General features: G+C 44.8%; 9 protein-coding genes, 1 long non-coding RNA gene and 1 pseudogene across 20 annotated transcripts in view; 8 read left to right on the top strand and 3 right to left on the bottom strand.

Annotated features, from left to right (window-relative positions):
- The first annotated feature begins 38,768 nt into the window (after positions 1 to 38,768).
- LOC138825099 (double homeobox protein B-like) lies at positions 38,769 to 60,242 on the top strand. Of its 3 annotated transcripts, XM_070019488.1 has the most exons (9): positions 38,769 to 38,894; positions 41,399 to 41,583; positions 43,966 to 44,071; positions 45,293 to 45,423; positions 47,143 to 47,645; positions 54,911 to 55,092; positions 56,119 to 56,357; positions 56,550 to 56,679; positions 60,159 to 60,242. In XM_070019488.1, exons 1-5 carry the CDS (start codon positions 38,870 to 38,872, stop codon positions 47,638 to 47,640), a joined length of 945 nt encoding a protein of 314 aa, XP_069875589.1. In that variant the 5' UTR covers positions 38,769 to 38,869; the 3' UTR covers positions 47,641 to 47,645; positions 54,911 to 55,092; positions 56,119 to 56,357; positions 56,550 to 56,679; positions 60,159 to 60,242. The 3 variants fall into 3 exon arrangements, with proteins under 3 accessions (XP_069875589.1, XP_069875588.1, XP_069875590.1); XM_070019487.1 differs by having other exon boundaries at positions 56,119 to 56,679; XM_070019489.1 differs by lacking the exon at positions 56,550 to 56,679 and having other exon boundaries at positions 60,159 to 60,199.
- Positions 58,007 to 63,533, bottom strand: LOC138825098 (telomeric repeat-binding factor 2-interacting protein 1-like). 2 transcript variants are annotated; one of them, XM_070019486.1, is made up of 3 exons: positions 62,839 to 63,533; positions 61,325 to 61,449; positions 58,007 to 59,416 (listed from the first exon to the last, which is right to left on the bottom strand). In XM_070019486.1, the coding sequence occupies exons 1-3, from the start codon at positions 63,494 to 63,496 to the stop codon at positions 59,024 to 59,026; spliced, it is 1,176 nt and encodes a 391-aa protein (XP_069875587.1). In that variant the 5' UTR covers positions 63,497 to 63,533; the 3' UTR covers positions 58,007 to 59,023. The 2 variants fall into 2 exon arrangements, with proteins under 2 accessions (XP_069875587.1, XP_069875585.1); XM_070019484.1 differs by having other exon boundaries at positions 61,325 to 61,452.
- A 158-nt stretch (positions 63,534 to 63,691) lies between these two features.
- On the top strand, positions 63,692 to 81,725 carry LOC138825100 (lysine--tRNA ligase). Of its 2 annotated transcripts, XM_070019491.1 has the most exons (15): positions 63,697 to 63,793; positions 67,583 to 67,759; positions 70,476 to 70,635; positions 73,178 to 73,343; positions 74,531 to 74,624; positions 75,260 to 75,446; positions 75,550 to 75,675; positions 76,346 to 76,465; positions 77,410 to 77,572; positions 77,680 to 77,853; positions 78,619 to 78,704; positions 78,984 to 79,069; positions 79,764 to 79,890; positions 80,470 to 80,613; positions 81,443 to 81,725. In XM_070019491.1, the coding sequence occupies exons 2-15, from the start codon at positions 67,617 to 67,619 to the stop codon at positions 81,539 to 81,541; spliced, it is 1,875 nt and encodes a 624-aa protein (XP_069875592.1). In that variant the 5' UTR covers positions 63,697 to 63,793; positions 67,583 to 67,616; the 3' UTR covers positions 81,542 to 81,725. The 2 variants fall into 2 exon arrangements, with proteins under 2 accessions (XP_069875593.1, XP_069875592.1); XM_070019492.1 differs by lacking the exon at positions 67,583 to 67,759 and having other exon boundaries at positions 63,692 to 63,793.
- A 2,692-nt stretch (positions 81,726 to 84,417) lies between these two features.
- LOC138825101 (tRNA-specific adenosine deaminase 1-like) lies at positions 84,418 to 104,325 on the top strand. 5 transcript variants are annotated; one of them, XM_070019495.1, is made up of 11 exons: positions 84,418 to 85,047; positions 85,665 to 85,757; positions 86,084 to 86,274; positions 86,539 to 86,607; positions 87,796 to 87,850; positions 88,375 to 88,505; positions 90,448 to 91,039; positions 93,283 to 93,428; positions 94,307 to 94,406; positions 97,545 to 97,631; positions 100,222 to 104,325. In XM_070019495.1, the coding sequence occupies exons 3-11, from the start codon at positions 86,106 to 86,108 to the stop codon at positions 100,352 to 100,354; spliced, it is 1,482 nt and encodes a 493-aa protein (XP_069875596.1). In that variant the 5' UTR covers positions 84,418 to 85,047; positions 85,665 to 85,757; positions 86,084 to 86,105; the 3' UTR covers positions 100,355 to 104,325. The 5 variants fall into 5 exon arrangements, with proteins under 5 accessions (XP_069875596.1, XP_069875594.1, XP_069875595.1 ...); XM_070019493.1 differs by having other exon boundaries at positions 85,665 to 86,274; XM_070019494.1 differs by lacking the exon at positions 85,665 to 85,757.
- A 10,540-nt stretch (positions 104,326 to 114,865) lies between these two features.
- LOC138825103 (gamma-aminobutyric acid receptor-associated protein-like 2) lies at positions 114,866 to 128,789 on the bottom strand. Its single transcript, XM_070019500.1, has 4 exons — positions 128,628 to 128,789; positions 128,238 to 128,293; positions 126,135 to 126,307; positions 114,866 to 115,468 (listed from the first exon to the last, which is right to left on the bottom strand). The coding sequence occupies exons 1-4, from the start codon at positions 128,659 to 128,661 to the stop codon at positions 115,378 to 115,380; spliced, it is 354 nt and encodes a 117-aa protein (XP_069875601.1). The 5' UTR covers positions 128,662 to 128,789; the 3' UTR covers positions 114,866 to 115,377.
- Positions 128,790 to 132,598: 3,809 nt separating this feature from the next.
- LOC138825102 (transmembrane protein 231-like) lies at positions 132,599 to 143,682 on the top strand. Its single transcript, XM_070019499.1, has 7 exons — positions 132,599 to 132,876; positions 132,965 to 133,134; positions 138,890 to 139,018; positions 139,282 to 139,425; positions 140,817 to 140,898; positions 142,960 to 143,064; positions 143,406 to 143,682. The coding sequence occupies exons 1-7, from the start codon at positions 132,738 to 132,740 to the stop codon at positions 143,585 to 143,587; spliced, it is 951 nt and encodes a 316-aa protein (XP_069875600.1). The 5' UTR covers positions 132,599 to 132,737; the 3' UTR covers positions 143,588 to 143,682.
- Positions 143,683 to 148,295: 4,613 nt separating this feature from the next.
- LOC138825080 (carbohydrate sulfotransferase 6-like) lies at positions 148,296 to 166,752 on the top strand. The gene is made up of 3 exons (XM_070019453.1): positions 148,296 to 148,377; positions 163,227 to 163,306; positions 164,520 to 166,752. Exon 3 carries the CDS (start codon positions 164,538 to 164,540, stop codon positions 165,729 to 165,731), a length of 1,194 nt encoding a protein of 397 aa, XP_069875554.1. The 5' UTR covers positions 148,296 to 148,377; positions 163,227 to 163,306; positions 164,520 to 164,537; the 3' UTR covers positions 165,732 to 166,752.
- A 7,318-nt stretch (positions 166,753 to 174,070) lies between these two features.
- LOC138825104 (transmembrane protein 170A) lies at positions 174,071 to 188,547 on the top strand. 2 transcript variants are annotated; one of them, XM_070019501.1, is made up of 3 exons: positions 174,071 to 174,325; positions 181,996 to 182,166; positions 184,872 to 188,547. In XM_070019501.1, the coding sequence occupies exons 1-3, from the start codon at positions 174,193 to 174,195 to the stop codon at positions 185,000 to 185,002; spliced, it is 435 nt and encodes a 144-aa protein (XP_069875602.1). In that variant the 5' UTR covers positions 174,071 to 174,192; the 3' UTR covers positions 185,003 to 188,547. The 2 variants fall into 2 exon arrangements, with proteins under 2 accessions (XP_069875602.1, XP_069875603.1); XM_070019502.1 differs by having other exon boundaries at positions 181,996 to 182,097.
- Positions 188,548 to 192,728: 4,181 nt separating this feature from the next.
- Positions 192,729 to 283,036, top strand: part of LOC138825106 (craniofacial development protein 1) — a 90,958-nt gene continuing 650 nt past the window's right edge. Inside the window, exons 1-6 of one of the 2 annotated variants that reach the window (XM_070019503.1) lie at positions 192,730 to 192,910; positions 194,368 to 194,485; positions 197,092 to 197,311; positions 197,485 to 197,612; positions 208,812 to 208,931; positions 273,096 to 273,254. In XM_070019503.1, the coding sequence (XP_069875604.1) occupies positions 192,847 to 192,910; positions 194,368 to 194,485; positions 197,092 to 197,311; positions 197,485 to 197,612; positions 208,812 to 208,931; positions 273,096 to 273,254 (809 nt within the window). In that variant the 5' untranslated portion in view covers positions 192,730 to 192,846. Of the gene's footprint in view, positions 192,911 to 194,367; positions 194,486 to 197,091; positions 197,312 to 197,484; positions 197,613 to 208,811; positions 208,932 to 273,095; positions 273,255 to 283,036 lie in introns of both variants that reach the window. The other variant, XM_070019505.1, reaches the window with a different exon arrangement.
- Positions 214,073 to 214,173, top strand: LOC138825113 (U6 spliceosomal RNA; annotated as a pseudogene).
- Positions 258,330 to 261,472, bottom strand: LOC138825105 (uncharacterized). The gene is made up of 2 exons (XR_011371340.1): positions 261,217 to 261,472; positions 258,330 to 259,195 (listed from the first exon to the last, which is right to left on the bottom strand). It is a non-coding gene; the product is annotated as an uncharacterized lncRNA (long non-coding RNA).

Below are 283,036 nucleotides of genomic sequence, written 5' to 3' on the forward strand. Positions count from 1 at the left end.
TAGAGCGCTTGCCTTGCATGCCTGAGGCCCTGGGTTCCATTCCTCAGCACCACATAAGCAAAAAGAAAAAAGCCGGAAGTGGCGCTATGGCTAGAGCGCCAGCCTTGAGCTGAAGAGCTGAGGGACAGCGCCCAGGCCCAGAGTTCAGGCCCCACGACCAGACCCAAAAAAAAAAAAAAAGAAAGAAAGAGGTCAGCCTGAGCTACTCAAGACCTTTTCTTAACAAACAAAAACAAAAGAAAAAAAAATCCCTCCTGTGAGAAGCACACTAAGTATTAAGAAGAAGCAGAAGCAGGTGCTGACATTTCCCTGTTTCAGATATGATGGCAATGATGGAACCAGCTGTTCTGGTTTCTAAGGTGACTTCCAAATCATGTAACATTTTCAAAATGTACATTTCCTTAGACGTTTTATACATCCATTTCCTAAAATTCACTTCTCTTCCAAGTACGTAAGATGCATAGCTCTTGGCAATAAATGTAACATTTAAATGCAGAGTTCTAAGCCAGGAAGTCAACAGAGGGAAGAGACGTATACTACAATTCTTTTGGTTCATGTGAAAGTCAGAGTAGAGCTTGGCTCACACCTGTAATCCTGGCAACTCGGGAGGCTGAGATCTGAGGATTGCAGTTCAAAGCCAGCCCGGACAGGAAAGCTGGTGAAAATCTTTTGGTTTTTTTCTTTTTTTTGGTCAGTCATGGGGCTTGAACTCTGGGCCTAGGCGCTGTCCCTCAGCTCTTCAGCTCAATGCTAGCACTCTACTACTTAAGCCACAGTACCACTTTCTGGTGGTTTATTGGAGATAAAGAGTTTCATGGACTTCCTGCCCAGGCTGATTTTGAACTGCGATCCTCAGATCTCAGCCTCCTGAGTACCTAGGATTATAGTTGTGAGCCACCAGTGCCCAGCTTCAGTGAGATTCTTATACCCAATTAACTACTAAAAAGCTGGAAATAGAGCTGGGGCCTGAGCACAAGAGCTCAGGAATAAGAGCTTAAGCACCAAAAAACAAAACAGAACAGAACAAAAAGCAAAAATAAGCCAGGCACCAGTGGCTCATGCCTGTAATCCTAGCTCCTCAGGAAGCTAAGATCTGAGGATTGCAGTTTGAAGCCAGCTGGGGCAGGAAAGTCTGTGAGACTCTTATCCCCAATAAACCATCAGAAGTGGCAGAGCGGGCTCAACATGGTAGAGGGCTAGCCTTGAATGAAAAATAGCTCAGGGATAGCGTCCAGGTCCCGGGTTAAGCCCCATGACTGATCAAAAAAAAAGAAAAAAGAAAAAATGAAAGTAGAAGCGTGTGTATGTGTGTGTTTGGGGGAGGGGTAGAGAAAATACATACAGGCATCAAATAGTCAATAAAAATACCCACAGATATTAGATACTCAGCACAGACCTCTGCTTGCAAGGTCTTGTAGCAACAACTAACATACTTCCAACTGTTCAGTTTATATCTGATTATACCCACCGTGGGGTAGATTGTTGGCTACCAAGGATTCAGAGAAGGATCTTAGCACTGACAAAAATTCAATAATTATGAACTGTCTGGCAGATCCTACGTTAAGATGTTATCTTTGAAAAACAGGGGAAAAAAGAATTATTACCATTTGTTAGCCTTCTTTCTGCTCTCATTAGCTCGCTGTGGCATTTATAATGACAGTTTGTAAATAGTCAGGACTCCAAACATTTAATTATCACAACCTCTCCTTCGTGTCTTTGTTTTCACACTCTATATTCTGCTGTCTTCTATGGCACATGCGGATGTTTAAATTTAAATATCTACTAATTAAAAGAAAGAAAATTTGCTTCCATGGTCTTACCGTGCTCATTTCAAGAGCTCGGCGCCACCTTGATTACAGAGGACCCCCGTCAGCAAAGCAAGTTCTACCTAACAATCCCGGTGCCAGGGTCCCAGACCTGAGAGCTGAGATTTGAAGATTGTAGTTCAAAACCAGCCAGGCAGGAAAAGTTCATGAGATTCTTATCGCCAATAAACTACTTCTTTTTTCTTTGCTTTGCTTTCCTTTTTCTTTTTTCTTTTCTTTTCTTTTTTTTTTTTTTTTTCCAGTCCTAGGGCTTGAACTCAGGACCTGGGCCCCTGAGCTTTTCTTGCTCAAGGTTAGCACTCTACCACTTGAGCCACAGTGTCACTTCTGTTTTTTATTTTTTTGTTTGTTTGTTTATGTGGCACTAACGAATTTAATCCAAGGCTTCATGCATAGTAGGCAAGTACTCTACCACTAAGCCACATTCCCAGCCATCAATTTCTAACATAAGAAAATAGTCTTTCAACTCCAGCCATATTATGTAATCAGACATGTTCCTATAACATGTCATTTGTTTCTTTTTTATTGTTACCTTTTTGACTCTTGCAGATAAGCTTAATGCTATTCAAATTATGGTTTTAACGCAGTAATTAACAGGTTCCCTGTGTTAAATGCCCCCATGTTCAATCTATTCTCTATCCAATAGCACTATCATGTAAGTAACACTTTTAAGTGTGCACAATTCTATTAAGCATTTGTCTTAGTACTCCCAAGTCATCTCTGATTAATGTCCATGAAGTTGATTGTAGAATGGCTGCTTCAGCCCCCACTCAGTGCCCTGGGCCCCTCTAGCATATAAATGTCAATATTACTCTCATGGCACTAAAGGAAATCAATCAGTGACCGTTCATCCTTTATACCAGGGTAATAAAAATCCCCTGGGGAAGGAAGGCCAGGCAAATACAGTCATGATATTCAGTGCATATATGTGTACGTGAAGCAGGGACTTGTGGGGAGGGGTGGGGTTGGAAAAGAGAAGAATGAGGGAAGGCGTGACATTGGTCAGACTGTGGTCACCTGAGCACAGAGGTGACCTTGGAAAGAGGTACAATTATTAAGGGCAAGTTTACTTTTTTTTGGTGCCAGTACTGGAGTTTGAACTCAGGTCCTCACGCTTTCACTTGGCTCTTTCCCTCCAGGCTGGTGCTCTACCCCTTGAGCCACACCTCTACTTCTGGCTTTTTGCTAGTTAATTGGCAATAAGGATCTCAGGGCTTGGAGCCATGATCCTCAGATCTCAGCCTCTTGAGTAACTAGGATTTTAGGTGTGAGCCCCCAGCGCCTGGCTGATGTTTCCTTGCTAATTTTCACATCATTCAAATTCTCAGTAAAAAATTAATTTACTGGGGCTGGGAAGGTGGCTCAGTGGTAGAGCGCTTGCCTTGCATGCCTGAGGCCCTGGGTTCGATTCCTCAGCACCACATAAGCAAAAAGAAAAAAGCCGGAAGTGGCGCTGTGGCTCAAGTGGTAGAGCGCTAGCCTTGAGCTGAAGAGCTGAGGGACAGTGCCCAGGCCCAGAGTTCAGGCCCCACAACCAGACCAAAAAAAAATTTAAAAAAAAATTAATTTACTGATCATCAAAGAAGTCTGTCTACAGACCGTGGGGCCTTTGCTTTTCTCTTTTTCATCAGATACTTTTCTGTCTTCAGATCCAAGCAGACACATGCAGAGATCAAACAGAAAAACCCCTTGATCAAAATGGCAGGCACTCACCAGCTAGAATAGCTCTCCGTCCTGTCAGGTAGAGCAAGTGACTCTTTGAAGAGGTCCATCAGTGACCAGTGTGAGGCCTGCTGCCCTCAGGAAGGAAGCGGAAACTTGGCTGTGAGAGCCCAAATATCCAGCCTGACCCCCAGCTGCCCCTCAGGAAACCAGTTTCTACTGCAGTTTTGAAGGGAAGATGTTCTTTATTTCCCCAACAAGATTAAAATGGTGCCTTAAACTCAAAAGTACTGGGTACCCACAGATGTATCCTGTGTGTGTATACATCTACATGGATATATCTGTACACATGTATGTATGTTTCTATCTCTATCTCTTTATTTTGGGGTTTGAACTCAGGGCCTCATGATTAATAGAAAGGGGCTGGGCCACCCCTCTAGCCTTTTATTGTGCTAGTTTTGTTTTTCCTGGTCATGGGGCTGGAAATCTGGGCCTGGGTGCTGTCCCTCAGCTCTTCAGCTCAAGGCTAGCGCTCTGCCACTTGAGCCACAGCGCCACTTCTGGCTTTTTTCTGCTGTGGAATCAAACCCAGGGCCTCATGCATGCAAGGCAAGCGCTCTACCACTGAGCCACCTTCCCAGCCCCATGTGTTAATTATTTTGAGATAGTGTCTCACTGCCTACTTTGGCACATTACTGGGAGGTGAGCCACCTGTTTTAGTCTTCCTATCCTAATCAGGATAACAAGTATACCCTGTTGTTCTCAGCTCTCTTATTTTATTTTATTTTATTTTATTTTATTTTTGGTCAGTCATGGGCCCTGAGCACTGTCCCTCAGCTCTTCAGCTCAAGGCTAGCGCTCTACCACTTGAGCCACAGCGCCACTTCCAGCTTTTCCTGCTTATGTAGTGCTGAGGAATCGAACGCAGGGCCTCATGCATGCAAGGCAAGCACTCTACCACTGAACCACCTTTCCAGCCCCACTCAACTTTCTATTAAGGAGTCTCATTCATTTTTCTGCCTGGGCTGGCCTCAAACTGTGTTCCTCCCCATCTCAGCCTCAAATGACAAGCAGGAATCACCAGCATGATGGGCTTTCTTTGCTTGTATAGAAGGCCAGGCTGTGTTTAGGTTGAGGTTATCAAATATGGAAATGGAGTTATGGAAATCATTCTAAAACCTCTCAGCAACAAAGCACCAAATCTTACAACTTTTCCCCAAAGGTGGCTAATTCAGAGCTGCCTCAAAGAGGTGATCTACGCAAGTTGCAGCTCTGTGCAGCTACTGATTCACCAGATACATTTCTGACTATGTACAGGGGCTGTCTCTGGCAGAAGGAAGTTTGGCTCAGTAACCTGAGTTCAGATTGCTGTGTTTTCTGCCTTTTGGCTCTCCTAAAGGTCCTATAATAAATGGATCAACCCACCTTGCTGTGTCATCTTTCTGTGTATCAGAAAATGCATATCTGTATCTACCCCATAAAAGATGGAGAAAAAGAAGTCAATGGATTCAATTTAAAATAACAGATAAATGATAAGTTCTGAATGGGCCAAAGGATGATTGCCAAAAAATGGAAAATAATCAAATATGAGGAGGAAGTAGTATTGATTTATTGTGAGATGGTGGTGGGTCAATAGATTATTTGTTCAGAAAATGCTCAAGAATGGTTGGGTGCTTGAGACTAAATTAGTCTCCATATGACCTTCATGAAAGTAAAATTTAAGATGATTATGCATGAAAGGATTACATATTGGTGCTGAGGCTCAGCACAGTGGTGGAGTACTTTCCTAGCATGCATTGGGCCTTAGGTTCAATCCTCAGCCCCACAATAATAAGAATAAATAAATGAAAGTGTTATCTATTGAGTAAGTGGAAAGGAACTCCATGTATTAGAGAATTACAAAGTTTCTTTGTTCTGCTTATGTAATAGTCAATTATTTAAATTGAACTAAAATAGCAGAGATAATAAAAAGTAGTAAGATATTATACATCAATGCATAGTTTATTTCTACTTTAATTAAATACATTATGCATTTATATATGTACAATTTGTTTAGAAGTAAAGTCTACTTTTTATATAATAACATGGAAGTTGGGAATCAGTGGCTCACACCTGTAATCCTAGCTACTCAGGAGGCTGAGATCTGAGGATCAAGGCTCAAAGCCAATCCAGGCAGACAAATCTGAGACACTTATCTCCAGTTAACCAGCAAAAGGCCAGAACAAAGCTGTGACTCCAGTGGGAGAGTGTCAAACTTGAGCAGAAAAAAAAAAAAACTGAAAGGGGGCTGGGAAGGTGGCTCAGTGGTAGAGCACTCACCTTGCATGCTTAAGGCCCTGGGTTCAATTCCTCAGCACCACATAAGCAGAAAAAAAAGCCGGAAGTGGTGCTGTGGCTCAAGTGGTAGAGTGCTAGCCTTGAGCTGAAGAGCTGAGGGACAGCGCCCAGGCCCAGAGTTCAGGCCCCACGACCAGACCCCCCCCCCAAAAAAAAAAAAACTGAAAGGATGCACCCTGGCCCTGAGTTCAAGCCCCAGTACCATCACAGGAAGGAAGAGGAACAGCAGCAGCAGTCAAAGTAGGGAAGGGAAGGAAAGGAAAGGGAAGGCTCACTCTGGGTGGTATGCATTTATGGAAATATCACAACCTCCTTGTACAACTAATGCATGAAAATAAAAATAATTCTTAAAACTTTCAAATCATCCATAGAGCAAGAATTACAACACTACGATTGTGTTTGTAATTGTAATGACAAGGTTAAGATCCAGAGAATCATAGATTGAAACCAGCCTAGACAAGAAAGTCCATGACATTCTGTCTTTAAATATCTACGACCCAAGTAGGAGAATGCCATCCAAGGCAAGCCCTAAGTTCAAACCCCTGTCCCACCACCAAAATAAACTATGTGTACGTACGTGTGTGTGTGATTTGTTTTTGTTTTCAGAAGGATTTGTCTATTCTCTGGTGCAAATTCAGATAGATAAGCATTTGCATTTTTTAAAATAATGTCTTTCAACATTCCACATTGTATTCGGTTTAGGGGGGTTGTTTTCATTATGTTGGGGGAGGGGCTTTAGGATTTGTGTCATGATGTCTCCTAGTGAGGACTCACCCCAAAAGGAGGAGGACAGGGAGGAGGGGAAATGTGGCCGGTTTATAATTCAGCATACACCACTGGATACCTCCATTTGTAAGAGAGGTAGTTGATCAATGAGCCAAGTAGTTACTGCATTTTGAGTCCATGCAACTCAGTTCAATAAGTTCTGTGACTTAGAATCCAGAAACACTGCAATATAATTATAAAGAAGTCTGGAGAGTAAAGGTCTAGGTAACCCTGCAGTCTATGTACAAAGGAAAAAAAGAAGGTAAGGTGTCCATGTTAAGACTTTTTCTTTTGGTTTTGCTCAAGGTTAGCACTCTACCACTGAAGTCATAGCTCCACTTCCAACTTTTTTTTATTGTGAAAATACTGTACAGAGGGGTTACAATTACATGGGCAAGATATTGAGTACATTTCTTATCAAGCATTGTAACCTCCTCCTTTGTTTCCCTTTCCCATCCCTTCCCATCCTCCCTCCTCCCCCCAATCCTCCTCACTCTCCCCCCACCAAAGTTGTAAAGTTCGTTTTCAACATAATGACTCGTACATCTCATTGTTGCAATGGGTCCACCTGTATCCCTATTTAAACGATTTGTTTTTTTCCCTTCCCCTCCACAAATTATACCAACATCAAATACAGTGAAAGCAGGAGTTATACTGTGGGGGAGGGACATACAAAGCAACAAAGAAATCATAAGGGAAGGTGGGAAGGTGGCTCAGTGGTAGAGTGCTTGCCTTGCATGCATGAGGCCCTGGGTTCCATTCCTCAGCACCACATAAGCAAAAAGAAAAAGCTGGAAGTGGCGCTGTGGCTCAAGTGGTAGAGCGCTAGCCTTGAGCTGAAGAGCTGAGGGACATCACCCAGGCCTAGAGTTCAGGCCCCACAACAGGACCCAAAATAATAATAATAATAATAATAATCTTTAATCTTATAAATGTGTTAGAAACAATCACATGAAAGAAAAAAAAGCATTTGAATACATATCTTAGGGTTCATTTCACTTCCAACTTTTGCATTTTTTGGTGGTTCATTTGAGATGAGGGTCTCACTGCACTGGCTTTGAACCGCTATCCTCAGATCTCAGCCTCCTGAGTAGCCAGGATTACAAGCCTGAGCCACCAGTGCCTGGCAAGACTCTCTTACACCCTTCCTTACACGGACCCTGTCTGTGTGTCCCTGTAAGCTGCCGGCGATGGAGAGAAGATAGAACAGCCAAGGGAGTCACAGGTTGAATTAGTATGCACAACACCATCCCAGTGACACACCATCTCTCCATTAGATGCCAGCTACTTCTTTTCCAATAACTAACATCATGTGTGTTTTATCAGAGAAGAGTGGGAACTCTCCTTGGATGCTTTTCCAGGCAGTAATACCACACACATTTGCTAAATAGGCTCTCTACATGTGCCAGCCCTGTTGCTGGGGCAGTCACTTCTGGTAAATTATTCTATCTCTGCAACATGTTATTTGGAGGCAAATTGGCACTATTTGCAAGGAACTTTGGGTTTAATTAGCCTCTAAAAATTTTAAACACCCATAATTGTATGTGGCCAGGAACATTACCCATGGCTAATTTGCATGTTGTTCTTATTGTCCCTAAGATGAGAGAACAGAACAATGGCTACTTTATGCCACACAACATTGTACACTAACCCAAGGGCGAAGATCACTCAGAGCTGATGAAACTTGGCATGGAAGACTTTGGGGTCGTGATGATGCACTAGACAGTTTAACACCCTTCCATCTCATCCCCACTGAATTTCGGCCATGAGCAAGCCCTCTGTCCAAGTATGGGTAGCCTCCTCTGGACTGGTCTCGCTCAGTGATCCTGGTCCTGGGAGGCGATTAGCAGAATCATACTTCAGAGGATCAAAGGGCTCCTGGGTTACCCAGCAGGCCAATTCCATTTCAAGTATAAAACTATCTGTGCACTCTGGTCAAACTGACATTTTCTCCCTCTCTCTCTATCAGTATCACAAAAGCTGAGGCTCTTTCCATCTTGGAATTCATTGTCCTTCAATATCACTGCATGGCACTAAACCCTTTCTCTAGCTCATTGGATTCCTCTATTAAATAAATAACTGTTTGCTCCTTTTTTAATTAATTATGAATAGTTACTCAAACAGTAATCCTGAGGAATTTTAATAGTTGTCCAAGTTCTGTCATCCTACAACTCTCTGACATATTTTTTTTTAATGAATCAAGGCTCTGTAGGGGGAAATTTGAGCTTTCAAGGAAAAATATGTGTTGTCTAAGTACAAACAGAATTAAAATTCTGTGGGAACTTCTGCATCTCTACACTTTGTAGGTAACTGGTAGCAATGAAAAATAATTCTTGTCTATAGAAATGCAAATTTTGCTGAGTAAATTAGCCCTTGTCCCCCATGTGGCGAAGCTAGCATCCCCTTTTTTAACCTGTTAAACACTACTGGGTTTCTTCATTAGCTAATGCATTAAATAAAATCTTTAACAATCACTCATTTTATGTTTGCAAAAAAGTTATAATGTTACCTCTTTGAAAAAATCATCAAATGAAGAAGAAAAAGAAATAAGCCTAACTAGGATATTGACCAGACAAGCTGCAAACACAAAATGAAGACAAAGAAGCCATCCAGCAAAAGAGGAACAAGTATATTCTTTCATGTTCTTCTAAGAATTAGCATGCCATCATTTCAAAGGAATGAAAGAAATGAGGTGTTTCAATCATATTCTCTAAACGTAAGATTCTTACATCCACATTAGGGAGTCCTGACAAAAATAATTCAGGGGTGATGGTTACTATCTGAAACTATTATCAAAGCAGAGTCTACCAGGAAAGTTAATCAGGTCAAACACATCTAAGTCAAGGCTATTGAGATAGAGAAAGAAGAAGAGCTTTTACTCCAATAGCTAAGTTCCAGTGTTCCCATCCCCACACAGCATGTGACACAGGGGTTCTACCTTGCTGATATTTCAAACGGATGGCTTCCAAAAGACAGTCTCTGATCCTGCAACAGGCTAAGAGAAGATCTACAACTCACAGGCCAGAGGAGGAAGGCACAACTGCAATTTTTCTTATGCAAATTCCCCAAAATGGAGGTCAATGACCTAGAATTAGGGAAGAAACCTACATAAAATTTATTGAAGCTGTGGGGAACATTAAGACCATCACTTGGTCAATATCCATATCATCATTTTCATCATACTTGTTGTTATACTTAAACGTATAGCTGGCAAGGCCTATCTCCTATGTCTCTTCATTTGAGTCTCCAAAAGTACTAGTATTCATTTTGCAAATGAGTTAACTGCAAGTTAGAAAGGTCAAGTAATTGGCCTAAGGTCTTGACTTCTCAAAAGGAACAACCAAGACTTAAATCCTGACTTAAATCAGTACATTTAAAATTCCATTATGTGTTGGACATGGTGGTACATGCCTGTAATTCTAGTTACTCAGGAAGAAGATGTAGGAGGATCAAGGATTGAGACCAGTTTGGGCAACATTATCTGAAGACTCTACCTGAAAACAAACTAAAAACAAAAGGGAAAAACCACACCAGAATGTGAGGCCTTGAGTTCAAGCCCTATCTCTGGGGGAAAAAAAAAATCTGACATGATGACTTTGATAGGGGGATACAACAGAGAATTTGAAGATAGTGTATATAAGGCAATGAAATTAATTTTAATGAAAAATCAGTGGGTTTACTTTTTTAAAAATCTACAGACTTGGCCAGAATAAGCTCTTTACTAATCTAAAAGAGAGAAGTTTCAACCAAGAGACACCAGATTGTTAGCGATGTGGAAGAAATGAAACAAATGCAGATCATTCAATTAGAGAGTTTATAATTAAAGAAAGGAGTAGTAAATGCACAGTAGTCTGAAAGAAGGCAAGTGTGACTGTTTTGAACTGTTTTTCTGTTTCGTCTGCAAGGAAGAATAGGGAGAGAAGTGAAGGATTGGGGTTCTTGGGCTGGAAGTGAGGTGAGTACATTTACTTCCTACTTCCTGTATGACAGCATCACGTGTGGTGTCATTCTGTCCTTCTACTGCAGGTGATGAGGCTAAGACTCCTAGAGCTAATTAAGTCTATCAAGTCATCTCATTCATTCAGTAGTAAGCATGGCTGGGTATAGTACTCACATCTATAATCCAAGCTACTCAAGAGGCTGAGATCTGAAGATCATGGTTGAAAGCCAGCCCAGCCAGGCAAGAAAATCTATGAGACTCTTTAGCTCCAATTAACCAGCAAAAAGTTGTGGAGGTATGGCTCAAATGGTAGAGTGCCAGCTTTGGGTGATAAAGCCGAATGAAAGCCCAAGGCCTTCAGTATTGGCACCGAAAAAAAAAAAGATATTTATTAGATAGCAGAAATCTACTTCCTTCACAATTTTTTCTCCAATGCTGTCAGTCAGCAGCTTCATGAGGTAAGGAAGAGTAGAGCTTTTCAAATTTATTGACCCTGACTTAGTGATAAATGACTCCGTATTTTATTCTAATAGAGTTGCCAAGTAAATAAAAGTCCTATCCAAAGTAGCATTTAATGATGTTTTGGAGGTGGGAGGCACACCACTAAAATATAAAAGGTACTTGCTCTCTTTACAGATATAAAAGAAAAGTTTCTCTTCCCTACTTTCTATTACTGTGTAATGCTCATGAGCCACTAACATTTGTTGGTAGCAGATGTCCCAGAAAGTTTAGTGAGGACCTTAATCAGCCCGTGAGCATTCAATTTAATCAGGAGTAGGAGAAAGTCATCAGAGGCTATGTGACTGAGACTTTAGCGTGGTTTGATGCTCTGCTTCTCCTTCCTGCCTCCCTACCACGGGCAATGCTTCTACATTCTATTAGTCTATGTTAGTCTTAGAAGAATACCAGCCATGGATATAGAACGCATGGTCTGTGACAACAGATCAAGATTGAGCAAGTCGTACTTTTGTACTTGTTGGTTATAGTTAAAAGTAGCAGACACACCCCGTGTTAAAGAAGTATTATATTCTCAACCTCACCATTACATAAGCCCATTTCAACCAATATAAAGCTGGGTAGAGTGCTTCAACCATCAGCTATTCAGGAAGCATAAATAGGAGGATCAAGACTCAGGACAGGTCAGGGCAAACAAACAAAAAAAAAGGAAATCAAAACAGGGCTGGGAACATGGCTCACGTAGGAGAATGCCTGCCTACTAAGTGTAAGGTCCTTGGGATGTTTTGTACAGAAATTAATCAACTCATCTACAAGTTTCTGTAAATGTAAGCTGCATCTTGATATGCTATACTCCTTTAAAGAGTTGGCCAAACTGAGTCACCAATAATGCCGATTACTATTCTTGTGTTTCCCATGGCCATTCACCAACAGTAAGAGGAAGGACTTAGGACAGTCATTCTTCTACTGTGTAACCAGAACATGGACTTCCAGGAACTCCTCATGTTTCACTTCAGCATAGCCTGACTCCCCACAGAGAAACAGACAACACTAACATGGACAATAAAATGACCTTTTAATAAGCAAGTATCAGACATGGCCAACCTGTACTAAAGCAAAGAGTTCATCAGGATTAAGCACAGATTCATGTTTCATTTCTTCGGAACTGGATGATCACCTAACCTCTGAATAAAGATGCTTCCAGGATTATAGGCTCTGATCAGTTGTAGATAAAATATGCTTCATAAGAAATCTGATAGAGGGGCTGGGGAGGTGGTAGAGCGCATGCCTTGCATGCATGAGGCCCTGGGTTCGATTCCTCAGCACCACATAAGCAAAAAAGAAAAAAAAAAGCCAGAAGTGGCGCTGTGGCTCAAGTGGTAGAGCGCTAGCCTTGAGCTGAAGAGCTGAGGGACAGCGCCCAGACCCAGAGTTCAGGCCCCACAACCGGACCCAAAAAAAAGAAAGAAAAGAAAAATCTGATAGAAAGAGGAGGTAACAATGCTCCATGTACTTATTACCTTACTCATGTAACTGTAACCCCTCTGTACAGTAGCTTTACAATAAAAAATATATTTAAAAAAGAAAGAAAGAAATCTGATGGAGCCAGCAGGCACCGAAGGCTCACACCTGTAATCCTAGCTACTCAGGAGGCTGAGATGTGAGGATCAGGTTTCAAAGCCAGCCCAGGCAAAAAAAAAAAAAAAAAACTATGAGACTCTTGTCTCCAATTAACCACCATAAAAACAGAAGTGGCACTGTGGCTCAAGATGGCAGAGCGCTAGCCTTTAGCAGAAAAGCTCAGGGACAACATCCAGGCACTTAATTCAAGCCCAGGACTGGCAAAAAAGAAAAAGAAAAAATTGGATGGACTGGAGTCATGGTTCAAGTGATAGGGTGTCAGCCATAAGTAATCAAGCTGAGTGAGAGCATGAGGCCGTGAGTTCAAGACCCAGCACTGGCATGGCGAAAGGGAGGGAGAGAAAGAGGGAGAGAAAGGAAAGTGAAAAAGGAAGGAAGGAGAAAAATCTGAGGAAGAATGAAATCTTTCAAATGCAAGAAAGGAAAAATCATAGAAGAGAAAGGCTAGAAGCAAGAGGCAGCAAACGTGGATACGTCAACTTTATGTGGCAGTACTCTACAGGGAAAAGGATACAATTTAGTGGGATTCAATAAGTAGTTATTTTAAATTAAATTATTTGTTAAAATTAAGCTGTGCTCTGGGTTTTTAAAATCAAAGTGAATATACTGTGGCAATTGGAATATGAAGAAAGTAAATTAACATGACTCACAACAATGTGTCTGAGTTGGCGCAATACCTGCTGGTAAGAGGGAACATTCTAGAACATATTCTAGAAGATAAATCTTCAAATTGCATTTTAATAGGTTTATCCACAAAGACAGAGGAATTGTAACACAGATTTTCTTTTGAACTTTCCAGTTTGGGCTGTAGTCCTCCAGTAATTTCTGCTCCAATGACTGTATTGATCTTCACTGGGGATTATTTTTCCTCCAATTAAATGCTTCAGGTGTAAGGGGACCCTCACCTGTAGACTGATCCAAATTCTGATGACACCCCCTAATCCTCAGCATGCCATTCAAAGTAACTCCTAGAATTTTTTTTCCAAAGCAACAACTCAGGAGTTGGCTATCCAATGCATTTGTATTTATTCCTTTTGCTTTTCTTTCCTATTTGATCTTTATTTCTGCCTTGAGTCATTTCACAGCTAATTAATTTTGCTACTTTCCAAGGAAGAAGAAAGACAAAATACTGCCAGCTAGTCTAGTAGTGTCAACGAAGGAAAAAAAAGGAAAAGGACTAAACAATTGCCCTAAAGAGTCAATGTCAGCCTATCTCAGCTTCCTGCCTATTACCTTTGGCCTCTTGGTATGAAAATCCTTTAACCTGCAGCTCAGAAATACAGCCAATTATGCCAAGCCTGGCTGGCCACATGATACTAAGGCCCTGGAGCTGGCAATAATCTCCCGTCCTCCGTCCAATCATCTTACACACAACAATGCTTAGGAAGTATTGCCTCCATCCCCTCCATATTGATTTCTTCTCTTCTTCCCATCTGCTGGTTTTCTGTCTTCCCTGGAGTATCTACAGTCCTCCTTGATCCGGCCATCATGTGGACAGATTTCTAACAATGAATCCAGCCAGCCTTCTCTCTCATCTCTGTCTCTTTCTCCCAGAAGCCAGTGTCTACACCTGTAGCATCAGATACTGTCTGATACATCCCTTAACTACAAGTATTTCCAATGCCTACGGAGCCTGACAAAATGGCCCTGTCGAATGCTATGGCTGAGTAGAACCTGCTTTTTTTTTTTTTTTTTTTTTTTTTTTGCCAGTCCTGGGGCTTGAACTAAGGGTCCGGGCACTGTCCCTGAGCTTCCTTTGCTCAAAGCTAGCACTCTACCACTTGAGCCACAATGCCACCTCCAGCTTTTTCTGTGTATGTGGTACTGAGGAATTGAACCCAGGGCTTCATGCATACAGGGTGAGCACTCTACCACTAAGCCACTTTACCAGCCTGAACCTGCTCTCTTCAGACAACTTCTCTCATGACAAGTTTTGCGGACGGACATGTAGTCCCTTTTCTGGAAGCCAATTCCGCTTTGGCTCATCATACTCACTATGCCACCCACTCCACCCCCTTATTTTTCCAGCTTCTTCTCTGCCTCACAGGAGGCAACATTGAAAGTTTTATACCATCTTACAGAGCTCAGTTTACCTCTTTAGGTGTGTGTGCTGGTACTAAGGCTTGAACTTAGGGCCTCATGCTCTTGCTTAGCCTTTTCACCCAAGACCGATGCTGTATCACTTGAATCATACCTCCATTTCCAGTTTTTTGCTGGTTAATTAGAGATAAGAGTCTCTTGGACTCTCCAGGCTGTCTCTAAACTTTGATCCTCAGATTTCAACCTTCCAAGTAGCTTGGATTACAGATGCAAGCCTTAAAATTTTTTTTTTGAAATATGTGACTTAAAATAGATATTTCAGGAAGTGGCTCTGTGGCTCAAGTGGTAGAGCGCTAGCCTTGAGCTGAAGAGCTGAGGGACAGCGCCCAGGCCCAGAGTTCAAGCTCCACAACCGACAAAAAAAAAAAAAATAGATCTTCCAATATTGAAGCTTGGTTAGAATTGAGAAGGAATGGCTAAGTATAGCAGTTCATACTACAATACCACTCGGGAGGTGGAGCCAGAAGAAGGGCCAACCTTGCTCGGCGCTGGTGGCTCACACCTATCATCTTAGCTCCTCAGGAGGCTGAGATCTGAGGATTGTGGTCCAGAGCTATCCTGGACAGTCAGATCTGTGAGACTCTGATCTCCAATTAACCTCCAAAAAGCCTGAAGTGGAGCAGTGGCTCAAGTGTTAAGAATGTACCTGGAGCACCAAAAAATAACCTCAGGGACAGCACCAAGGCCCTGAGTTCAAACCCTAGAACCAACACCAAAATAAGATATAATAATAATAATAATAATAATAATAATAATAATAATAATAAATAAAAAGATTATCTTGAAAACTAGTATGATTTGAAGATGCAAACTTAAAATTATGTGCGTAAAATGTTTTCTTCCCTAAAAACAAAGGAGGGGTAACAATGTTCGACAAGAAATGTACTCATTAAGCTTACTCGTGTAACTGTAACTCCACTGTACAGCATCTTTACAATAAAGTAAAAAAAAAAAATTTTTAAGTTAGAACACTCAAAAACTCACTCCCACCTAGGGAAAATAAGAGAAAAAGAGCTTCCAGCAGAGCCATTAGTGTCTCTGAAGTAGTATAATAGCATTCAAATCCTCTAAGAAAAAAGAGGAAATATTCTACACTCCCAAAAGCTACAGGAAGAGACTATTTACATCTCCCTCTTCATGCTAGGGAAATTTTTTTGGAAATAAATAGATTAAGATTGCAGTGTTGTAGACTAGAAGAGCTAGCCTTGAAGGAGACTTAATCAGAAAATAAATTTCAAAATCAAAAGCACACTCTCGTACAAGAACATCAGAACCAAATCAGTATCTGATGTTCTTAATAACCATCATCAAAATCCTGCATCTTCATCCCTTTCATGCCCTTGTCTGAGAAGGGTCAACAAAGACCCCCAGCTGGCTCTCCTCAGAGTTGGCCAGATCGAAGCCTGCCAGCCATGATGAACCCAGCTCAGATTCACAAGCTGGGAGCCTACTAACCCCACACCTGAGAGCCTAGACAGATTCAAAACAACCAGCTAATTAAACCTGGAGCACTAAGCTATCATCATCTGAGATTCATAGGCATCCAACAAGCAGAAAGAACTAGCAACACGGCATTCGGCAACAGCTGTCACCTGCTATAATGTTCTTTAATTATCTTAAAATCTGTAAGAACTGACAAATGGGTGACAAAATGCAATTTTCTGTGTCAGGAAGTGGGAGACAAGCCCGCGTTACTTTGATGAGAGGAAATACTGTAAAAATCATCTTCTCTTAGCTCTCCTTATTAGAGAGAAGGAGATTGTTGTCACTCAATTCTGGTCTGTAAACACACTCATTACCCCCTTCTCTGTAGATGGAGGTTAAAATGGGTACTTGAGCTATGCCAGACTTGTCCCCACAATCCAGAATTTGATTCAAATTCACCCTTCAGTCCTGTCACACACAGAGATGCGATCTGAGGCAGACCACTAGCAAAGACCCACCCCAAGTACAGGAGAATGGTGCCATGCCTCTTGCTATTGGTTTCTCTAGGTGCCTGTCTAAATTGTGGCTGTAATGATGCTGGTGACCTCTCGGGATTTCCATTTGTCTCTAATCTCCGTTGGCCATTCCTGGATACCAAATGTACATGAGAACATCTTTTTTGTCGCTGGAAGGCAAGTTTACATCTACCATTTTGCACAGTTCTGCCAGCCTTTCTGGGTCACAAATGGTCACCAGAACACAAAATAAATCGTGCAAGGAAAGGTCACTGGGTAGCAAATAGCTCTTAACAACATTAGCTAGAAAAACCACATTCTCTGTAAAGAGTAGGAGAGAACTCATAAGCCAAGAGCATTGTAACCACCCATGATCCCAGAACATAAAACAGAGAAAAAATATGGGCTGGCTCACATTGGCAAAGAGCAAAGGTGGCCCTTGGAGTCTCAGGAAAACATATATAACAGTGCACTACAGCCGATTGTTATATATAATGAAAATGTATGTGTGTAGTTTTCTCTTTTTTTGGAGAGAGAGAGAAATAGCATAATCAATCAGCAAGCTACGAGGGCACGGACCATGTAAAAGGATCACTCATAATTCTCAAGACATACAGCATTTGCCACTTTTTCTTGCAAGGTGCATGGGAATGTGAAGACATTAAACAAAAAATAGAGCTCTGAGCCATCATCAGAACATGGTGTGTGTGTGTGTGTGTGTGTGTGTGTGTGTGTGTGTGTGTGTGTGTGTGTGTGTGTACTAAGCCTTGAACTCAGGACCTCATGTTCTCATTTGGCTTTTGCCTTCCAGGCTGGTGCTCTACCAGTGGAGCCACAGCTTCATTTCTGGCTTTTCACTGGTTAATGGGAGATAAGAGCATCACAGACTTTTCTGCCTGGGCTTGCTTGGAGCTATGATCGTCAGATCTCAGCCTCCTGAGTAGCTAGGATTCCAGGCGTGAGCCACCGGTGCCCAGCTCAGAAAATTTTTATAAGATTTAAATTAAATTCGGTGTTCCGTGAATATTTCTGCCCACTAATGAGTATAACCATTTGCATTTACTATGTAAAAATCCTTTTACACAATTAGCATTCTTGCATTATTTTGAATGTATATTAATAGTTCAATTAGTCTGTTTCGGTGATCTCTAAGATGTAACTCCCTGGAGAGAAAGAAAGATAACTGTGAAATTATCAGGAGCTGGAATATGATTTAGTCACTACTGAGCTAGTCTCTCTAAAATAGATTTTTACCCTGGTCAATTGTGATTGCAAACACTGGCTGGAGATCCAAATCTCTATTCTCATTCTCACTCATTTGTCTCTCTCTCTCTCTCTCTCTCTCTCTCTCTCTCTCTCTCTCTCTCTCTCTCTCTCTCTCTCTCTCCCTCTCTCTCTCCTTCCTGAGGGGGACCCGGGGAAGCAGTCCTGGGGCTTGAACTCAGGGACTGGATGCTTGCTGTTCCTTAACTTTTTCACTCAAGGCTGGTAGTCTACCACTTGAACCACAGCTCCACATCTGGCTTCTTTGGTGATTAACTGAAAATGAGTCTCATAGACTTTATGCCCAAGCTCTGGACCTCAATCCTCAGATCTCAGCCTCCTTGTTAGCTGAGATTACAGGGGTGAGCCACCAGCACCTTGTCTTCACTCATTTCCTTCTTTTGTTATAAGCGTGTTTTCCTGTTATCCCTACATCTCCTGAACAAGCTAGGGTTTTCTGTACTTGAGCCTTGTCTTGGACTTCTTCATTTTGGTGAAACTCTTTTCTCCTATCCTTTAATCTCCTGGGCAAATACTAAACCCACAATCACACAGATAAAGTATTTGCCCACTTCCTACATTCACTAACATCAAGACTCTTATCTGTCTTTGCTTGCTTCTCCTGCAGTGAGTCTTTCCTTGAATTCCTGTAGCATGCAGAATTCCTATGTGAGAGAGTACTTAATCCAGTGCCCTTGTCTATCATTGTTTAATTATCTCCAGTTCTATTTTTAATCCTCTTATATAAGATTATAAATGTCTTGGGGGCATTAATATCCTCGCCTGTGAAATAAGGGAATTGTATTAAAGGTCTCTAGGTTTCTCCTTGCTCTTTAACTCATCTCTGAGCATCTCTTGGTAACTTTGCAAGTCCCTAACATACACCACACTTAGGTGGGAACATACAGAGGGATTTAAAAGACCATCCATGAGCTGGTGCCAACAACTCATGCCTGTAATCTGAACGACTCAGGAGGCTGAGATCAGAGGAATCTGAGGGTTTAGGGTTGGAGCCAGCTCAGGCAGGAAAGTCTGTGAGACTCTTATCTTCAATTAAATACTGGGAGAGAGAGCGAGAGAGCAAGAGAGAGAGAGAGAGAGAGAGAGAGAGAGAGAGAGAGAGAGAGAGAGAGAGAGAGAGAGAGGGAGGGAGGGAGGGAGAAGGAGAGGGAGAGGGAGAGGGAGAGGGAGAGGGACACAACCATCCTTACCACAGTTCTACCAAGATCAGATCCAAAGTTAATCTTCTTGTGTGCATTAGTACATAGATGAACACTCAGTAAGATGTGTCTTTACAGGTTTAGATCTTAGAAAATTCATGGTGTGTGTGTGTGTGTGTGTGTGTGTGTGTGTGTGTGTGTGTGTGTGTGTGTGTGTGTGTGTGTGTAATTACTATGCAGTCTGGTAGATGCCTCCTTGACCCACCAGGAGGCAGAAAACACTCCTTTTTTCAAAGCTTCCTCAAATGCACAAGATCACTCTTGTCTTTTGCTTTCAGAAATTGATTCAAGGCAGGATTCCATTTTTGTCCACTTTCCTTGTCCTCATAATTGGTTGACCATAAAACCATTAAAGAGTCTCACAGACTTGCCCTGGCTGGCTTCAAACCGCGATCCTCAGATCTCAGCCTCCTGAGTAGCTAGGATTACAGGCATAAACCACCGTCACCCTGCCAAAAACAATTTTTAAATGCTAAAATCCAAAACAAATTCTAAAGTCTCAGAATTTATACAGCACAATTTCGTGTTCTCTCTCTCTCTCTCTCTGAGAACAGCTACATACACACCACAGTCTGATTCCACCAATTAGCTTTGCCTTATAGGTTGACGCCACAGGAGTCTACAATGGCAGCTGGTCTGAAAACATTCTTTATTGGACTGCCCCATCACTTCCCCTTGCTTATTTCATTTCCTTAATTTCTCAGTAATGTTGCCTTTGCTTGCCAACTCCCTGTCTCACGGTGTGCTCTGGAGAAAATCTGAACCAAAAAAAGAACAACTATGATCAGTGGGTTTTCACTCATATAAATGTATTCTAAGATGTTACCGTGGAATAATCATAGTAACAAAATAAGACTGTGCTAGCATAGAGCCCCGTGCAGCAACTCAGGCCTCTCTGATCATTGCTATTTAGGAGGCTAACGTCAGGAGGATTCTGGTTCTAGGTCAGCCTTGGTTAAAAAAATAAAAGTTTACAATAACTATCTCAACAACAGCAACAAAAAACACAGGTTGGTGTTGGGTGTGGTGTTGCGTGTGTCAGTCAACACAGTTACAGCAGGTAAACAGAACTGTAGTTCAGGCTATCCCAGTCAAAAAGTGAGACCAACCTAAAAAATAACCAAAGAGAAAGGGAGCAGGGTCATCACTCCAATGGCAGTGCCTAGCAAGTACCAAGACTTGAGTTCAAACCCTAATGCTGCCAAAAAAGAAAAAGAAAGGGAATATGCTGGGGCTGGGAAGGTGGCTCAGAGGTAGAGTGTTTGCCTTGCATGCATGAGGCCCTGGGTTCCATTCCTCAGCACCACATAAGCAGAAAAAGCCTGAAGTGGCGCTGTGGCTCAAGTGGTAGAGCACTAGCCTTGAGCTGAAGAGCTGAGGGACAGTGCCCAGGCCCAGAGTTCAGCCCCCATGACCGACCAAAAAACCAAAAGGAATATGCTAACAGGTAACAAATGCTTACTATGCATTATCTGTGTCTAGATTGCACTTAGGTTGACAAATTGATTTATCCTGTTTTATATTTGAACAGAGACATTAAAAACACGACCAAGTTCACACACCTAGTAACTGATGAAATTGGTCATAAGAATCTTATTATGTTGGTGCTCAAAATTATATTGACAGTGCTGCTTTTGGGGGAGAGTTTGTAGAAGTGTGTGTATATATGGTGTGTTTCTTTTTTTTTGGGGGGGGGGGTCCGGTCATGGGGCCTGAACTCTGGGCCTGGGCGCTGTCCCTCAGCTCTTCAGCTCAAGGCTAGCGCTCTATCACTTGAGCCACAACATATATGGTGTATTTCTAAGTGTATATGTATGTATGTGTGTGTATGTATATGAGTTACTGTATGTGTATACATAGGTGAGTATTGAGGGGGTATTTTCTATAATATCCTCACTTGGAAATATAAAACATGCTCTCAAAGTCATCATTTAAAAAAATATGAAAATGATGAGAAGCCCTGTTTAACCACAGTGTCCAAGAAGAAACAGGAGCAGATGAATGACTCGTCCTCTTACCCAGTCCTTTGCACAAAAATGAAGATGCTAGCTTTTTTCCTCTGGGACAGAACTCTGGAAGGCAGAACTGGGAAAAAGGAAATGGATAATTGCACTGTGCTGTTCTTCCCACCTACCGAGAAGCAGCCCTCCTGAAGGGGAAGACGAGAAAACTCACATCGCCAAGTCACCAGAGTGAGTGATGAGACTCCTCCTCACATCACCAAGTCACCATAGTGAATGCTGAGACTCCTGGTGAGCTGGCCCTGAAACCTGCCCAAGTATTTCCAGTGAAAAGATATCTCCACTAAAATAGAAATATTTAAAACCCAAATTACCAATGATCCATGGAACAAGTTTTGCTGTTGGACATAGGGCTTGAACTTTGGGCCTGGGAGCTATCCCTGAGCTCTTTAGCTCAAAGCTAGCACTCTACCTTTTGAGCCACAGCACCACTTCCAGTTTTCTGGTGGTTAATTAGAGATAAGAGTCTCATGGACTTTCCTGCCCAGGCTGGCTTTGAACCATGATCCTCAGATCTCAGCTTCCTGAGCAGCTAGGATTACAGGTGTGAGCCACTGGCACCCAGCTTAGACAAATATTTTATAGTCTGTAGCAAAGGGGTAAATATTCTAGGATAATTTGATCCTGGACAGCACTGACTGATCTAAAATGATTTTTTTTTTTTTAATGCTGGTCCTGGGGCTTGAACTCAGGGTCTTGGGCTTTTTCTCTCAAGGCTGGCATTCTTCCACTGGAGCCATAGCTCCACTTCCAGCTTTTCAGTGGTTAATTAAAGATAGTCTCATGGACTTTCCTGCCCCAACTAGCAACTCAACCTCCTAAGTAGCTAGGATTATAGGCATGAACCACCTTATACTCAGCAAATGATGCATTCTTAAATACAATTGCTCTCTGGATTAAGAAAACTCCAAAGAAACACTCATTAGGTAGAGTTTTGGTGTTTATAGTTTAGACAATTAATGGTAACGCCAAACAAAATGTGACTAGGTTTACACTGAAACTTGGAAACCACGAACTAATTGAACAGAAGTGACAACACAAACACATTAACATATAGAAAGAAAGAAAAGAGCCAGGTGCTGGTGGCTCACACCTGTAATCCTAGCTACTCAGGAGGCTGAGATCTGAGGATCATGGTTCAAAGCCAGCCTGGGCAGGAAAGTCTGTGAGACTCTTATCTCCAATAAACCACCAGAAAACTGAAGTGGTGCTGTGGCTCAAGTGGTAGAGCGCTCGCCTTGAGCTGAAGAGCTCAGGGACAGCGCCCAAGCCTAGAGTTCAAGCTCCACGACAGAAAGAAAGAAAGAAAGAAAGAAAGAAAGAAAGAAAGAAAGAAAGAAAGAAAGAAAGAAAGAAAGAAAGAAAGAAAGAAAGAAAGAAAGAAAGAAAGAAAGAAAGAAAGGAAGAAAGAAAGAAAGGAAGAAAGGAAGGAAGAAAGAAAGGAAGGAAGGAAGGAAGAAAGGAAGGAAGGAAGGAAGAAAGGAAGGAAGGAAGAAAGGAAGGAAGGAAGAAAGGAAGGAAGAAAGAAAGAAAGGAAGGAAGAAAGGAAGGAAGGAAGGAAGGAAGGAAGGAAGGAAGGAAGGAGGAAGGAAGGAAGGAAGGAAGGAAGGAAGGAAGGAAGGAAGGAAGGAAGGAAGGAAGGAAGGAAGGAAGGGAAGAAAAGAATAAAATCAGGGGGCTGGGAAGGTGGCTCAGTGGTAGAGCGCATGCCTTGCACGCATGAGGCCCTGGGTTTGATTCCTCAGCACCACATAAGAAAAAAGAAAAAAGCCAGAAGTGGCGCTGTGGCTCAAGTGGTAGAGCGCTAGCCTTGAGCTGAAGAGCTGAGGGACAGCACCCAGGCCCAGAGTTCAGGCCCCACGACCCGACCCAAAAAAAAAAAAAAAAGAATAGACCCGCCTAGGCCCGGAGTTCAGGTTCACAACTGGCAAAAGCTAAGGGACAGAGTGTAGGCCATGAGTTCAAATGCCAGTACTGGCAAAAAAAAAAAAAAAAAAACACATCCTAAGAGCAAAGGCAACTAACTGCTCTGAGTCCTTAAGACAAAGGACAGAAGCCACAGGCAGGGGGGAGATGTTTTGTACACACTCACAAGTTTATGATTTAATTTCCTTATGAGTGCATAACTTAAAAAGATACCTTTGCAAGTCTTTGGCACCCTCTTTTGGACAATCTGATTAAGTCAGCACTGAAATTTACCACAATAAAAAACGATTTCTGAGTATGTTGTAAGCAAATGGAAATCAGGCACATTCAATTTTTTTTTTTTGGAGGGTTTGTGGGGTTTAGTGCTGATGCTGGGACATGAACTCAGGACCCAGGCCCTTGCCTAAGGGCAAGGCTGTAGCTCTAGCATTTGAGCCACACCTCCACTACCAGTTTTTTGTTGGTTAATTGGAGAGAAGAATCTCTCAGGTTTATCTGTTGGGGCCAGTTTTGAACCATGATCCTCAGGTCTCAAAGCCTCCTGAGTAGCTAAAATTACACCATGAGGTACCAGGGCCAAGCTAAAGTCAGCACCGAAAGTCAAGTGGTGGCAAGGTTTCCAACTGTTCTTCAGTATTGAATCGGCTACCCTGGGTCCTTCGTGTCTCCAAAAGAAGTTTGGAGAAGTTTGTCTCCAAAAAGTTAGTCTAAATCCACTAAATAACTTTCTGGGATTTCTATTAGGACTGTCTTTTTGTTTTGTTTTGTTTTGTTTTATTTTTGCCAGTCATGGTGCCTGAACCCTGGGCACTGCCCCTCAGCTCTTCAGCTCAAGGCTAGTGCTCTACCACTTGAGCCACAGCACCACTTCCAGCTTTTTTTGCTTATGTGGTACTGAGGAATCGAAACCAGGGCCTCATGCATGCAAGGCAAGCGCTCTACCACTGAGCCACCTTCCCAGTGCATCTAGCTCAATATGAGAAAAATTGGACATTGTTAACAATCATGTCTTCCTATCCGTAACAATTGATAGCTTTCTATTTATTTAGTTCTTCTGTGATTTCTTTCATTGGAAGAGCTTTCCTTATACAGATGGGATACATCGAAGACGCTCTGAACACTAATCAAAATGGCACTTTTTTTTTCTGGCTACTCCTGAGGCTTGAACTCAGTGTCTGAGCACTGTCCCTGAGCTGCTTTTGCTCAAGGCTAGCATACTTACCACTTGACCCACAGTGCCATTTCTGGCTTTTTCTGTTTATGTGGCACTGGGTAATCTGAACCCGGGGCTCCATGCATGCTAGGCAAGCGCTCTACCACTAAGCCACAGTCCCAGTCCCCACATCTCATTTTCAATGTGTAATTTCTAAGTATTTATTGTAGATCTGTGGAAAGCAACAGAATTGCATGTGCTCATCTTGTATCATGTCAGCATGATGCAAGCACTGACTCATCCCAGGAGATTTCTTGTTTTGGATTTTTACATCATTCTTTTGCATGTTCTACATGGACAACCATGACATCCATACACAAAAACATCTTTATTTCTTCCTTGCTGATCTCTTTATCTTTCATTTAGTTTTTCTTGTATTATTACACCAGCTAGTGTTTCCAGGAATAAGGAGAAAGGACATTCATGCTTGTCCACAGATTCATAGAAAAGCATTTGTTCCATCATATTATGAATGATGTTGGTTAGAGGGGTTTATTGGGTTTTTTTAAAAGATGTTCTTCATCAAGTTGAGAAAGTGCCTCTCTTATTCCTAGTTTGTACAGAGATTTTATGGTGAATATAGAATTTTATCAAATGCTTTTTCTGCCTGTATTGATGTATTTTTTTTCCCTCCTTTAGCCCATTAATGCGATGGATTATGTGTATTGATTTTTTTGAGTGTCTGCAAACTAGCTTCTCAGACATGGAATAAATCCTATTTGCTCATCATATATATTTTTTATTCATTGCTGGAGTCAACTTGCAATTTTTTTTTTTTTTTAACTTTTTTTTGTCAGTCATTGGGCCTGAACTCTGGGCCTGGGCGCTGTCCCTCAGCTCTTCAGCTCAAGGCTAAAGCTCTACCTCTTGAGCCACAGTATCACTTCAGTTTTTTTGCTTATGTGGTGCTGAGGAATCGAACCCAGGGTCTCATGCATGCAAGGCACCACTGAGCCACCTTCCCAGCCCGCAAATATTTTTGTTGAGTATTTGTTTTTTTTTGAGTACATGTTCAGAAGAAATAAGTCAGTTGGTTTCCTTTCGTCTCTTCAACTGGGTCTGGAGTTAGTTCAACAAAGAATGAGCCTTCTCTTCTGTTTTATGGAAGAGATGTAGAGAATGGGTGTAATTTCTTCCTGGAACTCTCCGGCAACTGGTGGGTTTGGGTTTTTTTTTTGGAATTTTATTAAATAATAATTCAAACTATTTAGTGAGACATTTCTTCAGATTATCTCTTCTTGTCTGAGTTTTAGTAGTTTCTGTTTAAATGGTTCATTTCAGACAAACTTAGGTGTTCATTTGCACAATACTGCTCTATTATATATTTATTCCATAGGAGTATCAGCCATCTACTTTTTATTTCTTCTGTTTTGGTGTTCTGTTGCTTAGGACATAGATGGTAAGGATTGTTAGGACGCTCTCTTTCTATTCCAAGATCTGCTTTGTCTAAAACTAAGGTAGCTACTCCACTTTGTGTGTGTGTGTGTGTGTGTGTGTGTGTGTGTGTGTGTGCACACGCACGCACAAGATGCATGCATGCATGCGTACACACATACACCTGTTCTAAGTCTTGAACTCAGGACCTGGGTGCTCTCCCTGAGCTATTTTTGCTCAAGGCTAGAACACTATCACTTGAGCCACAGTTCCACTTTTTTTGAGTGATTAATTGGAGTACATTGACATTTCATAGTCTTTTCTGCTCAGTCTGACTTCAAACCATGATCCTCAGATCTCAGCCTAGTGAATGGGTAAGATAATAGATGTGAGCTACCAGTGCCAGCCACTGTTCTTTTGATTATTACCATAATAGAACTTCATGCACTGATCTTTTCTCTATCAGTTTCTCTAAAGTGGCCAGGTTACAGATAACATATAGCTAGGTTTTAGTCTTAATTTTCTCACAATCTATTAGTGTATTGACATTTGCATTTATTTATTTATATTTATTTATGTTACCATGGGGCTTGAACTCAACGCCTGGGCCCTGTCCCTGAGCTCTTTTGCTCAGGACTAGCACCCATATCACTTTGAGCCACAGCACCACTTTCCGTTTTTAACTGGTTAATTGGAGATAAGAGTCTCACAGGGACTTCTCTGCCCACGCTGGCTTTGTGATGCTCAGATCTCCACCTCCTAAATAGCGAGGATTACAGGATGCCCAGCCACATTCACATTTTAAAGTCATCATTTATATAGCTGAATTAAATTCTACTAGGTTTGCAACTTTTTGTTAGTGGTGGTGGTAGTTGTGGCCTGGAAACCATCCCTTTTGCTCAAAGCTAGCACTTCACCACTTGGAATCACAGCTTTCTGGTGGTTAATTGGAGAGTAGGAACTTTTTTTTTTTTTTAATCCTCTGCTCCCACCTTCCCCATATGGAAGCCCTAGCATGCTCTGGGAGCACTCAACCAATGAGCCACGTTCCTCACTGGAACTTTCTATTTAATTGCTTTTTCTTGGTCCAGGATTTTAATATTCCTCTTTTTTTTTTTTTGCATGTTTGGTTTTAATTGAGCATTTTATAGGATTCCATTGTGCCTACCCATTTAATTTCAACCACACTTTGTCTTTGCAAGTTGCCTTAGAATTTGCAGTATTCATTTACAATTATTCCAAATCTTCCTGGCACCTGTGGCTCATGCCTGTAATCCTAGCTAAGCTACTCAGAAGGCTGAGATCTGAGGATCACATTCCAAAGCCAGTCCAGGCAAGAAAGTGTGAGAGACCCTCAGCTCCAGTTAACCAGCAAAAAGCCAGAAGTAGAACTTTCACTTATGGCTCAAGTGGTGGAGCGCCATCCTTGAGTGAAAAAGCTAAGGAACAGTACCCAGACTTTGAGTTCAAGTTCTAGTACCACCACAGACATACACACACATACACACACACACACACACAAACACAGAATTTTTTCAGAATAGAGGAAATTATCCAAAGGCTTGAAACAATCAAACAAGTATTTACTCAAGCAAATTTGGTTCAATACTAATAAAAACAGAAAGTCTGAGCCAGGAGCCAGTGGCTCATGCCTGTAATCCTAGCTATTCAAGAGGCTGGGATCTGAGGATAATGGTTCAAAGCCAGCCCAGGCAGGAATGTCCATGAGACTCTTATCTCCATTTAACCACCAGAAGACTGAAAGTGGCTCTGTGGCTCAAGTGGTAGAGCTGAAGGCCCAGGCCAGAGTTCAAGACCCATGACCAAAACAAACAAAAAAACAAACAAACAGAAAGTCTGTTGTTTTAATTTACCTGAGTGCCATCCTCCACTGTAATCTCACCAGGAGTTGCCTTGCAAACCACACCCCACATCCCGTGCCAGAGAGAGCAAAAGACACTATCAAGAAACATAGACCTGGAAGTGGCATTGTGGCTCAAAGTGGTAAAGTGCTAGTAGCCTTGAGCACAAAAGCTCAGGGACAGCGCCAGGCCCTGCGTTCAAGCCCCACAACTGACAAGCAAATAAGGGGCTGGGGAGGTGGCTCAGTGGTAGAGTGCTTGCCTTGCATGCATGAGGCCTTGGGTTCAATCTTCAGCACCACATAAGCAGAAAAAGCTGGAAATGGCATTGTGGCTCAAGTGGTAGAGCACTAGCCTTGAGCTGAAGAGCTGAGGAACAGTGCCCAGGCCCAGAGTTCAGGCCCACAACTGACAAAAATAAACAAACAAGTCAAATCTAGCCAGGAAATGATGATTCATTTGTGTAATCCTAACTTACTGAGGAGACTGAGGTCTGAGGATCATGGCTCAAAGCTAGCTTGGGGGGAAAAAAAGACTGCAAGACTCTTAGCTCTAGTTTAGCAGTGAAAAGCCTGAAATAGATCTGTGGCTCAAGTGGCAGAGCACCAGCTTTGGGCAAATAGCCAAGTGAGAGTACAAGGTCCTGAGTTCAAGCCCTAGTACCAGTTCAAAATAATACTAATAAAAATAATAATCGAATAATAATAAAATAAAATAATAAAAAATAAAATATGGGATCTGAATTTTGAATATGGTGAACTTTGTGGTCTAGGAATGAAAGTGTGTGTGTGCTCACAGGAGCACACATGTGTGCACATCTCAACAGAACACTGCCACAAACAAGCCACATGAATAAGAAAGGGGAAAACACTGGCTTCAGGGCCCCTCTGTTTTTGACATAAATTCTCAATCTTTCAAAAAGTCCAATAGCATTGCCTATAAAGCGTTTTCATTTTAAGCTTCATAATAAGCTGGTCCATTGTTGCCATCATTCCTCATCTGACATGTGATTTGATTTTATTTCCACAACACAGTGAATTTTGATAGATCACAGTCATTTCAATCCATGAGGATCTTTCAACTGTAGGAGTGAATTAGAAAGATATTTTTATATTGCCTATTTGAGATAACAGGCCTTCGCACCATGCTGCTGGCAAAATACATCAAAAGAATGAACTGAAGGTTAAGTTTCCTTTTAGATCTCAATTTTCAGAACATCTCACACACACACACACACACACACACACACACACACACACACACACACACACAATCTTGCCTAAAAGCAGTCGATTTATTCAACTGCAAGACATTCCATCATCACCTTAGTCAGCCCAAAGGAAAGAACAAAGCCAGAGCTGGAAACGTGTAGAAGGTTGAGCCATGTTCATTCACTCATTCTAATTTTCTTAGCCTCCAATCCCTGAATGTCACATCAAGTTCTTCTCAGACACATGGCAAGAAAAAGCTTTCTGGCAAGCTTTTTTTTTTTCTTTTTTTTTTTGGGGGGGGGGGGGGCGGCGGTCATGGTGCTTGAACTCTAGGCCTGGGCACTGTCCCTCAGCTCTTCAGCTCAAGGTGAGCACTTTACCACCTGAGCCACTGTGCCACTTCCAATTTTCTTAGTGGTTTATTGGAGATAAGAGTCTCTTGGACTTTCCTGCCAGGACTGGCTTTAAACCTCAATCCTCAGATCTCAGCCTCCTGAGTAGCTAGGATTACAGGTGTGAGCCACCAGTGCCCAGCCTGAAAGCTTGCTTGCTTTTTTTTCTTTCTTTCTTTCTTTCTTTTTCTTTTCTTTTCTTTTTTTTTTTTTTTTTTTTTTTTTGGTCAGTCATGGGGCTTGAACTCTGGACCTGGGCGCTGTCCCTCAGCTCTTCAGCTCAAGGCGAGCGCTCTATTGCTTGAGCCACCGTGCCACTTCCAGTTTTCTAGTGGTTTACTGGAGATAAGAGTCTCACAGACTTTCCTGCCCAGGCTGGCTTTGAACCCCAATCCTCAGATCTCAACCTCCTGCATAGCTAGGATTACAGGCATGAGCCACCAGCGCCTGGCTAAGCTTTCTATTAGAGTGTATTTGCAAAGGTAATTCTCACATGAAAAGCAGCAATACAAATTCAAGTGACAAAGTTTAAGTACCATGTCAAACAATTATTATCATTTTGTCCTCCCCCAGTCAATGAAATGTAATTCTGTCTCTAATAGTTTTAGGCAGCTTTTAATCCCAATTTGATTTTTTAAATTACCTTGTGTATATACTTGATTCAAAGTAGAAAGTTTCTTGCTGTGATTATGAATCTTCCAGAAGGAATGGGCTACTGAGCTCTTTGCCTTTAACGTTGTTTATTGTACACAAGTAGGCATTCTGTTTAAGGTAGAACTGTAGGGGGAGGATTGTTTGTGTTTTTGTGGCAGTACTATGGCTTGAACTCAGGACTTCACATCCTTGCTTGGCTTTTTCCACTCAAGGTTAGTGCTCTACCACTTGAGCCACAACTCCATTTCCAGCTTTTTGCAGCTTAGAGATAAGAGTCTTTTAGATTGGCTTCAAACCTTGATCCTCACATCTCAGCCTCCTGAGAAGCTAGGATTACAGGTGTCTAGCTTCTTTCTAGGGATCTGTTATCTCAAGGTGATTATTTACTAAACTATCCTGAGATCTTCATTGTAAGATGATTTCAAGCATAAAGAAGTCCACTAACACATCATCCGAGAGGCAACAGCTAATGGTATTGTATTTGTACAGGTGTTTCTTGGCTCCAGGGTTTGGTGCCACCCACGCAGAGCCCACTGGGGTTATGGATCTGTTTAGTAAATGCTTCTTGCTATTGATGATGATGACAATGGTCATGACATTGGGTTCTTCTATGATCATTCAATTATTCACATCTGCAACGATTTCCTTTTGGTTCTGTCTACACCCTGTGACACTGTGATAAACAAGAAGGACCAGGTCCCTGTCTTCAAACAATTTGAGTAAAAGAGCCAGAAAACTAGTGCAGAATGTGCAAATAAGATAACCTCAGATGATGCTAAGTGTTGTGAAGAAGATATTGTTAAATAAAGAGACCAGAAGTGAGTGGACAGGACTCTGTTCCCCAAACTACAGAGAGAGGGCAGCCATGCTTGGGGAATCCTACACCTCCAAATACCAATTTACCACTAGCTGTTGCCTCTTAGATGATGTGTTAGTGGATTTCCTTATGCTTGAAACCATCTTACAACGAAGATTTCAGGGTAGTTTAGTAAATAATCACCTTGAGATAAAGATCCTTAGAAAGAAGCTATACACCAGTGGTTCACACCTGTAATCCTAGCTTCTCACGAGGCTGAGATGTGAGGATCAAGGTTTGAAGCCAGTCTATCTCCAATTAAGCAGCAGAAAGCTGCCCACAGGATAGGAAAGTCCATAAGACTCTTAATTTCAATTGACTACCAAAAAGCCAGAAGTGAAACTGTGTGGCTCAAGCGGTAGAGCACCAGCCTAAGGGACAGTGCCCAGGCTCTAAATTCAAGTCCCAGTAAACTGCAGAAAGAAAAAGAAAGCAAGAAAGCAAGCAAGCCAGAAAGAAAGCAAGCAAGCCAGGAAGGTGGGAAGGCAGGAAGTTAGTTATCTGCCTTCTCAAGTGGAAAATTTCAGCTCTGAAGACTAACTCTCCCTCTCTCTCCCTCTCTCCTTCTCCCCTCCCACCCCCCCATCCTCAACGAAGCTTCCAGAACCCCCTAGAGTTAGGGGGAACATTCACCTTATGCTGCCATGGTGGGCTCACACATGTGTCTGCTCATGAAGACAGAGCCCAATCTGAGGCAGGGGAGACATCTTAGCATTCTTCTCTGGGCTGGTCTTATGGAACAGATACCCAGGAATGTTAATCAATGCCCTCATAAATATATTTAAATCTCTTTAGAGGTAGAAATCTTCCCTCTCAACTATATCATTCCAACTACTGAAGTCTAATGAGGAACATATCATAAATCATTTCCATCTACACTGGGTATTATTTTAGGGAAAATATCTTTATAAATCTTATGCCAACATAAAAAATGTTACAGATCTATCAATAAAATAGAGCTCAGTGAAACATACTGGTGTAGTACCCAGGGCCAGTCCCAAATACATAATTTCATAGACAGTATCTCTTTAAAGAGCCCAGAAATGCTTTGCAGAGGGCCTTTTCTGAAAATCAGCTCAGCTGTGCAACATTGTCACCTAGTGGTCTACTCCAAAACACAGTAACTCAAAATAATCCTCGACCCTTTAAAAAAAAAAAAAGATGCTTAAAATAAGAAAATAAAATAACTAATGAAAAGCAGGGCCATAGGTGTGGTTCAGTGGCATGATACCAACCTAGCAAGCCTGGAGTTCAAACACCAGTACTGCCAACTACATCGAAGCCAGGTGTGGTGACACACACCTGTAATCCTAGAAATTAAGAGGCTGAGGCAAGAAAATTGAGAATTCAATGTTAGCCTTGACTATGTGGCAAGAACATATTTTTTTAAAAAGAAAATTGCCAGGCATCAGTAGCCTGTGATACTAGCTACTCAGGTGGCTGAGATCTGAAGATTGCAGTTCAAAGCTAGCCCAAGCAGGAAAGTCCCTGAGATGCTTATCTTCAACTAACCACCAAAAAGCCAGAAGTGGAGCAGTGCTCAAGTGGTAGAGTGCCAGCCTTGAATGAAAAAGCAAGGGGCAGGAGAGGGCAGGAGAGGCTCTGATTCAAGCTCCAGTGCTAGCCTAAATAAATAAGCAAGCAAGCAAGCAAGCCGGGTACCAGTGGCCTCACACGTATAATCCTTGCTACTTAGGAGGCTGAGATCTGAGGATCGAGGTTTGAAGCCAGCCCCAGGCAGGAAACTCTGTGAGACTCTTATCTCCAATAAACTACTCAAAAAAGCCATAAGTGGCACAGTGGCTCAAGTGGTAGAGCACTCTCCTTGAGCAAAAGAAACTCAGGGACAGGTCCCCGGTCCAGAGTTCAAGCCCCAGGAACAGCTAATAAATAAACAATGACTGGAGAATAAAACCTTCCGCTTTCTGTTCATTTCCCACTGGTCATTTGATCATTTACCTTCCTGAACAATTAAGTTCAAGTGCTTGTCTAGCTCTGAACCTCGTTGGACTTTTTCACCTCTAGTCTCCAGGCCTGGCAAAGGCAATGCAGCTTTCTGTTCAGCTTTTGCTCAGCTTCTCAGCCTTCTCAATCAGTGAAGACCTTGAGGATATAAGTTGTGCAAAATCTCTGGCTCCTAGCCAGAAGATTACCTTCTTTCCAGGAGCTGGTTCCAATAAATCTCTGCTGGGTCCGTAGCGCTCCTGGCTTATGGAAAACACTTTACAGTGCAACCTTTTTTTTTTTTTTTTTTCCTGTTGTTTGCAGGGAAATAGTAGCTGGGCCCAGCCAGCCATGTTGCTTTCTTTCCCTTACTCAAAAAGAAGAGAAATGCAGAGAATTCAAATAAAGATGATAAATACAAACACCTGAGAAAAAGAAAAATAGTGACAAATCAGGAACCAGGTAGTGATGGAATGGAGTCATGTTCCTCATGTGTCCTTTTCCTCCCCTTCCCACTGAATTTCGACTGAATATTTGCTATTAGTCCTTCCAGAAAAGGTTTGCTGATCCCGTGCTTAAGATCTTTGTCACATTGTGAGATTGTGCAATCAGGACCTTCAAAAATTCACCCAGCCAGCCAGTCACATCAGTGAGAGTCATTGACGACTCAATCTCTTATCCTAGCTACACAGGAGGCTGAGATCTGAGGATCCTGGTTCAAAGGCTGTGAGACTCTTTATCTCCAATTAATCACCAAAAGCCAGACTGGAGGTGTGACTCAAATGGTAAAGCCTCGAGAGAAAAAGCTGAGGGATAGCACCTAAGCTCTGCACTTCTAACTTTTTGCTGAATAGTTGGAAATGAGTACTGTGGACTTCCCTTGCCCAGGCTGGCTTGGATCTGAGATCCTCAGATCTCAGCCTCTTAAGTAGCTAAGATTACAGGCATGAGCCACTGGTGCCCAGCTCTAGAAATAAACTTTTAGTCAACTTTTTTTTTTTTTTTTTTTTTACTTTTAGATAGAAATTCTACTTTTTCAGCAGTTCTATGAATTGAATTAATGAGCAGTGATGGTAGATTGGCAATGGCTGGATTACATTGGAATGTATTATAGGGGTTTACAGCAATGCTGGGAAAACAACACTGGAAAATGACAAGGATGTATCTCATCAGGCTTCTTAACTATTCAGCTGAGGCTTCAGCTGTGGTGTATGTTTTCCAATTAAGTGAAGATATCTCCTTCAGGACCATCTCGCTTCTTGTGTTACTCAGCTCTTTGATTTTTCCATTTGCAAAATCTTTTTTTTTTTTTTCCCAAAACCATAAATACTGGCTGTGGTGAAGTCACCCTGTGGTGGCCGACATTCTGGCTGCTTAAATTTCACCTGCAGAAACAAAACTTTGCTTCCTGTGAGTCAGGTCACCCCAGACCTGGCTTGGCCACCTGGCCTGCCACAAAAGTCAGCCCTGCCTACAAGGAGTTCCCCAGCTAAGATGTGAGGCTCATGATTATGTTGTATGGCATTGCACGGCAAGAAAATGGAGAAGCCACATTTTGAAAGATTGAATCGAGTCTTTATTAAAAGGCTAGTAAACCGGGCGCTGGTGGCTCACACCTATAATCCTAGGCTGAGATTCTGAGGATCACGGTTCAAAGCGACAGCGCCCAGGCCCAGAGTTCAAGCCCCATGACCGACAAAAAAAAAAAAGTTTAAAAGGCCAGTAAAGCTGGGTGCCGGTCGCTGAGTAGCCTAGCTACTCAGGAGGCTGAGATCTGAGGATCTCGGATCTCCTGTCCAGGCTGGACAGGAAAGTCTGTGAGACTCTTATCTACAATAAGCCACCAGAAAACCGGAAGTGGTGCTGTGACTCAAGTGGTAGAGCGCTCGCCTTGAGCTGAAGAGCACAGGGACAGCGTCCAGACCCAGAGTTCAAGCCCCACAATTGACAGGAAAAAAAAAAAGCCAGTGACTGCATGATGGACTCCTGTCTCAAAGATAGCAGCCCAGCAAATATTCTTAACATTGTTAGGAAACTGCGTCATGAAGGCTAGAGAGGAAAGAAAGAACAAAAACAAGACCAATAAACCAATTCAGCTCCAATGGAAAGCTGCAATGGGATGCCAAGGTGACTGGAGGTGGCAGGACATGGGAGATAGGACGCAAACAGAGACCTGCGGCATGGTGGCATGGCACCTGAGCTGGTCTGGGACTAAATAGTGTGGGGGGGCGGGGCAGGGGGCAGGGTCACAGGAAACTGGACTGACAGGTTTAGTAACCTATCATCCAAGACCCTGTCCCTGCCTCCAGGGATTCAGGCTCCCCTATCACCTGGGAGGTGAGGGCTTCACCTTCCCCCACCATGAAGACAAAATTCCAGAGCCTACCATCCCCCATGTGGCCAAGATGGCACCCAGCCAGACCTGATCTCCCTATTTCAATATGAAGCCAGCCAGGGTATACAAATCTATGAGACACTTATCCCAACAAAAATCTGGAACAGGAGGCATAGCTCAAGTGGTCAAGTACCAGCCTTGAGCAAAAAGGCAAAGAAAAGTGCAAGGCCCTGAGTTCAAGTCCCAGTACTTGCACACACAAAAATTAAATAAAATAAGTGATATGATAGATCAAAAAAGATGTAGAAAACTTACAGAAGTGATCCATGTGGCATTTAGAGAGCATGACATCCAGTAAATCAACAAAATACATTATTTTCAAGTTCCCATGGAAATGTAACGAGGTAGACCATTCTGTCTCACAAATCAAGTCTCAATAGATTTGAAAGCATTCAATTCACACAAAAGGGAAAAAAAAAGATATTCTCTGACAATAAGGGAGTTGAGCTAGAAATCAATAACAGACAGATTCTTAGCAAATCTTCAAGGCTAATTTTAGAGCAAAAATCTATCAAAGGCACAGGAGATATCATAAGATAAAATCATGAAGATATTGGGGTTGACACAGATTTCTTAAATACAACACCAAAAACACAGTGTCTTTGGGGTGGGGGTGGGGGTGGGGGTGGTCAGCTGTGGAGCTTGACCTGAGGGCCTGGGTACTGTACCTGAGCTTTTGTGCTCCAGGCTAGAACTCTACCACTTTAAGCCACTTTGCTACTTCCAGATTGCTGGTGGCTAATTGAAGATAATAGTCTGATGGGCTTTACTGCTCAGGTTGGCTTTAGACCTTGATCCTCAGATCTCAGCCTCCTAAGTAGCTGAGCCACCAGCACTCAGCTCACAAAGTCTCTCTTCTTTTTCTTTTGTCAGTTGTGGGGCTTGAACTCAGGGCCTGGGTGCTGTCCCTGAGCCTCTTTGTGCTCAAGATTAGAGTTCTACCTTCTTTCTTTTTCTTTTTCTTTTTTTTTGTCGGTTGTGGGGCCTGAACTCTGGGCCTGTCCCTCAGCTCTTCAGCTCAAGGCTAGCACTCTACCACTTGATCCACAGCACCACTTCTGGCTTTTTCTACTTATGTGGTGCTGAGGAATCAAACCCTGGGCCTCATGCATGCAGACAAGCACTCTATCACTGAGCCACCTTCCCAGCCCAAGTTCTACCTTTTCAGCCACAGCACCACTTCTAGGTTTTGAGTGCTTATTACAGGTAAGAGGCTCACCAAGACTTTTCTGCCAAGGCTGGCTTCAAACTGCGATCCTCAGATCTCAGCCTCCTGAGTAGCTAGGATTACAGATGTAAGCCACTTGTACCCAGTTACAAAGTCTCTTTTAATTCAAATCTATCCGTGTATATTTTGCATTGCTACAAAAGAAAAGGTTCCAAGTTAGGCACTGGTTGCTCACATAATCCTAGCTACTCAGGCGGCTGAAATCTGAGGATTCTACTTCAAAGTCAGTCTGGACAGGAAGGTCCAGCATATCTCCAATTAACCACCCAAAAGAGGAAGTAGAGGTGTGGCTCTTATGGTAGAGGGCTAGCCTTCAGTGGAAAAAGCCAAGCAAAAGGTGAATGGCACACACACACACACACACACACACACACACACACACACACACACACACACACACACACACACACACACACACACACACACACACACACACACACACACACACACACACACACACACACACACACAGAGTTATCTGCTGCTGCCTTTATTCTTAATGAGCTGATGTAATGTACCTAGTCCTGTTGCCTAGCAAGCTCTGACCATTAGACAATGGTTTGGGGAACCCAAGCTGGGCACACACACACACACACACACACACACACACACACACACACACACACACACACACAGAGTTATCTGCTGCTGCCTTTATTCTTAATGAGCTGATGTAATGTCCCTAGTCCTGTTGCCTAGCAAGCTCTGACCATTAGACAATGGTTTGGGGAACCCAAGCTGGGTACTGCTTATTATTCTAAAATATGCAGATATTTTTGAGCTTACCTAGAACTTGGAAACAATAGATGAGCTTTAAGAACTTCCTCTTTCCAGATAAGGTTTAGCTCCTGCTAAATCTATCCATTTAGAAAGTCCCTAAGATTTTATCATTTCAGAGAGGACAGCAGTTTTGGATAAGTAGGCCCCCTTTAGGTCTCACTTCACTTGTAAATTAGCATCTGACCGGAGGTTTTATGGGAGGAAAGTTTAACACTGCTTCCTGATTTCAACTTCTAGCCTAGACCTTTTTTTTTTTTTTTTTTTTTTTTTTGGCCAGTCATGGGGCCTGAACTCTGGGTCTGGGCACTGTCCCTCAGCTTTTCAGCTCAAGGCTAGCGCTCTACCACTGGAGCCACAGCGCCACTTCTGGCTTTTTCTGTTTATGTGGTACTGAGGAATCGAACCCAGGGCCTCATGCTTGCAAGGCATGCACTCTACCGCTGAGCTACCTTCCCAGCCCTAGACCTTTTAATATTGATTAAAAATAATATAATTGCCAGGAGCTGGTGGCTCATGCCTGTAATCCTAGCTACTCAGGAGACTGAGATCTGAGGATCACGGTTCAAAGCCAGTCCAGGCAGGAAAGGCCATGAGACTCTTATCTCCAATTAACTACCAGAAACCGGACGTGGGGCTGTGGTAGAGTGGTCAACTGCTCACCTGGACCTGAATAGCTCGGGGACAGTGCCCAAGCCCAGAGTTCAAGCCCCACGACCGACAAACAAAAATTATATATAATATGTAATTATATATTATAATACATATATTATATGTAATTATATTGAAATATTAAATGAAAGAGTATTAGAATTTGCCAGAGAACCACATAGACATCCAGGTACAGAGAACAAAGAAAGGTTTATTGTTGGGAAAGGGGGCCGGCAAGACTCCTTCTTACAAGGGAGAAGTGAAAAGAAGCACTGGCTATTGTATGGGGTGACCTATATAACCTAGGGGGGTTAGGAGGAGCTAGAAGGGGCTAGGAGGCAGAGACCCCCCCAGTACAGGGGCTTCATCATGGCAGACTAGGATTTATGGCTGCTGTCTAAATAGTAGATAAGGGGTCCTGCAACTGCCCACACCTGAAGGTCACTCTAAGGGGCACTTGTTGCCTTCTATGGTGGTAGCTGCCCCAGAGAAGTGTCATCCAAGGTAAAGGGGGTTGGAAGTTGATTATTTACTGACTTTACTACTGGGCCTAGTGTTACCTAGGAAGGGAGCATGTTAAGCTGTGGAGAAGGGAAGGAGTGGACTAAGCTATGGGAAGGGACTCATTTAGTAAACATATATATATATATATATATACTATATAAATATATATATATTACCCTTATTCTGTCTCTCAGTACTACATTGCCTTGGGGTAGGAATTTTAATTTATCAATTGGGGCTATACATTGTGACTATCAGAGCATTAGAATCTGCCAACAGGATTGTGCTCCTCCTCTCTCTCTCTCTCTCTCTCTCTCTCTCTCTCTGCCATTTAAGCCACAGCTCCACTTCTAGCTTGAGATACTCGAAGCTCAGCCTCTGGAGTAGCTAGGATTACAGCTACAGTAGATCCCCCCCCCTTCCCCACACTCCCCCCACTCCCAAAGGTATTAAATAGCTAATAAAGAGAGAGTAGAAAGGTAGTCCTAAACAGAAAGCAGTAGTTAGATTGCCATCTGTGATGTAATAAAGAGAAAAAGCTAGTCTGTGAGGCCAGGAGTTAAAGCCGCCCCATCTCCATCCTTCCCCTCCCACAAACAAAAGAAACAAAGGTATTTTAAAGGGGTGGGGTCTTGCTGGACCTTGAAAACTCCTGACCTGGGCGGGGCTTGCCGCCTCTGTTGGCTCCAAACTGCTGAGTGCTCCGGCAGCATGGATCCCCCTACCTCCTCTAGTGGTAAGCTCTGGTCCACATTTTACTCTTTTTTTTTTTTTGAGGGGGGGGGGGCTGGATGCATTCTTGTTAACTTGGCGGTTTCTAGAAGCTAAAGAACAAACATTAACCATTTCACCAGATGCAGGTGAGGGTTGGTGAAGTTTCCCTATAAAGTGCACCTGGGATCTGTGACTTTGATCACAAAAGACAGACAAGTCACAGGATGGTAAGAAAACTTGGTGGAGCTTTACTGAATAAGTAATCGAGCAAGCGGACAGGCAAGTAGGCATGCCGACAGACAAGCGGAAAGGCAGAGATTTTTGGACTCTTTCCAGATAAGGTTTGGCTGCTGCTACCACTAACCATTTAGAAAGTCATTAAGATTTTATCATTTCAGAGGGAAGGGTGGGTGTTCTCTAGGAGACACACACACAGAGTTCTTTGGTGGCGGGGCATTTATATTATAAAGGGAGGGGATCAGATTGACAGATAGGAAAAAGGAGTTTGTCACTCTCATTCACTCCTAGTGTTAGTACCCTTTCTAAGTTCCTGGCCCGTGGTCACCTTTCTGGTTATTTACACCTTCGGTCCACCCTTCTTTAGTTAATTTGGGGGAACATATCTCTAAAGAAGGGATACATCCTGCCAAACAAATATTACTGGGGTGAGAAATGCATCTCAGGAAGGAATGTGTCCTGTTGCCTCTTTTTTTTTTCTTTGCCAGTCCTGGGGTTTGAACTCAGGGCACTGTCCCTGAGCTTCTTTTGTTTAAGGCTAGCACTCTACTACTTAAGCTACAGGGCCACTTCCGTTTTTTTCTTTTTTCTTTCTTTCTTTCTTTCTTTTTTTTTTTGGTGGTGGTGGGGCCTGAGCTCTGGGCCTGGGCGCTGTCCCTCAGCTCTTCATCTCAAGGCTAGTGCTCTACCACTTGAGCCACAGCACAACTTCTGGCTTTTTCTGCTTATGTGGTGCTGAGGAATCGAACGCAGGGCCTCGTGCATGCAAGGCAAACACTACCACTGAGCCACCTTCCCAGCCCCATACTCCTTTTTTTTCTATGTATGTAGTACTCAGGAATCAAACCCAGGGCTTCATGCATGCTCTACCACTAAGCCACATTCCCAGCCCTGTTGTCTCTCTTTGAAGCAAAGACAGTGCTTCTATGTTTCTAAGCAACTTCTAAGTTGCCTTCACCAAGCCCCATTTTCCTTAATTATCCTGCCTCATTTTCTCCTAAAATGACTTTGGTCCTTTAGACTTAAGGGAAGTAGATGAATGATCATCTCCTGCATTTGCTCTAAGCTTACGTTTTTTAAGTTTCTGGCACCCATTTTTATACCATGCCTCATTTTCCCAAGTCTATCCTGCCTCACCTAGAGAGACACATTGTTTGGAAAGGGGGCTGTGGTAAACTGCTGAACCAAAACTTGCCAATGAAATGGAGGGGTGGGAGGGGCTGCAGGATGAGGAAGTAAGACATCAGTTAAGTGACAACTCTGGAACAAGGAAATCCCACCCTCAGCTCTCAACCTTTGGCGCCACGATCTTACAGGAAAGAAGTCCCGTCCATTAGAAAACCTCGTCAAGCACTCCAATCACCATCTTGAACAAAAGCCAGTCTCTGTGATCCCAAGTGGTACACCATGGCTGAGATGGTCTGGCTTCTCCTGGCATGTCTGTATCATATGCTTGCTTTCTCTGCCATATTTCTCTTCTAAAAACGTTCTTGTTACCACTACCATGTTCAGATTTTACCTTAATTCTTCTGTTGCCAGATGAAAGGACCTGAAGTCAACTTAGCCACCCTAAATATCTGTTAATTTATCTGATGTGTTGTATAGGAATATCTTATTCTGACTTGAATTTGCCAAAAAGTAATAGTATGTACTCTGTAATTCTATTAGAACTGCAGCTTTGATGTATTTTATTGACTCTTTTCATTTCTTTCATGAATTTTTTTTAAATTTTTTTTTGGGGGGTCCGGTCATGGGGCCTGAACTCTGGGCCTGGGCGCTGTCCCTCAGCTCTTCAGCTCAAGGCTAGCGCTCTGCCACTTGAGCCACAACGCCACTTCCAGCTTTTTTCTTTTTGCTTATGTGGTGCTGAGGAATCAAACCCAGGGCCTCAGGCATGCAAGGCAAGTGCTCTACCACTGAGCCACCTTCCCAGCCCTCTTTCATGAATTTTACATGTTTCTTTTCATTAATTTCTTTCCTGTTGTTTCTCACACATACCCCAAGTAGTTTTGTGCCTTTTTCTGTAAATCCTGTTTGGAAACTTAGACCATTATCATTTCCCTCCTCTGTATATTTAAATATGTGCATATTCAACTTAGCATGACCTTAACTATATACCTAAAATAAAAGTATAGAGAATTATTGTGTCCACAGGCTTTAGTTTTCTCCTCTACGTTTTGAGACCAGGTATCTCTATAGCCTAGGCAAACCTAGAAGTCAATCCAGGCTGACTTCCAACTTCAGATTCTAAATCCATCTGCTTCAATGTCCCAAATGCTGAGATTGCAGGACCACACACAGAGCTGAAATCTTCATCTGTAATGCCACAAAAAGAAACCTGTCAAAGAAGGACCATTTTGAACCAACACCAAAGGAATACGCTTCAAGCATACTTTGACAAAAACCCTTATGTTGATAAAGCTACCCGGGAAAAACTATCCCAAGAACTTGACATTTCAGGAGCAAGCATTCAGGTAGGCATTCAATGTGTATGTGTGGGTGTCAGGCACTCTACAAGTTTGTGTGTGTGTGTGAATACTTGGGGTGTGTGTGTGTGTGTGTGTGTGTGGTGTGTGTGTGTGTGTGAGGCACTCTACAAGTTGAACCACAGCCCTACTTCCAGCTTTTTGGCAGTTAATTGGAGATAAGAGTGTCAGGCACTCTACAAGTTTGTGTGTGTGTGTGTGAATACTTGGGGTGTGTGTGTGTGTGTGTGTGTGTGTGTGTGTGTGTGTGTGTGTGTCACTCTACAAGTTGAACCACAGCCCTACTTCCAGCTTTTTGGCAGTTAATTGGAGATAAGAGTCTCACAGGCTTTTCTGCCCAGGCTAGCTTCTAACCACAATCCTCAGATCTGAGCCTCTTCAGTAGCTAGGAGGTGCAGATGTGAGCCACCTGTTAAATGCCCAGCTAGGCATTTAATTGTCATCAAGACAGAAAAGCTGGACTCAGCACTTTCAGGACTTTGCAATGAAGGATTTTCCTGTTATATAATAGTAAAACAAAATCATTTATACCTTTCAGCAATGGGAGAAAATTTTTTTTTTGGTCGGTTGTGGGGTTTGAAAATGGGTTTGGGCACTGTCCCTGTGCTCTTCAGCTCAAGGTGAGCACTCTACCACTTGAGTCACAGCGCCACTTCTGGTTTTCTAGTGGTTTTTATTGGAGATAAGAGTCTCACGGATTTTCCTGCCCAGGCTGGCTTTTTTGCTGGGGGCGGGAGGTGGGGGTCCACTTGTGGGGCTTGAACTCTGGGCCTGGGCACTGTCCCTCAGCTCTTCAGCTCAAGGCTAGTACTCTACCACTTGAGCCACAGCACCACTTCCGGCTTTTTTTCCCCTGCTTATGTGGTGCTGAGGAATCGAACCCACCTTCCTAGCCCCCGGGGCTGGCTTTGAACCGTGATCCTCAGATCTCAGCCTCCTGCGTAGCTAGGATTACAGGCTTGAGCCACTCGCACCTGGCTGGGAGAAATTATTGATGTGAAATCATTTGAAATAACTGAATTGTATTTTGAAATTTAGAGAATAAAGGATATTAGATTGCCATGATGATAATTGGTATCCTTAAAATTGGAATGCATATGGGGCTGGGAAGGGCTCAGTGGTAGAGCACTTGCCTTGCATGCATGAGGCCCTGGGTTCGATTCTCAGCACCACATAAGAAAAAAGCCGGAAGTGGCGCTGTGGCTCAAGTGGTAGAGCGCTAGCCTTGACAGCGCCCAGGCCCAGAGTTCAGGCCCCACAACCGGAAAAAATAAAAAAATAAAAAATAAAAATAAAAAAAAATAAAAAAAATTGGAATGCATATAACAGAAAAATGTTTAGGCCAGGCACTGGTAGCTCATGCCTGTAATCCTAACTACTCAGAGGGCTGAGATCTGAAGATCCCAGTTCAAAGCCAGCCCAAACAGAAAAGTCCATAAAACTTTTATCTCTGGGCTGGGAAGTTGGCTCAGTGGTAGAGCGCTTGCCTTGCATGACTGAGGCCCTGGGTTCGATTCCTCAGGACCACATAAGCAAAAAGAAAAAAGCCGGAAGTGGCGCCGTGGCTCAAGTGGTAGAGCTCTAGCCTTGAGCTGAAGAGCTGAGGAACAGCGCCCAGGCCCAGAGTTCAGGCCCCATGACCGGACCCCCCAAAAAAAAAAAAAAACTTTTATCTCTAATTAACCTACAAAAACTTGTACTATACTAGGTGAAAACAGTACTTAAATCAATAAAAATCCTGTAAAAAAATGTTTTTAGAGGAAAGTAATGAATTTTACTTTTGTGTGCATGCTGGTCCTAGGACTCAAACTCAGAGCCTTGGCCATGTCCCTGAGTTTTTTTGCTCATGGCTGGCCCTCTACCACTTGACCCACAGCTCCACTTTCAACTTTTTGGTGGTTAATTGAAGATTAGAGTCTCACAGACTTTTCTGCCCCAGCTGGCTTTGAACTATGATCCTAAAGTCTCAACTTCCTGAGTAGCTAGGATGACAGCCATGAGCCACTGGTACCTAGAATGATTTTTACTTTTTTGCTAAATGCATCCTCTCAATTAAATTATTGCCTATATGGACCTTGATGTAGGACATTGAGTGGAAACCATATTTTACTAATCTCATCTGTCTGTACTGGGTACAGCAGACACTCAAATCCTTGTAGCAAAAAGTATATCAGCAGGGCACTGGTGGCTCACACCAGTAATCCCATCTACTCAGGAGACTAAGATCTGAGGATTATGACATGATGCCAGCCCAGGCAGGAAACTCTATGAGACTCTTATCCCCAATTACCCAGCAAAGGGTCGTTGTAGAGGTATGACTGAAGTACATATATATACTGAGCTACTTGATTTTCTTCTTTTTCCACTTAGAATTGGTTTAGATCACAAAGACTAAAACAGAAAAAACTACATTATCAGAGCTATTTAGCAAAAGGCCACACCCAGAATCATGACCAGCCTCAGATGTGTACTCAAGGTAAGAATGTTGTGGTGCATGCTTGTATTCCTAGTACTCAGAATCCTGAAATGTGAGGATCAAAAGTTCAAAACCAGCTTGGGCTACATAGTAAGAGGGAGGAAGGGGGAAAGAGAGAAAGAAGATGATGAGGAAGAAAGAGAAAGTCAGGCATTGTTGGCTCACACTTATAATCCTAGCTACTCTGGAGGCTGAGATATGAGGATCATGGTTCAAAGACAGCTGAGGTAGGAAAATTGCTGAGACTCTTATCTCCAATTAACTACTAAAAAGCTGAAAAATGCTGTGGCTCAAAGTGACAAAGACCAGAACAAAAAAGAGTAGTAATAATTTAAAACAACAACAAAACTAGGCACCAGTAGCTTACACCTATAATCCTAGCTATTCAGGAGGCTAAGATCTGAGGATCAAGATTCCTAGCCAACTCCAAATAACCACCAACAAGCTGGAAGTGGAGCTGTGGGTCAAGTGTTAGATTAGAGTACTTGCCTTAAGAGGAAAAGCTAAGCAGTAGTGCCCAGGCCATAAATTCAAGCCCCCCCAGTATTAAAAAAAAAAAAAAAAAAGAGTAGTATTACAAACCTTTTCTAAGTTGGGCTAGTGATTCATACCCATAATCCCCACCCTTGAAAGGCTGAGGCCGGAAGATTAGAGACCATCCTGGGCTGTGTGATAAGATTTAGCTCAGAAAAGTCAAAAGCTGGGTGGTAGTACCTGCCTATAATCCTAATACTGAAAGCTTAGGCAGGATTTTTAATTCAAGGCCAGCCTAGGCTGAGTAAGATCTCTGATTTAAGAAAAGAAAGATGCCAGGCACCTGTGACTCATACTCATACCTGTAATCCTAGCTTCTCTGGAAACTGAAATCTGAGGACTGAGGTTTGAAGCCAGCCTGGACAGGGAAGTCTTTGTGACTCTTATCTCCAATTAATCACCAAAAAGTCAGAAGCAGAGTGATGCTTCAAGTGGTAGAGGGCCAGCCTTGAGTGAAAAAGTGCCCAGGCCTTGAGTTCAAGCCCTAGTACTGGCACTAAAGTAAAATAAAAATAAACATTGTCCCTACTTGGCTGGAACAGGCAGGATCTTAGCAAGCAAGGCTCTAGATCTTATATAACTGCATTCCAAAGAGCTTCAGAAAGAATAAATGTCAGTATTATCCTCTGATCTGAAGGTGAAAATGGACCTTAAAAACCTCCTTTTTGCTTCTGTGTACTCCTGTAGAGCACTTATCACAAACAGCAGCCAGACAGCCCCACAAGCCCCTCACAGAAACTCAGGGGAAGAGTCCATTTCCTGAGATTGACACCAAAACCAGACTGGCTAATGGAACAGACCGTGGGTCATCAATTCAAGTAAGTTCTATGTCTCTGGGTAAGAATGGGCTACCTGGAAGTGGTCTCTGGAGCGTGATTGGGACTTTGGGCTAACATCACGGTCGTGGGAGAGAAAGGCCCGGTAACATCCAGCATTGCTTAAGTCACATTCCTGCAAAGGAAGGATGATTAAAACTGGAATTTAGCCCGGTGCTAAATTCCTGGCTCACACCTGTAATCCTAGCTACTCAGGAGGCTGAGATCTAAGGATTGTGGTTCAAAGCCAACCCAGAGGAGAGTTCATGAGACTCTTATCTCCAATAAACCACCAGAAAGCCAGAAGTGGCACTGTGGCTATAGTGGTAGAGCGCTTGCCTTGAGCTGAAGAGCTCAAAGACAGCACCCAGGCCCAGAGTTCAAATCCCATGACTGACCAAAAAGAAGAACGAAAGAAAACTGGAATGTAGCCAGGTGCCAGGGCACAGGCCTATAATCCTAGCTACTCAGGAGTCTGAGATCTGACAATCATGATTCAAAGCCACCCAGGGCAGAAAAATCCATGCGACTCTTCTCTCCAAATGAATTACCTAGAAAAAGCCAGAAGTGGTGCTGTGGCAAATGCTAGCCTTGAGCAAAAAGAAGCTTAAGGACAGCACATAGGCGCTGAATAAGGAGGGGGATGGGGAGGATTGGAATGTACTCATTCAGAATAACAAGCAGGACCAAAAAAAAACAAACAGCAACAACAACCAAAAAAACATATGAAAATACTGGGACTTGAATTAAGGGCCTCCTACTGTCACTTAGCACTTTTTGCTTGTGGCTGGTGAACTTTTTACTGGTTAGTTGGAGGTAAGTCTCTCAGACTTGCCTTCCCAAGCTGGCTTAATATCTTAATCCTCAGATCTCAGCCTCCTGAGTAGGTAGGATTACAGGCATGAGCCACTAGCACCCAGTTTTTTGTTGTTGTTGTTTTTGTTTTTGTTTTAGACTAGATATCACTATGTGGCCCAGGCTGGCTTGGAACTTGCAAAAGCCCAGCCTCAAGCTTCCTAAGTGTTGGGAATCGCTGTTTTGAGATGTCTCTCCTAGGCTCTTACAACCTTCCTTGTGTTGTCATTTGAAGCACAAGTTTGTGAACAATAATTTTCAACATTCCTGGCCTCTACCAAATAATAAGTAGTTAGGTGCAATCCTATCTACTCAGGAGGCTGAGATCAGAGGATCTCTGTTCATGCCAGCCTGAGCAGAGAAAGCTAAGGGACTCTTATTTCCAATTAACCAGCAAAAAAAAATGGAAGTGAGAGTACAAAACCCAATACTAACACACACACACACACACAAAGATACAAGTAGGATCATATCTGCCTTCCTACCCTCATTCATGACAACCAGAATTAGCTCTAGTTGAGAGACAAAATTGTCCATGCTGAGTACCTTGTACCTAAGTGACAGGGTTAGTGATTTAGGAAGCATAGCTTTATGTCTCAGAAACACCCCAAAACACTGTGTTTATAAATCCAAATCAGAATTCAAACATATAGAAAATATTTGTATATATGCACAAAAAAGAAATATATATGTGTGTGTGTATATCTACGTGCGTGTGTGTGTGTGTGTACCATGTGAATAGGCCTTCTGTATATAGTGCTTTTGCTATACACAGAGTACAAGAAGTATGTTATTCTCAGAATATGGGAAGCAGAGCTGGAATTCCTTGTGTTTAATGATGTCTGTATCTCTGTGTTCTCCATTTAGACTTGGTTTCCAAAGGAAACTCTACTTCCTACACAGAGCACAAGAAAGCCCTTGGATTCCTGGGCAGATGACACAAATGGAAGCCCCAACCTGACCACTCACCAGCAACAGCTCAGCCTCTTCGCACACCCAGGTGGAGACCATGTTCCTAACTTCTCTGGCATACAGAATTCTGCACCTCCTCAATATTATGTTTCTTGGGATTCCTTGTGGACCGAAGAACCAAATAACACACTCTTCCTGCTTACCCAGAAAGCACTAGGAGGAGAGACCCTCAACCCCCCTCCAGAACCACTGACCCCGGGAAAAGATGTGTCCAAAACCCAGGTGCCTTCCTGGCATCAATACAACACTAGCCCAGGAGACCTGCAGCCTCTTTGTGCTCACGAAGAACAGCCATCTATGGATGTGGAGTCCCCCGACATATCTTACATTATGCAATGGTGGGACAAAGGCCGCCAGGAATTGATTGCCGAGTGGGAGCCTAAGGAACACTGAGGCAGGTATGTGGCAGGGGTCAGAAAGAGGACCCTCCAGAATTTGTGATCCCAGCTACTCAGGAGGCTGACATCTGAGAATTTGAGAATCACAGTCCAAAGCCGGACAGGGCAGACAAATCCGTAAAACTCTTATTTCCAATGAACCACCAAGAAGCCAGAAGTAGGGTTATGGTTCAAGAAGAGGTAGAGCACCAGCCTTGAACAAAAATGCTCAGGGACAGCGCCTACACCCCCAGTTCAACCCCAGGACTGGCATCAAAAACAAAAAAGGATCTCACCAACCCCCATAACAGGGAAGATTATGGGGCTCTGATCTGTGTGCTGGAGGCTCATAGTACAGCTTGAGCTCCAGCAGGAGAAAGGTGTTATTGCCAGAAACTCCTTTTCTTTGAATGCAGTCAGGTACCAAAGCCTGGAGGAGGCTTCCTTCTCTGTGCACACCGGTTCTGCTCCCTCCCCACTTCAGTAAGTGAAGGACTGTGTCCAAGCTCCACACTGCCTTCAGAAACTCCCAGGATGGGGGCTGGGAATGTGGCCTAGTGGTACAGTTCTTCCTAGCATGCATGAAGCCCTGGGTTCAATTCCTCAGTATCACATAAACAGAAAAAGCCGGTAGTGGCACTGTGGCTCAAGTAGTAGAGTGCTAGCAAAAGAAGCTCAGGGACAGTGCCCAGGCCATGAGTTCAAGCCCCAGGAGAAGGAAGGAAGGAAGGAAGGAAGGATCTATCTTCTAGGATGGAAACGTCTCAAACTCCAGCTGAGCCATGACAATGAGAACACATCTACAAGAGACACATCAGCATTTCTTCCCTTCTGGCAAAGTTGCAATTAGTATGATGTGTGCAGAAAATAAGTGGATATTATATTTCCTGGTAATGTGTCTTTATAAGTGAGCTTTAACTGGGAGAAAATGAGGGAGAGGTGACACTGTTAAAAAAGAAATGTGCCGGGCACTGGTGGCTCACTCCTGTAATCCTAGCTACTCAGGAGGCTGAGATCTGAGGATTTCGGTTCAAAACCAGCCCATGGCAGGAAAGTAGTCAGTGAGATTCTTTTTTTTTTGGGGGGGGGGTGGTCCAGTCGTGGGGCCTGAACTGTGGGCCCGAGTGCTGTCCCTCAGCTCTTCAGCTCAAGGCTAGCGCTCTACCACTTGAGCCACAGCCCCACTTCCGGCTTTTTTCTTTTTGCTTATGTGGTGCTGAGGAATCAAACCCAGGGCCTCATGCATACAAGGCAAGCACTCTACCACTGAGCCACCTTTCCAGCCCCAGTCTGTGAGATTCTTATCTCCAACAAACTACCAGAAAACCAGAAGTGGTGCTGTGGCTCAATTGGTAGAGCGCTTGCCTTGAGCTGAAGAGCGCCCAGGCCCAGAGTTCAATCCCACGACCAACAACAAAAAATTTTTTTAAAGAAAGAAATGTACTGATTACCTGACTTCTATAACTGTAGCCCCTCTGTATATCACCTTTACAATAAAATTTAATTGATTTAAAAAGTGAGATTTTTCTCCCAAGAGTATCTGAGGGTTTGAGCTAAGGACTGAAAACTACCTCAGCATCCCCTAAGGGAATGAGTTAAGCACCACGCCAATAGCTCACACCTGTAATCTTAGCTGTTCAGGAAGCTGAGATCAAAGTCCAAAAAATCAGCCAGAGCCGAAATGTCCATGAGACACTTATCTCCAGCTAACCAGCAAAATGCCAGAAGTGGAGGTATAGCTCAAGTGGTGGGGCACTAATCTTGAAGACCAACAAAAGGCAAATGAGAGCACCAGGCTCCAGGTTTAAGCCCCAGTCCTAGCACAATCAAATCAACCAATATATAAGGGAATGAGTCAAGTTGGTGAAGGAGCTGTCCATCATAATTGAGTGTTTTTTCCGCCATTTTGACCATTTAAAAATAAAACTTGCAAGGTAATCACTGAATGTAGTTCTGGCCACTTGTCTCCAAATGCTAAATAAGGACAAGTGACAAAGGGCAGAGAAAGGTTTATTAACAAGGTGGCCATAGGAAGACAGCAGATCTTCAGGGTTCAACATTGGCCTCAAGTTAAGCAGGAAGAATTGAGGAAAGGGTAAGGTATGCAGGGTTAAAACAGCCCCTCATCAAAGGTGTGGCCTACGGGCTGGGAATGTGGCTTAGTAGTAGAGTGCTTGCCTAGCATGCATAAAGCCCTGAGTTTGAATTCCTCAGTACCTCAGTACCTTGTAAACAAAAGGCTAAACGTGGTGCTTTGGCTCAAGTGGTAGAGTGCTAGCCTTGAGCAAAAGAAGCTCAGGGACAGTGCCCAGGCCCTGAGTTCAAGCCCCAGGACTGGAAAAAAAAAAAAAAAAAAAAAGTGTGGTCTACTTGGCCAGTGTCTCTGTCTCTGGAGGAGTTCCTGAGAAGTTTTAACACTAACTTTGGAACAGAATAGGAACAAGTTACCTGGGGGTGATATGAGTTTTGGGCTGGTTTTTTGTTTTGTTTTCTTTTGCCAGTCCTGGGGCTTGAACTCTGGACCTGAGTGCTGTCCCTAAGCTTCTTTTGCTCAAGGTGAGTGCTCTACCATTTGAGCCACAGTGCCACTTCTGTGTTGATCTTAGCTTCCTGAGTAGCTAAGATTACAGGTGTGAGCCACTGGCGTAGTGCTTCACTCATTCCTTTAATGATGCTGAGGTAGTTTTCAGTCCTTAGCTCAAACCTTCAGATACTCTTGGGAGAAAAAGCTCACCTTTTTTTTTTTTTTTTTTTTTTAGGACTTTATTGGAGATAAGAGTTTCATGAACTTTCCTGCCTGGGCTGGCTTCGAACTGTAATCCTTAGATCTCAGCCTCCTGAGTAGCTCTGATTACAGACTGGTGTGAACCACCAGCGCCTGGCTGGGATATTTTCTCTCCCACCCCACCCCCAATAAGCCAACGTTAATGGGGTATTATTTCATATTTATATAGTGCCTTCTTCAAGATGGGCTATTACCTTTAAGATGGTAAGAAGGGTTTGCGTGTTAGAGGGGCCATTTGCCTTCCATATAAGATACTTATCAATGACTTCTCTTTGCTGGAGCTGAAGGTGACTATAAAATGACTACATCAGAATACTGATCAGCTGAGCACCAGTGGCTCTCGCTTGTAATACTAGCTACTCAGGAGGCTGAGATCTGAGGATCTTGGTTCAAAGCTAGCCTGGGCAGGAAAGTCTGTGACTTGTCCAATGAACCACCAAAAAGCCAGAAATGGAACTGTGGTACAAGTGGGAGAATGCTAGTCTTCAGAGGGAAGGCTAAGCAATAGCATCCTGGTCCTGAGTTCAAGGCCTCCCAGTACAGGCCCCCACACAAATAGTAATACAAGGCTTTAGTAGTTGGCCATGGTGGTTCACATCTATAATCCCAGCCCTTGAGAAACTGAGACAGGAAAATTAGAAGTTAGAGGCTGGGCTGTGTATGGAGATTTAGCTCAAAAGATTCAAATAAAAGCTGGGTGTGGTAGTACCTGCCATTAATCCTAACACTGAAAGCTTAGGTAGAATTTTGAATTCAAGGGCGGCATAGGTCTGGAGAGAGATCTGGCTTACCTCCAATTAACTACCAAAAATCTGAAAGTGGAATTGTGCCTTAAGCGGTAGAGGGCCAACACAAAGCAAAAAAAGTTAAGGGATAGCACCTAGGTGCTGAGTTCAAACCCCAGTATTCACATTCACTCACACACACACTCAGGAAAAACAAAAACAGGCTCACACCTGTGCTCAGGAAGCTGAGATCCGAGGATTGAAGTTTGAAGCTAGCCAGGGCAGGAAAGTCTGTGGGACTCTTATCTCCGATAAACAGAAAAAGCCAGAAGTAGAGCTGAAGCTTAAGAGGTAGAGTGCTAGCCTTGAGCACAAAAGCTCAGGGACAGTGTCCAGGCCCTGTGTTCAAGCCCTAGGAACATTACAAAACACAAACACAAGAAAAAATAGAATTTGTTCCCTTGCATTTACCTAATGTGTTCAAAATAAATCCTCACACCAATAAATCCTTTTCTCCCTTAGATTTGTTTTCCTTCTTTGCTGATTAAACTGTTCTAGCCAGGCACTAGTGGCTCATACCTGTAATTCTAGCTACTTAGGAGGCCAAGATCTGAAGACTGCAGTTCTAAGCCAAGGCAGGCAGGAAAGTCTGTGAGACTCTTATTAGTACAAAAGCATTAAAATAGATGATCACTAGAAAGCTAGGCACTAGTAGCTCACATCTGTAATCTTTACTCTTAGCTACTCAGAAGGCTGACATCTGAGGATGGTAGTTCAAAGCCAGACCAAGTAGGAAAGTCATAGAAAGTCATAAATTCATATATGTATATAAATATATATGAAGAGTATTTGTGAGTGCCTAATAGAAGATAGGATTTTATTTTATTTTTTGGTCCAAGACGGGAACTCCAATTCACACTCAGTACCAGGAGCTTTTGTTCATTGGCTAGTGCTCTAACAGCTAAGCCACGCCTCCAACCCTGAAGATAGGTTTTTAAAAGGCATGCCCTAAAGAAATCAAAAGGGCACGATTAGGGTGGGCAACTGAGTATTTTTAAGAGCTTCACATTTCATCTCTTGGAAAGACCCTGGATTATTAGACTTCTGCTCAGGACTGGCCCTCTCCCACTGGAGCCAGGTCTCCATCTCACAGACAAGCTCCTCCATGGCTTCTAACAGTGAGTGCATTTGATAGAGCTTTTTGAGATTGTTTCTAAAACTATTAAGGTTCTATGAAGGTTATTGTTCCCCTTCTGTGGCATTAGGGATGGAACTCAGGAGTTTGCCACCAAGTAGAATTTCTTCATACTATGTTTGTCTTGTTTGGCGGCTTTGTGCCATACTGGGGCTTGAACTCAGGATACCCTCTTCTTCTGGCTTGGCTTTTTCACTGAAGGCTACATACCTCTACCACTTGAGATATAATCTCCACAGGGCTGGCTATGTGTTAGCTATTATTAATTAAAACTGTTCTTTTTTACTCAAGGCAAGAGCTCTAGCACTTGAGCCGTAGCTTCACTTCCGGCTTTTTAGTGGTTCACTGGAGATAAGACTTTTACAGACTTTTTCTACTGGAGCTGGCTTTGAACCATGATCCTTAGATCTCAGCCTTCTGAGTAACTAGGATTACAGGCATGAGCTACTGGCACTGGGCTCTTAAAGCTATTTTTAAGAAGAAAGGTATAGAAATAATAAGACTTTTATATTTTAAAAAAAGCCAATGTATTCATCACTCAACTTTAATGAATAATGGCCAGCAATCAGCCAGTCCTGTGGAGATGTGGCCCAAGTGCTAGAGCTGTAGCCTTCAGTGAAAAAGCCAGAAGAGGTCCTGAGTTCATGCCCCACTTCTGGCACCAAAAGAAAAAGAAAGCTTTAAGTGCTAGACATGGTGGTATACATCTGTAAGCCCAGATCTTATGAGGCTGAGGAAGGGTAGTCTGGAGTCCTATACTTCAGTCTGGGCTATTGGCAGACCCTAACTCAAAACACTCAAAAACAAAAAGGAAAAAAATCTGCAAATCATTCAAGTCTACTACATACAAGTATAAATATTCTAGGTTATCTGTGCAGCTTTATTTTTGTCAGAAATATTGTAGATACTTTCATATCTGAAATACTTGTTGCTCATTTAAGTATAAGGGATTGAACCCAGAGCCTTCCTTGCACTTTCTAGAAACTCTGCCACTTGAGCCATACCTCCAGTTCTTTTCCTGCTTTCGGACTTGAATTGAGGGTCTCTGGCTTTTTCTTGCCCCCTCCCTCCCACCTCAAGGCTGATGCTCTATCACTTGAGCCACAACTCCACTTCCAGCTAGTTAGTTGGAGGTAAGAGTCTCACAGATTTTTCTGAGCTGTCTTTCAAACCATGATCCTCAGATCTTAACTGCTTGTATAGTTAGGATTATAGGCATCCAACTTACAATTTTTTCTTAATACAATATTGAGTTTTGATCAGGGTTGATCCATACTGCCATCTTTCTATCAGATGAAGCTACACCTGGCTTATTGATTTAAATGAACCCTCCCCAGCTACTCAGGAAATTTGAGATCTGAGGATCAAGTTTAGGAGCCAGCCGGGGCAGACAAATCTAAGAGATTCCAATTAATCTCCAATTAACTAGCAAAAAAATTGGAGACCTGGTTCACATGTCAGTGCACTAATCTTGAGCAGAAAAAACTGAGCAAGGGGTGAGGCCCTGAATTCAAGAGCTGGGGAAAAATTTTTTTTGTCTCATTAAGTTTTTGCTTGAACCCAAGATCCTTTCTAATCTCCACTCATTCCCAACCTCCACTTTCAGAGTAGCTGGATTACAGGTGAGAGCTACCTCATTCACGCAGCCTGAAACTCTCAGAACTCTTTGGTAGTACTAGGGCTTGAACCCAAGCCTTTCCTCCAGCTCTTGATCAGCTTTTTCCCTCAAGACTAGTGCTCTACCACTAGAGGCAAACCTCTACTTCCCACTCTTGGGTGGTTAATTGATGATAATCTTACAGCCTTTTCTGCCTCGACTGGATCTGAGTAGCTAGGATTACAGTTGTGAGCCACCTAGTTTTGTTCTTGACATAGAAACTTGCTAACTAGCCAGGGCGCCGGTGGCTCACGCCTGTAATCCTAGCTACTAAGGAGGCTGAGATCTGAGGATCGCGGTTCAAAGCCAGCCCGGGCAGGAGAGACCATGAGACTCCTATCTCCAATAAACCACCAGAAAACCGTAAGTGGCGCTCAAGTGGTAGAGCGCTCGCCTTGAGCTGAAGAGCTGAGGGACAGCGCCCAGGCCCAGAGTTCAAGCCCCACGACCGACAAAAAAAAAAAAAGAAACTTGCTAACTGCCCTGGCTGGTCTTATATCCTGATTCTCCTGCTTCAGCTTCCTTAGTATATAGTACTACACCCTACCCTCCACCCACCCAGCTACTAACTCTATTTTAACCTTTTCTTTTGTCCATTATGGGACTTGAACTCAGGACATGGGCACTGTCCCTGAGCTCCCCACCACCACCACCACCACCGCCCCCCCTCAAGGCTAGCACTCTATTTTGAGTCACAGCACCACTTCCAGTTTTCAGGTGGTTAATTGGAAGGAAGAGTCTCACCAACTTTCCTGCCCTGGCTGGCTTCAAATCTGGATCCTCAGATCTCAACCTCCTGAGTAGCGAGGATTACAGGCATCACTCACCAGCACCTGGCTGTTTTAACATTTTATTTGGTCTGGGTATTATCAGTTTTTTTCAATGCTTTTTTTCCCCCTGCTTATACTTTGTAAAATTCTCCAGGTGAAAGAGGTCCCAAAAACAAAAGTGGCCCAAGGAGAAAAGGATGCACAAAACAACGACACAAATTTACTAAGGAACAACTGCAAGAACTTGGTGATCTATTCCATCAGATACCATACCCTGATTTTACAAGCAAAGAAGAACTGGCGAAAAAATTCCATTGTCCAGTGCATGTAATTGGTGTAAGTTCAAGACCTCGCACCCGTGTTTCTTATATAGTTAAAAAGCTGAGTGGGAACAGAGGAATGTTAATGTGATAGAGGGAGTAGAGTCATTCAGAGATCCATGAGTGTGTACAAATATCACAATGAAACTCCCTTATCTTATATATATTATCTCAAAAATGTAATTTTTTTTTTTGGGTCCGGTTGTGGGGCCTGAACTCTGGGCCTGGGTGCTGTCCCTCAGCTCTTCCGATTAAGGCTAATGCTCTACCACTTGAGCCACAGCGCTACTTCCGGCTTTTTTCTTTTTTTGCTTATGTGGTGCTGAGGAATCCAACCCAGGGCCTCATGCTTGCAAGGCAAGCACTCTACCACTGAGCCACCTTCCCAGCCCCCCAAAATATAATTTTGTGTGTGTGCCAGTACTGAGGCTTGAACTCAAGGCCTAGGCACTGTCCTGTAACTTTTTTTTTTTTTTTTTTTTTTTGTCGGTCGTGGGGCTTGAACTCTGGGCCTGGGCCTTGTCCCTCAGCTCTTCAGCTCAAGGCGAGCGCTCTACCACTTGAGCTACAGCGCCACTTCCGGTTTTCTGGTGGTTTTTATTGGAGATAGGAGTCTCACGGTCTCTCCTGCCTGGGCTGGCTTTGAACCACGATCCTCAGATCTCAGCCTCCTGAGTAGCTAGGATTACAGGCGTGAGCCACCAGCGCCCGGCTTCCTGTAACTTTTTTGCTCAAGGTTTGCACACTAACATTTGAGCCACAGCTCCACTTCTGGCTTTTTTTCCAGGGATAGTACCCAAGCCCTGAGTTTAAGCCCCAGTATACTGGAGAAGACTGTAGATGGTTCTGACCATAAAGTCAGTTTCTAGTAGAGAAGATTGATTCTAGAATGCTCCATGCCTATCACCTGTAATCAGTGTTGCCCTTACTCAGTATCAAAAGCAAGTAGTCTCCTCTGGGAAGAGGCTCAAATAGAAAATCTTTGACCTTGAGAAATATAATCAGTAGATCTGATGAAACATTATTACCTTTTTTCCTTTAGAGCTGGTTTCAGAATAAGAGATCCAAACTTCCATATGAAGAGAGACAAAGGATATTTGCTATGTGGAAACACCAATACTATCTACCTTTCAACAACCAGTATGTTCAGGCTGCAGCTCCCAGCTATGCCAACGAGAGGTTCCTGACGGAGCAGAATGCTCAGCCAGCTAGAGCGGATTGGTCCTCTCTGGAGAAACAAGAAGGGAATCTCAGCCAGCAGATGGACTCCAATGCCAAAAGGTACCCAAACTATGCGTTAGAGGGTGAAGATGCCACAGGAAATGAGCATTCTCCACATACTTCTTTCCTAGGCTTCAACTCCACAACATACCTACATCCCTCTACCATTTCTGAGCAGCATTTTGACAATGACAAGTGTGAGGCCTTGGAAAGCCAACATGGAAGTCCTTCCTTTTTGCATCATGTTTCTAGGGAGTATGACGGATGGCAGAAGGAAGAGTAGAAAATTATTTCTATTAAGACCATGACAGAACTAGAGCCACAGCAAAACGGCCACTTCCGCTGCAGCAACATCAAAGACCTGAGGATCATCAGACAGAAGGTGCTAATCTAGGAGCATCTGCCAAATATGTCATTCAGGCATCCACAGTAATGCAAGGCAAAAGGCCTCCTCAGAAAGCTCCAATAATAGAGGATTTTATTCATTTTTAAGTGCCAGTACTGGAGCTTGAACTCGGGGCCTATACACTATGCTTAGTTTTTCAGTTAAGGTTGGGGCTCTACCACTTGAGCCACACTTCTGCTTGTTTTTTTGTTTTTTGTTTTTTTTGGTTTATTAAACATCTCTGCTTTGTTTGCCCAGATTGATCTGTTATCCTCAGATCTCAGCTTCTTGAGTAGCAAGGATTATAGGCATGAGTCACCATTGCCCAGCATTGTATTGTTTAATAGTAACGGGTTTTAAACTCACGAAGATAAGCCCTTTTTCATTGTCATGTCTTCAGCCCTTTTGTTTTTGAAATAAGCTCTTGTAGATATCTATGTGGCCCAAGCTGGCCTCAATTTTGTAATCTTCCTGCCTCTGCCTCTCAAGTAGCTGAGACTGCAGGTATGCACCACTGTGCCCAGTTTATTTATGAGGGGAAGGGAGGTTACTGGGGCATCGTGTATGGGAGGCTGTGAGGAAAGTGCTCTTTCACTACTTGAGTTTCAAGAAGTAAATATTTTATAATCTGTGGGTGAGATTTCACATATTCATTTATTAATGTTTGAACTTGAAGTATCTGTCTGGATTTGTCTTTATGGTTAGATTGTTGACTCCCAATCCCATACTTTGTATTGTTTTGTGTGCTGTATTTGTTTTGTGTGCTGTATAACTAAGATAAAATAAAGTCATAAGGTAGTTACTATACCAAGCTGACTGATGCCCTCAAAAATAACTTGCCTGTCACTAGTGGCTCACATCTGTAGCCCTATCTATTTAGGAGGCTGGGATCTGAGAACTGAGGTTTGAAGTCAACCTGGGCAGGAAAATCCAGTTATCTCCAATTAGCCACCAAAAGGCCAGAAGTGGAACTATGGCTTAAGTGGTAGAGTGCCATCCTTGAGTGAAAAAGCTAAAGGAAAATGCAAGGCCCTGTGTTTAAGCCCCAGTACTGGCACACACATACACATATACATACAATGAGAACACACTGAGAAAAAAGTTGTAAGGTATTCCTCCGACAGCCAAGCGGCAACAGGAGAAACCAAATGTACCCCACGCCTTGCTCCTGGTCTTCAAGCCTCCAGGACTGAGAAAATTAACTTCACTGTTTAAGCCAATCCAGTCTGTGGTCCTTTTTGTTATAGTAGATTTAGCAAACTAATAAGAGATAAGGGGCTATAACAGAGTTTCATGAGACAGACACATCGATGAAACACAAATACAAAGTTGTATTTATTTTTAATAATGAAAGTAACAAATGTGGAATCAATTCACTATTTTTAATTCTAACACAATGTTAGCACAAAATTATGCTCAATATTCTTTAAAAACACAGTACTATTATGAGAGCAATAAGACCATTCTTAAGAATGTAGGGTTTTATGTGTGTCCAAAACAAGTGGGTGGTAAGTAAAGAAACACATACTAGAGACTTGACTGCAAAGGTCTTGAGTAAAACAGCCAACCACTACAAAGTGAGCAAAGTAAATATGGGGTTTCTAGAAATCTAGAAATCAGTTCACTGCAGGATGGGATGATTTGGGAAAGGCCCTGCAATGAATTCTTTCCATATTCCTACATTCTCAACTTGGAATCTACCACAATGGAACTTCTGCAAGACAGGAGATTCTTTACTAATGCTTGCTGACAAAACCTATGCCTCCTAATTTGTTGACGTGATCAGAAGTCCCTTATCACCAATACAGAAGACACTCCAGCTGAAGTCTAGATTTTCCTTTAAAACCAGATATTACGCTGGGGACAGATGGCTTAGGAGACAGAACTGATGACAGAGGTTCAAAGCCAGCCAAGGCTTTGAAGACTCTTATCTCCAGTTAATTAACAAAAATCTGGAAATAGAACTGTGGCTCAAGTAGTACAATGCCCATCTTTAGATTAAAAGCTAAGGGACAAAGCCTAAGCTCTGAATTCAAATCTCACTATTGGCAGGCAGGCACAAGCACACACGCACGCACGCACATGCATGCAAACACAAACACATACACATACACACACACACACACACACACACTAGAAAAAAAATTAAACATAAATACTTGCCACTGATAGCTCTCAATATGCCTAATTTGTTTTTGTCCTGCTATGTAACTCTGCTAGGCTACAAAAGTGGAGACCTGGAACAGCAGTAGCACTGGTCAAATGTGTCCTTGCAAGTCAAAGGTCAACGGTTACAACTGTTAATAGCTTCATCAATCCCATCTTCTCCTACTCTCATTTACTATTTCTTTCGGAATTCAATTCTCCGAGCTACATTCTGAGCACCAAATTTTTTGACCAATGCATTTCTGGTATCTTCATCATCTTTTTGTAAGTCTAAGTCATCTTGTCGGGACCAAATGGGGTAGCCATCAGCTCTCTGACCAGACTCTAAAAAGGAAGAAGTTGCTTCTAGCTCACCACTATTTTTTAAGAAGGCTTGTGTAACTGTTGACAGATCCAAGTTAAATTTTTCCATTAATTGCCGGATGATTTTAATGGCAGCTCCCACCTCTGCTGTAGAAATCTTATCTTCCTCCTCCTCCTCAGGTTGTGCTTCTGCATTTTCCTCGGGTGTAGGAGGGTCGTCATCACACATTGTTATGTGTATTTCAAAATCAGGGGTTTCATCTACCTACAGAGAATGATCAGAAAGAGCAGTTCCTAATGACCTAATTCAGAATGCAATGTATGGTCCCTCCCAACTCCACCCCCTTGCTCTCTGCACACCAATCACACTGAAGTTTCACTAATATGTTACACAAGTTCATTCACACTGGATGCACATGTACACATGTGTGTATTATCCATGTATGTACCTGGGAAGATGGTGTGTGCATGTATATATATAGTTATGTTTCAACAGATTAGATGCTTTACTGATTGTGAGAAATACATGTGTCAATATGCACACACAATATATATATACATGTACATACATATGCACAGAGAACAATACACATGTATATACACGTTCATTAGATCTTTGTTAAATATTTGATTTCATTTCCAGACTGTAAAGTTCCAGAAGAGCCAGAACCTAATATTTGACTCATCACAGACTCGCTTTTCTCTCCAATGCTAAGATGTGCTAAGTTCTCAGCACTGCTGCATGACTCTCTGCCTAGGCACATTATGAATGTGCTACCTAAGAGCCAGGCATGACAGCTGAAGCAAGATGAGCCAAACACACAACACACATCACAAAGCAACAATCCCAAACTTCTGCCAGATCCCATGCATTGCTCCACTCACTAGTTCCAGAAACTTTAATTTATCCCTCCTCCTCCTTTTGTAGTAGTGGCACTAGGGTTTGAACTCAGGCAGCCATTCTATCACTTAAACCAAACCTCCAGATGTTATTTCTCATTTTTTAGACTGAATCCTAGCCAGACGTGGTGGTACATTCCTGTAACCCCAGCACTTGGGAGACTGAAGTGGCATACAAGTTCAAAGTCAGCCTGTGCTACATAATGTAGCAAAACTTATCTCAAAAATAAAATTTTTAATTAAAAAACACTGAAGCCTACTCATTTTTCTTTGTGTTTATAAGAAAATCTAATTCTTTTCCTTAGAGAAGACACATGAATAGTTTAAAAATACATACTTAAAAAAGTATATATACACTTAACATATATATTTATATTTTAAAAATATAAAAATATATTCTTAAAAAGTATTCATCATGGGGCTGGGAAGGTGGCTCAGTGGTAGAGCGCTTGCCTTGCATGCTCGAGGCCCTGGGTTCAATTCCTCAGCACCACATAAGCAAAAAGAAAAAAGCCGGAAGTGGCGCTGTGGCTCAAGTGGTAGAGCGCTAGCCTTGAGCTGAAGAGCTGAGGGACAGCACCCAGGCCCAGAGTTCAGGCCCCACGACCGGACCCAAAAAAAAAAAAAAAAAAAGTATTCATCATTTGTCACTCCTGATTTTCTCAAAAGCTTCTTCTTGGATTCCAACAAAGTATTAGAAGCTAAATCAAATATATAGAAGAGCAAAAGTATTCCCCTAAAACTGTAAGCACACAAAAAGCTAAATGTTTGATGGTAAAAATAACTATAGGAGGCTGGGAAGGTGGCTCAGTGGTAGAGTGCTTGCCTCGCATGCATGAGGCCCTGGGTTCCATTCCTCAGCACCACATAAGCAGAAAAAAAACCAGGGTGATGCTGTGGCCCAAGTGGTAGGAGCGCTAGCCTTGAGCTGAAGAGCTGAGGGACAGCGCCCAGGCCCAGAGTCAGGCCCCATGACCAACCAAACAAACAAACAACAAAAAAACAAGCACTAGGCTCAGAGTTCAAATCCTGGTACCAGGAAATTATAAGTCTCTATTCTGCCTGATTTCTCTCTCCCACTCTAACTGTGCTGCCCCAAACTAAAAAGCTTTTCAAAGCCGAAAGCCTAAATCCTCCCATTCTCCTTTTTCCTCTTCTGTGTTTAATTTCTCTCTTATATTCCTGGACCTCAGGTGGGTGAAAAAGGTAGATGGGATAGTCAATTTCAAAGAAGGGAGGCAGGGGGAAAAGAGAGTAAATCTAGTTAATATACCACAACTTCCTCAAACTCCTGAGTGGATTTCACAAGCATGGTTTTGACTTTTTCTTCATTCTCCTTTATGTCTTCCTTTGCATACTCTTCTTCAGACAAGTCTGCTGTCCTCTTAGTCTGTGGTTCTACTAAAGAAGAACAGCATAAATTAGCATTTGCCTCCTTCACCTCACACATGTAACCCCAACTACTCAGGAGACTGAGTAGTTAGGATTACAGTTTGAAGCACTGGCAGGAGTCTAGCAGAGAGCAAGCATTGAGCAGAAAAGCTCAGAAACAACACACAGCCCTGAGTTTAAGACCCAAGCTCTGAGCCAGATGTTAGTGGCTCACACCTATAATCCTAGCTACTCAGGAGGCTGAGATCTGTGGATCACAGTTAAAAACCAGCCTGTGCAGGAAAGTCTGAGACTCTTATCTCCAGTTAACCACCAGAAAACCCAAGCCCTATTACCCATATAAAAAGGCAGGCCCTGCCGGGCGCTGGTGGCTCACGCCTGTAATCCTAGCTACTCAGGAGGCTGAGATCTGAGGATCTCGGTTCAAAGCCAGCCCGGGCAGGAGAGACCGTGAGACTCTTATCTCCAATAAACCACCAGAAAATCGGAAGTGGCGCTGTAGCTCAAATGGTAGAGCGCTCGCCTAGAGCTGAAGAGCTGAAGGGACAGCGCCCAGGCCCAGAGTTCAAGCCCCACGACCGACCAAAAAAAAAAAAAAAAAAAAAGCAGGCCCTGCGCACACAAAAAAGCATATGCTATATGCTGTGTAAACTCTATCCAGAAGTAAGCCTCCACCTTTGTAAATTTTTCTTTCAGAAGACACCTATTTTAGTTGTTATTGTTTTAGTGTTTTGTTTTTGTTTTGCCAGTCCTGGGGCTTAAACTCAGGACCTGGGCACTTTCTCTGAGCGTTTGTTTAAGGCTGGCATTCTACCACTTGAGTCACAGCCCCACTTCCGGCTTTTTCTGTTTATGTGGTACTGAGGAATCGAACCCAGGGCTTCATGGATGCTAGGCAAGTAAGCCCTCTACCACTATGCCACTTTCCCAGCTCAAATGGGATATTCTTAAACTCTGACAAACTTTATTACTCTTCAAGCTTCATTCACTTTTTGCTTTGTATTGACAATCGAACGAAAACGCATCCTGTGCCAGGTGCCGGTGGCGCATACCTGTAATCCTAGCTACTCAGGAGGCTGAGATCTGAGGATCACCGTTTGAAGCCAGCCCAGAACAGCCAGTGAGCCCCCTATCTCCAATGGATCACCAAAAAGCTGAAAGTGGAGCTGTGGCTCAAATGGGAGCGCACCAACTTGGAGCAACAGGGACAGCAGCTAAGCCCTGGGTTCAAGTCCCAGTACCGGCACAAAAATGAAACAAACCCCAAAACGGTTCAGTTTTACCCTGATGTCAACAGAGGGGCGGGGCTGAGCGATGCCACCAAGGCCGGACGCGGCCGGCAGGCCGGGCTGCCCGGGCCCCGGGCCCCCGCGCGCGCCCCGCAGCCGCCCTCACCCCCGCTCTCGGCCGCCTCGGGGTCCGGCTCGGCCTTGCGCTTGAGTCTCTGCGCCGAGGGGCTCCCCGGGGCGCCCCCCAGCTGGTACTGGTGCTCCTGGCCCCGCAGGTGCTTCAGGTAGCGGTCCTTCATGGACTGCCACGAGTGCTGGGTGACCGAGGCCTTCTCCATGGCTTTCCACAGGACGGTGCCCGTCACGGAGCTGGGCGAGCGGGCGTTTTCCTTCACGTAGGTCAAGATGGCCACGTCGTCCGCGTCGGTGAAGGCCATCCGCCCGTTGAGCGGCGGCGGCGGCGGCGGCGGCTCGGACTCGGCGGCGCGCTCGGCCGGGGCCCCGGCTTTGGTGTCCGAGCCCAGCCGGTAGGCCTCCAGCTCCAGCCTCTCGTTGCGCTCCACGCAGTCCAGGATGAACTGCGTGGAGATGAAGTCGCCCGCCGCCTCGGCCGCCGCCTCCCCGGGCTGGGCCAGCAGCACGGCGCCCGGCTCCTGCACCCGGCACACCGTGCCGCCGCCGTGCAGGATCAGCGTCGACAGCCGGCGCTTGGCCGGGCTGGGCCGCACGTAGAACGACATGGAGCTGCCGTCCTCCCTCAGGAACAGAGTGGAGGAATGGGTGGGCCCGTTGGGGTCTTTGCCCAAATCCATCGCCTCCGCCATGGCCCAGGCCTGTCACCACCACCAGCTCGGACAGAACGCTAGCCAGCCTAGCACTGCGCCTGCGCAGCACCCCAAACGCGCCCGCCCTCCCCTTCCCCGGAAGGGGCGGGGCTATGGCGGCGAAATGCCGCCCTGCGCGTGCGCGGCGCAATAGACTCCCCCCCCTTCCTCGGAAGAGGCGGGGTTTTGGAGCTTCACCTGGAAGTACTCGTTACTTTCGGGTCGGTTCCCGGGGGAGATGGCCACGCTGCAGGAGGCAGACGTGAAAGTGGGTGGCGAGCCGAAACTGAGCAAGAAGTAAGTGTCGTCCAGGCCCATGTCAGCCTGTGGGGGAGCGGGGGGGGGGGTCTCCGTCCAGACTGGGAGGTTGGGCTGGGGGCCCTGCTCGTGTGGCCACGCTCCGGCCCTGTAAGCGACATCTCCCCACCCCGAGGCCCCCACGGCGATCGGCGGGTGCTGATGGGTCCCCCCGCCTTAAGGTTGAAATTAGGGAGAGCAGGGGTCGGTCTGAGAAATGACAGGGAAGAAAAGTGGAACTTGCTGCTTCCCTCCTGCCCCTCCGAGAAAGGCCTCCTGTGCCGACTGCACCGCTCCCCGGTGCTCACCAAACGCCGTCTGCCACCTTCAGCTTTCCTTCCCGGGCCTCACCGAGACCGCATGAAGAGGGGTGTGTCCGTCTGGAAACGGCCGTCACCCTCCATATGGGTGATTCAGAGCCGTCAGTGGTCTTGCTCAGCCTGGAGGCTGCCCTAGGCACTGTTGAGTGTATCTTTGTTAGCCTATCCACCCCACACCCTAGATCCTAGAAATGTGTAGGTGATCACAGATCTAGATTAACCCACCCTTGAAAAGGCATTTTTATTGCCTCTAAATACCACATTCTTTCAACCACGGTCATGAAACCACGGAACTCAGACAACAGGGTGAGTTTTGACTGTGTTACTGACTAGGTTAGGGGTGTAGTACTTGTAGAACACAAGAACTTTAGCTTCTAATGCATTCTGATGGAACTGCTATAGGTTCTTCAGCTAGGTGGTTTTAGAAAAAGTAGTAATACCTAGATTTATGGAGTTCACTATCACTACATTGTCCTTTATGACAGTGATCTGATGGATTTTATAAATGTTTGGAACTTAACCTTAGATATCTATATCTTACTTGAGGGAAAGAAAGTTGAGTGGATTTTTTAAAATCTATTAAATCAGTCATTTTTTTTCTTTCTTTTTTTTGGGTCGGGTTGTGGGGCCTGAACTCTGGGCCTGGGCGCTGTCCCTCAGCTCTTCAGCTCAAGGCTAGCACTCTACCACTTGAGCCACAGCACCATTTCCGGCTTTTTTTTTCCTGCTTATGTGGTGCTGAGGAATCGAACCCAGGGCCTCATGCATCCAAGGCAAGCGCTCTACCAGTGAACCATCTTCCCAGCCCATCATTTTTTTCTTTGAAGAAATTTTATTTTATTTTATTTATTTTTGTCAGTCATGGTCCTGAACTCTGGGCCTGGGCGCTGCCCCTCAGCTCTTCAGCTCAAGGCTAGTGCTCTACCACTTGAGCCACAGCACCACTTCTGGCTTTTTCTGATTATGTAGTGCTAAGGAATGGAACCCAGGGCCTCATGCATGCAAGGCAAGCGCTCTACCACTGAGCCACCTTCCCAGCCCCTGAAGAAATTTTAACCAGATCTATTTTAGCATAACGGGGTTAAAGTGGGGGGGGGGAATGGAAAAGAGATAAACATTTCCTACAGTCAGAAAAATGAGTTAAAGACTTAGTCCTTTTTTTTTTTTTTTGGTCATCCTGGGGCTTGAACTCTGGGCCTGGGTGCTGTCCCTCTGCTCTTCAGCTCAAGGCAAGCTTTCTACTGCTTGAGCCACAGTACCACTTCAGTTTTCTAAGTGGTTAATTGGAAGTAAGAGTCTCATGGAGTTTCCTGCTTGGGCTGGCTTTGAACTGTGATTCTTAGATCTCACTCTCCTGAGTAGCTAGGATTACAGGTGTGAGCCACGGACAACTGGCTTTTTTTCTTTTTTATAATGCCACAATCAAGGCTTGAACTCAGGGACTCAAGTGTCTTGCTCAGCTCAGCGTTTTTGCTCACAATGGTTGCTCTACCACTTGAGCCACACCTCCAGGCCAGTAATTGAATTTTTGTATTAAAAGTAAGGTTTCCAGTTGAATTTTTATGTAAATTTTAAAAACTAGTCAGTTCTTTTTACTCAGAGAAAGTATAGTTACCATCACCCCCTCTTGTCTTGTCTTTGAGATAGGGTCTGGACAAGTTCCCAAGACAGATTTTGCCTCCACCTCTTGAGTAGCTGAATTATCACTTTTGTGGGTTGGGGCGGGGAGGAGGGAGGCTGTTACTGGACCCTGCCCATTAACAAAAAAGCTAAAGCACTCTACCACTTGAGCCACTGTACCACTTCCTGCTTTTTGGAGGTTAATTGAAGAGTCTCACAGACTTTTCTACTCTGGCTGGCTGGCTTCAAACCATGATCCTTAGATCTCAGCCTCCTGAGTAGCTAGGATTATAGGCAAGAGCCACTCAGGGGCTTTGAAATACCACTTTCATAAGCAGCTTTTGTGTTCCAGGCTTCTATATAAGCTTTCTGTTTTAATCTCACTTGTCATCTTGCAAAGCCAGCATTAATGTCTGTTTGCAGAATGATCAATGATGTATGGTGAAGTGTTTCCCCAAAGCCTGGGGTATAGTTTAGTGGTAATATGCTTGTCTTACATAGAAGAGATCATAAATTTGATGCCCAGCACCCCCCCTCCCCACCCCCTGCTACACCCCCCCCCCCAAGTTTTGTTCTTATGTGTGTCCTAGCACTAATCTGAACTGAAGCAGAAATCTAAACCCTGGGTCAAGTCTAACTCCAAAGCCCATGATCTTTTTACTAATTGTGCTGTACTGTCTCACATGGCTTTACAATGAAAATGTGTTGATATTTTATCTTCCAGTGATTGTGGGCTTGAATAGTTTTGTTGTTGTTTTGTCAGTCGTGGGTCTTGAACTCTGGGCTTGGGCGCTATCGCTCAGCTCTTCAGCTCAAGGCGAGCACTCTACCGTTTGAGCTACAACGCCACTTCCGGTTTTCTAGTGGTTTATTGGAGATAAGAGTCTCATAGACTTTCCTGCCAGGGCTGGCTTTGAACCTTGATCCTAAGATCTCAGCCTCCTGAATAGCTAGGATTACAGGCATGAGACACCAGTGCCCAGTATTAAGTAGTTTTTGTAGTTAAAATTCTCTTCCTAATCACTCTTGAAACATTCCTGATCTAAAATCTTTAATGATCACAGTATTATGCTTAAGACCACTTGCCCAAAGGATTCATTCTCAAAATTCTCAAATGAAAGATCCCCTCCCCCCCCAAGTATATTTGAACACGGTAGAATATAGCTCCTGTCATTGTTTCCTTCCAGTGTTGATGTATAAACTAAAAACTATCCTTTCTTTTTTGTTCCAAGAACTCCAAACTATTCTTCTCTTTGACTTAGAAGAAATGTTTTGTGTGGGTTTAGTTTCCTCCTACCCCCACAACTGAGAACAGGGTCTCATTATGTTCCCCAGGCTGTCTCGGGCTCCTTAGCTCAAATGATCTTCCTGCCTCAGACTCCTGAGTATCAGAGACTACAGTCATGTACCACTATATGCAGCTGTATGGCTTACATTGTCTAAAGTTTGTGTTTGATAGAAATATCTTCCCTGTGTTTCATATGCTTTCCATTGCCATCTTGCGTCTAGGCACTTCAACCCTCTCCTCAAAAACACACTTTAGGACTTCAGAAAATTGCCTTCTGACTTGAATTCTAAAATGTGGTCATTTTTCTACCTGTAAGTTATTGGCTGACTTGTACTTGACTTTCTAACCTAGAAACACACCATTTTCCATAGCCAGGAGTGAAATGATTTTAGTTGCACAACAGTAAGTTCACAGGATTAGGTATTTGTTTAAGAGGGCCTGAAGTTAAATGGGACAAAAAGATAGTACCGAATGGCTCAGCTCCCCCTACGCAGAGTGTGTAGGTTGAGTGCATGTGTACTGTCTGTCCCATCTGACTCCACATCTCTTGTTTCCTGCTAGGTCCTGGCAGTAATTAATTCCAAGGTATTCTGCCATGTTGATGCAAGCTGCGGTCAGGCTTGTTAGGGGGTCCCTGCGGCAGACCTGGGCAGAGTGGGGTCAGAGGGACCTTCGACTGGGCCAACTTGCTCCTTTTACAACGCTGCACAAGGACAAGCCACTTTCTGATAAAAGAAGGTGGGTGCCCGTTGCCTTCTTTATTGTTCTGGAGCAAAAGTTCTCTCCTCCAGCATCTGTTAAGCCCTTAGTTAAGTCTTTGGATTTACCACAAAGAAAGCAAAGAACTAACTCTACTATCAAGCCCAATAGTTCTTTCTCACTTTCTCTGAGTTCAAATCCTCTCTTTTTAGTTTTTTTTTTTTCTTCCCCCTGGTTAGTTGGAGATGAGTCTCTTGAACTTTTCTGCCCCTGCTGGCTTTGAACCCACATTCTCAGACGTCAGCCTCCTGAGTAGCGAGGATTACAGGCATGAGCCTCCAGCACCCAGCTTGGTTTTAAACTCTTGATTCTCCTACTTGAGTCTCTAAAGTGCTGGATTGTTGGTGTGGGCTTCCTTACAGCCTTAAGATGCCCTGTGGATCTTATTCTAGGACAATGCTGAGAAAAAACTTATTTGTATAAGGAATTTTTGTAATGCCAGTTATTTTGCCTTTTCTGGTTTTTTTTTTTTTTTTTTTGCTTTATTTTGAGTTTTTGTTTGCTCTTGAAATTAATCTAGTTCTAGTTGTTCTAGGTGTTGTCCTAGATCTTTCTGGACTTTTCTTAGAAATGATTTAAGAACAGTGTCTGATTTGAGAGGAAAGCAGGTTTATCTTAATCCTAGAAAAGAAATCAGGTAGCCTTGGATGCCCACTGACTGAATTCCAGTATTATAGACCTGGAGCACTGTTTGGAAAAGGTTATCTTTACAACTGTTTTCAAGACAGATTGCATCAGAGTTGCCTGCTTTGAAGTCATCAAAACCAGTTTTTCACATAAAAGATGCTCAGTTCAGCTACATGTGGTGGTGCATGTCTATAATCCCAGCTACTTGGGAGGCAGTGATGTAGCGAATTGCAATTTCAGGCCAGCCCTGGGCAAAACACAGAGACTCTATTTTTTGGATGAGGTGGAGAGAAATAACTAAATAAAAATGGGCTGAAATGATCGAGTATTTGCTGAATTCAAACTCTAATACTGTCTCTCCCCCAACCCCACCCCCAAAAAAGATGATCATTTCAACTCCTTGATACATTTTTTAATTAAGTATTGAAAAATGAAGGCTAGTGACGCTGCTGAGACACACAGCTCCCAGTGAGGCTGAGCCATGGGATTGTAAACTGGAAGCCAGATAAACAGCTTACCAAGACCTTGTTTCAGAAGTAAAATGGGGAGAAGTTAAGAATGTAGCTCAATTTTAGAGCACTTGCCTAGCACATAAAAGACCCTGGGTTTAAGCCCCAGTACTGTAATAAATTAATGACTAACCAGTAAATAAATTTTGGAAAAGGAAGGAAAGAAAGGGAAATCAAGCATGTTCTCTAAAACCAGACAGCATGAAAGCATGATTTGGGGGCTAGGAAGGTGGCTCCGTGGTAGGGTGCTTACCTCTCCTGCATGAGACCCTGGGTTTGATTGCTCAGCACCACATAAGCAGAAAAAGTTGGAAGTGGTGCTGTGGCTCGAATGGTAGAGCGCTACCCGTAAGCTGAAGAGCTGAAATATAGCACCAGGCCCAGAGTTCACACAACTGACAAAAAAAAAAAGAAGAAGAAGAAAGAAAGCATAACCTAGAATCTTTTCCAGTGGTTCACTATTATAAGAATATTCATCTGAAAGAATATCTACAAGTTCCCCTTAAATGACAAATATATCACTATCCAAAAATAACTTGTTCTCTTTCTGGATTCATACAGCAAGTTTACTTAAGGGATGTTTTGTTTGGTTTTTGAGTTTGAATAAGGAGGAATTTGCCTATAAATACATAAAAGTTATATGATTTCTATCCTAACTGCAGAGTATACAGGTTTTAAGGTAGTGATAGATACCTAGCATAGTTCTCATCTGGTCATTCGCTCATGACAGTGACAGGGTTGTTTATAAGCATCTGCCTTCATAACCACTGGGAGGTGTCTTGTTTCCCCTTGCTAAATAGGGAGAAGTTGGGTCATTTGCCAAAGGTCACATCATTGGTAGGTATGTCAGAATTGAGCCTTAGGCAGTTGTATTACAGAGATGATATTGTATCCCCGCTATTAAACTTCGTTGTACTTTCTCTGTTGTCAAAGACAGGTTCCAGTGGGCCATGTGAGGCCTGTGTGGACAGCTTTTCCCAGAGAGATTGTCCATAGTTATCTCCTTAAGCTCTGAAGAGTCCAATTCTGCCACAGCTTAACTCTTTCCTTTGGGAAGGGCATGGTGGGGGGGGGCCCATGGCAGACATAGCTGTTCCCTCACAGGTTGATCAGATACTGGAGGAGCTTAATCTCGTGGAATACCATGTAACTAAGATTTCGTTTGTGGAGCTTTGTAGCCCTATGAATGCTGAGAAGAGGCCTATGCTCCTGATTTGTAGGAAAATCCCCCTGCCCCCACCCTAAATGTAAACTAATACGTAGGATTTCTTTGTCCTAGTGCATCTTGGTTTTAATTGAGGCTAGGGCCAAGTGGAGACTGAACACAAAGACTGAAAATGATCCTCTGCATCTTTGTCCTAAGCTTATTTTTTCCCTTGTCTCTTTCACGTAGAGTTCAGTGAAAGAGGCTGGGGTTGGTGAGTGGAGCGTGGTGGGGGCGTGGCACTGAGCAAGCGCAGTTCCCCCAGCTTATTCATAGTTCTGGAAAGTAGCTATGGGGCAGAAGGCACCGGGCTCTTCGGGCACCGTTCACACTGATTGCTTTCATTTCCCAACAGTGAGCTAAAGAGACGCCTGAAAGCTGAGAAAAAAGTGGCAGAGAAAGAAGCCAAGCAGAAGGAGCTCAGTGAGAAACAGCTAAGCCAGGCCCCTGCGGCGGCCACCAACCACGCCACAGACAATGGTGTGGGTGCTGAGGAGGAGAGCCTGGACCCAAACGTGAGTCCCCTGGCCACTGGCACGGCTGGGCATGGGAAGGCTTGTGATGAGGTTTCTGGCAGATTTCCTTGGGCCCAAGCTGTAAGAGGGACCAATGACTAAGGAGATACATAGGCACCAGAACAGGCATTAGGTCTGGGTCACTTCCTGTAGGTAAGGGAAGAAGGCGAAGTCACAGAACATGCCATGCCTTCTGGCTAAATGCACAGGCCCTGGATTTTTTTTTTTGGGGGGTGGGTCCGGTCATGGGGCCTGAACTCTGGGCCTGGGCGCTGTCCCTCAGCTCTTCAGCTCAAGGCTAGCGCTCTACCACTTGAGCCACAGCGCCACTTCCGGCTTTTTGCTTATGTGGTGCTGAGGAATGGAACCCAGGGCCTCGAGCATGCAAGGCAAGTGCTCTACCACTGAGCCACCTTCCCAGCCCCTGGATTTTTTTTTTTTATATATCAACTCCCAATAGGCAGCTGAAAGTCCAGAACTCCTAAGTGACTTTAGTTGAAAAACCACATTCTACAGACCAGATTCACCTCTCCTCTGTCCCCTAACCTCATCCTTCCCTCTCTAGTTTTATACAAAATGTTGAGTGGAACACAGCCTGCCTGTTTGTTTACATCTCTCCAAGGCTGCTTCCCCTCCTCCCCTCCCCACAACGCCAAAGTTGAGCAGTTGCATCAGGAAGAGTGTGCTGGCTCCTGCTGTAGATTGTCCCTGTTTGCATTCTACAGGTCCCGTGGGCCTGCCTTGGATAAAGTCTAATGCGTGGTCAGGGGTAGGAGAGTAGTTGAAGAGAAATGACTCCACCATATATACTCAGTCACCTAAACCAATAAAACATTTTCTTCTTTTTGTTGAGTCTTGCATTTTAGAATTCTAGCCTTCATTTCTAGCTGTGGATCAGACCAACCTGCGAGAGAGAGAGAAAGAGAGAGAGAGAGAGAAGAGAGAGTGTGTGTGTGTGTGTGTGCTGGTCCTGAGGCTTGAACTCAGGGCCTGAGCACTGTCCCTGAACATCTTTTGTTCAAGGTTAGCACTCTTACCACTTGAGCCACAGTGCCACTTTCAGCTTTTTCTGACTAGTTTATTGGAGATAAGCGCCACAGACTTTCCATCCCAGGCTGACTTTGAACTGTGATCCTCAGATCCTGAGTAGCTAGGATCACAGTCTTGAGCCACCAGTGCCCATCAACCGTGCGTTTTTTTAAATTTTTATTTTATTCTTATTATAAAGGTTATGTACAGAGGGGTTACGTTTACATGCATCGGGTAATGAGTACATTTCCTTTCATACAGTGTCACCTGTTCCCTCATTCTCTCTAATTCCCTTCCTCCCACCTCCACCCATGAGTTTTGTGTGGTTCACTTTCATCAGTGTCCGGTGTGCTTCACTGCAGCACTTTTTCTCTTTTTCCTCTGATTCTGTGCCCTCTTCTCACCCCCCCACAAATATTCACATAAATACACTGTTTATAAGGTAAAGTATACAGAATCATCATAAAAAGATTTTAAGTCCTTTGTTTCCATATCTTTGGAGTTCATTTCAGTCTATGTGTATTGTTTTCTATCCATGTGAACAGACTGTTGGGCATTGCACATTGTGATTCGCTCCTAAGACGATCCGCTTCTGGTCTCACTGCATGCGAGTATTTAGAATCCTGTGTCACTTGTCATATCCCAGTAACCATGCTTTTTTTGTTGTTTTTTGTTTTGTTTTGTTTTGTTTTGCCAGTCCTTGAGCTTGATCTCAGGACCTGGGCACTGTCCCTGAGCTTCTTTTGCTCAAGGCTAGCACTCTACTACTTGAACCACAGCACCACTAAACAGCCTTTTCTGTTTATGTGGTTTTGCCTTTTTTTTTTTTTTTGGTTGGTCGTGGGTCTTGAACACTGAGCCTGGGCGCTCAAGGCTAGTGCTCTACCACTTCAGCCACAACACCATTTCTGGTTTTCTGGTGGTTAAGCGGGCTGGCTTTGAACCGCGATTCTCAGATTTTAGCCTTCTGAGTAGCTAGGATTACAAGCGTGAGCCATCAGTGCCCACCTGTTTATGTGGTACTAAGGAATTGAACCCAGGGCTTCATGTAGGCAAGCACTCTACCACTAAGCCACGTTCCCAGTCCTGACCCTGCATGGTTTTGTTTTTTTTAATTGGTTGTGGGGCTTGAACTCTGGGCCTGGGCACTGCCCCTGAACTCTCCAGCTCACTACCACTGGAGCACGCTACCACTTGAGCCACAGCACCACTTCTGGTTTTCTGGCGGTTAATGGGGGATAAGAGTCTCACAGACTTTCCTTGCCTGAGCTGGCTTTGAACCTTGATCCTCAGATCTCGGCCTCCTGAGTAGTTGAGGAGTATAGGCATGAGCCACTGGCACATGTTTTTAAATGTGAATCTCATTTTATTCAATCCTTGCTTTCAAGAGTATGGGGGACATGTATATTGAAAGTCTCAACTCGGGGCACTCTGAGATAGAATCCAGTACTCTGCCAGATGGGCCCTGATCTGACCAGGTTCAACTTTGTAATGACTCTTTGTTGTTTAACAGCAATACTACAAGATCCGCAGTCAAGCAGTCCACCAGCTGAAGGTCAGTGGGGAGGACCCGTACCCACACAAGTTCCATGTAGACATCTCTCTTACCCACTTCATCCAGCAATACAGTCACCTGCAGCCCGGGGACCACCTGACTGACATTACTTTAAAGGTGGCAGGTAGGAAAACTCCCCGTTGGTTCACTGAGATCCCCAAAGCAGGCAGGCCTCTTTGGTAACATAACAGAGCATATATGTTGCTCTTCAGCTATTGTCTCTTTGTTGTTTGATGATGATACGTATGTTAACATATATTATTACAAAGGATTTCCATGCATGCACATAATGCATTTGATCATAATGATACCCTCTCTTGATCGTGTGTGTGTGTGTGTGTGTGTGTGTGTGTGTGTGTGTGTGTGTGTGTGTGTGTGTGTGTGTGTGTGTGTGTGTGTGTGTGTGTGTGCGTGTGCGTGCGTGCCTGCGTGCCTGCGTGCTGATACTGGGAATTGACCTTGGCTTCAAGCTCTCACTTGGGTCTTTTTCCCTCAAGCCTGGTACTTTACCACTTGGGCCATACCTCACTTGCTAGAGAGGGTATTACTACAATTTAAATACATTTTATACTCACACACGTGCGCATGGAAATTTTTTTTTTTTTTTTTTGGTCGGTCGTGGGACTTGAACTCAGGGCCTGGGCACTGTCCTTCAGCCCTTCAGCTCAAGGCTAGCGCTCTACCACTTGAGCCACAGTGCCACTTCAGGATTTTTCTGCTTATGTGGTACTGAGGAATTGAACCCAGGGCCTCATGCATGCAAGGCAAGCACTCTACCACTGAGCCATCTTCCCAGCCCTTGGAAATCTTTTCTAATAAGTAATATATGCCAACCTGAGCAGGAAAGTCCGTGACACTCCAGTTAACCACCAAAAAGAAGAGCTGTGGCTCAAGTGGTACAGCACCAGGCTTGAGTGAGAAAAGCTCAAGGACAGACCCGGGCCCTGAGTTCAAGCCCCAGTACCAGAGAATATCTTAGCTCCAGATATTCATGCCCATCTTTGCCTTTTTTTGTTTTGTTCTGCTTTCTTGTTTTCTCTTCTTTTGTTTTCGTGCCAGTATCAGGGCTTGAACTCAGGACTTTGAGCTCCTGCTTGTTTCACCGCTGGTACTCTACCTCTGCCATTGGAGCCATACCTCTAGTCCCGTTGATTGGTTTTAATAAGAACAATGGGTGTGGGGACAAAAGCAGGAGTCAAAGTTCAAGTCATATCAGATTGTGTATATTGCTGAGGGAGCTCTCTTGGTACTGAGAGCATGAAAGGTCTTCTGGTTCTATCTGTCCATATTTTTGCTATTCTTTTTTTCTAGGTAGAATCCATGCCAAACGAGCTTCTGGGGGAAAACTCATCTTCTATGACCTTCGAGGAGAGGGAGTCAAGTTACAAGTCATGGCCAATTCCAGGTATATAGAATTAGCTACCTAGTTATAGAACTTTTCAGGCTGAGCTAGAGCAACAAAGACATTTCGGACAGAGGATGCTAATGGTCTTATTTTTTCCATTGTTGTTTAAAGTTAGATTAGGAAGTATAGGGAAGCCTGGCACGGTGGTTCATGCCTATAATCCTAGCTACTCAGGAGGCTGAGATCTGAGGATCGCAGTTAAAAGCCAGCCCAGGCAGAAAAGTCCCCATGAGACTCTTCTCTCTAATAAACTACTCAAAAAAGCTAGTAGTGGTGCTGTGGCTCAAGTGGTAGAGTGCTAGCCTTGAGTACAAAGAAGCGTAGGGACAGCACCCAAGCTGAGTTCAAGCCCCAAAACCAGGGAAAAAAAGGGGGGCGGCGGGGGGACAAGGTTGAAGGAAGTTATACAGGCTAGATTATCTGCCTGCCTGGAAAGTGATGGCTGCTCTTGAGTTGTATTATAAAACATAAATAACACAATATATAAAAAAGGTCTGAAACAATCCTTTGTAGTAATTGCCTCTTATTTGCTTAGCGTTTGAGACTTCCATTAATTAGTTGAGGGTTCCAGTGTAAACTAGTAGTGGGTGCTGATTTTGACTACTATATAGTGAATTACTTTTCCTTCCACTCAGGAACTATAAATCAGAGGAAGAATTTATTCGCATAAACAATAAACTGCGTCGAGGAGACATAATCGGAGTTCAGGGGAATCCTGGGAAAACCAAGAAGGGTGAACTGAGCATCATTCCCTATGAAATCACGCTCTTGTCTCCCTGTCTGCATATGTTACCTCATCTACACTTTGGCCTCAAAGACAAGGTAAGTGCTCAGCCTGCTAGCTGTGACACCAAAGATGCAGTCCACTTGTTTTATTCTGCCATTAAGTAAAGCCAGAGATGTCTAACTGCTGCTTTTTGTTTAGGAAACAAGATATCGTCAGAGATACTTGGACTTGATCCTGAATGACTTTGTGAGGCAGAAATTTATCATTCGCTCCAAGATCATCACGTATATCAGAAGTTTCTTGGATGAGCTGGGATTCCTAGAGGTGAGAGGAGGGAGGGGTTCCTGTCTGCCTTGCTCTGCTTGCCCCGTGCGTCCCTGCCCTCCTCTCCCAAGGCATGCCTCATGACAGCATCTTCTTTCCTTCTTCCATCTTGTTTGGTGTCCTTGTTAGGAAAGCAAGAACTGACTTCCACAATAATGAGCAAGGTGTCGTATCATTTGCGTGCTATTAGTGCCATGTTTGATATGTTAATAAGTTATTTAGTGACAAATTTTTGTAGCTTTAAAAAAAGTGTTTACATGTGTGAGAAAGGCAAATACATGTATTGTAAAACAAATCCAATAAACAAAAGCCAGACTGTACTCTTCTGCCTCTTTCAACTAACTTACTTCTTACTTCTCTCCCTAAACTTGACTTTATTGTGTCTCCTTCCTCACTATTTCCTGTGACTGCATGGACAAACTTACACCTGCAGCAAGTGGGGTATGAGTGAATGTTTTGGAGCAGTTGTTTTATATCTTGCATTACACACTTTCAATGGACCTACCTTTTTTTTTTTTCTATTTCATATATTCTGTTCTAGAAAAATCAAGCAGTTTGTTCTTTTTCAGGGACTGCATTACTTTTGAACTGAGTGTTATGTGGGAACAAAGCATGAGCTGTCTCCAAGGTCAGGTTGTCTGAGGACAAACTTTCTCCCTGTCTCTTTTAGATAGAGACTCCTATGATGAACATCATCCCAGGGGGAGCTGTGGCCAAGCCTTTCATCACTTATCACAATGAGCTGGACATGAACTTGTACATGAGAATTGCTCCAGAACTCTACCATAAGGTAGTTGATCATAATACACCCCATTCCCTTAAAGCACAGAAGGCTGGAAATCATTGGCTAGAAGTGTTGGTTAGAAATAAGAGAGCCACTAAGGATAAAATAGCCAGGAAGTGTTCTGGATTTGTCAGGTTTTGTAACACTTCGAGAATTTCTCTAAGATTAAGAGCATTACAAGGTAGACAGCAAAGGGATAGTATACATACCCCTAACCTACTCTGGTTACCCTAGCATTTTTCAATTTATAGTTTTCTTGGATTTTAGTCTTTTATGGAAGAGCATAGTATCCTTCCCCTCCCCCCCTTCTCTTTCTCCCTCTGGAAGTTTTATATATATATATTTTTTGAAGATGTATCTTCATATATAGATATGAATATGGATATATTTATATCTTCGCATATATATCTTCAAATAACGAGCCATATCATCATATCATTCAGGATTCTTAGTTGTAGACAACAGACCCTATTGTAACTAAAGCCACTGACACATCTGTTTAGCTATATAAGGAAGCTCACATGAAGGATCAGAGAGCTTGGAACCTGAATAACTAGGAATGATGTGAATCTCATTCCTGAGCTGATGTCCTAGAGAACGCCATCTTTACAGCTTGGATGGGTCACTGTCAGAAGTAGCATCCCTGCAGCAGCTCCACATCTAGAGGTCTCTGGTGCCTTCCACCTGAATGAATTCTGCATAATATTTCTTACTGGTATATCTGAGGCTGAGTCACAAGAGGCTTCTCTGGATAGGCTAAGACCAAGATAGAGGACACCCATGCCACAGGAAGAGTTTAACAACTGTCCACTACAAGGGTCTAAATGGAGCAAAGTACTAGGAACTTGGAGTAGAAAGTACAGCTAAGCTATGAACAGCAGTTGGAAGAAGAAACTTCCCAGAGCTGTGAAGACAGAGTTACCTGCTTGACCAAGGCCATGTATTGCTAGATGCTGGTGGTTGGTGGCATTGACCGGGTTTATGAAATTGGACGTCAGTTCCGGAACGAAGGCATTGATTTGACTCACAATCCTGAGTTCACCACCTGCGAGTTTTACATGGCATATGCAGATTATCACGATCTGATGGAAATCACTGAGAAGATGATTTCAGGTGAGCCTTACTTTTTTCACCTCTCAGCAGGCTTGTAGGGGCTGGTGAGCTACTTGCAGATTACTTCCTGAGCTTTGTCCGTAGGAAATGGCTCATTTCTCTCCTAGGAATGGTTAAAAACATTACTGGCAGTTACAAGGTTTCCTACCATCCTGATGGCCCAGAGGGCCAAGCCTTCGAGATTGACTTCACCCCACCCTTCCGGAGAATCAGCATGGTGGAAGAGCTTGAGAAAGCCCTTGGGGTGAAGCTGCCTGAGACCAGCCTGTTGGAAACTGAAGGTAAAGGTTCAGCTCTGAATTTGTGCCTGGGTACGGTGTGGGGTGTGTGTATGCATGTGTGTGTGTGTGCACGCATGTACACTTTCAGTACTGAACTTTGAAGTGAAGACCTCACAGTAGCCAGTAGCCAAGTCAGTTGAACCATGCCACCAGCTTTTCTGTGTTTTTATGCCATTCCTGGGGCTTAAACTCAGGCCTTGGGCACTGTCTCTGAGCTTTTTTGCTCAAGACTAGCACTCAGCCACTTGAGTCACAGCTCTACTTCTGGCTTTTTGGTAGTTAATTGGAGAAATAAGAGTCTCACAGACTTTCCTGCCCAGGCTGGCTTTGAACTGGGATTCTTACATCTCAGCCTCCAGAGTAGATAGGATTACAGGCATTAGCTACCAGCTGAGGCTTTGGATATTTTTGAGACAGGATTTCGCATTTTTGTCCGGGGCATCCTAGACTGCATTCCTACTTGCGCTTCCCTGTGTCCCTGAGCATGCCAAATGTGTGTCCCTGCCCCCAGCCATTATTGAGATGGGAGTCTCCTGACCTCAGAAGGTCTGTCTCCCAGGTAGCTAGGCTTTTATGCTTGAACCCTATGCCCGCTCTGTTTTGTTTTTGAGCTAAGGTCTCACTGGGTAGCCCAAACCTAGAGTCCTTCCTTCTCGTCCTCCCAAGTGCTAAGATTATAGGCATGCACCACTACACCCAGCTTTATATGTGTTTTTATTGGGCTATTTGATGTTTCCTGGTCTAACTTGAACATTTGTGTCACAGAAACTCGCAGAATGCTTGATGATATCTGTGTGGCCAAAGCTGTTGAATGCCCTCCACCTCGGACAACTGCTAGACTCCTGGACAAGGTGAGAGGTCACCACATCATATGCATTCTCAGCAGCCTCAGTAGGCCTGTACTCAGACATGAGTCCCACTCTGGGAGTTGTTTTCCATAGCTTCATAGGAAAACAACTAGGGAGAAAGGAGAGAGCTAATCTTGAACTATGAATAATCTGCGTTAATCCTTTCCATTCTTTGAAAAGCTATAGGATAAAGCCATCTAGAAGGAATTGAGACCTCCCTCTGGTCTGGGACTGTGAAAATATTAAAATTAATATCTATTTCACCTTTGTCTTTCCATTAAGCTTGTTGGGGAGTTTCTGGAAGTAACATGCATCAATCCTACATTCATCTGTGATCACCCGCAGATCATGAGCCCTTTGGCTAAATGGTAAGATAAGTGCAGTATTTTGGCTGCCTGCTGCTACATAGCAACCCCACAGCTTACAAATCTGAACCAACAATTTATTTTCAAAATACACTATCTTTCTGTTCCATGGAATGTTGGCTGAGATAACAGAAATTACTCTTTTTCCCCAAGTTTTAGAAAGGATTTATTTTTATTTAGTATTGAAGTAAGGAGAAATAGAAAAGCTTTCCCACTCCCCACCCAGGAAATGAGAGTTAAAGATTCTTCATGGCTTTTTTCCCACTGGGAATTCTGCCAGGGCACTTTGTTTCCCCTCTACATGGCCTCTCCATATGCTGTCTTTATGGCATCATAACTTTTAGCATGGCTGTTGGGTTCCCAGGGGCACGTGTTCCAAAGAACAAAAAGCAAACATGCAAACAGGCATTCATTCTTCTGTGGATACCCTATTGGCCAAACAAGTCATGGCTAGCCCAGAGTCCATTCAGGAGAAATGTATGCAGAAGGTCAGACATAACAGTCTACCACAGGGCTCATTAGGAAGATACTCAAACCCTCCAGGTCTCTCACACCCTCACTGTAATACCAGATGATTTGGTGCTAAGAATACATGCAGTTAGGTTGCAGTTAGCTCTACTTTTTTGAGTCTACAGTCATTCAGGGATTCTTGTACCAGGAGCTGTAAATTCATCCTTGTTGTTGGCCTGGTTCCCAGGCACCGCTCCAAAGAGGGTCTGACTGAGCGCTTTGAGCTGTTTGTCATGAAGAAGGAAGTGTGCAATGCCTACACGGAGCTGAACGATCCCATGCGGCAGCGGCAGCTGTTTGAAGAACAGGCTAAGGTGAGGAAAGAGTGAACGTGTCCTCATCAGAAGGTACCAGTACAGGCTCGGGGGCACTCATGGTTTTGCCAGAGGAAGTCACATTTCCAAAGGAAGATTTTGGTTTTGGTTGCGTGAGACCTAAAAGGAACATAAGGTTGTCTGTATACAAGGAGCACAGTGTGTGTCTTAAAAACAGGGAAACATGACTTTTCTGAGATTGCACTTTTCTCAGATTTCTTGGGGATGCAGCAGATCAAGGTATGAAGCAGGCAGGGCCCTGCAGGCTGCCTGTACTCATGTCACTGGTGGGTGGTTTTAGGAACCAGGAGAAAGACTATGCAGTCACCATACCGTCTATGAAAATTTGGTTTTCCTGCCATCCCAGGAGCCCCAGCAGCGGAAGTAGTGTATTTCAGAGGAATTTGTGTGCATTCTCATGTAGGTTTCATCAGTCCTGATCTGTGAGTCTATGCGGGAAGTACCCCCGTCCCAGAATTACTGGGAAATGAATTCCCACCACCTGCATAAAAACATTCTATTGCCTTAGACACTGAGCTGTCTTGACAAAATGTTACCTCTTGCTTCTCTTTATTCTAGGCGAAAGCCGCTGGTGACGATGAAGCCATGTTCATAGATGAAAACTTCTGTACTGCCCTGGAGTATGGGCTGCCCCCAACTGCTGGCTGGGGCATGGGCATCGACCGTCTCACCATGTTCCTCACAGACTCCAATAACATCAAGGTACACAGCGGTTCTCCATAGCGCACACTTCCCCAAAGCCCCAGGGTTGGAGGCAGAGCCAGGTGGGCCCCAAGGGTAAACAAGGAGCACTGGGCAGGCAAAGGGGTCCACACCATGCCACAATTGGAGACTTGGATTAACTGACCTTGTGGGATATTAGTTCTTTCTACTGAGACAGGAGGAATACCAATGTTTGCATTTCATGCGTTTCTAGGGACAGGCTGCCTGCTGCCTGAGCTTGTTTTTTTGGGTTTAGGTAGTACTGGGGATTGAACTCAGGGGCCCATGCTTCCCAAATTGGCTTGTTTAAATCAGCTGATCAATGTGGAAACTGTCCCTGTCCTATTTTTGTAAAGCAAGAAATCAATTCCGTGTGTGCACATGTGCATGTGCATGCACTCCCCAGCCTTGGAGCTTGAACTCAAAGCCTGAGTGCTTTCTCTGAGCTTTTGAGCTCAAGGCTAGTGCTCTGCCACTGAGCCACAGCTCACTTCCAACTTTTTGGTGGTTAATTGGGGATAAGAGTCTCACAGACTTTCCTGCCCAAGCTGGCTTTGAACCACTATCCTCACTCAGATCTCAGCCTTCTGAGTAGCCAGAATTGTAGGTATAGCTCACCCCAGTGCCCTATTACAATAAATTTTAATAGAACCTGTGTTTATTCACTGTCTTGACATGATGTCCTAGACAGTGCTGTACACAAAACAGCATACAGATCTCTGGACTTGGTTAGTAGTAATAACAGGCAAAGGAAATACATAGATCACTCTTCAAAAAAATATGTTCAAGTACCTTTATAGCATCAAGACACATTTATGATCTTTTGTAGGAAGTACTTCTGTTTCCTGCCATGAAACCCGAAGACAAGAAGGAGACTGTAGCAGCCAGTGATACACTGGAAAGCTCAACAGTTGGCACTTCTGTCTAGAAAAGAATGACAAGTCTTATAACTCAGGCACTTTTGCGTATCTACAAAAGATAAAATCTGTGAGGGAATTCTTGTATGTCACCATCCATCCAACCACAATTCTGTTTCAGCCACCAGAAGAGAGAAAAGGAATTACAAATTTCTTTTTATTCCTTGTTAACAAATAAACTACCTTATCTCTTTACCTTGGGCATGTCAGTTTTTTTTTTTCCCCAGACTGCTGGCCTAATGAATGCTTAGGGTTCTACCGTGTTATGGTAGTTTGTGTTAATGTGGTAGGAGAAGGACCTTGTTGTTTTTTTTTTATTGGTATTTGGTATCACTGGGATTGAACCAAGACATCACACATTAGACAGCTGCTAAGTGCCCTAAAATTGTTTATTTCTCCTCTGTGCCATGCATTGTTCTGAGGAATTAGGGACACAGTAGAGAACAAAAATTATCACTGTTTGTCATATGACAAAGAATTTGTCATTTGTACCCCAGCAAAGCCTTTGTAGGAGTCCCAATTTGGGAATAACCAGTCTACTTTTATTTTTTTCAGTCATTGGGCCTGAACTCTGGGCCTGGGCACTGTCCCTCAGCTCTTCAGCTCAAGGCTAATGCTCTACTACTTGAGCCATAGCACCATTTCCAGCTTTTTCTGCTCATGTGGTGCTGGAGAATCCAACCCAGGGCCTCATGCATGCAAGGCAAGCACTCTACCACTGAGCCACCTTCCCAGCCCTAGCCAGTCTACTTTTGCAGAGTAAGTTACTACTATTACTGGCAAAGTGATTCAGTCATGCAGAGATTACCTAACTGCGAACCACTTGAGGCTGTGTAGCCTCCCCACCCCTGCTTTTAAAGCAGGTTGTCTTTGAGAAGGAGAATGTGAATGAAGATGGAGACAGACTTCTTTCTATGGGAGAAAACAAGGTCAAGATCAGACAAGGGACAGGACTTGAGGCCACACTGTCTATGCAGACCACTGGAAAAAGCTACACAGAGAAAGTTAAGAGGGCTGCTAAGATGTATTTAATAGAAGGCTGGAAGCAAAAGCTAGCCGTCTCGTCTTAGAGGAGGCTAGGGATAAAGGAGCAACACAACACTGGACAACTTGCATGTGGATCTGCAGGAAGGAAAATTGACAAAGCTAGGAGTGGACAGGTCATAAAGGACTTGTCAACTCATCAAACCACTGATGGTACCAGATTTACTGATTTCTGTACTAGAGTGATCAGAACAAGACATGGTCCTTAGCTTCTAGTCATATAGTGGAAAAGAGATTTAATAAATCATCCTTAGCCAAGCACTGGTGATGGCTCATGCTTGTAATCCTAGCTACTCAAGAGGCTGAGATCTAAGGATCATGGTTCAAAGCCAGCCCAGGCAGGAAAATCCTTGAGACTCTTATCTCCAATTAACCACCAGAACACTGGAAGTGGTGCTGTGGCTCAAGTAATAAGAGTACTGGCAAAAGGGGGGAGGGGAAACTTTGCATAGTATGGAAACAAATGCAAGGGTGGGTTGGAGGGAGCTTGGAGGACAGTGGCACTAGATATAGTACAAAAGTCCAAAGAACTAGATCCAGCTGGAAGAAGAGGCTGCTCATAACAGTTATGAGCCTTACTGTGAGTTTTATGTTAGAAGCAGGGTATGGTAATTCATGCCTGTAAACAGTCAAAGGAATACAAGTCTGAGGCAAACTCAGCAAGACCTTGTCTTGAAATACAAGCCTGGGAATCGTGAACCAAGTGTTAGGAATTCTTGCCTAGCAACTGCAAGGAACAGTATGACAAATATATATGTTGCAGGTATAGCTCAAGTGGTAGAGCACTTGCATACTACAGGCCCTATTCCCTGTATGGAGTGGAAACAGGGAGCCAGGACACCATGAATGTAAGTGGGAATGTCATCACTTTCCTGGTTTGAAAAGATCAGTATGGTTGCTCTGTGGGAAATGAATTGGCATTAAATGACAGTTCGGAAATCAGTGTAGCAGTCACCTACTTCAAGATAGTGACTTGAAAGGTGGGCAGGTTCAAGGAATATGATTAATGGCTAAGTAGTGAATTCTGTGTTAGGGAAAGGGAAGGAAAACCATGACAGAGGTGACACACTTGGTTTATGCAAACTAATTCCGGAGAGGAAAAATGAAGCATGATTCCCCACATCAGAAAGAAGGGAATGACAGTTGCACTTTGAAAATGGAGACGGATGGGGCTGGGAAGGTGGCTCAGTGGTAGAGCGCTTCCCTTGCATGCATGAGGCCCTGGGTTCGATTCCTCAGCACCACATAAGCAGGGAAAAAAAGAAAAAGCCAGAAGTGGTGCTATGGCTCAAGTGATAGGCACGCTAGCCTTGAGCTGAAGAGCTGAGGGACAGCGCCCAGGCCCAGAGTTCAGGCCCCCCGACCGGACCCCCCCAGAAAAAGAAAGAAAATGGAGACGAAGAAAGCATTTTTGGTCTGGAAGAGCTTTGGCCCTTTTCCTTTGAACTAGAGGCAAGTTGAAATTCTGCCTCCTTTTAGTAACTCAATGAGATTTACCGTGGCTGCTAAGAGTTCGTGAGCCATCCAGGCTTCTTAACCTGTTGGACAGCGTTGAGACAAAACTTTAGATTGGCATTCCAGGATACGTTGTTTTCCTATTTGCAACCGAATTGTCTGGCAGGGTGTTTGCCTCCCCCGCCCCCAGCCCCCATCTTACCTCCCCACCCCCACCTCCACCCCGGCTCTAAACGACTACCGACCTGGGTACCTCGGCCTTGGTCCCTTCCCTTGGAGAACTACAAAGACCAGCGTGCTCTGCGCACTTCCGGGGTGGAACCTGCGAGGCACTGTTGTTTGTGACGCCACGTCCGCCGCGCGTCAGCCTTCACCTGTCTGAGGGCGCGCGTCCGGCCGGCGGAGTGCATGGGCACGGAGTTGGGGCGTCGGGGCTCGAGGTGTGCGGTTGAGGGGCTCCGTGGTCCCCGGGTTGGGAGGGGCGGGCTCTCGGCTTCCTTTCTCCTGGTTTTGCCTGGGGAGAGCTGAGGGCCTGAACCTTGCGGCACGGGCCGCACGTGGGGAAGGGCGGGCTCCCGCTCCCGCTGCCGGCAGCCAACTTGTCAGCGGGAAGCGCCCGCTCCGGGCCCCGAGGAGTGACTGCTGGGCCGAGCTGTTCGGCAGGATCCAGGCCTGCCACCTGCCGGGTCGGCGCCCCGCGCCGGGCCGATGGCGGTGTGCACCTCTGCCCTCTGCCGTCGGCCTGCACACGCCTTCACCAGCTGCTGTGTGTGGTGCCCTCCTGGAAATGACGCCCGAGCCCCCCAACCGGGGACCCGGCTCTCCCCTGCGCTTTGCTCCTAGAGACAGAAAAGTCCTGCTGGCTCTCTGACTTGAAAGGCACAGTTTCTATCATTTGTGGCCAGTTCTTCGTCTTAAGTCACTACGGTCCGATTCATCCATGACCTTTCTTCTACTTCAGTATCGGTCCTGAACTTCGCAAGAGTCTCACTGTAGACATCTTGCAGAAGCATTTCATGTAAGCCTGTTTGTGTTTGTTTTATAACTGCTTAGCTATGTATACCTATTACATGATCCCATCTTCTAAGAAGCTTTTCATACAGAGTCTGAATAAGGTCAGGACATACTCTGTAGTGCAAGAGGGAGAGAGCAGATTATCCAGGACAATCAAGTGGTTTTTGGTGGTTTTTTTTTTTTTGTAATATGAATCCCCATTTAATATATTAATGGCTCAGGATCTTGACAATTGCTTTCAGAGATATTGTTTATAAGATAAAGTGAGGGCTGGGACGGTGACTCAGTGATAGAGTGCTTGCCTTGCATGCATGATACCCTGGGTTCTATTCCTCACACCACATAAGCAGAAAATGCTGGAAATAGCTCAAGTAGTAGAGCACTAACCTTGAGCTGAAGAGCTAAGGGACAGTACCCAGGCTCAGTTCAGGCCATATTTAAGGAAAGTAAAAAATAGAGAGGTTAGGTAATCTACCTAATATCACACAGTTAATTTGTGGCATGGTCAGATTTAGGAGCTAGAAAAGGCAACTTCATGCTCATGTCCTTAGGCAGAAGTCTTATAAAAACTTAACTGGTGAGAGATCAGTTAATTTCTGCCTTTCCTTCCTTCTGCTGTAGAGGAAAGAAGAGAATACTATTTCTGAAGAGAATGGAAAGGAACATCTTGCCAGAAAGATCAGCCTTGTGAGGATCTGCACAAAGCAAGCTGAGGTCTGCAAACTGAAGCAGGATACTTGAGTAGTAAATTCAGAAGCATTAAAAATGCGCAGATGTCTAAGGAAACATTTTAAAGCTTGAAAAAAATAAGGTGTCTCCTGGATTAGTAGGACTTGGGGCTCCTTTAACCTTTCACTAAAGATGAAAGGGGGCTGGGAGTTGGTAGGAAAAAGTAAACAAGTTCCTTATAGAAGAAGTAAACGAGTTCCTCATAGGAGAGGGACCGTTCATTGCAAAGACTGTTGGAAGCATTGATGCGGGCTGTGACATCTTGCACTGATTCTCCTTTCTGTATGTCTGATGCCTGTGACTTTTGGTAGGGCTTTAGCCCCAGCCCCAGCCATGTGGACAGCGGATGAGATTGCTCAGCTGTGCTATGAGCACTACCATGTTAGGCTGCCTAAGCAGGGCAAGCCTGAGCCCAACCGTGAATGGACATTGTTGGCAGCCGTGGTGAAGATACAGTTTACAGCTGACCAGGCTTGTGGCATTTATGATAAGGCAATACAAGGTGAGACCTTTACTTCTCTCCTGTCATAGTGATAGAGTTAGTCTATCCTTGCTATCCAGGAACTCTTGTGAGCAGATTGTTACTGCAGTGTTAGGCACATTTCCTCTGGTGTCCACCAGGTGGCAATATAGTCATAGTGGCAGCAGACCACCCTTGCTGGAACAACCCTGGTTAAGACGACCTGTGGGAATCAACTACTAAACTTGAGTACTGGAGAACATTTAGCCTCCGAGAGCTCACTTGATGATTTATTTTTTTCTTCAGTGACAAAGGAAGTTGTCTCAGTGGGAACAGGAACCAAGTGCATAGGCCAGTCCAAAATGAGGAAGAGCGGTAAGCATATGTGTGTTTGTGAGGAGTGGTGGGAATCTAAACAAAGAATTATGTATCTGGGATTGCATATCTTTGGAAACCTGTGTTCACATTAATATTTACTCTTCTTGTCCAGGAAAAGGGGCCAAACATGGTACTATACTGCGTAAGATTTGTGATCTGGGATGGCTGGCCTCTCATTTCCTGCTTTCTGTTTGTCCTAGTTTAAAGATAGTACTCATTTAAAGGGTACAAGTCCAGACCTGAGCTTAGTGACTGCTGCCTGGAGGATGAGGCCAGCTTGGGCTACATACTGAGAGCCCGTCAAAAAACCAAACCAAAAAACAAGGGCAGGCTGGAGGGGCAGTAGGGAGGATGAAAATCAATTTCAGAGCAAAGGCTATCAGGAACATTCATTCTGAATGAACTGAAAGTCAGCCAGTGTTTTCATGCTCAAATCATAGGTTCCCTAGCTATTATGCATTACTCTGGAAGACTCTAGAGCTGTAAAACAAGTAGAGAATGCAGCTTGAGTGGTTTCCAAGCCCCAGAAAGCAATCTTGGATTTAATGGAGATTTTGGCACCAACAAGAATAAGGGAGCCGGGCGCCGGTGACTCACGTCTGTAATCCTAGCTACTCAGGAGGCTGAGATCTGGAGGATCGCGGTTCAAAGCCAGCCCGGTCAAGAAAGTCTGTGAAACTCTTATCTCCAGTAAACCACCAGAAAACCAGAAGTGGTGCTGTGGTTCAAGTGGTAGAGCGCTAGCCTTGAGCTGAAAAACCGAGGGACAGCGCTCAGGCCCAGAGTTCAAGCCCCACAACAGACAAAAAAAAAAAAAAAAAGTAAAATAAGGGAGCTTTACCTCCTGTGTCCAGCTAGCAGTTCCTCTTTGAGTTTGTGTCCACCCTGCCCACCTTGTTCTTCTAGCCTTGCCTCCTGCACATGAGAAAGCTGTCCCAGGCCCACTGTGGATTAAATTAGATAGAGTACTATCAGCATGATCACAAGTTTGATACCATGATACAGAAGGTTTGTAGTCTTGTGGGCCAGTGCTAAGTGTACTTACTGCTGAACATCCTAAACTGCATAAGCTAAGCCCCTGCAACAGAATGTCCTGGCCCCTTACGTTTGCAATGTTGAGTTGAGAAATGTCGCTACAGTTGTAGGTTCAATATCATTTCACTTAGTGTTCTGTCTCTTCCACAGGAGACATCCTCAATGATAGCCATGCTGAAGTCATAGCCAGGAGGGGTTTCCTACGGTAAGGCCACAGTAAGGCCACGTCCTCCCTCAGCAAGTCTGATTCAGCAGATCCAAGAATGAGAGTCCCTGCAAGCAGTCTATCACTTAAGCTACACCTCTGACCAGAATTTGCTTTCCAAATTAGACCTCAAATAATGTAGATTATTTTGGTTGGTGAAGTATTGTATTCTAGACTAGTGGATCTCAAACTTTGAATGTATCTCAGAATCATCTAGAGAATTTATTAAAGCCCAGATTGCTGGAGCTTGGAGTGTAGCTCAGGGGTAGATCTCTTGCCTCACATGCACAAGGCCCTCAGCACTAGTCTAGCCATGTGCTGTTTAATTAGAGATGACGGTTCCAGGACTTTTCTAAGGCTGACTCCAAGCTGTTTTCTCCCAGATCTCAGACTTCTGAGTAGTTAGTGTAACAGGTGTAAGTCACCAGCACCTGGCCTTTTTTCCTCTTTTCAGTGAATGTTTGCAGTACTGGGAACCAGATCCCCCGCCCTGTTGTTCCTTCTGATAACATCTACATCCTTAGGTACCTTCTCCATCAGCTCCAGTTGGCAGCCACTCTGGAAAAGGACAGCATCTTTATCCCAGGAACTCACAAAGGGCTGTGGAAACTCAGACCAGATCTCTCTTTTGTATTTTTCTCCAGCCACACACCCTGTAAGTATATTCAAGCCTTTTAAGTAGAATTGCAATGTCTACTTCCTTATGCGTGCCTTACCCAAAAAGATGTTTCTCACATAAGCAGTTTTGACAGATGTATGGCCAGTAATAGTGCCAGTTATGTGCCTAAAGTTCCCTACCAAGGGGAAGGCAGAAGGTAGAGGGAGGCAAGAGAGGCATCTCACTCATAGAATTGCTGTTATCAGATCAAGATTGGGAAGTTTAGGGCTTAAATCCTACAGGGTGTGCAAAGTTAACAACAGGGTGTCCTCCTGTAGTAACTTCCCAGCGTCCTACAACTCTCCATTCATTCATTCATTGAACAGTACACCTCCCACTCTCATTTCCCCCCTCCCCTGCATCTCTTTGTTTTTTGTTTTTTTGTTTTGTTTTTGGTTTTTTTGGGTTTTTTTGGTCCGGTCGTGGGGCCTGAACTCTGGGCCTGGGCGCTGTCCCTCAGCTCTTCAGCTCAAGGCTAGCGCTCTACCACTTGAGCCACAGCGCCACTTCCGGCTTTTTTCTTTTTGCTTATGTGATGCTGAGGAATCAAACCCAGGGCCTCATGCATGCAAGGCAAGCGCTCTACCACTGAGCCACCTTCCCAGCCCTCCCCTGCATCTCTTTGTATCTGCCTTTCCTTCAGGTTCTGGTTGTTTGAGCTATGATCTTGCTGTATACTCCTGTCTGGCCTCAAACTCACAATGTTCCCGAAATAACAGGTGTGTGCCACCATGCAAAGCCAGAAGAGAGGTTTTTCATTAGTCTAGCAGATGATAGTGAATGAACCCCACCCATTATTTATGCTAATAGTCTTCCAGGCCATCTAGACAGTTGTGGCTACTTCGGGAAATTTTTGATGCATTATTATTGGTAGATTTTTTTTTTTTTTTTTATTTTTGTGTCAGTCCTGGGGCTTTAACACCTTGACATTTGTCCAACGTGGTGCTCTACCATGTTAGCTACAGCACCACTCCTGGCTTTTCATGGGTCGTTTCATTGGAGATGAGTCGTACAGATTTTCCATACTAGCTTGGAAAATCCTCAGATCTCAGCCTCTTGAGTAGCTTGGATTATAGGCATGAGCACCAATACCCAACTACTAGTGGATATTCTTTCTAAAAAAAAACTAAAAGCAATTCCTTTTATAGACAACAGCTCAGAAATGGCAGTAAATTTTCTTAAATCTGAAAGCTTTGACATGAGAATATAAGCTTGTTCTCCAACTATTAAACTTTAATTCAATTAGAGAAGACAGTCATTTTGTGGTGACTCGCTATTTTAAAAACAGTCAACAAGATTTGATTGTAACAAATAGAAACTATTCTTCCATCTTAAGAAAGAATGAGTATGGGGCTGGGAATATGGCTTAGTGGTAGAGTGCTTCTCTAGCATAAATGAAGCCCTGGGTTCGATTCCTCAGTATCATATAAACCAAAAGGGGCTGGAAGTGGCACTGTGGCTCAAGTGGTAGAGTGCTAGCCTTGAGTAAAAGAAACTCAGGGACAGTGCCCAGGCCCTGAGTTCAAGCCCAAGGGCTGGAAAAAAAAAAAAGGAGTATGGGAAGTGAGTTGGTTTAGTCAGAGTAGGGCTCCTCTGAGCTGTTTCCTTTTTTTTTTTTTTTTTTTTTTGTCAGTCGTGGGGCTTGAACTCTGGGCCTGGGTGAGGCTGGAGGCCACACCTAAAGCAGTCAGGGCTTGGGTGACCCCTGTGAAGACAGATGCATCCAGGCCTAATAGTCTAATCCAACTGCTTCAACTAGCAGTGCACACACATGCCTGTCTCTGAGTCACCTTGGATATCTTAACAAGAATGCCGGCCTGCCTGCAAAGCTTCTGACCAAGCAGGTATACTATGAGTCCCAGTCATTGGCTCTTCTAACAGGTTCCAGACTGGTGATGGTGTGGCTGGTCCAGGGGACTCATCTCTCCTCTTTATGCAGGTGGAGATGCCTCCATCATTCCAATGCTTGAGTTTGAAGAACAGCCTTGCTGCCCTGTCACCATCAGCTCATCTGCAGGAGCCAGTGGTGACTTGGAGGCTCTTGAAGACAAAGGAGATTGTGATGACACTGACAGTCCTGTAGCCAAGAAGATGAGACTTGAAACTCCTTCCAACTTGGTCATGAATGGGACCACTCACTGTGACAAGCAGGAACGGCATCCAGTCATGCCGGAGGTCAGCAGCTGGAACCTCACTGTGCAGGGACTGGCCACTGTGAAAACTAAAATGCCCCGTGACATCACAGTGGTGGACATTCATAGAACTGGGGCCAAGTGTGTCCCCGGAGAAGCCAGGGACCCAGGGAAGCCAGGTGCCGCATACCACCAGGTGGGGCTGCTGCGAGTGAAGCCAGGCCGAGGGGACAGGACGTGCTCCATGTCTTGCAGTGACAAGATGGCCCGGTGGAATGTCCTTGGATGTCAGGGCGCACTGTTGATGCACTTCCTGGAAGAGCCCATCTACCTGTCAGCTTTGGTGATTGGGAAGTGCCCATACAGCCAGGAAGCCATGCAGAGAGCCCTGACTGGAAGGTGAGAGGCGGATGAAGGGCAGTTTGAGTCCAGACAGCCTTACAATTGCTCTATACCTTTTCATCCAGCAGTTAAATTTCCAAGAATTTATCCTCAAGAATTAAGCAAGCTAAACTGCGCCACCACCAGAAGGGGGAGCCATTGCTCCCGGAGCTTCCCCTGCCACTTCCTGTAGTGGCTGGGGAGTGGGGGAGGGGCTGGTGCATTTCAGCTTCTTTGCTCCTTTGGCTGCTGCTGTCACTGTAGAGACAAATGATGCCGGAAATCGACTTCGGTTTCAATTGGTGTTGGAATTTGTGCAATGTTTAGTCAACCCAAATTACCTAAATTTTCTTGCCCACAGAGGTTACTTCAAAGACAGATCTTTTGTTGCTTTACTGGAAAGAACCAAAATATGCCAGGTATATAAAGACGTTGCACTTGCTAGGCAAGTGCTTTGCCACCGAGCTACATCCTAGTCCCCTATTCCCTTTTAGTGATGAAAAAAATAAAAACAAGAAAAAGAAAGCTAGACATGGGATGCACTGAGACCCATCTTAAAGAAGAAACTGATTATAGTGGTTCATACCTATATCCCAGCTACTCAGCAGGTAGAGATCAGGAAGATTGTAGTTTCAGGCCATCCTTACCTGGCAAGAAGTTCAGGAGACCCCCATTGCAGCAAATAAAAAATTGCGTTGGGCACTGGTGGCGTACACCTATGATTCTAGCTACTCAGGAGGCTGAAATCAAAGGATTATCATTTGAAGCCATCTGGGCAGAATATTTGAAAGTATCTAACAAAAAAGCTTTGGAAGTGCAACTGTGGCTCAAGTAATAGAGTGCTAGCCTTGAGCAAAAAATTCAAGGGAGGGGCTGGGAAGGTGGCTCAGTGGTAGAGCGCTTGCCTTGCATGCTCGAGGCCCTGGGTTTGATTCCTCAGCACCACATAAGCAAAAAGAAAAAAGCCGGAAGTGGTGCTGTGGCTCAAGTGGTAGAGCACTAGCCTTGAGCTGAAGAGCTGAGGGACAGCGCCCAGGCCCAGAGTTCAGGCCCCACAACCAGACCCCCCCCCAAAAAAAAAAATTCAAGGTACTGGCACCAGTTGCCAGTGGTTCAAAGCCAGCTCAGACAGGAAAGTCCAGGATACTCTTATGTCCAAAAAACTAGTGCCAGAGTGGCACTGTAGCTCAAAGTGGTAAGAGTTCTAGCCTTGAGCACAAAGAGGCTCAGGGACAGCATCCAGGCCCTGACTTCAAGCCCCAAGACCTACACTAAATAAATAAGAGGGTTGTAATTTAAAGCCATCCCAGGCACGAAATTCACAATTTACAGATGTGCCCAGTGACATACACACAAATAGCCAAAAAGTGAGAGCAGCCAAATGCCCACTAGGACATACATGGATAAACTAACTGATGTCTCTTACAATGGATGATAGGATTTGCTGTGAAGAGGACCACAGTGCATGGTTGGCCCTTGAAACTTCTTGCTAAGTGAAGTAAGGGCATATTGCATGATTTCATTTATGTGAAAACCCAGAAGAGGCAAATCCATAGAAACCTATGAGTTGGTGACCAGCAGAGTACACCTCCAGATTCTTGGCTACCAGGGCCTGGGGAAGTGACCATGGGGCTGAAATTTGGGATTTGAAGTTACTGTCTGTCCATCGTGTCCAGTTTGGGATTTGAAGTTACTGTCTGTCCATCGTGTCCAGTTTGTTGGGTGTACTTTATGCAAAAGATGTAAGAGGAGGGGCTGGGAAGGTGGCTCAGTGGTAGAAAGCTTGCCTTGCATGCATGAGGCCCTGGGTTCGATTCCTCAGCACCACATAAGCAGGGAAAAAAAGCCGGAAGTGGCGCTGTGGCTCAAGTGGTAGAGTGCTAGCCTTGAGCTGAAGAGCTGAGGGACAGCGCCCAGGCCCAGAGTTCAGGCCCTACAACGGGACCCAAAAAAAAAAAAAAAATGTAAGGGGGGGGGAAGGCATTTGAATATTAAGGGATAATTTAGGCTGTGGTGTGTTTGGAGGATTGCTATTAAGTTCCTCAAATGAAGATTGAAGTGTGATATTTCTGACATTGCTGATGTATACTGGTTCATTTACCTGTTATCCTTCAGACTGATGGGGAGGGATCTGCATCCAGGCATAGAGTTCTTCCCACATACCTCAGCAAATAAGAAGCAAGGGATGGCGAAGTCCACAATCTTTGCGACTTTTTCTCTAGGAATGCATCTAAAATGAATATATTTTCCCTCACATTTAGGTGTCAGAATGTCTCGGCTTTACCCAAAGGCTTTAGAGTTCAAGAACTGAAAACACAGCAGTCAGATTTACTGTTTGAACAGAGCCGCTGTGCAGTGCAGGCAAATAGGCTGGATGGTCCAGGCCGGCTTGTGCCTTGTGGGGCAGGTAAGGGATCCAGGTGGAACTTACCCTGGAGCAGCTTTTTCCTGGCAGAATATCCTAGACAAGTCTGCATCCCACAGCCTCAGAAGGCAATTTGCCATTCCAGCAGTCAATAGTGCATACTTTGGTCATCACCCACCCTGGGTTAAGTTTCTGCTATGTGTGACTGGGCAACTTATTTCCTAGCCAGTGCTGATATTTGAGGATCACAGTTCAAAATCAACCCAGGCAGGAAAGCTCCTAGACTCATCTCCAATTAACCACCAGAAAACAACTTAGTGGCGCTGTGGCACAAAGTGATAGAGTGTTAGCCTTGAGCAAAAAAACTCAGAGACAGCGCCCAGGCCCTGAGTTCAAGCCTCACCACCACCAACAAAAAAGAATATTTCTTTCCTGGTTTTTTTTGGTTTTTTTTTTGTCTTTTTTGCTAGTACTAAAGTTTGAACTCAGGACCTCAAGTTTGCTCAGCTTGGTTGCTCAGCTGCCACTCTGCCACTCAAGCTATGTCTCCAGCCTAGATTTTTGCAGAGTTTCTCAGACTTTTCTGCCCAGGTTGGCTTTTTAGCCCTGATCCTCCAGATCTCAGCAACCTGAGTAGCCAACATTACAGTTGTGAGCCACAAGCAGGCAACTATGGAATAATACTTACATAGTGATTATGAGAATGAAATGAAGAATTCTATTGGATGCATTTATTGTGTCCACCATATAATAAATGCACAATGAAGTCAAAGATAATCATGAACATTATACTATTGTAACCTGGAGACCAAAGTGATCATACCAAGTTTTCATGGGCCTGTAGAGGAAGAAAAATGCTTTTAGTAAAACAAATTGCTTTATAGAAAACTGAATAACACCAAATTGTTTTCTCTTTGTAGCAATCAGCTGGAGTGCAGTTCCTGAGCATCCGCTGGATGTTACGGCCAACGGCTTTCCCCAAGGAACCACGAAGAAAGGAATTGGAAGCCTTCAGGCCAGGTACCACTATCAGGGCAGAAGGGCCTGGGGCTGTGATGTGAGCTCATATCTTTGCTCTCAAATTCCAGAACATTTTCAAGGCCCCTAAAAGAATACAAGAATACTACACCCGCCGGGCGCTGGTGGCTCACGCCTGTAATCCTAGCTACTCAGGAAGCTGAGATCTGAGGATCGCGGTTCAAAGCCAGCCCGGGCAGGAGAGACCGTGAGACTCCTATCTCCAATAAACCACCAGAAAAGCGGAAGTGGCGCTGTAGCTCAAGTGGTAGAGCGCTTGCCTTGAGCTGAAGAGCTGAGGGACAGCGCCCAGGCCCAGAGTTCAAGCCCCACAGCCGACAAAAAAAAAAAAAAAAAAGAATACTACACCCATTAGCACAGTCCTGGCCTGCTCCTTTTCTTTTTTGGGGGGGGGGTCCGGTCGTGGAACCTGAACTCTGGGCCTGGGCACTGTCCCTCAGCTCTTCAGCTCAAGGCTAGCGCTCTACTACTTGAGCCACAGCGCCACTTCCGGCTTTTTTCTTTTTTTGCTTATGTGGTGCTGAGGAATCGAACCCAGGGCCTCTGGCATGCAAGGCAAGTGCTCTACCACTGAGCCACCTTCCCAGCCCCCCTGCTCCTTTTCTCTAGCCCTTAGAAACCTCAAAGGTACTTGTTTCCTCACTCCATAGAGTTATCACTTTATGTGATTTCATTTTATATAAATAATACCAGATGGTTTGTGGCCTTTTCTGTTTGGCTTCATTTCCTTATTATGTTTTCATATGTAGCAGGTATCTGTACTTCTGTCCTATCTTGGTTTGTTTGTGCCGTCCTGGGGCGTTTTTTCTTGCCAGTCCTGGGGCTTGAACTCAAGGCCTGGGCACTGTCCCTGAGCCTCTTTGTACCTAAGGCTACGTTCTACCACTTGAGCCACAGGATCACTTCTAGCTTTTTCTGAGTAGTATTAGAAATAAGAGTCTCATGGACTTTCCTGCCCAGGCTGGCAGGATCCTCAGATCTCCGCCTTCTGGGTAGCTAGGATGACAGGTGTGAGACGTGCCTGCCTCCTTTCCAGTTTGTTGAGACAGTCTCACTATCGTGCCTCCCTAGTTCTAGGATTACAGGTGTGCATCACTACACTTGGCAAACGCTTTCCTTCTTTTCAGCCACTGAGTGCCAGGGTTCAAGCAGCCTAGATGACAAACACTGTCCTGAAAGCCTGGGCCACTGAATGGGAAATTACTGCAAGTGAGAGGTTTGGACCGTTTCCTGGTTTCTGCCTACCTTTAATACTTGTAGGACACCAGCTCTCAGCCAGACAGCAGATATATGAACAGAGGAGCTCACAGGGCAGGGCCACAGGTTTCCTGCCGAGCAGTCTCTGCAGTTGGTAACAGCCTAGAAGCTTCTCACTGTGGCCACACTCAGTTGACTCAAATGTTCTTGTTTGTTATGTGTTCATAATGTCTTACCTGAAAAGCACAGTTCCAGTCCCACTGCCTGCTGGCTCAGTTCCCATCCTCCTGCTCCAGATTCCTGCGGGGCTGCTCTCCAGCTTGTCCCAGTATGTCATTGTCACCTGGGTCGGTGGAGCTTGCTGTTTGTTGTAACCCAAGCTCTTCCTCAAATTCTATGGGTGGTGTGAGGCAAGTCCAGTGGCTCTTTTGGTCTCAGTATGTTCATACCTGTAAAATGAGGACTTTTCCAGAGATGATCTAAAGTTTGTGACATGTAAATTAGAAGGTAAATTAGTTTACTACAAGGTTTTCATTCACTGGCTGTTGAATTGTACCGAGGCTTCTTTTCATCTCTGTTCCTCATGTTATTTTTCTTCTTTAACACCTTAAGGGGATTTCCTTAAGGGGTTTTCCATCTGTTTCTATTTTGATCTCATGAATCAAATCAGAATTCCTGAGTGCCAGCAACTGCACCAACATAGTTTAGGCCAAGGGGGGAGCAGCAGGCAAGGGCTCAAGGTTCCCAAAAACAGGAGTTTCTGAAGGAAGCTAGTCCCAGCTGGGGCCAGGAACTTTCTGCACTGTACACATGTGTGTACCTGTTTCATGTCCCAGTTATGGCTACCATGTCCTAGCTGAGGGTATGATTTGATGCGTCTCCCCATTTCTAGGTGCAAGCCAACCCAAGCAAAGGTACCAAGACTGAATCAAAACAAAATACAAAAGGGCTGGGGTTGCGCACTTGCCTACCATGCCCAAGGACCCAAGTCAATCCTCCTTATGAAAGGAAGAAAGAAGCAGCATTTGTTAAGAATTCCAGCTGGGCACTGGTAGTTCAAGCCTGTAATCCTAGCTACTCAGGTGGCTGAAATCTGAAGATTGCATTTCAAAGCCAGCCTGAATAGGAAAGTCCATGAGACTTATCTCCAATTAACCTCCAGAAAACCAGAAGTGGAGCTGTGGCTCAAAGTAGTAGAGTACTAGCCTTAAGCAAAATAACTCATAGACAGCACTCAGACCCTGAGTTCAAGCCCCATAATCGACAAAAAAAATACAACAATAATAATAATAATTTCAAATAACTCCTGGAGGTTTATTATCTTTGAGCGAAAGTTTGTCATCTAAAGACCTAGAATGTCCCTAGGGGATAATCAGGAGACTCCACCTCAGGTGGATTATTTTTTTTATCATTATCATTATTATTACTATTATTGAGGCATGATCTGCTATAGCCCAGATTGGGCTCAAACTCCATCCTCTGCCTTAGCCTCCTCCGTGCTGGAATTACAGACAGGCTCCACGACACCCAACACTCCAGTGAGCTGTGTAAGTATCTGACACAGGACAGAGCACCATCTCTAAAGCAAAGCTTTCCATGTGCTATAAACAGTGCTATGCTGCTATGCAAGGGACTAGTTCCCTTGACAGGGAAGCAGATGTGTCACATCACAGAATGAAGTTTACTTCATTACTCATTTTACTTCAGTTATCCCATATGAGCCTGTCTTTTTAATGATTCTACTGTGGATAACACTTCTCAGGATGAGTTTCATCAGGTCTAGAATTTTCTCCTTGCCAAGCACAGATGGAGATGGGCCCTGGCACATTCAAATGTAAATACCATATTTATTGAGGCCTGGCATCTTTTATAATGGCCTGGTACATAGTAAATAATCAGTGATTTTTACCTTCTTCTGAACAGATCCAGAATCAGCAAAGTGGAACTCTTTAGGTCATTCCTGAAGCTTCTAAGCAGCATTGCAGAGGACATGCAGCCAGACTCCCTCAGGTGATGCTACTGATCCATGGTTTTTCCATATTTAGGAACAACTCTGTCTTAGTCCTAGGCCTGTCAATAGCAGGATGCTTTCACAGACAGGAGTTGGTGGATCTATTACTGCCCACCTGACTTCTATCCCTAGAGACATACTTACAGAGAATGAAAACTTAGGGGGGCTTGGACCTAGTTACCGGTGAACAAGGGGCTATCCATGATTCTTACTTACGGCATTGAAGGACAGGCTGTTTATTTCAGTAAACACAAAAGAATGAGAGATTTCTTCCTTCTTTCCTTACTTACTATCTTCTGCTGAGAATGGAACCCAGTGCTTCTCCATGTTAGGCAAATGCTCTGTCACTGAGCTACACCCCTATTGCAGAGAGAAGATACTTGACCATAGCTGTGTTCACAGGGTTCAGGTAAAGTTTAAAGCTGGCATGTATGCGTCATTCCCAGCATTAGGGAGGCTAAGGGGGAAAAAATTGCATGTTCAAGGTCAGGATGGGCTACATAGCAACTTCACAGTGAGCTCAGACTAGCTAGTGAGTCCCTGTCTCAATAAATAAAATATTTAATAACAAAAGTTGCCATGCATATGGATCCCATCTCTTAACTAACAAAAAGCTGTAGCTAATTGATCGTATACTAAAATCAATGTTTGCTGAAAAAAGCTATTTTTCTCCGTGCTGTGGTGAGCTGAAAAACAACTTAGGTCTCCACAGATCTTGGCAAAGCACAGAGAGTACAAGATAAAATGAGTTAATAAAACATGAGTTTCAATGCAAAGACAGCAGGGAAGAGCAAGGGAAGTGCTACATAGTCTTTCTGTTTTTAAATGTAGTTTTATTGTTGTTATTATTAAGATATTGGGGCTGGGAAGGTGGCTCAGTGGTAGAGTGCTTGCCTCACATGCATGAGGCCTGGGTTTGATTCGTCAGCACCACATAAACAGAAAAAGCTGGAAGTGGTGCTGTGGCTCAAGTGGTAGAGCACTAGCCTTGAGCTGAAGAGCTGAGGGACAGCGCCCAGACCCAGAGTTTAAGCCCCACAACAGGGGGAAAAAAAAAAAAAAAAAAAGATGTTATACAGAGGTGTTACCATTTTATCATTTTATAAATCAGAGAATGAATATAGAAAACACTATGCATTAAGCAGTAGGCCCAAGCCTGTTTTATGGTCAGGTTTTGATAATCAGTAACTATACTATTGATTTTAAAGATCTGTCTTTTTGCTGTGATTTGTGGGTCCCTGAAATGTTTTTCTTTTTCTTTTTCTTTTTTTTTTTTTTTTTTTTTTGGGTCTGGTCGTGGGGTTTGAACTCTGGGTCTGGGTGCTGTCCCTCAGCTCTTCAGCTCAAGGCTAGCGCTCTATCACTTGAGCCACAGCGCCACTTCTGGCCTTTTTCTTTTTGCTTATGTGGTGCTGAGGAATCGAACCCAGGGCCTCAGGCATGCAAGGCAAGCGCTCTACCACTGAGCCACCTTCCCAGCCCTTTTTCTTTTCTTTTTAATAATTCAGACACTTACTATGGACAGCAAGAAATTTCTTTGGGAAGGTGGGAGGTGGCAGGGAAAGAGGGGGGGACTCCACCCAGATCCACAGACCTTGGCAGCCCACAATCAGGCAGTGGGTGGGTATAGAAGATGGTCCTGTTTGCTGCAGCATCAGGGCTAGCCTTGGGGGTGGGGGTGGGGGGAATTCCTGCTGGACATAAACATGATCCTTGCTGAAGGTTGGTGGGGCAGTGACCTACGGGGAAGAATTTGATTTGGTATCTGGGATCTAAAGCTAGGGTAGAGGATTTTTTTTTTTTTCTTCCTAAACTGACTCAGCAGAATTCTTGCTGGAACTGGATTTAGAGAGTCAAGGATAGCCCAGGGTTAAGACCAGGTGAAACAGAAGTCAGGACCCTGACTCAAGTTTGGTCAAAAGAGCCCATCAGGGGCTGGGAAGGTGGCTCAGTGGTAGAGCGCTTGCCTTGCATGCATGAGGCCCTGGGTTCGATTCCTCAACACCACATAAGCAGAAGAAAAAAAAAGCCACAAGTGGTGCTGTGGCTCAATTGGTAGAGTGCTAGCCTTGAGCTGAAGAACTGAGGGACAGCACCCAGGCCCAGAGTTCAGGCCCCACAACTGGACTCCTCCCCTCCCCCCCCCAAAAAAAAGAGCCTATCAGAAGAACAGGGTTAGCATTCTTCCCCAAGGCTGAATGGGTTTGGAAACATGTTCCCTGCAATAGGAAGAGGAGAAATGCAAACATGGTGGAAAGTTCTTTGTAAGAAAAAAATGCCAAGAAGGTTAATCCTTTGGTGGAAATTACAGATCCTTAGAAAACTTGAAACCAAAAGTATAGTTATTCTTATTTTCTGTTTCTACCAGAACCACACACAATAGTATTCTGTTCGTTCTGACCTTATTTAACTTCTGCCACTTTCACACGATGCCTTGCAAGGGAGACAGTGGCACTCTGGGAAAGTACATTAGCACTTTCTGTTCTTGGTCTCTCATTGTAACCTGCCGAGGTGCTTCTTAGGGGTTTCACAGGCCCAACGGGTGAGCATCTCCCTGAGAACTCGTGCTTGGTGGTATGTGTGCATTAGGGGGCAGAAGCTGGACACCTACCAGGAGTATAAAGAGGCTGCATCCACTTACCAGGAAGCCTGGAGCACACTCCGAAAGCAGGCATTTGGATTCTGGATCAAAAATCCACCAGACTATCACCAATTCAAATGAATAGGAAAAGTTTTCCAGCGGATTTATTCCTCTAATACTAGCCATTCAGGAGGTGGAGATGAAGAAGATCACAAGCAGTTCAAGGTCAGCCTGAGCAATAAGGTTCTGAGACACCATCTCAACCAATAAAAGCTATATGGTAGTGCGCACTTCATCTCAGGATATAGAGGATCACTGTCCAGGCCAGCTTAATCGTGAGACACTTAAAAAAATGCTGCGAACACATCCATGTGGTAGAGCTCCTTCCTAGCAAGTGCAAGGCCCTGAGTTCAAAACCCAGCATCACCAAAAAAAAAGTCTGCAGGCTTGCTGGTAGCAGGAGCTTCATTCTGGACAACCATAAGCCTTTCTGTTGACTAAATCAAGAAAACATCAGGCTGGGGACATTTTACTATTGCTTGGTATTTGACTTTGATTATGTTTTATTGCTTCTCTAAAATATAGAATTTGGAATATGATACTTGAGTGCGCTGCAGCGTTTCTGTTTTTATGTGTTCCTACATTGATTCAGCAAGTATTTATTGGCTGAAATGATGTTTGAGGCTCTGTATGCTTTACAATTCCATCTGATAGGAGAACATGAGTTTCATATTCCCAGACTTTCTTCCCCTGGGCAGTCATCTTTTTCCCAGTTTTCAGCAGTCAGACTTGACTGAAGTTATCTTTATTCTTGGCTCATAATTCAGCCTTGGGCAACCCTGTTCTGGACAGCTATCAAGATTCTCTTTGTTCATTTTGTTTTGTGAAACAGTCTCGGGATTGTAGCCCAGTTTAGTCTGGGACCTCTTGGTCTTCCTCCCTCAGCCTCCTGAATGCTGGGATTACAGGCAAGTACTACCACACCCAACCCAAGGTTCCCTTACAATCTGAGATAAGTGTAGGCCACAGAAAAGTGTGTAGGCCACATAACCTTGAGATTGCCAATGGCTATTCCTACCATATAAAGACCTGCTGAGAATGAAGGTCACAAAGAAGGAAATAGTTTAGAACCATAGCTCTACTAACATTGTTCCCCTGAAGTCCGTGCCCGTCTGGATCTCCAGTTCCAGTTGTTTTAAGCCTGTTCCAGTTGGTTGTCTAGCTCTCAGCTGAGTTCTGTACACAGGATCACAGTTCCTACAGCCAGTTAGCAACAGACCTGGCGACCAGTCTCATTTAACTGACATCTAATACTGAGCTCCCAGCCCCTTCACACTCTGAATAATGGACTGAAATGGGAGCTTTCCACATCGGAGTTATTCAAGGTCATTTGTATATAGCTTTAAGTACTTTTTAATCACAGCTTATTGAGTTATAATTCTTATACATATACTGTTTAGTGGTTTTAGACTATCCACAGAGTTGTGCATCTATTGATTTTAGAACATTTTTATCATCCCCAGAAGAGCCCTTGTGCCTGTATCCATTTCCTAGGGCTATTTTAACAAAGAACCACAACTGTGTAGCTTAAAACAACAGAAATTATTCTGTCTCAGGTCTGGATGCTAGAAGTCCAAAATCAATTGTCAGTGGGGGCCAGGCATCAGTACTTCACACCTGTAATCCTAGCTACGAGGGGCTGAGACCTAGAAGATCACAATTCCAAGCAAGCCTAGGCAAAAAAAAAAAAAAATGCTTTTCAACTTTGTAAAGGGTTATAAAGGTAGTGTATAGAAGGGCTACAATGACATAAGTCAGGTAAAGGGCACACTTGGACAGTCACCCCTTCCTTCCCTTGCTCTCTCTCTGTTTGGCAAAAAAGTTCTTGGCAGTCCTTAGCTTGAAGCTGTATCACTTCACCTCTGCCGCTGCCTTTACAGCCTTCTTCCCTTTGTGTGTCTTCATGTGGACTTTTTTTTTTTTTTTTTTGGTCCTGGGGCTTGAACTCTGGGTCTGAGCGCTGCCCCTCAATTCTTCAGCTCAAGGCAAGCGCTCTACCACTTGAGCCACAGCACCACTTCTGGTTCTCTGGTGGTTTACTGGAGATAAGAATCTCGTGGACTTTTCTGCCCAGGCTGGCTTTGAACCACAATCCTCAGATCTCAAGGCCTCCTGAGTAGCTTGGATTACAGGTATGAGCCACTGACTCGCGGCTCACTTGCCTTCTTCTAAGGACTCTAGTCATTGGGTCTAGGGCCTAAACTAATCCATTGTGATCTTAGCTCAACTAACTACATCCGTAAAGTGACCAAACAAGGTCACTTTCTGAGCTTGGCAGAATTTTCTTTTTTTCTTTTTCTTTTTTATTTGGTTGTGGGACTTGAACTTTTGGAGATGAGAGTCTCACAGCCTTTCCTGCCCAGGCTGGCTTTGAACCGCGATTCTCAGCTCTCAGCCTCCTGAGTAGCTAGGATTATGGGCATGAGCCACCATTGCCTGGCTTGGCAGAATTTTTCTATAGGTCCCAGTATAGAATGGCACAAAAGACTCCCATGAATTCACCCCTCAGACTTCACAAATGTCCAATGTGGATGATGGTGGCCAGATGCCTAAGACAGGCCCGCCTCCGAGGCCCTGCTGTCTGGCAAGGGTAACCCCTCACCAGAGAGTGCCGTGTACACACAAGGAACAGTGTGGGCACACCACTCACCCTCACACTGTCCACCCTGTCACTTCAGCAAGGACTCCAGCCAGGTCCACACCGCGAAGCTGGTGATATTCCTTTGTGTCACTTTTATAACCATTCTCCCTCCTTTGTAAATACTTGCCATTTCCTCCAGTGTTGCTTTCGCATATTCTCTGCACCCCAGAATTTCTGTCAGTTTGCAAGTAATAAAGAAGCTTGATAAAATTGGGGCTCAGTTGATTGGGCCTGAACACTTCATTGGTGAGTCTGTGTAGTGTGTTGAATCTTTTCAAGAGGAGCGTGCTGTCTGATGGGCTCCGTCTCACTTTCCGTGAGCGGGGTGAGCAGCCTGCGCTGCCGCGCCACCTTCCCGCTGGCTTAGCAGTTTTGTCAGGAGTCTCCAAGACCCTCAGGATTCGCAGAACTAAGAAAAATCACTGCATACTACATACAGATTAGTCAGCCAGTAGAAAAGGCACAGTGAAGTCCAAGAGGAAACAGGCCAGGCTTCTGGTCGTGGCCCTGGGTAGCTTGCGTTTGCAATGCTTGGGTGATGGGGAGTCTGACCCGCTGCCGCTCAGAGACTGCTCTCCAGGGCAGACGGAATAGCTCACCGCTGCTTCCTGGAGCCTTTGTTTTGCAGGTTGTGATATGTAAACCACAGCTGCTCCTGTGCCCCAACCCTGTCCTTTGTGGGACTCCTCCTGTCCACCTAGACCTGGAGGGAGGGACAGCCCCACTCTCAGCAGACCTGGAGGGGCCCCTCCCAACTGGTTTGTCTCAGTTTGTTACTGAGTCAGAAGCTAACTAAACTCACGCATGGGCCCCACAACCTGCTGAAATGATCCAACACCTGCTTACTTGCCTCATTCTCTCTTCCCTAGAAGCCACTCAGTCCCCTCGCTCCTCCTGCCGCCCTGTATCTCAGCTGACCCCAGGGCCTGGCCTGTCCCTCCCCTGCGTGAGTTCTGTTGATACCGCCATTTCCTCATCTGACCTTCCTACTCCTGAATAATACTAAAACTGTTGAACATGCTGCCCAGCGTTCATCTCTCAGCCCTGAGGGGCGACATAGTTCATGCCAAGAGTTGCCGGTGATGGCCTCACTCAGCCTGCGGTGCTGCTAAGGTCCTGCGCAGCACTGCATCCCTCCCTGCCACCTGCCCCAAGAATGAGAGGCACTGAGTGCACAGCTGCTGAAGGTGAAGGCGCTGAAGAAGTCCCTTCAGGATACTGCTCCAGGCTACACACGCAGTTCATTTTGTTTTGCTCCCAGTTTTAAAGATGCTCAGACAGTGCTGGGATTAGAGGCGTCTACTACCTCACTGGTTTCATTCTTGCTTTTTGAAGTGTTCTATGAATAGTCTTGCAACAGTTTGTAATTTTGCCACTATGTCTTTTTGAATAGTTTCAAAGAAGTGGGATTGCTGGGTCAAAACTTAAATGAACATGTAATTTTGTTTTATTTAAATATATCTTCCAAGTGTTATTTCTAAATACAATCTGTGTGAAGAAAGCAGTGTGTAGAACAGCGGTGCCGCATGCCATTCTATTTTTAAAAAGCTGAAAGAGGGTTAGGTTTTGCTTTTACATGCTAAAATATCTGCCTAGGGGCTGGGAAGGTGGCTCAGTGGTAGAGCGCTTGCCTTGCATGCATGAGGCCCTGGGTTCCATTCCTCAGCACCACATAAACAGAAAAAAGAAAAGCCAGAAGTGGCGCTGTGGCTCAAGTGGTAGAGCGCTAGCCTTGAGCTGAAGAGCTAAGGGACAGCGCCCAGGCCCAGAGTTCAGGCCCCACGATTGGACCCAAAAAATAAAATAAAATATCTGCCTAGATACACAAGAAACCCACCATGAATAGGACTGGTGGGGAGGGAAAGGAAATGGCCAGGGCCTAGGGTTACAAGGGGCACTTTTCACTGGATATCCTTTGTGTCATTGATCCATGTTAATATTGGCCTTTTTAAAAGATCAGTTTGGGGACTGAGATGTAGCTCAGTGCTAGAACACGTGTGTTCAATAGTCACGAAGCTCTGGATTCAATCCCCAGCAACATACACACAAAAAACATTCTAAAAAAACTTTTGCCTGGTAGCACCAGTGGCTCATGCCTGTAATCCTAGCTACTCAAGAGGCTGAGATCCTAGGATCACAGTTCAAAGCTAGCCCAATCAGGAAAGTCTGTGACACCCTTATCTCCAATAAACTACTTAGAAAAAGCCGAAAATGGAGCTGGTGGTCAAATGGTAGAGCACTAGCCTTGAGTAAAAGAAGCTCAGGGACAGTGTCCAGGCTCTGGACCTATACACACAAAAAAATAGGTACTTTTTTTAGTGGAAGTAGAATTTGAACTCAGGACCTTGTCCTTGATAAGCTGAAATGATTCAAACCAACCCAAGAACAAATTTGGACTCCTTAGGAGGAGGAGACCACATTCTCTGTCCTTTGGGCCTTTGGCAATATGATGCGTAATACATGGCCCTACTTCAGCCAGCTCCCCATCACAACACCTTTCGCCAGTGAGCCAGTCCTTGGACCAGGCCATCGCTTGCTGTGCGCAGTTAGCCTGCCTAAGACATGGGCCTGCTGCTCACATCTGGGCGTCGGGTGAGACCACATGAAAGCCGCATATTTGGAAGTCTTTTGTCCCATAGAAACCAGTGAGCTGTGGATCCACCTAAAAAGCGTGATAAAATTCCAACTAAATGCAACCTGGGCAATCTGCCAAATGCACAAGAGGAATGTCTCAAATTTTTTTTCCTGCAGTGCTGGTCTTCAAACCCCGGGCCTTTCTCACACATGCTAAGCAAGGGTTCCTCCACCAGCCTACACCACAGCCCAGCCATTTTAATTTTTTTTAATGAATGGAAAAGATGCCTATGTTTGAAGCTGTAGAAAGAGCAGAAACCCTTTTGGAGCTGCACCCCTCAGGGTGGTGGTGTGTACGGAAGGAGATGCCTTGACCCAGCTCCACTCGCCATTCCAAATGGGCACCCTGGCATCGGGCTCTTTGGGGGAGGGGGACACTCTGGAGGTCCACTTCTCGGGGTCTGGGTTTCTTTCCCCAGTTTTCAGAACCGAGTTTGAGTGGAAAGCACGTGTGCACACGCACAGTGGTTTCTGCCGTGGTGCGGGGGGCGGTGGGGTTAGCCAGAGCATGAGCTGCCTGTCTGGGAAAGCTGCAGGGGCAGACAGGGCGCTGGCGCCGGCCTCGCGGGGAGACCACACACTGCGTGCTGTCTCACGCAGTTATGTCTGAGGCTTTTGGTAAGTTGCCTCTACCTGGCCCCTGACAACATTTTTGGCTTTAAGACAATGTTCCAGGCAAGCCTTAGCCTAAGTTTTCCAGTCTCCAAAGCCAGTTCCCTTCCTGGCTTTGACTCAATGGCATGGGACAGTGGACAGTGCTATCTCCTGAAGTGACACCGCCCCGTGGCGTAGGTCAGCTCCACAGCCCACAAAGGCCACTGTCCTGGGCAGTCCCCAGTGGAAAGATAAGCCAAGGGACTGGTTACACACAGAGCCATGGAAGCCGATCTTTTGGAGATGGTGTCTTTATTTTCTAGGAAGGAAAGCTCTTTTTCTGTCTTGTGTGGACCTCACATCCATACGTGTGAACCGCTGTAAACCTCCCCTTGTCCATGCCGGCCTAGCCAGGGGATCCGAAACAAGTCTTGAGTAGCATTCGTGGTGCCAAAAATGAAACTTTCTTCCTCCTTTCTACACTCCCCAGCCTTTTTTTTTTAGGGCCTATTTTGGCTTCCAGTGAAGGACTTTGCAGCTGGTATTTCATGCTGTACTTACTACAGTGCTACTGTGAATGCCCTCCTAGCCTAACTTATCAGGAACTGCTTGAGAGCAGCTGAGATTACAGGCATGTACCTCTCTGCCTGGTTAACGTTTGTTTTGAATGTATTGTTGACTGCATAGGTATACGTTTTGTCAAAGCTTATTAAGATCTGTACTTAAGATCTCTGCACTTTCCTTTATTTGTAGACCTCAATTTAAAATGGGGAAAATAAGTCATTGTTAATTACTTGGTACAGCAGAATAAATTTGTACCTAGCTGTTAGAATAAGTTAGTGCCAACTCTGCCACCAGCTTCCTGTGTGGATGTGGGAAGGTAATTAATTTGACTTCTGGCCTTTCCTGTTCTATGAAAGTTCCAGTAATTATGCTCAGTGTTTTCAACTGCAAGGTAGGATTGTTGATTTTAAAAAAGAAAAAGAGCCGCGGGCGCCAGTGGCTCACATCTGTAATCCTAGCTATTCAGGAGGCTGAGGTCTAAGGATCCCAGTTCAAAGCCAGCCCAGGCAGGAAAGTCCCTGAGACTCTTTTTTTTCCACAATCCTCCCTCCCTCTCTTCTATTGCTCATATCATTAATTTCTTTCTCTCTCTTTTTTAATTGTGAAAATACCATATAGAGGGGTTACAATTACATGGGCAAGATAATGAGTACATTTCTTATCAAGCATTATTGCCTCCTCCATTGTTTGCCCTTCCCATCTCCCCCCAAGAAATTATCTTTTTTTGTGTGTGTTTTTTTGTTTTTGTTTTTTGGCTGGTCGTGGGGCCTGAACTCTGGGCCTGGGTGCTGTCCTTCAGCTCCTCAACTCAAGGCGAGCACTTGAGCCACAGCGCCACTTCCAGCTTTTTCGCTTATGTGGTGCTGAGGAATTGAACTCAGGGCCTCAAATGCACAAGGCAAGCACTTTACCACTGAGCCACCTTCCAAACCCCCCCACTCTTAACTCCAAAGAAAACCAGCAGAAAACCGGAAGTGGTGTTGTGGCTCAAGTGGTAGAGCGCTTGACTTGAGCTGAAGAGCTGAGGGACAGTGCCCAGGCCTAGATGTCAAGCCCCACGACCACCACCACCAACAACAACAAAAAACCTAAACCAAAAAACTTTACCAAGAATTGTTTTCCTCTTAAAATTAAACTAATGGCACTTTTTTGTACATCTGTCAGTGACTCACACCTGTAATCCTAGCTACTGAAGAGGCTGAGATCTGAGGATTACAGTTTGAAGTCAGCCCAGTCAAGAAAGTCTCTGAGACTCTTAACTCTTTCTTAACAGTGAAGAGCCCGAAGTGGAGCTGTGGCTCAAATGGTAGAGTACCAGCTTTGGGCACAAAAAACTAAGGGACATTGCTCAGGCCCTGAGTTCAACCTCCAGTACCAGCACCAAAATAAAACAAAAAAACAACCCTTTAGGCCTATTCAATCCTGCTTTCCAGTGTCAATACACAGAAAGGATCTCTACGGGAGAAAAGGCAGAGGCGGAAAATCACTCCAGTGAGAGCCCAGGCTGCCAAATGTTGGTCTAAACACAGGTTCCCTGAGCTTGGGCCCCTGTCCTGAAGGGGAAGGGCTAGCAATGGAAACAGTGATGAGCATTTTCTCAGACAGCCAAGAGAATGAAAAGCACATTGAAACCCAGTGATGTCTCCACAGGAGAGGAGGGAGGGCTGGAGGCGGGATGTTACCCTGGGCCCCTGGGGGTGGTTGATGACATCCAGGCTGGTGAAAAACAGCCCGACAACAGAGCAGGTTCTCAGAGCCCATCCCCAGTTCTTCGGGGTCTTCAGTTCAACAACAGCCCCAGGAAACAGAAGTGCTCACTCTGACTCACCCATTTGCTTGTGGAGAAAAAAAAAAGACCTTGATAAGTCTTTCCAGGCCTGTCGCCCTTCCAGCTGCCCTCTCCAGCCAAGGCTCCGGCGGCCTCCCTTTCCTCCGTTGGCTCTTGGGAACGGTTCTGACCTCTGACAAATGACTTTTCAGCTGATCAGTTCATGCTGCCCTCACGCTGCTCAGCTCATCCAGTGCCACCACACGTGTCCTCTCGTGGCACGTCAGTAGCTGCTGGGCTAGGAAGCCAGCTGGCAGAGATCGCAGCTCCAACGGAGCCCACTCACCTGTGCGGCAGACACGTGCCCCCCCCCCAGCCCTCCTCCGTGCCTTGCTCGTGAGACGAGAGCTGCTCTGGTCTGACTGCTTGTGTCCCCCAGAATTCACACTGAAGTCCTAACTCCAACACAAGCCCACAAAAGAGGCCCCAGAACGCTCCCCCGCCGCCTCTTGTATGTGTGGGTGTAATGAGAAGATGGCAGAGGTCTCTGAGCCGGGAACAGGGCTCTCACCTTATCCTTGGGCTTCGCAATCTCCAGAACTGAGAAAGAAATTTGTTCTAAGCTACCCAGTCCAGGCATCAACCTGGCTGTTTGCTTGCTGAACTTCAAAGGAATTCTCAAATAACCCAAGATATTTTCAGGAATAGTGGCATGAACTAGAAGAAAGAGTTGGCCAAACATGAACCATTATTTTTTAAATTATTATTTTTTGTCCGTTGTGGGGCTTGAACTCTGGGCCTGGGTGCTGTCCCTCAGTTCTTCAGCTCAAGGCTAGCGCTCTACCCGTTGAGCTACAGAGCCACTTCCAGTTTTCTGGTGGTTTATTGGACTTTCCTGCCCAGGCTGGCTTTGAACAGGACCCTCAGATCTCAGCCTCCTGAGTAGCTAGGATTACAGGCGTGAGCCACCGGTGCCTGGCTTGGCACCATTATTTTTTGTTTCAACTAACTTGCCAGATTCTAAGAATTTGTTTGGAGAACCAAGGAAGGGTTTTGGCCTACATTTCTATGGGTTAAAAACAAACAAGCCTTTTCGTTATTACCATGTGAATAACTAGCAGCACTAGGATGAGTCTGGGCATTGGACTTGAGTATGGGTTATGTAATCCTGGGTGGGTGACTAGGTCCTTAGAGCCTGTGTTCTCACCTTTGAAATGGTAGCAGCACCTGTGTGGCATGGGTTTGGGGGATAAAGTGAAATGTGAGGAGGTCGTCTGTTGAACTGACAGTTGACTACACACAGGATACTCTAGCCTAGGTATGCCTTAGAAGTTATTTTTGCCAATTCAGCAGCCCAGAGATAGCCCTCAGCACAAGCCCATTGCCCAGATGTTGGACCCCCTTGTGTGCCAAGTGTGTACACATCTGCTTGTAAGTACCTCTCCGTCCCACATCTGGAAGCAATGGCTTGTTCCCAAGGGCTGGGATAAAAGAGCAAAGCTGTTGATCACTGTATATAAATAGATCCTCCCACCCAAACTCTTACAGTTTTGCTTTATGTCAGCCTCCAGGATTTTCCTAAGAAGAATAAAGGTGAAAAAGGGAATGGTTGCACTTTTTGGTGGTGGTCATCGTGGAGCTTGAGCTCAGAGCTTTGGGTGCTGTCCCCAAGCTTTTTTTTTTTTTTTGTCGGTCATGGGGCTTGAACTCTGGGCCTAGACGCTGTCCCTCAGCTCTTCAGCTCAAGGCGAGCGCTCTACCACTTGAGCTACAGCGCCACTTCCGGTTTTCTGGTGGTTTATTGGAGATAGGAGTCTCACGGTCTCTCCTGCCCGGGCTGGCTTTGAACCGCGATCCTCAGATCTCAGCCTCCTGAGTAGCTAGGATTACAGGCGTGAGCCACCGGCGCCCGGCTCCCCAAGCTTTTTTGCTCAAAGCTGTGCTTCTATCACTTTGAGCCATAGCTCCACTTCTGGTTTCCTGGAGATTAATTGGAGGTAAGAGTCTCACAGACTTGGTTACCTGGGATGGCTTCAAACCATAATCCTCAGATTTCAGGCTCCTGAGTAGCTAGGATTGAAGGCATGAGACACTAGCACCCAGACAAGTTGCACTTTAAAAAAAGCTTTCCACATCTAATCTAATGAGTCTTTTGAGACTTAGAACATTTCTCTTGGCTTTTTCTAAATTCTCCTTGAAAGAGATCCTGGGGAGGATTCAGTGAATCCTGTGGCCGCAGTGCTTCAATGACGGCTGCAGCAGTAGAATGTGTTGGGGCTTGTTGATTAGGTTCTCAGTTCCAGGGAGGGCAAGCCCCCCCTACCACCAGTGCACAGGCCCTATGCTGTCACCTCAGGTAGAGAGATAATAAAGGTAGCCCTTATGATGCTTTTCAATGGTGGGAAGTCACTTGCCAGTGACAGCGGAACAGCAATATGGGATGACTATGCTACTAGAGGCCAGTACCCAACCTGGGAGAAGGGCAGTGTTCTTGTGAGGAGAGGGGGAGGACTAGGGGAGGAAACGGTTTTGAGGGAAGGGCATTTGAGGTGGAGGAGCACATGCAAAGGCTAGAGGACGGGGGATGGCCAGGCTGGCAGGCCTACAAGACACTTGGGATAGAGCAGGGAGGATGTGTGTGAACTAAGAAGGACGGTGATTTTATCCTGGCCGCTCAGCACATCAGGGAGTTGGAGAAAATGGTCACGGGATGAAAGATTACTCTCCTTTGTGGCAGAAAGGACAAGCTGCAGGGCAAAGGTGGTGGCAAATAGGCCCAGACAATGGCAGCATGAGGAGCCCAAGGGAGAGGACAGCCAGAAGTTGTGATGCTGAGTGCAGCAGATTGAGGACGGGAGTATGGAGATGATGGAGGTCACTGCATGGGTAGGTATCCAGAAAGAAATCCAGGAAGAGCACCTGGTCCTGCAAGGTAGAGGTGTGGTCCAGTGAGACTTCAGGATGAGGGTTTGCAGGGGGCACACAGAGTGACTGGATTGGTGATCAGGAAAGAGGTGGGCTGCAGGTAAAACTCTTAGAGGCTGTCTGTTTGCAAGAGGTTATTGAATATAGGGGCTAGGTTGAAATCATCCAGAGAGCTTGTGCAGCATGAGGAAGGGATGGATCCTCTCAAATAAATGGAATGCTGGAAAATAGAGAGTTCCAGAGCAGGCAGAGGAATTCTTTCCATTTACTCAGCCTTTACTACTGTATTTGCTTTACTACAAGAATGTTGAGTAGTAGTGATCAACTTTTTTTTTTTTGCTGGTCCTGGAGCTTGAATTCTGGGTTTGGGCGCTGTTTCAGCCCTTTTTGCTCAAGGCTAGCACTCTACCAGCTTTTTCTGTGATTAATTGGATTAAGTATCTCAGACTATACTGCCCAGGCTGGCTTCGAACCATGATTCTCAGATCTCAGCTTCCTGAGTAACTAGGTGTGAGCCACAGGCACCTAGCTGGACTTCTTAAATAGTTTTATTGTACTAGCGGTCCATCCCCTCCCCACCATGAACCATCATAGTACTGGGATCAAACCCAGTACTCATAGATGCTAAGCTAGTACCCTACTACTGTAGAGCAGCATGCCCAGCTCAATGAGGTTTTGCTGTAATCATTTGCTCCCTGACAATAGCTAACCCTAAAGCCAGTGAACCATGACAGCTAGCAAATAAAAACCTCTTTTGATCTCTTAGACCAGTTTGAACTGAGTGTATTTAACTGCAAACAAGATTCCTTAGTTAACACAGTTCTTTCCCTTTATGGTGCTCATTCTGAGGTTAGTTCCTACCTGCTTCTAGCTTGAAACTGCCAGCAGAAAGGAATACACATTTTTATTGGGTCAGCTTTGGCAAAGGCCAACAAGATGCTTATAACAAGGAACCATGTTCTGAACCCAGCAAAAGAGAGACATTACTAGAGAATGCCACTGGCCTGCATATATGATTTAATAAAGACAAACCTGAATAGCCAGGTGCCGGTGGCTCATACCTGTAATCCTAGCTACTAAGGAGGCTGAGATCCTAGGAGCCTGGCTCAAAGCCAGCCCGGGTAGGAAAGGCTGTGAGACTTTATCTCCAATAAACCACCAGAAAACTGGAAGTGGCACTGTGACTCAAGTGGTAGAGTGCTAGCCTTGAGCTGAAGAGCTGAGGAACAGTGCCCAGGCCCAGAGTTCAAGCCCCACAACCAACCAAAAAACAAAACAGAACAAAAAAAACTGAAGATCTTTGTTTCTTCTCTAATTCAAAAGTTTAGCCGGGCGCTGGTGGCTCACACCTGTAATCCTAGCTACTCAGGAGGTTGAGATCTGAGGATCGCGGTTCAAAGCCAGCCCGGGCAGGAGAGACCGTGAGACTCCTATCTCCAATAAACCACCAGAAAACCAGAAGTGGCACTGTAGCTCAAGTGATAGAGCGCTCGCCTTGAGCTGAAGAGCTGAGGGACAGCGCCCAGGCCCAGAGTTCAAGCCCCATGACCGACAAAAAAAACAAAAACAAAAACAAAAAGTTTAAGAATCATTTCAACTCTGGTCTTAGGTCACTAAATAAGACAGGTATTCTGCTCTGGTGAATGATTTTAAGTAAGGCTGTATTTTCCAACTGCCCATCTGTCAGACTCGGGTACAAAGTAAGTACTTATTTCCTCAGATGTGTTTGTATCCTAGCAGGCATACAGATATATACTAATTTTTAGAAATAAAACTTAAGGGCTTGGAAAAACCTAACCATTATTTCTAAGGGATGGGAGAACATTACCACACAGAATACAGATGCAGGGGCTGGGAAGGTGGCTCAATGGTAGAGCGCTTGCCTTGCATGCAAGAGACCCTGGGTTCCATTCCTCAGCACCACATAAGAAAAAGAAAAAAGCCAGAAGTGGCACTGTGGCTCAAGTGGTAGAACGCTAGCCTTGAGCTGAAGAGCTGAGGGACAGTGCCCAGGCCCAGAGTTCAGGCCCCATGACTGGACCCCCCCCCCAAAAAAAAAAAAAAAGAACATAGATGCAGACAGGCACCAGCAGATCACGCCTGGAATCCTAGCTATTCAGAAGGCAGAGAACTCAGAACTGCAGTTCAAAGCCAGTCTTGCTCAAGGAAATCCTTATCTGAGATTCTAATCTCCTGTTAACCATCAAAAAGCCAGAAGGGATTCAAGTGCTAGAGCACTTTGCCTTGAGCAAAAAGGCCTTAGGGCCTTATGAGTTAAAGCCCCAGGACCAGCAAACACACACACACACACACACACACACACACACACACACACACACACACACACACGATATATGCATATAGTTTGATATAGAAAGAACACACACACGATATATGCATATAGTTTGATATAGAAAGGCCACACATACACACACACACACACACACACACACACACACACACACACACACACACACACACGATATATGCATATAGTTTGATATAGAAAGGCTACCAGACTACAGCGTTAAATAAAAAAGCGACAAAAAGGCTTAGGGATATGGCTTGACTGATAGAGCAGCATCTGGCCAAAATAAGCCTGAGGCCCTGAATTCAAACCCCAATACACGCGCCTCCCCCCCCCCCACCAAAAAAAAGAGCGTATGTGGTTTATTTTGTGTAAGAAATAAGGATATATATACATATGATAGCACAAAGACAATGGCCAGGTGCCAACAGCTCACATCTATTATCCTAGATACTCAGGAGGCTGATATCTGAGGATAGAGTTCAAAGCCAGCCCAGGCAGCAAAGTCTTTAAGACTTTTTTTTGAGGGGGAGGGGAGTTGACATCAGGGCCAGGACAGAGTCCCTGAGCTGCTTTTGCTCCCAGCTACTGCTCTACCACTTGAGCCACAGTGCTACTTCTGGCTTTTTTGGTAGTTCAGTCTCTACTGACTAGACTCCAGTTTCCAAATAACCATCAAAAAGCTGGAAGTGGAACACAGGGACAGTGTTCAAATCCCAGGGCAGACACAAAAATAAGTTTTAAAAAGAGAAAAGTTCCCAGTAAGAGATGTGTTTCCATATAGTCCAGATTATCTGAGCCACATGAATACCCTGACACTGACCACCTCTATGATGAATGCCCTGACACTGACCACCTCTATGATGAATCCCTGACACTGACCACCTCTATGATGAATCCCTGACACTGACCATCTCTATGATGAATGCCCTGACACTGACCATCTCTATGATGAATCCCTGACACTGACCACCTCTATGATGAACGCCCTGACACTGACCACCTCTATGATGAATCCCTGACACTGACAACCTCTATGATCCCAGCCACTGCTCTCACTGCTGCCTCGGCCCCCAGAAGTCCCTCTCCTGGCCTACAGAGAAGCCACTATTCTAACCCATCCAAACAAGGTGAATAAAGGACACAGTCACACTCCAGTGCCTTTATAAGAGGAAGTTTTATTGTTAATTATTTACCTTAATAGTTTCAGAAAGAGGAACAGATTAGCTCAGTCCAACATGCTTGGCAGTTGGCAGAATCTAGTGAAGCCAAGTGTTCTGATTGCTAAGGATTTAATTTGGACGCCTTTAATACTTAGCCATCTAACACTTCAAACATAATCCAGAAATTAATGCATCATCGCCTTCCCTTTCACTTTAAGACAGCACCTACCTCACTTCATTATGGAAATGTCTTCATTAAATATGATTCCCAGAGATCAAGTTCCCTGGAGAATTCAGCCATGAGGACAGTGCACAGAAAGTAAAACTCAAAATAAAACTGTATAATTTACTAATCTAAGGAAACAAAACCTTCCAATATATTAAGAAATAAATCCAGTTACAAATGCACTAAGAGGTTCATGTGAAGAGGTTCTGGTATAACTGAAAATGGCCAGCTATTTACAAGATACACAAGCAGGAACGGTGCACCTAACCCAGCGCTGGCCCTCAGAAGCCAAAAGTGTTCTCTCCACTGTAGGCCACATACAAGAATCCATCTTCATCCTTTTCCTTCTCGTAAAGCTGTCCCATAGTTAGGCTTGAAAGAGAAAAACAAAAAATATCATTGAAAACTGAGTTTCAGATGTCAGAAGGAACAAGCCCAACCAAAGATAAGGCTGATCTCTCCAGGGTGCAGAGCTATGAGTCAGATTAGTATTTACTGCTTTATAGAATGACAACAGAGCTGTAAAAAGATAAAGACAAATTAGGTTTCAGTAAATAACAACCAGAATCAGTCTCCAGCCCTCAAACAGGCTGATCTGCCTCACTCTCACAGTGAATTTTTTTTTTGGGGGGGGGGGAAGGTCCAGTCGTGGGGCCTGAACACTATGTCCCTCAGCTCTTCAGCTCAAGGCTAGCACTCTACCACTGGAGCCACAGCGCTGCTTCCGGCTTTTTTCTTTTAGCTTATGTGGTGCTGAGGAATCGAACCCAGGGCCTCAGACATGCAAGGCAAGAGCTCTACCACTGAGCCTCACCTTCTCAGTCCCTCACAGTGAATTCTTTAAAATCTCATTTTTATTAGCAATGGAGAGAAGCTATGCTGGGGCTTGAACTCAGAGAGTCAGCCTGACCATGATTGAGTCATGCCCCTCCTGTTCAAGAAGTCAATTCCTTATATTAGGTACTTGAATACCTTTTAAATGTCAATGAGAAAATGAAATGAAGAGCCCAAGGAGGCCCTGGTAAGAATGTATTAGGCTCTGGGCTGGGAAGGTGGCCCAGTGGTAGAGTGCTTGTTTCCCATGCATGAGGCCCTGGGTTCGATTCCTCAGCACCACATAAACAGAAAAAGCTGGAAGTGGGTGCTGTGGCTCAAGTGGTGGAGTGCTAGCCTTGAGCTGAAGAGCTGAGGGACAGCACCCAAGCCCAGAGTTGAAGCCCCATGATGGACAAAAAAAACAAACAAACAAAAAAGAATATATTAGGCTCTCCAGGCTAAACTCAAAAGGTACAAATAATTTTTGTTTCTGCTGGTACTGAGACTTGAACTCAAGAGCCTTGTGCTTTTTTTTTTGTTTCCCCACTTATAGCTCATTTTCTACCACTTGAGCTTAATTGGAAATTAGGCCCTGCAGACTTTTCTGCCTAAACTGGCTTTGAACCAAGATCCTCAGATCTCAGCCTCCTGAGTAGCTAGTTAGGTGTAGAGCCATGAACCCAGACAGTTCATTCTTATGAAAGCTTTCTAGCCAAACCCCATAAATCCCCAGAGATCTACATCTGCATGACGAAGAGACCTTTGTAAATAATACAAATACAGTTTCTACTGTATTTGAGACACAAAGAAACCTGTCCTGGACTGGGGCTGGAACTCAGTGAACTCAGTGGTAGAGCACTCACCTAGCACACACAAGGCTCTGGGTTTGACATCCAGATTAAAACAACAACAACAAAAGGGCCCAGGTTTCCTAAGAGCCCTACAGGAATAGATTCCTTCAACTAAAACCTGTGGATGGGACAGCGGGCTTTCCGGAAGCTGTTAAACAGACTTCAGTGGAAACCCAAAGTAGTTCTGTCATAGAACTGAGTCGTCTCAGTGAGATGAGTAACACCTGCAATCTCAGACAAGCTCTGGCCACATGTCCATGTTTGAGAGGGATGACCTTGAGCGGCAGGGTCAGCCAGCTCACCAAGGCCTCACTGGAGACACCTGAGGCCCCTGCACAGACAGGTCAGGGTCAGAACAGAGGCTTTAATACTGGACCTAGTAAACCTAATGTCAACAGGGGAGATAAAGAGGAATCCAGGCCTCCGTGTGAAGAAGCGAGTGTCGGCTGCTGCTCTGCTGCTGGTGGGCTGACAGGAACATGGGTCTGATTTATCAGCGCAGAGGTTTTCCTTTTCTATTCTTCCCCAGTTGCAAGCTTAGCTCTGATAGCTATGCGGGTAGATGATTAAGCAGCAATGTGGGGGTGGATGAATATGAATATAAAATGGCTTATCAGCATCTTGTACAATTAAAAACTGTTTCCTCTGAGCATCTCTTAACCTGAAATTTGTAAAATAAAAACTGCCTGGATGGGCTGGGAAGTTGACTCAGTGGTAGAGTGCTTGCCTTGCATGCCGGAGGCCCTGGGTTCGATTCCCCCGCACCACATAAGCAAAGAGAAAAAAAGCCAGAAGTGGCACTGTGGCTCAAGTGGTGGAGCGCTAGCCTTGAGCTGAAGAGCTGAGGGACAGCGCCCAGGCCCAGAGTTCAGGCCCCACGACCGGACCCAAAAAAAAAAAAAAAACAAAAACAAAAAAACTGCCTGGAACAGTTCTGCTCTGAAAGAAATATTCTATACCACTGCTATGTAACACAGCAGCCATTGGCTGCATTTAGCAGCTGAATGAATGTGGCTTGCCAGGGGCCCTGTGAGTAAACCAAGGCTCACCAATGCACGCAGCACTGGCCAAACCCACACTGGCCCCAACCAAGGGCAGGTCAGAGAGGCTATGCCATCCAGCCTGGTACTTGAAAGACTTAGTGTGCAAATACATCTCAAGTTTGATTACATATTGGAATGATTTTTAAAAATGGATATAGTGGGTTAAATTATTAATTTGAACCCAGAGCCTCATGTATGGTAGGCAAACATCTAACCACTTGGGCCACACCCCCAGTCTTTTTGTTTGTATTTTGAGACAAAATGTTGCTAACTTTGCCTGTGTGGGCTTCAAATTCAAGATCCTCCTCTGTCAGCCTCCAAAGGAGCTGTCATTACAGGTGTCCACTGGCACACCAAGCAAATTTTTAAACCATCTATTAGGTTTGTATGCCATGTCCGCTGATGACACGATCCTAGAACATTTTTACTTGGTGGGCAGGGAAGGGATACAAGGAGGAACCCAGCTCAAGAGAGCACCTATATTGCTAAGCCTCCACACCTTGACTGAAGAGCAAAATCATTAGGGAGGGACTGAGAACATGGCTTAGTGGTACAGTGCTCGCCTACTATGCTCGAAGCCCCGTGTTTGATTGCTCATTTCCACATAAACAGAAAAAGCCAGAAGTGCAGTCATGGCTCAAGTAGTAGAGCGTTGGGCTTGAGCAAAAGCTCAGGGAGCTGGGAAGGTGGCTCAGTGGTAGAGTGCTTGTCTTGCATCTATGCGGCCTGGGTTCAATTCCTCAGCACCACGTAAGCAGAAAAAGCTAGAAGTGGTGCTGTAGCTCAGGTGGTAGAGCGCTAGTGGTAGAGTCCTAGCCTTGAGCTGAAGAGCTCAGGGACAGCACCCAGGCCCAGAGTTCAGGCTCCAGGACCAAAAAAAAAAAAGAATCATTAGAGAGCTTTAAAACATTTCTTTGGCCGGGTGCTGGTGGCTCACGCCTGTAATCCTAGCTACTCAGGAGGCTGAGACCTGAGGATTGCGGTTCAAAGCCAGCCCGGGCAGCAGAGACCGTGAGACTCCTATCTCCAATAAACCACCAGAAAAAACCGGAAGTGGCGCTGTAGCTCAAGTGGTAGAGCGCTCGCCTTGAGCTGAAGAGCTGAGGGACAGCACCCAGGCCCAGAGTTCAAGCCCCACAACCGACCAAAAAACAAAAAAAAACATTTCTTTGTCCAAGCCCCACCCTGGTCAATTAAATCAGAATCTCTAAAGGTGGGACCTGACCATCAGTGTGCTTTAAGGCCAAGGATGATTCATTCCAGGTGTAGACAGGTTGAGAAGAAACATAGTTGTCCTTTTTAGGGGTGGGGAGATACTCAGCTCCAAGAGCCACGTGACCAGGAAGCAGGGCCGCTGAGCCAAGAGAGTGAAAAGACAGCAGTGTGCAGAAGGGCTGGAACACGCCCCGCTGGAGCTCACTGATTTTACCCACTTTTTTCTGAGACCCCTCCCCCCCCCCCCCAGGATAAAGCTAAACCCTCAGAATAAACCTGGTCCTGTCCAGGGTGCCTTGTAGATTTCTCCGCTGCCATTACCAAACAGTCTGCAGGAGCAGACACTGTGCTCAGTTTTGACAATCCCTCCTGGTACTCTGTCACATTGGCTTCCACCTGCTCTTCCCTAACAAGCCAGAAGCTCTTAGCAAAACACATCTGAATCCTACTGCTGTTACAAATATTTGAGACGGCTGGGAAGGTGGCTCAGTGGTAGAGCACTTGCCTTGCATGCCTGAGGCCCTGGGTTCGATTCCTCAGCACCACATAAGCAAAAAGAAAAAAGCCGGAAGTGGGGCTGTGGCTCAAGTGGTAGAGCGCTAGCCTTGAGCTGAAGAGCTGAGGGACAGCGCCCAGGCCCAGAGTTCAGGCCCCATGACTGGACCCCCCCCCAAAAAAAAAAAAAACGTATTTGAGAAAGCTGGGCACAGGTAGCTCATATCTGTAATTCTAGCTTCTCGGGAGGCTGAGATCTGAGGATCACAGTTCAAAGCCAGCCCCAGCAGGAAAGTCTGTGAGACTCCTATCTCCAACTAACCACCAGAAATGGAGCTATTGCTCAAAATGATGGAGCATTAACTTTGCACAAAAAAACTCAGGGACAGTGCCCAGGCCCTGAGATCAAGCCCCATGACTGACAAAACAAAAAAACCTTGAGGGCTGAGAATGTGGCTGAGAATGCCTGCCTCGCCCACATGAAGCCCTGGGTCCAATTCCTCAGTATAAACAGAGAAGGCCAGTAGCGGTGCTAGGCTCAAGTGATAGAGTGCTAGCCTTGGGCAAAAGAAGCTCTCAGTGACAGTGTCCAGACAGGCAAAAAAAAAAAAAAGAAGAGAAGGAGGAGGAGGAGGAGGAGGAGGAGGAGGAGAGGAAGAGGAAGAGGAAGAGGAAGAGGAAGAGGAAGAAGAAGAAGAAGAAGAGGAAGAAGAAAAGAAAAACCAAACAAGAGCACCATCAACACCAGCGATCTGTGACTGATGCCGCCTGTACCCAACAGGGTAACCACTACCAAGGCAGTAGGGGCTGCAACTGCTGATGAGTGGGCAGCCCATAATTATGTGGGTTTTGGTCCTTTCTAGTTTTAGGTTCCAGTCTTTGTGGGTTTTTTTTTTGTTGTTGTTTTTTTGTCGGCCGTGGGGCTTGAACTCTGGGCCTAGAACGCTCTACCACTTGAGCTACAGCACCACTTCCGGTTTTCTGGTGGTTTATTGGAGATAGGAGTCAGATCCTCAGATCTCAGCCTCCTGAGTAGCTAGGATTACAGGCGTGAGCCGCCGGGCAAGGTTCCAGATTTACCAGTTTATGATAATAAAAATCCTAATTATAATAGTATTCCAAATTCTGTTCTAAGTACAGTACCTAACTCTATCCTCTCATAATCCCTAGTCCAAAGTTAAGGCAAAAAACTAAATCCAAACTAAGGCATAAAGAGATCAAACGATTGTTACCAGAGGTCACAAAAATAGGTGACATTCTTAGGACCTGCCCGGCAGTGCTGCCTCCGGTGAATATACATACAGCTCACTCTCAAGTGCTTGTGCCAGCTCAGAGACCTGCCCTAGAACAGCACTTCTCACTCACACTCAGCGCTCACACATTTATACCAGTCACCTAGACACCAAGCGCTCAATTAAAGGCCACTGCAGCTGAGTCTACACGGCACACAGACTAATAAGGTCTCAGAAGTCTCGCCTTCATACCCTGTAATGGGACAATGAATTGTAATGCCTAATGACTTGGAGAGTCTAACATTATTCTGTCAAGCGGACTAGCGTAGAAGCCTGGACTATCACTTAGTAACAGAGCACTTGCCTAGTAGAAATAAGGCTCTGGGTTCCAGCCCCAGCACCACAGAAGAAAAAGAAAAATAAAGAAGCTTTGCATGGGTAAGAACTGCATTGTGTCTGTATAGTTGGGACACCCACTGGGTGAGACATCTGATAACCGCTCAATGCTGACACCTGCCTAACTTTGAGGCCTTCGGTGCACATATCTATACAGTGAAGTGATGTGAAAATAGCACAGGCTCAGAGCACATAAATGCAGTGTCAGAACAACTTGGACTTGAGCCAAAAAGAGCTGGCCCACAGAGTTTTAACCATGTTTTTATGGGTGTAGCTCAGTAGTAGAGTGCCTGACTAACATGCATGAGGCCCTGAGTTCAATCTCCAGCACCAAGGGGGAAAAAGAAGTTTTTACAGCGCCATTACCAGTGCATTCAAGGGAAAGGACAAAGGACAAAATGTGAGCCAGGCAGCAGGACATGTGTAGCCTTCTGCTACACATGTAGCCTTCTCCCCCTCAGAATCCACAGAACACAACACAAAGCACTGAGTGAGCAGGCCACTGCCGGAATGGCCAGTGTGACTGTTACAGAGACAGCTCCAACGCAGCTGTCCAGATACATTACCTCCTCTTGCTGAGGACTGGACACACCTAACAAGCGGCACTACAACCCAAGGCCTTCTGCCTAAATACCTAAAGTATACAAGACAGCCAAAGATAGCCCCCAGTCCCTCATATTATTACCACAGCACATACCTTGTGCATCTACATGTACAAATCCCAGAAGGAGGCTGCTCTGACTTCCAGGGCTCCGCTACTTCCCAAACTTCTGAGTCAGATGAGGAATAAAATGGGAAAAGCTAACGGCAAACTCAGGCGAAAGTGAGATAGGACCCAAACGGCTCTCTAAAGCTCTGTTCCCCCTCCTCCATTCAGGGTCACACAGATCCAGACAAAACTAACCAGTAATAAAGTCAAGTTCCAACAGGATCCATCCAAGAATGGCCATGACGCCCAGGGCAAACATTAGTTTTACTACTCAATAGCTTTATGGATTAGGGCAAGCTGACCCAGAACTATGTGGGTGCCCAATCCCAGCAGAACCTGTCCTCAGCCCCCAACTAAGGGCAGGTCCTGAGTTCCAGCCTGACTCATCAACTGGTCAGATTGATGAACACACCTGGCCAGCCATCTGCTGTGGAGCCTGTGTGTTCCCTGGATCAGAGCAAGATGTGATGATCATGGAGGTCAGGGCCCACTACCTGAAAATCCCAAAGATTCTAAAACAAACACGAACTCTTGGTTCTTCTTTAAACCTGAAATAAACCTGTTTTTGAGAGGTATTTACCTAGAAGTGATCAAAAGATGATCTAATTTAGGATCCAGAAATGATCTAATTTAAGCACAATACCTTTAGAAGACAAAAGCAACTGAACACCATCAGCACTGATTAAACAACACTGATTTCCCCATGTCAAATGGTAACATCTTAGAGACTTTTGGGAGCTGGTCCTGAGGGGCTTGACCTCTGGGACTGGCACTGTCCTTGAGCTCTTTTGCTCAAGGCTAGTGCTCTACCACTTGAGTGACAGCACCACTCCAGCTTTTTCTGTGACTTAATTGAAGAGTCACAGACTTTCCTGCCCAGGCTGGCTTTGAACCACGATCCTCAGATCTCAGCCTCCTGAGCAGCTAGGATTGCAGGCATGAGCCACAGGCACTTGGCTAAGATATTTAATAGCAAGTTCCTGTTTCTACTTTAAGAGGAAGGGAGGAAGCTAAGGAGGGAGGGAGACTGATTATTGCTGGTTCTAAACAAAGGCCTGAGACTACTGCCAGATCTGTGTTCCCCTTTCATAATTTCTCAGTTCTATCTACCTAGGCAGAGTTTCCCTTCTGTTTTTTGGCCTGATTTTTTTTTTTTTGTCGGCCGTGGGGCTTGAACTCTGGGCCTGGGTGCTGTCCCTCAGCTCTTCAGCTCAAGGCGAGCGCTCTACCACTTGAGCTACAGCGCCACTTCCGGTTTTCTGGTGGTTTATTGGAGATAGGAGTCTCACGGTCTCTCCTGCCCGGGCTGGCTTTGAACGGCGATCCTCAGATCTCAGCCTCCTGAGTAGCTAGGATTACAGGCGTGAGCCACCAGCGCCCAGGTTGGCCTGATTCTTGATGTGGGCACATAGCAGAGAATTCAATTCAACTTTCCAATAATAAGAACTCAAAAGGAATTCAGCACAACTCTTAGGGACTTGCTTCTCTATTTCTAGAGTCGTTATTTAACACTAACCTGATAATCATGACACTCTCCACCCATCATCTCCTGTCTTCACTCTCAAGGCAGAAATAGCAGAAATGATTGTTCACCTTCAGGCATATGTGATCCTTGTCAGCTGTCAGTCTGGGAGAGGAAGGGCTTCTGCAGGCCTAAATTCATCTTTCCTCTACACAATTTACACAACCTTGCAGCTGGCTGAGAGCAAAGGTTAAAAGAAGCTCCAGACTTCCCCAAGGAGGCTGCGAAGAGCTGGAGAAGAACTGCTAGATTGCCTTAGGGAGGAGATGGGACACGTGAGTGGGGTGGGGGGGGGGGGAGGAACTGGGGACCGAGTGGCAAAGCCTAGTGATATCACATGCCTTTTGTTTATAAACAAATGAGAATATTTCTTGTTTCCTTTTCTTTGGAGACTGGTACAGCCCAAAAGGTCTGGGAACTTGCTAAGTAGCCAATAAACACTAGCAATCTTCCAACCTCAGCCTCAGTAGTGCTGGGATGCTAGGGCTGTACCATCACACAGCTGGAGGCTGAGATCTGGTTCAAAGCCAGCCCAGGCAAGAAAGTCTTCAACTTTTATTTCCAATTAGCCACCAGAAAATCAGAAGCAGAGCCATGGCTCAAAGTGACAGAGTTATAGCCTTGGAGCTCAGGTTCAGAGCCCAGGCCTGAGTTCAGTCCCCACATTTGACAAGAAAAAAAGAAGAGAGAATAAAAAACCAAAGACTTGAGGGGCATGGTTCAAATGGTAGAGTGACTGCACAGTAAACGTGAGGCCCTGAGTTCAAAGCTCACTATGGAGCCAGCCGCTGGTGGCTCACGCCTGTAATCCTAGCTACTCAGGAGGCTAAGATCTGAGGATTGCGGTTCAAAGCCAGCCCGGGCAGGAGAGACCGTGAGACTCCTATCTCCAATAAACCACCAGAAAACCGGAAGTGGCGCTGTAGCTCAAGTGGTAGAGCGCTCGCCTTGAGCTGAAGAGCTGAAGGACAGTGCCCAGGCCCAGAGTTCAAGCCCCACGACCGACAAAAAAAAAAAAAAAGCTCACTATGGTAAAAAAAAAAAAAAAAAAAAAAAAGGAATGAAACTCCAAAATGATTGAAAAATAGCTGTATCAAGAGAGGGACACAAGAAGTCATTAACTGGGGCCTTGGTGTTCTCTCCACACCTTGCAAAGTCAAGATTTGAGTTCCTAGTAACTTTGTGACTTGGGTCACTTGTAATCCATTTTCAATAGATTCTCACTGGACTGGAAAGGCAAATGGGATGTAGAAAATGGCCCTGGCCTTGCAGCAGCCGAGGCCCTCACTTTCAATTTCCAATTCTATTTATAGTTCAGCAGGGAGGGGGTAGCTAATGACTTACAGTCATTGTATTTGCTAGATTACCAGGGAATTATCAGAGTAATCTCAAGGTCTTAATGAAACCTGTTTAATTTCCTGGAGAGATACCAGAGGATCCACATTGAGGAAAATAAACTCAAGTGCCTTAGGTCCTGTTCCCCTACTTCTTCCTACTAAGCCACCACCTCCAGGAAGGAGGAAGTGGGGTCACCAAGGCACTACAGAGTGCCAAGTGACACGGGAGACAACTTGCCTCCCCTAGTAACTTAAGGGAAGCTGAGAATAACCCCACAGATTTCCAGACTTCCTCTCTAGTGAAGAATGCACCCAGCAGTACACTGTCAAGAGGCCTGGGAAGGAAGGCTTAGAAGATCCCAATGGTGACAAGATCGCCACACTTCCAAAGCATAGCTGTAGCTGACCAAGGCACCCACCCACTAGGCAGGACCTGGACACTGGCCTTGAGGAAGGAACTTCATCAATTTCCTCTCTACCAAATACCATCAAGTATAGGTGGTAGAGGCCGAAAAAGGATGTTAGACAAAATATTAGCTAGAGATCTTTACCTTTAATAGAAATAAACTCTGGAATTTGGCTCAGGTCTCTTCTGGAGCTTTTGGGATTATTGGCAGAACATAAACTGAAGATAACTTAAAACCTAGTTGAGGTCAGATAAGATTTGGTCAGGAATCACCCCTGAGGGGAGAAGGGATGCCAGAATCAGTCTTGAGACTTAGATATACCCAATCAGTAATTCAAAGAAACCACCGAGGGTTTGGACTGAGCCATTTTATTTTCCTGTTTCCATAGGGAACTAAAACCAGCTGTCAACTAGACCAAAGAGGGGAATTATAATGCCCCTGCCTAAGTATGAACAACAAATTATAATCCCAAAGATTGCAGTCACTGTGACAACAGTCAAGTGGTGCCAAAGGACTGTAAGTCCATAGAGATTTCAGAGCCGTTTCCTAGATAGCAGCCATTTTATCAGACTTCAGGACCAAAAGATACTGATTCACAATGGCAAACAGCTACTGTTAGTGAGTAAGCAAGATGAGTAACTGAAGGAACACTTGGCAGGGCCTACAAGCCCCTAATGAAGAGCAACAGGGATGAATTATGCTGCTATGCTTTTTAACTCTACCTCAAACTGGCATCAAACTCTCAATACGTGTACCACCATTGCCTCCCAAGTGGTAAAATTACAGGTATGTCACCTAGCCCAACTTGTTCTGTTTTCTTTCTTGTTCTGTTCTGTTTCTATGGTACTTACACATGTATTGTACCCCTTTATTGTTTTTCTTGAACTGCTGATGTCAGGGTATATAAATTTTACAGTAAATATTTCTAAGAGCTGTCAGACATCCAAAGTTTCAAGTTCTATAAGCAGCCAAGCAGATGGTTAAAGCCAGAAAGCTCATTAGTAAACCCTCTCACCTGGACTGTGGGACTGTCTTATCCACAAACAGGAAGATTGCCTTCTCGGAAGGAAGCTGGATCCTTTTCCTGATGATCCACATGAACTGAGCCACAGTGATGTCAGACGGAACCAAGTACTTCCGCTTGTCAATGTCAACAATCTGAGAGCCTGAGACTTTTTCCACAATCACCTGGGAAAGTAAAGAGAGTTCAGGGGCTGGGTTGTAGCTCAGTGGAGAAGCACTACTCTAGCAAGCACAGGACCTACATTAGATCCTTAGCACGGCAAAAAGTATCTTAAAAGAGATAGAGGCCAGGCAATAGTGGATCAGGCCTATAGTACTATCTACTCAAGAGGCAGAGATCTGAGGATCACAGTTCAAACCCAGAGATACTTATCTCCAATTAACCACCAGAAAACCGGAAGTAGCCCTGGCTCAAAAGTGGTAGAGCACTAACCTTGAGCAAAAGACCTCAGGGACAGCACCCAGGCCCCGAGTTCAAGCTGGATGACAGACCAGAAAAAAAAAGGGGGGGGGCAGGGGAGACCGAAGAGAGGAGAGACAGAATCAGGATTGGATTTTCTAAAGGGAGGCTCCCGCCTCACTGTCAGGAGGTAATGAGCAGTGTGGGCAAGGAGCTGAGTGGGAAACTGCAAAGCAGCATGAGAAAATATGCCCAAGGCTTAACTCACACACTCTGGAGGCTAAGAATTGATATAAATGTGTCATAGGGAAACGGTAAGTGCTTTTTTGTGGTCAATTATACCTCTCATCCCGATCTCAGCATGTATAAGAGAAACACAGTTACTAAGCTTTTCAATATATAATCTGAGCCAACACAGTATCTGATGGTATTCGGGTGCCAGTACCTCACTTCTGTACTCCTAGCTACTCAGGAGACTGAGACCTGAAAATCCCAGTTCAGGGTCAGCCTGGACAGAAAAACCTGAGACTATCTCTAATCAACCAGCAAGAAGTCAGAATGAAGGTGTAGCTGAATTGGCAGAACATGAGTCTTGAGAAAAAAGCAAGAGCAGGAGGCTATAAGTTTAAACTGTAGTACCTACCCAAAAGAAAAAAGATCTGGTGAGGACTTAGTTTATAGCCTGTTACTCCAGCACCCAGAATGTATCCACATTACTGGATAAATAAGTTCCCAAGGAACACAAGAAACAAGAATGGCTGAGCAGGCACTGGTGGCTCATGGCTCATGCCTATAATCCTAGCTACTCATGAGGCTGAGATCTGAGGATCCCAATTCAAAGCCAGCCCAGGTAGGAAACTGTGTAAGACTTATCTCCAATTAACCACCAGAAAGCCAAAGTGGCACCGTGGCTCAAAGTAGTAGAATACTAGCCTTGAGGAAAAAAGCTCAGGGACAGTGCCCAAGGCCCTGAATTCAAGCCCCAAGACAGAAAAAATAAAAAATAACATAAAAGGATGGCTGGACCAATGGATATGCCCTAGCACGCCCAGCAGCCAAAACACCAAATCTTCACATTTGGGCCTGTTGCTTCTCTGTAAAAGGGTTGTGAATTTGTCAATCTAACTTTCTCCCCAAAGGCATTGTTTACAAGAAAACACCACCAAGGAAAGACCTTCAAAAATGCATAAGGCTCACAGAAACTATCTCCACTACCAGACAGAAAACATTACTTACCTACCGCCAGAGAAAGAACCTTTTTGGATCTTTTGGTTAAGCAAGATGACAGTCTCAAGGTGAAGAAAAGTTACAAGATAGAGGCTCCCGATTTTAAAAGATGTCCTGAGACTAAAGTACCACTTCCAAGACCCAAGTGACACTTCTCCTTCACCAGCGTTCCCAAAAGTGGCAGCGACTAGTCGCCCTGTCCTAGAACTTCTTTCTTACATAATTGGCTAGGGAGCCGACAGCTTACTGGCCTAGATCGGGGTATTCAGCACTGAGGCACCTGAACAGCACCAGGCAAGACCCTCAGGCCGCGGGTCCCCGGCCTCGACGGGCCCCGACGCGGACTGGCCGGTCACTAGCGAGGGCTGGAACCTCAACTTTCCAACTGTTGAGCGGCCCGGAGCCCGGCGGCGGCTCCGACTCCGGGGGTGCCAGTGGGGCGAGGGGGCGGGGAGTTCCGACACTCACCGGAACGCGGTCGGGGTACTTCGCTCGGATCTTCGCGGATTCCACGCATCTGTGTTCTAAGAGAGAGACACGGGGGGCTGTGCGGCGTCCGCCCGCCGGCGGGCTCCGGGTCCCCGGGCGTCCTCCGCCCTCCTCCCCCTCCACGACCTGCGCACGCCCGCGCTCCCGTCCCGGTATCCCCGCGCAGCCGCGCTCCTCAGGCCCCGGCTCCCCGGAGGCGCCCGGATGGCAGCAGCGGGTCGGGGCGCCGCCGCCCAGCCGGGCGGCCCCGCGGCGACCCAGGCCCCGGCCCGGCACCCGCCCCGCCCGACTGGGCCCCGGGGCGGCCCGGGTGGGGGAGGGGGCCGGCCGAGCTCCGGCCCCGGGCCCGGCTGGCAGCCGCGCACCTACCCAGGGAGTGGTCCTCCTTGAACATCCACTTCATGGCGGCGGCGGGGAAGGGGCAGAGCCGGCTCTCGGAGCCGCGGAGTCCGGCGAACCGACCACAACAACAACGACGGCGGAGGCGGCGGCGACAGCGACTACACGGCAGGCGGGACTTCCGGCTGCTGAAGCTTAGCAACCGGCCGGGGGCGTGGCTTCCGGCGCCGTTTGCTGTGACGTAGAACAGAGGCGGGCCCTCACGCGAAGGGGCGGGGCTTGTGAGGGGGCCCCGGAGGGTCTCCGGGAAACCCAGGCGGTGCGGTCGGGGTGTACGCGGGGTGGGTGTCAGCCACCGAGGAAACGTTGCGGAGCCGCCGACGGGAGTGGGGTTTCGGGGTTGTGGGTGGAGGGTAGGGTGCGATTGCCAGCACACTGAGGCGCTTCGTGGGAAAGTGTGCAAAGGATGTTTGAGGGCTTGAGAAACCTCTGGCGGCTGGCTAGGTAAGGAGGGCGCTGGGGATGTCGGCGATCTGGGGGACCCGGTTTGGTGTGGTCACTGATGACGAGGGGGTCCGGTATTGAAGTCAGACACCGTACGTTCCCGTGGACCTGAAACAATTGATTCTAACAAACGCCATTTTCTTCCTTTATTTGTAAGCAAATGTTAAGATACACATTTAAGAAAAAGTACAACAAATCTGTGGCGTGCCCCACCTTAGAGCGGAGACCCCGCGTCCGGGGATCGGAAGAGGCGCGGTGCAGGTTAGCCGGGCGTCTCTGCAGGGCCGGCGTCCACGATCGCCAGTGGGCGTGACCCAGCAATCCCCTCGGGCTGCCGGCCTGACCTGAGTCACCCGCCGAGACACGTGCCCTGAGATTCTTCGGGCAGTGTTGGGCAAGTTCTTGGGAAGTCTGGCTGTGTCACCATCTGTCTCTGAGCCGGTGAGCACGTAACTAGAATATTCACTTAATTGGGCACATGATCACCTGGCACGTGCTTGTGTTGTGATGCACCCGTCGGAACGTAGTCATTCATTATCTCCTGTGGTTGTAATTCCTGAAGGATGCTGTGGAATCTAGCTTCGTTCTGAAAATGTTTTTGTTGTCTCCAGATTTGTGTTGAGTCGGTTGGGAGGTGTGGGTGAGAATGTTGGAAGGAGTGACATTAAGACGCATTGTATTCACACAGTGCGTTGTTGAATGACAACTCTTTTATACACTAAGGATAATAAAAATATTTTTAAAAGATTATATGTCTCGGCAACCAGGATAAGTTGTCTTTAATGAGATGAAAAAAATCCTTTGAGGGGGCTGGGAAGGTGGCTCAGTGGTAGAGCGCTTGCCTTGCATGCATGAGGCCCTGGGTTTGATTCCCCAGCACCACATAAGCAAAAAGAAAAAAAGCCGGAAATGGCGCTGTGGCTCAAGTGGTAGAACGCTAGCCTTGAGCTGAAGAGCTGAGGGACAGCGCCCAAGCCCAGAGTTCAAGCCCCCACGACCAGACCCCCCCCCAAAAAAAAATCCTTTGAAATTCAATTTAGAAATTTGTGGTGTTGCATGGCAATAACATTTCATAGTGAATTAAAAGTGGGACTGAAGGATAAGGGTGTAGCCCAATGGTAGGCTGTTTGCCTAGTATCTATGCAAGACCCTGGTTCAGACTCCAGCACAAGAAAGAAAGGAAGAGAAGGGGAAAGAAGAAGGGAGAGAGGGAGGAAGTTAGCAGAGAAGGGAGGGAGGAAATAAATTAGAGTCCCCTTTTACAGAACTGTGTTGTCCTAGTCCAAAAGAGCGCCTCACCTTACAACATAGGTGAGGCAGGTTAGTTATAAAGAAACCATCCCTGTCTCCCAGTCATGAATTAGGAGACACCCAGGGGTTCTTTTCTCTTCTCTCTGTATTCCCTTTTTTTTTTTTTTTGTCAGTCGTGGGGCTTGAACTCTGGGCCTGGGCGCTCAAGGCAAGCGCTCTATCACTTGAGCTACAGCGCCACTTCCGGTTTTCTGGTGATTTATTGGAGATAGGAGTCTCACGGTCTCTCCTGCCCGGGCTGGCTTTGAACCACGATCCTCAGATCTCAGCCTCCTGAGTAGCTAGGATTACAGGCGTGAGCCACCAGCGCCCAGCTGTACTCCCTTTTTAAGATTAAAAGGGGACCAATGTTCTTTAGGGAGAGAAATGTGACAGGAGAGGAGACAGGTGAGGATTTATTATATTCTTTATTATATATTCTTTTTAATGACTATAAGAAGGGTGTTGAAAATAAAGTAGTTAAGCTTCCCTTCATTCTAATGCTCTTAAATTACAAGATATGGGGGTTAGCATTCTCCTTTGAAATGGTAAAAACTCAACAAGATTCGAATATAAGTTTCTTCTAGCCCTCACTGGTGGTTCATGCCTATAATTCTAGCTTTCAGAAGGATGAACTGAGGACTGAGGTTAAAAGCTAGCCCAAGTAAAAGCCAGAAATGGAGCTATGGTTCAAGTGGTAGGGCGCTAACCTTGAGCAGATAAAAAGCTAAAGGATAGTGCCCAGGCCCTGAGTTTAAACCCCAAGACCAGCACAAAAAGAGGGAGAGGAATTATTACTACTTAGCACAAACCTCACACTATCTTTTTTTTGGGGGGGGGGTCTGGTCGTGGGGCCTGAACTCTGGGCCTGGGCACTGTCCCTCAGCTCTTCAGCTCAAGGCTAGTACTCTACCACTTGAGCCATAGCACCACACCACTTCCAGCTTTTTTTCTTTTTGCTTATGTGGTACTAAGGAATTGAACCCAGGGCCTCATGCATGCAAGGCAAACGCTCTACCACTGAGCCACCTTCCCAGCTCTCACACTATCTCTTGACACAAGAATGTGATGCTTGCTGGGCATTGGTGGCTCACGCCAATAATTCTAGCTACACAGGGAGCTGAGATCAGAGGATCACGGTTCAAAGCCAGACTGGGCAGGAAAGCCCTTGAGAATCTTATCTCTAATTAATCACTGAAAAAGCCAGAAGTGTCGCTGTTGCTCAAAGCGGTAGAGCACTAGCCTTGAGCAGAAGAGCTCAGAGACAGCATCCAGGATCGGAGTTCAAGCCCCACCCCTCTCCCCAAAAAATTTTTTAATTAAAAAAATATATATACAATGATCTTTTAGCGTCTTTTCAGTGAAGAAAGCTCTGGATAAAATAATAAATCCACACCTGCCTCCATGGGTCACACCTATAATCCCAGAAGGGGCAAAATTGCCATTTCCTCATCTTGCCTCAAAATCTTCTGCATTTGAACTATTGGTTTAGCAGGAAGAAGCACTTCTGTATAGGGATCAGTTAATGTCATCTCGGGAAAGGCACCTGGCTTTTCACCCAGACTGCAAATGTGTTGTGAGTGATTGGAGTTCTGTGGAACCACCCTGGGGGTTCATAGGTGACCTTAGGGAGAGTTTCCGTTTGTTTTTGTTTCTTTTAATTCAGGGCTAGAGCTCCAGCTTGGTTTTATTCACTCATGGCTGGTGCTGTACCACCTGAGCCACAACTCTACTTCTGACTCTTTTCTGGTGTTTGAGGATAAGAGTTTCATGAACTTTCCTGCCTGGGCTGGCTTCGAACCGTGATCCTCAGATCTCAGCCTCCTGAGTAGTTAGGAGTGCAGGCGTGAGCCATCGAGGCAGTGATAGAGGAAACTTTTGGACAAATCTTTTACACACTTAACCTGTGGACAGACTTCATTGAAAGGAAACATTCTCTTCTGCACACACAAAGTAACAGGGGAAACCTTTTTTCTGCAGAGGTCTATTTGCATATTACAACATCAATCTCGGGTCGTACAGAATTAATCAACACAAGCAGAAAGGGCCTGAGATGCTCAAGAAGCCTCCAAGTCTGACTTGGTGGGTGGGGGAGGCTTCTGAGGTCGGCTGGACAGAAGTCACCCCCCAGACCTGCGGGTAAAGTGAGATCGCCCTGACCCCGCCCTCTCCCTTTAGCCCCACCCCCTCCGGCGCCGTGCATCCTTCCTATTGGTTCCTTTTCCGCGCCGTCGGTTGCCGTGGAGACCAGAGCGATGGCAACCTGCAGAAGCCAAACTTGGTAATCCCGCCGCCCCAGGCTTCGCGCTGGGGGTCCGCAACGTGGTCCGCTACGTGTGGTGGCCCATGGCGCTCTACGAGATCTTCTCTCACCCGATCGAGCGCAGCTACCGCGCGGGGCTCTGCTCCAAGGCCGCGCTGTTCCTGCTGCTGGCCACCGCGCTCACCTACATCCCGCCGCTGTTGGTGGCCTTCCGGAGCCACGGTGAGCGCGCCCGGGGCCGGCCCACGCCGGCCGCCCGCGGCCCGCACGCCCCGGCCGGCCCCCCTGACCCCCTCCTTGTGTCACGCAGGGCTGTGGCTGAAGCGGAGCAGCTACGAGGAGCAGCCGGCCGTGCGCTTCCAGCACCAGGTGCTGCTCGTGGCCCTGCTGGGGCCCGAGCCCGGAGGCTTCCTGGCCTGGAGCACGTTCCCCGCCTTCAACCGGCTGCAGGGGGACCACCTTCGCATCCCGCTCGTGTCGGTGCGTGGCTCCCGCCTGGGCCCCCCGGAACCGGGCAGGGGTGGCATGGACGGGGGGCGGGCTGCCGGGGACCCCAGCCTAGATCTGCAGGGCTCGCCAGCCACCGAGGACGTGTGCGCCTGCGCTGGGCCTGCAGGTAAGTGGCCGCCCTGCAGACCTGCCGTTTCCTTCAGCTGCTCCCCAGAAGCCCACGCCGCCCCTGGAGTCAGCCCTGCTGGCCCCCCCGGGCGCCCTTCCCAGGTCAGAAGTGTGGGACAGCCTGGCTGGGCCCGGCCGTTCCCCGGGTGTGGCGGGGTGGAAGTCCCCTTAGAAGCGCTTTAGGCCCGGCGCGGCTTTGGGAAGCCCGGGGTCCGGGCCTCCGGACGCTGGGTAGGACCTGGGTAGGGCCTGTCTATGCAGATGACCCGCCGAAGCCAGGCCGCGGATTGGTTAAGGCTCTGCCTGTGCCCTGGCCAAGCCACGCCTTTCTGGGCGTGCAGCACTTGCCCTTAAACTCCTTTTCTGAAAACATTTTCCTTTACAAGTGTGACATGTCTGTTTTCTCCTTTTTGCAAAGTTGAATTTCTTTGAACACCTCAGAGAGGTTCGGCTTACAAGACAAACTTGTGTTGTGCGTGTGTGTGTGTGTTTGTAGGGAAATCACACTTTTTTTCCTCTAAAGAAGGTTTAGAATGTTTACAAGGCTTATTGGTTGTGCGAATAGCAAGAAAGATGATTCTGATTACTTTCTCTGGTTGCTTGAATTTTTTTCTTTTTTATTCTGATTGCAAAAGTGTATGTTTATTAATGTCAAACATAGAGTTACAGGCTACATAATGAAAAAAATTAAAGACTTGGTACAAGTAATCAATACTTGTTAGTCAACCTTATTGGTTTTTGTTTGTATGTTTTTTACATGCTACTTCCTTTCCCAAAATGCAAACAAACTTTGGGGATTAGGAGAGCAGCTCAAAAGAGTGCTTGCCTCTCATGTTCAAGGCTCTAGGTTTAATCTAAACATTAAAAAAAATTCCAAACAAAATTAACATGCTAGTTTTACTGAAAAATAGCAGTTTATGTCTTGAAGTTTTGGTAAAACTTTCTTTTTAACATCTTTATATTGCTCTATTTGTGTCTAAGAAATAATCATGAGAAAAGCTTAGAATAATCCCAGAAATAGAAGTAAAATTAGGTTTCCTTCAGTCTTTTTACTTGTGCATTCACCACTACTGGCTGGCTGTGTGGCTTGAGAACCATATACTGTCTGTTTCTGATGTGCAGTTCAGACAGACTTTCAATAGAAGCTAAGACTGATTCCATTTTTTGTCCTCTTATTTATACTTATTTTATATTTTATGCTGGATTTATTCCCATTTTTCATAGCTGTGTGTGTGTGTGTGTGTGTGTGTGTGTGTGTGTGTGTGTGTGTGTGTGTGTGTGTGAATCTTAGGGCTTGAACTCAAGGCCTGTGCCTGAGCTTTTTTGCTCAAGACTGGCACTCTACCACATGAACCACAGCTGGCTTTGAATGGTGATCCTCAGATCTCAGCCTCCTGAGTTGCTAGGATTACAAATGTGAGCCGCCAGCACTTGGCCTGCCCTTGGATTTTGTTTATACACTTTGTTCTGTGATAGCTTTTTCTACTGTTTCTACTGTGCCATCTCTTCTGGACTAGGAACGATTTGTTCGTGCTCAGTGAGGATCATTAGAGTGGCAGGCAGGGGGAGCTCAAGTGTGAACTAAAACCTAGGTAAGTTCTTCTGGTACAAGGTTTGTCTTGGGTGCTTTGTTTGACCAGAGATACAACATTAACCCTGCCAGTTCAGCATTACTTTCTGCATGTATAATTAAGTAGCTTATATTTCCATCACCAGTGTACGAGGGTCCTTTCTCTCCCAATTTCACCAGCGTTTGTTGTTGTTTGTGTTCTTGATGATGGGTCATGTGTACGTGTGTATGTGTGTGCTGGTCCTAGGTCTTGAACTCAGGTCCTGGATGCTGTCACTCAAGGCTAGCACTCTACCACTTGAGTTACAGCTCTCCTTCTGGGTGTTTTTGGCAGTTAATTGGAGATAAAGAGTCTCACAGAAATTCCTGCCCAGGCTGACTTTGAACTGCGATCCTCAGATCTGTCTCCTACATCGCTAGGATTACAGGGATGAGCTACCAGTGCCTGGCTGTTTTTGTTGTTTGGTTTTTGTAGACAGGGGATCTTGCTAAGTTGTCCAGGCTGGCTTCAAAATCAAGATCCTCCTGCCTCAACCTGTGGAGTGTCTAGAACACTGATGTGCATGGCCACGCCAGGCAAGATTTTTACATGTTAATGATAAATACTTTTAAAGGAAAAAAAATAGTGACTGGCAGTATGAAGCAAAGTCAAATTAAAAAAAAATAAAAATTTAAAGTCAGGTAAGCATATAAAATGATGCAGTCACTTTAGAAAACAGTATAACAGCTTGATGGTGGCTAAAAACTTAAACAGAGCCAGGTGTGGGGATACACACCTGTAATTCTAGTATTGAGGCGGCCAAGCCAGGAGAATGAGGCGTGTGAGGCCTGCCTACGCTACATAGATTCTGCCTCTACAAGGAAAATAATTTTTTTTAATGTTATTCATTTACCCTTAATCCTATTGCAGCAAAAAACTTGTCAACGTATTTATTCCTACTGGCACTGGGGCTTGAACTCAGAGCTTGGCTGTTGTCCCTTATTTTTTTCACTCAATGCTAGTGCTTTTACCACTTGAGCCACAGCCGCACTTCCAGCTTTTTGCTGGTTAATCACAGGTAAGAGTCTTACAGACTCCCTTTCCAAGGCTGGCTTTGAACTTCGATACTCTGCGTAGTTAGTATTACAGGCGTGAGCCACAGATGCCTGGCTATTTTCTAACTCTGAACATAAACCCACACTCCTTTACCACATTTGAGAATCTGCTCAGAAAGCCCAGAAACTGGGTTTTAGGTGAAGGTTTTACCATAGTATCAGGAAGTGGTTTTGCAGTTGGCAATTTTGGAAAAATATCTGTCTTGCTTCTGTTTTACTTACCTTGCACAGTGTTGTTCCTAAAGTGCCTGTATTTTTTCTTTTTTTTCTTTTTCTTATTGGTTCTGGTCGTGGGGCCTGAACTCTGGGTCTGGGTGCTGTCCCTGAACTCTGGGCCTGGGTGCTGTCCCTCAGCTCTTCAGCTCAAGGCTAGAACTCTACCACTTGAGCCACAGCGCCACTTCCAGCTTTTTTTTTTTTTTTTTTTTTTTTTTTTTTTGCTTATTTGGTGCTGAGGAATCAAACCCAGGGCCTCATGCATGCAAGGCAAGAGCTCTACCACTGAGCCACCTTCCCAGCTCCTGTATTTTTTCTTATTTCGTGTGTGTGTGTGTGTGTGTGTGTGTGTTTGTGTGTGTGTGTGTGTTACTAGGTTATGAATTCAAGGACTTGCATTTGCTAGGCAGGCTCTCTACCACTTGAGTCATGTCCAACCATAAAAATCCATGTTTGCCGTGCACTCGTGGCTCACGCCTGTCATCCTAGCTACTCAGGCTGACATCTGAGGATCATGGTTCAAAACCAGTCCAGGCAGGAAAAATCTGAAACTCCTATCTCCAACAAACCACTCAGAAAACTGAAGTGGCTCTGTGCTGAAGTGGTAGAGTGCTAGTCTTGAGCTGAAGAGCTGAGGGACAGCGCCCAGGCCCAGAGTTCAAGCCCCACAACCAACAACAAAAGCAAAAAATTCCTATGTTTTCAATGCATTAAAGTATGTTGAGAAGAAAAATCAGAGCAGCCTTTTCTGGGTGCTGGTGGCTTGTGCTTATAATCTTAGCTACTCGGGAGGCTGAGATCTGAGGATCCAGGTTTGAAGCCAGCCAGGGCAGGAAAGTTTGTGAAACTCATATGCAGTTAAGCAGCAAAAAGCTTGAAGTGGATGTGTGTCTCAAGTACTAGAATGTCAGCCTTGAGCCAGAAAAGCTCAGGGACAATGGCCCAGGCCCTGAGTTCAAACCCTAATACCTGTACACACACACACACACACACACACACACACACACACACACACACACACACACACACACACACACACACACACACACACACACACACACACACACACACACACACACACACACACACACACACACACACACACACACACTTGTTCCAATTGTTCCAAACTACACTATATCTCATAAGAATAAGATTACAGTATGATTCATGGCCAGGCACCAGTTAGATTTTAGGTACTGGCACAGTACCTAAACATGTTAACACATGTTATGCTTATTTTAAACTGACTGGAAGTAAAGAATTGATTTCATCAGAGGCCCACGTGGCGGCACCAATGGAAGATGCATCATTCCACCCTCACTCAAGCCCAAGGCTCGCTCTGATCCCTCCCCTCCCTCTCCATGGCCTTCACCGCTCTGCCTGGCTGCCCTGGCCGCTGGGCACTGAGAACACAGCACCTTGGTTAGCCTGGGTCACTCTTTCCTCAGACATTCCTGTGTCTCCTCCCGTCTTCATTCAGGTCATCAATGCGTTAGATCATCCTGAAAACTTCCTGTAGACTTTTCTGTTTCCTTCCACCCTCATCATGCTCTAATTTTAGTCTGCTCCATTTTTCTTTGTGACACTTGGGCCTGCGTGATATTATTAAGTCTGTATTTGTTTGTGATTTATTTTCTACCCTTCTTAATGGAATTTTTTTAGTTCTGTTAGCACGGGGACTTTGTTTTGCTTACAAAACATTGTGTTTGGGGCTGGGAAGGTGGCTCAGTGGTAGAATGCTTGCCTCGCATGCATGAGGCTCTGGGTTCAATTCCTGAGCACCACATAAGTAGAAAAAACTGGAAGTGGTGCTGTGGCTCAAGTGGTAGAGCATTAGCCTTGAGCTGAAGAGCTGAGGGACAGTGCCCAGGCCCAGAATTCAGGCCCCACGACCAGAAAAAAAAAAAAAATTGTGTTTTCAACATGTCAAACAGCTGCCTGGTATGGTAGCACCTCTAAAAGCCCTTGTAAGATTTATGGGTGAATGGGATATATAGACAGCAACTGTGGCTCTGAGCCTTGGTTCTGGCCTATGTATATTTGAAAATGTGCAGTGATCCAGACTTACTCTCTGGAGTGTGTGTGTGTATGTATGTGTGTGTGTGTGCACGCGTGCGCACGTGTGCATGTGTGCGTGTATGCACATGCAATTGTTCATGCTTGCTGGTCATGGAATTTGAACTCAGGGCTATGACACTGTCCCTGGGTTTTTGTGCTCAAGGCTAGAGCTCTACCACTTGAGCCACATGCTCCACTCCCGGTTTTTCCATGGTTAATTGGAGATAAGAGTCTCACAGACTTTCCTGCCCAGGCTGGCTTGGAGTGAGAATCCTCAGGTCTCAGCCTCCTGAATAAGTAAGATCACAGGTGTGAGTCACTAGTGCCCAGCTTCTGGGTTCAGTTTCTAACCATGCCCCAAAAAAGGGGGGGAGGGGCATGCAGGGACCAGGTACTGATGGCTCATACCTGTAACCCTAGCTACTCAGGAGGCTGAGATCTGAGGATTGCAGTTTGAAGCCAGACTAGGCAGAAAAGTCCATAAGACTCATCTCCAATTAACCACTCAGAAAAAGCCAGCAGTGGTGCTATGGCTCAAGTGGTAGAGCACCAGGAGCACCAAGTGGAACACAAAGAGGCTCAGGGACAGCACCCTCACCCGGAGTTCCAGCCCCAGGTCCGCAAAAAGGTGGTGGGGAAGAGAGGGACAGAAACCTCTTTCTTTGGGTTTTGTAGACTAGAGAAGAAGACAGGAACCTGGATGGGAAGATGGACGTGTTACATTTTAGACTGGAGCTTCCGCTGCAAGCCACAGAGAACGTTCTTGGTGTCCAGCTTATCTTGACCTTCTCCTACCAACTGCATGTGAGTCCGCCCTTAGCGCCGGTCCCCTCCCCTTTCGGCTTTAGGAACACAGCTCTCCTACTAATTCCTAGGAAGAACCATATTGTAACTCTGCTCTTTCCTAGGTGGGGAGGAAAGAATGTAACTAGGCAAACTGAATGTTTTCCACTGGGGTCGTATTTACTTCTATTTATATTTGTTATTGTATTTATTAGTTATTAATTGTAGTGATTTGTTTTTAATTAGTGAGGTTGGTTTTGTCTCTCTCCTCCTAATGGTTTCAGAGGATGTCCACGTTCGTGATGCAGAGCATGGCGTTTCTCCAGTCCTCCTCTGCCATTCCTGGGTCCCAGTTACACGTGAACGGGGACCTCAGGTTACAGCAGAAGCAGCCTCTGAGTTACAGCGGCCTAGATGTCCGGTACAATGTAAGGATGCTTCTGACTGCCCGTCTCTTTTTCTGTGGGTTTTTAAAAATCACATTCTTTGAAGAGGGAGAAATTAAAGTTAGAAATAGCATTTTCTCTGTGGAAGGAACTTCTTGTCATAAATTCTTTCAAGATATGGAGGTGGTATACCTTTACTTATACCTAGAAAGAGAGACAGGAGAAAAGTCTTTGTCTCTGTGTGTTTTGTTCATTGCTTCAGTGGTTTTAGCCCATCGTGGCAAGGAGTGCAGGAAGGGGCAGTCACTTCCTGTTGGACTGGAAGCAGAGTAGATCACTAACAGGATGGGGCGAGGACAAGATAAAGTCCACAGGGCTTACCCCAGTGACCTGTCTTCTCCAACCAAGGCCTACCTTCCAATAGTCTTTTCAATTTTTTTTTTATTTTGTGCTAGTCCTAGGGCTTGATCTTAGGGTCTGGGGACTGTACCTGAGCTTTTTCACTCAAGGCTGGCACTCTGCCATTTGAGCCACAGCTCTACTTCTGACTTTTTGGTGATTAATTGGAGGTAAGGGTCTGTGGAATTTTCTACCAGGCTGGCCAGGAACGTCAATCCTCAGATCTCAGCCTCCTCAGTGGCTATGATTACAGACATGAGTTACTCAGTGCCCAGCTCTTTTCAGTTTTTAATTCATCAATGGATTAAACCATTCATTAGGTCAGCTCTAATCCTATTTGGTAATGCCCTCACAGGCGGGCCCAGAAGTGTGCTTTACTAATCTACATGTGGATCAATTCAATCAAAATTAACTATCACATATCCCAAATGATCATGTAAAATGTTCATATAAACACTAAAAGAAAAAATTAGCCAGCACTTATTGAACGAGTAGCATATGCCATCCCTGAGATAAGGGGTTTACAACTGGGTGTGGAGGTGCACAACTCTAGTCCTAGCACTTGGGAGACTAAGATGGGAGGATCACTAAGATGGGAGGATCACTTGCCTGCACTACAGCCTCTTTTGAGTTTATCTTTTTTGGGGGGGCAGGGGGAGTGCGGGTGTTACTGTGTTTATACTATAGCTTTAAAAGCTGTGAGAGGTGGACAATGACCCTTTGTTTCCATCCCCACATAAGGAAAGACAGAGTAAAAGGATTAAAATGGTTACACTGGAGTTTATTCATCCTTTATTTTTTTTCCTATTTTGGGGGTTCATCGTGGGGCCTGGGCGCTGTCCCTCAGCTCTTCAGCTCAAGGCAAGCACTCTTCCACTGAGCCACCTTCCCAGCCCCAAGTTAATTCATCCTTGAAGAAAAGATTATTGATGGTGGAACAGGTCACCGAGAATAAGCGGATGTTCTCTGGGACCAGCTCAGGTGGGCAGGGCTGGGAGGGACACTGACACCTCGTCCTCCTGCCCCCCTCACAGGTGTCTGTGATCAATGGGACCAGCCCTTTCGCCCAGGACTATGACCTTACCCACATTGTGGCTGCTTATCAGGAAAGGAATGGTGAGTCACGGGCAGGCCATGGGACCCATGGTGAAGGGAATTGCAGGTGTGGGGCAGTGGAAGCAGATAGAAATAGAACCTTTGGGAGCTGGGAAGGTGGCTCAGTGGTAGAGCACTTGCCTTGCATGCTCGAGGCCCTGGGTTCGATTCCTCAGCACCACATAAGAAAAAAGCTGGAAGTGGCGCTGTGGCTCAAGTGGTAGAGCACTAGCCTTGAGCTGCAGAGCTGAGGGACAGCGCCCAGGCCCAGAGTTCAGGCCCCACGACCGGACCCCCCCCCCCAAAAAAAAAAGAAAAAGAAATAAAACCTTTGTCATAATTAAAAAAAAAAAAAACTCAGCCATTGGAGAGTCAGTGGCAGGAAGAGCACAGGCTCCCCGGAGTTTGTGGGGTTTGTGGATTTGGTCGCTGACTTCACACCCCCCCCCCATGCCCGTCCACCACCCTGCTGGCATCCATTGTTCCCACCGCCCATAACCTGTCCCACCACTGGCTTGGTAGCTTCCTTTTCTTTTCTTTTCTTTTTTTTTTCTTAATGTGTCTGTAAGCCTGATATATTCCCTATATCACACCTGTAGAAGAAGCCCAAGAAAATTTGCTATTCCCACTTTTCAAATAGAAATAGAGCTAGACATGGTTATTTAAGCCTATAATCCTAGCAACCTGAGAGATCAAGAGGACTGTAATTTGAGGTCAGATAGGACCAAAGGTGGTGGTGGGTGAGGGGGAGTTCTCAAGTGTCCAGCACCTCTGGGTATGGTGGAATACCACGGCTGTTCTCAGACATGAGGAAAGCACAGTGGCTGAGAATAATGACACATAGCTGTCATCCCAGTGATGTAGGGAAGCACAAATAGGAGGATCGAAGTCCAGGCCACCCAAGACCATAAAGCAAGACTCTGTCTCAGTTAACCAAAGTGTGGCTCTAGTGTAGAGCAAGAGCAAAGCCCTGATTCAATCCTCAGTACTTCCCTCCGAAAAGAGAAGAAACATTTGGGTACAAGGCACCCTATCTATGTAGGAGGCGATTGATCCAGTAGGACAGAAGCACCCACAGTTCTGGCTGCAGGCAGAGTTTTGTCCTCACAGGTGAAGTGCACAGGCCTCACCAGTGCTGGACTCCACACACTGGGCCTGGTGAGTGACCTGAGATTTTCCCCAAAGGCATCAAAATGGGTATGTGGAAACCTGACCTCCTGGGTATTACAAACAGACATTTCACAAACAGGAAACCTATAATGCCCATAGGTCTAACTAATTTTAAGCAATACAGTACCAGTATATTCCAGGAATAGAAGTTTTTAAACAAAATGAAAAGTCATGAGTCTATATTCTCTCCTTTCCTCCTTTTTTCTTTTTCTTTTTTTCTGGCAGCAGCGGGAACCTGATCCACATCCTCGACAAATGCTCTGGCACAAAGCTCCACCTCAGCTCCACCTCACCCTTTTTTTTTTTTTTTTCACTTCCTTTAGTGCCAGTACCAGGCTTGAACTCAGGACCTGGACACTGTCCCTGAACTTTTTCACTTAACACTAGTGCTCTACCATTTCAGCCACAGCTCTATTTCTGACTTTTTTTTGGCGCTTAATTGGAGACAAAGAGTCTCACAGACTTTCCTACCCGGGTTGGATCCTCAGATCTCAGTCTCCTGAGTAACGAGGATTACAGATGTGAACCCCTGGACCCTGGCTTCCTTCCTTCATTCCTTATCCATATACTGAATCTCTATACAGCTATTGTAGTGTTAGAAATGCTTTGGGATCCAAGTTGTTCTTATTTATTCAACTCTGTGATATGTTTCCGCCTGACTGCTGCAAAGTTCTAATCCATATTATTTTCACTGGCACCTTAGTATGCATCCAGCAGTTCAGTAGTTGTAGAACACAGACCATTTGCAAGTCTTTGACATAGTGTAACAAATATTTTAAATAATGTGTAAGAAACTCTCTTTCCTTTTAATGATTTTCATTCTAAAGTGCAGAAGATCCCTTTAAGAATCAAAGGATATCTTTAGTCCCTAATATTAATGGTCTGGATCGATCGTTAATGCTTGTATTGCAGTTACCACTGTCCTGAATGACCCCAACCCCCTCTGGCTGGTGGGCAGAGCCGGCGAAGCTCCCTTCGTGATCAACGCTGTCATTCGCTACCCCGTGGAAGTCATTTCATATCCTTTCTGTTAGATAGCCAGTGATGGCTCAGTTTCCACAAAAAGAAGAAGGGAATCCTCAGCTATCCCAAGTAGGAACAGATGTGGGATGCCAGCCTGAGACTGAAAATTGTTCCAGTCCTGGTGTCTGTCTGCTGTTCAGAAAAAAAAAAGTTCATTTCCTGTTCACATTTCTTTCTGGGAAATTCTAGGTTAGAACCATCCATATTTATGCCTTAATAATCTTTGGTTATCCCTCTGATCTTAAGGATATTAGAAAAATTCTTGCCATTTCCCATCTGACCTGAGCCTTAGCATAACTTGCTTCCATGTCGGCTGTGCCCCTTAACTGCCTGTACTTACCAGCCAGGCTTCTGGGAGATGATCAAGTTTGCCTGGGTCCAGTATGTCAGCATCCTGCTAATCTTCCTCTGGGTGTTCGAAAGAATAAAAGTTTTTGTGTTTCAGAATCAAGTGGTCACCACAATTCCTGTGACATCAGTGTCCCAGGGAGAGGTGTACAAGCAGCACTTGTCCTAAGCAGACGGTCTCTAAACAACTCCTTGGGATTGTGCTACCTCATTGTCTTCTGCCAGCTGCCATCCTATGACACTTCTGAAAAGAGCCTACTGGACACCGTGAGCTTGTGTTTTCCCCTTCAGAGACAAATTCTAAGCACTGAAGAGACCATCAATTTGCGGGAAGGCCTGTGGGTTCCTTTGTGTATGTGCTGGTACTAGGGCTTGAACTTTAGACCTGGGCACTGTCTGTGACATTTTTTGCTCAAGGCTAACACTCTACCACATGAGCCACAGTTCTACTTCCTGCTTTTGTTTTGGTGGTTAATTGGAGATATGAGTTTCATGGGCTTTCCTGCTGGGGTTGACTTCAAACCACAATCTTTAGGTCTCAACCTTCTGAGTAGCTAGGATTATAGGCATGAGCCACTGGCACCTAGCTTCTAGTTCTCGTTTGTTTTTGTTCCTGCCTTATCCTCGAATTTCAGGAGAAAATTAGGTCAAGTTCGGACATCTTAGAATGAGTCCCATCTCTGGTCAAGCAAAGACTTTTCCTTTCTTTGAACTGAGCAGCACTGTTCAACTCTCCCCCCATTGTAGGCCACTCTACTGCTTTTCAGAGTTCGGGGATAAATATGCAAATCCCCAGTATGCCCCTCCCTGGGTGTCCACAATTCCCATTCAGAACTTTGATTTCCAGGATGGAGGCTTTTAATTGGAGAATTGGAAGGGGGCGTGACACTGGAGGGGGCTGGTCCCAAAAGCTTGTGTGGGGTGGGCAGGCAACCCTTAAGGAAAAGAGCACTGTATACCTGCCCTCCCATCTAACAGATATGTGCTGTCATCTGCTCAGCTGAACAGCCTTCTGTCCCTGCCCTACTCTGTCTGGCTCTTTGCCCTGCCTCTTGCCCTGTGTCTGTGCCCCTGGAACAGGAGAGTGGAGTCAGCAGGGCCGGTTCATTCCGTCTCCCCCACAGCAGTGGGGGACATAAGGCCTCTAACAACAGGTTCTTTCTCTCTGGCCCTCACCCAACAGTCTGGACCCTTGCCACTCCTCCTCCTTGACCGCCTTCCCCCTCCTGAAAGGATATGGGTGACAGAGGCCTTGTTGTTGGTATTGGCTCCCACTCCCTGACAACCACAGAGTTTATCTGGAGGGCTAGCCGGAAGCCCAGCTACTTGCATTTCCCTTGACTGAAGAACAGGGTGCCCAGCAGAGAGGCAGCTTTAAGGAGGACAAGAACCACAAGGAGGGAACGAAGAGGGTTGCTAGCCAGAGCACCCAGCCTGGCCATTAGAATGACAGGCGGTGAACCCAGATCTCCTCCTAACTAAGCAAGTGTCTGCAGACCAGATGGCTAGAATGGGCCTCTGTTCTCACAGACACCAGCCCTGCAACGCTGTCTCGCTCTGAGTAAGCAGGCTGTCTCCTTGAAGGACAGATGTTTGGCCTCGTGATTCCTTCCCCTACCCCCATGTCCTTAGTACGAAAGGACATACCTAGCCTCTGGGACCTATACGTCATACCCATCCACAAATACAGCCTTTCAGTGTGTGCCTCAGTTTACCCAGGTAATTCTTATTTCCAAAGCACCTTTCTTTCCTACTGAACAAAATAAAAATTTTGGAAGCAAAACTACTTGGAAGTACTCAAGCAGCAACAATAGTTCCTTTATCTTTTCTTTTAAGATTTAGAGCTGTCTGCCTTGAGTAGAAAAGCTAAGGGGCAGTGGCAGGGACCTGAGTTCAAGTCCCAGTTACCAACACACACACACAGACACACACAGATACAGATTTAGGCCTGTCTATATGCCTCATTTGTTTTTTATTCCCTGAGACTTAGATGAAAAAATAATCTGTGGTGTGTTTTATAACTTTGTAATTAAAATGTCCAAAATGGAAGTGTGCCTGCGGCTTTTTAGAGGGAGAGGGCTGGGAAGGGAGAGAGTGGAGAGGCCAAAGGTTGCACGTGTTTATCCAAGTTCCTCACCAGCAGCCTGGCTCTGCCAAAGCTCTGGCCCAAAACCTTGGAGCTTTTGTTAGCTCTTTGGCAAACGTCCCCTAGTCCAACCCCAAGTAAATGGGAGTTTTCAGTGCAATCCACATGGCAAGCGGAAGACACAGGCTGGAAAATTACAACTATGTCTGGTGAATACCAAGTTATTTTCAGATCAAATGTTGGTAGCTTCTAAACCCGACTCACATAGCAGAGTGAGGAAAATGCAAGAGATTGAAAATGAGAAATACACAGGAGTCCAGTGACTGGGCTGTAACCCAGAACTAGTGAGAGTTGGAAGTCATTTCGCGGTATTGGAGGGAGGGCAGGGAGGACTGCTAATATCATCAGACGACCAGACTGTTGGAATCAAGTGAGGCCCCATTTAGTTTCCATTGCATAAGGTGAATAAAATTTCTGCTGGCCATCAATGGCTCACACCTGTAATCCTAGCTACTCGAGAGATAGATCTGAGGATTGTGGCTCAAAGCCAGAGCAGGGAAGGAAAATCTGTGAGACTCTTATCCCTAATTAACCACCAAAAAGCCAGATGTGGAACTGAGCCTCAACTGGTAGAGTGCTAGTCAAGTGACAAAGTCAAGGAAAATGCCCATGTCCTAAGTTCAAGCCCCAGTCCGACACACACAAAATTTTATTTTTTCCATTCTTTTCTCTCTCTCCAGTCCTCTTCACATTTGCACATTGTGAAAGAGTTTTTGTATCTTTCTGATACAAAAGTAAAAGGTAAGTTATAACTGCCTCCTGGGGAAAAACATATGAATTGCACAAATGAAAGAAAGTAACAGTTGTGATAGGCGCTGGTGACTCACACTTAGAATCCTAGCTACTCAGGAGGCGGAGATCTGAGAATCATGGTCCATAGCCAGCCCAGCCAGGGAAGTCCGTGAGACTTTTTCTTTTTTCTTTTTTTTTTTTTTTTTGTCATGGGGCTTGAACTCAGAGACTAGAAGCTGTCTCTTGAATTCTTTTTTTTTTTGGGGGGGGGGTTCGGTCATGGGGCCTGAACTCTGGGCCTGGGCGCTGTCCCTCAACTCTTCAGCTCAAGGCTAGCGCTCTACCACTTGAGCCACAGCGCCACTTCCAGCTTTTTTTCTTCTTGCTTATGTGGTGCTGAGGAATCGAACCCAGGGCCTCATGCATGCATGGCAAGCGCTCTACCACTGAGCCACCTTTCCAGCCCCTCTTGAATTCTTTTTTTGCTCAAGGCTAGAGCTCTACTACTTGAGCCACAGCTCAAGTGGTTAATTGGATTTAAGAGTCTCACAGAGGCTTTTCTACCTGGCTGACTTTGAACCACAATCCTCAGATCTCAGCCTCCTAAGTAGTTAGGATTACAAGCATGAGCCACCAGTGCCTGGTCTGTGAGACTCTTATCTCCAGTAAACCACCAGAAAAATAGAAGTTTCACTGTGGCTCAAAGTGGTAAAGTGCTTAGCCTTGAGCAAAAGAGCTCAGGGACAGCACCCAAGCCATGAGTTCAAGCCCCACAACCAAAAAACAAACAAAACTAGTTGTCTAAATCCATTATATGGATATTCTAGAGCTTATCCTTGTAATCTTTTGTGCATTTCCTTTTTAGCTGTGAACTTTGAGTATAAAGCCTTATTGCTGGTTTATTTCTTTAAGATATCCTAGAAAGGAATTACTAATTCAAAAAGCATATGGCCATGAGATTGTTCTTGTTTTGGTGCCAATGCTGGGGCTTGAACTCAAGGGCTTGGGACACTGTCCCATAGCTTTTGTGCTCAAGGTCTGATGCTGTACCACTTAAGCCATAGCTCATGGGCTTTCCTGTCTGTCTGGCTTCAAACTGATTTTCAGATCTCAGCCTCCTGAGTAGCTAGGATTAAGGCCTGAGCCACTGGCACTTGTGTGGCCCGCATTTAAGGATCTTAACTCATCCTGCCTAACCTGATCCAGGAAAGGCTGCATTAATTTGCCCTCGCAGTGGCAGGGACTCCGGTTTACTCAGTTTCACGATGCTCCAGTCTCTATAGGTGCCTGGGTTCTGCCCTGTTATTTACCAGGAGGAAATTCTGTTATGTTTGCGACGAATCCTGTATTTATTGGGACCTGTAATCTTGGTCGAGGCTAACACTGGGAGTGGACAGGAAAAAGGGGGACAGCTGCAGGCAGGGCTCCTAAAAGCTACCTGGTCTCTGGGTCCCTCCCCATCCCACCACCACCGGGCCTTGGTCCTTCTGGCACTGAGGTACCTGGCTCTTGGCTTAGGGCTGAGGACTTGGGAGCCGTTTGGGATCCCATTCATTCCGTTATGAAGATGCCAGTGAGGGCCGAGATGGGGTGGGTGTGGGCAAGATGACTGCATTTCCTTCACAAGGGCCTTTTGTCCTCCCAGGAGCTCCCCCCCCTCCCCCTCTCTCTCCCTCTCTCCTTTTCTCCCTCCCTCTCTCCCTCTCTCCCTTTCTCTCTCTTCCTCTCTCTCTCTCTCCCTCCCCCCCCCTCTCTCGGGGGTGGGGGGAGGAGAGCTTTGTCGTCTGGTGAGTTACTGGGGATGAGAGGTGACTGCGTCAGGATGCGCCGCCGCATCCCGGAGCCCACCGAGTGTCCTGGTCTCCCGACCGCTCGGTGCCCGCCCTCGGCCGCTGCCCCTCCTCCGGGGCGTGGCCCGTGGCTGGAGCTGGGGCGGGCTGCGGGAGCTCGAGGCCAATGGGCTCCTTCCTCCCTGCCTTCCTCCCGGGTTCCCCGGGGCGGCCCGGGACTCGAGCCCGGGTCCAGCGCCTCCTCGTACAGTGCGCCTGGCAGACGTGCGCGCGGCGGCAGCGGGCGCACAGGTATGGCGGGGTGGGGGGTGGGGGTACAGGTACGGGGGAGGGCGGAGCTCGGTAGGGCGGAGACGCACAGGTACAAAGGTGAGCACTGGTATAGGTGCGCGCTCGCTGGGACAGGGCGCACAGGTATGGGATGCGCTCGCTGGGACGGGGTGCACGGGTATGGGATGCGCTCGCTGGGACGCGGCGCACGGGTATGGGGGTGCGCTCGCTGGGACGCGGCGCACGGGTATGGGGGTGCGCTCGCTGGGAAGGGGCGCACAGGTACGGGGGTGCGCTCGCTGGGACGGGGCGCACAGATACAGGGATGCGCTCGCTGGGACGGGGCGCACGGGTACGGGGGTGCGCTCGCTGGGACGGGGCGCACGGGTACGGGGGTGCGCACATATATGGGGTGTGCTCGCTGGGACCCGGGCGCACAGGCATGGGGGGGTGCGCTCGCTGGGACCCGGGCGCACAGGTATGGCGGAGTGGGGGGTAGGGCACAGGTACGGGGGCGGGCGGAGCTCGGTGGGGCGGAGACGCACAGGTACTAGGGTGCGCACGGGTATAGGTGTGCCCTCGCTGGGACGGGGCGCACAGGCATGGGGGTGCGCTCATTGGGATGGGGGCGCACAGGCATGGGGGTGCGCTCGATGGGACGGGGCGCACAGGTATAGGGTGCCCTCGCTGGGACGGGGCGCACAGGCATGGGGGTGCGCTCGATGGGACGGGGGCGCGCGGCGGCGGGGGCTGTCTACAGGTGATCAGGACGCCTGCACCCCACCATCTCGTCTCCACTGCGCCCCTTTCCCCTGGGACGCCTGCTCGCGTCCACATCCCCTCTGCCTGTGTCGCACGCTGCTGTGTCTTGGTTATCCCGATGCCCAGCGTCCGGTGCTGGGAGTCACCGTCTTCGTAGTCGTGGGACCCTGAGAATCAGGTCAGCCCCCCCCCGGCTCCCCAGTGAGGGGGAAGAGCCGCTGCGGGTGGGTCTGGGAAGGAGCCCTCAGGAGATGCGCAGGGGGACCGCGACACAGACGCGGAGCCTGGAGTGACTTGGTGCATCTGCTGTCCAGCGGGACAGCTCCGCGTGGGACCGGCCCGGGCGGGGCGGGCGGGGCGGGGCCGGCGGAGGGCGGGGCTGTGAATCCCCGAGCCTGGAGGGGCCGCTTGAACCGCACTCAGGGCCTCTGCGGACACCGGAGTTTGGAAGGACAGTTTCTAAAGTTCCCAGAGAGCTAGCTGTCCCCCACCGAGAAGGGAGGATCGGGGATGCAGAGCCCGACTCGGACGGATCTGAGTCCCGCGGCCCCCGCCTTCTGACTGCTCGTCGTGGACACTCTGTAGGGGACCTGCAAAGGCCAAGTCTCCGTCCTCCTCCCTCAGACCGGTACCCGTGGTCAAGATGCCCCTTCGAGAAAAACATCTCTCCTCTCCTCTTTCTTTCCTCCTCCTGTGTGTGTGTGTATCTGTGGGTGTCTGTGGGTGTCTATCTGTGTGTGTGTCTCGGTTCTTGAACTCAGGGCCTGGGCTGTCCCTCAACATTTTTATTCGAGGCTGGCACTCTATCACTTGACCTACAGCTCATCATGGTTCAAAGCCAGCCCAGCCAGAAAAGTCTGGGAGACTCCTCTCCAATTAATCACCAAAGACTAGAGGTGGAGTTGTGGTTCCTGTGGTGGAGCACCAGCCTTGAGTGAAAAAGCTAAGGGGCAGCACTCATGCCCTGAGTTCAAGCCCTAGCACTGGCACAAAAGGAAAGAAGGAAGGAAGGAAGGAAGGAAGGGAAGGAGGGAGGGGGGGAGAAGGGAGGAAGGAGAAACTAGACTTTGTTTTTACCAAGGCACAAACTGTCATCTTCCCCTCCACTGGAGATGCTGGCTGTAAGTCACTTACCTGATCTACCTGGTCTGATAGCATGACCCCTCTATTCCTTCCTGAAGGAGGAAGGAATGTTCTACAAAAAAGCCAAAAAGAATCTCCACAGACAGGCCTAGCTGGGTTTTCCCACCATTGTCTGTTAGCAACACACATAGAGAGAAGTCTTCATGAAAACCCAGAAGCACAGGACACGGAGAGCTGAGCACAAGAAGGTTCCTGGAGAGAATATCAAGTTCTGTGCCTCTTTGCCTATACTTCGCCCACCATGTTTGTGACTTTCTCTGTATCCTTCATAATATCCTTTGTAATAAGCCAGCAAGCAAAATGTTTGCCTGAGTTCTGTGATCTAGTCAAGAACGTTAATCAAGTCCTGGAAAGGGTCAGTAACTGGAGGATCCATAAAACAACTGGGACTTGCACGTGACATCTAGAGAGGAGGGGTTGCCTTGAGGCCCTGAGCCCCTCTGCCTGTGGTGTCCAATCCTGTCCCCAGGTGGCTAGAGTCAGAACTGAATTAGAGGAAACCCAGGGCCTCTGCTATGGCACTGATTGCCTGCCTGCTAGAGGAGGGAAATCTCACACACATCTTGAGGGTCACAGGAGAAGTCTTTGCTGATCAAGGTGTGGGAATAGAGGAAAGACAAAACTATTTTTTCTAAGCAGAAGTCAAGCTCAGCACCACAGAGAGGCTTCCTCTGTGATTCTGTCTGTTCATCTGTTCACAAATGCCCCCAGGGTTAGATCTGAGCCTGGAAAGCCTAAGGCTCTTTTCTCAGACTTGATTTGAATTTCCTTGTGAAGGAAGATCTGTTTCCTCCAGTAGTGTCTGTGTGGTCCAACTCTCATCTGGTTGTCCCTGGCGACTGTCACATGGCTGCAGACAGAGCAGGTGTAGCCCAGGCTACGGATCAGGTGCGTCTTCCCCAGAGGGGCCCAGCCCACAGTGTGGAGGCTGGGGTGAGTGGGAGGCCTAGATACCTGAATTGCACACAAGACAATCCATCCTGTACCTCTGGCTTTCTCTGGCCAACTGCATGTTCAGGTCAGCTGGAAGATGGGCTTGAAGACTTGCCTCCCTACAATGAAACTGGGAGAAAGGGGCTGGCAAACCTCATTCGTGCTTCCTCAAGCCAACTGAAAATAACCAATCTAGGCCAGGCACCAGTGGCTCACACCTGTAATCCTAATTGCTCAGAAGGTTGAAATCTGTGGATTGTGATTGGAAGCCAACCTGGGCAAGAAAGCCCAAGAGATTCTTATCACCAATGAACGCCCAAAAAGCCAGAAATGGAGCTGTGGCTCAAGTGGTAGAATACTAATCATGAGTGGAAACACTAAGGGATAGTTCCCAGGCCCTTCTTTCAGGCCCAGTCCCAGAACTAAATTAATAAATAATATAAAAATAAATAAACAAGGCAGGGCACTGTTGGTTCCTAGCTACTCAGGAGGGTGAGATCTGAGAATCACAGTTCAAAGCCAGCCGGGGCAGGAAAGTCCGTGAGACTCTTCAATTAAGTACCAGAAAACTGGAAGTGGTGCTGTGACTCACGTGGTAGAGCACTTATCTTGAACTGAAGAGCTCAGGGACAGCGCCCCAGCACCAACAAAAATAAATCCAATCTGTGAGTGCTAAATAGAAGTCTAATCAAGAATATCAAGTAACATAGCAAAAACAACTACTTTAAAAAAAAATCTGTAACTTGACCATAGAAAAGTAAACACTAATATTCAGTCTGCATCTTTCCACATTTCTTTCTGTGTTCTTGTGTATTTTACAAATAACTTTATTGAGGCATAACTCACATACCTTAAAGTTTGTTCTTTTTTGGGGGGGGGTTGGGGGGGTTCCGGTCATGGGGCCTGAACTCTGGGCCCGGGCGCTTTCCCTCAGCTCTTCAGCTCAAGGCTAGCACTCTAACGCTTGAGCCACAGCACCACTTCCGGCTTTTTTCTTTTTGCTTATGTGGTGCTGAGGAATCGAACCCAGGGCCTCATACATGCAAGGCAAGCACTCTACCATTGAGCCACCTTCCCAGCCCAAGTTTGTTCTTTTTAAGTGTACAATTTACTATTCATAATGTATTTAGTGTCATGTGTCAGTACTTCATTTTTTTTCTCCTCCTCCTCCTCCTCCTTTGTGCAGCTATCAGAACTTGAACACAGGGTCTCTCACTCTTACTAAGTTTTCTTATGCTCTGTCACTGTTGCTACCTGGAACCAAGGACAGCATGATGGGATACTGGGACCAAAGAAATGAGAGGAGGGACAGGAAAATTGGGGGGCCAAGGGGCCAGCACTCATTGGCTTCTGAACCCTGAGTTCCCATTAACAAGCTAATTTATTTAGTTCAGCGCTGGGAAGGTGTCTACAGGTACGTGCAGAAACTAGGGTATCCATCTCTTGTGGTTACAACCATTAACAGGAGCTATAGATTATGCATAGTGATATTTGACTCCCTTATCATTAGAAGCAAAGGGAAGCAATAAACATTTTAACCTTAACAGAGATATACATCTTATCTCCAAGTTCTTAAGCTTTTAGTGTCCAAACAGTTCTAACTAAAACACACTTAGGATAGTCACTTCTATCTTTGCCTTGTCTTGACCATTGACCTTTCCAGCTCTTAGCCTTCTGAGTGCTACAGAGGTGGCATTATAACTGCTTTAACCCTTTCTTTGTCTCATCTGGACTACAGAACATCCCTCCCCCCACCTTTTTTTTTGTTGATTGTGGGGCTTAAATTCAGAGCCTGGACACTGTCTATGAGCCTCTTTGTGTTCAAGGCCAGCACTCTACCACTTGAGTCACAGTGCCACTTCCAGTTTTTGAGTGGTTAATTGGAGATAAAGTTCTCACAGGGACTTTTCAGCCTGGGCTGGCTTCAAACCGCAATTCTCAGAACTTGGTCTCCTGAGTAGCTAGGATTACAGGCTTTAGCCACCAGCACCCAGCCTTTCCCCCTTTTTTTAATTATTTGAGACAGCATGATTTTCATTTCTGCTTGAGCATGCTACATGCTAGAGAATAAACACTGGAAGAGAGACAGAGCGAACAGGATGACCCCTAATAGGATAGGGGTCATTTTAAAAAGGTCATAGCTAAGACAACCATCCTGGGAGCCCAGTCATTACCAATTTTCAACTTGCTCAATTCTTTTTGAGCTGGTCTAACTGGTTCTGAATTTTTTGGGAATTGTCAGTATACTAGAACAAGACAATCCTTCAAATTGTTCGCATCCTAAATGGTTTTCTTATTATCAGCAAATAATCTATGGCAGCCTGATTTTATAAAATCCCTGTTCATAACTCCTTCATTTTCTGATTTATTTCTTCCAAAATAATAGGGGTAACATTTGTTACTTTGTTGAAAAGACAAGCTAGTTGATTAAGTTCTCTTTGGATACCTACTACAAGTCCAAGGACAAGTAGAAAAAGGCTGCAGCGACAGTTGCATCTGCACTATTTAACAGCACAAGGCTGTCATTAAAATTTGGGGGAGATCACATCTCATTCATCCCTTATTCTGATGTCAAATTACTAACAGAGGCACCATCCCCCCAACATAACAGAGTCCTGAATAATTTCTCTTTAGAGCATGATATGCCTTTTTTTCCCACAAAAGAAAGGCCAGCCAGCCAAGCACCAGTGGCTCACACCTGTAATCCTTGCTTACTCAGGAGGCTTAGATCTGAGGATCACAGTTCAAAGCCAGCCAGGGCAGGAAAGTCCATGAGACTCTTACCTCCAATGAGCCATTAGAAAACCAGAAATGGTGGTGTGGCTCAAGTGGTAGAGCACTAGCCTTGAGCTGAAGAGCGGAGGGACAGCACCCAGGCCGCGTTCAAGCCCCACAACTGAAAAAAAAAAAACCAAGACCAAATAATTCCAGTTAGCATCAATACCAAAAAGTATCACCATACAAAACAGAAGCAAACACAAGTTTGATAAAGAAGACTACTTTTCTCACACCATGATGATAGTTATTTTTGTTGTTATTTTGTTGGTTATGGGGCTTAAACTCTGGGCCATTGCACTGTCCTTGAGCTCTTCAGCTCAAGGGCTAACACTCACTTGAGCCACTGCACCACTTCCAATTTTCTGGTGGTTAATTAGAGATAAGTGTCTCATGACATTCCTGTCTGGGCTGGCTTTGAACTGTGATCCTGAGATCTCAGCCTCCTGAGTAGCTAGTATTACAGGCGTGAGCCATCAGAGTCTGGCCCTGATGACAGTTTTTATGTAATAAAATATCTGATTATTTTGAACATGTTCACACACACATATACACACTTGTGCACAAAAGTCTTAAGGTGCACTCAGGTTTTAAAATGAAAATCAGGGGCTGGGAAGGTGGCTCAGTGGTAGAACGCTTGCCTTGCATGCCTGAGGCCCTGGGTTCGATTCCTCAGCACCACATAAGCAAAAAGAAAAAAGCCGGAAGTGGCGCTGTGGCTCAAGTGGTAGAGTGCTAGCCTTGAGCTGAAGAGCTGAGGGACAGCACTCAGGCCCAGAGTTCAGGCCCCATGACTGGACTAAAAATAAAAAATAAAAAATAAATAAAATAAAATGAAAATCAGCTGTAAATTTTTTTTGGCAAATGACATTATTTTACCCAATATGATGAACCATGTGGTCAGTGTTAGGAAAAGACAACACAAAACCAACTGCAAGACAAAACACAAAATTTCTGCTAACAACGGAGTTTCTTACAGATAACCAAGACCTAGAGAGCCAAGAACAGAATATGTTTAGACAACTTTGTTAGCAAGGCACATTAGCACATGAATTGCTCTTTAAATATTCCCTAGATGGGGGCTGGGAAGGTGGCTCAGAGGTAGAGTGCTTGCCTTGCATGTATGAGGCCGTGGGTTTGCTTCCTCAGCACCACATAAGCAAAAAAAAAAAAAAAAAAAAAAAAGCCATAAGAGTGGCGCTGTGGCTCAAGTTGTAGAGTACTAGCCTTGAGCTGAAGAGTTGAGGGACAGCACCCAGGCCCAGAGTTCAGGCCCCACAACCAACAACAACAACAAAATTCCTAGATGGGCTTCAGTCTTTGGTCCTGCAAAAAGAATTGGGGAAAGGTAGGACCTCTTTGAAATTATTTCATAGGTGTAACAGAAGTCTATAAAAGGGTCTAGCAACCCCCATCCTACACCAAGAGGTTTGTTTAATTTATACAGGGCTCTGAATTTGCTAGTTCTTATTTTCTGAACAATCCCTTTTCAGGTATCCTTTTTTCCATATCTAAAACATTTTATAAGTTTTTTTTTTTTTTTTAATGAGGAATCGAACCCAGGGCCTCAGGCAATGCAAGGCAAGCGCTCTACCACTGAGCCACCTTCCCAGCTCATTTTATAAGTTTTTATTTTATTAGTCATCAAGCTTGAACTCTGGGCCTGGGCACTGTCCCTCAGCTCTTCAGCTCAAGGCTAGCGCTCTACCACTGGAGCCACAGTGCCACTTCCAGTTTTCTGGTGGTTAATTGGAGATAGGAGTGTCAGGACGTTCCTGCCAGGGCTGACTTTGAACCGTGATCCTCAGATCTCAGTCTCCTGAGTAGCTAGGATTACAGGTGTGAGCCACCAGACTGGCTTTGCAACTTTTTATTTTGAGTCCAATTATGACAGCAGCCATCAGCTTAGTATTATAAGCAGAGGAGCCAATGTCATTACAAGCTTTACTATATTCTTCAAGATTGCCATCTGTGGCAAGCCTCTGACACTCAACTAGCACTATCAAAGGCAAGTATTTGGAGAAGTAAGTCTTTTACTCAGTTTGTTGTACAGTTTTATGAAGATTGTCTTTTAACCAGGCTATGAAATCAATATATGGTTCCATGCCTCCCTGCCTAATATCTACAGAAGAGATAGTAGCTTATCCTGGCCCAGTGTACCTGATTAATTGCTTGATTATTGTACAATGGCTGCTGAGCCACTCTCAGCCAAGCTCCCTGCTCCAGAAGTTGTCCACCCCAATATGTAGGAAGTTGCATGTGCTGTTTCTTAAGGCTTGGCTATGGGCTTCCTCAACATCTTTTATCTTTCACTTCTGATGCAGCCAGCAGCATCTTTACCAGCTTAAATCACTCGGTCCTTTTGCTTTCTGCTTGCCCATTGTTCCCCTGGCAGTCCTAGCACGTGTTCCAGGATCATGAACTCTTCAATTTTTTTCAATTAACTTCCAAATACTATGGTTTATCTGTCACTCATGCGCCATGTTGGGCGCCACTTGTTACTCACAACCAAGGGACGGCAAGATGGAATACCAGGGCCAAAGAAATGAGGAGGGGGGGAGAGAGAAAAAGAGGGAGAGATGAAGAGAGGGAGAGGAGAAAGAGGAAAAGGAAAAGGAAGAAGAAAAGAGAGAGAGAAGGAAAGTTGGGGGACCAGGGGGTCCAGCACTCACTGACTTCTGAACCCTGAGTTCCCATTAGCAAGCACAGGGGAGTTACCTACAGATACGTGCAGTAACTAGGGTATCAACCTATTTTGTGGTTACAACCATTAACATGACGTGTAGTCTATACATAGTGATAACTGAAATTGACTCTCTTATTGTTAGGGAGCAGAAGGGGAGCTTATTCATCTTATCTCTAAGGTCTTAAGCTTTTAGTGTTCAAACAGCTCTAACTTACTCTACTCATACTTAGGGTAGTAACATACCCTTGTCTTGCTTTGACTGTTTGACCTTTCCAGGGTCCAGCTCTCAGCCTTCTGAGTGCTGTTGAGGTGGCAGTCCAACCTCTTTAACCCTTTCCTTTCTCACAACTTGGCTCAGAGTTCCCTACAGTCACTTTAGCCACCCATAAATCCAATCTGGCATTGTGCTGGAGATAGAGTCTTGCAACTTTTCTGCCCTGGCTGGCTTCAAACTGTGATCCTCCAGGTTCCAGCCTCTTGAGAGGCTAGGATTACAAGTGTGAGCAGCCCCCAAGTACCAAGTCCTCAAGTATTATTTCATTCCTTTTGTTTTTTATTGCCACAGGACCTTCTATTGTGTATACAGTACCATTTTCTGTTTATCCATCCATCATCCCCTGATAAGTATTTGAGATGTCTCTGCTTTGAGGCTAATATAAGGGCTGCTATGAAAACCCATCAGCCAATTTTTGTGTGAACATATGTTTTCAATTTCTTTGGCACACAACTAAATGTGGAATTGCTGCATCATATGGTAACTCTAGATTCAGTCTTTTAAGGAATTGCCCGTCTATTTTCCACTCCATACCAGCATCCCATTTTATATGCTCACCAGCACTGTAGAAGGGTTCCTTCCAACTCTTTCTGTTTTCACTAACACTTGTCATTTAAAAAAATATATCAGATGGGCACAGGTGGCTCATGCCTATAGTCCTAGCTATGCAGGAGGCTGAGATCTGAGGATTGCAGTCCGAAGCCAGCCCAGGCAGAAGAATTCCCATGAGACTCTTATCTCCAATTAACCACTCAAAACCCAGAAGTGGAGTTGTGGCTCAAGTAGTATAGTGCTAGTCCTGAGTATAAAGAAGCTCAGGGACAGCATCCAGCCTCTTGGTTCAAGCCCCAGATCTGGCACACACGCGTGCACACACACACACACACACACACACACACACACACACACACACACACACACACAGATGAAGAAGACTTGGCTGTATAGGAATCCCTCAACAGATGGTATTTTCTGTTGCTTCTCTACCAACATTTACCTGCCTCACTCCCTCCCTACTTTGTTTTCTTTTCTCCCTACCCTTTTCTCTTTCCCTCTTCTTCATCCTTCTCCCAAAGGAATGTGTTGGGCATTAATATAACTATTTTGCCCCAGTGGTGGCCCTTAATATCTAAGGTTTCCCCATCCAGAATCTCCTGTGCCCAGCCTTTGGGATTCCTGAACAAGAATGGCCTCCAGCTGACACCAAATTGAGAGAAATACAAGCCTGGGATTTTTACCTAGTATTACATTTCAGTCTTTTAGATTCCACGCCAGGGCTGGGGGAGGATGATGACAAAAGAAGCTGTCTAGTTGAAGGTGGGCAGAGCTTGGCTAGAAGTGAATTCTGTCCAGAGAGCCAGGGCTCCTGGACTCCAGCTCAACACCTGCTATGGCTAACCATCCTTTATCCCTTATCCTGTGTCTCGATTTTCCCATCTGCAAACCAGGCAAACAATAGCCCCTTCCTGTATCTCTCAAGCCAAGAAATGGAAAGGGATGTTTTAGAAGATGCTATAATTTTAAGGCTCAAAGCAGAAATAAATGTGGGATAAGTGAGTTAGTTACTTTCTTTGGGTTTGGTGATCTAATTTCAATTCAGCAAATATTTATTAATGTCATTCTCCTTTGGTTGTGTGTGTGCATGTGCAAACGTGCATGCGCATGCATAGGTGCACATGCATGCATGCCAGAACTGAGCCTTTAACTTAGGGCTTTCACTTAACTTCTTCATTCAAGGCTGGTGGTCTGCCACTTGAATCAAATCTCTACTTCCAGCCTTTTGCTGGTTAACATGGGAATAACAATCTCCCAGCCTTTTTGCCTATGCTGGCTTCAAACCTTGATCCTCAGATCTCAGCCTCCTGGTTACAAGTGTGAGCCACCAATACCTGGATTTTATTTGGCATTTAGAATGTTTCTAGACATGATTCTTTTTTTTTTTTTTTGTCGGCCGTGGGGCTTGAACTCTGGGCCTGGGCGCTGTCCCTCAGCTCTTCAGCTCAAGGCGAGCGCTCTACCACTTGAGCTACAGTGCCACTTCCGGTTTTCTGGTGGTTTATTGGAGATAGGAGTCTCACGGTCTCTCCTGCCCGGGCTGGCTTTGAACCGCGATCCTCAGATCTCAGCCTCCTGAGTAGCTAGGATTACAGGCGTGAGCCACCAGCGCCCGACTGTGTGTTTTTTTTTTTTTTTTTGGGTCCGGTCGTGGGGCCTGAACTCTTGGCCTGGGCGCTGTCCCTCAGCTCTCCAGCTCAAGGCTAGCACTCTACCACTTGAGCCACAGCGCCACTTCCGGCTTTTTTTTTTTTTCCTGCTTACGTGGTGCTGAGGAATCGAACCCAGGGCGTTAAGCATGCAAGGTGAGCGCTCTACCACTGAGCCAACTTCCCAGCCCCTTCTAGACATGATTCTTAGTCTTATTAGGTCAAGATTTTTTTTTTTTTTTTTTTTTTGCCAGTCATGGTGCCTGAACTCTGGGCGTGGGCCCTGTCCCTCAGCTCTTCAGCTCAAGGCGAGTGCTCTACCACTTGAGCTACAGCGCCACTTCCAGCTTTTTCTGCTTATGTGGTGCTGAGGAATTGAACCCAGGGCCTCATGCATGCAAGGCAAGCACTCTACCACTGAGTCACCTTCCCAGCCCCTAGGTCAAGATTCTTAACTCCTTTTTTCTTTTGTGCTCTTGGAGCTTGAACTTACTACCTGGGCACTGTTCCTGAGCTTTTTTCCTCAATGTAGTGCTCTACCACTTAAGGCAGAGCTCCACTTCTGGCTTTTTTTTAATAGTTATTGGAGATAAGAGTCTTACAGAAGTTCCTGCCTGGGCTGGCTTCAAACCTAGATGCTCAGATTCCAGCATTCTGAGCAGCTAGGATTATAGGCATGAGCTACCTGTGCTCAGAAACTCTTATTTATGTATGTATGTATTTATTTAATTTAACTGAAGTCTAACATTGATCAGAAAAAAACCACAGATCAAAAAGTACTGTTTCACAAACTAAATGCAGTCATAATTAGAAAAACAGAGGAGGGGCTGAGAAGGTGGCTCAGTGGTAGAGTGCTTGCCTTGCATGCATGAGGCCCTGGGTTCGATTCCTCAGCAGTACATAAGCAAAAAGAAAAAAGCCGGAAGTGGCGCTATGGCTCAAGTGGTAGAGCGCTAGCCTTGAGCTGAAGAGCTGAGGGACAGCGCCCAGGCCCAGAGTTCAGGCCCACAACTGACAAAAAAAAAAAAAAAAACAGAGGATGATCAGTGTCAGGGAGCTTAATCCCATCCTCCTTCCCCCAAATAAGCTTTTATTTCATCATCTTCAACACCATCAGAGTTAGTGGAAAGTAAAGAAAGGGTTCCCTCTGGGGAGGGCACAGAGGACAAGAAATGTCACTTTCTTTTGGTCTGGCCCTTGTGTACTTTTTCTTTTCATTGTTGGTGGCACTTGTTTGGTTGGTTGGTTTTGTAATTTGTTGTGGTCCTGGGCATTAAATCCAGGGTTTCATGCATGCTAGGCAAGGGCAGTACACTGAACTACACCCACACCCCTGACTCTCATATTTTAAACTCTCAGCTGGCTGGCTAGGAATGAGAGGATAAAACTTCCTCATGAAGATGAAAGTACATTTCACAATGCCCACCTGACAGGTTCTTCTTAGGTTGAAACCCTCTGGCAATTAGCCATTGTGAGGAACACAAGGCTCCTTATCAGAAGACTCAAAGGCTAGGGCCTGGACTTCTGGTCACCCTGTGTGGCATGGGGCAATAAAATGGCTTTCCTTTGTTTGAATTCCAGTAATCAGATCAGATAGCAGCTCCCATAGTATATGAGTCTTTAGTATATGAGTAATTTAAGGGGACCTTAAACTTCCTTAGCACAGAGGTAATAAAACACCTTTATCTGGGGAGGTCAACATCTTCCCTACCCAGGGGAACACCAGACTGACCAAGGCAGCAGAGTCCTGCACTCTGCTGGGAATACTCTGGAGTGGGAGAGGCCCTTGTTCTGAGTCTTTTTTTTTTTTTTTTCTGGTCGTGGGGCCTGAACTCTGGGCCTGAGCTCTGTCCCCCAACTATTCAGCTCAAGGCTAGAGCTCTACCACTTGAGCCACAGTGCCACTTCTGGCTTTTTCTGCTTATGTGGTGCTGAGGAATTGAACCCAGGGCCTCATGCATGCAAGGCAAGCACTCTACTCCTGAGCCACCTTCCCAGTCCCTGTGAATCTTTCAGCTAAAGAATTGAGTTCATGCTGGGTGCTAGAGTGGCTCATGTCTGTAATCTCAGAAGGCTGAGATCTGAGGATCATGGTTTGAAACCAGTGGGGGCATGCAAGTGAGACTCTAATCTTCAATTAAGCACCAAAAAAACCTGAAAGTGGAATTGTGGCTCAAGTGGTCAAGCACTAGCCTGAGCACAAAAGCTCAGGGACAGCACCCATGTCTTGAATTGAAGCCCCGGGACCAGAAGCAAAAAAAATTTAAAAAAGAAAAAAAAAAGTTCACAGTTCTCAATGCCCACGTGAGGGAGCTGTTAGAGTTAAATCAGGGAGCAGGTGTATGATGCCTAGCACTTTTGGGGAAACAGGAGTCCCCTTCCTCCCTAGTGTCCTGTTCTCAGGAAGCCCCAGCCAGCAGCCCAGAAGGGTTGGTGACGTGTACAGAGCAGATGGGTAGCTACCCTCTGTCTTCCAGGTTTTCCAGGACTGGGTGTGGGATCCAGGAAGCAGTTCAATGTCAGCACGTGTTGGAGCTGCTTGGCATCCTCCTCCTCCCCCCATTCTTGTGTCCTCTCAGGGAGGGATCTGCTCTGACCTCAGCTAGTCAGGGGTGATATGTATAGGGGAGGATGGGAAGCAAATACTACAAAAGCAGGGAGAAAATTCAAGGTCCCTGCCTTCTGGTCATTGATCTTGGAACTCATTTGCTAGAGTAAAAGATGTATGGAGATCAGGCACCAGTGGTTCACGTCTACAATCTTTGCTACTTGGGAGGCTGAGCTCTAAGGATCAAGGTTCAGAACAGAAAGGTCTGTGAGATTCTTTTTTTTTTTTTTGGGGGGGTCTGGTTGTGGGGCCTGAACTCTGGGCCTAGGCACTGTCCCTCATCTCTTCAGCTCAAGGCTAGCACTCTACCACTTGAGCCACAGCACCGCTTCCGGCTTTTTTTTTTCTTTTTGCTTATGTGGTGCTGGGGAATCGAACCCAGGGCCTCATGCATGCAAGGCAAGCGCTCTACCACTGAGCCACCTTCCCAGCCCCCTCTATGAGATTCTTATATCCAACTGACCACCAAAAAGCTGGAAGTGGAACTGTGGCTCAAGTGATAGCATGCCTGCCTTGAGTGAAAAAGCTAAGAGAGAGTGAGAGGCCCTGAGTTCATGCACGCACACACACACACACACACACACACACACACACACACGCACACACACACACACACACACACACACACAAAGTGCATGGAGAAAAAACTCTGGGACCTTGACAGCTGGACCTAGTGTTCCTTCTTGCTGTGGGACAAGTGTACTAAAGGAAGCAGGGGGCTGGGAATGTATCTTAGTAGTAAGAGTGCTTGCCTAGCCTGCATGAAGCCCTGGGTGCAATTCCTCAGTGCCAAATAAACAGAAAAGGCTGGAAGTGGGGCTGTGGCTCAACTGTTAGAGTGCTAGCCTTGAGGAAAAAAAAAATCTCAGAGACAGTGCCCAGGCCCTGAGTTCAAGCCCCAGGACTGGAAAAAAAAAAAAAAAAGATAGAAGAAGAAAAGGAAGCAGGGATGTCTGATGTCTGAATGAGAGGTGGTCCTGGAAGAATGCTGAAAACAAAGCACAGATGACTTCAGACTTTCCCTCTGAACATACACTCCCATGCTAAGCCCTCTCCTTGCAGGTGTTTATCACGTCATCCCTCCCAACGGTCTTAGGAAGTTAAGTGCTCCGTCTTTGTTATCCCAAGAAGGAAACTGTGCCTTGGCCAGGTCCAGCCTCACAGCTCACAAATGCTGGTCCTGGGACTCAACGCCAACCCTCTCTCCCTCATCCATTAGGAGAGTCTGTCAGTTCACATCCTTAGGAAAAATACTCAGCTCAGGCCAGTGACAGAGTAGCTCCCTTTCCAGCCACTGGGGAACTTTCTCTGTGTGTGTTGGGGGAAAGGGGGAAAAGAAAGAGAGAGAAACAGAGACAGAGACAGACAGAGAAAGAGAAAGAGAGACAGACAGACAGAGACAGACAGAGACAGAGAGACTGGGGGGGGGGGGGGATTCTGTCTCCCGTGCAGGGCTCTGACCCAGTCTCCCTCCTGCTTTCTCAGGCCTGAGGAATCTACGAGAATCTTCTATGGACTTGTGACTAGATCAGCACAGACAGCTCTCCCAGGAGACTTGGACCACAGTGAGTACCTTCATGAGGGAAGAGGCAGGCAGCCAACTAGGGGTGTGTCCCTGCCCTGTCTCTCTGCGGCTCTGGCTCCGCTCTGCTTCCCCTTTCACTGGACTCAGGAAACTCACATGGCTCTGGGAGGCCACCTTCACTCCCCAGGGGCCATGGCAACAGCCACATATGTGTGTCTATTCGATTTGTTTATTCTTACTCTACCACTTGAGCCACACTTCTACATCTACCTTTTTTTTTTTTTAACCATCTTGGTGGGGTTTGTGTGTGTGTGTGTTGTTGTTGTTGTTGTTTGTTTGTTTTTGTCAGTCGTGGGGCCTGAACTCTGGGCCTGGGCTCTGTCCCTCAGCTCTTCAGCTCAAGGCTAGTGCTCTACCACTGGAGCCACAGCGCCACTTCCGGCTTTTTTTTCTGCTTATGTGGTGCTGAGGAATCGAACCCAGGGCCTCAAGCATGCAAGGCAAGCTTGCTCTACCACTGAGCCGCCTTCCCAGCCCCCAACTTCAGGTTTTCTGAGTGCTTTATTGGAGATAAGAGTCTCACTTTCCTACCCAGGCTGGCTTTGAACAGCGATCCTCAGATCTCAGCCTCCTGAGTAGCTAGGATCACAGGTATGAGCCACCAGCGCCCGGCTACCATCTTGTTTTTTAAAAAAATATTTTTTGTGGTACTGGGGATTGAACTCAGGAACGTCAGTTTGCAGTGCCTTCCCACTGAGCCACGCCTCCAGTCCTTCCAGCATTTTTTTCTGGTTAACTTGAGAGAAGTGTTCTCTCAGACGTATCTCCCTAGGACTGGCATCAGACCTTGGTCCTCAGATCTTAGTCTCCTGAGTAGCCAGGATTACAGGTGTGAAACACCAACCAGCAACTGGCCTAGGATGAATTCTTAAGCAACGGACAGGATTTGTTTGTAAAAACAGCATTTCTCTTAAGGCAGGCAGATGGACCTATAAGGGCAGATGCAGATGGATGGATGGGTGGGTGGATAGACAGATAGATGGATGCCATCCATGGATGGATGTCCCCACTACAGTTGGCAACTAGAACTCTGCTCTCATCCTAAGCTTGATCGTGACTTACGTCTCAACTTCAAGTTTCTGGAAGTGTCTGCGGTGACTGCAGAGCGGTGTTCGTGAAGGAGGGGGTCGGGGCCTGGGGTGGGCAGGCAGGTCGCACGCAGTCCCTAACCCGGGCGCTCTTCCCCCTGGCAGGCCTGGGCGGGCGGCGGCATGCGGCTGCCTCGCGTCTTCTCCTCGGGCACCGTGGTGCCCGCCCTCCTGCTGGGCCAGACCTGCCTGCTGCTCTTCCTGGTCTGGCGGCCTGGCCCGTCGTCCCCGGCGGGCGGCCCGGAGCGCGTGCACGTGCTGGTGCTGTCGTCCTGGCGCTCGGGCTCGTCCTTCGTGGGCCAGCTGTTCAGCCAGCACCCGGACGTCTTCTACCTGATGGAGCCCGCCTGGCACGTGTGGGCCGCCCTGTCGCAGGGCAGCGCGGCGGCGCTGCAGATGGCGGTGCGGGACCTGGTGCGCTCCGTCTTCCTGTGCGACATGGACGTGTTCGAGGCCTACCTGCCGTGGCGCCGCAACCTGTCGGACCTGTTCCAGTGGGCGGTGAGCCGGGCGCTGTGCTCGCCGCCCGCCTGCGGCGCCTTCCCGCGCGGGGCCATCAGCAGCGAGGCGGTGTGCAAGCCGCTGTGCGCGCGCCAACCCTTCGCCGCCGTGCGGGAGGCCTGCCGCACCTACAGCCACGTGGTGCTCAAGGAGGTCCGCTTCTTCGACCTGCGCGCGCTGCAGCCGCTGCTCACCGACCCGGCGCTCAACCTGCGCCTGGTGCACCTGGTGCGCGACCCCCGCGCCGTGTTCCGCTCGCGCGAGCAGACGGCCAAGGCGCTGGCCCGCGACAACGGCATCGTACTGGGCACCAACGGCACGTGGGTGGAGGCCGACCCGCGCCTGCGCGTGGTGACCGAGGTGTGCCGCAGTCACGTGCGCATCGCCGACGCCGCGCTGCGCAAGCCGCCGCCCTTCCTGCGCGGCCGCTACCTGCTGGTGCGCTTCGAGGACCTGGCGCGGGACCCCCTGACCGAGATCCGCGCGCTCTACGCCTTCGCCGGCCTGAGCCTCACGCCCGAGCTGCAGGCCTGGATCCACAACATCACGCACGGCTCGGGCCCCGGCGCGCGCCGCGAGGCCTTCAAGACCACCTCCAGGGACGCGCGCAACGTCTCGCAGGCCTGGCGCCACGAGCTGCCCTTCGCCAAGATCCGCCGCGTGCAGGAGCTGTGCGCAGGCGCGCTGCAGGCGCTCGGCTACCGGCCCGTCTTCTCCGAGCGGGAGCAGCGCGACCTCGCCCTGGACCTGGTGCTGCCGCGCGGCCCGGGCAGCTTCCGGTGGGCGTCGGCCACCGAGCCGCAGCGCGGGCCTTAGCGGGGGACCTCAGCCGGGAGACGAGGGGACCCGGTGAGCAGAGGGGCTGGCGCCAGACACCACAGGCCCGAAGTTGGGGACCCCCCCATTCCACTTTCTCCCCCCTCCCTGGATTACTTTTCTTTCTCCTTCCTTCCTTCCTTCCTTCCTTCCTTCCTTCCTTCCTTCCTTCCTTCCTCTCCCTCCCCTCTCTCCTTCCTTCCCTTTCTTTTTTTCTCCCATTCTTTCGTGTGTGTGTGTGTGTGTGTGTGTGTGTGTGTGGCTACTGAGACTTCAACTCAAGGCCTCCTGTCCTCCCTCATCGTCTTCATTTTTCTTCCCAAAGCTGGCACTCTACCACTGGAGTCACATCTCCTCCACCTTTTAAGTTTTTGCTGGTTAATTGGAAATATGTCTCTCGCAGATTTGTCAGGTTTCAATCTCAACATTGAGATCTCAGCCTCCTGAGTAGCTAGGATGAAGGGGCAAGAGGTGTGACTCAAGCAGTACAGTGCCAGCCTGGCAGCAAAAAGGGTCAGAGGGGGCGGCGGGGGGTGCTGAGTAGGATTCCGGACATGGGCCCCCAGCCTCACGCTGTTCCTTTAGGTCTTCTTTAGGAGCTGGTGTCCCATCAAGCTCAATCTTCATGGAAGGAGAAACTCTTCCGCTCCCCACCCTTTCTCTGGGGGTACAGCAGTCACGGGCTCCCCTCAAGCACTTTCAGCTTAACTCTCTCCTTCCTTGGATGTACAACACAGTAGCTGAGAATGGTATGCCATTCCTGGCTGGGCATGGGGGGCACTCACACACCCCATTTTCTTCATGCCTGGGTCGCCAGACTCCATCAAAGTCGTGGCCCATCTTCAGTGAGAGAGCAGAGGCGACGTCTGTCTGTGGTCTCCCCTTAGCCTCTCTCTGCCCTACCTTCTAGTGACCCCTCCACACCCCATCACCCTGCCCACAGGTATAACGAACCTTTGATGTGCCTTTGATTTGTCTGGATGGGAAAGATCCTACTTGTGGAAATAAACGTCATCCTTAATTTGTGTGATGCATATTAGATTTTGCACTATCCCCTTAAGCTTATTTTCTGCTCATGGCTGGCACTCTACCACTTGAGCCACAACTCCACTTCCAGCTTTTTGCTGGTTGATTGGACTTTCCTACCCAGAATGGGTTTGAACTGTGATCCTCAGATCTCAGCCTTCTGATTCTGTAGGATTCCAAGTATGAGCCATCTGTGCCTGGCCAGTTTAGACAAAATCTTTTCAGAAGTAAAGGGACATGGCCAAGGTCATGAGGAGAAAAGAATCGTGAAGGGTGAAGGGAAATTTTGCTGTCAGCGTTGCAGGCGAAGAAGAAGATGAATGAAGCTTGCCAAGACCCTCTCCGGAGCAGAAGGTGGACTTTCCCCCCTTTTTATTTGGTTTAGGGAAGAGTAGGGCTCGAAACACAGCTGTGCCCTGTGGGAGATGGTAAATTCGTGGCTGAGAGTATAGAATCTGGAAAGGAACGTGCGTAAGCCTGGCAGGTGGCAGTGAGAAGAGGAGGAAGCGCAGAGGGGCCTGGCAGCAAGCCGGGTTAAGCGGGTAACAGAGCTCCTGAGGTTGGCACAGGCTCCCATGCCTGGAAGGTATATGGGGTAGGCCATAGGGTAAATGTAACGAATCAATCTGGCCAGGAACTCGGAAGAAAAAAGGACTCTGGGAGGGGCTTCTGCCTTCCCTTTGTCCTTCCCAGCAAAATTTTCTGCTTGTGAGCCACAAACAACTAGCTCTGGGTTGATTAAAGGGAATTTGGACCACATGTAGTGTCACATGCCTGTAGCTCCTACTATAAGGGAAATATAGGTAGGAGAGTCTTGATCTGAGGCTGGTCCTGAGCAGAAAATGAAGACCCTCCCTGAAAACTAACGTGCCAGAAGGGCTGGAGGTGTGACTTAAGGGCACAATGCGTTGCCTACCTGCACAAGGATTTTAGTCCTGAGCTCAGGAACAAGAACCAATAAATGCCCAATAAATGTTTAAGAGGAAAATAAAGTTCACGGAACCTCTGGGAAGGACTAGGATTCACATCTGTGAATCCACGTGGAACACTCCAGATTACATGGGGACTCGAAGTTTGCCACATCATTGTCACCATCAGTTGCCAGAAGGAATTCTGGTGGTTTCTAGCTTCTGATTCTCAGCACAGAGATGGCTTTGGGTTGGTAGGGAAAATAGTTTCTAGAGTTGGGCGCTGGTGGCTCATGCCTGTAATCCTAGCTACTCAGGAGGCTGAGATCTGAGGATTGCAGTTCAAAGCCAGCCCAGGCAGGAAAGTCCATGAGATTCATATCTCCAGTTAACAACCAGGAAGCAAGAAGTGGCGCTATGGTTCAAGTGGTAGAGCACTTGCCTTGAGCTCAAGGGCTGAGGGTCAGCGCCCAGGCCCAGATTTCAAGCCCCTTAACTGACAACAAAAAAGAAAAAAGGGTATCTAGAATTTTGTGCTTCTTTACTTGGCAATATAGCTGATGCCTCTGGCCAGGTCATTCATGTTCCCTACAGAGAGAGAGAGAGAGAGAGAGAGAGAGAGAGTATGTGTGTGTGTGTGTGTGTGTGTGTGTGCCCCTGAGCTGCTCTTGCTCAAAACTAGAGCTCTATCACTTGAGCCACAGTGCCACTTCTCTTTTTTTTTGTAGTTTAGTGGAGATAAGAGTTTCAAAGATAGACTTTCCTGCCCAAGCTGGGGGCGGGAACCGGGGGGAGGGGGGGAGGGAGGGCTGGGGGAGAGGGATGGACAACCACTAAGGAACAGTGCCCAGACCCTGCATTCAAGCCCTAATAAAAGAAAAAGCAGATGCTGGTGGCTCACGCCTGTAATTCTAGCTACTCTGAAGGCTGAGATCTAAGGATTGTGGTTTGAAGCCAGCCCAGGCAGAGAATTCCGTGAGACTCTTATCTCCAATAAAGCACTCAGAAAAGGCCAGGAGTGGCACTGTGGCTCAAGTGGTAGAGCACCAGCTTTGAGCACGGAGAGGCTCAGGGACAGTGCCTAGGCCCTGAGTTCAAACCCTAGGACTGGCAAGAAGAAAAAAAAGAGAGAGAGGGAGAGAGGAGCAAGATATTCATGATGGGAAAGGCTTAGAACAAGGCGATTGTGATCCAGAAGCTCCGGTGTGAGACTCAGAGCCTCACCTGACAGTGACACCCCCAGGTCTCATACCTATTGATGACCACAGTACTGCCCTTGCATTGCTCCATGAATCATCTGTTCTGTGATTACCAAGGTGCCAGAACTGGAATGCCTGAGGCCTGCTTTGCTGTCTGTACATAGAACATTCCAGGATGAGCCCTGTCTTCCTGCCTTGGGTGAGCCTATTTTAAAAATTACCATCAGAGCTAGGAATGTGGCTCAGTGGTAGAGTGCTTGCCTAGCATGCACTGGATTCGATTCCTCAGTTCCACATAAACAGAAAAAGCTAGAAGTGGTGCTGTGCTAGAGTGGTAAAGTGGTAGAGTGCTAGCTTTGAGCACAGAGAGGCTCAAGAACAGTGCCCAGGCCCTGAGTTCAAGCTCCACGACTGGCAAAAAAAAAAAAAAATTAACCATCAGAAGCCGGGCACTGGTGGCTCATACCTGTAATCCTAGCTACTCAGAAGGCTGAGATCTGAGGATCACAGTTTTTTTTTTTTTTTGGCGGTCGTGGGGCTTGAACTCTGGGCCTGGGCGCTGTCCCTCAGCTCTTCAGCTCAAGGCGAGCGCTCTACCACTTGAGCTACAGTGCCACTTCCGGTTTTCTAGTGGTTTATTGGAGATAGGAGTCTCATGGTCTCTCCTGCCCGGGCTGGCTTTGAACCATGATCCTCAGATCTCAGCCTCCTGAGTAGCTAGGATTACAGGCGTGAGCCACCGGCGCCCGGCTAGGATCACAGTTTGAAGCCAGCCAGGAGCAGAAAATGTCTGGAGACCTATCTCCAATAATCTACCCAGAAAAAGCCAGGAGTGGTGCTGTGGCTCAAGTGATAGAGCACTAGCCTTGAGCCCAAAGAGACTCAGGGACAGCACCCAGGCCTTGAGCTCAAGCCCCAGGACCTATAAAACTAAATAAACAATCAGCAGAAAGTAGGCCAAAGGTATGGCTCAGAGGAGAAGGCAGATTATTAATTCATGCAGTAATAAGTCACAAAGGAAAAGAACTTGGCTTACATAGCATCTCTAAAAAGGACAATAACAGCCAGGCACTGGTGGCTCACGCCTGTAATCCTAGCTACTCAGGAGGCTGAGATCTGAGGATTGTGGTTCAAAGCCATTGCAGGCAGAAAAGGCTGTGAGACTCTTAACTCCAATTAACCACCAGAAAACCAGAAGTGGTGCTGTGGCTCAAGGGATAGAGCAGTTGCCTTCAGCTAAAGAGATCAGGCACAGTGCCCAGGACCAGAGTTCAAGCCCCATGACTGACCAAAAATAAAAGGACAATAAATTTACAGAGAAATAGCAGGCTGAAGGAAAGTGGTTGTGGGCTTCCAATGACAGGGACCTGTAAGAAAGACAAACTTACAAGCGGAAAAACTGACTGGGTAATATGTGTTTACAGACTCTTGGTGCCATCTCTGGGCTGATGGGAGTTTAGAGTTGTCTAAAATACAGTGTGTGTGTGTGTGTGTGTGTGTGTGTGTGTGTGTGTGTGTGTGTGTGTGTGTGTGTGTGTGTGTGTGTGTGTGTGTGTGTGTGTGTGTGTTCTATCCATAGGCAGAAAAGAATAAGTAAAGAAAGCTTTCCTGGCTTTTGCTTCTCCTTTTTTTTTTGGGGGGGGCGGTCTGGTCGTGGGGCCTGAACTCTGGGCCTGGGCGCTGTCCCTCAACTCTTCAGCTCAAGGCTAGCACTCTACCACTTGAGCCACAGTGCCACTTCCAGCTTTTTTTCTTCTTGCTTATTTGGTGCTGAGGAATCGAACCCAGGGCCTCAGGCATGCAAGGCAAGCGCTCTACCACTGAACCACCTTTTCAGCCCTTGCTTATCCTTCTTAAGTTGCAGTTCTGGGGTTTGGAATTTGGGACCTCCCACCTTGCTAAGTCCTCTACTTTTTTGGGGGGGGATCCAGTCGTGGGGCCTGAACTCTGGGCCTGGGCGCTGTCCCTCAGCTCTTCAGCTCAAGGCTAGCACTCTACCACTTGAGCCACAGCGCCAGTTCCGGCTTTTTTCTTTTTGCTTATGTGGTGCTGAGGAATCGAACCCAGGGCCTCATGCATGCAAGGCAAGCGCTCTACCACTGAGCCACCTTCCCAGCCCCACGTCCTCTACTTCTTTAGCTCTATCTCCAGCCTATAATACAGCTTTATTGAAATGCAATTGACATTATAATATCTACACATTTTTTTGTATTCCAGTACTGAGTTCCTGAACTCAAGGCCTGGGCATTGTCTCTTGGCTTTTTTGCTCAAGGATTGTGCCATGTGAGTTACATCTCCATTTTGGGCTGCCTGTGGTTCACTGGAGATTAGAGCCTCATGGACTTTCCTACTCAGCCTGGCTTTGAATCAGTACAAAGAGGAGAATCATGATCCTCACACCTCAGCCTCCTGAGTAGCTAGGATTACAGGCTTGAACCACTTTGCCCCACCCAGCTCTAAACTTTTTTTTTCTTTGTCGGTCCTGGGGCTTGAACTCTGGGCCTGGGCGCTGTCCTTTTTCAGCTCAAGTTAGCGCTCTACCACTTGAGCCACAGTCAGTGCCACTTCCGGTTTTCTGGTGATTAATTGGAGATAAAAGAGTCTCACAGACTTTCCTGCCCAGACTGGTTTTGAATCACAATCCTCAGATGTCAGCCTCCTGAGTAACTAGGATTACAGACCTGAGCCACTTAGTGCCCACCTCTAAACATGTTTTGTTTTGGTTTTTTGGCTTTTCTTTTTTGATACTGGGGATCGAACCCAAGACATTGCACTTGCCAGGCAAGCAGTTTGCCACTGAGCTACATCCCAGGACCTCTAAGCATTTTTAAAGTGGAAATTTTGGTTAGTTTAGATATGTGTATGTATGACATCAAATCACACAACTATCACATTTCAGTAAGTTTCACCACAATTCTATTATTAAATGTGAATTTTTCCCTTATGGCTTCTGTCTTTTTTTTTCTTTTTTCTTTTGTTCTGATGACTTTGTCTTGTATGGAAATGGTCTTCAAGGCCCGCTTCCAACAATTGAGTATTTCATATTTGCAGGAGCTACAGGAATCAGTATTCCCACCCTGAGGTCTCGGCGCCCTCTTCTGACAGATCCTGTTCCTTACACTCAATCTGGACGGGGATCTTTCTTGCCTGTGGATCTAGTCTCCTGGGTTGGATCAGTTGGACCATTTCTTCACCACTCATATGCCAAAACCAACTGGGCTACTTTCTAAATTAGGTATAGGCACCACCTTCTCCCAATGCATTTTTTTCTCCTCACAAATGTGAGTCACCGACCCTTGGTTTCTACTGGGAGTTTAATTCAGGGTCTAATGCTTACTAAGTGCACACTGCTATTAAGTTACTTCCCTACTCCTCCCCCCACCCGACCTTTATAATGCCCTCGGTTTTTATGACAAGTTCTTGCTTGCCTCATCACTTGCCTGGACTGGGATTCCCCTATTTTTCACTTCCTACAATAGCTTGGACAACAGGTATGTGTTACCATGCTCAGCTTCTTCCACTGAGATGGAGTTTCACAGACTTTTTTACTCAGGCTAACCTCCAACCTCCAACCTCCTAATCTCAGCCTCCCAAATAGCTAGAATTACAGGTGTAATCCCTCAGTGCCCAGCAGATGGTAGCTAATTTAACAACTGTTTTTGCAGGGAAGGGTTGACATTGTCCAAAAAGAACTGTACTCATTACCTGGCTTACGTAGCTAACACCTCTGTACATCATCTTTACAATAATTTTAAAGTTTTAAAATTTTACTATGCTGAGAAGATAAACATATTCTACATTGCCTTCTAAAAGTTTTATAGTTCTTCATCTCACTGTCAGTGAAATAAATGAGAGGTTGTTTATTTAAAGTATAAAACTTGCCAGGCACTGGTGGCTCACACCTGACTGTAATCCTAGCTACTCAGGAGGCTGAGATCTGAGAGTCATGGTTCAAAGCCAGGCTAGGCAGGAAAGTCACTGAGACTTATCTCCAGTTAATCGCTAGAAAACCAGAAGTGGAGCTGTGGCTCAAAGTGGTAGGCAATAACCTTGAGCAGGGACAGTGCCTAATAAAATAAAAAAATTATAAATCAAACACCTGTCTGTGGCCAATGCCTGCAATCCTAGCTACTCAGAGGACTGAGACCTGAGTGAGGGTCAATATTTGGAGCCAGCCAAGTCAGGAAAGTCCATGAAACTCTTACTTCCAATGAACCAGGAAAAGGCCACTGTTAGCCTTGAGGGGAAAAATGCTAAAGGATCATACCCAGGCCCTGAGTTCAAGCCTCTCTATCAGTGCAAAAAACACCCCCCCATCACTTCATTTTTAGTTTGCTTTCTACGTGTTTTGTGATTTTTCAAGAATTTGTGTTGCCCTCCCCCCCCCCCCAATTTGGAGAAGAAATCCTGTTCATTCTGTTGTAAAGAATTTGACTTCATAACTGTTACGGGATTTGGGTCACCAGATCTGGAAACCGGAAATCTTTTGATCTTGTCAGAGAGAATTCAAGAATGGATACAGAAGCTACCTAAAGCAGAATCGGGTTTAGTTATATAAAGCAAAATGAAAGCAAAAGTGCCCTCTCCAGACAGGGGAATGTGCAGACTCACGAAGGAGCCATGATCTGGAGGTCTCATGAGCTCAACCATACATGAAACCCTCGGTTCGATTCCTCAGTACCATATAAACAGAAAAAAACGGAAGTGGCGCTGTGGCTCAAGTGGTAGAGTGTTAGCCTTGAGTGAAGCAGCTCAGGCCCTGAGTTCAAGCCCCAGGACTGACAAAACTCTCAAGATTTTATTGGAGTCTGTGAGCTTGAGGGCAGTTAATTCTGGAAAACTGGGTTCACGTGTCTAATTCGTGAAGGCTGGGCTATGCAACATTGTAAATGATGGGGTTACAAATTGGTCGTGATCCTTGCTTTGTATTGGATCTATATCTCTGGTCTGAACTGGCATGTGCAATTTCTTCACTTTCTAGTAGGGGGCGATACTGAGACGGGCACGGCGGAGCGCAAGCGCCCGCCACATAAAGCAGGGACACTCGTCCAGTAGGGGGCGTAGCCTGAGAGGTACGGGGCTGGGTATTGCGAGCCTTACGCAACGTCAGGGGGCGGGAGAAACAGTCGCCCCGCCCCAGCCAACTGAGGCGCCCTGTGATTGGAGGAAAGAACCATCACTTGGCAGCGCCGTTGGGGTTGGTGGGAGGAAGAAGAGGGCTGTGGCCGCAGGTGACGCCGAGGCGGCGGGAGGTGCGGTGAGCGGAGCTCGGCGTCTGCACTTTCGGGCACTCCCTCCGCCCCTTTCTCTGCGGTGGATGGCGGCGGGATGGAGCGCGAGGGGAGCGGCGGCAGCGGGGGCTCGGCCGGGCTCCTACAGCAGATCCTCAGCCTGAAGGTGGTACCGCGGGTGGGCAACGGGACCCTGTGCCCCAACTCCACCTCGCTCTGCTCCTTCCCAGGTAGGACCCCGCCCCGCGCCTGCGCAGTGCGCCCCGCGCGCCGGCCGCCGCTCCCCCCGCCCCCCGCCCCGCTCCGTCTCCCCGCGTCGGGGTCCGCCGGGGCGGCCGCACCCGGCTCGTTCCGGGCGCGGCGCGGCGGCACTGGGGCGCAGGGGGGCGCCGGCCGTCTCTCGGGGGGAGGTTCGAGGGGTCGTCTCGGCCGGGTCTCACGCGTCCCCCCCAGCAGCCCGCAGCCCTCTCGGCTCCCGGGCCCCGATCCCGCCCCCCCTCCTCCGGCTGCTCTTTCTAGGGATCGCTGTTGGAGACCTGTTGCTTGCGAGCTTGGATTCGAACTCCCTTCTCCCCCCCCCCGTCCTCCCTCCCCGCCGCCCCTCCCTGAGGCCTGCTGGGTAGGAGAAGGGGGGCTCGGGTCGGGCGAGGTTGGGGCTGCCCTGGGGGAGGGGCGAGGAGGCGCCCCCGCCCCCGGGGGGGAGGGTGGGCGCAGCTACGTGTGTGTGTGTGTGTGTGTGTGTGTGTGAGTGTGTGTGACCGGAAGGACTGGGGGGGGGGCTGGGCTCCCTGACTTCGTTCCCAGAGAGAAACGGGGCCAGAGACAGGGCGGACGAGGGAGGACGGGGTTGCTGGCCGCAGTCTGGAGAAGATAAGGCACCTGCGGCCGGTCAGGCCGCGGGCAGCGACTGCCGGGCGCCTTTGCGGGCACGCCCGGGACTTGGGCCTGGCCTGCCCGGGACCGCCCCCCCCCCCCAGCCCCCGCGGGATAGATAGAGCCTTCGCCCGCCTCGGGCCGCCGAGGTGTTCGTTTGTCATCATGCCTACAATGAGACTGGCAGCGCAGAGTCGTGGCAAGTGTCAGCGCCGGGCACGGGAGTTTGAGCCCCGGTGCCAGCACACACACACACACACACACACACCCCTACCTGTGTGGAAGTGTTCAGACACTGCCAAGGCTACCTGCGTACGGGGGTTTTGTTCGTTTGTTTTTTGTTTGGGGGTGGTTTTCTGTTTTTGGTTTTGTTTTTGTTGGGTCCAGTCGTGGGCCTGAACTCTGAGCCTGGGCGCTGTCCCTCAGCTCTTCAGCTCAAGGCTAGTGCCACTGCGCCACTTCCGGCTTTTTTCATTTTGCTTATGTGGTGCTGAGGAATCGAACCCAGGGCCTCATGCATGCAAGGCAAGCGCTCTACCACTGAGCCACCTTCCCAGCCCCATGATAATTCTTTTTATTTGCTTATTTTCTCCAACTCTTTTTTGGAAAATTTTCCAATTCCTATAAACTGAAAAGCAGTGTAGTGAATACACTCACTTTAGGCTGGGTGATACAGTCACATGTGACTTCACAACTCTTTTTTTATTTTTAATATATTTTTATTGTGAAAATACTGTACAGAGGGGTTACAATTATGTAGGTAAGATAATGAGTACATTTCTTATCAGGCATTGTAGCCTCCTGCTTTGTTTCCCCTTCCCGTCCCTTCATATCCTCCCCTCCCCTCCCCTCTTCATTTTTCCACATAAGGACTTGTACATCTCATTGTTGCAATGGGTCCTCCTGTATCCCTGTTTTTACAATTTCACAACTGTTTCTTTTTTTTTTTTTTTGGGGTTCCGGTTGTGGGGCCTGAACTCTGGGCCTGGGCGCTGTCCCTCAGCTCTTCAGCTCAAGGCTAGCGCTCTACCACTTGAGCCACAGCGCCACTTCCGGCTTTTTTCTTTTTGCTTATGTGGTGCTGAGGAATTGAACCCAGGGCCTCATGCATGCAAGGCAAGCGCTCTACCACTGAGCCAACTTCCCAGCCCACAACTCTGTTTCTTAAAGTCCCATGTGACCATCATCATGTACTTAAGGCAAACCCAGCAGGTATAGCCAGCCACACACCCAGACTATGTTACAGTCTTGTAATATGTCTCTGACCTCCACTTTCTCCTGTACAAAGACCTCTGCGATTACCTTGGGTCCATTTGGAAAACCTGGATACTCTCCGGTTGGAAGATCTGTAAGTTGCTCCTGCACAGTCCCTTTGCCATGGAAAGTGGCGTGCTCATTCCTGCATATTGAGGATGAGTGTGTCAGTGTCCATTCTTCCCTGTGCTTACCCTCATGTCCCTTTATCGTCTTTTATCTGATTACTTCATCAGATTTACACTTTACCATAGGGTGAAGTTCATATTTGGTCTATGGCTGATGGAAAAGGCTTTCTGGGTCACACATATGCACACATGTCACGTTTTAGCTTTCTGCAACCCTGTTCAGGAAGTTGCACAAGTTATGATATGTAATGTGTAATACTTCTAAAACAAGGGCTTTTCCCATCATAACTGCAAACATTGATCTGATGGATCTAATCATGTCCTCCAACACTTAAATTTCCCCAATTGACCAAATGGCTTTCTTGCTTTTTTTTGTTTTTGTTTTTCCTTAAAAAGCTCCTGGATCTAATCAGGGATTAAACATTACATTGATTGTGGTTTCTGTAAAGATTAATCTTGTTTTACTTCCATTTTTGACCCAGTTCTTTGAGATTGAGATTGTGTGTGTGTGTGTGTGTGTGTGTGTGTGTGTGTGTGTGTGTGTGTGTGTGTGTGTGTGTGTGTGTGTGTGTGTGTGTGTGTGTGTGTGTGTGTGTGTGTGTGTGTGTGTGTATCCATCTGTCTCCTGGGTCTTGAATTCAGGGTCTGAGCGCTTTCTGTCCCTGAGCTTTTTTGCTCAAGGCTAATGTTCTCCTACTTGAGCCACAGCTCCAGGTCTAGCTTTTTGGTGGCTAATTGTACATAAGAGTAACAGACTTTGCTGCCTGTGCTAGGTTCAAATTTTGACCCTCAGATCTCAGCCTCCTGAGTTGCTGGGAGTTTTGAAGAACCTAAGGAAATTGTTTTGTAGTCCAGTGACTTTTTTGTTTTGTAGTTCAGTGACTTTTCTTCATGCTTAGATGCACATGAAATGTTTTTGGTCACAATGCTACCTACAACATAGTTTGTTACACCAGGAGATCATCAATGTCCATTGATGCCCTTCATGATGCTTGCTTCATTTATTTGGTGCAAATAATCTATTGGATCTTCACCCGTGTCCTCTTATGAGTAAAGTCCTGTGTGGGTGATATGTGGGAATTGAATATTCACTCCATCTGTCTGTCTTTAAGGAGGATCGAGGCAAGTCAATTTGGGATGATAGTTTCAGGATCTTATACTAAAACATCTGTAGTCATGGGAATTGTTTGCTTTCAGAAATGGTTATGCAGAGAATGAACTGCAATTTGTACTTGAGTTTGCCATTGCTTCTGTGGAGATGACGCATGCTGGTATTGGTTACCAGTTCTCTGTGGTCTCTGGGCTGGGGATGCGGACGTCACGGAGTGTAGCCCTTGACTCGGAATATAGTGCTAAACTCACACTCTCCCTGCTCTGGCTCTCTTTGCTAGAATGGTGGGTTGGTGGGTAATGAAGTTTGTCACTTTGAAGCATCAAAACCTACTTAATGTGAATTTTATTCAGTGTCCTGAATCTGGCATCATTTCTATTTTGGTTCCACAGAAAAGGTTATTTGTAGTTATGCCAACTCATTATGGCAGAATCATTGCTCTAAGGTAATTCTGTGGTTTCTCTCTACCAGGAAGCTTTGAATTGATTTTTATTTGTTTATTTATGGCCTGGGCACTGTCCCTGAGCTCTTCAGCTCAAGGCTAGCGCTCTACCACTTGAGCCATAGAGCTACTTCCAGTCTTCTGGTGGCTCATTGGAGATAAGAGTCTCACAAACTTTCCTTGTTCAGGCTAGCTTTGAACCGTGATCCTCAGATCTCAGCCTCCTAAGTAGCTAGGATTACAGGTGTAAGCTACCGGCACCTGGCTGAATTGATTAGTTTTTTGTTTTTTGTTTTTTTGGTTGGTCATAGGGCTTGAACTCTGGGCCTGGGCGCTGTTCCTCAGCTCTTCAGCTCAAGGCTAGCACTCTAACACTTGTGCCACAGCACCACATCCAGCTTTTTCTGCTTATGTGGTGCTGAGGAATCGAACCCAAGGCCTTCTACATGTATGGCAAGCACTCTACCACTGAGCCACCTTCCCAGCCTTGTTTTTTTTTTAAAACCTGCATTTGTAGTTTGGCTGTTTAGGATTTCCACCTAACTCTCCTTATTCTATCCTAAATTGTTCAATTTCTCCCTCCCTTTCTTCCTTCCCTCCTTCCTCCCTCCCTCCCCTTCTCTTTCTCTCTTTCTACTCTCTCTCTCTCTTTTGTTTTGAGAACGTTTTCATTGAGTACATTAGGCTGACCTTGAACTTGTGATCTTTCTGCTTCAGCCTCCCCTGGGATTACAGCAGTGTCACCACTCTTGGCAGTGTTTCCATCTCCTTTTTGCTGTCTTGTTTATCAGGAATGGCATTTCCTGAAAATAGGGATTTCAACCAAGTGAATCATTGCCAAGGTCTATTTTATAATAATTAAACTAAAAGCTGATATTTTGTTTGGAATCAGAAAAAAATCACACGTAGAGAATTCCTGGTTTTCAGTCACACTGTTTGTTTTCTGGGCACCAAGTTAAGGTACCTGGTGAACAGAACAAAGCTTGTGCCACATAGAGCTTCCATTCCATTAGCGTTTGAGGGAGAAAATAAGCTAAGCATGGAACATCTGGGGGTAAGTGTGATATGGGATTAAGTACATAGTGTGTGTGTGTGTGTGTGTATGTGTATGTGTGTAGTTGAGGGATGATCTGACCTCCCCCCCCATAATGTAGTTCAGAGTTGTACACTATGAGCACAATCAGTGTGAGAATATTTTCACCACTCGTTCTTGAGTGACAGACAAGGTGGGACCAGGTTAGGACCAAGACCACCGGGCATGGGGCAGCCCAGGGCGCACATTCCCAAACCAGGGACCAGAGGCAAGCAGTGGTTTCAGGAGGAAGACGGCATAGTAAGCAGTCCGGAGGCCAGTATTGTGTTCAGGGGGAACTGGGGACAGATGGAGCTCCTGGCAGGCAGGAGCTTGCTGGCAGGAGTCTTCCAGAGGGCAGTGGGGAGATGCGGGCTGATGGGCCATGAGCACCATGACCACCCAGCAGCCGGGTGGAGTTGCAGGACTGGATAGGTCTCCAATCTCCAGGAGGACCCGTGTGGTCCTTTAGAGACAGTCGCAGCTTTAGAGAAGCTGGCCAAGTGCACCCACTGTGACCTGGACCCTAAGGTCAGGGTGGAGCCAGCTGAAAGGCTGGCTGTCTCCTTGCTGCGCTGATGGGGGCCAAGTTCATCCCGAGGCCATGGTGGAAGTGCGATGACTCAGCTGTGGAGGTTCTGAGGCCAGGGAGCTGGTCCTCACAAAGCCCTTCATGCATAGGATTTTATTCAATTAGAATCACATAGAGAGCTGCTCTCGCGTGGCTTTTCTTTCCCTGGATTTTTGGCAGCACTGGGGGTTGAACTCAGCACGCTGCATTTGCTAGGCAGGTGCTCTACTGTCCTATTGCTCTACTGCTGAGCCATGCTACCAGCCCTTTTTTTTTTGTCGGCCGTGGGGTTTGAACTCTGGGCCTGGGCGCTGTCCCTCAGCTCTTCAGCTCAAGGCGAGCGCTCTACCACTTGAGCTACAGCGCCACTTCCGGTTTTCTGGTGGTTTATTGGAGATAGGAGTCTTACCGTCTCTCCTGCCCGGGCTGGCTTTGAACCGAGATCCTCAGATCTCAGCCTCCTGAGTAGCTAGGATTACAGGCGTGAGCCACCAGCGCCCGGCTACCAGCCCTTTTTTTTGCACTGGTTATTTGTTTACTTTTGCTGGCACCTGGGTTTGAACTTGGGGCCAGGCTGAGCAAGCAAAGGGCCCTTCCGCTTGAGCCCCACCTCTAGCCCTTTGTCTTTTTTTTTTTTTTTTCTTTACTGATATGCCCGACATAGATGTGCTCAATAAATATTTGAGTATGTAATGGATAAGTTCTTAGTGTTTGAATTAGTTTATTAGTGCACTAATTTGGCATCCTAAACAAGTTTTTACCATTTTATAGTCCCAGAGGTCAGGAGTCCAAGAGGTCTCACCAGGCTAAAACCAAAAGTATGGGTAGGACTGGGTCCCTTCTGAAAGGACCAGAAAGAGATCCTTTTTTTTTTTTTTTTTTGCCAGTTGTGGGGCTTGAACTCTGGGCCTGGGCGCTGTCCCTCAGCTCTTCAGCTCAGGGCGAGCTCTCTACCACTTGAACTACAGTGCCACTTCCTATTTTCTGGTAGTTTATTGGAGATCAGAGTCTCATGGACTTTCCTGCCCAGGCTGGCTTTGAACCGCAATCCTCAGGTGTCAGCTCCTGAGTAGCTAGGATTACAGGTGTGAGCCAACAGTGCCTGGTGTTCCTTACCTTTTGCAGCTTCTTAGAGGCTGCCTGCATTCCTGGGCTAATGGCCTCTTTCTCTTCAGAGCCAACAGCATAACATCTTCAAAATATCTAGGACACTGGTCTCCTGCCTCCCTTTTGCTGGACCCTTATGATTACGTCAGGTCCATCTGGAAAATCCTGACAATCTCCTACGGAAGGTCCTTAATGTAATCCCATCTGCATGAAAGTATCCTTTTGCCCAATTTGGGGGATGAGGATGTGAAAGTCTTTGGGGTCTGTTCTACCCCTGTACTTTCATTTCTCTTTCTAGTCTTTTACTGCAGATTACTTATCTGATGCATACTTCACCATGATAGGCCTTTCACTGCCTCTGTGGTTTGAAATCATTTCCTCATGAATGGATTGTGGTGGGCACAGGGTTTTGTTTTGTTTTGTGCCACAAGTGGGCCGTGAGCTCAGGGCCTGAGGGCTGTCCCTGAGCTTTTGTGCTGAAGGCTAGCACTCTGCCACTTGAGCCACAGATCCACTTCTGGCTTTTGGGTAGTTAATTGGAGATAAGAGTTTTACAGACTTTCTTGCCCAGGCTGGCTTTGAACTTTGCTCCTCAGACCTCAGTCTCCTGAGTAGCTAGGATTGTAGGTGTGTGCCACAGGTGCCTGGCTGAGATTATGGGTTTGTAATAAAGGCAAGGTTGGCCCACTGTGTAGCCTCCCTCTCACAGGATGTATTGGAGCCATAGGCGTGGCCTAGTACAGCCAGAGACCACCAGATGTGGCCTCTCAGCCTTGGTTTCTCAGCTTACAGAATTGTGAGCTGAAGAATTTTAGTTGTAGCAGCACAAAGCAGATCTGCACAGCTGCCAAAGAAAACAAAGCTGGAGATAATGCACTTGAAGTGGTAAACAAGACATACTGTAAGATAGAACAAATAATTTTGACTGTGTTGGGCCAGGGAAATGAAAAGTACTGGATAACAATCGATAAGTAGCTATTAAGTAGATGGCAAATTAAGGTATGGGAGATTAAAGAGAAATCACTTCCTTTTTTTAAAAAGTGTTTTCTATAGATCTGGATTTGCTTTTGCTATTAAGAGTCCTTTAATGATCCCATTTATCTGAAGTACAATATAATACCTTTTTTTCCCCCCCTACTTGAAGCAACTTAAGTGGAACTATATCAATATGTAGGTGCCTGAGGTAGGTGCCAATGGTTGTAGTTCAGAGATATAGGGCTGCAGCTGCTCCCCCTTCTCTGAGACTCAAATGGTTTTAGAAAGGAAGCCCTGGAGAGGGTGAGGACCTTTTGTGGTGCTTGCCAAGCCTTATGTGTGACCCAGTCTTTTGTGTCCTTTGCAGAGATGTGGTATGGTGTGTTCCTGTGGGCACTGGTGTCTTCTCTCTTCTTTCATGTCCCTGCTGGATTACTGGCCCTCTTCACGCTCAGACATCACAAATATGGTAGGTTCATGTCTGTAAGCATCCTGTTGATGGGCATCGTGGGACCAATTACTGCTGGAATCTTGACAAGTATGTTAGACATTAAAATACCAGTCAAAACGTTGAAATGTGCCTCGTCGGTTCATTTAGGATTCGTTTTAGAAATATATCTGAGTGGGATAATTATTTTTAAAGAGTAGTGTCTATCATTATGAGACTTTCCTCCTCTTCCCCTCCTCCTCCTCTTCCTCCTCCTCCTCATTTTTAATAATGTGTGCTGGTCCTGGAGCTCAAACTCAGCACCTGGGTGCTGTCCCTGAGCTTTTTTTCATTCAAGGTTAGCACTCTACAGCCACAGCTCCACTTTCAGCTTTTTAGTGGTTAATTGAAGATAAGAGTAAGAGACTTTTCTGTCCAGGCTGGCTCTGAAATATAGATCCTCAGATCTCAGTCAGCCTCCTGAGTAGCTAGGATTACAGGCATGAGCCACCAGAGCTCTGAGGCTTTTTTCTTCTCCTCTTTTGTTATGGGCTTATTTTAGTTCTGGGGTTTGCTTTTTGCTCAAAGCTGGTGGAGAAAAGTGGAGCCTTTATGGTGCTTAATCATAGATGAGTGTCTCATGGACATCCCTTCCCCAAGCTGGCTTCAAACCATGTTCCTCTAATCTCAGCCTCCTGAGTGGTTAGGATTACAGGTTTGAACCACCAGTGCCCAGGTCTCGATAAAGTTCTTTAAGCTTCCTTCTGCCCAGCCCACTCTTTGAGGGGAGCTAAATTACAGAGGCTCAATGAAGAATGCATTCTGAGACATTGGTGACATCCAGTGCCACTGGAGGTAGTGCCACTGGAGAGTTCAGGTAGGGGCCTGAACTCTGGGCCTGGGCACTGTCCCTCAGCTCTTCAGCTCAAGGCCAGTGCTCTACCACTTGAGCCACAGCGCCACTTCCGGCTTTATTCTTTTTGCTTATGTGGTGCTAAGGAATCGAACCCAGGCCTCATGTATGCAAGGCAAGTACTCTACCACTGAGCTACCTTCCCAGTCCCTGGAGGTAGGTTTTCTTTGAGTACTGTACACTAGACCTTGGGCCCGTGAGTTTAGCAGCCTCTAAGCCCTGAACTCAACCACCAACCCTGAAGAAAACATTTTCAAGTCATAGATGCTCAAGGCAGCCAACCTTTGGTTAATATTGTTCTTTTTATTTTATTTTTCGTTGGTCGTGGATGCTGAGCTTTTTTTGCTCAAGGTTAGCTCTCAACCACTTTGAGTGACAGCTCCACTTCTGGTTTTCTACTCATTAATTGGAGAAAAGAGTCTCACAAACTTTCCTCCCTGCGTTGGCTTCTAACTTTGATTCTCAGATCTCAGCCTCCTGAGTAGCTAGGATTATAGGCGTGAGCCACCAGCCCCCAGCTTAATACTTTCATATTATAAGATGTGTGGTGTTGAGAAATGACTCCCTGTCTTTTTGCTGGCTAAGCATAATGACTACTACTGAGCTACAGTACTCCAGCCCAAATGTGTATAGACATTTTATTGAGGACTATGTATTACCAGTCTCTGCCACAATCAGATAAGTACTGGATAGATACAGGTGTTTTGTGTTATCAATTTCTAGGAAGTTTTCTAGCATCAAAACAATTATGTAGGCGAGAAAGAAACCCCTGGGATTACCCTTGTTTGCCTTTAATTTTTTTTTTCTCTTACTTACAATGGATTCTCCTATATAGCCCAGTCTGGCCTCAAACCCACACTCCTCCCCCACCCCCCACCCCCTCCTGAATACCTGAATTATAGGTATACACTACCACACCTGTTCTATGTGTCCTCTGAACAACTTCCGTGGTTTAGAGTCCTCTTCCCTTCCTCTGTCCATAGCCCCTCACCCTCTCCTCTTTCTCTTTCTTAAGTGGAACCATGAGGATGATAGAAAGTGGAGCCACAAGAAAGGAGATTATTTCCTGTGGCCTGGAACATTTCTTGCTTGTCTCACTCAGGAGACTCATTTATTACCAAAATTTTATTACATACTTCTTAAGAGGCATGGGATTAAATTGCATGGAAATAAAAAGATTTTTGAGTTCATAGTCAGGTCATGTAGAAGTTGCTATGATTTTGATTCTTCTAGATGATTATGGTGGTGGTGGTGGTGGTAGGGGTAGTAGTGGCGATAATGATGATGGTGATGATGGTGGTGGCGGTGGTGGTGATGATTATGATTTGTACTAGAACTCTGGACCTAGGTACTGTCCTTTAGTTTTTTTTTTTGCTCAAAGCTGGTACTCTACCATGTGAGTCACTATTCCACTTTTGGCTTTTTGGTGGCTAATTGGAGATAATATTCTCATGGACCTTCCTACTGGAGCTGGCATTAAACCATGATCCTTAGATCTCAGCCTCATGAGTAGCTAGGAGTACAAACTGGCACCCAGCACTTCCAGATTGTTTTTTTCAATTAATGTAGTAGACTCTCAGTGTTAGGGAGTCCACATCTAAAACCACATTTCAGTGATTTGCAGAGCAGATAAAGAAAACTTAACTAGAGTGAGTAGGAAGAATAGAGGAAATAAAGCATTTCTGTAATTTTTTTTTATTGTTATAAAGGTGATGTGCAGAGGGCTTATGGTTACATAAGTCAGGTAATAAGTACATCTCTTTCTGGACAATCATGTCTGTAATATTTACATTTTAGTGTAAAAAATCTGGAACATTCTGTTGAGAGTGGGACTTTAAGTGGTATATTTTCATGATTTTTGTTAACCTCACTTTTTTCCTAACACCCTTGAATTTTGAACCAGGTGCCGCCATTGCCGGAGTATACCGCGCAGCAGGGAAGGAGATGATACCATTTGAGGCCCTCACCCTGGGCACGGGACAGACGTTCTGTGTAGTGGTGGTCTCTTTTTTACGGGTTTTAGCTACTCTATAGCATATACTCTCTATGGTATGAGGTCGAAGCTCTGTTTTATAACAGCCTCAGAAGGAATACATTGGAGTAGTATTTTCTTCGCTCTCCAAATGGAAGCAACGTGGATGAATAGGAATCTGAACCACATCTCCGCCTCTTCTTCAACTTGACACGCCAGCCATCAAAGGTCTCTGTGGACTCCTATTATTCCCAACCAAGACAGAACAAGTTGCTTGCTTTTCTTTCTATGGACATTTAATTGAAGACATGCACACCTTGACCCAAGCCAAGCCATCATCGCTTCTGGATTGTATCCCTTGCCACTTGAATTTCCAATAGTCTGTGAGGAAATGCAGAGTCTCTCACCTCTTTCAGAGCAACTATGGAAACTACTGGCTCATTTCAAGTGTGAGTACTCTGTGCTGAAATCTTAGTTGACCTAAACTTGATTAAAATCTGAAAACTCCTTTTGCGACAGCTTCATGATGATAACACCAAGTTTCAGTTGAGTCTAGCTGTGAGAACAAATTTAGTGAACTATAACAGGAAAACAATTGAGTAACTCAAGGAAATGGCTTTGGTCCCACTGAGAATGTGATATTTTATGGAAAACTGTCTTGACCTCTGGTTATTTATTTTAACAGATGTGAACTTAACTGTTTTGTACATTTGGCCAAAATAAGCTAGTTAATTCAGATGCTGGGTTTGTTTTGGTTTTTCTTTTCCCAAGGGAAGGTCTCACTGTGCATGTGGTCCAGGCTGGCCTTAACCTCACAATCTTACTGCCTCAGCCTCCTAAGTGCTAGGATGACAGGGATGCACAAAACATTTTATTTTTAAAGTGATGAGCTCACTGTGTGGGCCAGGCTGGTCCCGAACTCCTGCACGCGAGTGATCCGCCTGCCTCAGCTTCCCAAATAGCGGGACTGCAGGCACACACCATCATGCCTGGTTGAGACTTTTCCAAAGAATTTCTATGCCCCATTTGAAAAAAAATTTAGTTTTAGTTTAGCTTGAGTTGAAATTTTAAGCCAGATTGGGTTAGGGTACCTTTCCCTTTGGGCATTCAGGCACATATATACATCCGACATGCTATGATAGTTTTTCTTAGAGACTTTAGTTTATAGATGACTCTTGAGAGATTGAGGAAGTGTGGCTGAAATGAGGGTAGGTGTTGGGGACTTGGGGGTTGTAATCTGTTTACCTAGCACGGCCCCACAACCCACTTTGCAGTATTAGAGCATCACCTCCCAGAAAGTGCCTGAAGTTTCCTTTCCAGGCATACCTCCATCCTGCCCCTTTCAACTTTTAGTCAAGAGAATTTTTATCCTTAAAGAGATGTCCAAGTTTTAAATTTTGGATATTTAATTTTTGAGATTTTTAAAAACTCAACATTTAGCTGTTTTAATTTCTATTCTGCTGCTGAGTTCTTTTTTCATTGAAAGGCCTGGAAAAACTGTGACCTTCAAAAGGGAAACAATTGCAAAAATTAAGTAACTTTTACCACCTAAACTGTTTAATACAGGGCACAATCAATGGTGGTGTTGTCTTCCAGACAATAACTGTCATCCTGAAGGAGGGCTTTCATTGAGAGATGACAGGTCCCAGTCCATGAGCTCAAATGCACGTGAATTTATTTAAAGCCTCTGGCTTCTGATTAGAAGGATCAGGAGGATCAATTTGTTTAATCACTTATCAAAATTACAGTGACATATATCCAAGTAGCAGGAAAATTGTGAGTACACGTAAATGTCCTTTCAGATTTCCTAACAGGAAGCTCAGCTTTCTTCCAACAAATTGTTAAAGATTTCAGTTTGTAGTTCAAAGAGATGTGTTTTGTTTTGTTTTTTAGAAAATATCCCTTCAAACCATGTCTGTAATCCTAGCTACTCTGGAGGCTGAGATCATAGGATTATGGTTCAAAGCTGGCCTGGTCAGAAAAGTCTGTGAGACTTTTATCTCCACTTGACCACCGAAAAGCTGAAAGTAGGGCTGTGAATCAAGTAGCAGAGCACCAGCCTTGGGCAAAAAAGCTAAGGTGCAGCACCCAAACCCTGAGTTCAAGCCTCGAAGCTAGTACACACAAAATGAAGGAAGGAAAGGAAGGAAGGGAAAAATCTCCCTTCAGTTTAAGAAACTCCTTTTATACTGGAAGATGATATTGAGTATCACTATTAGATGATGCATCTTACTAGAGGTTTCACCTAAAACATTCTTTAGGGTATAATTTCACAAATTAAACATGTGGGGCCAGTAGTTAGGGGACTGTTACCCTGAATACTAACTTTTGAACATAACGACCCATGATAAAAATGTTATTTTTATTTGGAGCCAAGATGAGAAAGTTAGGACATTCTGGAAGATCTTTTTTTTTTTTCCCCCAGGGCTGAGGACCGAACCCAGGGCCTTGCGGGTGCTGGGCGGGCGCCCTTCCGCGTGCCGGGCGGGCGCCCTTCCGCGTGCTGGGCGGGCGCCCTTCCGCTGGGCTAAACCCCTAGCCCCCTTTTGTTTGTTTCTTGTTTGATATACTTTATCTGTTCTTTTAAAACACTTAAAATATAAAGTATATCTCCAAATTATTGAATGTTTTATTTGTCCCAGTTTGTGAAGCATTCTCATCTGAGTAAATGTATATAGAATTTATATAGATTAAACTGCGTAACTTAAATGTTTTCAGGGAGAAACTTTGAATGATAACAAAGAATGTATTCCACTTTGGTGGGTTTTTTTCCTGTCTCTTTTCTTCCTGCTTCTTGTCTCAAATACAGAATTATTTGCAGTTGGCTGCTCAGATGATAGAATGTTGGCATTCATGTCGAACATTTTACCTAATAAAATTTTTTGAGAACTTTTGCCAACAACTGACTTTCTTAGAGACATTCAGCCATCATTTCCCCAGCAAGGTTCAACTTTACTTTCTGTAAATGCTGAGAAAAGGGAGGTAGTCCTCAATAATTTTTTGAAAATCAAAAATCAACCCTGTTGATTCTTTAATAGGCTTTTGGGGTGAAAGCATTTGGTGAGAACTGAAAAGATTCATAAGCAAGAGCAGAATGAATGTTGCAAGAGAAAGATGTCACTGTACTATGTATATTTGCCAAAGTCTGCTAAAAGGCATCAAGTAACACTGTTTCAACTAGTGAGAAGCAGCTGATGGAAATAACTAACCTTGCATCCTTCCTTACATCCCTTCACATTTTTAATCAATCATATGTTGGCTTTTGATTCCAATGTCCTTTCTGACCATTCTGGTTTGCATTAAGTTCTTATTACACTGCAGAACACGCCAACCTTCCCTTTGGAGCTGTTTCCTGGAATGTGACGCCCTGGTGCCGTTAGCAATCCACACACAGAAGTCTGTGAAGTTGCATTTCTTTTTTTGTGCATTCTGTGAGGCTGGTTGTGACCAAAATCAGCTTAACTTTTTTAAAATTAGGTAATTTCACTAACTGCTACAGTTAAAATGATCAAATCTTTGTACAATAGGAAATTATTTAAACTTTATTTTTCTACTGACATTTCTAATTCTAATGTGTAAATGTTTATCAATAAAGAGTTACTTTAAATTCTTTGGTTTGGAATTGCATTTCTTTTTGAGTAGCCAGAAAGTTTATCTTTTGTAATAAAGTTGATCAGTTTTTTTTTTTGTTGTTGTTGTTGTTTGTTTTTTGGTCAGTCATGGGACGTGAACTCTGGGCCTGGGCATTGTCCCTGAGCTCTTTTGCTCAAGGCTAGCGCTCTATCATTTTGAGCCACAGCTCCACTTCTGGTTTTTGACTGGTTAATTGGAGAGAAGCGTCTCACGGGGACTTTCTGCCTGTGCTGGCTTCTATCTGCGATCCTCAGCTCTCAGGCTCCTGAGTAGCTAGGATTACAGGCGAGAGCCACCAGCACCTGGCCTTTCACTGTATTTTATGTCAACTTTTTTCTGTTACAGGAAAATTCTTTTTTTTTTTTTTTTTTTTTTTGTCGGTCGTGGGGCTTGAACTCTGGGCCTGGGCGCTGTCCTTCAGCTCTTCAGCTCAAGACGAGTGCTCTACCACTTGAGCTACAGCGCCACTTCCGGTTTTCTGGTGGTTTATTGGAGATAGGAGTCTCATGGTCTCTCCTGCCCGGGCTGGCTTTGAACCGAGATCCTCAGATCTCAGCCTCCTGAGTAGCTAGGATTACAGGCATGAGCCACCAGCGCCCGGCTACAGGAAAATTCTTACTCAAAGATGTAATTATACTTACATGTGACCTGGATTCATTAACTCTGTGGGATATCAAGAAACTTTGGTATGACTCTATACTCTTGTTTGTGAATAACATTTCTATAGTAAGAATAGTGAAGCATTGCTTGTAGGTTAGGTTCTTGTAAGCTTGTGGCAACCTTTTGTCACCTGACCTGTTTTAGGTATGTGTCTGTTCAAAGACATCTTTCACTGGGAGCCAGTGGCTTATACCTCTAATTCTAGCTACTCAGGAGGCTGATTTGAAGATCAAAATTGGAAGCCAGCTGTGGCAGGAAAGTCTGTGAGACTCTTATTAACCACCAGAAAACCAGAAGTGGCATTTGTAACTCAAATGGTAGAATTCTAGTCTCGAGAAGGAAACAAAACAAAACCAAAAACTCAGGGACAGTGCCTTGAGTTCAAGCTCCAGGATCCACACAAAAACTCACTTGCACACATCTCAGAAGACACCTTAGTTGCAATACACAACAAAGGGAGATTAAGTGCTGAGAATGATGGTTCAAAGCCAGCCCAGGCAGGAAAGCCTGTGAGACACATCTCCAATTAACCAGCAAAAAGCCATAAATGAAGCTGTGGCTCAAATGGTAAAGCAGAAAAAGTTCAAGTATAGCACCTAGGCCCTGAGTTCAAGCCCCAGTACAAATAGGAAAAAAAACAAAAACAAGAGCAGGGCGCCGGTGGCTCACACCTATAATCCTAGCTACTCAGGAGGCTAAGATCTGAGGATTGCAGTTTGAAGTCATCCCTGGCAGAAAAATCCCTGTGAGACTCCAATTAACCACTCAGAAAACAGAAGTGGCACTGTAGCTCAAGTTGTACAGTGCTAGCCTTGAGTACAAAGAGGCTCAGGGACAGTGCCCAGGACCTGAGTTCAAGCCCCAAAACTGACCAAAAAAAAAAGTTTACAAACATTAAATGCTTATTATTGATGGAAATGCAGGCTGTGATGGAGTAATGTGCAGTGTGATTCAACTCAACTACGTCCCCTAAAGACCCAGCAAGGCAGGGGTGGAATTCTACAGAAGAGGGAAAAGGTAGCACATGGACATCTATTGGTAGTTCTTCCTTAAAAGTTTGACTATCTCCACTTGTTGAAGCAATGGGCTCTCTCAATCTGATGTGAAAAACTGCACCAGCTTGGCTTGGCTTTCTGCCTCATGTTTTTAAGCATCTGCATGTAAAGAGCAAATCAGTGGAGGTGAGGGGTTAAATTTGAGGTTGTGACCAAGCATAGGGTCACACTCTTCCATTGGCATTAAAAAATCTCCAGCAGAGCAGAATTCCATTCTGTTGTTTTAGCTGCTGTGAAAGGGACAATTCTTGAGAATCTTGGGTTTTCCTCCTCCTCCTCATAGCTGACTCCTACAGCTTGCTTTGCCATCTCATCTAGGTCTTCATTTGATGGGCTCTACTGTCTTGTCTGCCAAAAATTCTCCACATCTTTTTCATTCATTGTCCTAAAGGCCTCCAATTATTTGCCATGCAGTAGGTGTTATTGACTGTTCTTTATATATGTTCTGTGACACTTTCTACACAGTCTGGCCAAACTTTCTAACAGTTACCAAGAGCAGCTGACGATATTAATTCCATGCTATTCCAGTGTACCTGATAATGTTGCATATAGTAACTGACTACCAGTAAGACATTATTGTGGTTTCCTTGGTGGCCTTGTGGGTCTTCCAGGCCTTCATTTTAAAGCTTGTGTAGTGTGCCTTGAAAGCTTTTATTATGCCCCAATCAAGTGGTTGGATGAGAGATGTAGTATTTGAGGACATAAGAAAAAACAACAACAAACTTCTGCATTGGGGTATGCATATTCCAGATCTTCATGGCAATGGACAAAAGGCATTAGTAAAAATCAGTAAAACCTTGAAAGCAAGATTTCTACTCTGTACTTTTTTGTTCCACCAACAATGGACTGGCATATGTTTCGCATTTTCCTCTTGAAGTGTTTGTGAACTGTGGGCTCTATACAACATAAAGGGTTTGCACTTCAAGTCGCCCTTGGCATTGGCACACAACAGCAAAGCCAGGAACTTTAGAGGCTATTTGCATTATATGACAGTATCCTTGTTTAGCCAGTCTTGCTGGGCACTGGTGACTCACACCTGTAATCCTAGCTACTCAGGAGGCTGAGATCTGAGGATCATGTTTCAAAACCAGCCCAGACAGGAAAGTCTGTGAGACTTTTATCTCCAGAAAACCAGAAGTGGAGCTGTGGTTCAAATCGTAGAGCAGTAGCTGTGTGGAGATGGGGGAGCTCAGGGACAGCTCCCAGGCAGAGTTCAAGGGCCACCACCGTCAAAAAGAAGGGAGGGAGGGAGGGCCAGTCTCCTCACTATTGTAACCCTGCTCTTCACATAACTCTTACCCTGGATGACAGTGTTATTTAAATCCTTCTTCTGATCTGCAGAACTTGCCTGGCCTTTAACTTTTAACATTTTTGGGGGGGGGGGGGGAAATCTACCACAGCCACCTTCCCAGCCCAACTTTAAAAAAATTTTTTTTTTGGGGGGGAAATCTACCACAGCCACCTTCCCAGCCCAACTTTTAACATTTTTTAAATTCATATCACATGGCTACACTTGCCAGCAAGGTTTCGCATTTCTCTTACCCCGGATAATGTGACCTTTGGCCCTCACAGCAGGGCTGTCCATTATGCTGTCTGTACCAATCTGTTTCATCAATCCAGATTTAGCTGCTTCTCCATCCTTTCCACGGCTTCCGGGTAGATATTGACTTGCCCTTGCACACAGACTGGAGCATTTCCCGCTCCTTTTTTGGGGGGGGGGGGAGGGGTGGCCCAGTCGTGGGGCCTGAACTCTGGGCCTGGGCGCTGTCCCTCAGCTCTTCAGCTCAAGGCTAGCGCTCTACCACTTGAGCCACAGTGCCACTTCCGGCTTTTTTCTTTTTTGGTTTGTTTTTTTTTTTTGGTCCAGTCGTGGGGCCTGAACTCTGGGCCTGGGCGCTGTCCCTCAGCTCTTCAGCTCAAGGCTAGCACTCTACCACTTGAGCCACAGCACCACTTCTGGCTGCTTATGTGGTGCTAGGGAATCGAACCCAGGGCCTCATACATACAAGACAAACGCTCTACCACTGAGCCACCTTCCCAGCCCTCCCGCTCCTTTTTTTGGTGTGGGATTCTAACATTGACGAGGAACTGTAAGTCCTCCTATTTAACCATAACTGGAATCTCAACACTGCAAGTTTCCATTCTCTGTGCATGCCCAGGAATGAGCCCAGAAAGCAATAATTATCGACTTTGAGGACTATAAGGTTAAAATTTAGCTACCCAGAAAGGTTGAGAATACAGAACTAAGAGTCAACTGTATTTCCACAAACAGGTAGTTTTATTTAAGCATATTTATTGGGTCAACGCAGTGAGGTTACGCTGAAGACTACAAGTCCCAGCATGCACAGCGCTCGGGAGTGCCCGGGCTCCCGCTTGGGCCCAGGTATGGTGGCCGGAAGTGGCGTCTTTGACCACGTGGCACTCTGTGCGCATGTGCACACGCCTCCGGGGCCGCCCTAGCAGTCGCCGCCCGGGCTCTATGGTCCCTCCCTAGAGCTTTCCAGGAGGGGGAGGCTGCCCGGGTCCTGGTGGGTTGCGCGACCCCGAGCTGCAACAACATGGAAGAATTCGACTCCGAAGACTTCTCCACCTCGGAGGAAGACGAAGACTACGTGCCGTCGGGTGAGCGAGTCGGCCTGAGGCGAGCGGCGGATGGTCCCGCCCCGAGCCTCACGTGAGGCGCTCAGGGCCCCCCACCCCAGCCCGGGTCGGCGCCGCCGCCGCCGCCGCCGTGGCCCCCGAGGCCCGTGGGCTCCGCGCCCGGACCCCTGTCACCTCCTCCCGGCCGCCCGGGCCCGAGGCGTGCGCGGGCCGGCCTCGCGCGGCGGCTCCCCTGGGCCCGCGCGGGCCGCCGCCCCCTGTCGGAGGGCGGGAACCGGCACGTGAGTGCCGCTGGTCTCCGGGGACGCCGTCTGCGCGCCCGACGGCAGCGCCGCTGCTCGAGGCTCGGAGCCAGCGGGCCGTGCCACCGCCACGTCCAGGATCGGGCTGCCCGCGGCCCGCGCCCAACCCGGGCCCTGGTTGTTAGAAAGTCCCGTAAGGTGGTGCTTTGCCTCTTTACAGGGTCAGCGCCTTGCTGTCTTCTCGGAACTTCTTTTTTTCTTTTCTGTGTGCGCCTGGGGCTTGAACTCGAGGCACGGGACGCTCTCCCACCCCACCCCCACGCAAGGCTGATGCTCCACCAACTTGAACCATAGCTCCACTTCTGGCTTTTTGTTGGAGCGTTGGAGATAACAGTCTCACCGACTTTTCGGCCTGGGCTGGCTTTGAACCACAATCCTCAGGACTTTGCTACAATTACAGGCCCCTCACCTTGCTGATGTCCTTAACTTTTATTCACACAGTCTCTTAGGTGAAAAAAAATCTCTCATCTCAGTCGTTCTTACGCCTTCAGTCCATCCACTTCTAGAAAAGTCTCGTGGACTTTTCTCTTGGGGCTGGCTTCAAGCCTCTATTTCAGCCTCCTCAGTAGCTAGCGTTGCATTCATGAGCCAAAGGTGCCTTGTTACTTGGGGAGCTATTTTCATTAATAGTTATCATTCTTATCCCACTTCCCTTCATTCTCCCCCCACTCCAACCCTTTTCACAATAGAAATGTTTTTATGTGAGAATTTCTTTTTTTGGGGGGGGGGCTGAACTATGGGCTTGGGCGCTGTCCCTCAGCTCTTCAGCTCAAGACTAGCGCTCTACCACTTGAGCCACAGCGCCACTTCCGGCTTTTTTCTTATGTGGTGCTGAGGAATCGAACCCAGGGCCTCGAGCATGCAAGGCAAGCGCTCTACCGCTGAGCCACCTTCCCAGTCCTTATGTGAGAATTTCTTTGTTTGTTTGTTTTTTTGGGTCTGGTCATGGGGCCTGAAGTCTGGGCCTGGGCGCTGTCCCTCAGCTCTTCAGCTCAAGGCTAGCGCTCTACCACTTGAGCCACAGCGCCACTACCGGCTTTTTTCTTTTTGCTTATGTGGTGTTGAGGAATCGAACCCAGGGCCTCTGGCATGCAAGGCATGCGCTCTACCACTGAGCCACCTTCCCAGCCCCTTATGTGAGAATTTTTATCTGACCACATTATTATATGATTCCAGGTGGGGAGTATAGTGAAGATGACGTCAATGAATTAGTGAAGGAAGATGAAGTGGATGGTGAAGAACAGACCCAGAAAACCAAAGGGACAAAACGGAAGGCTCAGAGCATTCCAGCCAGGTGATGCTGCCCTTTAGAGTGCTGAGATTGATCACATGACAGGGTTTGGTCTGGGTTTTGTGCTTTTTTAAAAAAATTGTCTGGTATTCTAACCTTTCTGTCTTTTGAGGGAAACATTTGCTGATGTTTTAAAATTAAGTTCTTTGGGAAGTTAACAATTTTTTTTTTTGTACCAATCCTGGGGCTTGAAACTCAGGGCCTGGGTGCTGTCTTGTCACCTTTGTGCTTAAGGTTAGTGGCTTCATGCATGCTAGGCAAACACTGTACCACTAACCACATCCCCAGCCAAGTTAATTTTTTTTTAATTAAGAATTGCAAGGATCTCTCTCTCTCCCTCTCCCTTCCCCCCTACCCCCCCCTCTTTCTTTCATCTTGGGGCTTGAACTCAGGCTACCACTTGCCACAGCGCCACTTCTAGTTTTCTGGTGGTTAAATGGGCTTTCTTATCCAGACTAGCATCAAACTGCTATTCTCAGAGCTCAGCCTCCTGAATAGTTAGGATTATAGTCATAAGCCACCAATGCCTGGCTGTTTTATTTCTTTAAAAGTACTTTTATAACAAACTTAAAATCTAGAAAAGTCCTTTATTTCACCAAAGGAGTTCATAATGAGTTTTTCATGCCATATTGTTTGACGTGGGTTGCAGATTATTAACTACAGGGGCTTATCTCTGGCCTGGAGCCAGGATGCAGAACAGGTGACAGACAAATCAACAAGACCCATGAATTGACACAGAAAGCATGACACAGAAATGCTAGAGAGGCAACATTGCCATAATACAAACCTTAGCCCAAGATAGCTGAGGAATCAGAAAATCCTAATTTAAAAAGGGGGGGCGGGGCATATATCTGATATTGAATTACACAGTCACCAAAGTTTGAATTTTTTTTTTAATTTTTTTATTGTTATAAAGGTGATGTGCAGCCAGGCGCTGGTGGCTCACGCTTATAATCCTAGCTACCCAGAAGGCTGAGATCTGAGGATTGGAGTCAAAGCCAGCCCAGGCAGGAAAGTCCGTGAGACTTATCTCCAATAAGCCACTCAGAAAACTGGAAGTGCTGTGGCTCAAGTGGTAGCTCTAGCCTTGAGCTGAAGAGTTGAGGGACAGAGTTCAAGCCCCATGACCGACATAAATAAATAAATACAGGTGATTGCAGAGGGGTTACAGGTAATATGTATATTTCTTTGGGGGGAAGGGCAGTGTCACTCCGATTTTTTTTTTTTATGTGTGTGGGTTATGGGGCTTTAACTCAGGGCTAGAGTGCTGTCCTTGAGCCTCTTTGTGCTCAAGACTACCATTTTACCACTTGAGCCATAGCACCACTTCCAGTTTTTTGAGTGGTTAATTGAGATAGGAGTCTCACGGGGACTTTTCTTCCCAGGCTGGCTTTGAACTAGCATCCTCTGATCTCTGCTTCTTGAGGAGCTAGGATTACAGGCATGAGCCACCAGCACCTGCCTTCTAATTAATTTTCAATTCAAATAGAAGCATCTTATTTTGTCTTACTGAATACTGAAGCGGTTTATGAAAAGGAATAAAAGAACTTTAGATATTAGATGACCATAAAGTCAAAATACTATAAGATGCAATATATGCTTATGTCTTGGACACTGTACTTTTTTTTTTTTTTTGGTCGGTCATGGGATTGAAGGCTGGGCTTGGGTGCTGTCCCTCAGCTCTTCAGCTCAAGTCCAGTGCTCTACCACTTGAGCCATGGCGCCACTTCCAGTTTTCTGGGAGTTAATTGGACATAAGAGTCTCATGGACTTTCCTGCCTGGGCTGGCTTTGAACCTCAATCCTCAGATCTCAGCCTCCTGAGTAGCTAGAATTACAGGTTTGAGCCACCAGCACCCGGTTGGACCCAGTACTCTTATCCATAAGTTTCTCTGTATTCTAACTTTCATTTCTTTACAAGGTAATGCAGAGTATTTATATTTTTTTCCTGAGAGCTCTTGGAGGAAATAACAGAAATGAACTTGACTCCCTTCTCAATAGAATTTATTCTTCAAATGGAGGAGCTTGAAAAAGTAAAAAGAAAAAAAATACTTGGCATATCTGTGTTCTTGGAATACTCTTTCTGAACAGATTAGTGCTATGAAGTGATTTGGTGTTGAAAGTGATGTGAGTGGAGACAGTGCAGACAGTAGGAACTCTAGTTATTTTTACAAATCTCAGGTTCCTTTCCTTGCTCCCCTTATTAGTAGCCCTAGATACATTTTTTAAGTATTCAAGGGATAAAAATAATTTTGTGTTGTGGAGGAGGTGGGGAAAAACCAGTTGTTTAAGGATACAGGTGGACCTGTTGCAACAATGAGAAGTACAAGTTGTCATGTCCAAAACGAGCTTTACAACGTCGGTGTGGGGGGGAGGGGGGAGAAGGAGAAGGATTGGGATTGGGGGGGAGGGGGGAGGCTGGGAAGGGATGTGAAGGGTAAACAAAGGAGGAGGCTGCAATGCTTGGTAAGAAATGTACGCATTATCCTGCCCACATAATTGTAACTCCTCTGTACAGTATGTTCACAAATAAAATAAAATTAAATTAAAAAAATAATAATTTTGTGTTGTCTGTCCTGTGTTTCTTCCTTGGTGATTGTTGGTGAATAGGAAAAGGAAACAAAGTGGCCTCTTGTTAGAAGAGGAGGAGGAAGAAGAGGATACCAGGGCAGAATCTGGAGGAACTAGTAGCGAGGAAGAAGATGGAGAAGAGCAAGAAAAAGGCATTGGGTCAGAGGTTGCAAGGAAAAAGAAAGAAGATGAACTGTGGGCCAGCTTCCTCAATGATGTGGGACCAAAGTCAAAAGCATCCCCAAGTACACAGGTTAAGGTAAGTTTAGAGATGAATATCTCTCCAGAAATATCCCAAGTTTTCAGAATTTTCTGTTTCTTTTTTCTTTGCAAACTGAGATTTGAATCTTATCGCAGATAAGATAATACCTTATTATGGGGGCTAAGTTTAGACTTTGGTGTAACTGATTGGATTTCTTTATCTTTTCACAGACAGGAGAAGAGAGTGAAGAGACAAGTTCAAGGAAGTTGTTGGTAAAAACAGATGATTTAGAGAAACCTAAAGAAACTGAAAAAGTTAAAATCACCAAGGTGTTTGATTTTGCTGGTGAGGAAGTGAGGTAAGAAGACCTTTATTTTTTTATTTTATTTAATTTTTTGGGGGGTCCTGTTGTGGGGCCTGAACTCTGGGCCTGGGCGTGCTGTCCCTCAACTCTTCAGCTCAAGGCTAGCACTCTACCACTTGAGCCATAGCCCCACTTCCGGCTTTTTTTCCTTTTTGCTTATGTGGTGCTGAGGAATCAACCCAGGGCCTCAGACATGCAAGGCAAGCGCTCTACCACTGAGCCATCTTCCCAGCCCAAGAGGACCTTTATATACTAATGAAGCCAATAAAACTAATGCTTTTAAAAATGAGCAACTTTCTTTCTTTTTTTTTTTTTTTTTTTGGTCGGTTGCGGGGCTTGAACTCTGGGCCTGGGCGCTGTCCCTTAGCTCTTCAGTTCAAGGTGAGCGCTCTACCACTTGAGCCACTTCTGGTTTTCTAGTGGTTTATTGGAGATAGGAGTCTCACGGTCTTTCCTGCCGAGGCTGGCTTTGAACCTAGATCCTCAGATCTCAGCCTTGTGAGTAGCTAGGATTACAGGTGTGAGCCACCAGCGCCCGGCTAAAGTGAGCAACTTTCTAAGTGATGTTAGCATCTGTCTTCATTTTAATCCATCTTAACATTTTGGAAAAGTTTTAGATAATCTGAGAAAAATTTGTATTTCCACTTTGTCATCACATGTTTTGTGACTTTGGATAAGTCATTATTCTAAAGAGAATGTGAACTAGCCCTAGGAGGCCTCTGAAATCAGGTAGCAATTGAAAATTCTTGGGGAGAAATTTGGCTCCAATATTATTTTCTTAATGTTATTTAAATGGGTTCAAAGCTTATTTACTATAATATAGAAAAACAGTAGAGGCATAAAGTCTTGACTAATTTAGCCTACTGGGTGTTTTAAGTTAAAAGCCATATGCTTGGAATTTCTTTTCTTCCTCTCCCTACTTAGCTAAATTTATTATATGAAAACTGCATTGTAATTAAAAGTTAAGAACAGATGAAATATCAATCAGTTTTTTTTAAGTGGCTATGTTTATTTCCCTTAACAGTTACAAATTAAACATGGAAACAGCCTGAAAATTGAATTTCCCCTGAAGTTATTGTTATTAAAATAATACCTGGCTGGGTGCCAGTGGTTCCTGCCTGTAATCCTAGCTACTCAGGAGGCTGAGATCTGAGGACTGTGATTTAAAGCTATCCCGGGCAGAAAACTCTGTCAGGAGGCTGACATTTTAGGATTTGGGGTTCAAAGCCAACCTGGGCAGGAAGATCTGTAAGATGCTAGTTAACCACAGAAAGCTGGAAATGGAGCTGCGGCTCAAGTGCTGGAGTGCTAGTTCTGAGCAAAAGCCCAGGAACAATGTCCAGACCCTGAGTTCAACCCCATGACTGGCAAAAAAATAAGACAAAACACTAGTCTTGAGCACAAAAGCTCAGGGACAGTATCCAGTCCCAGAGTTCAAGCCCCAGGACCAGAACAAAAAATAATAATATCTGTTTCCCAGTAATTATAATCATCCTTCTATATTGGAATATTGGTCCCACTGTCAAGCCAGATTCCTTACTCATGTTCATTACATAAATAAAATGGTGTAATATTTGTATATAAATTATTCACAGCTTTTTGCATCTCTGTATTATTTATAATACCTAGCTCAGTTTCAGTGACACACAAATAGTATTATTGTTTAGGAAATAATGACATGAAAGTCTGTACATGTGCTGTACAGATGGAGTTCTAGTTTTCTGCATATTTTCTGTCTGTGCACCATTGAATTGATGATGTGGAACCCAGCAATACAGAATCAGCTGCACTTTTGTTTCATTTGTGTTTCACTTTTGTTTTGTTGCTTATTCATGCTGGTACTCAGGCTTGAACTTAGATATTTCAGCTTAAACTCAGTAGTGCTTTTACTTGCTTTTTAACTCTGCCCCTTAAGCTACACTTCTAATTCCAGCTTTTTGCCTATGCTGGTTTTGCCTGTCCTCAGATATCAGCCTCCTGAATAGCTAAGATTATAGGTATGAGCCACTGGCACCCACCTGAACTGTATGTAAGCAATGAAAATGCATTTTGAAAAACGAAATTTGGCATAATCAATTTTATCAATAGTATGGAGCAAAAACTTACTGTTTTATTTTCTCCTAAACATTTTCTTATGAAAACTGTCATACAGAAATGTTGCTGGAGGGCTGGGAATATGCCTTAGTGGTAGAATGCTTGCCTAGCAATGCGTAAAGCTCTGGAATTGATTTCTCAGTACCATATAAACAGTGGAGCTTTGGCTTAAGTAGTAGAGTGCTAGTCTTGAGCAAAAGAAGCTCAGGGACAGTATCCAACCCTGAGTTCAAGACGCAGTACTGGCAGAAAAAAAATGTTGCCAGAATAGAATGAATATCCATGTGCTTATTCGTTGTTTTGCCTTTAATATACTTGTATTTTTTTGTTTTATTTAATCCATTTGGGAATTGCTTATAAACATTATAATATTTAGTTCTTACATACTTCAGCACATGTCTCCTTTTTGTTCTATAGGAGATCCAGGATTGATAATGACAAGTTAGATCACACAGACCACATCTGTTAGAGTTGTTTATTATAAGGTACTCTTTTTTTGGGGGGAGGGAGTCCGGTCGTGGGGCCTGGGCACTGTCCCTCAGCTCTTCAACTCAAGGCTAGTACTCTACCACTTGAGCCACAGCGCCACTTCCAGCCTTTTTTTTCTGCTTATGTGGTGCTGAGGAATCAAACCCAGGGCCTCGTGTATGCAAGGCAAGCACTCTACCACTGAGCCACCTTCCCAGCCCTAAGGTACTCTTTTCCTTGGGAGTTAGTTGTTTTGGGGATTCATTCAAGAATGATGATATGAATTGGTAACTCTATTGGAAGTTACTGAATTATCCAATGGGGTTAAAGAAAACACTGTCAGTAAGCCAATCATTGATAAGTCCTATAAAAATAATGCAGAGACATCTGGGTGCCAGTGGCTCACGCCTGTAATCCTGGCTACTCAGGAGGTTGAGATCTGAGGATCATGGTTCAAAGCCAGGCCATGTAGGAAAGTCTGTGAGACTCTTACTTCCAATTAATCGCCAAAAAGCTGAAAGTGGGCTGTCTCATCTAGTTTGCCTTGAGCACAAGTGCCCAGTCTCTGAATTCAAGCCCCAGTAGCAGCTGAAAATAAAAATAATGTAGGGAGCCGGGCGCTGGTGGCTCATGCCTGTAATCCTAGCTACTCAGGAGGCTGAGATCTGAGGATCGCGGTTCAAAGCCAGCCCGGGCAGGAGAGACCGTGAGACTCCTATCTCCAATAAACCACCAAAAACCGGAAGTGGCGCTGTAGCTCAAGTGGTAGAGCGCTCGCCTTGAGCTGAAGAGCTGAGGGACAGCGCCCAGGCCCAGAGTTCAAGCCCTACGACCGACCAAAAAAAAAAAAAAAAAATAATGTAGGGAAGTTCTATAAACATAATACACTAAGCTGGATACTGGTGGCTCATGCTGTAATTCCAGCTATTTAGGAGGCTGAGATCTGAGGATCACAGTTCAAAGCTAGCCTGGGCAGGAAAGACTATGAGACTCTTTTCTCTAATAAGCTACTCAGAAAAAGCTTGAAGTGGCACTGTGGCTCAAGTGGTAGAGGGCTAGCCTTTGAGCAAAAGCTCAGGGACAATGTGCAGGCCCAGAGTTCAAGCCCCAGAACTGGCAAAATAATAATAATTATTATTTTTGTACTGTGTTGATGTTGCATTAGACATATAGATTTAAAATAAAAACTTTTACACTTCTGTTTTAGCCTGGATTATATCCATGTGCATACAGAATATCCAAGGAAGAGTTATTTATATCTTTACCAGGAGCCTGCATAGAGAGCCCAAAAAGCTGGGAATAAGCTGATCAAATTAAAATTTATGGTTTGTTTGCAAATACAAATACATTCCACAAGTTTACTACTTAATTTTTAAAGTAAGCAGCAAGTTTTAATAATGGCTGAGTATTCAAGGAGTTTGCTGTTTCCACATTTTGTCAGAAGAGGGCAGTACCAAATCTATCAAAAAGGAAACATGAATATGGAAGGACTTATTTTTTTCATTAATTATATACTCATGCACACATGTTTATTCCTGAAAGTAATATGTTTATTGTTTGTAAAAAGCCATAAATTGCAAGACAAGAGATAGTACTCTTTTTTTTAAAACATTTTTTTTTTTTTTGTCTTTTCTCTTTTGGTACGGGGGATTAAACTCAGGAGGTTATACTTGCTAGTCAAGCACATTGCATCTGAGTCACATCCCAGTAAAAGAAAGTATTCTTTAACTACCTCTTCCTAAAGAGAATGGAAACTTTATTAATACTTGGTATGTTGGCAGGAATTTTTTTAAACATTATTTATATTTAACTTTGGTTATAAGTAACCCTCTTGAGGGAGATTTGAATTTTAATTAACAATCCAGACATAAATTGGTGCCTGGATTTTTTTTTTTTTTTTGGGTACGGTCGTGGGGCCTGAACTCTGGGCTGGGCACTGTCCCTCAGCTCTTCAGCTCAAGGCTAGCGCTCTACCACTTGAGCCACAGCGCCACTTCCAGCTTTTTTTTCTTTTTGCTTATGTGGTGCTGAGGAATCGAACCCAGGGCCTGAGACATGCAAGGCAAGCGCTCTACCACTGAGCCACCTTCCCAGCCCTTGGTGCCTGGATTTAAGCATATCTTTTCATCCTGTCCTTTTTATTATTATTATTATTTTGGTTGGTCATGGGCTTAAATTCAGGGTCTGGGTGCTGTCCATGGGCTCTTTTTTGCTTAAGGCTAGCAATCTACCACTTTGAGCCACAGCTCCACTTCTAGTTTGTTTTCTGAGTGGTTGATTGGAAGTAAGAGTCTCATGGGACTTTCTTACCCAGGCTGTCTTTGAACCAGGATCTTCAGCTCTCAACCTCCTGAGTACCTGTGATTAGAGATGTGAGGCAGCGCCTGGCTCTTTTCGTCTATTGATATCATTATTCTGCTTTTTCTTTTTGTCTTTGTATTAAGTTAAGAACTTTACTACCTCTTTAAGAAATGTGCGAAGGCTCGTAATGGCTTGGAAGAGAGTGCAAGTGTAAGCATAAGGTGGTGTTAGCACAAAACTAGTCTTAGTTTTTCTTTTTTTTTTTCAGTCCGGTAGTGGGGCCTGAACTCTGGGCCTGGGCTCTGTCCCTCAGCTCTTCAGCTCAAGGCTAGTGCTCTACCACTTGAGCCACAGTGCCACTTCCGGCTTTTTTTCTGCTTATGTGGTACTGAGGAATTGAACCCAGGGCCTCATGCATGCAAGGCAAGCTCTCTACCACTGAACCACCTTCCCAGCCCTAGTCTTAGTTTTTCTAATGGTGTTTTGATTGTTCAATTTTGGATTTTTGGTGTTTCATAGTTTATTAACCTTGGTGAATGGGGAAAATGGTATTTTTATCTGTCCTTATCATATAACTAGCTGAGCCAACTAGCCCAGACTTTTTAAAATGATTCATCTTTTGGAAAAGGCCAGTCATGGAAAGTTTCTGCCCAAATGAAGATTTTTCAGGAAGTACTGAGTAAGTGAAAATGAATTTAAAATGGAATTTCTGCTTGAGAATACCTGAATTAATTGTTGCTAATAATAGGCCTTTTTCCAGTGGGTACTGGTGGCTCATGCCTGTGATCCTCACTACTCAGGAAAGTGACATCTGAGCATCCACCTTCAAAGCCAGCCTGGGAAGGAAAATCTGTGAGACTCTTATCTCCAGTTAGCCACCAGTTAGCTCAAGGACATTAGGCCTTTTCCTGTCAGGGGTCCCTTTTGTAGTAGATACTCTATGCTCACTTTACCTACTTGTATTATCTTTACTTTTTTTTTTTTTGGCGGTGGTGGGGCCTGAACTCTGTGCCTGGGCATTGTCCCTTAGCTCTTCAGCTCAAGGCTAGTGTTCTACCACTTGAGCCACAGCACCACATATGGCTTTTTCTGCTTATGTGGTGCTGAGGAATTGAATCCAGGGCCTCATGCATGCAAGGCAAGCATTCTACCACTGAGCCACCTTCCCAGCCCATCAGGGGTCCCTTTTGTATATGAAGTGATCTATAATTTAACTATTCTACTTGAGAATGCTTTGGTAGGCTAATCTCTTATTATTGTTTAAAGTAGGGTTCTAATATTCCCAGTCTAAAGAATAATCTTGTAATGTTTGCATCAGTTATCAAAAATCCTGAAAAAACAAAAGTTTTTAAGCCAGGCACTGGTGGCTCACACCTGTAATCCTAGCTATTTAGGAGGCTGAGATCTGGGGATTGCAGTTCAAAGCCAGCTCAGGCAAGAAAAATCCATGAGATTTTTTTTTTTTAATCTCCAATTAACCATCAGGCCCTGAGTTCAAGGTTTACAACTGACAAAAGGAAAAAGCTTTATGTATTATGTTTTCTAGTGAATTATGGGCAAGACTCTGGCACTAGAAAGAGTTGTTTCCACTGGTTATACTTTCTCCATGCCTTCTCTGCAGTGCTTACTATTTCATGAATTGTCATGGCTTGCTTTCATGATTGTTCTGCTATCCTGTGAGCTTAAGGCAGAAGTAATTGTGTCTACCCAGTGCCAGGATCACGGTAGCGTCTCCTAAGATATTTATCCAAGTAGCTAATGAAAGTAGTAAACCCAGAGCGCTATCTTTGAACAAAAGAAGCTTAGGGACAATGCTCAGGTGCTGAGTTCAAGCCCAAGGACTGGCAAAAAAAAAAAAAAAGTTGCTTTTGGGAAGGTGGCTCAGTGGTAGAGTCCTTGCCTTGCATGCCTGAGACCCTGGATTTAATTCCTCAGCACCACATAAGCAGAAAAGGCCAGAAGTGGCACTGTGGTTCAAGTGGTAGAGCACTAGCCTTGAGCTGAAGAGCTCAGGGACAGTGCCCAGGCCCAGAGTTCAGGCCCCATGACTGACCAAAAAAAAAAAAAAAGAAAAGAAAAGAAAAAGAAAGTAGTAAACCTAGAAAACAACAAAATCAAGCATGCATGATGCTAAGGACTGTGCTTATTCCCAATAAATTGGGCTGACATTCTGAAATTTCACAGTGGTCTATCTTGATGTGTATTTTTTAAAGATTTGTTCCATGAGTAGTCTGTGACTTTTGGGGGTTGATGGGGTTTGTAGTTCTGGCATGTGCCTCCCACATATTAGTCAAGCACTCTACCACTTGAACCATGTCTCCAGCCCTTAAATGTTTTATTTATTTTTGCTGGTCCTGAGAATTGAACTCAGGGCCTGAGCTCTGTGAGCCACGCGTGCCCAGCAAGACACAGTTTGAAATATAAAACACGAGCTGGGTGCCAGTCGCTCACGCCTGTAATCCTAACTACTCAGAAGGCTGAGATCTGAGAATTGGGTTCAAAGCCAGCCAGGGCAGGAATGTCTACGAGATTCTTTTTTTTTTTTTTTTTTGGGTCCAGTCGTGGGGCCTGAACTCTGGGCCTGGGCGCTGTCCTTCAGCTCTTCAGCTCAAGGCTAGCGCTGAGCTACAGCGCCACTTCCGGCTTTTTTTTCTTTTTGCATATGTGGTGCTGAGGAATCGAACCCAGGGCCTCATGCATGCAAGGCAAGTGCTCTATTACTGAGCCACCTTCCCAGCCCCTGTCTATGAGATTCTTGCCCCCAACAAAAACTACTCAGAAAAAGCTGGAAGTGGTACTGTGGCTTAAGTGGTAAGCCCTATCCTTGAGCACAGAGAGACTCAAGGACAAATCTCAGGCCCTGAATTCAAGCCCTAGGACTGGTCCCCCCAAAAATACCTGGGTCTTGATAACTTTGCCCAGCTAGACTTGAACTCTCTCCATCCTCCAAAGTTCCTCCCAAGTAGTTAAGATTACAGGCACGAACCACCAATGCTAGCTCTGTAGTTCTTTTTGCAGAAGCTTATCCTTCCTTCTAAGAAATTTTCTTTATTTTAGGGGGAAGATTGAATTCAGAGCGTCAAGCTTCCACACCAACATTGAGCTACACCCCAGTTCTGGATTTTTTTTTTTTTTTTTTTTTTTTGGTCAGTATCGAGGTTTGAACTCGGCCTGGGCGCTGTCCCTGAGCTTTTTAGCTCAAGGCTAGCCCTCTACCACTGGAGCCACAGCGCCATGTCTGGTTTTCCAAGTGGTTTAATGGAGGCTGGCTTTGAACCATGATCCTCAGATCTCAGCCTCTTGAGTATCTAGGATTACAGGCCAGCCCGGTAGGTGGTATCTTGAGGCAAGGGGTCTGAGCTGCTGATACAAACTTTCAGCCAGTTTTAGCCCATTCTTGTCCACCTTCAAAAGTTCTTGGTGTTGGGGCTGGGAAGGTGGCTCAGTTGTGGGGTGCTTGCCTTGAATGCATGAGGCCTTGGGTTTGTATCCTTAGCACCACATAAGCAGAAAAGACCAGAAGTGGCACTGTGGCTCAAATGATAAGAGTGCTGGCCCTGAGCTGAAGAGCTCTGAGGAACAGCGCCCAGGCCCAGAGTTCAGGCCCCATGACCGACCCCTCCAAAAAAAGTTCTTGCTATCAATTTAATGAGCTGTTTTGTTGTTTTTTTTTCTTCTTCTGTGCGTGTGTGTGCCAAACCTGGAGCTTGAACTCAGGGCCTGAGTGCTGTCCCTAAGCTTTTTTTCTTCTTCCTGGTTCCTCCCCCCCCCCCCATACCCCCATGGCTCAAGGCTACTGCTCTACCACTTGAGCGAGGCTCTACTTCCTTTTCTCTCTCTCTCTCTCTTTCTTTCTTTCTTTCTTTCTTTCTTTCTTTCTTTCTTTCTTTCTTTCTTTCTTTCTTTCTTTCTTTCTTTCTTTCTTTCTTTCTGTTGGTCATGGGGCTTGAACTCTGGGCTTGGGCGCTGTCCCTGCGCTCTTCAGCTCAAGGCAAGTGCTCTACCGATTGAGCCACAGTATCACTTCCAGTTTTCTGGTGGTTTATTGGAGATAAGAATCTCACAGACTTTCCTGCCCTGGCTGGCTTTGAACCGATCCTCAGATCTCAGACTCCTGAGTAGCTAGGATTACAGGCATGAGCCATCAACGGCTGGCTCCATTTCTTTCTTTTTTTTTGGTCAGTCATGAGGCTTGAACTCTGGGCCTGGGAGCTATCCCTCAGCTCTTCAGCTCAAGACGAGTGCTCTACCACTTGAGCCACAACGCCACTTCTGGTTTTCTAGTGGTTTATTGGAGATAAGAGTCTCACGGACTTTCCTGTCCAGGCTGGCTTTGAAGCGGACTTTCCTGCCCGGGCTCGCTTTGAAGCGCAAGCCTCAGATCTCAGCCTCCTGAATATCTAGGATTACAGGCATGAGCCACCGGCACCCGGCTAAAACATTTTTTAAAAAAATTTTTTGCTTTTGGCCAATCCTGGGACTTGAACTCAAGGCCTGTGTGCTGTCCCTTAGCTTCTTTTGCTCAAGGCTAGTGTTCTACCATTTGGCACAGCTCCACTTTTGGCCTTTTGGTGATTAATGAGATAGGAGTCTCATGGACTTTTCTACCTTAGCTGGCTTTGAACCATAGACCTCAGACCTCAGCCTCCTGAGTAGCTAGGATTATAGATGTGAGCTACCGGCACCCTGTTCTTATTTGTGTTTTTTAAGTAGTTTTGGGGATTGAAGTCAAGGCCTTGCATTTGTTAAGCAAGCACTCTACCTCATGAGTCACAGCTCCGGCCCTTCTGGGATTCTGTGGTACAAATTGACTTGCTTGTTGTTGGCTTCAGTGATAAGAGAATACAAACCAAAGACAATAACTTTCTATTTGCTTCCTATTTCTTACAAATTTGATTAGTCTCTTTTCTGTTAGACATCTGGATATCTTTGTATAGTTGTAGTTTTTAAATTTGCTATTATTTAATAGGGTATATTTGGTAGGGAGAGAATAAGGTTGTGTAAATGGGAGCTTCTAGCTCTTCATTAATTCTGTTGAATCTGCTCCTTTCCACTTTCTTCTTGTGTGGTGACTGAGTTCCAAATAATTCTTGGTGGTGGCTGCACAAAGGCCCCTTCCATAATCGGTCATGTTAGGGATTTGGAAGCATATTAGATGGGAAATTTATGACAGCCTTTTTTTTTTTTGCAGTCATGGGGCTTGAACTCTGGTCCTGGGTACTGTCCCTGAGCTCTTCAGTTCAAAGCGAGCATTCTACCACCTGAGCCACAGCACCACTTCTTGTTTTTTGGTAGTTAATTAAAGATAAGAGTCTCATGAACTTTCCTGCCCAGGCTGGCTTTGAACTGTGATCCTCAGATTTCAGCCTCCTGAGTAGCTAGGATTTGCAGGCATGAGCCACCGGCATCTGGCATCCTGATGCAGGATTCTCTCTAGCATTGTTGCTTTATCTCTGCATAGTCTTAATTAGTAACTTAACTCCCAAGATTTCACTTTTCAAAGTCATGAATGTAAATATGTCAGCCAGCTGTTGTTACAATAATGCCAACAAACCATCCCTAACTTAACGGCATGCAGCAAACAAAAGCATTTATTTGCTGCTCATGTACATCTAAGTATCTGGGATGTGACTGAGCTGTTTGGATGAAGGCTGAACCTTTACTCTGTGCTAAAGGCAGGTGCAAGATCTACCTGGAAAGTGAATAAACATAAACTTGCATTTCCTCAGAGGTGGAATTTAGAGTATGTACCAGTCATTCTTGGCTAGTCTTTTATTGGATAAGCTGGTTGAACACTTACTATACGATGACCATAATTTTGGACCCTCCTACTGACAGATGAGAATATAAATAGCATTCTTCATGTTTTTGTTCACTGGCAAGTCATAGAGGCATTAGGTAATTCTCTTAATGTTTGTCTGAAATTTCAGGCACCATATTTTCTTATCCTTAGTTGATTTATAGAATTCAGGATTATGGAGGGCAGTTTTTCCAGATTTGAAATGACACTAGTTATCTTCCCTTTTCCTAGATTTTTTTTTTTTTTTTTTTTTTTTTTTTTTTTTTTTGGGTCCGGTCGTAGGGCCTGAACTCTGGGCCTGGGCGCTGTCCCTCAGCTCTTCAGCTCAAGGCTAGTGCTCTACCACTTGAACCACAGTGCCACTTCCGGCTTTTTTCTTTTTGCTTATGTGGTCCTGAGGAATCGAACCCAGGGCCTCATGCATGCAAGGCAAGCACTCTACCACTAAGCCGCCTTCCCAGCCCCCTTTTCCTAGATTTTTGCTTCTCCTTGTTCCTCTTGTAAATTTCATGTTTCTTTCCTTGAAACAGGGTGACTAAAGAAGTGGATGCTACATCTAAAGAAGCCAAATCCTTCTTGAAGCAGAACGAGAAAGAAAAGCCACAGGCTAATGTTCCTTCAGCGCTGCCATCACTCCCTGCTGGATCAGGGTGAGTATTTTAAGGTTCAGACCCAGGTGTACTTAACACTTGGGAAAGCTGTTTTCCAAAGGACCTGCTTTAAAAACTGCAGTACTCTTGTTTTCTAGCGCTAGTCTTGAGCTGAAGAGCTGAGGGACAGAGCTCAGGCCCAGAGTTCAATCCCTACGACCAACCAAAAAAAAAAAAAAAAAAAAGGAGCTCAGGTACAGTGGCTAGGCCCTGAGTTCAAGTCCCAGGACTCAGTTTACTTACTTTTTTTTTTTTTTTTTGATCATGGGGCTTGAACACTGGGCGTGAGTGCCGTCCCTCAGCTCCTCAGCTCAAGGCTAGAGCTCTACCACTTGAGCCACAGCGCCGCTTCCAGTTTTCTGGTGGTTTATTTGCAATAAGAATATCACAACTTTTCCTGTCCAGGCTGGCTTTGAACCATGATCCTCAGATCTCAGCCTCCTAAGTAGCTAGGATTACAGGTGTGAGTCACTGGCAGCTGGCTTATTAATTATTAAAATTTATTTTATTTATTTAAACTGGTAAAGCAGTGGTTGGGGGAGAAAAGGGGAGAGAGACAAAACATTTCCTACAGGAAATGGGAGTTACAGACTTTGAGATTGGCTTTGCTCTCTTGCTCAGGCAGAACTCAAACTCTTCTTCTTTTTTTTTTTTTTTTTTTTTTTGGGTCTGGTCGTGGGGCCTGAACTCTGGGCCTGGGCGCTGTCCCTCAACTCTTCAGCTCTACCACTTGAGCCACAGCACCACTTCTGGCTTTTTTCTTTTTGCTTATATGGTGCTGAGGAATGGAACCCAGGGCCTCAGGCATGCAAGGCAAGTGCTCTACCATTGAGCCACCTTCCCAGCCCCTCAAACTCCTCTTGAAGGCTGGCTTAGGGGATTAGATTATCAACATTGGCATTATCTCTAAACTGACTTAGCAAGATTCCTGCCAAAACTGGGCTATACTGGTCCAGCAAGGATAAGGGTGTGTGGCAAGGCTTAATTAAGAATAAGACTGAGACAAGCCTGACTGAAGTTTTAAGAAAAGAGTCTTTCTCAGGTATGCATACAGGGCAACTCCCTAGGCAGAGAGCAATAGGGATAAGGTCATAGAAGAAATCTGGAGAGGCTGATTAGAAGCTGTTCCTGGGAGCTATTCCAGTTGAATGTTCGGAAATTTTTTTCAATAGATTAATTACTGCTCACTCCCTTATAAGGGGGTAAAGTGAAATCTGACCCAAATCAAGTTCTTTAAAAGCTGTAATGGTCAATAACTGCCAAGAGCCTGAGTCACAGTCTTCAGAACTATAGATAAAAATGAGAATTCATTTATTTATGATACAGTCCATGCTGTATCATGAACTTAAATTTCTGATGTGTTGACTGACCTTCAGGGCTAGTCTGATTGTTAGAATTATGCTTGGGAAGAAGCAGGTCAGAAGAAATTCAGCTACCCTGAGTGTCAGAGTGGACTTGTTCTTCCAGTACAAACTTTAGAAACTGCTGCAGACTCCATATGCTGGCTATGGAATTAATTATTTATTTGCCAGTCCTGGGGCTTGAGCTCAGGGCCTGGGCACTGTCCCTGAGCTCCTTTTGCTCAAGGCTAGCACTCTATATCACTTGAACCACAACACCACTTCTGGCTTTTTCTCTTTATATGGTACTGAGGGATCGAACCCAGGGCTTCCTGCATGTTAGGCAAGCACTCTACCACTAAGCCACATTCCCAGCCTGGGAATTTTTTCAAGGGAAAAATCTATGGGAATAACCTTGTTTGATCAAAAGAAAATGCAACAAAATATCTTTCACTTTTTTTGGGGGGGATGGAGGAGAGAAGCTGCTTCAGTTTATAGAACTTGTGTAGCAAAAAACATGTTATTTGCTTATTTTCCTTTTCTGTAAACAGATTTAAGCAATACAGGAAAACCAGAGCAGGATAGTAAAACATCCTGTCTCACGTTGTTAGCTAACAAATATGAGCAGATTCAGAGGAGCAAATGTTTGTAACAGAAAATGCATTTCCTCCATGTGTTTAAAATAGCACACTGCTTAGACTATAAAAAGCCAAAGTTTATGCTTTGGGAATGGAGTAAAACCCTCTTTTAATTAGAGGCCAGAATGAGACTGCAAGAAGTATTCTGTCTACATTTGGCAGTAAAAATCTTAGTGTCTCTAAATTCCCAGGGTCTCGTCATTCCAAGTTCTTGATCCATCTCTTCCCGGCACCCTCTGTCTTTACCACCAGCACACTACAGTCACTTGTAGCTAGCTTTCATCTAGCTGGCTGGCTGGCTAGACTTCAACCCCACATTTGCTACTACTTTTAACCCAACATTTATTACTTATTCTGTTAGTCTCATCAAAATTTATAATCCTAGCTGTAGGCATTTGCTTGTTTTTTGGAGGGCCTAGTTCTTAGCTGCCTCCTTAAAGGCTAGAAACAACCTAAAGCAATAAAACATAAGCTAGAAAGACAGGATTTTCCCCTGTAGTTTTATCTTGTCTTCTTGGTCTGTTAAGCAAAGAAAAAAGTGTAACTGTTGAATCTCAAAAAACCTCTTGGGGGCTGTGAAGTTGGCTTAGTGTAGATTGCTTGCCTCGCATGAGGCCGTGGGTTCGATTCCTCAGCACCACATAAACAGAAAAGGCAGGAAGTGGCACTGTGGCTCAAGTGGTAGAGCGCTAGCCTTGAGCTTAAGAGCTGAGGGGCAGAACCCAGGCCTAGAGTTCAAGCCCCACAACTGACAAAAAAAAAACAAAAACAAACCTACCTCTTGGGTGTGGTATCTGTTGAAGCAAGTTTGTCCCAAAGCTAGAAGAGACAGAATTCCTCAATGCCATACTAAAGATTAAGTCCCAGACTAAAGACTAAGAAGACAGTAATGCCTGACCCGATGGTTTGCCTGTGTTCAGTATACTTGACCAGTCCCAGGAACCTAATGACTCAGCATGAACTTTGCTCATTTTAGCTTTTTAGTGTTTCAATATTACTGCCTTGATAAAAGAATATTAAGCATTTTACATAAAATAATAAAAATCAGATGTAGCCATGATATTGGGAGGAAATATTCCCAAGGTTTGGTCAGAATCTATTATGATGATCAGAAGCCGTCAGACCCCTGACCCATGTAATTTTATTTATTTATTTTTTCTTTTGGTTTTGTTTTTAAGTCCAGGCTGGTCTCAAACTCACGCTCCTACTGCCTCAGCATTTTGATTTTTTTTTTTAAAGGGTATTTTAAAAGGATTGTTGTCATATTGTGGGGAACATTTCAAAGCTGGAGCTAATGATATTTTATATGTTTTCATTAAAATGAAAGAGCCTGTAAATTACAGCAATTATTTATATCCATAAAAACAAAAAAGATGAGCTACTTCAAAAATTTGACTTCATGGGCTGGGAAGGTGGCTCAGTGGTAGAGCACTTGCCTTGCATGCATGAGGCCCTGGGTTCGATTCCTCAGCACCACATAAACAAAAAGAAAAAAGCTGGAAGTGGCACTGTGGCTCAAGTGGTAGAGCGCTAGCCTTGAGCTGAAGAGCTGAGGGACAGCGCCCAGGCCCAGAGTTCAGGCCCCACTACCGGACCCAAAAAAAAAAATTTGACTTCATTTCCTGGTTCAGTCCTTTCATGTGATGCCTGAAGAGTTGGCATGAGCCAATGTTCCTGATGAACAGATCTGATAGTGAAGTTTTGTGATGTTTAGAGGATGGCCAGTCCAGTTAGTTTCAAAAGACTTAACTATGAGGGAAGGAGAAATTCTGACAAACATGACCTATGGTATTTTTGGTGATTTTCTTTTTCAATTTAATAATTATAATTGGGTATAATTTTTTAATACTATCTGTATTTTTTTAAAACAGTCTCAATCTTTTCTCCCTTAGCCTCTCAAATGCTGGGAGTCTAGGGATGTACCACTGGCACAAAAAACAGCTTTATTGAGACATAGCTTATACTTCATATAATTTACCAGCTTAAGTTCAGTTCGTTGGTTCTTGGAATATTCAGAAGGTTATACATTCATAGTGCTCAAAACTGTAATAATTTCTATCACTTCCCAAAAGAATCCTGAATTTGTCAGCAATCATACTCCATCTTCAACTCCTCCCCCATTTCCAGACAACCACTCATCTACTTCTGTGTCTACCTTTGCAAGATTTGGTTATTTTCATATGAATGGAAGCATGCAATATTTTTTCTTTTATGTCTGATTTCTTTGACTTAGTATATTTTCATGAATGCTATAGCACTTCTCTGTACTTCATCTTTCTTGTGTCCTTTTTATTTGTACAGTGTAGTGATTAATACTTTGGGGTTTTTGTTGTTGTTTGGGTGTTTTGTTTTGTTTTGTTTTCTGCTGGTCCTGGGTCTTGAACTCAGGGCCTAAGCACTGTTCCTGAGCTGCTTTTGCTCAAGGCTAGCATTCTACCACTTGAGCCATAACACTGCTTCCAGCCTTTTCTGTTTTTGTGGTACTGAGGAATTGAACCCAAGGCTTCATGCATGCTAGGCAAGCACTCTACCACTGAGCCACCTTCCAAGCACAAGAGATTAATACTTTGTTGTTGTGACTTTACCAAGTTTTATGTATCCATTTTATAGTTATCGGACATAGAATGGTTTCACTTTTTAGTTATGCGAACATTTATATACAGACTTTGGTTGTGTGTTTTCATTGTTCTTGGGTATAAATATAAGAGGAATTTCTGAGTCATATGATATTTTACCATGGACATGCTCTTAAATAGGAGAATTAGCCATAAGGCAATATTTAGGACATAGTTAAAGAAGGATACCTGCATGCCTAGATTTCTTTCATCATTTCTCTGAAGCACTCACTACATAAGTTCCTGCAGAAGGATGAAAACTGACGGGAAACTGTCATAGAAAAAAAAGAAAAGAAAAAAGCAGTTTCCTTCTCTCAAAATTAATTCTAGATGGCTGGAGATGTGGCTTAGTGGTAGAGTACTTGCCTAGCATGTATGAAGCCCTGGGTTTAATTCCTCAGTACCTCATAAACAAAAAATCAGAAGTGGCACTGTGGTTCCAGTGGTAGAGTGCTAGCCTTAAGCAAAAACAAGCCCAAGGACAATGCACAGGTCCTGATTTCAAGCCCCAGGACTGGGGAGAGTGGGGGAGGGAAAGCTCATTACTTGTTCTTGCATTAGAAGTACATAAATTAAAGTTGGAACAATATAGAGATGAACATGGTCTCTTCACAAAGATGACACAAATTCGGAAGCATTCCATATTTTTATGAGAATATGGTGGAGAAGTGAAAAGCCAGTTTGTTCGAACTTAACAGACAGGGTGCAGCCAGTAAGTGGTGCTCAGAAATGTGTGGTGAGATTTTTTTTTTTTTTGGTCACAATGAGTAGAGGCTACTGGTACTTGATGGGGTTGAGGGAAGCTGAATGTCTCTCATGACAGAGTAGTTTATACACAGAATAATTTCCTTCACTGGCAACAGTGTCCCCTTTGAAACACCCCTTTTTTTTGGGGGGGGTCCGGTCGTGGGGCTTGAACTTTGGGCCTGGGCGCTGTCCCTCAGCTCTTCAGCTGAAGGCTAGTGCTCTACCATTTGAGCCACAGCGCCACTTCCGGCTTTTTTTTTTCTTTTTGCTTATGTGGTGCTGAGGAATTGAACCCAGGGCCTCATGCATGCAAGGCAAGCGCTCTACCACTGAGCAACCTTCCCAGCCCCCTTTGAAACACCCTTTTAGGGAGCTGGTGTCCCTCAGATTATGTCTGAGCTTCCCTTCATTCACAAACATTTACAACTTAAGAAAATTATAACTTAAATTAGAAAAATAATGCTTTAAAGATTCAGCAAAAGGGCTGGGCATGGTGTCTCTGTCTGTAATGTCAGCTACTCAGGAGGCTAAGATTGTGAAGCAAAAAATAGCAGGACTTCATCTTAATAAGATGAAGTCTTCTGCTCAAGCAGAAGTAGGAGGATTGTGGTTTGAGGCTGGCCCCAGGCAGAAAAATTCAGAACTCTACCTGGAAAATAACTAAAGCAATAAAGGGCTGGGAGCATGGCTTAAGCAACAGAAAGCATGAGGCACTGAGTTCCATCCCTAGTAATGTTTTAAACAACAACAAAAAATATTTTCCCATAAATAGTTGGAATGTTTTGAATTTCTTGAAGGTGATTTCATTAGACTTGGAGATAGTGTTCTGTCCAAGTTTATAATTGAAGAGTGTGAGTAGAAAAATTAATGGGTTTTCTTTGGGAGTAGAAAATTGACATTAAATGTCATTTGGGTCTGGAAATGAAGTCCCTACTGATTTACCTAAATGAAATTCCAAACACAGAAATATTTTCAAAGCAAGAAATTTTTTATTTGTAATCACCAGGACAGGTGGGCATGAACATGTCAGTTTGGATTGAATTCTTACAGCAAATACTATGAACCTAGAAAAGCGGTCCCAATACTTTACAAGATTGTCTGGAGTTAAATAATTTTAGTGTTCTTAGAATTAGTCCAAGACGAAATGGTGCTGTAGCTCAAGTGGTAGAGCGCTCGTCTTGAGCTGAAAAGCTGAGGGACAGCTCCCAGGCCCAGAGTTCAAGCCTCACGACTGACAGGAAAAAAAAAAAAAAGAATTAGTCCAAGAGTAATATTTTTATTTTATACAGCAGCTTCTTTTCTTTGTTCTTACCCTTAAATTACAGTGCTAATAACTTTTTAAAAATCATGATCTTTAAGAGCCAGGCATCTGCCTGTATTGCAAAGCCTCTTTGCTGTACTCTTAAAACCTCAATTGTACCATATTTCTTTTCTTGTTAACAGTGAGATAGTTAAGTGCTTTTAGCACTTCATGGGCATAACAAGCAAGCATTTGAGTGGTGATAGTCTAGAAAGTCTATTCAGCATGATAGTAGAAATAGACTTGGGAACTGGGAAGGCTATATAGACCTTCACTTAAGGAGATGCTTTAAGAATGTAAAATAGGCGCTGGGAATGTGGCTCAGTGGTAGAGTGTTTGCCTTGCATGCATGAGACCCTGGGTTGATTCCTCAGTGTGACATAAGCAGGAAAAGCCGGAAGTGGCATTGTGTCTTTACTGGTAGGGTGCTAGCCTTGAGCTGAAGAGCTCAGGAACAGTGCCCAGGCCCAGAGTTCAGCCCCCACTCTGACCCCCCCAAAAAGTAAAATACTCTGGCCAATTTGATAAAGTAATTTGTTGACAGTAGACTTTATCTTCTTTTAATGTGCACTAGGGGGCATAATTCCCCTCTGAAAAAGATAATGGGGGGGGCATTGTCTCAGGAACTTCTTGAAGCATTCCTTGACTCAGTATAGAAGCATTGCACTTTTTCTTTGCCTAATTAGTCTTTGAGATTTCTTTATTCTATGCAGCTTCTATGTTTTTAAATTAAAATTTGTTTGGTTTTCAACCCTATCATGTTTGGGAAGTAAAAGATGGTTTTTCTTCTTTAATTTTTCTCCTTTGAAGAGTGTCTGAGGAGTATTTTAAGTTAGAAATAATTTATTTTAGAAATTTTTTTTAGAAAAAAGGCAATGGAAGTTCATTTTTGTCTGCCTGATTCTTTGTTCCTCATCCCAGAGGGTAATTGTTAACAGGTTATTAATTTTGTACATATTCTATCCATATGCTTGTGGGATGTGGTAAGTTAAATAAGTGGACTCACTGTTACTAAGTGGTAGGTAAAATAAATGAACTACTTATTGTTCTGAAACTTAACATTCTTAGAAAGTCTTAAGTGTGTTTTAGGTATCTTTATAGGTTCAGTATAAACATCTTTTTTAAAACAAAAATACTTTTATGGTATTCCATTTAGTGAAGATTCCATAATTTGAGTAACCCTTTCCTTACTAATTTAGTTTTCTAAATTTTACAGTTAGAAGTAATTCCATAATAATTCTTGAACATTTATTTCTGTATTTTCATGCTGTGATTTCTGGAGGTAGGACTGCTGGGTCATTAGGTATGTGTATCTTAAATTCTAGCAGATACCACCAAATATGGCCAGCTTGAAATCTTACCAGTATTAACTGATAGAGCCCAGTTCTGTGTTGTTGTTTTGGTTTTTTTTTTTTTTTTTTTTTTTGGTTCGTCATGGGGCCTGAACTCTGGACCTGGGCACTATCCCTCAGCTCTTCAGCTCAAGGCTAGCACTCTACCACTTGAACCATAGTGCCACTCCTAGCTTTTTCTGCTTATGTGGTGTTGAGGAATCAAACCCAGGGCCTCATGCATGCAAGGCAAGCACTCGACCACTGAACCACCTTCCCAGCCTCTGTTTATTATTACCAGTATTCTTCCGAGGATTTCTCCATAATATTTTGACAACTGGATCATCCTAATATACAGCTTGGAGATAAAAATCTTCCCTTTCTTGAAAACCTTTATCAAGCCAAGCTGTGTCTCCATCCTATAATCTTAGCCATGTGAGAGCCTGAGGTCGGAATCATGGTATATGCCTTGGCTACCAGAGAAACACAGTGGCTGGGTGTAGTGGTGAGGTCCTGTGATCCCAGCAATGAAGTGAAGCATAAGTAGGATTGTAGCTTGTGACATTCTAAGCATAAATCAAGACCAATGAAGAAAACAATGCAAAGGGCCTGGAGTCATGGTACAAGAGGTAGGGTGCCTGTCTAGCAAGCAGGAGGCTCTTACTTCAAAACTCCATTAAAAACAAAAACTTTACCAAGAATAGTTTTTCCCTTATAATTAAACTAATGGCACTTTTTTGTACATTTGTTTGCCAAATACATAAATTAAGATGTGGGTATTATAATCTTCTATATCAGATGATCAAAGTTAATTCTTAACTGTTTTAAGAGTTTAGTTGAGGCCTGTTGTCAGTTGCTCATCATTCCTATAATCCTAACTAGTCAGGAGGCTGAGATTTGGAGGATGGTGGTTCAAGGGCAGCCATGATAGAAATGTTTGCTAGATTCCTCTCTCCAAAATAACCAGCAAAAAGCAGGGCTGAAGGTATAGAGCACTAGCCTACCAGAGCATGAGGCCCTACGTCAAGCTACAGTACTATCCCTCTTTCCCCCCAAAGTATGAGTTTTCAGTAAAAAGTAAGAATGTTTTACAAACATTTAGAGCAATTGTAAATCATGTTAGGAACTTACGTTATTGAAAATGCTGTGTGTCAAACTAACAGAACTTAAGAAACAAAGAACTCCCCAACTCGTCTGGTCGAACCACTAAATAACCCCATGCTGCTGATCACATGTATGTATGGTGTATAACATGTGAACACCGTTATATGTTAACAGACTGTGATAGACAATTTGCTCCAGGAAAGTTAGAATGAACTTGTGACTTTAAATGAGCATCATTATTCCACAATACTGTGAAATTCCGGAAATTATGTAATCACTTAATCACAATAAAAAAAACTCGGGGAAGGTAGGGAGGGAGGGGATTGTAGGGGGAAAACAATGGAGGGGGTAACAATGTTCAAGAGGAAGTGTACTCATTACCTCACTCATGTAACTGTAACCCTCTGTATAGTATCTTTACAATTAAAAAAAAAAGAAAATGCTATGTGTCCTTGTATTAGAAATTACTTTTCTCAAATCTTTTAATGTCTGTAAAGACATTATTCATTTGAAAACATAATCAGTGATGCTTATGTTCCATTCAGAGTTTGATAAAAAGAATCATTTGTACCATTTCGTGGATGGTTACAATTATGCAGCAAGATTTCTATTAGACAAACATTTTTATTTGTGTTGGCAAATGTTTCTTATGGGAGAGATTGGATAGTTGTGTTCTAATTATTTTGGTCAGGGATTGAAAATCCTTACTAAATCCAATTACTTACTTAGCCCTGGTTCTTACCAAAACCTTATTTAAATGAAACTATTATATAATTCAAAATTAAAATAATTTAAGACTTTTTAAGGCTTTTTAACTTAAGACTAATATTTCCATCTTATTGAAAATGGCAGATTCTAAGCAAGTATTTGTCTTTAGGTTTAGTAACTCTAGGTGTTCATGACAGAGAAGTTGAAGCAGTAGAATAGTGGTAATAGAGTATAGCTGCCTTCCACAAGATCATAAACTCAGTCTTTTGATTTTTAGCCTTTCCTTGAATTTGAACATGGTATGATTTCATAGTTGCTAATTTGAGGACAAACAGAAAATCCCATGCTTTGTATTGCTTTTTGCTTTAAACTGAGACTTCAGTTCTAGCAGCTTGTGCAACAGTGTGTTTATAAAGGTGGAAACAGAAGAGTTTTCTTCTCGGTTAAGATTATGCTTGACATGACTTGTTTAGGTCAGAAGTGAGAACAAGAAAGATCTAAGAAATAGTATGTACAAGTCCTCCTTGATCTTGGTTCCTTGACTAGTGTAACTAGCTTCAAAGTAAAGATTTGAGAAAAGTTTTGTTTAGCACCCTGTCTTGCTTCCTGTCCAAGTTTATGTGTTGTACTATGGGCTAACTAAATCTGGGGTTGTTTTATACAGTTTCAGAAAGTCTTCCTGATTTAACCCATGTTGGACCAGTCTGGACTTCAATTTCCCAGTCCTATGGTAGATGAAGTCTACTTTTCTCTTGGGCTGACTTGGGTCAGCTGTGTTGTATATTATTATAAAGGCCTCAGTCAGGCAGAAGTTAAGCTGTGTGAAGGCTTGGCTTATGAAGTGTCTATCTTTACTAAATTGGAAAATTTTTAAAGAATTTTAAAGAATCCTTTGAAGTACAACTTTTGCTAACATCATAACAAAACACAAAACGCAAAGGGTCAGTGCTGCTTGAGTAGGGAAAATCTTTGACAAAGGCTTTTTTTTTTCTTTTTTGTTGGTCTTGGGGCTTGAACTCTGGGCCTGAGCGCTGCCTCTCAGCTCTTCAGCTCAAGGCAAGCGCTCTACCACTTGAGCTACAGAGCCACTTCCGGTTTTCTGTTTTCTGGTGGTTTATTGGAGATAGGAGTCTCACGGTCTCTCATGCCCGGGCTGGCTTTGAACCGTGATCCTCAGATCTCAGCCTCCTGAGTAGCTAGGATTACAGGCGTGAGCCACCAGCGCCTGGCTTCAGCTTTTATTTTCTTTACACTTTATTGATCCCTGAAGAAATTAGTTGACAGTAGAAAAGGGAACATAATTCCTTTTTTTTTGTTGTTGGTTGTGGGGCTTGAACTCTGAGCCTGGGCCCTGTTCCTCAGCTCTTGAGCTCAATCAAGGCTAGTGCTCTACGACTTGAGCCACAGCACCACTTCACGGACTTTCCTGCCCAGGCTGGCTTTGAACCACGATCCTCAAATCTCAGCCTCCAGAGTAGCTAGGATTACAGGCATGAGCCACCGGCGCCCCTCTTACTACTCAGATTCTTTAGCCTGATCTGTTGAGTAACTCTCTCCTTTATCTCTCACTAATCTCATGTTTTTCTGAGTTACTCCATTTGACAGAGAGTAAAAAATGACTCCCTTTGACTTACAGTCTTGGAGCTTTGGTGTAGATATAATTTTCCTTAAATCTGGGAATTTGTGACTTAGTAGATGTGGAAATTTTTCAGACATTATCTCTTTGAATATTACTAGTATTCTGTTACCTTCCGAGGCTCCTGTCAGCTTCTCACTTTGTTCACCATTTGATTTCTCTTTGATAATTCCCACTTCATTATGTCTCTTGAGTTGCCCTTGGTTATTTCCTATGTTCAGGTTCTTTGCTTTTCCTTCAGCTTATGTAATCTGTTTTACCCAGTATGTTATGTTTAGTTTCAGTGATTTTTTTCATTTTAGAATTCCCTATATGCTCTGTTTTCCAGTCTGTCAGTCCTCCTCCCCTAGACTCTTACTATTATAATTTTGACCTCTCTTATTTCACCTCTCCTTCCCTTTTCTTTTCCCTCCCCTCCCCTTTCTCCTTCCTTTCATTCCCACAAGGAAGGATCTGAATTGTATAGACCAAGCTGGCCTCAGACTCGCAAATTTCCTACCTCTGTGTCTCAAGCACTAGAATCGGACTTGTACACTACCCACTCCACCAGAGTTTCCTAATTGTCACATTAAGTTTATTTCAGCTGTGTACCAGTGGCTAATACCTATAATCCTAACTACTCAGGAGGCTGAGGTCTGAGGATCTTGGTTTGAATCTATCCTGGGCAAAAAAATCTCAGAGACTCCATTTCCAATTAACCAGCAAAATGCTAGACTGATTCAAAGTGTTGGACCAACCATGAGTAAAAAAGCTGGTCAAGAGCTTGGGGCCCTGAGTTTATGACTCAATACTGGCATAATAAATGAATAAATATATAGATATATATCAATAGAATTTTATTTTTACCTGATAATCCTTTATCAGAAATTCTTGTGGTCCAAAGTTACTCTTATTTGTTTGCTCTTAAGGTGGCTGTCCTATATGGCTAAGAGTTAAGTTGTACTTTTCAAAATTGGATATAAATTTGCTTCTTCCAGATACCTTGAAGTCTGAATTGGGTTAATTTTTATGTTAATTTCTTGGTTTAGAGTTTCACTCAGTAATGGAATTGGAATTATTATTTTGAACCTGAAAAGCCCATGTGAGTATAGGCTCGGAGTTCAATTCTCAAAAGTGACTTTTCCCTGCCTCCCACTTCCCCCAAGAAAAACTTGGAAAGTTTTTATTTGTGTTCCGGGCTGTTAGAAGAATATTAGGGATGTGTAGAATTTCCACTTAAGTCAGGAGCTAAGTCTGTTTCTCTATCTTATATATATGCTCAGTTGTATTTTCACACATCTTGCAAAACCAAGGCCGGAAGTTATTGAAATTCTCTTCCCTCACCCTCTAGCCACTCTTATTAGCTCATGTCATTATTGTGGTTTTCAGTTCCTTCTTCAAGCCTCCTCCCCAGTGGTTTTCCTTGCTTTCTTAGGATACTAGCTGTATACTTAAAATTTTTAAAATATATTTTGTCTAGTGTGTCTAGTTTATCTGGAAAATGTTTAGATTGTCTTAAATATCATTCTTGCTCTTTTAAGGATATTCTTGCTTTTTTTCATACTTCTCAGCAATTAGCATGAAGCTGTTCCATACATTTGATGAATTTAAAGTGAGTTAAAGGAAATAATTTACTGGGCACTGGTGGCTCATGCCTGTAATCCTAACTACTCAGGAGAAAGATCTAAGGACCTCATTGTGAAGCCAGCCTGAGTAAAAAAGTCCAAGAGACTTTATCTCCAATGATTCAGCAAAAGTTGGAAGTGGAAGAATAGTGGAGTGCCAGCCTTGAGAAAAAAAGCCAAATGAAAGCACTAGGCCCTGAGTTCAAGCCCCAACATACACTCATTAAAAAAAGTAGTCGAACAAAGGGGGTTCAGTTCAGCATGTCAGTTTATGAATGCAATGCATCTTGATTAGCTTTACCCCTTCTATCATTCTTCTCAACCATTCCTGCCTCACCTATCCACTCAAGTTAAACTTTCATTTTGGAGAGTATAGTCTCACAAAGAGTCATAAAACCAGTACAGAGGATCCTTTGTTTGTACTTTTGACCCCATTTCCTCATGCTGCATTGTAGAGCAGCCAGAATATTGACATTGATGCAGTGAAGACAGCACTCCTGTCCATCTCCCCTTCTCTGTTTCTGGCATCTATAAGTCTAGAAATTTCCCTTTGAGCAGTTATTGATTAACAAATTTTGTTTCTTTCATAGTTACAAGGCTCTTCAAAATATCTGTTTCCTGTTTGGGTATGTGGTAACTTAAGGATTTTGTCTTAATTATGCAATTTGTGTTTGTTACTCTCTTAATATCCATTTTTTTTTTGTTTTCAGTTTTTGCATGTTTTTTGTTTTGTTTTGTTTTTTGGTGGTTGTGAGGTTTGAACTCAAAGAGCCTGACACTTGATAGGCAAGTGCTCTACCACTTGAGCTGTGCCCCCAGTCTCCCAAGTTTTTGTGGGTTATTTTTGTTTTTGGGCTTTTGTTTTTTATATACAGTCTCAGATTTTGCCTTCAGATCCTATCACCTTGCCCATCCCTCCCATGTAGCTGGGATTGCTGGCACATGCTGCTTGTGCTTGGAGATGGGGCCTTACTCTAACTTTTTGCCCAGGCTATCCTCAAAGTGCATTCCTTTCCTCTATAGTAGCTGGGGTGATAGGTATGCACCATTAGGTTCAGGTGTTAAATGTCCTTTTGGTATCTATAAGTGATAGCCCATTTTATTTCTGATCTAATAAGGTATGTCCTTTCTTTTTGTTATAGCTAGCGGCTTGTCAATTTTATTGATCTTTTCAGAGAACTCCTTGTTTCACTTGTTTTTACTCTGTTGTCTTTTCTGTTTTTAATTTTCTTTTTTTTTTTTTTTTTTGGGTCCGGTCGTGGAGCCTGAACTCTGGGCCTGGTCACTGTCCCTCAGCTCTTCAGCTCAAGGCTAGCACTCTACCACTTGAGCCACAGCACCACTTCCGGCTTTTTTCTTTTTGCTTATGTGGTTCTGAGGAATCGAACCCAGGGCCTCAGGCATGCAAGGCAAGCACTCTACCACTGAGCCAACTTCCCACTTCCCAGCTCCCCCCCCTTTTTTTGTTTTTTTTTTTGGTTGGTCATGGGGCTTGAACTCTGGGCCTGGGTGCTGTTCTTCAGCTCAAGGCAAGTGCTCTACCACTTGAGCCACAGTGCTACTTCCTGTTTTTCTGGTGGTTTATTGGAGATAAGAGCCTCATGAGCTGGGCACTGATGGCTCATGCCTGTAATCCTAATCCTAGCTACTCAGGAGGCTGAGATCTGAGAATCACGGTTCAAAGCCAGCCAGGGCAGGAAAGTCTATGAGACTCTTTTTTTCTTTTTTTTTTTGGCCAGTCATGGGCTCTGAACTCGATCTAGGCGCTGTCCCTCAGCTCTTCAGCTCAAGGCTAGCGCTCTACCACTTGAGCCACAGCACCACTTCTGGCTTTTTCTGTTTATGTGGTGCTGAGGAATTGAACCCAGGGCCTCATGCTTGCAAGGCATGCACTCTACCGCTGAGCTACCTTCCCAGCCCGGTCTGTGAGACTCTTATCTCCAATAAACCATTAGAAAAGCAGAAGTGGCACTGTGGCTCAAGTGGTAGAACACTCTCCTTGAACTGAAGAGCGCAGGGACAGTGCCCAAGCCCAGAGTTCAGGCCCCATGACCCACCAAAAAAAAAAAAGAAAAGAGTCTCATGGACTTTACTGCCCGGGATGGTTTTGAACCGTGATCCTCAGATCTCAGCCTCCTGAGTAGCTAGGATTACAGGCATGAGCCACCAGCACCCAGATCAGTTTTAATTTTCATGGTGTTCTCATTATTATTTCCTTACTTTTTAAAGTCTGAAATCTGGAACATTTCTTGTCCCAAGCATTTTGGATAAGGGATGCTTGACCTGTTACTCTTTTTCTAGATCTTTTTCATTGGAGACTTACACACATATACACACACACAAACACACACAGAGTATTTAATACTACATACACACACACACACACACACACACACACACACACAGAGTATTTATTTAATACTATAATTTTTCCTCCTGTGCTGTCTCAGCTGTTTTCCCACCACTTTTGGTATGTGTTCTTTCTATTCAGTATCTTTTTTTTTTTGTCGGTCGTGGGGCTTGAACTCTGGGCCTGGGCACTGTCCCTCAGTTCTTCAGCTCAAAGCGAGCGCTCTACCACTTGAGCTACAGCGCCACTTCCTATTCAGTATCTTTTTTAATTTCCCTTGAGACCTTGTCGTTAACTCATGAATTATTTAAAATATTTTATTTCCAAGTGTTCAGAGGTTTTTCTGTTGTCTGTTTGTTGTTGTTGCTCTTGGGTTTGTTTTCCTTATTATTGGAGAAACACAAGCTTGATGTCATCAGGTCTCTTAAATTGGTTGCCTTAGTTTTATGGTCCAGGATGTGGTTTGCCTTGGATGTTCCAATGACTCTTGTATAGTCCAGTGTCTTTTTTTTCCCTAATATATGTTAAGTAAATTCCTTTTCTGTCTAAACTAGTCAGTGTCAGTATTACAACTAAAATCTTAATGTCCCTTTGCATCTGCGTTTAGTAGTGTTTATCATGATAATTACCATGTTATACTCTAAAGTTTTGCTTTATCTGTTGGTTTCTACCTCTTTGTGAAATTGAGGACAAAGATCTTACCTTTTTTGTTTGTCCTGCCTCTTGTGGCAAAAATTTGTAAGTATTTGAGAGGATTGAATAGTTTCTTTTCTAAAGTAGTTGTTTAAGGGACTTGAATTCCACAAATCAAATTATGACTATGGTGCGTCTTGATCAAAGTCACCCCTTCCATGTTCTCCCTCATCTTTTCCTATCCCATCCCCACCCTAAAGTTACATAGTTCAATTTTAATATAATGTACATTGAATGTAATGAATGTATGTGTTCACCCTTCTTCCCTGCATTTGTGTCCCCCCACTCCTACGAAAAGGTTTTTATTAATTATATTGTAAAAGTAATGGGTTGGCTCAGAATGTAGGTCAGTAGCAGTGCTGAGTGTATGCTATACCTTGGGTTTCATCCCTAGCTCCATTCACATCACTTTTAAAATATAAGTTTGATCTATGGAGATTTAAATCTTACCCTTTCTGTCAGTCTTAGTTTTAACATCAAGGTATCTTGAGTTCTATAGTTTATATGTTCAGCAAGTAACTAAATCCAGAGACAGACTGTAATGCCTATTAAATTATTGGAATGACATTTTATTTCAGTTTAATCATGTCATAACTCAAGCAGAGACACGTGGAAAGTTCCTTACGCATTCTGCAAAACCTGTTTTGCAACTGATGCTGTTTCCTTCGTTTCAGGTTGGTGTGTCCTTTTGTAAAAGTGCTGCTTCTACAGTAACATGTTTCACAACACATGTCCTAGTCAGAGTATGCAAAAGCCTAGCTGGGTGCCTGCAAGCCTTGTTTCCTAGTAAGGAAGCACTTGGCATTCCCTCAGCCTTTCCTGAGCTAAACTTTGGGTTCTTTATAGATAACAAAAAGAGCCCTTCACTTGTTTTCTCCCATTTAGCATAGGTTTTTCAAAGTAGTGTTCCATAAAACCACTTCAGTTCCACAAATCAGATTATGCTTATGACTTAGCTCGGGAGTAATATGTATATATAGTATTTTGATATGGAATGTATGCCATTATTAAAGGATTCACGTTGTGACTTGGCTCCTAGCAAATTGCTGGGTGGAGTCCATGAGTAAATGTACAGGGATGCCAGGTGAACATTCTGCCACTGGATATGAGACTCTGTTTACTCCAAAGGTGATTTAGGGAGAATACCTGTTGATTGCTTTGGGGAATTTTTGCTGGCTTCCTACTTGGAGAGGTGATAGCATAAACTGTTGACTTTTTTTGAAGGTTTCCTTGAAATTCAGTATGGACCTATTTAGTAGCCTCAGGTCTTTCCCCCATTGGAACTAATGACTAGATTGTTCTTGAAGAAGAGAAATCTTTATCATATTTTCTTCTCATATTTAACTTCGTTTCTTGCCACATATTTCTTTCCTCTTCCGGTTACTCAGCCAGTAACCTTGTTATATGAACATTCTTTGGGAATATTCAAGAAAGGGATGAGCTATAAATAAAGCAAGATTTCAAGATTAGTATTCCTCAGTCTCATTTATAAGTGACAAATTGTAGCATAGATTGAAGAGTTTTGTGTGGATTCATGTGAATGTACTGGTAGATAGAAAAATGATAGAGAACTTTTTTTTTTTTTGGTCATGGGGCTTGAACTCTAGGCTTGGGCACTGTCCCTGAGTTCTTCAGCTCAAGGTTAGCTTTCTACCACTTGAGCCACAGTGCCACTTCCGGATTTCTGGTGGTTAATTGGAGATGAGAATCTCATGGACTTTCCTGCCCAGGCTAGCTTTGAACTGCAATCCTCAGATCTCAGCCTCCTGAGTAGCTAGGATTACACTCATGAGCCACCAGGGCCCGGTTGATAGAGAACAATTTAATGCTGATTCTCCATACTCCAGGCTTTATTATTTTCTGTTGTCTTCTGTAAATCTGTTCCTTATTTGTCAAACAACATGTGTTGAGAATTGCTCTTTGGTTTCCATAGCATTTGAATTTCATGCTAGAAGTAAGTTAGATATCAAAGGAACCTTAACTGATCAATTCATTGAATTGGTAGTTGTCTGCATCCATGTAGTCATCATCCAAAATAAAATATAGTTTGGTACTTTCACCCCAGAAACTTCTCTTACCACTTCCTTATTTCTTTTCTTTGTTTTCTCTTCATGATACTAGGGCTGGAACTCAAGGCCTCATACTTGCTTGGCTGGTAATCTACCACTTGAGCCTCACCTTCAGCTTGGCTTTTTGATGATTTGGAGACAGAGTTTCATGGACTTTTCTACCTTCAGTATTCCAGCTCTTAGTCCTAAGTAACTAGGAATACAGATAATGAGCCACGTTGCCCACTCTCCTCCCCTTCTCCCCCCTCCCCGCTCCCTTAGTCCTAAGGATTGAACCCAGGGTCTTTCACATGCTGACAAGCACTATACCATGAATGTACATCTCAAGCTCAAGCCTTCAGGGCACTTTCTGGTTCTGCTTTACTTACATTCTCTGTTCCTGTCAGCTGCTTTTTATTACATTATATAATTTTGCCTTCTCAAGAACTTCATTTAAATCAAATCTTTTAGCTTTTTTGTGCCCAGATTCACAACTTCCTCCCCCCTTCATGTCTCAGTGCTGAAATCTAAATTCAGAGTCTGGCACTTCCTAAGCAGGCACTTTATCACTTGAGTTTCTCTATCAAATATTTTTCAGATAGGGTCTCACTTTATACCTAGGCCAGCCTGGACTATTTGTCCTTGTAGTATGGGATGATAGGCACATAACACTGCACCCATTGACTGAGGTGGAGCTTCACAAATTTTTATGCCTGGGCTGGTCTCGAACCACAGCCCACTGGTTTCTGCTTCCGAAGTAACTAAATTACAGACTTAAGTCCCATGCTAGCCTTTGGAGTTAGGATTTTGGACTTCTTTCTTTTACAGTGGAGAGAAGAGGATGCTGTAGTGAATATTGCTGACTCTTAGGAAGCAGGTAAAGTGTAATTATGTATGCTTTAGACTGGATAGATTTAAGATTTTTTGCTTTTTTTTTTTGGTCAGTCATAGGGCTTGATCTCTGGAGCTGGTCACTGGCCCTGAGCTCTTCAGCTCAAGGCTCTACCACTTGAGCCATAGTGCCACTTCTGGTTTTCTGGTAGTTAATTGGAAGTCAGAGTCTCATAGACTTTCTGACCTGGGCTGGCTTTGAACCATCATCCTCAGATCTCAGCCTCCTGAGTAGCTAGGATTACAAGCATGAGCCACCAGCACCCACCTCAAGTTTTTGTTTTACTTGATTTTTTTCAGCCATAAAGTAGAATCATAATTTCTACTTTGTAGAACAGAGAATGAAATGTGATTGAGTTGTCTCAATATATTTCTCAGCTCAGATGAATTAAAAAGAATTGTTTTGCCCAGCACTGGTGGCTCACAGCTGTAATCCTAGAGACTGGAGTCTGAGATCTGAGGATCATAGTTTGAAGTCAGTCCAGACAGGAAAGTCCTTGAGACTCATCTCCAATTAACCAGAAAAAAGCCCAAGTGGGAGCTGTGGCTCAAATGATAGAGTGATAACCTTGAGCAAAAACTAGGAGAAGCTCCATGCCAGTGGCTCACTCCTAGCTATTCAGGAAGCTGAGAAGCCAGCCTGGGCAGAAAAGTCTGCAAGACTCTTATCTCCAACAAACTACTCAGAGGTGGGTGCCCTTGACACATGCCTGTAATCTTAGCTACTCCGGATGCTGAGATCTGAGGATCACAGTTCAAAGCCAGTGGTTCAAAGCCAGTATATACAATAAGTACCCAGGCCTTGAGTAAAACCCAGTACTGGCACACAAAGAATTGTTTTCCCTTTTTCTCTCCTTAAATAACAAAGTTGTCCTTTTATAGTTGAAATTAACCCAAAAAATATATAAAAATGATTAAGGCAGTTGGGAGTGGTGACACACTTCTGTTATCCGATCTACTGTAGAGGCAAAGGCCGAGGACTGGAAGTTCAATGCCAGCACAGTGTGAGCAAGACCCTGTCTCAAAAACAAAATATAGACAAAAAGGCTGGAAGCATGGCTCAGATGAAGCCCTGGGAACTCCAGTACTAAGCCTCACTTCCCCCTAAAAAATTAGTAGGGGAAAGAAGAGTTAACAAATAGATGAAATTTAAAACTATTGAAAACCCATATACGCTTATTTTTTTCATGGTTTTTAATAGTTTGTTTTATTGCATGAATACATGGATGAGGCTGTTTTGGAAACTCACCATTTTCCTATTTTTGAGTGCTGAGCAGTTCTAGATAGTTACCAGAGGGTGATATATTTTCCCCAAACACCTTTTTTTTGCATGCTTAAAATGTTTCCATCCCTTTTCCCCATAGGTTGTGTACTGGTGATAAATAGGAAATAGTAACTAGCAGATGAGTGTCACAGAGGGAGACACAAAATAGTTCTTTATGCTCACACTTCCACATGTGAAATCTCTATGCTGTTTTAAGCATTTCCTGTTTATTCTTTGGTTTATTATATTTTTCTCTAGATCAACAAAATAAGTATTTTTTACCCAAAAAGATTTCATTGGTTTTGTCACGCCTGACTCCAGTACCAGAATACCAACCTCTTTCTTGTGCCTGAATGAAGTTGGCCAAATACTGACTTCTCTTCCTTGTCGTGATTCTTTGAGTGCTTCTTGTTCACACACCACTGGCAGAAGGCAACTGGGATGGATTTCAAAGCCAGCAGTTCACTTTTAAACTATAAGCCTGTCCATTTCACAAGATCTGCCTTTACAACAAAACCTAAGCTGGAGGTCTTGTTGTCGCACTAAGATGCATTCAGACCCTCTTGCCCTCCACTCTGTCTCCATGTTGTGTCATTGTTTAAAAAAAAAAAAATTCAGTACTTGCTTTACATAAAACATGGAGCAGAAGGTTTGTTCTCAAAAGTAGGGGAATATAGAGGGAACTAGGACTTCAGATTAAATAATTTATTTTCCTTCTGACCAAACAGCCCTAACTAAGATTTGCTTACAGGTAAATACAGGACTGAAGAGTAGAATAGTCTTCTGAAAAGTTCCTCAATTTACAGCTTGGGTTTAGTTTAAGATTGTCTTTGTTAATAGGTTACATTTTGCTATAATGAACATATTTTCCAAACCAAAAACCAGCCAACCTGTCTTACCAGCTGTCTCCAGTAACCACCTGCCCTAGGCTTAGCACAGCCCAGACAAGCATTCTACCATAGAGCCACATTCCTAAATATGTTTTTATTTGTATTTTGAGACAGTCTTGCCAAGTTTCCCAGGCTGGCCACAAATTCCTAATCTTTCTGCCTCAGCCTGCTAATTAACTGGGATTACAGGCATGTGTCACCATGCCATCGAGGCCCAATAGTATCTTCTTTTTATTTGTGGATTTACTTACCAGAAAAGTTTCACATTGTGGTTACAGCTTCGGGGATGGTAAGGCAGGAGGATCATGAGTTCCAGGTTAACATAAGCTACATAGCAGCTTCCAGACTAGCCTGGCCTACATAACAAGACCCTCTCAAAACAAATAAGCAAAGACAAATATAATCACACATTTAGAAGTAAAATAGTTGGGATTCTCCAGGAAAACAGGGCATTTGGTTGTCTGGAATGGAAAAGGAAGTTGACTCTTCACAAGTGAAGTATGCTGTATTCTAAATTCCTTTCTACCATCTTTCAGTGCAGTTTTTTGATAGCCACACTCCTAGAGTTCAAGCCTGATTCTGTTTGTCTGCCTTGGTAGACTGTAGGGGAAACCTTGGTCTATATGGAGACCTTTTAGCTTACTGTGAAAGATTCTTTTGCCTTATCTTGAAGTAGGAACGGAAGGAAACAGCGTTAACCCAGGACTGTCCATCTGACTAAAATCACCTAATACGTGTAGTCCAGACAGCAGAGGAAGGCACTAACTAGTAAACAGTTGATGGTAGTAAAAATATCTCAAGGAAGAAATACCTTCATTGAACTCTTGGGTTTCTCTTGGTTTCTTGTGCAAATGACTTCCTGTAGATGTGGGAATTAGGGTTAAGATAGGCTCTTTTGCTTGTTTTTCTCAGGCCATGCTTCCAGCCAGTGCCATAGCTTCAAACTGTGGAGTAGAAGGAAGAGAGCAAAGCAATAACAAACATTTTGAAAACAAAATACAAGGAAACCAGGGAACCAAAGAGGAAACGGACACTGAGCAATTCCAAAAGAAACCAGACGAGTAAAGAACATGTTTTTTGTGTGTTCAGAGTTGTTTTCTACAATATATTTATGGAGGGTACAGGTGTCTCACCAGTTCTATTGTGTATTGTGAGAAACACATTTTTTGCACTCTGTGAACTTTTCAAAAGGCTATTCCTAGCTGGGTATCAGTGGCTCATGCCTATAATCCTAGCTACTCAGGAGACTGAAATCTGAGAGTGTTCAGTCAGTGAGACTCTTGTCTCCAATTAACTTCTAAAAATCCAGAAATGGCATGATGGCTCAAAGTGGTAAAGCATTATCCTTGAGTACCAAAGCTCAGAGACAGCGCCCAGGCCCTAAGTTCAAGCTCTAGGACCAGCACACACAGAAAAAAAAAAGTTTATTCCTTAAGTTCTTGTCAGTGTGACCTAGCATTTAATTTTTAAAAGTATGTTGTAGTTCCTGCTACAGTCTTGTCCCAAAATAGCAAATTCAGTGTCATTTGGATAGTATATATAGGGACTGAGACTGTGACTGAAAAGTGCATCATGGGGCAGTGGCTAGTTACTGTAAACGTATGCAGAACTGCGTTTACATGCTGAGACCTCAGCCCCAGAACAGTGGGAACCTAGTTTACTTTGCTTGCTTACCTCTCAGTCAGCAACATCTTAGAGCAGTTTGTTCAAAATAGGCACTCAATAGGCATTTATTAAATTAGTGTGTGAGTTTATAGGAAGAAAACTGAGGGTGCTATAGCTCACACCTGTAATTCTAGCTACTCAGGAGCTAAGATCTGAGATCACAGTTCAAAGCCACCCTGGGCAGGAAAGTCTGTGAGACTTATCTCCAATAAACTACTCAGAATGAGCCAGAAGTGGTGCTATGGTTCAAGTGGTGGAGGGCTAGCATTGAACACAGAGACAGAGCCCCTGGCGCTGAGTTCAAGCCCCAGGACTGGCAAAATAAAACTCAAACAAAAACAAGAAAGAAAAGAAAATTGAGGATGAGTGGATATATCTGAAATGATAGAATATTAAGTAGAATATTAAGGTGCATTTAAGTTTTAAGACCTTACCTATATAGTTTTTGTGGGGATTTTCTTAAATCATTATTAGAAAGGTGATATACAGAGGGGTTACATTTTCACAAGTCAGGTAAGGACTGCCTGGGGCTTGAATTTCAGGGCCTGGGCTCTGTTCCGGAGCCTTTCTGCTCAAGGCTAGTACTGTACTACTTGAGCCACAGCACCGTTTCTGGCTTTTTTCTGTTTGTGTGGTACTGAGGAATTGAACCCAGGGCTTTATGCATGCTAGGTGAGCACTCTACCACTAAGCCACATTTCCAGCCCCAGGACAGCATTTCTTTTTGGACAGTTTCACCCCTTCCTTCGCTCTCCCAGTCACTTTTATATATATATATTTTTTTTTTTAATTGAGAAAATACTGTACAGAGGGGTTATAATTACCTGAGCAAGATAATGAGTACATTTCTTATCAAGCATTGTAGCCTCCTCCTTTGTTTCCCCTTCCCATCCCTTCCCATCCTCCCCCACCCAATCTTCCCCCCCCCCCACCAAAGTTGTAAAGCTCATTTTCGACATGACGACTTGTACATCTCATTATTGCAATGGGTCCACCTGTATCCCTTTTTAAACGATTTGTTTTTTCCCTTCCCCGTCACAAATTCTAACACATGAAATACAGTGAAAGCAGGGGTTATACCGTGGGGGAGGGACATACAAGGCAACAAAGAAATAAACTTATAAATGTGTTAGAAACAGTCACATGAAAGAAAAAAACATTTGAATACATATCTTAGGGTTCATTTCCCTAACATCAACTTATCTGACCTTTTCTGCTTGACTCAGACATATACTAGTTATTGCAAATAAGGGAAACCATGGGACCTATGTTTCTTTGGGCCTGGCTTACTTAATATACTTTTTTCCAAGTCTTTCCATTTCCTAACAAATGGGGCAATGTCATTCTTTCTGATGGAGGCATAGAATTCCATTGTGTATATATACCACATTTTCTTGATCCATTCATCTACTGAGGAGCATCTGGGTTGGTTCCATATCTTAGCTATGGTAAATAATGCTGCAATAAACATAGGCGTGCTGGTAGCTTTAATGTGGTCTTGTTTGTGAACATTTGGGTCATTTTATATTTTGTTTAGTGACTAGTAGGTCTGCTTAAACTAAATGTAGCTTGATATTTAGTGTAGCTTGTTCTTCTAAGTACTTTAAACTAAAATCTTAGAGTTAATTATAAAAGTCTTACTATATGGTTTGAGGCCAAATGGTAGGTTTCTTGGCTGGGAGGAGATTTTAGTTAGCAAGTAAAGGTTATTAACTGTTGTTATATCTTCTGTATCCATGCCCCCTTTGGGGATTGTTGAGATGGAGGAAGAGGATGGCTTTTCCTTTCCATAAAACCTATTATCAGCCCCTTGGATATTCTGTTTGCTTGTTTTTGACCTTTTTTTTTTTTTTGCTGGTCCTGAGCTCCTTTTTGCTCAAGGCCAGCACTCTACCACTTGAGCCACAGGATCACTTCTATTTTTTTTTTCTTTTTCTGTGATTAATTGGAAATAAGTCTCAAGAATTTTCCTGCCAGAACTGACTTCAAGTCATGAGCCTCAGATCTTAGCCTCTGGAGTAGTCAGGATTACAAGCATGAGCTACCAGCACCCGCTATACTCAATTATTTTTAAAAATTAACTTTGTAATTCAACTATCTTTACAAAATGATCTGGAATTAGTTAATCATTGTTATTTTTCTTGTTGATGTCACATCATCGCAGATGACTGATGGCACTGCCTTTAAGCTGCCCTCTTTGTGCTTTCAGCACCAGCTCTGAACTGTCTTAAAAGTATACTTGTTTTCTGACTGTATTGACAATGCTTCTACAGTCTTAGTTTTTACTGTTGTTTGTTTTATTTTGTTTTGTGATGCTACCAGTTAAGCGTGAGCTTTGCACATGCCATCCAAGTGCTCTGCCACTGAGCCATGTCTCTAGCCCACTCTTTTTGTTTTTTGCTCTCAAGTTTTTCTGTTTTGAGACAAAGTCTCACTTGGTGGCCCTGGTCGGCCTTGCTCATTTTCTTCGGATTACAGGCCTGCTCCACCAATTCAGACTCCAGCCCTCTTTATTGTTTTCCTGCCTCAAGATATGAAGGTCTCTTCCAACCAGGGAGCCCTATTATTTTCAAGTAGAGATTAATAGTTGAGACCAAAATCTGGGTTCAGGGAGCCCATGGTGAATGGTAGTAACCAACAAAGAGAGCTTTTCATTACAGGCTATTTCCTGCATATAAAATGTCTCTGTGTCTGTGTGTCTGTGTGTGTCTAAGAAGTAAGGGTCAAACTACACCCACACACTCTATTCAAGTGTTCTTTGTGTTCTTTGCAACCCTAAAGAGATAGGTAACCATCTTCATTTTTCTTTTATTGTTCTCTTTTCTTATTTTTTTTCTTTTTTGTCGGTCATGGGACTTGAACTCTGGGCCTGGACGTTGTTCCTGAGCTCTTCAGCTCAAGGCAAGTGCTCTACCACTTGAGGCACAGCTCCACTTTCCGTTTATTGGAAGTAAGAGTCTCATGGACTTTCCTGCCTGAGCTGGCTTTGAACCAAAATGCTCAGATTTCAGTCTCCTGAGTAGGATTACAGGTATGAGCACCGGTGCCAGCTGTTCTCTTACTTTTCTATCCAGTAATTTTTAACCACTTATATGAATACCCCTAAGCAATCATTATGTAGGTTTTTTGTTTGTTTTATTTGAATAAAACTGCTTTTTTGCCAGGCACCTGGTGGCTCATGCCTGTAATCCTAGCTAATACTTAGGAGGCTGAGATTTGAGGGTTCAAAGTGAGCCCAGGTAGAAAAGTACATAAGGCTATAATCTCCAATTAAGCATCCAAAAAAAAAAAAGCTGGAAGTGGAGCTGTGCTAGTCTTGAGCAAAAAAAAAAAAAGTTAAAGGACAATGCCCAGGCTCCAAGTTCAAGGCCCAGTACTGATGCCTATATACACACACATTTCTGGGCTGGGAATGTGCCTCAATTGATAGAACAACTTCTTGCAAGTGGGAGGCCCTACATTTAAACTTTATTACTACCAAAAAAGAACGTAGTTATGTACACATACTAATTTGCACAGCAGAAGCAAAAATTTCAATGAGTAATGAAGTAAAAATAAAAAGTAAAAAACAAACACTTTATTCCATTGTGTTTCATTTAAATACAGGTTGTAGGACTGGAAGTGTTGCTTATTGGTACAGTACTTGCCAAATATACACCAGGCCATTGGTTTGATTTCCAGGACAGCAAAAAGTAAAGATTCTCCAACATAGCAAGAAGTAAATAAAGTATTTAAATACTGGCTATGATGTGCTAAATTGATTCATATCTCATTGGGTTACAATAAGCAGTTTTTAAAAACTATTCTAAAAATATATTTGCTGGTTTAGAATATGTTTAAATGTTAACCTAAGGAGATTATGTCAGTTTGTTTTTCAAGGTGGTGGAATCAATCTAGCATAAAGTGAAAGAGTTCTTAATGCTTAGTCCTTAAATGGGCAGACCAGTGTTACCAGTCACAAAACAGGTATTCCAAGATTTATCCCTGTCAAGAGTTTTAAGAAGGTTGTTTAAACAGTTTCAAACTTGTGGGTACAAGCAATCCTCCTATCTCAGCCTCCCAAATAGCTGGAACTATATGTAGTTGCTCTCCCCAATTCCTGGCCTGGTAAGATGAAGAGTTGTAAATGGTAGAAAATTGGTTCTTAGCAGGTCATTTTTTGCTAGAGTGTAGCTGATAACCTATTAGCAATTGTAAATGTGAGGTTGGATACAGCACAAAGAACGAAACCTTGAAAATTAGAGTTGATACTTAGGAAATACTGGCACTCAAGGAAACCAGCCTTGGTCAAATAAGCAGCCAAGCAGAACATCCCTTTTTGTCTAGAGGTAAACTTCTTGTTCTAATTCAAAGATTATTACTAGTATTTTGGGAAAGTAATGTTAGAATTCTTAAAACTCAGGGCCTCATGCTTGCTAGGCAGGTATTCTACTACTAAGCCATGCCTCCAGCACTTTTTTGTGCTTTTTTTTTGGTCGGTCGTGGGGCCTGAACTCTGGGCCTAGGCACTGTCCCTGAGCTCTTCAGCTCAAAGCTAGTGCCCTACCACTTGAGCCATACATGGAGCCACTTCGGGCTTTTTTCTGCTTACGTGGTACTGAGGAATTGAACCCAGGGCCTCATGTATGCAAGGCAAGCACTCTACTACTGAGCCAACTTCCCAGCTCCTTTTGTGCTACTATTAAGATAGGGTCTCACTTTATACTTGGGCCAGCCTGGATTTTGGATCTCCTGTTTGTGCTTCTCTGCATCTCTGCATCTCTAGAATTACTGGTACACTCCACCTCACCAAGCCATTGGCTGAGATGGACTCTCTAGAATATATATATATATTTTTTGGGGGGGTAGGGGGTGGGGGGAAGTCTGGGCTGCCCTCAAACTGAGATCCCTGGTCTCTCAAGTATATATGATTACAGGCTGTACCACCTCACCCTGCTTGAAGTATTATTTTTAATAAAATTTTATTGTTGCTATTAAGGTGTTGTACAGAAGGGTTACATTTCATAAGTTAGGTAATGAGTACAATTCTTTTTGGACAGGGTCTCTAGTCCCTTTACTTTTCCTCAGTTTTCCCCTCCTGTTCCTGCCCACAAATTCCATAGTTCATTTTCCTGAGGCATTGTGTTTAATGGTCCTAAAAATATCTTCAGATTTTCTCAGGGATGTTACCCCTGTGTGGGTAACATCACCTTCTGATAGGAATTGAGCACTGTTAGTAGAGATGGTAGCTGGATACAGGTGTAAATACGTTGGAATTTCAGGAAAGATTGGTTGGATAAGTAAGCAAATCCAAGACATGAGTTTTTGGTAGGGTTTTTTTGTTTGTTTGTTTTTTGTCTCCTCTCTTAAGTGTCTTTTGAAGAAAATAAATAATCGTTGTACAGACCAACTACATTTCACTTAGTCCACTTCACATCATGTTTGCCTCCACAGAGCTTTGCTATTTTGGAACCATTGGTGTGAATTATTCCTTGCTAATAAAAATCTGATTTTTTTTTTCTTCTGCTGGAGAAAAGAAGCTTATGTGCACATTACCCTAAATCAACTTTCCTGGAACTTTTTGTTCTCAGGACCTCTTTTCACTCTTCAGAATTACCAAGTAGACTGTAACTGTTGTTTATAGTATAAAAATTAAAACCGAATGTTTAAAGTATTTCCCAGTTCATTTAAATATCTATGTTTTGTGCCAGAACCGGGGCTTGAAGTCAGAGGCTCTTGTATTAATTGGCTTTCTTATTATTGGCACTCTACCACTTGAGCCACACCCTAACTCTGACAAACAATATTTTTATTTATTTATTTTTATTTTTGCCAGTCCTGGGGCTAGAACTCAGGTCCTGGCTCTGTCCCTAAGCCTCTCTATGCTCAAGACTAACACTGTACCACTTGAGCCACAGCGTCACTTCCAGCCTTTTCTGTTTATGTGATACTGAGGAATCGAACCCAGGGCTTCATGCATGCAAGGCAAGCACTTTACCACTAAGCCACCTTCCCAGTGCACAAAGTATATTTTTAAAAATTAATGAGAGTAGGAGTAGTGGCATACTCATACCCTGTGTGCCCACAGCTTGAGAGATAGAGGTAGGAAATGTGAGTTTATCTTAAGGTTATCATAGCATTAGCCAAGGTTCCATAGCAAGTTCAAGGTCGGCCTGAGTTATCTTGTAAGACTGTCTCAAAAAAGAAAATGAGAAAAGTAGCATGAATTTATAAATGTCTTTTTTTTTTTTTTTTTTTTTTTTTGTCGGTCGTGGGGCTAGAACTCTGGGCCTGCGCTGCCCCTCAGCTCTTCCGCTCAAGGCTAGCACTCTACCACTTGAGCCACAGCGCCACTTCTGGCTTTTTCTACTTATGTGATGCTGAGGAATCAAACCCAGGGCCTCATGCATGCCAGGGAAGCACTCTACCACTGAGCCATCTTCCCAGCCTCTATAAATATCTTTAATACAACATTGCTTAATAGAGGATAGCTAAACTAATCTCAGATCTGTGTCACCATTCAGTCTGTTTTGAATCATAGGAAGAAAATCCATCCTTATATAGATGCGTAGTTGGGAAAGGAATGAGTGTTTTAACACTCGTTCAGTGATTTTGGATATTCTCCTGTGATACTACAGCAAAATGTGAGCAGTGGTAGTTGGTTAAAGATTAGCTGTCATGTGGAATCTAAACCATACAAATAAATTTTCTGTGGTGTTACATTAAAATCCTTTGGTCTCAAACTTACACTTTGAACTTTTTACCAATATGCATGCATTAGTCACTTGGAAAATACATGTTGGCTGGATTATGTGGATCTTCTAATGTTGACTAATTTCATTAGATGGTATCAGCAAGTCACATTCATTAATCTCACTGCCAGTCTCATCAGAAGAATACTGGGAAGCTATCCAGCTCACAGTGGTACATACAAGTTTTCCAAAATTCTAAAGCTTAAAATTAATCATTGGCAGCAGATACTGTCAGTTGTTCTTGAAATGACAAAGTTACTGCATTCATTTCTGAGAAATGAGAAAATGTCTGTCGGACACCCAAGTGTGGAGAGCTGTAGTTTATCTGCCAGTCACTGTTTAAAGTTAAAATGGTGCTGCATTATTGAAGCAGACCGTTTCCTTTGCATCTGAGTTGCCCAAATGCTTTTCCTAAAACTCTCCATTCATGGCAGAAATGCTTTATGATTACTTCTCATTTTCATTTAAAAACAAAAAACAAAATGCCAGGCACCAATGGCTCATGCCTATAAATCCTAGCTACTCAGGAGGCTGCGATCTGAGGGTCACGGTTGAAAGCCAGCCCAGGCAGGAAAATCCGTGTCTCTTATCCCCAATTAACCACCAGAAAACCAGAAGTGGTGCTGTGGTTCAAGTGGTAGAGCACTTGCCTAGAGCTGAAGAGTTCAGGGACAACATCCAAGACCAGAGTTCAAGACCACACACAAAAAAAAGGCTTAAACTGTGCACTATAATCCTAACTACTCAGGAGATAGAGATCTGAGGATCACATACTGTTCAAAGTTAGTGAGACTCCTACCTCCAATTAGCCACCAGAAAACAGAAAGCGCTGTTGTGGCTCAAAGTGGTTGAGCACTAGCCTTGAGCAAAAGAACTCAGGAACAGCACCCAACCTGGAATTCAAGCCCTATGACTGACAAAAAAAAAAAAACTTAGCCGGGCGCTGGTGGCTCACGCCTGTAATCCTAGCTACTCAGGAGGCTGAGATCTGAGGATCGCGGTTCAAAGCCAGCCCGGGCAGGAGAGACCGTGAGACTCCTATCTCCAATAAACCACCAGAAAACCGGAAGTGGCGCTGTAGCTCAAGTGGTAGAGCGCTCGCCTTGAGCTGAAGAGCTGAGGGACAGGGCCCAGGCCCAGAGTTCAAGCCCCACGGCCGACAAAAAAAAAAAAAACTTAAGCTACCCAATTAAGAGCCAAGGATTATTGCCTTATTTTATATAGGCTTAGCTTTTATCTTGTTATAAATGCACTAAATATAAATGCACTAAATATTTTACTTAATTTTTCATTTTTTATAAAAATAAAAGTTTTTATTCTGGAATAATTTTACATTGGGTCATCTTCATAGATTATATTAGAAAAGCTTCTAAAATGATCTGGTGGAAAGTCCCCATATACTTTTACTTAGCCGCCTCTACTTTTAGCATCTAAGGTAACTATGGTACATTTGTCAGAAGTAATGATTAACCTTAACCAGGCTTTATCCTTTATTCTACGTTTCCCAGTTTTCTCATCCTCAAGTATCCTTATGCTATCCCAGGAGCCAGGCCAGGAGGATGGTGATTTTAAAGCAGTAGTTTTCCCTTTCCCTATATTAAGGAAATAGATTGTAGATTTAGAGAAAAGTTACAGAGATAGAACAGAGTCTGTGTGCCCTTTGCTACCATCCTGCAGAATTGCAGAGCATTTGTTAGAAGTAAGAGACTAAAGATGCCACCCCCTGGCATTGACACTGTCATGAGGATATTCCTGGAGCTGTGGCCTGCCTTCGTGGGCTCCTCCAAGGCTACAACCCTCATGCCTGAGTGTATTCAAGCCTAGGATTGACAAACACCAGTGCTTCATACTCTGCCCTGCCAGGCCCTGCTGTGTGACTCTCAAAGCCTTCTTCTCCACAAATAGGCCAGTGCAGTGCCCACCTCATGAGACTGTGCTGGGGGAAATGGCAGGCATTCCATAGACTACTACATTCTCAATGGAATTGCTTCTTCATTTCTTTCAACTACTTGACAGTGAAAAATGTTTTGGCAAAGCATTTTGCTAAGGATATCGAGGAAAATGTAAAAGACCACTGTCCCCAAAGACCTTAGGTCTTATTGAGGAAGGAAAATACCTTTCTTAACTCTCTGCAGAACAAGTTCTTAATTGTTGGTCTGAAGCAGTCATCTCTAGCCCACTTACAGAATCTTTTGGTTTCTGTTTCTTCACACATCACAATTCACAGAAGTCTGTGAATTGTGCACATCACACCTCACTTAAAAGTAGATCTTTTTTTAAATTAATTTATACATATTTTTTTTTCTCTGTCAGCCATGGGGCTTGAACTCAGCCTGGGCGCTGTCCCTCAGCTCTTCAGCTTAAGGCAAGCGTTCTACCACTTAAGCTACAGTGCCACTTCTGCCACTTTTCTGAATGGTTTATTGGAGATAAGAGTCTCACGGACTTTCATGCCCCTGCTGGCTTTGAACAGCGATCTTCAGATTTCAGCCTCCTGAATAGCTAGGAGTACAGGTGTGAGCCACCAGTGCCAGGTTATTTGTTTTTTATTTATATGGTACCAAGGAGTAGAATCCAGGGCCTCGTGCATTCTAGAGAAGCATTCTACCGCTAAGCTACATTCCCAACCCAGGAGTAGATCTTAAAGGCAAAAATTGTTGGGTATTTCTTCTGGGCCATTTTTCTCTAACTCTGTTTGACAGTTTGCCATCCTCCAGATAAGTAGTGGAGGTACTCTGTTCTTTCAACAAATTTCAAAGGGATTGATGTTAATAGTTGTTTAGTGAGTGCCTGCTGTGGCTAGTTAAATGTTCATTTCTTTTTTTTTTTCTTTTTTTTTTCTTTGTGTGGGGCTTAAACTCAGGGTCTAGATGCTATCCCTGAGCCTCTTTGTGCTCAAGGATAACACTCTACCACTTGAGCCACACACAGTGCCACTTCTGGTTTTTGAGTGGTTAATTGGAGTTAAGAGTCTTACAGGGATTTTCTGCCTGGGCTGGCTTCAAACTGCAAGCCTCAGATCTCAGCCTCCTGATAGGTAGGATTACAGGCCTGAGCCACTGGTGCACCACTTAAATGTTCATTTCTAAATTCTAGGAAATAGTTATATTACCAATTTTATACATGAAGGAACAGATTTATACAGGTTTATTAATATTAATAAGAGGCAGAAAATACAGATTCAAAGGATTTATCTGAGACTAAAGCCCAAGCTTTGTATCATGATTTTTTTTACAAGGAGATGAAAGCCAAGAAGCAACAGACATAAACAAGGATGACAGATGGGTTTGCTGATGCCTAATAATGTTGTCATGGCAATGATGTTGGAAAAGGAAAGATCACTGACATGTTACAAGGCATTTGGCATTCCTGCTACAGGTGATACTTTTTCCCTTGGACATTTTTCTATGTTTGTTTATTTTTGTGGTCATGGGGCTTGGACTCAGGGCCTACTCTCTGTCCCTGAGACCTTTTTCTCAAGGCTAGCCTTCTACCAATTTGAACCACAGCTTCACTTTCAGTTTTCTGTTGGTTTATTGGAGATAAGAGTCTCACAGGGACTTTCCTGTCCAGGTTGGCATTGGACTTCAATCCTCAGATCTCAGCCTCCTGAGTTATGAGAATTACAGGCGTGAGCCACCAGTGACTGGCAAATATTGCTTTTTTTTTTTTTTTGGTCAGTCCTGGGTCTTGAATTCAGTTTTCTAGATGAAGGATTTTCATTCTGTGTGGACTTTAATTATTGTTTAAGAAGCAAATCACATGAAGATTTCAATCTACATTTACCATTTCTAATATCTTTAAATATTCTTCTGGTAAAATCCACTTTAGTTCAGGGCTGGAAATGTGGCTTAGTGGTAGAGTGCTTGCCTAGCATGCATGAAGTCATGGGTTTGATCCCTCAGTACCACATAAACAGAAAAAGCTGGAAGTGGCACTGTGGCTTAAGTGGTAGAATGCTAGCCTTGAGCAAAAGAAGCTCAGGAACAGTGCGTAGGCCCTGAGTTCAAGCCCCAGGGCTGGCAAAAACTAAATAAATAAAAAGCACTTAGTTCATCAAAGTAAGCAAACTTGTTTTTCTGGTAAACTTTTATTACATACAATTTTTTTTTAATCTGTCATGCAGAAGGTATGGCGCAAGTGCTAGAGTGATTGTGAGGCCCTGAGTTCAAACCCTGGTAGTACTAAATAAATAAATAGATAGATAAATTTTTTAAAATCTGTTGTAATATCAGTGTAAGAGAAGCATGCAGGGGAGGCATTGTTAGTGTAGTTAAGATTTGTGAAGATTTATGGGGCAATGTTGGCATTTGAATTCAGAGCTTCATGCTAGTAGGTAGGCAGTCTGCCACTAGAGCCACACCTCTAGACCTTAGAATGGAATTTGGATAATTTCTGTGGAAATTCTTCATTTATACATAAAAATAGTTAGATCAGAGAGTATAAACATTGTACTTGAATTTACAAATAATCTATTCTAATCCCAGAAAGGGGCATTGAACAGATTTAGTAAAATGACAAGAAACTTTTCTATAGGAAAAAAAAATGGTTATCACCCATCTTAACATCATGGTTCCTTTTATTTCTTTTATTTCTTTTTTTATCTTATTTTGTTTTTGTTTTGCCAGTTCTTGGGCTTGACCTCACAACCTAGGTGCTGTCCCTGAGCCTGTCTGTGCTCAAGGCTGGTGCTGTACCACTTGTGCCATAGCGCCACTTCTAGCTTTTTCTGAATAGTTTATGGAGGTAAGAGTCTGACAGACTTCCTTGTCTCCAGGCTGGCTTCGAACTGCAATCCTCAGATCTCAGCCTCCTGAGTAGTTAGGATTACAAACATGAGCCACCCAGCTTTCTTTTTGTTTTTTACCCCACTTCAATAATTACCATTAAGACTTAACATTATTTCATATGTATACCTGCTCAATTCCCCATATTATTTCTTAGCATCTCAGATAAAGGATTTTGTACATAAATATCTCAATCTGGATCTCTTCTTTTTAATTATAACCACCCACCATTATCACACTTAGAGAAAGAAAAGTTTTCATGTTACCAATTACCCAGTTTTTGTTCAGGCATCCAATTATTTGTTTGACTCCAGTAAGTTCCTTTTGTGGCAGTTGGCACTCTAATACCTTTTAGTTTTTGGATTTCTATTTCATATTCTCCCTCCCCTTCTATTTGGAAACTCACTCTTGCTAGGCAAGCACTCTACAACTTAAGCCATGTCTTTACCTCTTTCTCTTTTTGCTTTGGTTGTCTTTGAGACAGGTTCAGGCTGGCCTGGACAGTGATCCTGCTACTTATGATTTCTGCCTAGCTTTAGTAGCAGTTGAGTGCCACCATACCTGGCATCAGTTTGTTTCTGGGTTTTTGTTTTGTTTTTTGTTTTTTTTGGGGGGGGGAGGGTCCGGTCATGGGGCCTGAACTCTGGGCTAGGGCGCTGTCCCTCAGCTCTTCAGCTCAAGGCTCGCGCTCTACCACTTGAGCCACAGCACCATTTCCAGCTTTTTTCTTTTTGCTTATGTGGTGCTGAGGAATCGAAACCAGGGCCTCAGGCATGCAAGGCAAGCGATCTACCACTGAGCCACCTTCCCAGCCCAGGTTGTTTCTGTTGAGATGAGGTCTTTCTTACTTTTTGTCCAGGCTGGTCTTGTAATCCTCTTGATTTCTGCTTCCTTAGTAGCTGGGATGACAGGCATGAGCTATCAATTGTGGTTCCTTTTACTTAGTAAGAAATGCTTCAAGACATTGGGGAGGGGCTAGGAAGGTGGCTCAGTGGTAGAGTGCTTGCCTTGCATGCATGAGGCCCTGGGTTCGATTCCTCAACACCACATAAGCAGAAAAGGCCATAAGTGGTGCTGTGGTTCAAGTGCTTGAGCTGAAGAGCTCAGGGACAGCGCCCAAGCACGGAGTTCAGGCCCCACAACTGATGCCCCCCCCCCCCCAAAAAAAGACATTAGGGATAAGGGATGCTAGTTGATAATGAACAGGTATTTTTTTTTAATTTCCTTTTTGTGAAGGCAGAACTGCTACTTCCAAATCAAGTTTAGAATTATGTTTGAAACTTCTCACTTCTTAAACCAAAGAATAACAAGAATGATAGAATAGCATATAAACACTCATTTATATATTTCATGATACACATCTTAGAATGAAAATACCAACACCTGGGCTGGGAATGTGGCTCAGTGCTTGCCTAGCATGCATGAATCCTCCGGTTTAATTCCTCAGTACCACATAAACAGAAAAAGCCTGAAGTGGTGCTGTGGCTCAAGTGGTAGAGCACTAGCATTGAGCCAAAGAAGCTCAGAGACAGTGCTCAGGCCCTGAGTTCAAGCCCCATGACAGGCAAAAAAAAGAAAAAGAGAGAAAGAGAGAGGAGGGAGGGAGGGAGGGAGGGAGGAAGGAAGGAAGGAAGGAAGGAAGGAAGGAAGGAAGGAAGGAAGGAAGGAAGGAAGGAAGGAAGGATGGATGATGCCAACACCTAATGTGATGTGTACTAGCAGTTTCAGTTAAGATATTTTACTTATTTTGTTTTTTGCAGTTCTTTATGTCCTTAGAGTATTTTTCACTAGATGTGCATAGTCAAATTATTGTGTTGTTCTAAAGTCATTTTGGAATAATTATTTGCTACTGTTTTGTCTTATATTTTATTCATAGTGACTGCTTCTGTTCTATTTAAATTTTATTATCATCCTTTCCTTAGACTTAATTGTATTATACCATATACAGCTTTTTTTCCATTGTATTTTCACTGAATTTATGTCTAGATGTCACTTGATAGTAGTTCTTAGAGTTTCCTCATTCATTTTTTTCTTATACAAGGTATTTATTTCATTGTGTGAGTTACTGGAGTTTATTCAGTTAAGTTTCTTTAATAAACATTTGGGTCATTTCTCATGTTTTGTTATTATAAAGAGTTCTGCAATGAATGGTCTTATGTGTTGTGTTTTTGTAGGTTTTGGCAAGGATTTCAGTGTGACTTAAGGCTATCATCTACTTATGTTGTAGCCAATTAAATACTTGTCTGCAGTAGTTTTAAGATAACATTTACTTAAAGAGCTGCAGAGTATAATTATTCATTAGGGAAATGCAAATTAAACCACAATGAGATACCACTTCACACCCACTAAGATGTCTGTAATAAAGAAAGAAATGATCCACAGCATGATAGCTCATGTCTACAATCCTAGCGCTTGGGGCGATGAGGCAGGAAGATGGTGAGTTGATGGCCAGGTGGGCTATATAGCAAGACCCTGTCTTAAACACACACACACACACACACACACACACACACACATACACACACACACACACACACACACACACACACACACTTTAAAGGCTGAAAATTATAGCAAGTGTTGGCCATGCTGTTGAAATATTGAAAGCCCTGTACATTGATAATCAGATGTAAAATGGTATGGCCATCTTGGGAAAGAGTTTGGCAATTCCTCAAAAAGTTAAACATGGTTACCATATGGCCCAGCACTTCCACTCACAGGTATATTCCCATGGAAATGAAGGCATATGTCCACACAGACAGTTGACAGTTAAGTGTGCGAAGCCGTGGAAACAACCCAATGGCCATCAACTGATAAAAGGATAAACAGGATGTTGTTTGTTCACAGTGAGACATTTTTTACCATAAAAATGGTAAAAGGGGGAGTGAAGGTGGCTCAAGCCTGTAATTCTAGCTATTGAGGAAGCTAAGATCTGAGGATTGCAGTTCAAAGCCAGCCCAGGCAGGAAAATGTGTGAGACTCTTGTCTCCAATAAACTACTCAAAAAAAAAAAAAATGCCGGAAGTGGAGGGGCTGGGAAGGTGGCTCAGTTGTAGAGCACTTGCCTTGCATGCATGAGGCCCTGGGTTTGATTCCTCAGCACCACATAAGCAAAAAGAAAACAGCCGGAAGTGGCGCTGTGGCTCAAGTGGTAGAGCGCTAGCCTTGAGCTGAAGAGCTGAGGAACAGCGTCCAGGCCCAGAGTTCAGGCCCCACAACCGGACCCAAAAAAAAAAAAAAAATGGTAAAAGGGAACTTCCCCAACCTGATAAAGAGCATAAGAGACTTCCAGATTGGAGAGGAAGAAGTTAAACTATCCCCTTCACAGATGACATGAGAGGGGTGTTAGGGTGGGGTGTCTGTGGGGTTGGGCATCAAATTCAGGGCCTCATACATGCTAGACAAGCACATTACATGATTTTTTAAAAATTATTTTTGTAGCCAGGCCCTGGTGGCTTACACCTATAATCCTAGCTACTCAAGAGGCTGAGATCTGAGAATCACAATTCAAAGCCAGCCAGGGAAAGGCTGTGAGACTCTTATCTCCAATAAACCACCAGGAAACCAGAAGTGGCGCTGTGGCCCAAGCAGTAGAGCCCTCACCTTGAGCTGAAGAGCTCAGGGGACAGTGCCCAGGCCGAGTTCAAGCCCCATGACTGACAAAAAAATAAATAAATTATTTTTGTGGAACTTGAGTTTGAGGCTTTAGGTTTGTTGGCAGGTGCTCTTCTTGAGTAATGCTGTCAGCTTTTTTTGCTCTGGTTACTTTTGAGATTGGATGTCATTTTTGCTCAGTCTGGCCTGAACCACAATCTTCCAATTTGTGCTTCCTGCCATAGCTAGAATGACAATTATGTGTCACTGTACCCAGTTTTTTCTTTTGAAATGAGGTCTCACAACTCTTGCTCAGGTTGATCTAGAATCACAGTCTTCTCTCTCAGCCTTCTGAATAGCTAGGATAATAGATGTAGGCCACTGTGCTCAGTCCTAAACATTACCTTACATGTAGAAAATATTTTTTTTAATTTTTTTATTGTAAAGATACTATACAGAGGGTTACAGTTACATGAGTGAGGTAATGAGTACACTTCCTCTTGAGCATTGTTACCCCCTCCATTGTTTTCCCCCTACCATCCCCTCCCTCCCTCCCTTCCCCAAGGTTCTTTTATTTCCGGTAATTCACAGTATTGTGGAATAATGATGCTCGTTTAAAGTCACAAGTTCATTCTAACTTTCCTGGAGCAGATTGTCTATCACAGTCTGTAATATATAACGGTGCTCACATGTTATATACTATATATGTGATCAGCAGCATGGGGATATTTGGTAGTGGTTCAACCAAATGAGTGGGAGTTCTTTGTTTCTTAAGTCCTGTTAGTTTTGTCATATCACCTAACATTTTGGATTTATCATCCACTTATCAGGGAGACCATGTACTGTTTGTCTCTTCGTTCTTGGCTTACCTCGCTCAACATGATTCCTTCTAGCTCCATCCATTTCCCTGCAAATGTCATTATTTTGTCATTTCTAATGGCTGCATAATATTCCATTGTGTATAGATACCACAATTTTTGGATCCATTCATCTGTGGTGGGGCATCTAGGTTGTTTCCATATCCTAGCTATTGCGAACAGTGCTGCAATAAACATGGAGGTGCATGTGTCCTTGTATATTGTTTCCTGTTGTTCAGGGTAGATGCCTAGAAGTGGTATGACTGGGTCGTAAGGGAGGTCAATCTTTAGCTTTCTAAGGACCCTCCAGACTGCTTTCCAAAGTGGTTGTATGAGTGTACATTCCCACCAGCAGTGTAATAGCGTTCCTCGTTCTCCACATCCCCTCCAGCATTTGTCGTTGGCTGATTTGTGGATGTGGGACATTCTGACTGGGGTAAGGTGGTATCTCAGGGTTGTCTTTATTTGCATTTCCTTCACCACCAGGGATGATGAACATTTCCTCATGTGTTTCTTTGCCATTTTTATTTCTTCATTTGAGAAGTCCCTCTTTAGTTCCCTTGCCCATTTAGTAATTGGTTTGTTAGGTTTGGGAGGGATTAGTTTCTTGAGTTCCCTGTATATACAGGATGTTAACCCCTTGTCTGATATATTGCTGGTAAATATTTTTTCCCAATTAGTTGGTTGTCTTTCTAGCTTGGTTGCGATAGCTTTATCTGTGCAGAAGCTTTTTATTTTAAGGTAGTCCCATTTGTCGAGTCTTTCTCCAATTTGTTGTGACCCTGGGACTCTGTTCAGGAAGTTCCTTCCTGTGCCTATTAGTTCAAGTGTCTCTCCTACTCTGTCCTGCAGTAGTTTCAGAGATTCAGGTTTAATGTTAAGGTCTTTAATCCATTTTGAGTTGATGTTGGTGCATGGTGATAGGCTGGGGTCCACTTTTAGTTTTCTGCATGTGGCTGCCCAGTTTCCCAGCACCAGCGGTTGAAGAGGCTGTGTTTCTTCCATTGTATGTCTTTGGCTCCTAGAAAATATTTTTAAAACAGATATAAAGTAGCAGGGTACAAGCCGGGCACTGGTGGCTCACGCCTGTAATCCTAGCTACTCAGGAGGCTGAGATCTGAGAGGATCACGGTTCAAAGCCAGCCCGGGCAGTAAAGACTGTGAGACTCCTATCTCCAATAAACCACCAGAAAACCGGAAGTGGCGCTGTAGCTCAAGTGGTAGAGCGCTCGCCTTGAGCTGAAGAGCTGAAGGACAGTGCCCAGGCCCAGAGTTCAAGCCCCACGACCGACAAAAAAAAAAAAAAAAAAAAGTAGCAGGGTACAGATCAATATATAAAAATGAATCCTATTTCTGGAAGGTAGTAGTGAACAATTCAAAATGGAACTTAAAACATTTTCATTTATAAAAGTTTCAAAAAGGCCAGGTGCCCAGTAGCTCACGCCTGTAATCCTAGCTATTCAGGAGGCTGAGATCTTAGGATTGCAGTTCACAACCAGCCTGGGCAGGAAAGTCCTTGAGACTCTTATCTCCAATTAACCACCAGATAACGGGAAGTGGCACTGTGGCTCAAAGTGGTAGAATGCAAAAGAGCTCAGGGACAGCACCCAGGCCCCAAATTCAAGCCCATGATGGATCCCCCCCCCCAAAAAAAAAAAGTGGACATAATATTTTTTAAATGATAGGCTTCCAAGATTGACCTACTGATTCAGTGCAGTCTCCAAAATTCTAGCTGGTTCCTTTGTAGAAAATAGTAAGTTGATTCTAAAAATCATATAAACTAGACAGGTGCTGGTGATTAACACCTTAATCCTAGCTATTCAGGAGGCTGAGAATCTGAGGATTGAAGTTTGAAGCTAGCCTGGGCAGACAAATTTGGGAAGTGGAGCTGTGGCCCAAGTGGTAGAACAACAGCCCCAGTACTGATGTAAATGAATCAGTGATCAGTCTAATTTACTAGCTTCACCCAGCTTCCCCTCATGCTAATACTGCTATAGCCCTAAATGTTATTATTAAACTTTAATTCACATTTCTCCAATCTTTGCACTAATACCTTTTGTGTTCTAGGATCTGACTCAGTACTGTACCTTGCAATAGGCTGTCATGTCCCTTTAGTCTCCTCTATTCTGTGACAATTTCTTTTTCTTTTTCTTTTTTTCTTTTTCTTTTTGTCTGTCATGGGGCCTGAACTCTGGGTCTAGACGCTGTACCTCAGCTCTTCAGCTCAAGGCTAGCACTCTACCACTTGAGCCACAGTGCCACTTCTTGCCTTTTCTGCTTATGTGGTGCTGAGGAAGTGAACCCAGGGCCTCATGCATGCAAGACAAGCACTCTACCACTGAGCCACCTTCCCAGCCGCTCTGTGACATTTTCTCAGTCTGTTTTGGTTTGGTTTGGTTTTCATGATTTTGATGCTTTTTAAGAAGAATGGCCAGGTATTTTATAGAATACGTCTCCACTTGGTTTTGCCTTATGGTTTCTCATGGCTAAACTGAATGTTAAGGACCAGAAAGGTCCTTCTTCCAATGTCAACATGCCTTTGATAAGACTGATTATGTGATAATGGTGGAGTCTGCCAAGTTTCTCTACCTCCACTGTTAAGTCTATTTTCCTTTCAAATGGTAAAATCTTATTTTTATTGCTTTCGGGTTTTTTAGTTTTGTCTTTTGGATAATTTTTTCTATATTAATAAAGAAACACTGACTCTTGCTACTACACATGTACTCCCAGAATGTACTGTGGCACCGCTACTTTGTTGTGAGATGGAAGGAGAGATATTTTTCTGCATTTCCCAAAGGAATGTGAAATCATTTTTCATGATGTGTCAGGGATGTCCTGTTGGCTGACAAAATTTCCAAGTCTTTATTAACAAAATGCTGCCTCAGAATAGCAGCATATATAGCATGGTTATTTCCAAAATTTGGGTAAATTATCGCAAGGAGTTTTGCCCTTTTTTTTTTTAGTAGAAGTTTAGAACACTGGAAAATCAAAATATAAGTAGTAGTGATTATCTCAAAACAGTTTATAGTTGCTTCCTTCCTCCTTTCAGTCCATCTAATTCTGTGTGCAGCAGAAACTTGCCCTACAGAACTTTGACAGGCAGATATGTCTGGTTCTTGGACCACTTCATTTAGATTAGCCTGCAGATTTTATGTCAAAATCCAGGAACCCAGGCACAGTTTTACCACTTTTCTGTTGCTAATACTTATATGCATTGGAGATGTGGCTCAAGTGGTAGAGTCCAGCCAGTGGAAAAAGCCAAGCAAAAGCAGGAGATTCTGAGTTCAAGCCCAGTTTGCAAGAGCACACGAACACACAGACACAGACACACAGACACAGACACACACACAGACACACACACACACACAGACACACACACACATACACACACACACACACACACACACACACACACACACAGAGCACTGGCCTTAAAACAGGATTTAAGAAGTACTCACAGGAAATACGTTTTGAATGTGTAGCCATTACTCCTTGTTGCTCACATTGCCCTCCTAGATCATTGTTTCTCAGGTTTCTTGTCTAGTAGGTGGAGACCTAGGAGCCTTTGGACGTCATCTGAAAAGCCCTTGAGGATCCCCTGAGGCAGCATCAGTTCAGTCAGTGATTACTCAAACTGTTGCTGGAGACTGCTTTAGGATCATAGATAGCTTATGCCTTAAAAAGATGAACCTTTTTCAAGATGATAAGTTCACTCAGTTACATTCCTTGCAATCTAGCTTACACATTGTTGGCCTCAAACCTGTCATAGGAAAATACAGGGTCTTGATCTCCTATTACCAAAGTCATAGCTTTGGGGGATTTTCTTTCTAAATCCTGTTGGCTTCTGGCTCTTCCCAGGAGTTACTATTCCCAGTCTAAAGATTTGAGTAGTCTTTTTGCTTTCCTTTTTTTTCTGTTGTTTTCCCTCTCATGAGTATACTCCTGAGAAATAACAGAATATGAGGAGTTATATGGTAATTTGGTATAAATTGGACCAGTGTTTTATAGATACTTTTCTACTGGGCCTACTTCTCATTCTTTTATTTCCTAAAGCAAGTAACTATTTGATTCCTGATTTTTTTGTTTCTCATTTAGCCTAACATGCATAACAAAAAAATTAATATTTAAAAAAACGTTCAGCCCAGTTATATTTAGTACATAAACAATGCCATGCAGCCATCATATGTTTGTAGAACAATGAAAAAGAAACCACACAGGTTCCCAAAGCCTCGTATGTGCTGACAGGGCAAGATTTTCACTGGCTTCAGCATTTGCTGAAGGTTAGCTTCATTCAGAAGCCAAGAAATTAATCTTTGGGGTTTTAATTAACTGTAGTTTATTTCAGCCTGTTGTTTTACTATAATTGCAGAAACTGCAAGCTCTAAAATTGTTTGTGCTGCTTTAATCTGGGAATAAGAGGGAAATTGTTTCCTACTAGATATTCTTGGAATGTCATAATTAAGCAACCTTTTAAGAATTCCACATAAAATGCTCTATACTCATCTGAAGCCCAGTCTACTCAACTCTCAGATCACCCACTGAACCATTCCTTTTTTCTTTGCTTCCTTTGAAATAAACCTTACTGGAACTTACTGAGCTTGAGAATTGGGTTGGTTAACTGATTTACCAACGCAGGAAAGAGACAAGGTTTAAGTGCCAGGAGATTGATCATTTTTTACTTCATCAGACTGCGTTTGAGAGTTTTGCTTGGTTTGCCAGTGTAGACAGTTCCAAAGCTTATTACTTACTTGCTGTTTGGAAGCTTGAAAAGACTTGAGCTAATGATCAAGTTAGGAATTCACTGTGGGGGCCTCCGACTGTTAGAATTGCCCAAGCAGGTTTGTCATGTGCATGTATTTGCTCTAAATTTCCTTTCCATCTTAGGACAGTTTCTTGTTTGCATGATGTAGTTGGAGCAACACCTTTGTTTTTTTCTTTCCTGAAAAAAAAAATTTTAAGCCAGACCCATCCCATAAGGGTGTCATAGAGGTCAAAACTTCAACAGAATAACTGCTGCTAGACAAGAGAACATTTTGTTTTCTAACCAGCTAAAATGTGTAGGGTTTCTTGCTGAGTGATATTCTAAAATGGTTTGTGTCATACAGTAGGGTCAGGTTAGCCCAGGGACTTTTTCCAACTAAGAACCAACTAAGTCTCTGTCTTATGCCAGAACAAGCAGAATTTGGTACTAACTGGATATGTTCATGAATGGTTCTCACCTTAAATATACTTGTTTACGCCCAAGAAAGCCAGATCACTCTATCAGAGAGATTGCTCTCCTGACTGCAGCAGACCTGCAGAATTGTAGGTTAGAAGAAGGGTCATTTCGACTAGGAATGTGGCTTAATGGTACACTGCTTGCCTAGCATGCACAAAGCCCTAGGTTCCACTCCTCAGTACCACATAAACAGAAAAAACCAGAAATGGCATTATGGCTCAAGTGATAGAGTGTTAGCCTTGAGCAAAAGAAGCTCAGGGACAGTGCCTAGGCCCTGAGTTCAAGCCCCCACAGGACTGGCACAAAAGAAAACAAAAACCAATAAGTAGAAAAGACTGCCCATCTCTACATCCACTAGTTTGGTTTTTTTTGTTGTTGTTTTTTTGTTTTTTGGGTCCAGTCGTGGGGCCTGAACTCTGGGCCTGGGTACTGTCAGCTCTTCAGCTCAAGCCTAGCGCTCTGCTACTTGAGCCACAGCACCACTTCTGGCTTTTTTCTTTTTGCTTATGTGGTGCTGAAGAATCAAACCCAGGGCCTCATTCATGCAAGGCAAGCGCTCTACAACTTTCCAGCCCCTACATCCACTAGTTTAAACAGATATAAACAGATGGTTAATATAGTTAATATAATAAAGACCTCTAGCAAAGTGCAGATGCCATGATTGGGTCTGACAGTGGATTTTTGGCGACATGATAACAATTGGAACTCTCCCTGGGGTAGCCTGTGATATCAAGTGCTTCTCTGTAGTACTTAACATGGAGTGTGTGTACTATACAATATACTTGTATAGTACTAATTGTATAGTACTAATTTCTATATGGAATTAGTAAACTGCCACTGGAGTTTTAGAACTAAAAGAGACTAGAAGCAAGTTAAGCTCAGAGGGGCCCGAGGCTACAGCAGATTCAAGAGAATTTTCTTTTGATTCTTCTAGTCAGTTATTTCACAGACATAGACCCACACTGTAGGAAAAGAGAATCTCAGAAATGTGGTAAAGAAAAAGCAAGACGGGGGAAGGGACTGGGCAGCTTGGCCTCTCATTTGCTGCAGCTGGACTTGGGAAAAGATGTCAGTATTGCTAGCTCAGATTTTTTTTTCCATCTCCCCCATCCCCCTAATAACCTGCTGAAACCTGCTATTTGCAAAGAAGCTTTCCAAGTGCATAATTGCTAAAGCAATGTCAAGCATACCCACGGAGAGGTTTACCTTGGTGTTGTGCTGCAGGCTCTCTGATAATCCAACCAATTCCTTATTTTGGAAAGAAGCTCTCATTTTCTCCTGTCAGCATGGTGATTGCCCAGTCTTTAAAGTTTTCCTCAAGGTGGATGCCAGGTGCAACATTACCAAAAAAAAGTCTTTCTGGACATTATAGCAAAACGAGTTGGGTTTCCATAGGCTCACTAATAACTTTGGACTAGGAACTGTAGGTCCTGGTCAAGGATTAAGGCTGATGATGAGTGGCTGCAGGTGGGTGGGCAGGCAATTATTGCTGCAACTTGTCTCCTTTACACCTATTAACTCTGACATAAAATTCATTTAAAAACTGGTGCCTAGGCTGGGAAGGTGGCTCAGTGGTAGAGCACTGGCCTTGCATGCCTGAGGTCCTGGGTTCGATTCCTCAGCACCACATAAGCAAAAAAGAAAAAAGCCAGAAGTGGTGCTGTGGCTCAAGTGGTAGAGCACTAGCCTTGAGCTGAAGAGCTGAGGGACAGCTCCCAGCCCAGAATTCAGGCCCCACGACCGGACCCAAAAAACAAACAAACAAACTGGTGCCTAGGGGTTGGGAAGGTGGCTCAGTGATTGCATGCATGAGGCCCTGGGTTTGATTCCTCAGCACCACATAAGCAGAAAAATCCAGAAGTGCACTGTAGCTCAGTGGTAGAGTGCTAGCCTTGAGCTGAAGAGCTCAGGGACAGTTCAGAGTTCAGGCCCCACGACAGACAAAAACAAACAAGCAAAAACTGATGCCTTGACGGTTAAATCTAGTGAGATACACAGCATCATTAGAACATAATTCCAGGGAGGAAAAAAAAGCATTAGGAAGTGCTGAGGATAGGGGAAGCAGTGTTCTGCACTTGCCCACTATGCTTTTGGGCCAAATGCAACACCAGCTTGAGAAAAGAATACTCATCATGAAAATATTTTCTTTCCTTCCAAGTCAGGAAACAGACTCACAATGGAGTCTACTTCACTACTCTGCATTTTGAGATGTGCAGGAAACAACCAGCCATTACCAGCTGAGGTTTTCCTGCTGATAAATGAACCCTGAGGCCACAGTGACCTATCTTGTTAATGAGTTAATGAAGAATCTGGTCCCTGCAGTGACCCCATCTTTAAAAGCTTTCTGTAGAGCTAAAACAACATTCCTCTAATTTATGAGTTAACTCCTTCTTACTCAGCAAATGAGAAGCAGGAAGCAGACAGAACATGTGTGATAGAGAAATAGAGTTTGCCAAGGGGCTTCTATGTCTTACATACTTTTTATTTAGAACTTTTAACTTGATTCGCAAAGCAAGATGTCACTCTTTTTTTTCCTCATGATGTTGCCAGTTGGTGAAGGTTAGGGAAGGCTACAGAACTGATCAAAATCTCAACTCAGTGTTTCCAGGTTCTTGCCACTGTCTGAGAAAGAATCCAGAGACAAAGTGAAGAGTTGGGAGTTTATTTCCAAGCAGAAGGACATATTCAAGAGGGAATGTGGGCTTCTTGAGAGATGGAGACCCACTGCCCCAAATTCTGGAGACAAAATTCTGGAGAGCATCTTCTGGACAGATTTGAATAGAGGGCAGAATTATTCATGAGTTAGAGCTAGGGAAAAGTGAGGTATTTCAGGAATGGGTCAGAATTTTGCTAGAATAGGAATTTTTTTGTCCTATGAGATTTGGGGATATGTTGTCTAATGCATGATGGGAGTAGTTAATTTTGCTAGGCTGATACTACAGATATGCCATTATAGTAAAGCAAAGGACAGTTAAAGAATCATCTCAGTGAGCCATATTGGTCCAAGCCAGTCTTGGGTATCTTGGGTGATTTTGTTTTTTTACTGTTTGAGCAATCATATGATTAACTCTAGCCATTGTGCAGTTTGCCTTTTATTTTTCTCATGTCAGTCTAGCCTATCTCATTATTATAGAGCCTTAATAAAACTCCCCACACACAAACACATACCCATTCTTTTTTTCTTTTTTTCTCCTTTTGGTGTGCTGAGGATCAAGTCCAGGGCCTCACATGCTAGACAAGTACTCTACCACACAGCTGCATACCCATCCCAAACTAGATTTTTATTTCTGTTCCTTTTATCCTGAGACTGACATTTTATTAAAGGATTTCTGTACCCATTGCTCTTGCAAGAAACTGCTTTGGGGGCTAGGAATATAGCTTAGTGGTAGAGTACTTGCCTAGCATTCATGAAGCCCTGGGTTCAATTCCTCATTACCATATAAAGAGAAAAAGCCAAAAGTAGCGCTGTAGATCAACTGGTAGAGCAAAAGAAGCTCATGGACAGTGCCCAGGCCTGAGTTCAAGTTACAGGATGGTAACAATAACAAAAAAAAAAAGATATATACTTTTATTTGAATTAGGGAAGGGTAGTGGAACAATAGAATTGTGAGACAAAGGACATGGGAGGAACCAATACAACAGCGCCATACACAAGACAATATGTGCGGGTTGGGAGAGAAAGTAAGAGAAAAATGAGGGAAAGGGTAACAAGTTTGACAAGAAACATACTTATTACCTTACTTATGTAACCCCTCTGTACATCATCTTGACAATAAAAAAAAAGTGAAATAAGCCAGACTCAGAAAGACAAAAGAAAAACTGCTTTGACTAGAAGAACATAAGTGGTTTGAATTCCATGTCAACATTTCAATATATGGATCAAAAAATAAATAAATCTTGTGTATAGAAACATTAACCCAGCATGTTATCAAAGGAGGTGAATCCTATCTTTAGTTTACCAGACAAAAACAGTCTTCTTTAAATCAAGTGATAATCTATCATTTGAAGGAGGCTCCAGAGTTGTCAGTATCTCTGTTCTAAGGACAGCAGCACCCAGGCCCTGAGTTCAAGCCCCAATACCAGAACACCCCCCCCCCAAAAAAAAGTCACTAGGCGCCAATGGCTCATATCTATAATCCTAACTACTAAGGAGGCTAAGATCTGAGGATCACTGTTTAAAGCCAGCCAGGTCAGGAAAGTCCAGAGACTCTTATCTCCAATAAACTAATTAGAAAAAGCCAGAAATGGCTCTGTGGTTCAAGTCATAGAATGCTCTGAGCATTCTATGCTTGAGCACTGAGAGGTTCAAGGACAGTGCCCAAGCCCAGAGTTTAAGCCCAGTTCAAGACAGACACACATACACAAGAAAAAAAGTCATGGAAGTGGCGCTGTAGCTCAAGTGGTAGAGCGCTTTCCTTGAGCTGAAGAGCTGAGGGACAGCGCCCAGGCCCAGAGTTCAAGCCCCACGACCGACAAAAAAAAAAAAAAAAAAAAGAAAAAAAGTCATTAAGAAAATGAATAGGCAATCCATAGATAGAAAGGAACTATTTACAGTGTATATTTACATGGGCTGGGAATATGGCTTAGTGGTAGAGTATTTGACTAGCACACATGAAGCCCTGGGTTCAGTTCCTCAGTACCACATAAACAGAAAAAGCTAGAAATGGTGCTGTGACTCAAGTGGTAGAGCGCTAGCCTTGTTTTGCTCAAGAATGGTACTCTACCACTTGAGCCACATATCCTTCCACTTCTAACTTATTGCTGGTTAATTGGAGATAAAAGTCTTTTAGATTTGTCCAGGCTGGATTCGAACCTCCATCCTCAGATCTCAGCCTCCTGAGTAGCTACTATTATAGGTGTGAGCCACCAGTGCCTGAATGGCAAAAAAAAAAATTGACAGACTTGTCATAGAAAAGGTATGCAAATCAATACATGAAAAGGGTATTGATCATTAAGAAACATCAAGAAAATTAAAATGAAAATCACTAAAAGTCTCATTTTATGCACTCCAAAATAGGCTGAAAGAATGGTGGCAACAAATGCTTGTAAGGATGTGAAACAACCAGACTGGGGTGTAAATCATGGGCGTTCACAGCTTTGGAGAATTGTTGGGACTTCTATTATTTTTTTTTGTAAAGTTAAACATGTACTCATTGTATAACCAGTAATTCTGCTTCTAGGTTTTCATCCAAAAAGAAAACATGTGCCTTTATGCAAGCATGTTTTGCTCATGACAGTATAAAACTGCAAACAGCCCAGGTGTCCAGGGGTAGGCGGATGGATAAACAGAGTGTGGTGAAATAACACGGAACAGTCCGCTGATTCTCATAACACACTGAGTCTCAGAAACACCGGTCTGCGTGAAAAAAAAAAACAGACACACAGTATCGGTACCATATATTCTGTCTATACATAGTGCAAAACAAGGCAAAACGATGAAGTAGGGGTCAGAATAGTCACCGCCAGGAGTGGGAAATTGGGAAGGGAACTTTCCAGGATGGAAATATTTTATATTTGACTGTATGAGTTGCACCGGAGTCTGCATTTACTAAAACTACTAGAAAACTAAATAGTATCTGAATCTGTATGTTTCAGTATGTAAATTTCAGTTCTTGGAAGAGCAGGGGGTAGGGAGCCTGGAAAAAACTGGAATGATTGCTTATCCTTCTCCCCTTGTGGATGCATGCATCCTGGGCAAGGGTACAAACTGAATTTAGCCCAGTTGAAACTGGGCAGGTGTGAAGGCTGGTGGTACTTTACTGCTCCTTCTAAGCTTTGGGCCATCAGCTCCTGATGCCAACAACAGCAGGTGGAACAGTGCCAATGGCAGGGGAGGCCTGTCCCGAATAGTCATGGACTAAGTCCCAGAGCCTATTGAAGTAGTCCTGATGAATAAAGCTCACTTTGTGTTTTATTTAGTAGCTGGAATTTGCTTCATTTCGTCATAAGGAGCTTCTGCCTAAGAGACAGCCTGCAGAATAATAGCAAAATTGTACTACTTGGACCCAGTGTACTTGGAGATGAACAGTGGGACTTGATTGTCAAGTGAGGGTCTGAAGAGATGTATACATTCTTCCTAGTCTGGTTAGCAGCGCACAAGTAAATGTGGTTCTGTAAAACCTTGTGTGCTAGATGCTAGGAGAATGTTCTAGCTTTTCATTCCTCTTCAGCATTTCAACAGTGTACTTCGTCCGACACAGTTCATTTCATCAGGTTTTCCAGTAGAGAAAGTGCCAAGTTAAGTGATTTTTGCCTAAAGAGAGATAAAAAAACAGATGTAGACAACAGACTACCCCATCTTAGCCTCACCTCTGTCCTAAATGTATACATTGTTTGTCTTTGAAAATCATCTTCATGCTAGCTTTTAATAATAAAGCTCATTTGACCCAACTTGAATCCACAACTTAGACTAAATTTTAGGATAGCTTATCTCCAAACCATAATGTTTAGATAATTTTTTTGAGAAATCAGGGACTTGCTCTAAAATGGCCCACAAACTTTAGTGTACCCCTAGCGAAGTGTAGATCCTGGAGTCCTGCTCCCAAAGTCTGATTCGTGGGGTTAGGGAAAAGGCCCTATTTATTAAGGATAAACAGACCTACATGATATAATCCTAGCTACTTGGGAGGCTGAGATCTGAGAATCACCATTCAAAACCAGCTAGGTGGGAAATTAGAGACTCTCATCTCCAATTAACTACCGGAAGTAGCACTGTAGCTCAAAAGTGGTAGAGTGCTAGCCTTGAGCAAAAAGGCAGAGGGACAGTGCACTACCCAGGCCCTGAGATCAAGCCCCAGGATTGGCACACACAAAAAAAGAATAAACAGTAAAGAAATAAGTTAGCTGGACACTGGTTGCTCATGCTTATAATCATAGCTACTCTGGAGGCTTAGATCTGAAGATCACAGTTTAATGCCAGCCCAGGAAGGGAAGTCCAAAGTGAGACTCTTTATCTTCAATTAACCACCAGAAAACCAGAAAAGGCACTGTGGCTCAGAGTGGTAGAGCCTTGAGCAGAAAAACTCAGGGGACAGCACCCAGACCTGGAGTTCAAGACTTACAGCTACCACAACCAACAACAACAAATATGTGTGTGTTATCACATATATAACATATATAAACATATATATGTTAAACAAATTAAAATTAGGAAGGTCAGCTGGGCGCTGGTGGCTCACGCCTGTAATCCTAGCTACTCAGGAGGCTGAGATCTGAGGATCGCGGTTCAAAGCCAGCCCGGGCAGGAGAAACCGTGAGACTCCTATCTCCAATAAACCACCAGAAAACCGGAAGTGGCGCTGTAGCTCAAGTGGTAGAGCGCTTGCCTTGAGCTGAAGAGCTGAGGGACAGCGCCCAGGCCCAGAGTTCAAGCCCCACGACCGACAAAAAAAAAAAAAAAAAAAAAAAAATTAGGAAGGTCAAAGGCAGACTGTACACACCCCAGGAAATCCCATTCTCTCATCTTTTCCTGGAACATTAAAATTAACCCAGATTGGCTTTCAGTGATTTTTTTTTAATGAAAGTCATACAGGTGCATAGTTTGATAAGTCAGAATTTACCACACAGTCAAACCATGTGGTCTCTTGACCCAATTCTGGGTTAAGCTTTCAGAGGCAATCACTTAACACTTGTAGCTGTTTCCTTTGGTATTTTTGTCTATATTTAAGATAACGTACTTGGAGCCAGGCATTGGCTACTCAGGAGGCTACTCTAGCTACTCAGGAGACAGAGATTGGGAGGATTTTTCTTTAAGTACTGGGGATCAAGCCCAAGACAAGCATCTCCCACTGAGTCACAAGCCAGATTATCTTCTGTAATCTATGAGCTCTTTTCTTTCCCTCCCTCCATCCCCCATATCCCATCTACAGCCTCTGTCCTGCTCAGGTCTTCATTCTATATTCTCTTGACCTTCCATGTGGTCTTCTTACTTTGTGAGTGTTTTTGCTGCTGCCTGTAGAAGGGAATTTCTCTTCAGAATGGCAAAACAATTGCTTCACTCACTATCAGATTCCAGTGTTGCTGACGGTAAGCCTGAAGTCATTTGGAAGTCATGGATCTTTGTGAATGACCTCATGTCTCCCTCTCTTTGAAAGTTCTTAGGATCTTCTTTATATCCCTGAGGTTATAACCAGGCCACCAAGATCCCCAAGCAGTGAAAAATTCCTGTTTGTGACTCTTTCTAGCTGCTAGTAACTATCTTACCTGTTCCACTGAACACACAGCTCAGATTCCCCATGGAATAAAAGAATCAGTGTGTGTATATAATTTTCTTACCTTGACTCATTCAGCAGGCCATGACAGCTGAGGGGGTAGTCATCTTTCTTCACTTCAGCTTGCGGCCTGTAGCAAATCTGTAGTCCTGGTTAATTCTTTCTGGCATTTCTGACAAGAAAGGGTTCAGTTGGCTGAGTATTGAGTTAGCTAAGTGTTCCAATTGCATCCATCCAATGTTGGTTTTTAGCCTCCAGGCTGAATCCAGGCATGGCTTCTGGTTCAATAGCATAGCAGTATATATGATGTTAAAGCTAGTCCCCTGAGGCTGGAGTTGGAGCTCTGTGGCAAAGTGCTTGCCTATCCCAATTGAGGCCCTGTGTTCTATCCCCAGCACTGAAACAAAAGCAAAACAAAATAAAATACTAGCTCCTGTCCCCTGCCAAACAACAAGCAATGTCATGTTGTAGACATTAACAAGAGGAAAAGCTATGATGTCTCGGGGGAGGGGTGTGTGTGTGTGTGTGTGTGTGTGTGTGTGTGTGTGTGTGTGTGTGTGTGTGTGTGTGTGTGTGTGTGTGTGTGTGTGTGTGTGTGTGTGTGTGTGTGTGTGTGTGTGTGTGTGTGTGTGTGTGTGTGTGTGTTACCTTGGTTGTTAGAGTTCCATTTTTACATGGTTGTTACAGTTCCATTTTCCATATCTATCTGCCTCTCTCTCCCCTGTATGATGTCTCGGGGGAGGGGTGTGTGTGTGTGTGTGTGTGTGTGTGTGTGTGTGTGTGTGTTACCTTGGTTGTTAGAGTTCCATTTTTACATGGTTGTTACAGTTCCATTTTCCATATCTATCTGCCTCTCTCTCCCCTGTACATTCTGTTATCATGAGAAAAAAAAGGGCAGTGACTGATTCAGTCTTCCTCTTAATTCTGTCCTTTATATGTCAGTTGAGATGCCTTCACCCTGTCTCAGAGTACAATTTATGACAGGATTGTAGAGCATTCCACAGGCCTCCAGGGAATGGTGCCCAGGCCAGCCTAAGGACAAATTCCAGGCTGCTGCCAGCCATTCAAAATATGTTCGTTGACTATTGCAATCAGCAAATGTATTTCCTCTGCTTCCTATAAAGTGTTCAACTCCCTGTAGAAACCTCGCTAAGGAGGGATAGCAAATGAGACACTAGCCAATGTAAAATTGTTACTTCAGTGTGTATCACTTAGGGGAATTGCTTTATGATGTACAAAGTTAATCTTTTCCAAGATCCATTCTTTTTCTTTTTTTCTTTTTTGTTTCCTATTGTGTTCCAGGAATGAGGCTTATGTTGTTGCTTGGCTTTTTCACTTATGACTGGCACGCTACCACTTGAGCCATGTCTTCAGTCCAGTTTTTGTTGATTAATCAGGGAGTTCATCAGACTTTCCTTCCCCAGGTTGGTTTTGAACTGAGATCTTCAGATCACAGCCTTATGAGTAACTAGGATTACTGGCATGAACAATTGGCACTGGGCGCTATACATTTTTGTTTAGTTTTGGTTTGGTTTGTTTTTTGTTTGTTGATTTGTTTTGTCAGTCATGGGGCTTGAATTCAGTGCCTGGGCACTGTCCCTGACCTTTTTTGCTCAAGGCTAGCACTTTCACCACTTGAGCCACAGAGCCACTTCTGGTGGTGAATTGAACATAAGAGTCTTACGGAGGGCTGGGAAGGTGGCTCAGTGGTAGAGCACTTGCCTTGCATGCTCAAGGCCCTGGGTTCGATTCCTCAGCACCACATAAGAAAAAAGCTGGAAGTGGCGCTGTGGCTCAAGTGGTAGAGTGCTAGCCTTGAGCTGAAGAGCTGAGGGACAGTGCCCAGGCCCAGAGTTCAGGCCCCACGACCGGACTCAAAAAAAAAAAAAAAAAAAAAAAAAAAAAAAAGAGAGAGAGTCTCACGGACTTTGCTGAGCCAGCTGGCTTTGAACCGCAGTCCTCAGATCTCAGCCTCCTCAGTAGCTAAGATTGCAGTCATGAGCCACCAGAGCCTGGCTATACATTTTCTTAACAAGTATTTATTGTACAGATGGCAGATACTGTGCCAGGTATTTGGGTTATGTCAATGAACAAAACACATGGAGGGTTGGCGATACAATAGAGTGGCAAAGCACTTACCTCACATGCATGAGGCCCTAGATTCTATCCCCAGCATTGCAAAAACAAAACAAAAACCAGATGGTTCCAGCCCTAAAGGAGATTCCATTCCAGCAGAGAGACAGCAAACAATATGCATGAGAAATAAATGACATGCTCTGTCAGCTCTTGCTAAGTATGAGGAAGGTGGAGGGTCTGGAACATAGGGAAGGGAAAAGTTTGTGGCATTAGATAGGATGGTCAGTGCTGACGTCAATGAGCAATGAAGATTTCAGTAAAGACTCATGGGAGGTTAGCATGCTCAGTGAGATCTAGGAGGAAGGTAGTCTAGGCAGAAGGAATGGCTTGAATGGCAAAAGGAAAGACTTATCTGGGTGTTTATAGGCGTACAAATAGAATCGTAAGCCTTGAGACTGGTGACAGTAGTCAGAGTGAATGTTCTTCAAGAAAAGGTCAGAGGGGGTTGGGAAGGTGGCTCAGTGGTTGCCTTGCATGCATGAGGCCCTGGGTTCAATTCCTCAGCACCACATAAGCAGAAAAAGCCGGAAGTGGCGCTGTGGCTCAAATGGTAGAGTGCTAGCCTTGAGCTGAAGAGCTGAGGGACAGTGCCCAGGCCCAGAGTTCAGGCCCCATGACAGACAAAAAAGAAAAAGAAAAAAGGCCAGAGATTGGCCAGGTGTTAGTGGCTCATGCCTTATAATCCTAGCTACTCAAGAGGCTGAGATCTGAGGATCATGGTTCAAAGCCAGCTGAGCAGAAAAGTCTGTGATGCTCTTATCTCCAATTAACCACTAAAAAAAAAAAAGCTGGAAATAGAGGTATAATACATTCAAGTTATCTCCAATAAACCACCAGAAAACCGGAAGTGGTGCTGTAGCTCAAGTGGTGGAGCGCTTACCTTGAGCTGAAGAGCTGAGGGACAGCGCCCAGGCCCAGAGTTCAAGCCCCACGACCGACAAAAAAACAAACAAAAAAAACAAGCGCTAAAGCACCACCCCAGCCCTGAGTTAAAGACCTAGTACTGACAAACCAGCACACATTTATACACACAGAAAGTCCAGAAATTGTATGCTGAAGGACTCCCAGATACCTTCAAAGAAGCTGAAATTTAACAGACAAACCCAACTTGCAGTCCAATCTACAGGCAAAGAAGCCATTCTAAATTTAAAGGGATCCAACTTACCTTGGAAATGTCTTAACATCAAGTTTGTGAGAGAAAGAAGGCAAAATTTAAAATGTACCTTGCTGCCAAAGGGGCCATCATTAGAAAAAGGTAAAACAGCAAATTTTTCCGAACAGTAGCCATTTTTTAAAGTTTTTTGGTTTTTTTTTTATTATTATTACTATAAAGGTGATATACTGAGAGGTGACAATGTCACCTCTTCCTTCACTCTCTCCCAAGCAGCAATTACAAAAACAAACAAACAAACAAAAAAACCTGTGTTCTACAGAGCATCATCTTTTCAAGGGGGACAGCTGGGAAAATTGTTTTCTCCTCTGTACCAGGCATTGTACTAAATGCATTCACAAACATCACAGGTACTACTTCCTCTTTCTGGATTTCTCTGTCCCAGTCTGTCTATTCCAGCTTGTCCTTCCAGCAAATTCCTTCTTATCCTTCTACAGCCTTACCCATTTCACATTCTTCTGCTCTACTATGCTTCCTGTGTGCTGTTTTCTTGTAATGTTTGTGCTTATTTGCATATCTGTCTCTTATGAATGAATTAAACAAGAAGAAGTCTGTGCCTCTGTCCCCAGTGCCCAGCCTGGTCCAGCACACCGGAGGCATGCCACAGATTATCATCCTTCAAATTATTGCTCTTTTTACCAATTAGTAACTTGAGACTCAGAGAAATTAACTTGTCCAGAGTAAAAATAAATAGTGAAGCAGAAAGTAGATTAATGGTTGCTGAGGGAATCCTGAGGGACTGCTAATGAGTATAAGGAGTTTTGTTAGGGTTTACAAATAGTTCTAAAATTAGTGATAATATAATAAAAACCGTTGGGCTGAGATCAGTGGCTCACGCCTGTAATTCTAACTACTCAAAAGGCTCAGATCTGAGGATCATGGTTCAAAGCCAGCATAGGCAAGGAAAGTCCATGACACTTTTATCTCCAATAAACCACCAGAAAACCAAAAGTGGCGCTGTGGCTCAAGTGGTAGAGTGCTCGCCTTGAGCTGAAGAGCTGAGGGACAGTGCCTAGGACCAGAGTTTAAGCCCCAGGACCAACAAAATAAATTAATAAGTAAATAAAAATAAAAACTATTGGCTATATGCTTTAGCCAAATAATGTCTGTCTGTCTGTCTGCCTGCCTGCCTGTCTCTCTCCCTCTCTTTCCCTCCCTCCCTCCCCTTTCTCCCCTCTCTCCCCTCTCTCCCCTCTTCTCTCCTCTCAGACTCTCTCGTTGCAGTAGGGGAGGGGAGTGAGGGAGAGTGCTGGGGTTTGGACACAAGTCTTTGCCCTTACTAGACACACACTCTTGAGAGGTGCTCCCAACCCAACATGTAGTGGATGAACTTCTTTGTTAATTACATCTCAGTAAAGCTATTTTAAAAAGTATTCTCTGGAAATAAGAACTAATTGGTCATAAGAATTCCCAGCATTCTTTCAAAATGCAAATAAACTTAGTAGTTTATATTTGGGCTGTTTGCACGATCTTCATTCCTACAGGAAAGCTCTTCTTTAGCATGACTAAGGTCATGGTTTGAGTTTGGTTCTGGGATTTGTGTAGCTGCCCCCATCTTTTGCGTGAGTCATTCAAATGAGACAATCACTGTTCTTCAGTTCAGAGCCTCCTTCCTGCATCTGGGCTGTGAGAACGATGGTCTTGCTAGCAGCATCTCTCAAATGACAGGAAGGAGCCACAAAGCCTCTGGTCCTCTGGGAGAGGGTGTTAGTCACAAACTCCCACAGGCTATGCTCTGGCTTCAGAATTGGGAGTCACAGGTCAAAGGCCTCCCTATCAACAGGGAGTGTGCCCAATTTCCCAGAGCACATGCCTAATATATAAGGACAGGCCAAAGAGCTGAATGGTCTGTACCTCTTTAGTGGGTCTTCAGTTAGTCACATTTGAACGGTTTTAGCATTACGACTTATCTCCCAGTCTACATCTAGTAGGATCAGCCAGCAATCACTAAACACCTCTGTTAGACATTTTGGTTATGACCTGTAATCACACGTTTTTCATTGTGACCTATGATTACAAAAAAACACCTGGTCTTAAGGGGGCTCAGAATGCAAAGAAATGGAATTTGTTCAAGGGTTCATCTATCAATCAGCAATACAGAGGTATGCCAGGAACCTTGGAGAACAGTCTGCTTTTCTGTATGAAAAAACTGCATTGGCCACCCCTGCCTGGCAGACTAAAGGAGGAAGCTCTGCTTAGCCATTTTCACTTGCTTTAGAGATGAGAACTCTTTTTGGTGGTCAGTGATGCAATATGTAAAAATCTTCCATTTATTAAAGAGAAATTGTGTTGTGGTTCACTGATGGCCCAGCTGTGGGTTACATCTATGAAAACCATTTCCTGCGTGTGGTAAAAAAGACAGTTTTTTGCTTTCAATGCTAACCTACATGGGAATAAACATTTCTTTGTTAAAATCCATTATATTAGCCTAGCACTGGTAGCTCACACCTATAATCCTAGCTACTCAGGGATTATGGTTCGAAACCAGCCTGAGCAGAAATGTCTATAAGACACTTATCTACAGTTAACCACAAAAAGCCAGAAGTGGGCCTGTGGCTCAAACTGGTAGAGTGCTAACCTTGTGCACAAAAGCTCAGAGACAGCACACAGGCCCAGAGTTCAAGCAGCCTAGGACTGACCAACAAAATACACAAAACAAAAACCACAACACTGTATTGCCTCAGCAATGTGAGGTTCCTGCTAAAGAAACCCTGTGCCCACCCTGTGCAGATCTCTGCTCCAGAAGGGCTCTTTAAATCCTGGCTTGTGTTGGGTGGCATGGCCAGGAAAAAAGCTGCCAGTGCTCCTCATGGTGTATCTGGCGTTTAGAGGAGAGGAGGAAGCTAGCTGCCCCTGGAGAGAGGAAGGCAGACTGAGTAAAGCTCACTACGTTACAGTAAGGGTAGCAGAACTGTGGCCTCTACAGGGCCAGAGATGCTGCCCTAGCAACTGAGTGATCAAATGATATGGATGACACTGCCAAGGGGTTTGGGAGGAGTGCCAAGTGCCAAAAATGACCTTCTCAGCTTCATCTAATGAAAGGACCATAAGGCTACATTCCCTCCAGACATAACTTTGAGGTGTCAGGAATCCCAGCTGTGTCTAACATCCAGATTCTTTACATTTAGGATTTTGCATGCTTATTTAGTACCAGTTAAAAGCTGGAGAAGGATGGGGAATAATTTCGTAAAATATATGTGAGCCAGCTCATCCGAGTTTCATTCAAAGCCATGTGGTTGATGTGCCTACCCATTTCTAAAAAGGGGCAGACACGACCTGTTTCAAATGAAGCCTCCATGATGTAAAACTAAAGGAATTATTCCTGCTCTGACTGACACAACTCCCCACCCCCAGTGTCTTGAAGTTGAAATGTGACTTCAACCTGGGAGGTACCCAAGAATTTAAAATTGATTTTATGTTGACACCCTCAGAGACCGAGGGGGGGGGGGAGGCGGTGGTACACGGACGGGACTGGAAGTTTAAAAAAAAGGCTGAACACAGAGGTTTAGAACGTGTGCCAAGTCCTTGGTCAACAGTTAGCCAAACAGACCGTCACCGAGGCACACTGATCTGTGTTGCTTCTTGCTCTGGATAGTTGGGGAGAGACATGCTATGCCAACCTGACCTCTGCAGGCTCAGCACAGATCGTTGCCTTCTAAGTGCCAGGTCTGCTGGGCGCTGGAGACTCCCACCTGTAATCCTAGCTACTCAGGAGGCAGAAATCTGAGGATTGTGGTTCAAAGCCAGCCTGGGAAGGAAAGTCCCCAGTTAACCACCAAAAAACGGAAAGTGGAGCTGTGGCTCATAGTGGTAGCCTTGAGTGAAAGAGCTCAGGGACAGTGCCCAGTCCCTGAGTTCAAGCCCCATGACAAATAAATAAATAAATAAATCCAGATTGATTCCATTCCCCTCCTCTTGGCTGCTGTGTTTGTGATTGGTCGGAATCCACAGGGAACCAGTATCTGGAAAATGAGCTATGTCTTTCTCCATTGAACTCCCAGGGGTCTGCATAAAGAAAAAGATGGTCATGATGAGCTATGTTAAAAGCTGTATTAGGGCTGGGAAGATGGCTCAGTGGTAGAGCGCTTGCCTTACATGCCTCAGGCCCTTGGTTCAGTTCCTCAGCACCACATAAGAAAAAAGAAAAAAGGTGGAACTGGCGCTGTGGCTCAAGTGGTAGAACACTAGCCTTGAGCTGAAGAGCTGAGGGACAGTGCCCAGGCCCAGAGTTTGAGGCCCCACGACCGGACCCCCCTTGAGGCTGGGGGTGGGAAGATGGCTCAGTGGTAGAGTGCTTGCCTTGCAATGAATGAGGCCCTGGGTTCGATTCCTCAGCACCACATAAGCAAAAAGAAAAAAGCTGGAAGTGGCGCTGTGGCTCAAGTGGTAGAGCGCTAGCCTTGAGCTGAAGAGCTGAGGGACAGTGCCCAGGCCCAGAGTTCAGGTCCCACAACCCGACCCAAAAAAAAAAGCTGTATTAATCATTTCTTTAAAAGTCCATTTCCAGAAGTATTATTAATCCATTTGTGTTGATCAGGAAATTATTGTGTCCAGCTCCAGCTGTATCTGTTCATGCAGATCAAAGCCATAGAGGTTTGCACATCAGAGGTAAAGCATGCCCTCTCCAGGCTTAATCCTAATAACCTTAAAATTGAATGTTTCCTCCCATACTGCTGAGAAACAGTGATGTGCCCTTCCCTGCTTGCCATAGCATGGGAATGGTCAGGAAGGAAACTGCTGGAACAGGGGCAGGAAAGACCCCAGCATTACCTTTGTCAGAGAATGAGACACCGGGGTGGGACACTGGGGAAGGGAATCTCAGAAGTTTCATTTCTTTCTGCCAGCGTGAACTGAGCTCAGCCTCCTCTTGTGGCCTGGACATTGGCTAGTTAGAACAAGGCCAGCCTGCTACACGAGCTTTGTCTCCACATCACATTCATGGTAGTGAGGTCAGAAACTGACATTTAGGAGGAGGTGGTTAAAACACTGGAAGTATCTTGGTAATCATAGCCTGGATGCTCTCAGTGTAATATTCTGGATGTAATCTGTGAGGGAACAAGTGTTATTTCCATTTCTTTGAACTTTGACTCACAAGAAGTATCTGAGCATTCTTCAAAACAAAGCACTGTTGTCTTGGGGTGATGTGTCAAAGCAGATCTTCTGACAGCACCTTGGCCCGTGACTTAGGATCCAGAACAAAAAGCCACTGGTTCCCAGTGATAACAGAAATCTCCAGAAGAGTTCTGACATCACCCCCAGCTTTCCAGTATATGCAGAGCTGACTTCCTTCCTTCTAGCTTGCGCCGTTCTCAGCTGCAGGCCCTCTGTGATACTCCTGCACAGCTAAGCCAGTGGCACCTGCCTAGAAGCCAGCTCTCACCTGTCTTGGCTTCCTGAAAGCCTGATGGATGTACTATAACCACAGAGACAGGAAATGTGGTGGTAAATCTCACTCCTGAAAGTTGTGGTGGAATGACGCCAGGATTCTGCCACTCAAATCCCGTAGCAAGGTGGAAGGGATGGACGGGAGCACTCTGAGAGGCATGCAGGGCCCACATAACAGTTTGAAAGAGGCTCCAGTCACTTAGTGATGAGTGATGAGTATGTACACACACACACACACCACATTTTGGCTGCTATCAGAGCATCATTTACTTTGATTTAGCCTCAGTTAAAGGCAGGTTATTGTGCTCCAGACACTCTCAAGTTAGGATGTCATAAACCATGTTAATGGCCCAGTGAGAGAAGAGCTGAAAGCTTTCCCCTCCCTCCAAGCATGGTAGCACAGGTGCCTTCCTTCTGTTGAGTGGTGACAGAACAAGGGGTGAATGTGGCTCTTTTTCTTTTTCTGGAAACAATCTCACAACTTTGCAGCAAAAAAGCATTTTCCTCATAGACTTCACAAAAACATTTCTCAAAAAAGATGATGTAGGGCTGGGAATGTGGAATGTGGCTTAATGGTAGAATGCTTGCCTACATGCATGAAGCCCTGGGTTTGATTCCTCAGTACCACATAAACAGAAAAAGCTGGAAATGGCACTGTGGCTCAAGTGGTAAGAGTGCTAGGCTTGAGCAAAAGAAGGTCAGGGCCAGTGCCCAAGCCCTGAGTTCAAGCAGCAGGATTGGCCAAAAAAAGATGATGTAGCTGGACATTGGTGGTTCACACCTGTAATCTTAGCTACTCAGGAGACTGAAATCTGAGGAACACAGTTCAAAGCCAGCATGGGCAGAAATATCCATGAGACTCTTCTATCTCCAATAAACCACTAGAACACCAGAAGTGTGGCTCTATGGCTCAAGTGATAGAGCACTTACCTTAAGCTGAAGAGCTGAGGGACAGCACCCATGCCCAGAGTTAAAAAAAAAAAAAAAGCCTGGTGCTGGTAGCTCACACTTGTAATCCTAGCATCTCAGGAAACAGATCTGAGGGTTGCAATTCAAAGCCAGCTTGGGCAGGAAAGTCTGTGAAGATCTTATCACCAATTAACTACTAGAAAACCAAAAGTGGAACTGTGGTTCAAAGTGGTAGAGCACTAGACTTAAGCTAAAGAGCTTAGGCACAGCACCCAGGCCCTGAGTTCAAACCCTGACTGATCAAATAAATAATGTAGGGCTGAGAAGGTGGCTCTTTGGTAGAGTGCTTGCCTTGCATGCATGAGGTCCTGGGTTCGATTCCTCAGCACCACATTAGCAGAAAAAGCCGGAAGTGGTGCTATGGCTCAAGTGGTAGAGTGTTAGCCTTAAGCTGAAGAGCTGAGGGACAGTGCACAGGCCCAGAGTTCAGGCCCAGGACTGATAAAATAAACAACTAAATAAATAATGTAATCTAGGAATAATACCAATTGAGAGATAAGCTAAGGAGGGCAAGATACTATACATAGCTTGGATGCTGCTCACATCAAATACAAGCCCTGGGATATTGAGAGTGAATAGGCTGATAGAAGTAGAAATTATTCCTCTTAGAAATCCCATGTAAGTCAGGCACCAGTGGTTCACACCTGTAATCCTAGCTACTCAGGAGGCTGAGATCTGAGGATCACAATTCAAAGCCAGTCCTGGCAAGAAAGTCTGTGAGACTCTTACCTCCAGTTAACCACCAAAAAGCCAGAAGTACAGTTGTGGCTCAAATACAAGTGCCAGCCTTGAGTGAAGAAGCTGAGGGACAGCTCACAGGCTTAAGTTCAAGCCCCAGGACTGGCTGGAACCAAACAACAACAAAAAACAGTACACTACACTCAGAGAAATGCAGAGCTGCATTCTCTATTGGTTTGACCTTTGTTGTTTCATTTAACCTCTCTGAACTTTGTTTATTTATCCAGCTCAACACGAGGCTGATGCCTGCCTGGCCTGCTCTGAGTTGATCTAAGCACAGTGTGTAGTGGGGCATGAACTTGACAGGAATGCAGGTTTCCTCTAGACTTACGTTAATAGAACAGCAACATTATAGATACTCTTTGGCTCCAAAGTTTTGTGTTTAATATGGACACTGGCCTGTCAGCCCACTCTCAGGGTGCAGGGTTTTGGACTAGATTGAAGCTGATACTGGATGATCTCGAAGATGATCCTTTAACTCTGAGCCCATGGTTCTTTGGCTTAGGCTATAGTGAGCATCCAGTTAGAAAGTGGCTATGAAAGCACTCAGAGGATGAGCTCATAGTGTTTAAGTGATTTAACACTCCTGCATATCTTCATGAGGCAGAAATAGCTTCTAGTTTCCTATGTGCTGGTAGATAGTTTCATAAAAAGATCAAAAGCCATGTGCCTTCATAGTTCTTCCCCTCATATCACCTTCTTGAGAACCAGCTGTCTTCTGTTTTTCTTCTTTTATCTCATACATGTAGCATTGACTGGAAACATTTGGCCTGCCAAGACTTGTAGTTGGGCATATGGGGTTTCTCCCACAGCCCCTGATAGCATCACCAGCAAATAGAGCACAGGCTGTACATTCCCTGTGTTCAGGAATGTTCCCCACCTCCTGGGAAAACCAGGCCAGCTCACAGGAGTGGAAAGGCAACTAAACTGCCTTTAAAAGGCCCTTGTACCCTACTGCGACTTCTTGCTCATCAGCACTGGGAACTGGTTCTTACTCTTAAAAGAATTTCCAGAGACTTTAAAACACAAACAATGACTGTGATTCAGAGTGGCCAGGGCTTATAGCACCTTGACCCAGGCCGGGTGCTGTTTTAGCCCTTTACATGGAAGGTAGGCCACAGCCCCATGAGTAAGCATTCACTGGAGATTAGGAAACCAAGAGAGACGTACTGAAATAACTAGTCTTGAGTCATTCAGGCAGAGATGGAATTTGAACTCAGCCATGTGATTCCAAAGCTCCTGAGCCCACCCCACCCCTCCTTTCCTGCAAGCAGACTGGTTGCATGGCACACAGAGGTCTGAGGGGCAAGGGCTTCCTGTCAGCCCTGTGCAGGGCAGTCAGAGCTGTTAGGAAGGAAGAGCACATTAGCATTCTGCTGTATTTACCGTGCTCTCCATACCAGGAAGGAAATAACCCTAGTTATAAACATGGCTTTCACTAAGATAAATGGCTCCAACCCAGGGAACCCTGTATGAATCCAAAAAAACCATTGAAGAGATCTGTCTTTTACATCCCACATGCGTTCTGTTTTCTCTTTCCTTAGTTTAAAAAGACCAAGTGGCATGAGCAGCCTCTTGGGGAAAATTGGAGCCAAGAAACAGAAAATGAGCACCCTTGAGAAGTCCAAACTGGACTGGGAGAGCTTCAAGGAGGAAGAAGGGATTGGCGAAGAGCTGGCCATCCATAATCGAGGGAAAGAGGGGTAAGAACTTGAAGTGACTTATGAGAGATGTGCTTGGTTTGAGCCAGCAGGAACTTTACATGGGAAATGAAGAAATGAGAGTGCTTAGGTTGTTCTAACATGGGGCAAGTCCTACCGCGGGTGAGGGAAGGGGGGTGTGGGAGAACATAACTGTTTTTCTGCCAGTGATATCTGTCAAGCTGAGTTTGCTGAATTACAGTTCTAGTGAACCGTAAGTTGCCTGGCGTATTCCCATGGTTAAAATCTAACTCAGTGTTAGCAGCCTTGGCTGAACCTGAATCATCTGGCCTTCTGAGAAGCCAGACTAGTTCAAATGCTTGAGGAGCAAAGCATTATCCTGATTTGTTGTTGTTGTTGTCCATTTCATCATGGCCAGGTTGGGCTTCACCCTTGACTGTCAACTGCATTGTGTATCAGGCTCTTGGACATCATCCCAGGCCACTGCCCTGTCCCTTCCTGCCCACTGTAGGATACAAAGAGGATGTCCATAAATTGCATCTAGTTGTGAAAATGATCCCTTCCTTGTCACATTTGTTTTTCTGGTGATTGAGTGAAAAACCAGGAAAGTATTAATAAGGTTACTACAGAAGTGGGTCCGTGGTTCCAGGTCAACAGTAGAAGAAAGTGTCCTGTGCCCCTCCTGCCATTCGGGGTGCCCCTCCTAGTACCGTAGGTATGTCCGAGGCCCAGCTCCCTTGTCAGTAATACCACCTTCAGTGGTGAAGGCGGGTGTGCATCTCTCACAAGACAGCATGTAATGTGTGTATATGAAATACACTCAAAGCCCTGCAGAGCACCTGCCCCACAGCAGCCTGAATAAATACAAATCATTCAGGTTATTAAGATATTAATAACCTGGGCTGGGAAGGTGGCTCAGTGGTAGAGTGCTTGCCTTGCATGCCTGAGGCCCTGGGTTCGATTCCTCAGCACCATATAAGCAAAAAGAAAAAAGCCAGAAGTGGCGCTGTGGCTCAAGTGGTAGAGCGCTAGCCTTGAGCTGAAGAGCTGAGGGACAGTGCCCAGGCCCAGAGTTCAGACCCCACGACTGGACCCAAAAAAAAAAAAAAAGATATTAATAACCTAAATAATATTAAAGAGAAGTCACAGATTTACTTTACAGGTCCTATTTCTTTGTTCTTCTGTGTTGGGTTTGGGCTTTGTAGTTTTGGAGGACTTGAAACAGGTTGTATAGCCCAGGCTAGCATACTCAAAACCTCCCTGCCTCAGTCTCCTAAGGCATTATGGGTATGAACCCTTGACCTAGGGGTCATGTTTCTTTTCTTTTCTGTTTTTTGTTGTTGTTGTTGTTTTGTGTTTGTTTGTTTGTTTGCCAGACATAGGGCTTGAACTCAGGGCCTGGGCACTGTCCCTGAGCTTCTTTTACTCCAGGCTACCACTTGAGCCACAGTGCCACTTCCAGCTTTTTCAGTTTATTTGTACTGAGGAATTGAACCTGGGGTTTCATGCATGCTAGGCAAGTCAAGCACTGAGCCACATTCCCGGGCTAGGGGTCATATTTCTTTTTTTTTTTTTTTTTTTTTTGTCGGTCATGGGGCCTGAACTCTGGGCCTGAGCATTGTCCCTCAGCTCTTCAGCACAAGGCTAGCGCCCTACCATTTGAGCCAAAGTGCCACTTCCAGCTTTTTCTGCTTATGTGGTGCTGAGGAATCAAACCCAGGACCTCATGAATGCAAGGCAAGCACTCTACCACTGAGCCACCTTCCCAGCCCCTAGGGGTCATATTTCTAAATGAGGCTTCAACAGTATTTGTATGAGTCTAGAAGCCAAACAGCCTGTTCAGAATTTTTTTAGTGAAAATTATTTTATAAGCCTGCTTAATTACCAGATCCAGATCAGTCTGTCTGTGCCTCCAGACAGAGGCAAAAGAGCTAAAGCTATCAGGAAAAGCTCAGGACAAAGCAAAAGCGTGAGTTGTGTTATCTCCAATAAGAATGAGTGGCTCTGAAATTCACCCCACATCTCTCCACAAGCTATGCTTCACTGTTCACTTCCCACAGGATTCTCAGACAGCAGAGAAAGTTCTACTGTATACTATACTTTGGTACTTCTTTGAGTGTTGATCATATGGGTTGGACAACATTCCTCCTACTTGAGCAAATACAAGTCTTGTAAAAGTAAGGTGTGGCCCTGTTGAAGATAAAGAAGAGTTAATAAAGTACAGACTGGAGAGAAAACAAGATTAAAAGGCCATCTGCCCAATGAGGGCTTATCAGGCAATGGAAAATCACGTAACTGAGTTGGAACAACTAACAGCATGGCACTTCTATGCTCTGCTTTGCCCTCCTGTGTCTAAGGCTCTTCAGCACCACTACCACCTCCACCATTGGATGATACCATAGATCTGCCAACGCAGATCCTGTTGTGTTCCACCCCAGATCTTCGGGCCTGCCTTCAGGGCACACACTTGTGCACGGACACACAGCAGACTCCTCTCACTGTAAAATATTTTATAATAAACAATTCAAATTTTGACCCCTCCACCAATCTGCCATGGACACCAGACTCAGTTTCTTTATCTATAAAGTAAGAATTCTTTAATATACCTCTCAAACTTGTTGTGGGAATTAAATAAGTAGCAGAAATACCCTACATGTTCATAAATAAAAGTCTCTTTCCTTTCTTTCTCCTATCCCTAGTTCTTTGCTTACATTCCTTTCTCCATCTGCCATTACTAACAATGCCAAGACTGAGGCCTTACTGGAAAGCTCCATGCTTTATCCCTTGCCAACTCTTGAGGAAAATTTTCCATAATGGTGGGAAATATAACTTGGGGGCATCTCCTCATCTCCCTTCCTGGCTTCTCTTCTTTCCCCGGGCTTTCAACTATGGAACCCAGCCCTAGGCAGCTGCCTCATCTTCTTCCTCAGAAGAGCTCATAAAAAGACTTGACTACCATTTTCTACTGGTGACTTGAAATATCTTCTGTTTAAGCATCCCACTGAATTCCAGTCTTAGGTCTTGGGTGATTGGTTGATAGCTCCATCTGCATGTCCAAGCCACACATCAGCTTACTGTCCAGAACCAAATACTTGCTCAGGTTTCATAAACAGACTCCCTGTGTCAGACTTTGCAGAACATGCCACCATTGCTATTTGTCCACTGTCAAAAGAAACACCTCAGCAGCACTCTGATTCCCTCTTCCTACTCAAATCCTACAAGTATAGTTGGTGCTTATGTCACAGAGTATTTCAGCCCATCCCTCTTTGTCTTGCCTTGCCATAGCTCCTGTGCAAGCTGCAGATGTCTGCTCCCTGAATCTACCTTTTAATCCATTCTCCACCAGCTGCTGAAATGATGGTGTAAAAGTGCAGGCCGTTTTTCACCTCCCATGGAAAACCCCCCTATCACACTTCTGATCCATCTTAAACTCCTAACAGGGTTAGCCAGATCCTCCCCCAGCCAGATCCTTCCCTCCTTTGTCTTCTCATTGAAAGCTCTGCTTTGCCATCCAGAGTAGCTCCACCCACCCCTGCCACTTAACCCTATTAGTTTTCTCTCTTGTATTTACCAGCTGGTGCATATATTAGCCAGAGTAAGCCACCTAGGACCGGGCCTTCTGCACCTAGAATTGCCCCCAGCACAGAGTAGGTGCCATCCTGTGGCAGTTTCTAAAACCCCCATCCTACTAGCTAGCCTAGTAGAGCTGAACACCCAAAAACATGGGGGGCCTAGTCAGGCATCAATGGCTCATGCCTATAATCTTAGCTAATCAGAGGCTGAAATCAGGATCAAGGTTTAAAGTTAGCACGGACAGAAAAACCCCGTGAGACTCTTAATCGCCAGTTAACTACCAAAAAAACAGAAATAGGCCAGGTGCTAGTGACTCACACCTGTCCTTCTAGCTACTCAGGAGGCTGAGATCTGAAGATCACAGTTCCAAGCCAACCCAGGCAGAAAAGTCCGTGAGACTCTTTTATTTCCAATTAACAACCAGAAAATCAGAAGTGGCGCTGTGGCTCAAAGTGATAGAGCAGTAGCCTTGAGCAAAAAAACTCAGGTACAATACCCAAGCCTTGAGTTCAAACCCTATGACCGAAATTTTTTTTTTTTTTTTTTTTTTTTTTTTGTCGGTCATGGGGCCTGAACTCTGGGCCTACGTGCTGTCCCTCAGCTCTTCAGCTCAAGCCTAGCGCTTACCACTTGAGCCATAGAACCACTTCTGGCTCTTTCTGCTTTTTTTTTTTTTTTTTTAAGCCAGAAATGTAGCTCATGGTGGTAAAGCACTAGCCTTGAGCACAAAAGCCCAGGGACAGTGCCCAGGCCTGAGTTCAAACCCCAGGACCAGCACCGCCCCCCCCCCCAAAAAAATGGTGAATGAATGAAGGAAAGAAAAAGATGGGGATGGGCTGGAAATGTGACTTAGTGGTAGAGTGCTTGCCTTAGATACATGAAGCCCTGGGTTCGATTCCTCAGTACCACATAAACAGAAAAAGCAGAACTGGTGCTGTGAGCACAGAGAGGCCCAAGGACAGTGCCCTGGTCCTGAGCTCAAGCTCCAGGATTGGCGAAAAAAGAAAAAGATGGGGGTGTCAAATGCATCATTGTCAGCAAGCAGAGTTAGTTTAAATGCCTGTCTCAGTGCAGTCATCTGTGCAGAAGGAACTGCTGCTTTTCCTGTGGTCCCCAGCTGCCCTTCAGCCCGTGCAGCACTCTAGACCTGTGTCAGCACTTGGGTGCTGAGGGTGCTGAGCATAGCTTCCTCACAGTGTCCTGCTGGTGTCCATGGAGCAGCAACACAGCTTTCCAGTGCTTCTAGGCATGGGCCAGCAGGCTTAGCGGAGGGGACGAGGCATGGTAAGAAGGGAAATGCAGACGTGGCTGCTGTCCAATCACACTGAAGATCACAGAGCTGAATGACTTGGAAGCCAGGTGTTTTGTGACTCAGAGAGGCATGAAGAAAGTACCAAGAAAATTCATTTTCTCTCTCCAAAGAATCCATCTCCAATAGCCCTAGGGGTCCCTCTTCCAGAACCAGCACAGCCTTGAGATAATTATTATGAAAGGAAAGCAGTGGAGAAGAAATCATTAAAATAGCCACCCTTTCAGTCCTGCCCGTGAGATCATTGCAAGTGAGGCCCTGGCGAAGCAGAGCAGTGGCACACCAAGTATTGGACAGTTGGCTTCTTTCAGTTGAATTTCTCAGGACAGAGAAGTCCACATCTCATTCTGTCAGTCCAGGATGTTTCCTTCTTCGTGCAGTTAAGAGCCAAAACTCACCACACTCCACCTCATGTCTGTGCTCACGTGGCAACCAGGGCTGGCTGCGTGAAGCACAGGGAGTTTGTGTGTCCTGTCACCTGTGTCTGCCTCGGGGGGCCGTTTTCCTCTCCAGTGGGCGGAGGCATGTCTTGTGGGTATCTAGCCAGAATGATAACTGGGTGCTTTTGGAGGTCCCCTGACCACTGGCTCCTTCCAGCCCCAGAGCCCACTGCCTTCTAAGTGGATCTCAGTGTCTTCCCGGATGCCACTCCCTCCCCTTTCCTTGTCCTTCACTTCTAAGACTCCCCCACTTTCCTTTGTCCTGGATTTCTGGGAAATTGTAACCAAAAAAGTGATTTGAGCTGAAAGATCCAAAAGATATTTGAACCTGTTGTATCTAACCTGGTTCTGAAAGGAAAAACTAGAAAATCCCCTAGGTCCTTGATGCTATTGGCATATTTTGGTAATGAAAATAAAGAACTGCTGCTTCTTAACTGGGCCAGGCAAACAGCAGCAGCAGAAAAGGGCGCTGTGCTCCCTCACCCTCACCCCCAGGCTTCCCTGCGGGCTGGGCTTAATCAGGCTGGTCCCCCAGACACCTAGGCACAGGCCACAAGAGCACCAGGACAGAAAGTGAGCCAGAGCCAGAGTTGCCAGCACACTTGTCAGCCAGGGGTCTATGACAGAACTGCGGCCCACTTCTAAGATGCCTGAAAACCCCTGAGTGCCAGCCGAACTGGGTGAGTCCTCAGGAGGCCTTTGAAGAGTCAGCCTTCCCAGCAAGCCCTTCTTTCTAGAGCCTCTGTGGCAGCTGTCCTGAGTCTCTGTGAAGCAGCCCAGAAGAAGAAGAAAGAACTCCAAAACAATCCTTATAACTTTTTAGTTTTATTCTTTACAAAGCATGTCTCCCTGTTCCATTGCAAAATCCATAGGATATTGTCTTTTTTCTTCTTCTTCTTTTGTGCTTGTACTGGGGCTTGAACTCTGGGCCTTGTGCTCTTTTAGTTGGCTTTTTCTCACAGCCTGAGGTCTACCTCTTGAGCCACACCTCCAATTCACCATTTTGCTGATTAATTGGAGATAGAATTTCTTAGACTTTTTTTATTCGGGGGGGGGGGTGGTTTGAACTCAGGGCCTGGGCACTGTCCCTGAGCTTCTTTTGCTCAAGGCTAGCACTCTACCACTTGCAGTTTCTCAGACTTTTCTGCCCTAGCTGGTTCTGAGGATCACAGATCCTCAGACCTCAGCCTCCTAAGTAGCTAGGATTGTAGACATGAGCCACTGGTGCCCAGCTAAGGTATTATTATATTTATTTCTGATTTCCAGAGCAGGAGATTGGGGCCAGAAAATTAAATATCTTGCCCCAAAGTACAAGTACTAAACATCAGAGTTACTCATCCTCAGCATCCTTTCTGTGTCTTGGTACTAGAGGAACCCCTGTCCAATGGGGGTTTGTTTGTTTATGGTCATCTCTTGGTGGTGAACCAAAACTGTCACAAGGATCCTGTTAGCAGCTGCTGGTGGCTGGGAATTGGGAAATGACGTCTCCAGACCTGTCTGGATGGCCTTTGTCAGGGCTGTCCCCTGGGAATCCGGTTGCATTCTGCACATGTTCCCTCCTTGCTCCCTGAGGCTTCCCACAGCCCCAACTCAGCCTTCACATGCCTCATTAGTGCCCATCATGGAGTTTGCGCCTGTGATCTCAAAGCCATCTGGACCCACTGAGCTCCGGGAACCTGCAAGGCCTTATTCATTCTTCCTCCTCCTGGCCCTTGCTAATACCAGCAGATAGCAGCACTGCAAGCTCTGATCCCTGGTGCCAAACCGACAATACCAGCACATCACACTATCTTGTCACCCCACTTTTCTACCAGCTTTTCCAAGGGCCAGTTTAAGCACTCTGCTATCCACACACCTGCTTCCTGTGCAGTAAGCTTCAGGCCTAAGTTGTTGTTGTTGTTGTTGTTGTCGTCGTCGTTGTCGTCATCATCATCATCATCATCATCCAGACACACATAGTCTGAAAGGAATAGAGAGCCCAGAAATAAACTCATACATTTCTCACCATCTGAATTTTGTTGGCCCTATGGAGTTTTAGCTCAGGGCCTTGTGCTTGTCAGGCAGATATTCTACTTCTTGAGCCACATTCTCTTTTTTTGCTTTAATTGTTGTTCTTCACATAAGATCTTACATTTTTACATAGTGCCAGGCTCAGTCCATGATCTTCGTGCGTATAGAGTTACAGACATGAACCAATATGCTCCACTTATCTGTTGAGATGGGGTCTTGCTAACTTTTTTGCCTAAGCTGGCCTTCAACTGTGATCCTCCTGATTTCTGCTTCCCAACTAACTGAGGTTACCAGTGTGAGCCACTGTGCCCAGTTCCCTTATCAGTTTTATTTACAGGCCTGTGTGGTGCCACTTGCAATAGAAAGGGTGAATCGTTCCATTGTATGTCCAACTGCTCCCCAGTTTTCCCTTTGTGTGTGTGTGTGTGTGTGTGTGTGTGTGTTCCATTGTATGTCCAACTGCTCCCCAGTTTTCCCTTTGTGTGTGTGTGTGTGTGTGTGTGTGTGTGTGTGTGTGTGTGTGTGTGTGTGTGTGTGTGTGTGTGTGTGTGTCTTGGAGATTGAACTCAGGGTCTGGATGCTGTCCCTGTGGTTTTTTGCTTGAGGCTAGCACCCTACCACTTGAGCCACAGCTCCAAATCTGGCTTTTCTCTGGTTAATTGGAGATAAGAATCTCATGAACTTTCCTGCCCAGGAAAGTTGATCTTCATCTCAGCCTCCTGCATAGCTAGGATTACAGGCGTGAGCCACCAGTACTCAACTCCCCATTTTTCCCTTTATCAGAAGAAGTCTACAGTATCTGCCCCATCCCTGTCTTCCAGAGAGTCTGAATTCGAATTTATCCCTGTATTTTTACTTCGTAAATCTGTTAACTCTGAACGTGGGGATTTATGTCAAACCTAAGATCCACCCCTTCCAGCCTTGTTGACCATTTTGACCTGGCAGCTTAATTCTTTATCCAGGTAATAGTTACTGCTTGCTGATAACAGATGTCCCAGTTCAACCTGTGTGTTGTCTTCCAGAGCACTCTGCTCCAGAGGCTGGTTTTCTAAGACAATAGGAATCTCATGAATACTATAGAATTAGCCAGGCACTGCGTGGCTCACATCTGTCATCCTAACTACTCAGGAGGTTGAGAGCTGAGGATCACAGTTCAAAGCCAGCCCAGGCAGAAACTAGTTAACTACCCAAAACTTGGAAGTGGCACTCTGGCTCAAAGTGGTAGAGCACTAGCTCTGATCAAAAGAGCTCAAAAAATACCATAGTGTGGAGGGCTGGGAATGTGGCTTAGTGGTAGAGTACTTGCCTAGCATGCATAAAGCCCTGGGTTTGATTCCTCAGTATCACATAAACAGAAAATGGTGCTGTGGCTCAAGTGATAGAGTGCTATCTTTGAGCAAGAGAAGCTCAGTAACAATGCCCACTGCCTGAATTCAAGCCCCAGGACTGGCAAAGAATACCGTAGTGTATAGTGTTGTGCTCAACACTATGTACACAATTTCATTTAATCCTCGCAGCAGCCCTCCCTAGGGAAGATTCTTCTTGGATGTTGTTGTTGTTGTGTATTGGGAAACTATTAGTGGCTTGCCCAGAGTCACACAGCCAGCCAGTGGTAGTCAAGATTTGTAACTCAGTGCCTTCTAGCCAACCCCATAGGTAATGTGTATGGGGTTACTGGCTGCAGGCACAGTTGATGAACAGGTAAGAGGGGCCTTACTGCACAAGATGCTTTTGGGAGGGAAATCAAGGTCTGAACTCAGCAAGAAACACAGGTTTCTGACCCTGGTAGCATTCTCACCATAAACATAATAACCTGCCAGTGACAAATTCACATTTTCTGCCATGCAACAAAAGAAAAATTAGTGCAGAGATTCAATTATGTCTCCCATTTTCAATGGTCCTTTTGCTCTCTGGGTAGATTAATTAGCAGAAATCTCCTCCCCCCAAGCAAATTGCAGCATATTTTATGGCTAGAAGGTACATTAAAATGCAGCTGTGTCTCATTAAGCAGCCAGCCTCGCTGCTCACCAGCATGCCTCCTGCTTCCCTCCCCCCTTCCCTCCTTCCTTCTCACCCTGCCTGGGATCACCAACTTTGGCCCCAGAGCCAAAGCAGAGAACCAGCCTTCTAAGGGGATCCTCCCTGTTTGTGACAGTAGAGGAAGAAGCTCTTGATCACTATCTCATTCCTGAAATGACTAGGGAAAGGCCTCTCCTGTCATCCTGGCTGAAGCAGCCTGGCCCAACCAAGTTGAGAACAACAAGGATGATAAGCAAGGGGTGGTCAGATACGCACAATCCAAGGCACAGCTCTTAGCACATAGTAGTGCTCTGAAGTCATTTCTCTGCCCCATTGACTCCTTGTGTCATGAGGAATGGACAGAATATGTAGCTTTCCCTCGCCCGCCACGAAAATTCACTTGCAAGGCCAGGATATGCATCACCATGTTCCTGTGGCGAAAAATGAAGCTCAGAGAGGCTCAGTCTCTCACC

Source organism: Dipodomys merriami, unplaced genomic scaffold (genome assembly GCF_024711535.1).
Source record: "Dipodomys merriami isolate MVZ:Mamm:240054 unplaced genomic scaffold, mDipMer1.0.p SCAF_134, whole genome shotgun sequence".
Taxonomy (NCBI): Eukaryota; Metazoa; Chordata; class Mammalia; order Rodentia; family Heteromyidae; genus Dipodomys; species Dipodomys merriami.

Coding starts and splice junctions, on each gene's coding strand:
- LOC138825099 (XM_070019487.1), top strand. CDS start 38,870: ATGGATCCCCCTACCTCCTCTAGTG. Junction 41,584..43,965: donor TTTCAGGAGCAAGCATTCAG/GTAGGCATTCAA, acceptor TTTTCCACTTAG/AATTGGTTTAGATCACAAAG. Junction 45,424..47,142: donor ACCGTGGGTCATCAATTCAA/GTAAGTTCTATG, acceptor TTCTCCATTTAG/ACTTGGTTTCCAAAGGAAAC.
- LOC138825100 (XM_070019491.1), top strand. CDS start 67,617: ATGTTGATGCAAGCTGCGGTCAGGCTTGTTAGGGGGTCCCTGCGGCAG. Junction 77,854..78,618: donor CAGCCTGTTGGAAACTGAAG/GTAAAGGTTCAG, acceptor TTTGTGTCACAG/AAACTCGCAGAATGCTTGAT. Junction 78,705..78,983: donor CTGCTAGACTCCTGGACAAG/GTGAGAGGTCAC, acceptor CTTTCCATTAAG/CTTGTTGGGGAGTTTCTGGA.
- LOC138825104 (XM_070019501.1), top strand. CDS start 174,193: ATGGAGCGCGAGGGGAGCGGCGGCAGCGGGGGCTCGGCCGGGCTCCTA. Junction 174,326..181,995: donor CTCGCTCTGCTCCTTCCCAG/GTAGGACCCCGC, acceptor TGTCCTTTGCAG/AGATGTGGTATGGTGTGTTC. Junction 182,167..184,871: donor TACTGCTGGAATCTTGACAA/GTATGTTAGACA, acceptor ATTTTGAACCAG/GTGCCGCCATTGCCGGAGTA.
- LOC138825103 (XM_070019500.1), bottom strand. CDS start 128,661: ATGAAGTGGATGTTCAAGGAGGACCACTCCCTGG. Junction 128,294..128,627: donor CAAGGAGGACCACTCCCTGG/GTAGGTGCGCGG, acceptor TCTCTCTCTTAG/AACACAGATGCGTGGAATCC. Junction 126,308..128,237: donor AGTACCCCGACCGCGTTCCG/GTGAGTGTCGGA, acceptor TTACTTTCCCAG/GTGATTGTGGAAAAAGTCTC.
- LOC138825080 (XM_070019453.1), top strand. CDS start 164,538: ATGCGGCTGCCTCGCGTCTTCTCCTCGGGCACCGTGGTGCCCGCCCTC.
- LOC138825098 (XM_070019484.1), bottom strand. CDS start 63,496: ATGGCGGAGGCGATGGATTTGGGCAAAGACCCCAACGGGCCCACCCAT. Junction 61,453..62,838: donor CGAGGCGGCCGAGAGCGGGG/GTGAGGGCGGCT, acceptor GTTCTTCTTTAG/TAGAACCACAGACTAAGAGG. Junction 59,417..61,324: donor AGGAGTTTGAGGAAGTTGTG/GTATATTAACTA, acceptor CATTCTCTGTAG/GTAGATGAAACCCCTGATTT.
- LOC138825102 (XM_070019499.1), top strand. CDS start 132,738: ATGGCGCTCTACGAGATCTTCTCTCACCCGATCGAGCGCAGCTACCGC. Junction 132,877..132,964: donor GGTGGCCTTCCGGAGCCACG/GTGAGCGCGCCC, acceptor TGTGTCACGCAG/GGCTGTGGCTGAAGCGGAGC. Junction 139,019..139,281: donor CCTTCTCCTACCAACTGCAT/GTGAGTCCGCCC, acceptor TAATGGTTTCAG/AGGATGTCCACGTTCGTGAT.
- LOC138825101 (XM_070019493.1), top strand. CDS start 86,064: ATGCCTGTGACTTTTGGTAGGGCTTTAGCCCCAGCCCCAGCCATGTGG. Junction 86,608..87,795: donor GTCCAAAATGAGGAAGAGCG/GTAAGCATATGT, acceptor TCTCTTCCACAG/GAGACATCCTCAATGATAGC. Junction 93,429..94,306: donor GCTTGTGCCTTGTGGGGCAG/GTAAGGGATCCA, acceptor TTCTCTTTGTAG/CAATCAGCTGGAGTGCAGTT.